The sequence below is a fragment of the Canis aureus genome, chromosome 36 (genome assembly GCF_053574225.1).
Source record: "Canis aureus isolate CA01 chromosome 36, VMU_Caureus_v.1.0, whole genome shotgun sequence".
Taxonomy (NCBI): domain Eukaryota; kingdom Metazoa; phylum Chordata; class Mammalia; order Carnivora; family Canidae; genus Canis; species Canis aureus.
The window spans coordinates 19,388,632-19,630,427 of NC_135646.1; the positions used below are offsets into that span (position 1 = coordinate 19,388,632).

Here is a 241,796-nt window from a genome sequence, read left to right on the forward strand (position 1 = left end):
GAATGATGGAATATTCATAATTTTAAAGCTGGGTGATACGTATAAAGTTGTTCATTATTCTTTTGTTTGCTTTGTATCTATTTCAAAGTGTCCATAATAAAATCTTTCAAAAATTGCTTCACAAAAATAGACAACTGTTCACATCCTTTGCTATAAAATTCAGACAATACTGGAAATTTACAAAGCTCTAAATTTAAAAATTTGCAAAACTCTACCTATGCCACCTGACATGTTATCCATTTAGTTGTATTGCACATAAAAATGTACATCAGGGGGCACCTCGCTGTCTCAGTCAGTAGAGCATGTGATTCTTGATCTCAGGGTATGAGTTCAAAATCCACATTGGATATAGAGTTTACTTAAAAAAAAAAAAAAAGAATGTTCATCAGGCAGGTGAACTTTGCTGTGTATTTAATTGTGCTCAGCACTTTTGCTGTGGTTGTAGTCACCTGTAGATTTTTCTAGAAGTAGAAATATGCACTGTGGATTTTGAAAAGATCAATGTAAAGCTACAACCTTTCTATGTAATGACATGTTCACAACAAATTCAAATATGTGCTTTAAAATGACAGGAAAAATTTATGTCTGACAAAAAAAATAGTTTACCTGACATTAACAAGGGGTGGTCTCTTGGGGCACCTATGTGGCTCAGTGAGTTAAGCATCCAGTTGTTTGTTTGTTTTTTTTTTTAATTTAAATTCAATTTGCCAACACATAGTATAATACCAGTGCTCATCCCATCAAGTGCCCTCCTTAGTGCCAATCACCCAGTTAGTTACCCCATCCCCCCCCACCAGCCTTCCCTTCCACAACTCTTTGTTTCTTTCCCAGAGTTAGGAGTCACTCATGGTTTGTCTTCCTCTCTAATTTTTCCCCACTCAGTTTCCTTCCTAGCATCTGACTCTTCATTTTAACTCAGGTCATGATCTCAGGGTCCTGGGACCAAGCCCCAAGTTGGGCTTATGATACTCAGTGGGGAGTCTGCTTGTTTCTTTCTCTTGCCAGCTCACATGCACATACTATCTCTCTCTCTCCCTCCCTCTCTAAAAGAAAATAATAAATAAATATTTAAGAAAAAAAAAAAACAAGTGGTGATCTCAATATATTAAAATGTTTTATATTAAATTAATTAATTTTGTTACAGATGTTTTAATATTTAAAATATGTTTTGAAAATGAAATTCAGATCAAATATTTATTCTACCCCTGAAGCACAGGGCAGTTTAAAAATATTTCACTAGATTGTGATAAAGTTGAAGGCAGAAAATATATTTTATTCATCTGTCTTTCCAATACCAAACACAATAGTTTGATGAATGAATATTGTTAACTGAAAGTATAGAAAAATTGATTTCTAAGTACCAAAGTAATCTTGTTAAAAATTAATCTATGTTGATTTTTCTGAGTACACAAAGCCTATCCTCATTAAAACAATTCAATACAAAAAAAATTACTTAGAAACTAAAAATCCACAGTTCTCCAATCTTTGATTTTCTGCATATAAGGTAATATATACTTAAAGAATTTTTGTATTTTAAAAAATAGGATCACATTATGGATACAAGTTTTGAAACCTGTTTTTTCCCCCTTAAACATATACCTAAGACTTGGTATACATCTAGATTCTCTCTCCTTTTCTTAAAAAAAAAAAAAATTTATTTTAGAGAGAGGAAGAGAGAGAATATGCAAGCAGAGTTGGAAGGGGGGCAAAGGGAGAGAAAGAATCTCAAGCCGACTCTGAGCTGAGCTGGGAGCTGGACGTGTGATTCAGTCTCACAACGCCAAGATCACAACCCGAGCCGAAACCAAGAGTTGGACACTCAACCCACTGCGCCACCCAGGTGCCCCTCTCCTTTTTAAAGGATACATAGTATTCTATCATTTGGCAATACCGTAATTCAATCATTCTCCTGCTGATGGACATTTAGGTTATTTTCAACTTTGTGATATAACATACAGTAATATCTTTGCACTTATGCTTTACATTCTTGTGAGAGTATTTTAAAGTTAATGTTGTATCAAAGCAATATGTATACACAAATTAAGAAATCAAATAGCTGTAGAAGGCTGATTTTCTTAAGCAGTCATTTGCTTCATTTTCATTGCCCTTCCCAAACCCTCCAAAGAATTGTTAAACCTCTCTGAAAATGATTAGTGATTTCTTTTTTCCCTAAAAACATCTTAATGGAGGCTTCTTTTCACCTGCTCTGTTTAAACTAGATATGTTCTAGGATTTCTGCACAGCTGTCAGCCCAGGATTTACCTTCACTTCTTGGCTATGCATATATCACGTTCCCTCAACCCAGAGTCTTCTATTTTTGTTTGTTTGTTTATTCCTTTGTTTTGTAATAGCTTCCTAAGGATATGTGTAGAGAAGGTAAATTTTTTGAGACATTGCATGTTTGCAAATGTCTTTTTTCCACCCTTGCACTTGATTGATGGTTTAGCTTGGAAAGGATGTTTCCTCAGAAATATGAAGACATTACTCCATTATCATATAGCATTCAATGTTGCTGTTCATTTATCCAATGCTATTGTGATTTCTGATCCTTTATATATGATCTGTTTTTTCCTCTCTGGAAGCTTTTAGGATCTTGTCTTTGTTAATGGTGTTCTGAAATTTCACTGTGCTGTGCCTTATGTAGGGCGTTTTTTTGGTTTGCTCTGTTTTTTAATTTCCCTGGGATGAACACCAGATGTTTTTCAGATGGGAAAATGTTGTTGTATAATTCTTTGATAATTTATTTCTCTTCGCTTATTAGCCCTGCCCTGCCCTGAGAGAATGATTCCTGTGGACTTAATTGTATCAGCTGATTTCTGATTAGGTTTGTCCAATGTGAGATTAGATCACAGGAAGAGAGAGAAGTCAGAGTATTTCTTCTCTGCTGTATCCTTTATGTACAACCACATGTCTCAGGCAGTAGCTGTATTTCCCACTGGGAGGCCCTTCCTCCTGGGCTCAAGTTGTCACTGTCTTCCATTTACAGTACTCCTCCAACATAACCCCTCTGCCCTGGGACTGTAAGTTTCTCACTGTGGCTAGTCTCCAGACATCATACCACCCTTGTGTTTCCCTAATCCTTTCTGTTCACATTTCTTTAAGTAGCCACTTGGTAAAATTCTCTTTATTGCACCATATGGGGTGAAGTGGGTTTGTTATTGGGACTCTGATATAGTTTGTTCTCTTTCTCTGTACTCTGTCTCTCTATATTCCAAGAAATATTGAACTTCCTGGACTAACCTTGTAACTTTTCTATTTTCCATTTCTATGTCATCTCTTGGATCTACCTTCTGGGAAATTCCTTATATTCATGAATTTCTTATTTCAGCAATCATATTTTTCATTTCAAAGAGCTCCTTGTATCTCTGATCATTCCTTTTTAATATAGCATTCCATTGTTTACTCATGTTTCACGGATATAATTTATTTATTTTCCTGCATTGTCTCTGCTTTCCAAAATTCCTTTGACAAAGACATTACTCAAATGTCAAGTGACTTTCACATACTAGGGATTGTTAGATCTGGGTACTCAAATGAGGTTTGTCCCTGGTGGGCTTTACTTTGAAGTTATCAAGCAGGAATCCATCTGCTTTATTGTAGAACTTCCAAAAATCATTTCTTTTGTGCTGTTAAATTTTTTCAGAAGAGAATCTGCCAATCTCTTGTCTACCATTCTTGGAGCCAAGGGCAGAAATTAGGATGAGTGGCTTCCAGTTCAGAATGGACTTTCATTCAATGGAAATATTTTTCTGGAGGAAATTCCTTGAAGTGAAATTGTGGTATCCAAGGATATGTATTTTAAAATTTGATAGATTCCAATGCAATTTTGGAAACATCCAAAGAAAAAAGTTCATTGTGGTTTAAAGAACCAAGCAATGCATTATATAAGCTTTACATGCCAGCAGAATTTAATCAAGTGTTTTCCTTATGGAATTAATGTTCCAAGTGGTAAAGTAGACTGAAATAAATTTTTCTTTTCCATGGGCTTTACTTTGCTTCAGAATTAGTATTAACATAGGCTGTTTGAAAAAGTAAATTCTTCATCTTTCTAGAAAACAAATTTAGATTCTCAAAAAAAAACCCATTTAATTGGTAAAACTGTAGAGACAAAAATGGAAACCTATCAAGAGGTGCTTGGTCTAATTTATCTAAGGATGTAGCAGGTTAAAAAAAACTGCTTAAACCAGATGATCTTTGGTAACTGATACTGAGTTTATGACTTGAATGTTTACAGGAGATCTAATCTCAAGGTGGTGATTGCTCTGTACGTTATGAGAATAATTAGGTCAAGAAACTATTCAACTACACTCTAGAAAAACTCAGGCCATAGAACATGAAAATAAGTTACTTCTAGAGTATCCAAATTACATCCAGGTCATAACTGACCTGTAGGACCTAGCTCTATGCTAATCACTTTTCCTTACAAGGTTGTTCCATATTTTGTGCTGAATTCCTCACTATAAAGTAGATAATAAACTCTTCATAAACTCTACTTTAGAGAATCCATATCTCAGCCAGAAATAGGTATTTCCCTTCCAAAATGATTGTAAGGAAGTCTTTAAGTTTTCTGTCTCTTTGGTGATAGCTTGTTGGAGATAGTTGAGAAGTAGTACAGGGAATATGCCTTGCCTTTTCAAATTCTACAACAACCACTCAACATGAGTTCACAGACACTAATCACTGCTGCGTAATCACACTTTACCATGGCTGGACTGGAGCTGGGATTTCTTCACAGAAGAAACAAAAGTGAGAAAACACATCTAATCTACATTGTACCTCATCTTTCTTACCTGTAGATATAGTTGAATTTTGCTTACAGAAATGCAAGGGATTTAAGGGATGCCTGACTGGCTCAGTTGATACAGCATGCAACTCTTGATCTCAGAGTTATGATTTTGAGCCTGAGATTACTTGAAAATAAAATCTTAAAAAAAAAAAAAGAAATGCAGTTAAAAGCTGTATATTGGCCAATGTGCAGTCCAAGCATTGGCTCATAGTCAACAATATATAATCTTCTACTATGTATTAGATATTGTATTCTATATAGATGCTCATCATTGTCAATAAATATTTGCAAATTAATGATTTTGAGAGCACTAATGTCACCAGTGATTACTCTGTCTTTTCTCAATATCACTTAGCCATGCTCACTTAGCCATGCCAGAATACAGAATGAATTCAAAGGGTGGAGTGTCAACTCACTACTTCCTGTTACATTCAGTGGGAAGTAGCTTAGCACCACCCCCCCCCCCACCCCATTTATGCTGTCTCTGGTCAGTTGAGAGAATTAACCGAGCCATGGTACCCTGTGAGGTGACTTAGGCAACTAACATGTGAATAAGCTTAACCACGTACCCCACCCATGTAGTGAAAACACAGGCCTGCCCAGACTTGGTATTTAGAAAACTAAAATAAGACTCCTTGTTTGACTCAGCTCCTAAGTAGTCATTATGTGTGGGCACAAAGATTTCTTGGAGATCTCTCTAGGAGGAAAGAGACTTTAGAAGGCCAGCAGCACTAAGATCTATGAACAATGACAGTCACGTATCATGTTACTCCTTTTTGTATTTTTCTTTAAACATGTCCTTTAAAATCTTCCCTACTAACTACATCTTAAGTACATACAGTTCTGAGGAGGAGTTGCAGCATATATTACTTCTCAATATATGCATAGTTTATTAATAGTGAGGATGAAAAAGAGGAAACCAAAAGGGAAGTTAAATTCATGCTCATCTAGAAGTTAATAAAATGGCAATCCCATTCCTCCCTGCCTACAACCTAAGAGGCTCTACAATAATCAAAGTCTTAGCCTCCTTCCCTTTCCCTCACTCCTAGCATGATTTTTCTTCAATGATCTGTAAGACTGGCATTTTCTTCTCTTAGGAATATCACTGCATTTCTCATCACTTCCCTCAGTGTGATTCTACTGATCCCTGAGTCTATAACTCAAGAGCAAAGGATTTGTGAGAGGAAAAAAATCTTAAGCCAAATTTCCCCTTTTTCTTATTTGGGCAATTACAGCACTATTTTGCCAGGACTCAAGACATAGGATGATAACAACAATTTTATTGGTAGTTAACATTTATTGAACACTTTCTATGTGTCAGGTATTAGGATGAGTGAGTACATACTACAACACATTTATACTTTACAAGAGTATACACAGGCACTATTTATCCTCATTTTATAGATAAGGAAAAGGAGGGGTAGAATTTTCAGTGGACTATCCAGGAGTGGACAGCTAGTAAGTGTCATAGACAGGATGAAATCCCAAGGAGTCTGAATCTGAAGGGCAAACTCTCAACCACTGCAGCAGGGTAATTTTCTCCTTTATTGTTTGACTTCAGAGTAGTTAAGTTGCTTTAGAGCCAGAATACCTCAGTTAAAATTCTAGTTCCTCACTCATAGTTGCATGGTCTGGAACAAGTTATTTAATTTCTTCTCATATAGTGCTAAGTCATGTGACAAGCCCTCAGCCCTGAGACCAGGACATAGAAAGCAACCAATGAGCATTGGCTATTATTGTCCAAACCTAAGTCAAGCCCTGCCAATTTGTTCCATCTCATCCCACCAGTTTATCTTCACTTGATTTCCACAACTAAGGCCCTGTCCTGGGTTCTGCCACTAACTTTTTTTTTTTTTTTTTTTTTTTAAATATTTTATTTATTTCTGATAGTCACAGAGAGAGAGAGAGAGAGAGAGAGAGATAGAGGCAGAGACACAGGCAGAGGGAGAAGCAGGCTCCATGCACCAGGAGCCCGACGTGGGATTCGATCCCGGGTCTCCAGGATCGCGACCTGGGTCAAAGGCAGGCGCTAAACTGCTGCGCCACCCAGGGATCCCTGCCACTAACTTTTCTATATTAGTTTATGTATAGCAGGAAGATTAATCTTCCTTAGATGATTTCATAGGCCATCTCCATTTTCAAGAACCTCCGGTGACTTCCTGTTGCACATTTGATCAGATCCAATTCCTCAGCCTAGCATAGATTTCTACAAATTACTTGTTTAGCTTCCTCATTCACTCTACTCAATTCTTTCTCACATATTTCCCATGTGATTTTTTTCATTCGCATCTTTTATATTTTTTGGAATATGACTTGATGGGGTTTTCTGAAATCATTCAAATCCTTTGTAAAATTGTCCCTGAGTTCTCTAGGTAAGTATGTTAATATATTCAATTAAATTTGTAGTGCCTGTTCTTGTGAGAAACTAGAAGTCTTCTCTGATTAACTGCACCCAAGCTTGATTATGCCAGTTAACTCCTAAACATGTCTGGAAATACTCTCCATTATGTTCATCTATACTTGTTTATGAAGTACTTACTGTTTTTATGCATTCTCAAGTCTTCTCTCAGCAATTTTTTAGTCCTCAAGGCCAGAGGTCATGGTTTCTCTTCCTTCTCAACCTTCCTTCATGCTTAAGGCAAGAGCTTCATAATTGCTGTTGAGTGATTGACAGTGTGAAACAGTTGATGCAAAAGAGAAAGATCTGTTAGAGACAAACAAAGTAATGCAACACTGGGCCTTATGTTCCTTTAAGTGCAGGTAACAAACAGCTATGCATTCTGCAGCTTTGCACATCAGGGTAATTTTCAGGTAAGTCAGGCCACTTGCCTCTGACAAACAGGGCATCCTTTCAACTGCATCCAGAAAAGCTGATCTCTTGATTCTCCATTCCAGGGCGTGGAGGCATTTAAGCAGAAGAAGGCAAAGGATAGGCTGCCATGACATGTCTAGGGGACTTTGCCGAGACAACACAAAGCCAGTAACCCCACAGTGGGGAGAGGAGTCAGGTTGCAACTAACTCCTTGTCACCTGCTACAGCAGAGTCAGTAACCTGGCAGCTTTCCCTTCCTCTACTTAATGTTCCCTCTTCTGGACACCTCCTGGGATTCCTGATCCTGAGGAGAAACTATGCCCTCTCTCCCAATTCCACAAGAAGCAAAAGAAGACAGGATGCATAGAGACCATGTAACTCTAGACAAGTGATAGCTAGAGGAGGCTTAAAGATTTTCAAAGTAACACTTGAAAAAAAAAAACTCAAAGGAATTGAGTCATAGATCAACTTTAACTATTGTGCCAATTACTTCTTTGGTAGAATGACAAGTGGAAGATAGTAATTGAACCCATTGAAATTTTAAAAATTAAATCATTCCAGTTATACCAAAGAGAGCAGAGAAGACCTATCCACATTTATGGGAAAATGTAAGGGTGACCAAATTCCATGGGGCTTAGGTGTGGCGTTTACTCTAAAGGTAGAAAAAAAAAGTTTAATGTTTATAAATCAGAAGCAGAAACAGGTAGAATCATATGATTTTAGAGCTTATCTGCTCCAGGTTATATATTTTATAAATGAAGAACTGAGGCCCAGAGAGGAAAATTAAGTTTCCCAAGGCCACAGGAGTGATAACAGAGGCAAGATGAGAGATCAGTCTCCTGACATTCCAGTGCAAGGTACATCCACTGTGCAGTAAAGATATCTGCACTTGGGCAAAGCTCTCACATTCAACCACTACCCAGAGAACATGAGTAAATATAATACCTTTCCAGAAAGATAAAGTTCCACTTCCACCATCCTGGGCCACAACGCAATATAGCCCAGTTTTTCTAAAAACTTCCAAGTTCTCCGATTTGCATGATCTTATGTCCAAGTGTGAGGGGTGGGGGGGGTGGGGAACATGTGAAGAGAGGTAGGAAAAAAGGAAAGAAAAAAAAAACAGTACAACTTAAAGCATAATCAGTCTTCTCAGTGGCTTAGGAGTATTTAGTAGCAAATAAGGAGCCAGAAGGACCTGGATTCTCCTGGCTTTATCTCTGTCACTAACCAGCTTTGAAAAGTCAAATAACCTCTCTGGACTTCATTTTCTCATGTAAAATGAAGTAAAATGAAGGCATTCTGTAGTAATTATCTCTAAGGTCTCTTGCATCTCTAATGTTTTTATTTAAGAGAGAGAGAGAGAAAGAGAGCAAGCAAGCAAGCAAGCACACACAGAACACAAGTCAGCGGGAGAGGCAAAAGGAGAAGCAGACTCCCTGCCGAGCAGTGAGTCCAACTCAGGGTGATCCCAGGACTGGGATCATGACCTGAGCAGAAGGTAGACAATTGACCAAGCCACCCAGGCACCCCTCTAATTTTTCTAAAAAATATTTATTTGAGGCACCTGGCTAGCTCAGTTGGTAGAGCATATGACTCTTGTTCTTAAGAGTTGTGAGTTCAAGCCTCATGTAGGGCATAGAATCTAATTTTTTAAAAATTATGTGTTTATTTTTTTAACTGAAGTATAGTTGACACACAATAGTGCATTAGTTTCAGGTGTGAGTTGGTCCGAGGGTTGTGGGTTATTGTTAAGCAGTTTCAGGTGTGTCATTCATCTCTGAAATTTCAAGTAATAATAGAAAAATATTCAAGCCTTTAGAATTTTATATCACAGGTTAATTACAGAAAAAATATATAGAATGAGAGTGATAAGGAAGTAGGTGGTTGATTTTGAATTAAATTGAACATAATACATATGGCTGTTCTATGCCAGGCCTAGAACTCTCAAGACAAAAAAGACGTGGCCCATGCTCTTGAGGAGCTGTCAGCCTAGAGGAAACACCTCTAAGACTCTATATTCACAGATAATCTCTTATCTAAGTACTATCCAGGTCTGACCAAAGATTAAACAACTGTTCAGGAGAGTTCTGCCAGAGACACCTTGGTAGGCAACCTCTTGGCTTCTTTTCCTTCTTTATGTTTATCAATTTCAAAGTATTGTAAGGTAGTAAGGGCTGACTGGTCACCACAAGAACCAACCTGAAGAGAATTCCTAATTCACACTTACTGGCCAGGAGATGGAGGTTAGACACTGTAATCAAAGCTGCTCACTGAGAGTAGTATAAATAATAGATGTAAATATTTAATCAGATTTTATTCTGGATCAAAGCAAAATGCTAGGAACGTGGAGTGCATGATCATTACTCTGTTGTAAAAATGGACAAATGAGCACAAGCAGCTCTATTTGTTTGATAAGTTGAGGGCAAGAAGTGGTCTATGAAATACATGCCTCTTAGGAGGATTCTTAATTTTAGAGGTATTGTTAAGACTTGCCAGCAGTGTAAACAAGGTGCTCAATACAAGATACCCTCTTTATTATAAGACTAAATTTTCAAGTTCTGTTCTTGTTGTATACTACCTACTGATGCAGGTGTAGTGATGCTAAATCCATCACCACTCCATATAACACCCCGGGGAGTGGCTACAGTTCAGTTCACCAAAAGTTTCGATGGCCATGAAGGTATATAATGCAAAGTGAAAGCTTTACATGTGGAATCCTGTTTTCAGGTAACCTCAGATTATTTCATTATGTCTTAACTTGGGTGTTTTCTTTTTATTCAGACATTACTTGTTTTGTGCATAAATTATCCAAGCTACAGAAGTGGGGCGGGGGTGGGGGGGTGAGGAGCAGGACTGGAAAACAGTGATTGGAGTGGTAGGTTCAGCCTCTGAAGAAATAACAGACTTTAGAAGAAAAATGACTACAGTTTACTTTCCCATGAATGAGGTGTGAACAGACACTCTGCCTCCTAAATTAGAAATCACAGAATCAGGACGCCAAACATATTCACCTTCCTCTCTTTTTGGAAACCCACTCTATTTTTAAAAACTTTCTCTATAAATTTGAAAATAGAGTTCAGAGCCTATCTGATCATAAGCCCTAAACCACGATGAATCATTTTGTCATAATGTCACTGGCTTCAGCGATGCCTTATGATTAAGTAAAAATCTTTCCAAATAATCTCCAAAAAAGAATAAAGTACACTGAGCACTTCACTGCACATTAAATGAGCAGGCTATTACTATATAGGGGCAAATAGAAACAGTGAGCTTTATATCTCACCAAAACTCAGTTTAGGGGAAGGAAAGCAGAAACAGTTAAAGGAAAACAACATGGTGGAGAATTGTTATAAAAAAATACTTAGGGTATACTTAGGGTAGGGTAGATTTCCCCCTCTTTTTTTTAGGGGGGTGTTTGTATCATGAGGGGTTTCTTTTAAAATAGTGCACAAACTTATTGTGGGAAAAAAAAGTGTAAATGCACAGTTAAGCAACAAATAAGTAAACAAAAATAAAACAAATTAAAATCATACATATCATCCCCTGAATATAATTGCTATTAAACCCTTTCAGCTATTTTTCTGTGCATTTGTGTATTTATTTCACACACAGAAAGAACAACAATCAGGGGCACTAGGGTGACTCAGTTGGTTGAGACTCAATCTCTGCTCAGGTCATAATCTCAGGGTTGTGAGTTCAAGCCGTTCATTAGGCTCCATGCTGAGTGTGGAGAAAGAAAGAAGAAAGAAAGAAAGAAAGAAAGAAAGAAAGAAAGAAAGAAAGAAAGAAAGAAAGAAAGAAAGAAAGAAAGAAAGAAAGAAAGAAAGAAAGAAAGAAAGAAAGAAAAGAAAGAAAGAAAGAAAGAAAGAAAGAGAAGAAAGAAAGAGAAGAAAGAAAGAAAGAAAGAAAGAAAGAAAGAAGAAAGAAAAGAAAGAAAGAAAGAAAGAAAGAAAGAAAGAAAGAAAGAAAAGAAGGAAGGAAAGAAAAGAAAAGAAAGAAATGAAAGAAAAGAAAGAAAGAAAGAAAGAAAGAAAAGAAAGAAGAAAGAAAAGAAAGAGAACTACCCATATTATTTTATAGCCCATTCTTTTCACTGAGCAACATATATCATGAAATGCTTTTTGTGCCACATAAATTTCTAGAGCTATTTTTAGTGGTAGTATTAAAAATTCACACATGAACTAAAATGTATGAATGTACCATTGTGTGACTACTTCATAACTAATTCACAATTATTGGGTTAGGTTGTGTTATGGAATGAATCATGTTCCCCTAAAATTTATATGTTGAAGTCCTAACCCCCAGTATATCAAAATGTGATTTTATTTAGAGATTAGATTTTAATGAGATAATTAAGTTAAAATGAGGTCATTAGGGTGGGCCCTAATCCACTAGGACTGGTCCCCATACAAAAGGAAGACTATATGAAGACACAGAAGATGGCCATCTAGAAGCCAAAGAGAGAAGCCTCAGAGATAACCAATCTTGCTGCTACACTGCTTTTGGATTCTAGTCTCCAGAATCATGAGAAATAAATTTCTGTTCTTTAAGCCATCCAGTCTGTGGTGCTTTGTTATGGCCACCCTAACAAACTAATATAGGTTGTTAGAAACATCCTTGTATTTAACTCTCTGGGCACACATCCAGCTATTTTCTTGGAATACATTTCTAAATAAGGATTGTTGGGTCAAAGGGTGGGTATCTTTTTTAGGCTTCTGACATGTATTGTCAAATTGCCCAGGCCAAGGGTGTGGTTTCCAGATACTCCCAAGGCCACTAGTCTTCTTGGTGCCAGAATTTTTCACAGGTTTTTCCTCTCTTTCCTAATTATGTGTTTTTCAAATTTTCCATTAGGAATATGTATTACTTTTGTAATAATAAAATATATTCATTTTGGGGGCACCTGGGCAGATCAGTCTGTTGAGCATCTGCCTTCAGCTCAGGTCATGATCTTGGGGATAGAGTCCTGTGTTGGATTCCCCACTCAGCAAGGAGTCTGCTTCTCCCTCTCCCTCTGCCCCTCCTGACCACCCTCACTTGTGCTGCCTCTCTCTCTCTAATAAATAAAAAATCTTAAATATATATTCATTTTTAAAAAAAGAAAAAGTTTTATACAATATATAATATTTCCACATTTGATTGAATTAAAATGAAACATGAAGCAGTGGTTTGGAGAGATAAAACTGAAAACTAACTGAGACCATGAGAAGACAAGCCACAGACTGGGAAGAAATATTTGGACAGAAGACATATCTGCTAAAGAACTGTTACCCAAGGGACATCCGGGGGAGATAGTAGAGTAGGAAGACACTACGGTCACCTCCCGCTACAGATACAACTAGATAACACCCACATCTGTATAAATAACCCAGAAAATGACCAGAAGACTGGCAGAACTGACTCCCCAGGGCTAAATGGAGAGAAGAGGCCACATAGAAGAGCATAGTGAGGGTGGAGACCCAGTCAGGAGCCAAAATGATCCACTGGTCTGTTCACAGGAGGGAGGGACATGACAGGCATGGGGTGGGGAGAGGAGCAGACCCCACACCAGGCACCCCAAGCATGGGGAACTTGCACTGGGGAGACAAATCCTTATAACATTTAGCTTTGAAAAGCAGAGGGACCTAACCTTGTGAGTTCTTATAATCACTGGGGCTTAACAACTGAGAGACACAGAGGGCAATAGGAAACTGAGTCCCTGCCCTTAAGGACAGCACAACAAACAGCTTACTGAGATACAGCATAGACACAGCAGTTTGAAAAATGCCTGGGGTATATGGGAATATTTATTTACTAATCTCAGAGCTGGAGGGGCAGGGATCATTGGGAAACTTCTCCAAGAGCAAAAGAGCTGGCAAGTGCCATTTTCCTGCCCTGCCCCCCAGCCTAGATATACAGATACCTGCTGGAACCAGCATGGCAGTGCACTTTCCACCTACTTGCTAACAGCACTCACTGCCCCACCCTTCTGCAGATCTCCCCCCTCCAACCTGGCTGCTCTTGGCAGGAGCTTTCCCAAGTGGCTGCAGATCCTTCCACTGGAGGGGATCAGCATGGACTTCTCTGGCACCTTACACCCTACCCCCACAAAACCACTCCAAAGTGACTCCTGTCCTGGGGAGAAAGGAAGATAACCACACACACCAGTCCAACTGTGACCCCAGCAGTGGGCTGGGGACATTTACTGGGTATGACTGCAGGCTCCACTCACCAATGAAAGCTTCTCAGGGGAAGATATAGGACAGCACCCAAGTGCTATTACATCCTTGGAAAATATCTGGTCTGACTGAACTCAAGCCAAAGGCAGCCCCCAAATGGCTCACTAACAACAAAGGGATCAAACCCTGCCCACAACAGGCAAAGAGATCCATTGGAGATGACTGGACTGAAAGCAAATGCAGCTCATCCACAATAGTAGGGTACATGCAACACACATAGCAGATACCCCTAAAGACACCCCCGTTCAACATGCAATATTGCACTGCAGGGCACTAGAGAACTTCAGAAGGCCATACTTTCAATAGCAGGAGATATGGCTGATTTTCTTAACACATAGAAACAGATACAGAGAGCTATACAAAATAAGGAGACAGAGGAATATGTCCCAAATGTAAGAAAAGGACAAAATCACAGCAAGAGAGCTAAACAAAACAGAGATAAATAATATACCTCATAGAGAATTTAAAGTAATGATTGTAAAGATACTCACTGGACTTGGGGAAAGAGTGGGGCATTTTAGTGAGATCTTCAACAAAGAGATAGGAAACATAAGAAAAGAACCAATCAGAGATGAAGAACTCAATAACTGAAATTAAATATATACTAGGCAGAGTATGTAGTAGAGTGAGAGTCATGTGGACCACAACATTGGGCTCCAAGGGTATGTTTTGCTTGGGTTGTGGTTGATATTTTTGACTCTGCTCACTTGTACAGCCATCTACAGTGGATGAAATGACTAGAAGGAAGAATCCACCACAAAAAAAAGAACCAGAAGTAATACTCTCTGCCACAGATCTAATGGATATAAATTTAAGTGAGGTTGGAGTTAGAATTCAGGATTACAATTGTAAAATTACTGGTGGCTTTGAAAAAAGTACAAAAGACTATAGAGAATATCTTTTTTTTTAAAATTTATTTATTCATAGAGACACACATACACACACACACACAGAGAGAGAGAGAGAGAGGCAGAGGGAGAAGCAGGCTCCATGCAGGGAGCCCGATGTGGGACTCGATCCCAGGTCTCCAGGATCACGCCCTGGGCTGCAGGTGGTGCTAAACCGCTGCGCCACGGGGGCTGCCCTCTAGAGAATCTCTTACTGTAGTAATTAGATCTAATCAGGCTGAAGTTTAAAATATTCTGAGATGCAGTCTAAACTGGGTACTCTAACTGCTAGGGTAATGAGACAGGAGAGTGAGTGACATAGACGGCAAGTTGATGGAAAGGAAGGAAGCTGAGGAAAAGAGATAGACAACTAAGAGTCTGCAAGGAGAGACTCCAAGAATTAAGTGATAGTTTGAGAAAGAATAACATCCATCTTATTGGGATTCCAGAGGATGTGGAGAGAGAGATCTGACCAGAAAGTGTGTGTGTGTGTGTGTGTGTGTGTGTGTGTGTGTGTGTGTGTTTTAAGATTTTATTTATTTATTCATGAGAGACACAGAGAGAGGCAGAGACACATGTAGAGGGAAGAGAAGTAGATTCCATGCAGGAGCCCAATGCGGGACTCGATCCCAGAACTCCAGGATCACATCCTGAGCTGAAGGCAGACGCTCAACCAGGGATCCTTAGAAAGTGTGTTTGAAACACATCATAGCTGAGAACTTCCCTAATCTGAGGAGGGAAAAACACATTCATATCCAAGAGATAGAGAGGACCCCCCCAAAAAAAATCAACAAAAACCAATCAACATCCCAACATATAATAGTGAAGCTTGCAAATTTCAGAGGTAAAGAGAAAATCCTAAAAGCAGCTTGAGACAAGAGATTTCTAGTATATGGAGATAATACCAGATTAACAGCAGACACATGGATAATAATACATTACTAGTAGGAGACTTCAACACTCCACTCTCAGCCAAGGACAGATTTTCTCCTCCTCCTCCTCCTCCTCCTCCTCCTCCTCCTCCTCCTCCTCCTCCTCCTCCTCCTCCTCCTCTTTTAAAAAATTTATTGGGGATCCCTGGGTGGCTCAGCAGTTTAGCTCCTGCCTTTGGCCCAGGGCACGATCCTGCAGTCCTGGGATCGAGTCCCACATCGGGCTCCTGGCATGGAGCCTGTTTCTCCCTCCTCCTGTGTCTCTGCCTCTCTCTCTATGTCTATCATAAATAAATAAATCTTTAAAAAAATTTAAAAAATAAAAACTTTATTTATTTATTCATGAGAGACAAAGAAAGAGAGAGGCAGAGACATAAGCAGAGGGAGAAGCAAGCTCCATGCAGGGAGCCCAATGTGGGACTATCCAAGGACTCCAGGATCATGCCCCAAGCCAAAGGCAGACGCGCTTAACCACTGAGCCACCCAGGCGTCCCCCAGGGACTCATTCTTTGAAAGAATTAATAAGATAGATAAACTCCTAGCCAGACTTATTAAAAAGAAAAAAAACCCTCAAATTAATAAAATCATGAATGAAAGAAGAGGGATCACAATCAATACCAAGGAAATACAAATGATTTTAAAAATGTGTTATGAGCAACTATATGCCAATGAATTAGGCAATCTGGAAAAAGTGGATGCATCCCTGGAAACCTACAAATTACCAAAACTGAAACAGGAAGAAATAGTAAAAGTGAACAGATCAATAACCAGCAAGGAAATTGAAGCATTCATCAAAAATCTCCCTAGAAGCAAAAATCCAGGGCCAGATGGCTTCCCAGGGGAGTTCTACCTTTAAAGAAGAAATAATATCTATTCTACTAAAGCTGTTTCAAAGGATAGAAATGGGGCAGCCCCGGTGGCCCAGCGGTTTAGTGCCACCTTCAGCCCAGGGCGTGATCCTGGAGACCTGGGATTGAGTCCCACGTCAGGCTCCCATCATGGAGCCTGCTTCTCCCTCTGGCTGTGTCTCTGCCTCTCTCTCTCTCTCTCTCTCTCTCTCTCTCTCTGTGTCTCATGAATAAATAAATTAAAAATCTTAAAAGGATAGAAATGGAAAGAATACTTCCAAACTCTATGAAGCCAGCATTACTTTGATCCCCAAACCAGACAAAGACCCCACAAAGAAGAATAACAGACCAATATCCCTGATGAACATGGATGCAAAATTCTCATTCTTGACACTAGTCAATAGGCTCCAACAGTAATTAAGAAGATTATTCACCACGACCAAGTGGCATTTATCCCTGGGATGCAAGGGTGGTTCAACATTCATAAAACAATCAGCACAATAGATCGCATTAATAAAAGAAAAGACAAGAACCATATGAGCCTCTCAATAGATACAGAGAAAGCATTTGACAAAACATAGCATCCATTCCTGATTAAACTCTTCAAAGTGTGGGGATAAAGGGAACATACCTCAATATCAGAAAAGCCATCTATGGGGGTAGCTGGGTGGCTCAGTGGTTGGGCATCTGTCTTTGGCTCAGGTCATGATCCCAGGGTCCTAGGATCAAGTCCTGCAACAGGCTCCCCACAGAGAGCCCGCTTCTCCCTCTGCCTATGTCTCTGTCTCTCTGTGTCTCTCATGAATAAATAAATAAAATATTTTTAAAAATTAAAAAGTAAAAATGGACACATGTAACAAGGAGGGAAATGTTTTCACATTAATTTTTTTTGAGATTTTATTTATTTATTCACAAGAGATACAGAGAGAGAGAGAGAGAGAGAGAAAAGCAGAGACACAGGCAGAGGGAGAAGCAGGCCCCATGCAGGGAGCCCGATGTGGAACTCAGTCCTGGGACTCCAGGATCACACCCTGGGCCGAAGGCAGGTGCTAAACTGCTGAGCCACCCAGAGATCCCCTGTTTTCACACCTAAAAAATACAGCAGTCATATTCTTTAAAAAAGGCCTAAAAACACCTCCAAGAACCCAGTTTAAGTATACATATAAAAATCAGTCAAGGGATTCACAAAAGGATGTAAAGTAGGACACCATATAACTAAATCATGGGAGAAGAGTAAAGAATGAGTTCAAGTTTAAGCAATCATCAACTTGATATAGACTGCATATGTATAAAATATTATAAATAAACCTAATGGTGACCACAAGTCAAAAACTAGTAATAGGCAAAAAATAAACAGAAAGAAATTGAAGTATATCACTAAAGAAAGCCAGCAAATTGTGAGAGAGCAAGAGAAGAAAGGAACAACTTATAACAAATATAAAAAGAAGTAATCAATAGTAATACGATAATTCTAGGGGATGTTAACACTCCACTTACATCGATGGATAGCACATCTAAACAGAAAATCAACAAGGAAACAGTGACTTTGAATAACACACTGGACTAGATGGGTCTAATAGATTCTCTATTCAGAATATTCCACTCTAAAACAGCAGAGGGATGCCTGGGTGGCTCAGTGGTTGAGCGTCCGCCTTTGTCTCAGCCATGATCCTGGGGGCAGGGGATTGAGTCCCACATTGGGCTCCCCGCAGGGAGCCTGCTTTTCCCTCTGCCTCTGCCCCCATTTGTGCTCTCCGTTACTATCTCTCTCTCTCTCTCTCTGTCTCAAATAAATAAATAAAATTCTTAAAAAAAAAAGCTTTAAAAAATAAAAGACACAAAAGTGTTCCAGGATGGCTTAATCCCCAGGTCCTGAGATGGAACGAGCCTCCCCCATCGGGCTCCATGCTCAGCAGGAAATCTGCTTCTCCCTCTCCCTCTGCCCCTTTCACCCCTGCTTGTGCTCTCTCTCTCTCTCAAATAAATAAAATCTTTTAAAAATTATTTATTTATTTATTTATTTATTTATTTATTTATTTATTTGACACAGAGAGAGAGAGAGAGAGAGCAGGCAACAGAGAAAATATCAGCAGGAAGAAGGGGCAGAGAGAGAAGGAGAAACAGGCTCTCTGCTGAGTAAGGAGCTCAACATAGGACTTCTTCCATCCCAGGAAGTGGGAATCATGACCTGATGTTTAACTGACTGAGCTACCTAGGCACCTCTCAAATAAATAAATAAAATCTTTTAAAAATAAAATGAAATAAAATATGCAAAGAACACTTAAACCTCAACAATAAGGGAATGTCTAGGTGGCTCAGTCAGTTGATCGTTGGTCTCTTAGGTTTCAGCTCAGGTCATAATCTGAGGGTCATGGGATTGAGCCCCACATTAGGCTCCTCCCTCAGCAAGGAGTCTTCTTGAGATTCTCTCCCTCTCCCTCTACACCTACTCCCTCTAAAATGAATAAATAAATCTTTTAGAAAACAAACAAAATAAACCTCAACAATAAGAAAATGAACAACTTAAATTAAAAATGGGCAGGGGGGATCCCTGGGTGGCTCAGCAGTTTAGCGCTGCCTTTGGCCCAGGGCATGATCCTGGAGTCCCGGGATTGAGTCCCATGTCAGGCTCCCTGCATGGGACCTGCTTCTCCCTCTGCCTGTGTCTCTGCTTCTCTCTCCCTCTCTGTATCTCTCATGAATAAATAAATATTTTTTAAAAATGGGCAGAAAAGGGGTGCCTAGGTGGCTCAGTTGGCAAGGCATCTACCTTCAATTCAGGTCATGCTCTCAGGATGGTAGGATCAGGCCTCATGGCTGGCTCTTTGCTCAGTTCTGCTTCCTCTCTCCTTCTACCTCTTCCTCCCACTTGTGCTCTCTCTCAAATAAATTAATAAAAATATATTTTAAAAATAAGCAAAAGGCCTGAACAGATACCTCACCAAAGAAGAGATACAGATGGCAAATAAGCATATGAAAAGATTCTCAATATATATGTCATTAGGGAAATGCAAATTAAAGCAACAATGAGATACCAGTAGACACCTAATAGAATGGTGAAAATCCAAAACATTGACAACATGAAATGCTAGCAAGGATGTAGAGCAACATTCATTGCTGATGGGAATTCAAAATGTTATAGCCACTTTGGAAGACTGTTTGGCAGTTTCATACAAACTAAACATACTCTTACCATATGATCCAGCAACTGTGCTCCTTGGTGTTTACCCAAATGAATTGAAAACTTGTGTTTACCCAAAAATCTGCACCTGATGTTACAGCTTTGTTCAGAATTGCCAGGGCTTAGAAGCAACCAAGAAGTCAACCAAGAATAAATAAACTATGATACGTCCATGCAATGGAATATTATTCCATGTTAAAAAGAGATGATGGATGGGCAGCCCCGATGGCCCAGCGGTTTGGCGCCACCTTCAGCCCTGGGGTGTGATCCTGGAGACCCGGGATTGAGTCCCACATTGGGCTCCCTGCATGGAGCTTGCTTCTCCCTCTGCCTGTGTCTCTGCCTCTCTCTCTCTCTCTCTCTCTGTCTCTCATGAATAAATAAATAAAATCTTTAAAAAAGAAAAAAAGAGATGAGCTAGTAAGCCATGAAAAGACATAGAAAATATTTAAATGCATATTACTAAGTAAAGAAATCAATTTGAAAAGCCTGAATACTGAATAATTCTCATGATATGACATTCTGGAAAAAGCAAAACTATGGAGACAGTAAAATCAGTGGTTACTGGAAGGGGGTTAGGAAGAAGGAGAGATAAATAAGCAGAACCCAGAGGGTTTTTAGGGTAGTGAAACTATTCTGTTTGATACTGTAATGGTGGATACATGTTATTCTACATTATTCAAAATTCATAGAATGTACAAGAAGAGTGAACCTTAATGAAAAGTATTAATTTGGGGCGATAATGATGAGTGAATGCAGATTAATTGATTTTAACAAATGTACCAGACCAATGTGAGATGATGACAGTGGGAGAGGGTGGGGTTGGGGAGGCAGGGAGGAGAGGCAGGAAATATAAGGGAATTCTCTGTATTTCCTACTTAATTTTTCTGTGAACCTAAAATCTCTGTAAAAATAAGGTCTATTAAAAACAAAACAACTAAAAGTTCACAGAGAGATGCATGTTGGATCAAGTTATCATTAGGAAACCTGTCCTCTCTCAAACTTCTCATTTAAGTAAAAATCAGCATTCTCTTATTTACACAAGCCAAAAACCGGGGCATCATTCTTGACAACTTCCCTTACCTCACTCCCCACTTTCATTCATTCCTACTGAAAACATGTTACTATATTTTCCATCACTGTTGCCATCTCTTGAGGCCAAGCCATGAGTATCTTTCTCCAGGGCTAGAAACAGTGTAGTAGGTGTTCAAGAATCTATTCTTACCATATTTCAATCCCTTCTCTGCATGGTAGCCAGAATCATCTTTTGGAAACATAAGTTTATGTCATTCCACTGCTTAAAACTTGGATTTTTTTTTTTTTTGTGCACTTTGAATACAAGCCTAATTCTTCAAAGCTGGTCAGGTGTCTGCCTATCTGCCAACTTCAATTCACACCCCTCTCCCTTGCTCATCAAGCTCCAAGAACGTGAGCCTTCTTTCACCACTTTGTCCCATAGATTTCTTTTAATTCTCTGTCTCTGGTTCTGATTAATTTCCTTCATAGCCCTTTGAATTTTATAAATTCTTATTTGTTTACTTAGTCTCCGTTGATCTCTCATGAGCTTGGAAGCACCATAAAAACAGGAGGTCATTTGTCCTTGTCCAACATGGTGTGCCAACACTTGACAGCATGCCTGGCTCAAAGTAGGCAGCCGAGTAACAAGGGCAAAGCAATAGGGATAGTACTTTCCTGGTTCAGGCAATAAGGGCACACATTTAAAAACAATAATAAAAACAAACTAGGAGCTAGTTTGCTTTTTATTATCACCATTAGTCTTTAATTTAATAATGTCGGTGATAGAATACTCCCTTGTAAATTCTTTTTTTTAGTATAAATTCTCTACCGGTTGTTGCTATTACTGAGTTTCACTAATGAAAGTTTCAAACTAGCACATTTGTATTACTTATGCTTCAATAAACATTTTATTTTACATAAAAGTTAATTCAGAGAATTCTCAGCTATACAGCAGTGTCTCAAGACATGCAGATTAAACTTAACAGAAGCATTTTTAGAGTAAATTCAGAATAGTTTAGAGTTGTAGCTTATTTTGGGGCCAGTCTACATCTCAGGCTCCTGTAGTATGACTTATTCTCGAATTTAAACAGTAGACTCAAAAGAAATGATACCATGTGGTTGTAGAGATTAAGATACACAATGATTTTTATTCTCTTATTGTATATACTCATTGAAAGTTTCATTTATGTTTAAAGCTTAAAATCATGAACCTAGTGCACACTGCAAGATGTAACATTTGCATCTGGTTAGTACATATTTTAGTTCATACATGAACTATTTTACTAAATTTGAATAGTATCTTTTAAATTAAAATTTGTTCTTTTAAAATTATTATTCTTGGGATCCCTGGGTGGCGCAGCAGTTTAGCGCCTGCCTTTGGCCCAGGGCGCGATCCTGAAGACCCGGGATCAAATCCCACGTCGGGCTCCCTGCATGGAGCCTGCTTCTCCCTCTGCCTGTGTCTCTGCCTCTCTCTCTGTGTCTCTCATAAATAAATAAAATCTTAAAAAAAAAACAAACCGTACTTACAGAAGATGTAAGACTAGACAAAAAAAATTTTAAGTGGCAAAACATACCCATCCAGAATATGACAATGATGTCAAGGTTTCACCTAGAGCATAGTCAGAAAGAAGTAATTTTAAAATGACCCACACAGAGGATCCCTGGGTGGCTCAGTGGTTTAGCACCTGCCTTTGGCCCAGAGTGTGATCCTGGAGTCCTGGGATCAAGTCCACATTGGGCTCCCTGAACCGAGCCTGCTTCTCCCTCTGCCTGTGTCTCTACCTCTCTCTGTGTGTGTCTTTCATGAATAAACAAATAAGATCTTTAAAAAAATAAAATAAAATGACCCACCACATTCTGTGAAGTAAGCCACTCACTTTGGAAATGTAGACTCCTGAGTTTATCAGACAAAGGTGTAAAATTGGTGAGTATAAAAGGAACCACTGAATTTCCTGTAGTTAGTTCCCTGGAAAAAGGTGGGCAAAAAAATTTTTTTTATTTTTTTTATATTATTTTCAAAAAATAATGGGCACCCTACTCAAACCACTTACTTCCTTTGCTAGTGTGGCATGCTATATTTCTAAGACAATAAGTTCCCTATGTTTTGCCACTTCTAACTTCTGGGTAACAATGTAAGTGAAATGGATTTTCCACTGCTTTAGGGATCAAGAGGGTTTTGAGCTTTGAGTTTTAGGAATTCCAGTTTTCTCAGTTTTAATTTGTTGTCTATCTCTGACTCTGTTTCTCTCTCTCTCTCTCATACACACACCCACACTCACATCCACACACGCGGAAATATTGTTCCCTAATCCCAGGTGCAAAGGGAATTTAGGTGTTGGTTTATACCTTTGAGATGTCATTGCTGCCAAGGGTGGAGCTTATCTGAAAAATTCAAGGAACTGTTTGAATTATAAGGGAAGTTCTTGTTTTGTCTGTTTCAGTTAAAATGTAATCTTACAGAATAAAGAGTCAGAGTCCAAATCAACTTAATTATTTTGAAGCTTAAAAAGGAAGAGAGATTACATATGTTTGCTTTTACTTTTCTTAAATTGAGGAGTTAATTTCATTTCTATTTACTCTATGGGAAGGGGTTTAATTACTTAGGCTGGAGGATAGTAGTAGAAATGAAGCCCTTTAAATTTTGTCTTTGGTTGGAGATTTCCTAAGAAAGGTGCAGGAAAGAGCAGTGTAGGATAACATGACACAAAGACGTAGTGTTACTTTCTATAAAATTGGCGGCTTTTATATTGCTTCAATTTGTAAATACTTTTCTTCTTACTCTCCAAATTATGCAAGCACATGTTAATTTGCATGATAGATGTGTTTCTGAAAAGACTGTATTAGAGGAGAGCTTATTTTTAAGAATTGGCAGAGGGAATAGTAAATCCTTCTAATTGAAGAATCACTTTTATAGTCTCTAAAGCCAGGTTTGTTTGTTTTTTTGTAAGATTTTATTTATTTATTCATGAGAGACAGAGAGAGACAGGCAGACACAGACATAGGCAGAGGGAGAAGCAGGCTCCATGCAGGGAGCCTGACGTGGGACTCGATCCCGGGACTCCAGGGTCACGCCCTGGGACAAAAGCAGGTACAAACCGCTAAGCCACCCAGGGATCCCCAAGCCAGGTTTTCAGGTAGCAGATTTGCTTAGAGAGGTACATCTGTATGCTGTGAACTAAAATCTACACCTTTTGAATCTAGCTCAAGTTTTGGTCTAGAAAGGCCAGTTTAACAGGAATAGTAGCATCAGTAACCTTCCCCAAAATGAAATCATTATTCATTATATACTAATATGACGGTACTAAAGGTCTGATTGGGGCCCCCATAATTTGGGTGAAAACAAAACAGAGAAAGGTTACCAATAAATGAGGAGAGTTGGGGCACCTGGGTGGCTCAAGAGGTTAAGTGTCTGCCTTCAGCTCAGGTCATGATCCCAGGGTCCTGGCCTGCATCAGGCTCCCCGGCTCAATGGGGAATCTGCTTCTCCCTCTGCCCTTCCCCCCACTCATGTTCTCTCTCTAGCTCACTTTCTCTCAAATAAATAAACGAAATCTTTAAAAAACAACAAAAAAACAAAACAAAACAAAACAAAAAAATCCAGTGAGAGCATTTCAAAATAAGACATGAGAAAGAGGCTAACAGGAAAGTGAAGGAGACTCTGTAGTATAGAAAAGAAAAATTATAGGGGAGAGTTTATGTTAGCTTTGAAACTTATCTATTTAAAAGCATATCACCAAGTGCTTCTTTTGACATGAGCAACTAAAAGAATAAATACTCCAGAGTTACAACCACAAAAATTGTAGGTGAGGGGTGCCTTGGTGGAACAGTCAGTTAAGTGTCCGACTCTTGGCTTCAGCTCCCGCCATGATCTCAGGGTCATGAGATCAAGCCCTGGGTAGAGCTACATGCTTCGTGCAGAGTCTTCTTGAGATTCTCTCTCCCTTTCTTTCTGCCCCTCCCACTCATGCTCTCTCTCTCTCTCTCTCAAATAAATAAACAAATAAACAAACACATATATAAACCTTAAAAGAAAAATTTCAGGGATCCCTGGGTGGCACAGCGGTTTAGCGCCTGCCTTCAGCCCAGGGCGCAATCCTGGAGACCCAGGATCGAATCCCACGTCAGGCTCCCGGGGCATGGAGCCTGCTTCTCCCTCTGCCTGTGTCTCTGCCTCTCTCTCTCTCTCTCTCTGTGACTATCATAAATAAATAAATAAATAAATAAATAAATAAATAAATAAATAAATAAATAAATTTTAAAAAAAAGAAAAAAAAATTTCAGGTGAGAAACAGTACAAATAAATTTTGATTGTGAAGGGAAAGGACACTGAGGTGGATTTCTGAGAAGGCCAGTAGCACACAGCTCCACACATCTTTGGTTCAGTTTGCAAGCAAGGGGCTTGACCTAGAGCAAATAATTTTTCGAATGCCTCTTCTCTCTGGTCCTACCATACTAAAAGGTGCGATTGAAATTCTGTCTCCTTTTCCTTTCTCAAGGTGGCCTTCTTTTTCTATTTTTGCTGATCATCTCTCCTACTAAGTTAAAAAAGAAAGCATTAATTAAAAAAAAAACCCTCTTGGGGCGCCTGGATGGCTCAGTCAGTTAGGTGTCTGACTTGATTTTGGCTCAGGTCTTGGTCTCAAGGGTTGTAAAATCAGGCTCCACATCAGATCCATGCTCAGTGGGGAGTCTGCTTGAGGATTCTCTCTTCCTCTCCCTCTCCCTCTGCCTCTATCCCTTCTCTCTCTCTCAAATAAATAAATAAATCTGAAAGAGAAAGAGAGAAATAAAGAGAAAAAGGGAAGCCTTCCCCCCTCAAAAAAGAGAAGCCTCCATAAAAACAACCAACCAGGATTCAATGTGGAATGATTGATGATTATTCCATTTTGCATTATGATGTTTGTATAATGAAATTTGCTTTTGGTTTACAGAAAGCCATATTGGGACAGAATAACACAGCTTAAAAAAATTTTTTTTTTTTTTTTTAGGGATGCCTGGGTGGTTCAGTGGTTGAGCCTCTGCCTTGGGCTCAGGGCATGATCCTAGAGTCCCTGGATCAAGTCCCACATCGGGCTCCCAGCATGGAGCTTGCTTCTCCTTCCTCTATCTTTGTCTCTGCCTCTCTCTGTGTCTCTTGTGAATAAACACGATGTATTTATTTATTTAGAGAGAGCACTAGTAGGGGGAGGGGCAAAGGGAGAGGGAGAGAAAGAATCCTAAATAGCTTCACACCCAGTGTGGAGCCTGACACGTGGCTTGATCTCACCACCCTGAGATCATCATAACGAGCTGAAATCAAGTCAGACACCTAACTGACTGAGCCACCCAGATGTTTTGTTTTAAAAAAACAACATTAAAAAAGAAAGAAAGAAAAAAAAGAAATGGCTCAGTCAGGTAAGTGTCTGTCTTCTGCCTGGGTCTTGATCCTGGGGTCCTGAGCTGGAGCCTTGTGGGGAACTCTGCTCAGCGGGGAGCCTGCTTCTCCCTCTCCCTCTGCCTGCCACTCCCTCTGCCTGTGCTCTTGCTCTCTCTCTCTGTCAAATAAATGGGTAAAAGCTTAAAAAAATGAAGTAGTCATTTATCCCATGAGTATTCATGTGCAGGTTTCAAAAGGAGACAGAGGAATAATGAAGAAATAATAGTTGACTCCTTATGGAAGAAGAAAAGTTCTCACCAGTGGAGAAAGCAAAACAATCTGCCTTCGTTCAGTTTGAGCCATGGCTGCCTCTCCTCTTGAATTATGTCAATATGCCAAGTGTTTCCCCCAGGCTCTTATATGCAGGTAATGCCTGCGATGGAAATTCCTGGAACAGGGAGCACAAACCAAAAGTCTACAAAGGTTAGAAAGGTAATGTAAATTAGTAAGACTTGATGGGTAGAAGACAATTAGGAATTGCTGGGTTTTAGAAGAGTCCAGGTCCCACCAAAAAGGCATTCAAATAAAATCAAAATTTAAATATTATACAGGCCAAACAAAACACAGCTGACTTGGCTGAGTTCAGGTATAGGCTCATCATGATTTTACACCTTTCCTGGAGAATAGGTATTAAAGTATCCTCCTCTTATATGTTAGGTATGTAAATGACATGGAAGAAGATTGAAATAGTAAATGATTAAGAAGAAGATCTAAATAGAACATAATTTGCTAAGATCCTACCTACCTTAAGACAGGTTATTTCCAGAACTTCGGACAATCTATGAATTAAAGGAATCCTAATTCAGATTTTTAATTTTGTCTTCAAATCAGCTTTGGGGTGGAGAATATAAAATATTTTTGTGTGAATTTCTTTGAAAGGATGTAGCTTTTTTGCTCATAGGTCAAAAGTCATGGGGTGCGTGGGTGGCTCAGTAAGTTAAGCATCTGACTCTTGATTTCAGCTCAGGTCATGATCTCAGGGTTGTAAGATGGAACCCTGCATTGGGCTCTGCTCCAGACATGGAACCTGCTTGGGATTCTCTTTCCCTCTCCTTCAGCCCCACCTCCCCTCTATAAACAACAACAAGTCAATTATTGTTTTTTCTGGTTTTTGCCTATAAAGCCTGTGTGAGGATATCATTATTCATGATGCTAAGAATTTTCAAGTTGAAAGAGTTCCTGTTTGAAACATATGGAAGACTTGAATTGTGTTATGGTAGAAACAGCCTTCAGTTCCAAAAGGATCATGTTTGGAAGACAGGGGTAAAATAATTTCTCCTTTGAGAACATGAAAAAATAGTGGCTGAGATTTAGGTAATAAAGTAATATTAAAAATTATCCAACATTCCTGAAATAGGCAACCTGAAATCGTATTCAAGTCAAATATGATCTATGATAGCTCAACATTCCCCTCATCATTTGGGATATTTTGGTTTATTAGAATAGATGTAATGACATCTTTCTTTTCTCACTATTATACTTTTGCCTTTAGTAACGGAGTTATCAGTAGCTGCATTTACTACCTAAAATTCCAAATAAGATCTTATAATTGGGGAACTTCCTGTCAGTTTATAGATCTGAAGTCTTCTTCTTTTTTTTTTAATGTAAGCTCTATGTCCAGCATGGGGCTTGAGCACATGATCCCAAAGTCAAGAGTCACATATTCAAAGAACTGAGCCAGCCAGGCACCCCTATACATCTGAAGACTTCTTAATGGAAACCTAAAAACACAAAAACTTTATAGCAATTAATCCTTTTTTTGTTCTTATGATAATATACAGAGTTATCCTGGAGGCTGTCCAACAGTCTCAAATATTGTTAAAATGCAATTTTAAGATAGAAAATAATCAGAGGAGAGAAAATAGGGGGGAGGAAATAATGAGAATTTTTTTTTCAAAAAATTGATTATCAAGAAACCCAGTCAATAATGGTTTTAGAAAACCCTAAAACCTAGGGATGCCTGGATGGCTCAGCGGTTGAGCATCTGCCTTCAGCTTGGATCCTGATCCCAGGATCAAGTTCTGCATCAGGTTCTTTGTGCAGATCCTGCTTCTCCCTCTGCCTGTGTCTCTGCCTTTCTCTCTCTCTCTCTCTCTGTTTCTCATGAATAAAGAAATAAAATCTTTAAAAAATAAACAAATAAAATTAAAAACTCTAAAACCTAACTTTGCTTAATAAAATGCTTTCCAGATAACTCTGCTAAACTTTGATAGAATCTGGCAAATGCTAGTGTCACGTGAAAATGTTCAAACAACTCTGGGTTAGATGCCTCTGCCAGTGTTTCAGGAATTGTAAATTATGTTTCATTGCAGGACTAAAGTGAAGTCCTAACAAGGTCTTGTTTGTTAAGTCCCGGCTTTGGTATTTGTGAAAAGGGGTAACCTGTGGACTTTCTGCCTAGTAGCGCCAATCTTCTCCACTAATGCAAAGCACTGGACTCTTCTAATGGAAATAGTGTTCAAGGAGCCTGTTCTGATCGTTATTCAAATTCAATAAGAAAACAGTGTGAACCAAATTTAACAAGACACATCTAGACATTGAGAATGGAGTGATCTCCAGTTCTTAGAACATGAAATAAGGGAGCCGCCTGGTGGTCAAAGTGGTATAGTATACACCGTCTTGTTGCTGGATACCTGAAGAAAAGTGATTTTACTGTTTTATTAACATGACTGAAAAAGTAAAAACACTAGTAAAAAACAAGAAAGATAAAAGCATTTAACTAATGGATCTTTTTCTAAACTCACTTATTCTCACTTTTTTCTTTTTTAAAAGATTTTATTTATTTATTCATGATAGACTGAGAGAGAGAGAGAGAGAGAGAGAGAGAGTGAGAGAGGCAGGCTCCATGCAGGGAGCCTGATGTGGGACTCAATCCTGGGACCCCGGGGTCACACCCTGGGCTGCAGGCAGGCGCTTAAACCGCTGAGCCCCCCAGGCTGCCCTCACTTTTTTCTAAAACCACACCTGCTGAGAGTGGTTTATGGATAAAATCAGTACTCGTTTATTTAAAATTCTCACTCTCTTTTGCACATCTACACATTTTCACAGTGCTTATCATTTTGGTCAGTTTTAAGCCTAAAGAGATGCCACAAGTCCCACAGAATAACTTCACTGAATGACTTATAGTTAAAAAACTTTCAGGGGGAAGCCCAGGTGGCTCAGCGGTTTAGCGCCACCTTCGGCCCAGGGTGTGATCCTGGGGTCCCAGGTTCAAATCCCATGTCGGGCTCCCTGCATGGGGCCTGCTTCTCCCTCTGCCTATGTCTCTGCCTCTCTCTGTGTGTGTCTCTCATGAATAAATAAACAAAATCTTAAAAAAAAACAAACAAACCCACAAAACTTTCAGACAGAGAACTCAGATTAAGAAGCCTGATTAACAGAAGTTAAATGAAAATCTACTTAAAATTTTAAAAACACTTCCTATTTTGGTATCAGCATATCAATCAATTAAAATCAGTACTTCAGGAACAGAAAAAAAGGATAAGACTCCCTCCATGATGCAAAAGGCTGACGATCTAGTAAGGAGCTAAAGTAAACGAGTAACTAGAAACTATTTAGAAAGAGCGGTGGAAGATAAGGCTCGAAAAGTAAATTGCTACAACTTGGAATTTCAGGTTGAGATTGAACCATTGGTAACTTGATAAGAGTATTGACAATATGACTGGCAACAGAGTATAAAATTGCTTGCAGTAGGAAGAAACAAAACAAAAACCCCAAAGACTAAATGCCCATTGCAACAGCTTACAGTGGGATTTTGAAACTCAGTTAAAAGGGGCAGTGGGAGACAAGGAGAGACATCTGTTTTTCTTTGAACTATTACTGAAAATATCTACTTTTCTACATGTGAGAATATGTGATTCTTAGAGGGCATCACCAGTGCCAGGATAAACAAGTTTAATAAACTTATTTACTTTACAAACTAAATAAAATTTTTACTTTATTTATTTATGATAGTCACACAGAGGGAGAGAGAGAGGCAGAGACACAGGCAGAGGGAGAAGCAGGCTCCATGCACCGGGAGCCCGATGTGGGATTCGATCCCAGGTCTCCAGGATCGCGCCCTGGGCCAAAGGCAGGCGCCAAACCGCTGCACCACCCAGGGATCCCAAATTTTTACTTTAAAAGACCCAAGTAGGGGCACCTGGGTATCTCAGTTAGTTAAGTGTCTGCTTTTGGCTTAGGCCATGATCCTGGGGTCCTGGGATGGAACAAGCCCCATGTCAGGCTCCCTTCTCCCTCTGCCTCCACACCCCCCTCCCCAGTCATGCTCTCTCTCTCTCTCCAATAAATAAACAAAATGTTCAAACAAAAGACCAAAGTAGTTCTATATGACAGCTAAAGAGAATAATTTGTTTTCTTGAAGAAAATTTCCTTAGGAATTTACACATATCTTCCATGATATCTTACATAAATTATTGATTGGTTCGATCTATGGAAAGTTGTTAAGCAAAAGAAAACTTCCTCTTTTTTCTGTTTAATTTATACAATTAAAAACAAACCAAACACACATTTTGGATACTTGTTTCACTGAATAGGAAATAGTTTTGGGGTTTTTCTACCTTCCTTTTTAATTGTGTAGAGGGGGAAGGAAGAGCTCCAGGGTTGAGAAGTTAAGCAGGTTGAGGACTTGATGGGAGAAAGGAGCACTGTGCAAGAGGACAACTCTTCTTGGAAGATCCCACATCTACTACTGACACAACTTCCTCATTATCTTTCCACCATCTGCCATCTTAGGCTATCTTTTTGTTGCTATTGCTTCTTTTAAGGCTGCTTTTGATACTCATTTTTTTTGGATACTCATTTTTATAGCGAAGGCCACTCCCGATGCCCTAGTATAATACTATACACAACAAGTTGGTCTAGTAAGGCATTCACTCAAAAAGATAAAAGTGAACCTCTGTTTGATTTACCTAGGGAAGGCTCTGTTCTCAAAGCATTTCTACAGGTAATGGGTGAAAGGTGTCTGCATATATTTTTGGAACCAAAAATTTGAACACATGATGTTAAGATTGTTCTATTTGAAAAAACTCTAAAGGCAGTTAGCTGCATATTGTGAGATTTTTAAATTTCTCTCATTCCTTTGCCATATTAGAGCCTTGAAGTTACAATATTCACTTCTATAATGCTCATTTTAGTGATTCACTGGGTCCCCCTGGTTCTCTTTGATCCCAACCCAATCTGCTGCTTCTTCCTCATCGCTGACTCAACCTTGATTCAGGCTCTCATTATCTCTTGCCAGTGTCACACTAGCTGCTATGTTTCTATATTCAATGTCCTCCGTCTCAGTTGATTCTTTATATTAACAGCCGAGTTTCCAAATTTGAAACTCCTCTGTTTAAATTATTCCATTGACTTACAGGATAAGTCCAAACTCTCAGCATAGTGTGCTAGCCCTTCTGCGATACAGTCCCAGTTGGGTCATCTGGGTTCTTTTAGGCCATTTCTTGTAATACTTTCACTTAGTATCCCAAACTCTACTACAATCTAATATCCTCCCACCATCTTGAAAAAGCTCCACCCTCTCAGGCCTCTCTAAGGTTTCATGGGTGCTATAACTTCTCTTTGAGGGCCACTGCTCATCTCTTAACTAATTCCTACTCATATTTTGAGAATGAGGAAAGTTCTTTCAAAAGGAGAAATTGCCTCTGACTCAGTAAGAGTGGATTAGGTAACTTTGCTGTGCATTTCCATAATATACTGGACTTTCACTCTGTCATAATACTTATAACCTCTACTAAAATTTTCTCCAAATCAACTATGAACAACTTGAGGGTGGGACTGTGACTTCTATCTCCTATTATGGTACTTGTTACACATTAGATGTTCAAAAATTTTTTTGATGCTCCTCTGAAAAAAGAACTTACTGGTCACAATGAAAACTACATTTTTTTTGCAGTTTCTCTTATGCCCTCAATCCAATCACTATCCTTTCTAATCTATCCTGCCTGTCAGTCCAAACTTCTTTAAATTACTGTGTCAAGGTTCTTCCTTGCCAAGAAGATTTGGTCTCCTCATTGTGTATGACAGCAAGTCTAGATACCTGGGGGTTGGCTTTCAAAAGATATTTGGATCTACTTCTGCTTTATTTCCAATCCCTATTCTGTTTTATCTCTGGCTACTTCAAATCTTCTGCTTTCACTTTTCCTATTGAAATCTCACCTGTCCTTTCAACCCTGTTTAATAATAATTTCTTCACTAAAATCTTTGACTCTTCAAACACATATTGAACACACAGTTTACCACTAATTTGGGCACTTACATGTCATCTTGTTTGTAGATAACTATTTCTTGTGTAGGCCTTTTCTCCTCCACAAGATGGTTTAAGTTCCTGGGGGGACAGGAATAATATCATACTTTCTCGCTCTCTCAGTACGGTAATAGTGATTCAACTTCGAAAAAGTGAATAATACATTATAACAATAAAATGAAAGCTACCCAAATATATAATTACAAAAATATTATAGAATAAAGAGGAAAATTCATTATTAGAATTATAAAGGTTAATCACTAGCTTAGTCACCTGCAGAGGATGTAAACTAGAAAGATGGATCACGTGTAGGGGTAAATGAAAATAATTTTACTTGTGGTGAGTTTTTATGAAAAGATTCAGTAGGTCATTATTATAGATGTTTTCCAGGCTGCCATATTTTTTCAAATGATATTTAGTTATCATCCTGAATATTACATAGTAAGTTCTGTAGAGAATTGCAGCAGTAGCACATAGCATTTTATTTAAGTTTGGGGATGCAAATCAAAAAGGAAAAGGTACTCCAAATTTATTATCCCTTAAATATTATTTAAGGTGACAACAGAGCCTACAAGAGTAGGCCACGCTTCTACTAAAGCAAAAATTCCCTTGCACCTACTTAAGGCAGGTCTAATATTCTATTTTCTGTAATATAAAAAATGTTTTTTAAGTCAACTCTACACAGGGCTCGAATTCACCACCTCAAGACCAAGGGTCACAGTACTACCAACAGAGCCAGTCAGGTGTGCCAGTCTAGCACTCTTTTAAAACATGGATGTCCTGTGGATTTATACAGGATTCTGTTCCGGGACACTTACCTAATACATTGAATTCATCTAGAGTCAAAAATAATATGTTGCCTTCACAAACTCATATTGCATTTTAACAAGGATTTCTAAAAATAAAAGATCTAACTTAGAAGATTATTTGAAGATGTTTAGTACAAACACAATGTTGGGTCAATAGAGATAGGTGTTTTGGTACCTGTCAGCTTTTTAGTAAATGCAAATTTTTTTCATGTATGTTCCTGGCTATTCTTTTTACCAATGGGCCAATTTTGCTTTTATTTTTGAATTCTCTTGCCATAACCAGAGATTTAAAACTATACTTTAGGGACCCCTAGATGGCTCAGTTGAACGTCTACCTTTGGCTCAGGGCGTGATTCTGAGGTCTGGGGATTGAGTCCCACATCGGGCTCCCCATGGGGAACTCGCTTCTACCTCTGCCTATGTCTCTCTCTCTCAGTGTCTCTCATGAATAAATAAAATCTTTTTTTAAAAAAACTGTGGTTCAAAGCAAAATGGAAAATACACTAGAATCTCATTTTTGCCAGTTCTGTGGCTTTGGACAAGATATTTAACTTCCCTGTGCCACAGTTTCTTAATTTTTAAAATGAGGACAATATGTATTTTATAGGATTGCTATGAGAGCTATCAACATATGTTGAATAACTATCACAGTGCCTGGTATACAGAAAGTGTGCAACTATTATTCTAATGTTAGTTGTTTTTTTTTAATGTATTATACTGAGTAGTGAATATATTAGAATATTTACTATTCTGGTGCAAAATACCTAAAATATCACACTAACAGTCATAATTTCTGGTGACCTAATAAAATCAAAAGATACAATTACTGTTGTCATTAATATGATCTTTAATAAATGGAATAATGCACCATTTTACAGCAAGCCTTTTTTTAAACCTAAAGAACTGTCTTAAAATCTCCTTCTCCAATGTCTCTGTAGCAATACAATCTTTTTATTTAGGTTTATATATATCAAAGCATTTACTTACAATTATTCATAAAAAACTCTTTAGTGGCTTAATGTCAGCTTTCATAGTGGCATCCATAGATAATACAAAAGAAAAGTGATTTGCTTTATTTCATACTCACACTGATCCATCAAACACAACTTATACAGCATAGCAAGGTCTCAGACAGCTTTTACAAAAGCAAAATAACTGAAAGTAATTATTCATAAATTCATATGATATTCTATCTGTAATGTAGAGCAAAACACACCAACAAAAGATACCCGTTAACAAGAAAGAGGGTTCTGAGGAATTGCCAATATTTTTCAGCCTTTCTTATTCCAGAAAAGCATCCTCAGAAATGAATACTCTGTAGCTTATGTTTCTCCTGTCCATTCAGAAAAAGCATGGCAGCTACACATCTCCATGTTTCAGCTACTACAACACCCTAAGAGTTAGTGTACTTTACAATTATCCACTTATCTTCATTTGAAAAATTATCAACAGAAAATTAAGGATGATTCCAGCTTATACAAACACTTACACAATATAATTTCCATGGAAACATGACAATAAGGCATACAAAAACTTTCAATAAATAAATGTGACAAGAAAAAGAAAAGCCACAGAAGCCAAGCAATTCAACTTTAACCAGAACCTATCTTTGAATTGCATCTTTTAGTAATTTAGTTTTCTTACTATTAAGCTTCTTTAGAAGTGTTTCCCTATCATATGTAAGAGGGTTGGTAATATGGTGGAGAGCCTGAGACAAGAGACTGGTTACAAATAACTTCACTGCTAGGATTTTAAGTATATAGCATATCAGTTTGGAGCTTGGACTTGTCTGATTGAAGGAAAAATTCTATTTGGATCTGACAAGGTGATAAATAGCTTACCATAGGTTACCTTTTCAAAACCATCCAAACTAGAACTAAAGCTATAAGCTCATTAATTCACTTTTAGAAGAGAGTTTTATAATGTTAAATTACTTCATGAAAATTTTATCTCAGGGGAACAGCTTAACTAAGTTCTCCCATTAAAAAACAAAGCAAAATGAAATGATTTGTCCCATCGTGTATAACCATTTACCCAATGAGAAATGGTTGTAAGATGGTGCTTCAACTCTAAAGGCCTAAATAGGCTGCAACACGTAGCCAATTAGTTGAGTCATTTCCCTCTATTCAGTAATTATGGAACTGGGCAAGTTTTTATGATTAATGAAATATGATATTATGTCTATGCAAATTAAGTCAAATCATAAGATGAAACATTAAGTGAACTGTATGTGCAACAAACACTTTAAATATTCAACTGGACTAATTGCTTGTTTGCTATCAATTAAAGTTTCTCATGTGCAAAGGGATGAAAAGGGCCCTGAGTTTTTAAGTAATATTATGTCTATAGAGTGAGTCTAAAACATGAAGATGTTTCTGAAATCTAGAAGTACAAATAAAATGCAAAAATCCTACATGCTGCCTTTTGAAACATTTTTTAAAAGTTGTAGTTTAAAATACAGTAATTTGTTTAAAAATTCAATCATAAACTGGATGCCCTAGTGATGTGATTTATTTCTAAAGATTTCTTCTCTCTTACCCAAATTTTAGAATCTGGGTTGAAAATTAAGTTTAAAAAAAAGAATGTCACCACAATTGATAGTAACACTATGAACATCACAGTAATAACGGAATTGGAATTTTTAAGATATGATAGATTTATTTGGGTCTAATTTTAATACACAGCATTAAATCCTCTGAATTATTTACTTTCAAATGCATTAGCCATGAGATAAAATCCTATATTTTTCTTTATATGCACAAACACTCAACTTTAACCAGCCACTTAAAATTTAAATGAAAGTTGTTACAGTCCAGTCTATGTTGCAAAATAATAAGCATTTCAAAAGTGGTCTGCAAAAATGTTCACAGATAATACCTGATTATTGTATGGTTTGTTTTGAAACCATATTTGTTTGTTTAATATTTGTTTAATATTTGATACAAAGAAATATGTAAAATGTTGTGCCTTGATCATAATGCTAAGCTTGCTGCAATATAGGTCAAAAAATTGTAATGGCAAAATTATATACAATTCTGTATGCATGGCTTTTTAGTTATGACTAATGAGAATATAAAAATCATAAAACTCAACAATTTAATAGAAAATGTTAGATAATACAAAACTTAAATTAAGTGCTGATTTTCTGACAATCTGATGGTTGGATCCATCATCAAATGGTAACATCTGAATTCTCAATTCTAGCCTACAGAACTATTATTACTTAATTGCAGTAATGAATTTGAATATAACATAAAATATAATTTTAGGTGTTCTTAAGTATAAATAGTTATTAAAATAGGGCTGAGAAAGAAATGTTAAGGGAACCAAAGCAATTTTGTCTGAAGAACTGAGACTTAGATGTTAATTGAGAAGCCTGAAGCATAATGAAAAATAACAATACTGGCCAAGAAGATGGCCAACTGCTCTCTTTTTTTTACTGCTGGAGGAGACAAATACACATAAAATGAAATAGGAGGGAAACAGAATAGACATGAAGAAACTCTTCCTGACACGGAAGATTGCAAGTCAGATAACCGAGGGATAGAGTGAGTCAGACACAAACTAAAAGGTGATTGAAGGCAAGTAATGTGTAGGTGCACCAGAGCACCCTGAGATTTCCTCTTTTCTTCTATGTTAGTTTAATCTGAGAAGCTATAGAAAAGCCTTCTTTTGATAATAACATTTGTGTAACTAGCTCAAACAATGTTTTGCCAGATTTACTAGATCAAGGAGTATATTTAAGAGTGGATCATGTAAGGTAGTTTTGGCTGACATTTGCATAGTTCAGAACCTAGAAGTTAAGATGCAATCTTATCTGCTGAAGAGCAAACTGACAGTAAAAAGTATATTTAGAAACAACTCAATCTGAAAAAAAAAACAAACAAACTCCTGGGGTGTATGTGGGAGTGTTACACAATTTCTGGAATAACAGGTCTAGAAAATCAACTAACGTGTGTACCAATTCTAATAAGTTAGCTTGGAAGATAAAGTAATATATAAAGCGATCTGTGAATAGTTATGCAATAACCTGCACATAACTGGTAGCAAGTTCAACATAAATTTATAAAGGATTGTATAGGAATACAATGTAATCTCAAGGTCAATGAATATTTCCAATGAAATATTCATTTCCATAAATATTTAAAAAAGAAACAAAAAGTTTATTGAAATATTTTTCCATTGTAAATGACTTTGAGAATGGAAAGTTCAGTAAATAACTATAATCTACCAGGTATTCTACTTGGCTTTAGACGCCAAACTTGAAAATATTTTATTTAGTTTTTTAAAAAATATTTTAAATAAAAATACTTCCCAAATTTTGTGACAATTCCCACTGAAACACAGTTACTTGAGTGTTCCCACCTCTCTTTAATTATTTTTATATTCAGAACCAACGTATATTTTCTGGAATAAGTGGGTCCATGCAAGGAAGCTATTGAGACTGCTTTATAAAAAAAGATCTTATCCTTGTATCTTTCCTATGTCCTCTTCAATTATTAGTTTTCTGGATTACTAAAATTTTCTGCATCACTACAAGCAGAAATTTTCAAGATGCAGTCAAAGGATTGATGAGACTTAAAATCCATGTTAAATTAATTCCTCCAAATCAAGTATGGAATCAATTTAGTGGAAAGTCTTTGTTCCCACAAGCCACCTTCACTTCCCCTTAAAGTTTACTTTATCTTTTAGTTCTACAATGTAAGAATATTAGGAGTGAAGAGAACTGAAATAATTTTAGGATTCATGATAGCAAATGTGGGATTGAATTTTATCTGAATTATTAATTATTTCTCAAGCAACACTCAGCATAGACATGTCTACATGTCTCTTGTTCGCCTGACTTCTAAAGTCATTAAGATATCTGGTTTGGCTTGTATACAAGCCACAATTGTGCTGGAGTGTAATGACTGAATTTCTTACAAAATGTCATATATTACATATCCTGTCATACATTGTGTAGGCAGTGTGGTGTAGATGAGAGAGATGTGGAGAGGCACACCCAGGTTAAAATCCAGCTTTCTCTATTACTAGGATGTGGAACTTGGGCAAATGACTTAGCTTTCTTAGCTTCAATTTCCTCAATCTGTAAAGTGGGAATATTAACTAAAATCCTTAAATGGTTGCTATGAGGATTAAAAGAGATTGTGTATATAGATACCAGCATTCAGTATATAACAAGTCATCAATTAGTATTATTTAATTCCTGTGCCTTTTCATAACATTTTACACTGATATTGGTCTTCCCCCCAAATTATGATTTTATGAAGGGAGGATATTGTTAGTAATTATAATTAAATAAATTTTGTCTAAATCCAATTCAGATCAAATTCTTTCAATGATTTAGTTCTGACATACAATTAAGATGGTTCAGGGAATTAATATTAGTATTTGATTACCTATTATGATGCTTTTAAGGTTGTTAAACTAGCAAAATGAGTTTTAATATCTTTTTCATTAAATGGCCTTTATTCAAAGGATCCAAATGCTTTTCTACATGCAAAATATTGTGCTAGCAGTTAAATATTAGCTTTAAGAAACATTAGATGAATGAAATTACCAAGTATTTTAAGTAATTTTGCTTGCTTATATATTACAGATTCTAAATCAGTCTGATGTACAATTTAATTTAAAATTTATTAAAGTGATCTACACTTTTGGCTTTTCCTATTTTTAAAGAATCTACTAAAAAACTAGGAAAAAATTATTTGTTTTAAATATGCTTGCATGAAATGGAGAACTTATAAGGATTCCTTTAATTTGGTATGTTAATTCTTGAAAGCATTTTATTATTAAACATCAAGAAAAAAAAAGATGCTGGAAAAATTACAACCAACTAGCCTAAACACAAAGTAAAGTAGAACATAAGGTAACTCTTCTGTCAGGAAAAGATCAGTTAGACCTCAAATGGTCATTTATCCTCAATGCTTTCAACTGGAGAAGGAATATAATTTACTTTAATTCAAAGATATCCTACAAATGTTTGAAAAAAATGAAATGCAGTTCAAAAACATTTAAAGGCAAGGGAACTAAGTGCAAGTTTGGTGGGGAAGATATAAATAATTTGTTACATAGACAGAAGAATTATGCCATAAGGACCTGAATCAAGAGAAGGGCCAATAAAACAAAACAAGTGGAAGTCCTGGGCACTAGAAAGATAATCTTAATTCTAAAAATTCAAAACTGTGTTCAGCCATCCATCAGAATAAATGTTAAGTGTTGTAATATCTAACTCATAGGATCATAGTAGATGGCAAAAAACAGAAGGCTTATATAGTAAGTTACAAATATTTTGGACAGCAAATTGGGAAATTAATGTTATCTTTAGTTAAATGATGAAGACAGAGGAATATGAGTGAGAAAATATTGTTCAAGAGATAATAACCTAAAAGCAAGAATATGGGGGTTTGTGTTTTCTCTTAGCTTTCTATCTTCCAGAGAAATCTTAGAACTTAGTTAAATAACATCTATTAAGTACTCTGAGAATCTGGAAAAATTAAGTGAGATCATCACTGTTTGCAAATTGATAGAAAATAATTTGTGCTTATAAAAAAAGTCCCTTATTTGACATAAAGTGCTTTATTTAAAAAAAAAAAACATGCTGAGGTTGTTGTTTAGAAATAATTATCAGTAACGAAAGAAGCAAAGGAAGCTGTTTTAAAAAAACAATATGACTTGAAGGATACATAACATGTTATCACTAAAAAGTATACTGTAATATAATGTAAATAATAAATGCTGCTCACATATTAAAGATCATATGAAAAGCTGGCCAAAAGACAAATTATGAAGATATGATTAGTGGAGAAACAGTTTTGAAAAAAGAGAGGTAAGCCTCAGTCTGCTCAAAAATGATAGGTTTGGCAGCAATCCTTCCTTCCACAGGGATTTGGCATGCCAGATGAATGATTTTTCCACACAGTGTTTTAGGTCATGGGAAGAAGACTCATTTTCAGGTAAGTCACCAGGCTTTGTTTGGGAAGAGAATAAAAAGATATTACTGGTTCAAAACTATGAATTACTTTTGAAGTTATTTTAAATAGGAAATGTAATTTTGAATCAAAGATGGCCTATTCAGATAATGAAGGCTATAACACTATATAGTCTTAACCATCTACCTACTTAAAAATTCCATATAAGTATAGCTCTATAAGTTTTCTGATAAAAATGTGCTTTTTAAATAAATGAATATGGAACATGAACATACATATAAAAATAAAATAAAATGAAGAAAGTTAATATTTGACTTGTCTACTTTGTTCTATGCTCTCTTATGAACTTCCAAAAACCAGAACCAAATATGTTTATTAAAATGCCTGGAAAGAAACATTTAGGACTTGGAAGGTTAAAAGAAATGGCATTTCAAATTAGGTTTTGGTAGTTCTTTCTTTAGAGCCCTTTGAGACAACGTTTCTGCATTCTCCATAAGGAGAGAGAAAGCAAGAAATCAGGTAGCTGCTTTCTCTTGTGCAAAAATCACTGCCATAGAACTGACCTGTATGGGGGGGAGGGACAGAAAAATGTACTTATTATGGAAGAATGTGTGCTCTGTTAGGAAGAGAGCTTACAAGAAAGTTTATTTGTGGACTATAGACTATTGCACATTCAAACAAAACACAAGAGAAAAGAATGTCCAACAGATAATATGTTCAGGAACAGTTCAACATATAAACTAGCTTGTGCCCAGAAATAAAACATGGATATCAGACACCACTGCAGTCAAACCTGTCTTAATTTGCTTCTGTTTTAATGACCTTTAGAAACTGGTCCAAACTGATTATCAGCAATACACTGTTTTTGCTTTTTTTCTTAAAAAAATATTTTGAGACCACTTTTGATACACACACATATAATTCTGTGGTCATAACAGACAAATATAACTTTAATGAGACTAAACAAAAGTGCAAAACTTAAAAAAACGAAATTAAAAAATATGGAAGCATAAGCTAAATTTTTCTGCATAGCTGAAATCTATTTAAAGCAAGTCCTGTTGCAGGGGTGAGAGGGGATACTGACAGGAAGATAAAGCAGTTTCTTTTAAATGTCTTCTGCACATTTAAATGATGCAAAAAATAATTTCACTCCAAAGGCTTGAAAATATTTCACAGACAGTTCATTCCTATATCTTTAGACACCATAGTTGTGGCAGTGCCTCCTTCTGCAAGGTAAACTGCGGTGCTGGATTTGGAATGAACTGCTCTGTCACTGCCATTGTTGTTGACCTCACAGTCCAGTGGTTCAGTGGAAATGACCCAGGTGGAGGGGCGCCACCGCTTAAGAGAATAGGGAGTTTTCACACGTTTCTTGATCTTTTCACCAGATCCCGATTTTCCATCTTGTGTTGACTCACCTACTGGAAATAAAAGGATAGAAAAATAAACTATATATAAAGAAACTTAATTGGTAAAAAAAATTAGGGTTGTAACTCAAAAACGGATTAAGCTAATATCTGCAGGAGGTATTTATTAGTAGACACTACTTGAAATTCATGATGCCAGGCAATTATTTTCTAGGCAAAACTTAACCAATTTATTTTGAGACTCTTTAAGCCCAACTGTTTTCATAACTGGTTGGATTATTCTATTAGGCAAGCAAAAACAGAAGAGAAAATGAAAGGTTCTCAGATGTATTCTCAAATCCTTTAGTTGTTGTAGTGGTCCTAACTTGGCAAAATACATTTAATCATTCTACTTAATGTTCAAAGCAGATCAAATTTTAAAGGTATCTGGCATATAATATTTTCAGAAGAATGACATAAATACTACAGTATAAATTTTCTAGTAATTTCTCTTTCCCATACTTGACAAGACATTTTATTGCTATGGAGCCCTGCTATAGGGTATGTCAATCAATTTATAATTAAAGCCACTCAAGCAAGGGGTTAGATTCTACTGATTTTTTTTTTTTTTTAAATCAGCTCTAGGCCCAACATGGAGCTTGAACTCACCACCCCAAGGTCAAATTGCATGCTCCACTGACTGAGCCAGCCAAGTGCCCTTCTACTGATTAATTTTGAGAGCTGAATCCTTTCAGGCCATTTTATAGTTCTTGACAACTATAAAATATGACTTTTTTTCTAAAAGTGCTATCAGTCAATCTAAAAGAGAAATTATTCTGTATAATGATGACTGTTAAAGATTTTGGTGAGCTCTCCTATCTTGTGTTACAATCCCTTTAGAGCCAGAAACCAAGTATCAAGTTATCTGTTTAGATTTCTAGGGGAACCATGGAACAGTGCTATAGGCATATAAAAGGCTCAAAACATAACTCTCGAAAAAGAAATCTCACAGAGGAAGACATACACATGGCCAACATAAATGCTCCGCATCACTTGCCATCAGGGAAATACAAATCAAAACCACAATGAGATACTACCTCACACCAGTGAGAATGGGGAAAATTAACAAGGCAGGAAACCACAAATGTTGGAGAGGATGCGGAGAAAGGGGAACCCTCTTGCACTGTTGGTGGGAATGTGAACTGGCGCAGCCACTCTGGAAAACTGTGTGGAGGTTCCTCAAAGAATTAAAAATAGATCTGCCCTATGACCCAGCAATTGCACTGCTGGGGATTTATTTACCCCAAAGATACAGATGCAATGAAACGCCGGGACACCTGCACCCCGATGTTTATAGCAGCAACGTCCATAATAGCCAAACTGTGGAAGGAGCCTTGGTGTCCATCAAAAGATGAATGGATAAAAAAGATGTGGTTTATGTATACAATGGAATATTACTCAGCCATTAGAAACGACAAATACCCACCATTTGCTTCGACGTGGATGGAACTAGAGGGTATTATGCTGAGTGAAGTAAGTCAATCGGAAAAGGACAAACATTATATGGTCTCATTCATTTGGGGAATATAAAAAATAGTGAAAGGGAATAAAGGGGAAAGGAGAAAAAATAAGTGGGAAATATCAGAAAGGGAGACAGAACATGAAAGACTCCTAACTCTGGGAAACGAACTAGGGGTGGTGGAAGGGGAGGTGGGTGGGGGGTGGGGATGACTGGGTGGCGGGCACTGGATGGGATGAGCACTGGGTGTTATTCTGTATGTTGACAAATTGAACACCAATAAAAAATAAATTTATTTAAAAAAAAAAAAAAAGGAAAAAGATGACACTAAAAAAACCCCAAGAACAACTTTAGTTTTTTTATAATGACTTTTTCTGCATTTTTTCTGGACTTTTAAGGTTAAGGTTAGTGTGATAAAACCTAAATATGTATATAATAAATATCAATATATTTAACAACTGTTTCAAAAATTCTGACCTCATTTTACCTGGAGCTTTTAAACTGGTATTTACTTATTCTCAACCATTCACAGCAAGTTCATGAACTGCATTATGAATCAGCAGCTGCATAAGGCATGCATTAAGTTGGTAATTATTCTATTGTGACATTGACTAATTATCAACAACACGTTCTTTTTCTTTACAATAGTCTGATTACTTTTGAGGTCCAACTAAGTGGCTTATTTTATTTCCAAAAGTGGTAAAAATGAGTAATTAAATAGTCCCAAAAGACAGGAAGGAGAGATTAAATGATTCTTTCACTTACACTGCAAACCACTGCCATCAAGGACATTTGTGGCTGAAAGATCCAGAGAATTGGGCCTCTGTGCTTTCCTGGGCTTTGATGGTCCAGGATCTGCTACTGTGCTTGGAACACCCTGTGTAAGAACATCTTGCTCTGAACATGGATTACTGTTGTTGTTATTGGAATTAGTTCGGCCACCTTCCAGTGGCCGTTCCCTCCTGTCCACAAGACGATCCAGAACACCTTCATCATGGCCAGCCTGCTGCTCTCGTCTCAGCAAAGGTTCATGTTCATCAGGACTGGAATTAATATTCAGTCGGGTATCCTCACCAACGAATTGATTCTGCAGCATTTCTTGGCCCCTATGTACCACTGTGTTAGCTGCCTGGCCAGATGGTACTGCCCCGTTAACATACTGGGTAGTGGCAGCATGGGAGTTAACACTGTGGTTTCTACCTGCTACACCATTCATGGTGACTGTCACCACATGAGGTTCTGCAGCATTGATTGTATTCATCTTGGCAACTCCAGTTTCTACTTGTTTCAAGTTTGATTTGTGCTTGCTGCCAAATTTCAGCCGGGGCTCCTTTGTTGAATTTTTGGTGTTTAAAGGCAAACTAGTAGGTCTCTTAGGAAGGTTTTGCTGCTTGGGGAGAGGATAGATCTGAGCGGGTGGAACATCAGGAATTAAACATGCTTGGCCATTTGCAGCTTGTGTGAAGTCCTGCTGTCCAGTCACCTCTACTGCAAGTTTTATAAGTGGGTAAAGCAAGCTAGAACTGGTACTGCTCAGTGGGTCTGGTCCACTGAACTGTTTAAGAGAATGCTCCATGAGATTCTCATCAGAACTTTCCTTGAGGTTCTTATCAACTTCTTTTGGGTCCAGCTTATTGGTCTCCAAGTCTTCTTCTGTAAGTTGTAAGCAGACAGGGGTTGGCCCAATTGGCTGTGAAACATTTGTGGCATGCAGATTGGTTTCATCTGAATATGGCATCTCAGATATAGTGGTCATGCCAGTGCTTGGAGTGAGGCCAGTGGTGTTTGTGGTTGTTGTGTTAGTGGACAGGCTGGTGACACTTGTTTCAGGGCTAGGGATTCGAGCTTGTGCTTGCTGCCGTTCATAGTTAATTGAGTTCCGGTTCTTTTCCCCTATAGTCAAAGGTGTGCTAGACATCGAATGCTCGGAGGAAATATTCTTCACAATGCTGTCAGTATGATGGATGGAGTCTTCAATGTATGAGGAAGAAGAATAATCTGGATAAGGGCCAATCTTTGGCACACGCCTATTGTGTGACAGGTTGCTTAAAGAAAGAAAAAAGTGCCACATTGAGAATGTACATTTATGACAAACTGACTCTCCAAGTTTAATATCTCTGATTTTAAAATAAGAACTGCTTTTTATTTTATTCTTAACCACATACTAGAGGTTATTTAAAAACTGTGATCACATAATCAAGTGTCAATTAATAACTTGCTAAATGCTAGGTTTTAAAAAATATAAATTTATTTATATGACAGAGAGAGAGTGCAAGAGAGAGAGCAGGAGCTGGGGGGGGGGGGAGGGCAAAGGGAGAGAGAGAAACAGACTCCTCCTTGAGTTCAGAGTGCAGGGGAGTGAGGGATGGGGGTGGTGGTGGAGGGTGGGCTTGATCCTAAACCCTGAGATCATTACCTGAGTCAAAGGCAGACACTTAACCACTGAACCACCCAGGCGCCCCTAAATGCTAGTTTTATTTTTAATTCTTTTAATAATTTTTTAAAGATTTTATTTATTCATGAGAGACACACACACACACACAGAGAGAGGCAGAGACACAGGCAGAGGGAGAAGCAGGCTCCATGCAGGGAGTCTGATGTGGGACTCAATCCTGGGTCTCCAGGATCAGGCCCTGGGCTGAAGGTGGCGCTAAACTGCTGAGCCACCTGCACTGCCCTAAATGCTAGTTTTATATGAATTAAGACTACTAAAAAAAGACTACTGAAAAACTTAGGTGGATCTAGATAGGATTTTCATAAATGTCCATTATTTTCATTTAGAAGAGTTAATTAAAAAATCTCCTCTATAGTTTTTTTTTTAAGATTTTATTTATTTATTCATGATAGACATAGAGAGAGAGAAAGAGGCAGAGACACATGCAGAGGGAGAAGCAGGCTCCATGCCAGGAGCCTGACGCGGGACTTGATCCCGGGACTCCAGGATCGCGCCCTGGGTCAAAGGCAGGTGCTAAACCGCTGAGCCACCCAGGGATCCCTTCTCTATAGTTTTATAACATTACCAAATATATCTTTATGAACTGTATACCTGCACAACCAGACATAAAGGTTCACAAGTGGGTATATGTTTCTTTTGTACTCCTATAATCCTAGATACATAGTGGCCTCAGCAAATACTTTACCAGTTAAGTTCCAATAGCCAAATGGTAAAAAGAGTGTAAGCTTTTAGGCTGTTCCAAAGCTTTTCCATGCTTCAATTAAGAGACTGTCTAGCAATGGAATGTACCTTTCTGGGGGTAAACTGAGCCATTCAATGAAAGTTCTACAGCCTGAGAGTATAAGGCAGAGTGTGATATTCAGATAAAGGAATAATAATTCAGAAATACTCTCCAGTTTATCAAGAGTTTTTCACAGCCATCATCACACCTTGAAAGAGATGGTTCTTGAGTATCATAGTGTTACGTATTTAGGTTATTTAAAATAAAAGCCAGGGGTAGCTTTAACTAAACAATGGGAACATTAATAGATACAAGTATTACAAGAGGAAAGTAGCAGCTAAAGTAGAATGGCAGGAGGGTGAAGAATAAAAAAGTAGTTGTACAGCACATGGAAAAGAGGTCTGGGGGATAAGATTCAATACAATGAAACTTAGAGTGGAATGACTATGGGATGAACCATGACTTAGGGGAAACTTTAGAAGTGACTAGACATGAGAAACATGTAAAACATAGAACTGAATGACTTAGGGAGCAAAAAATGGTCAACACAAGGGAGGGTTGCATCAAGGATTTCTTCTTACCATTCAGGAAAAGTTTAAAAGTACTTAAAGTACTGACTCTTGAGAGAGGTACAAATAACATGCTTGAGCACACAGAAAATACAGAGACCAGGGAAGGTAGAAGCAGAAGGCTATCCTCAAGTATGTGTAAAGTAAGAAAATCTATATTTAGAATTGCTAGTCTTTACCTTCCTTGCTTGTTGACATATAAGGAATAAGACTTCACATGCTGAAGCTAGTTCAATCCAAACACAAGCAGTGTAAACCCAATTTTGGGTCTATAGTTCATAACACAAATTGCTCTTAGCGATTAGAATAATAGAAAATAGCAAAAAAATTATTCAATAACCAAGTATATTTTCTCTGGTAAATCTTTCCTAGGTACTTTTCTGAAAATTTTTAACATGAATTAAATAAAATGACATATTTTGGGGAAAACTTTCCCCTAAACATGGGACAAAGAAACACAGATGACAGCCTGAAAGTTTCAATTTTTTAAAGGAATTTTTTAAAAAGCACTTTTATTTAGGATGAAAAATCATAGCTTTTTTTTTTTCCGATTTTATTTATTTATTCATGAGAGACACACACACAGAGAGAGAGGCAGAGACACAGGCAGAGGAAGAAGCAGGCTCCATGCAGGGAGCCCGACGTGGGACTCGATCCCAGGTCTCCAGGATCACACCCCAGGCTGCAGGCAGCACTAAACCACTGCACCACCAGGGCTGCCCCATAGCTTTTTTTTTTTTTTTTTAAGATTTTATTTATTCATTTGACAGAGAGAAAGAGAGAGAAAGAGAAAGAGAAAGAGAAAGAGAAAGAGAAAGAGAAAGAGAAAGAGAAAGAGAGAGAGAGAGAGAGAAAGGGAGCACACAAGCAAGGGGAGCAGCAGAGGAAGAGAGAGAAGCAGACTCCCGGTGGAGCAGAAAGCCTGATGTGGGACTTTGTCCCAGGACCCTGGACCGAAGGCAGACGCTTAACTGACTGAGCTACCCTGGCATCCCCCAAAAATCATAGTTTAACAAAGAAATGTCTCATAAAGTAATATTCATGATGGGAGGGAAAGACCTAATTAATTTATTTCATGTTAAAGTAGTATATTACAATAGGGCATTGGATAGGAAGCCTGAAATCTTAGTCTCTAGTGAAACAGTGGTTAGATACATAGGCAAGTTCATAGTTTTATTCTAAAAAAATCAAAAAAACAAAAGCAAGAGAAAGAGAAATAATAACAACAAATGATAGATGAGGCAGTATGTGTAGAAGTGTTTATAAACTTTTGGAAATATGAAAATGTTTTGCCTTTATTATTTTAGGGAATAAGATGCATTAATAAAGACTAACCTCTTTTATTATATCTTGAGATATAAAAAAAAAACCCCACCGATTCCATCTTGCATTTATACCAAACAAAAATCTTCACTAAAAAAATGGATACATTGAAAGAAAAGTTAGAATGTTAGATTATAGGAATTTATCATTGCTCTATTAGATTAGTTTAATAGTCTTTTTTCTATTCTGTTTAGTTTCAATTTTCAATACTGACTGATGATGAATGCCAAACCCCTCCAGGTCTTACCGCTCATTCTGCATAGCAGTAGACATGGGATTGACTGTGGGGCTCACAGATTTGTTTCTTTCCCATATCATCATAAGTTCAGCCATCCTCTCCTCAGCACATTGTGCAGTAAGCCGAGCCTCTGCATCCTGGTCCCAACAGTCTTCGATTGTCTCCTTGAGTGACCTCACTGCCTATAATAAAGTACATGTCAAACAGTATATCTTTACAAAAAAAAAAAGGCATTGAGATTTTTAGTGACATGAGGTGAAAGAAAAATCAATTTTCTTTAACCAACATTTTACACAGCTATAATAAAATATTTTGGACTTCAGAGATTTGTAAAGGGTCATATTTTCCAAAAGATGAGGAACAAGTAAGCAAAGCAAGGTTTACCTTAACTTCTAAAGAATTAGCCAAAAATGTGAGCAGTTGTAAAAAGTTACATGGTTCATCAAGGTCACAGGTTTATGCCATTGTTCACTGTTATTTCAATCAACAGCTACTAATTCTACTTCAAAAATGAGTTTTGAGTTTGATGGAATTTTGGTAACAGGCTATCTTCAATCTCTAGGTGAGCTTTTTTACTCCTAGTAAAGAGTACTTCATTTCTAACTGTGAAGTTTAAAGGCTTGACATTTTGAATTTCAGTGATAGTATCAAAAGCAGTCTTGTTCTGTAGTACTCATCTATATCAGCAATGAACAATAGTCTCCCTTTTGGGTAAAGTTGGTTGAACTCTCTTTTTAAAAACACCTCGTAAACTGTCATCCAGGTTCCTTTCAGACTTGTTTTTTGGATTTGTTTTTATTAAGCTTCAAAGCTTTTTACCTGCTGATATTCACAGTTCTTGCACCTTTAAAACACTTTCAAAAAAATTAAGGTGAGGGTTGCCAGATCAAACAAATAAAAGTGTAGAATAGCACTTAATTTTAATGTTTCAGATAACTGACAAATCATTTTTGGTATGTATACCATGAAATGCTTAATCTGAGCATTTTATCTCACAAGCCTATTTTAAGCTAAAATCCTTGTTAGCTGCTATCTTGGCAACATTTTTAGCGTTTTCCTAATGAGTTGTGTTCTCTAACAAACAAATCTTAACCTGCAGGAAAGTTGATAGTGTTTGTTCTGGGCATATGCTAAATGAATACCTGTACCATGGCTCACCCTTGACACCATCTTCCCTGATCCCTTCACTCTTCTAAGCTGCCTGCCTCAGCGCAGCATTGCTGGTTCCCCAATTCTGACCACAGCACAAATCCAAAGCCTGTATTTTTTAAGGCTAAACTTTACATCGATTTTTAAAAATATTTATTTATTTATTTGAGGGGGGAGGGGCAGAGTGGAAAAAAAGAGTCTAAAGCAGACTTCACACTGAGGGCAGAGCTCATGATGGGGTTCAATTTCATGATCCTGAGATCATGACCTGAGCCAAAACCAAGAGATAGATGCTTAATTGACTGTGTCACTAAGGCACCCTTACATGGAGCTTTGAAATCTATCTTATTATATGTTCTAGGCTCTGACTATTGAGTAAAAATTAAAATTTAAGCAATAGATATAGATATCAATGGACAATCCTCTCATTAAATAATAATCTACGTATTTCTCAAATTTGGAAGAACCTGAAGAATAGATACTGATCATATGGAGTTTGAGGGCAACTGTAACCTCCCTGAGGTAGAAGTTTGGTGTTTATGTTAGAAGTACAGTTGAATCTGTTATTATTTTTTTAAGATTTTATTTATTCATGAGAGACACACAGAGAGGCAGAGACACAGGTAGATGGAGAAGCAGGCTCCATGCAGGAAGCCCGATGTGGGATTCAATCCTGGAACCCCGGAATTATGCCTTGAGCCAAAGGCAGACACTCAACTACTGAGCAACCCAGGCATCCCTCAATCTGTTATCTATGATAGTCATGTTCTACAAAGTTGCTGTAAATGCTGAATTAGGGAACACTGAACCATTGTTCCTAGGGAAAATACAGATGAGCCTCTGGCCACAACATTTTCATCAACTCATCAATACATAATCTTGTTTTATTTGTGTTTCTGTTTAAAGGTAACTTTAAAAATAGATATTCATTTTATTAACTGTGCTCACGCCAACAGTACTCTCTCTACATCATCCCCTAGCAAAGTAAGTGTAGCACATATTTTTCTTCTTCAAAAGCACATCACAGCCTTCTAGTGCTTATGAACACTACTCAGCAATGTTAGCACTATACACAGGGGCTATTTTAAACCAGAAATCACTAACAAAATGGCCTAAAATGTGAAAAATACACTAAATAGCAAAAAGGATACCAGTTTATAGCGTAAGAGATGAAACAAAAAGGCAGAGCACTTTGTTGCCCTTAGTTGGGAACATGTACATCTGGTAACTAAAGCTTTTTGCTGCTCTGTGTATACCTATGAATAACCATAAAAGCATTCAGAGTACTGGCTTTGGGATTATAAATCAATTTTAGCAAGTAGTTGAATTCCAAATATAAAATATGTAAATTTGAGAAAAAACTATATATAACGGATTTAAAACTAACTTGGATTTGAAAATAACAGAGGAAGTTCAGAAATCAATTAAATTTTTATTTTTATTTATTTTAAAAAATATTTATTTATTTATTTATGATAGTCACACAGAAAGAGAGAGAGAGAGGCAGAGACATAGGCAGAGAGAGAAGCAGGCTCCATGCACCGGGAGCCCGATGTGGGATTCGATCCCGGGTCTCCAGGATCGTGCCCTGGGCCAAAGGCAGGCGCTAAACCGCTGTGCAACCCAGGGATCCCGCAATTAAATTTTTAAATAAATATACCTCTGAACTAGTTATACATTTACCTTAGTGGATTTTGATATTGGTTTGATAAAATGAACTAGTCTTTTTGTATTTTGAAATAATTTCAAACTTACTTTTCTTGTCTTTCATGGACTTGACATTTTGGAAAATTATAGGCCAGGTTTTTTTTTAAAAAAAGATTTATTTATTATTTGGGAGAGAGACAGCAAAAGAGTAGGGGGTGGGGTAAAGGGAGAGGGAAGGAGAGAATCTCCAGCAAACTCCTGCTGAACACAGAATCTCCATGTGGGGCTCCATCCCACAACCCTGAGATCATGACCTGAGCTGAAATCAAGAGTCAGATGCTTAACCAACTGAGCCACCTAGGGGACACAGTCAATTACTTTTTAGAATCTCAATTTAACTGATATTTTCTCATGGTGAGATTCAAAGTTTGAAACTTTGTCAAAAATATCACAGAAGATATGCTGTGCTCTTTCTGTGGTCCACCATTTTGATTTGTCTCATTACTAGTGAAGCTAACCTTGATCACATACCTGAGTCAGTGTCTACTGTGAAGTTCCATTTTTCCCTTTTATATTCAATCAGTGGGTTTTTTTTTTTAAGGCTTTAATCAGTATTTTTGGGATGGAGGGAATACTTCAAGACTCTATAAATATATAATCCTCTATTCACCTGTTCACCCACTAGTTTTAACATCTCTTAATATTTCTTGGTCGAATTTCTGTGATGCTTGCTAGTAGTAACAAGACATTTAAAAAATTATAGTAAATGCATAATAGAAATATGGACAAAGGGGACATAAACAAGAAGTGCAAATTCCTGATAAAATATGCAAAGATATTTAATCTTACTATGTTGAGGCAGTACAGTATAGTAGTTAAGAATATTTCAGTTTTGTAGCAAGAGTGACAGCTCGTTTAAGAACCTCACTTCAAATCTTGGCTCTACTAGTTACTAGTCACAAATTAAAACAAGATCAATTTTTGCCTATCACATTAAGAAAGATAAAAATATTTTTATAACACAGTGTTGGTGATGAGAAAGCAGGCACTTATATACTATTGTTGGGCGTGTCCTCAATTTGGAAGGTAATATATCAGTAACAAATTTTAAATGTATTAATCCTCTGATTCACTAATACTACTTCCAGGAATTTATTCCTCAAACACAGCTATACATTTGTAGAAAAATGCATGTATAAGATGTCCACTGCAGTATCATTTATAACAGCAAAAGCTGGAAACCACTCACATGTCCTCTAATAGGGATCTGGCTAAAAACTTACAGTATAATGGGTACTATGCAGAATGAAAAGAATTAGGAAGATGTATATGTTCCCAATTGCTAAGTAAAAATAGTAAGGTAAGTGGATGAAGTAATTCCCATCTATATATTAGAAAAGGATATAAAAACATAGAATCATGTAATCCATAGAAATTTCTGAAGTCTACAAAAGGAATGTAACAATGGTTGTTTCTTTGAAGGGCCTTTTAGATGGCTAGGGTGAGTGGATGTTTTCAGGGCATATTTTTTGTATTGCTAAAAATAATTTTTTATTGTTTGAATTCTTTGAATTTTGACTACATGCATTTAATTAATTTTTTGAATAGGTAATATATGGATATGCCAATAAATTCAAAAGGTCAGAAAGAGAATATAATCTCCCTTCCATTCCTATCCACCAATCACCCATTTTCCCTGTCTATAGGCAACAAATGTGACCAATTTCTTGGGTATTCTTTCAGAGAAACTTTATTACTTTTTAATTCAAGCACATACCTACCATATACCACACAAATTTACAGTTTCATTCTTGCTCTTAATTACTAAACATGAAGTGTAATACAATGAAGTATACACACAAATCTTTCTAAAGCAAAGATGTGGATGACTTTCCACACAAAACTGAAAGAGACCCTTTTCTTTACAAAACAGAGCACTACCTATTGCACAGAGTCCCATTCACCAACTGCCCAGAAGAGCTCAGAAACATCAAAATCCAAGCAGCTAAAAATTGTATATTGGCTGTTTTCTGTATCTGGAGGAAAGACAGACACTGAATGAGGCTGTATTTGTTACTTTTCATTATATAGTTGGGACTAATTTGTAAAAACACTTTTTCAAAAAAGACCCCAGGGCAGCCCTGGTGGCTCAGCGGTTTAGCACCGCTTTGGGCCTGGGGTGTGATCCTGGAGTCCCAGGATCGAGTCCCACGTCGGACTCCCTGCATGGAGCCTGATTCTCCCTCTGCCTGTGTCTCTGCCTTTCTCTCTGTCATGAATAAATAAAATCTTAAAAAAAAAAAAAAAGACCCCACCTCCATTCTACTCACACCCCTGCCAAAATAAGACATTCACCAAGGCGCTGTCCTAGATGATGAATAAAATTTGGTAAACAGAAACCCTAGTCCCTACCTGTAAGAAGTTTCCATTTTGAAGACAGAGTCATTATTGATGCATAATAACAGTTAACAAATGTTGAGTTCTTAGTATATACTAGACTGTGTTCTAACTCACTTAATTCTTATTTGAAATATTATTATCACACCCACTTTTCATATGCAGGAAAGAGGTCCAAAGGAGAAATTAGGGCACACAGCTAATAAGTGGCAAAGCTAAGACCAAAGCCCAGGCAGCATAGCTCCAAAGTTTATATATTATCCTATGATGATTGCCTCTAAACTATGCTGATATAACACAGCCAGTTATTAGTGGATGAATGGGTTCTATTATAAAAGTTGTAATTTGATTTTTTTCTTAGAAAAATTTATTAGAAGTTCCAAACAAAGTTGAATAATGGTTACTAAATCATTTACACAAGTAAAGATTTAGAAGTAAATTAGTATGAAATAGGGAAAAGGAAAAATTAGAAAAATCTGAGAATATAAAGGGGTTGATTAATTATGGGATTCTGAGGGTCCTAAAAATAATGATTTGGTTGTACAAAATTGATCTAGAAGTAAAGTAATGTTGAATATCCCAGAATAAGTAAAAGAGTAGATAAGAGAAGATTAAGGAAATAAACTGTTTAGAAACAGGAAGATTAAGTCACCAATGGGGAGTTAGTTTAAGGTTTTTAAACAAATATTAAGAAAGGATTTGACAATTTTGATGAAATGGACAAATTCCTTCAAAGGCACAAACTGTCAAAGCTCACTTAAGAAAATATAGATGACTTGAAAAGTTTCTGTATCTATAAATTTATAGTTTAAAACTTCCCCACAAAAAAAAATCCAGGCCTAGATGGCTTCACTAATTCTATCAAACATTCAAGGAGATAATGCCAATTCTCCCCAGAAAATCAAAGAGAGAAGAATATTTCCCACCTCACTGTATGAGGACATTAGTGAAGATGGCAGAGAGAGGAGACCAGTGGACATTCTTTCACAGAAGTACCAAAAATCCTGGTAAAAACTGTCAAAATCAACCTTACTGAAGCTCTAGAAGTTAGTTAAATGTTTGGAGCAACTGAATAAAATATGAAGATGGCAGCCTGTCTTCTCCATGTGGGTACCTAGTCCCAGAGGGAAGAAAGTCATATTGTTCCCAAGGAATTACATTGTCTGTTTTGACATGTCTATGAATTCCCTGAAGAACCAAAGAAAGAGGCCTGTCTTTATTCTGCCTAACTTAGAACTCTCTCAGAAGAGAGAAGTAGATATGACCAAGTGAAAACATTCCTTGAGATCACTGAAAGCCAAACAAACAAGTGTTACAGCCTGGGGTAACATGCAACAACTGAACCACACAACAGAAATGCTGAAAGTGAGGGAGGAAAGGCTGGGATGTGATACACTTTGGGGAATGAAAGTTTTGAAAAACTGCATGCATGAGGAAACTTCCACGCACACATCCAGGGAGGGATGCATGCTCAGAGAGGACCATAAGTTTTCCTAACAGGCTGGTCTTTAAACTCAGTGCTAGCTGAAAGTAAAGGCTACAGCAGAATTGTAAGGGGTCTGGATAAATGTTCAAGGAGGGCCCCAACACAAAGCCAATCTGCAAAGACCTGGAGAGTATTTTCTTATCTTTTCTTTTTTTTCTTTTGTTTTCTTTTTGCTCATCAGGATATTTAAAATGTCCAGACTTTACAAAATTACAAAGCATACAAAATACCCAAGAATGTATACCCCATTCACAGAAAAAAGATATTAAAGGAATTGTCCCTGAGGCAATACAGATGATGATACAGTTACTAGAAAAAAGAGTTGAGATATGCTCAAAAGAAGAAGGAAACAATGGACAAAAGAATAGGAAAGCAACTTCTCATCAATTGGAGAATAGCAATAAAGATAAAAACTATAAAAAAGAGCCAGAAAAAAAGAAAAAGAGCCAGAAAGACACTTTGGAGCTTAAAAGTACAAAAACTAAAATGAAAAATTCACTAGTGATTCAAACAGCAGATATGAATAGAGAGAAGAATTACTGAACTTGGAGATTGAAAAAATTATGCAGTCTGAGGAACAGAAACAAAAAAAAATGAAGAAAAATAAGCAGAGCCTAAAAGACATGGAAGGCACCATCAATCATACCAAAATATACAGAATGGAAGTCCCAGAAGAAAATGAAAGAAAAATGGGCAGAAAGAATATTTGAAGAAATAATGGTCCAAAACTTTATAACTTTAATAGTAGAAAAATCTACACATCCAATAAACCCTAAATTCTAAGTAGGATATACTCAAAAAGAACTATCCTAAGATATACTGTAATCAAACTATAAAAAAATAAAAGATGAAAAGAGAATTAAAAAAAAGGGGGGGGAATCTTGAAGCAGCAAGAGAGAGGTGACTTGAAATGTCCAAGGGATCATGAATAAAAGTTGATAGCCATCAGAAACCATGGAAGCTAGAGGCAGGGGAATGATATATTTAAAGTGCTGAAAGAAAAAAAATTAAAAAAAATAAATAAATAAAGTGCTGAAAGAAAACAACTGTTAACCAAGAATTCTATATCAAACAAAATCATCCTTCAATAATGAAGGAGAAATTAAGACATTCTTAGATTAAACAACAGCTGAGGTGGGTTGTTGCTAGCAGATCTTCCCTATGAGAAATGCCAAAGGGGATCATTCAGACTCAAGTGAAAGGGTGCTAGACAATAACTTGAAGCCATATGAAGAAATGAAGAACACCAGTAAAAGAAAAAATAAAAAGTATTAGTGTATTTTTGGTTAGTGACTTTTTTTAAAAATACAATTTAAGAGACAAATGCATAAAACAATAATAAATCTTTATTAATATAACTCAATATTACTAAGACGTCAATTCTTCTCAAACTGATTTATAGATTTAATTCAATTCTAATAAAAATCCCAATAGGCTCAATGTTGAAACTGAAAAGCTGATTATAAATTTCATGTAGAAATATAAACAACCTAGAACAGCCAAAACACTGTGAAAAGAACAAAGGTGGAGGACTAATGTTACATGATTTTAAGACATAGTATGATGCTAAAGTAATCAAGATTGTGGTATTGGCATTGAGATAGACATATAGGTCAATGAAACAGAATAAAGATATAGACTCACATACAAACGGACGAATTTTTGACCAAGATAAAAAAGTGATTAATTAAATGGGAAAAAAGTAGTTTCTGAAAATAAATGATGCTTGAACAATTAGGTATCTATACGCAGAAAAATGAATATTGATCCATACTTCACACATATGCAAAAACTCCACAAAACAAGATACTCAACAACCTCAAAACTGATCATAGACCTATACAAATTCTAGAAGAAAACACAGAAGAAAATTTTTGTTACCTTGAGTTACACAAGTATTTCTTGTGAAATATGAATATTAAATATGAACATGAAATATGAAACAAAAATATATCCATGAAAGAAAAAGTTGATAAATTGGATGTCAGCATAATTAAAACTCTTTGCTCTTATAAACACACTTTTAAAAGAGTGACACAAGACACAGTCTGGGAAGAGATATTTTCAAATCATGTATCTGATAAGGGACTTATATTCAGAATATATAAAGAATTTCAAAACTTAATAGTAAGAAAACAATTCAACTTAACATAGGCAAAAGACTTGAATAGACATGTCATCAAAGAACAAGGATGCAAATAAGCAAATGAAAAGATGCTAAATATAATTAGCCATCAGAGAAATGTAAATTAAAACCATAATGAGATACTACTGTACACCTATTAGAATATCTAAAATTAAGAAGAATGGCCATACTGAGTGTGGGCAAGGATGTAGAGAAACTGGAACTCTCATGTACTGCTGGTAGGAATGTAAAATGGTACAGCCATTTTGGAAAACTGGCACTTTCTCAAAAAATTATGCAGACATGTACTACTTACTACTATATGATTCACTCATTCTACTCTTATGTATTTACTCAAGAGAATGAAAGCATATGTCTGTACAAAGACGTGTACATGAATGTTCATAAGAGCTTTATTTCTGGTGGCCAAAAACTGGAAACAATCCAAATATCTTTCACTAAGTGAATGGGTAAACAAATCGTAGCATATCCGTTCAAAGGAATGATACTCAGCAATAAAAAGGAATAAATTATTGACATACATATCAACATGGATGAATCTGAAAACAAGCTATGTAAAGGCAGATAAAAATAGTATACACTGGGACACCTGGGTGGCTCAGCGGTTGAGCGTCTGTCTGCCTTTGGCTCAGGGTGTGGTCCTGGCATCTTGGGATGGAGTCCCACATCGCATTCCCTGCATGGAGCCTGTTTCTCCCTCTGCCTATGTCAATGCCCCTCTCTCTCTGTGTCTCTCATGAATAAATAAATAAAATCTTTAAAAAAAATAGTATACACTGTATGATTCCATTTATAAAAAAATTCTAGAAAATGTATACAAAATCACTAGTGATAGCAGATCAGTAGTTGCCTGGAGATTTATAGAGAATAGAGAGAAACAGGAAAAAGAAACTACAAAAGGCACAAGAGAAATTTGGGGGGTAACTGACAGGTTCATATTTACGATTGTGGTGATGGTTTTATGGGTCTATTATACATTTATCAAAACTTAACAAATTGTATATCTTAATATATGCAGTTTAATCCATATCAATTATATCTCTTTAAATGTTAAATTTTTTTTGAGAGAAAATAAGATTAGAGAAAAATATTCAGGCAAAATCAGAGGAGTGCTTCAGAAAAGGACTCTAATGCAAATATATAAGTAATGATAGCCAACATTTGGGTAAATGAGATAAAGGGGATATCATTATTAACACTGATAAGAAACACAAGCAGAAAAAATAGGGAAAAAACCCCATAGAAACTTAAAAAATCCTTCCTCTGTAATGACAGGAAAATAGAAGTGGGGGCACATGGATGGATCATGAAATCTGCTTAGTGGGTTGGGAACCAACATTTAAAACAAACAGCTTACAGCACGAGTCTCCCCAAACTGAAATACTCTAGATTAGAGAATAACACAGAGTACATAGTAAATTAAATATTGTCCTAAAGACACTGTATCACGGTGTGTACCTGCATTTCCTAATGTATATTGTATGGGGGGGAAACGTATGGAAAATGCTGAATTTTAGATCATGGCAAGCTCGCTGATTTGTCAAGAAGAGAAATGTAAAAACTGAAATAAATGTGAAAAGAACGGAGAGCCTCTGGAATACACACACACACACACAAACACTATATTTTAGAAGACTGCATTTAATGGGTGGAGAAAGAAGAGACTAGAGGGGGAAAAAACTAAGAAAGTTTCAAACTTTTACATGACAATAAATTAAAACTGTTGAGCAAAAGAGGTTATGCAGAGCTAAGACTAAGGAATAAAGAAACCAGACAAATGATTTCAAGAGGGGAAAGAACTAGCTAGTAGTCAAGACAGATTAAGAAATGGAGGATAAGAATTTGGAAAAGAATGAAAAATATGAAGAATGGTGGTAAAGTTGAACAAATTATATCCAAACATTTTACATGTGAGGGAAAAAAGCTATTTTGTTACTTTAAGGTTTATTTATTTGAAAGTAAGAGAGATAGAGAAGGTGCAGGGGTGGGGTTGGGCAGAGGGATAGGGAGAGAGAAACTCTAAGCAGACTCTGTGCTGAGCATGAAGCCCAATGCTCGGCTTGATCTCATCATCCTAGATCACGATCTGAGCCAAAACCAAGAGGTGGAGGCTTAACCAACTGCACCACTCAGGCGCCCTGGAAAAAAACTATTTTAAAAATAAACTTTATATTTTTTGCTATTCCAATTTAAACTGTGTTTATGTATATGTAATTATTACAACAGTTCATTTTCATTATAAATTTTGAAAGTACAGGTGGGAAAAAAAAAGTTATTCATGAATCCAATATTCAGAGGTAACTATGGTTAACATTTTCATGTAACTCCCTCAGACTGTTCTTTAATTCTTATTAGGAAACTATTCTTCCCCCTTTTATTGACTGATCTATGTTTTGAATCCCTGGCAGGTTATTATTGCTTTTTTAAAGATTTTATTTATTTGAGAGAGAGAGAGAGAGAGAAAACCAGTGGAGGGGGAGGGGCAGAGGGAGAAGACTTCTTGCTGAACAGGGAATTTGATGTGGGTTCAATCCTAGGACCCTGGGACCATGACCTGAGCTGAAGACGTTTAGCTGACTGAGCCACCCAGGCACTCTCCCTGGAAGTTTTTAAAAACTAGTTTTTACACTCATTTATATTTGGAAGATTTTTGAGTTTTGTTACAAAAATGTTTTTTTAATTTCAATGCAATTATGAAGCAAAAATGTTTTCTTTTAGACATAGGTATATTTCTCTCTCTTTATAAACTATGCATTTGCTATGTACCTCTCTAGTATTGGGTTGTCTTTACAGAGAAGTAGTTCTATTGACTGTAGCACATTAGATTTAAATGGATTCACTGGAAGTAAATCAAGTATCATTTATCCCTTACTTAGCAACCTGCTCTAAATTGGAAGCAAAAAGTTTTCAGGTAAACATGCACACAATGTGTATCTTGTAATGGTAGGGTTGCCAAGAGATATTTCAAAATGAGGAAAATTTCCCTGGTGAAATTAAATAATTTAAGGAGGGTAAGTATATTACTAGATAAAATTTCATAAAGGGATTTTTCTTTGAGGGATGCTCTCTGTGAGGCTAGCATATCTAATGAATCCTGGCACAGGATTCAGCCTCTTACCTTCTGCCAAGGACCTCTTAAAGATCTGTCCCAGTTCCCATAGCAGGGACTGAGGTTTGGAGGCAATCTTGGTATATGTTTTTGGCAATAGGTCTTTGATTGCCTTGAAGATTATTTCAATTTCATTTGAAGCAGAAGCTTTCCTTGACCAATGAACAAGATGACAAAGATGACCAATGGAGATAATATTCAGTCTAAATCCATAAGGAAACACATAACATCTCTCTAGCCTTTCTCTGACATGCCACCACTCCACACCCCATATAATTCAGGATCAAGAATGAAAATATTCTATTCCTATGAAGACAACCTAAAAGTAAAATGTAAAAAAAGTAATAAGGCAATTTAAATTGCTCAATAAGTTTTTTCATTTTTGTTTTCTAGCTATAATCAAGAAAGTTATTTGTATAAGTGCCAAAAATTCTGATTTGCACCTTTAGAAATAACTGAATTCCTATCACATTCTTTTTTTTTTCTTTAAGATTTTATTTATTTATTCATGAGAGACACAGAGAGAGAGACAGAGACACAGGCAGAGGAAGAAGCAGGCTCCATGCAGGGAGCCCGATGTGGGACCCGATCCCGGGTCTCCAGGATCATGCCCTGGGCCAAAGGAGGCGCTAAACCGCTGAGCCACCAGAGCTGCCCCCTATCACATTCTTAAAACAAAAACAAACTGCTATGGAACAAACAAAGAATTTCTAGAAATTATAAATATGACTGTGGAAAGTAAGATTTTAATGAACAGACAACTAACAGAGTGGTAAAGGTGAAAAATGGATGAGTGATTCGAAAGCTAAAGTGGAATAAATATTGAACAATGTACAACAAAAAATGGAAAATACAAGAAAAAAATTGATACCTGGAATGTCAGGTGGACCAATATTTGTCTAATGGGAATTCTAGAAGAAAGATATGGAAGTGAAGAAATACTCTTTTAAATAATATAAGAAAACTCCTCTGAATAAATCTCTGAGTTTTTTTTCTTTTTCTTTTTCTTTTTTTTTAAGATTTATTTACTTATTCATGAGAGACACAGAGAGAGAGAGGCAGAGACCTAAGTAGAGGGAGCAGAAGCAGGCTCCATGTAGGAAGCCCGATGACAGACTTGATCCCGGATCCTGGGATCATGCCCTGAGCCAAAGGCAGACGCTCAACCACTGAGCCACCCAGACATCCCAACCTCTGAGTTTTCAAACTGAAAACCCGTCTAGTGCAAAGCAAAATGTGTGAAAAGCATACACAAAGATAAACTCAAAATGGATGAAAGACCTAAATGTGAGACAAGAATCCATCAAAATCCTAGAGGAGAACACAGGCAACACCCTTTTTGAACTTGGCCACAGCAACTTCTTGCAAGATACATCTATGAAGGCAAGGGAAACAAAAGCAAAAATGAATTATTGGGACTTCATCAAGATAAAAAGCTTCTGCACAGCAAAAGATACAGTCAACAAAACTAAAAGACAACCTACAGAATGGGAGAAGATATTTGCAAATGACATATCAGATAAAGGACTAGTATCCAAGATCTATAAAGAACTTATTAAATTCAACAGCAAAGAAACAAACAATCCAATCATAAAATGGGCAAAAGACATGAACAGAAATTTCACCAAGGAAGATATAGACATGGCCAACAAGCACATGAGAAAATGCTCTGCATCACCTGCCATCAGGGAAATACAAATCAAAACCACAATAAAAAAAAAAAAAAAACACAGTAAGATACCACCTCACACCAGTGAGAATGGTGAAAATTAACAAGACAGGAAACAACAAATGTTGGAGAAAATGTGGAGAAAGGGGAATCCTCTTGCACTGTTGGTGGGAATGTGAACTGGCACAGCCACTCTGGAAAACTGTGTGGAGGTTCCTCAAAGAGTCAAAATGTGTGAAAAGATCCATGCCTCCACACAGCCAGGTAAAATATAATTCCAATAAAGTAAAAGGTTTAAAAGCTTAGAGAGACAAGAAAACAATGGGGGTAAAACAAAAAGACAAAAAGTAGTGGAATGAGACTTGTTGGCTCTGGAATTCTTAACATGTCTAAATGCTTGAGGACAATGGAGTAGTGATTTCAAAGGAAACACTATGAGAAAATGTGATTTTGATCCTGAAACCACTACGTGGTCAAATTATTACTCAAATGTGAGGGCAGGATAGAAGCATTTTTGAAGGTGCAAGGATTCATAATACTCATGCACATGCTAACAGACATCACTTAAAGAGGAACTTCATCAAAGAAAATGATTGAGAAGAAAAAGAATGAGATTTAAAAAAATATTGCTTCTTAATATAATCTATAAAGAAGAAAGAACAAAGAGACAAAAAAAATTAGAGAATTCAGTGGATGGTGAGTGACTTTTGAAACATTCTTCCTCAAGCAGCAGAGGCTTATAGTAACTAATATAGGTGTTTACTTCCTTCTTTACGAGTCTAAGCACAATATTATACTGTGCAGATGTTTACACTTATAATTCTACAATTTCTAAAGTTTTTATTTTAAATGTTAATCTGTGGACAAAACATAAATTATTTAATAATAGCTACAATGTTACAAACCTAGGAGAGAGTAAATGAGAGATAACAAGAAATAAGGATGCAGTATTTACAGTTCTAATTGGAACCTCCAGAAGAAAAAATTACAAACAAAAGCAAAAATTTCAGAACACAGTTAGTAGGAGTTTCTTTTGAAGAGTGATGTAGGGGTATGTCATTTTTTCCTTTCCTTTTTTTATGCCCTTCTATTTAATTTGATTTGATTTACCATGTATGGGTCTTTATAATTATTTGAAAAATGTTCAAAATAAGAAACAGAGGGATCAGTAAGGGATAATTCAGTAATTATTTATATTATATAATGGAATACTGACCAAATGGAGAAAGAGATAAATCTATAGGTATTGACATGAAAAACTGTCCATAAGAAAAAAAATAAGCCTCAGAAATGACAGTGGATAACGAAGTGATCCTACTTACGTTAAAAAAAAATTATACGACAGAAAGAGAAAGACAGTGTGTGTGTGTGCGTGTGTGTAAATGTTTGTAAGATGTTTACAGTGCTGTAGCAGCAATTTACCAAAATGGCAGGAGCCTTTCAAGATATTTTAGTGTTCTAGACTGCATTTGGTTTTTTTTTAAGATTTTAGTTTTAAGAAATCTCTACATGCCGTGCAAGACTTAGGCTCAAAACCCCAAATTCAAGAGTCACATGATCCACAAACTGAGCCAGCCAGGTACCTCTAGACTGTATTTTTAATAAGCAGAACATAAGCATACCGTGGTTTCTTTTTGAGGTAAATTTCTATTAGCCACTGAATATGTACATCTGCACTAATTAACATGTTAATTATTCCAGCTGTTACTCAATCTGGCAACCTTCAGACATAAGTTAGTCTTTGGATTTTATATTGGGGAAAAAAACTGAAAAAAAGAGGGCTTTTTTATATTGAAAAATCTGAAAGTGTATAACATCATAAAAGTCAAGTAAGTTAGATTTCTGGCATTAGACAACCCTAAAAAATATTAACATTAACAGTTTATTTTTGCTTCAAACAACATTAGAATATGTTCAGTCATAAGTTCTCTTTTTAATAATTTAGTTTTTTCTTACCAGGCTATTTTCTTTCCAAGCTTCTGGGAACTTGGGTCTCTGTTTTTCCCTAGATACCAGAACCTGCATATCTTCAAAAGTGGGATGGTTTCCAACTTCTGTCTGAAAAGCCATCTGGTATTCTGGTACAGATTCACCTGAGTATTTTTTTTTTAAAAGAAGGATAGAGTAAGCAAAGAAGTTACGTCACAATCTTTTTTTTTGTTAACTATTTAGGGCATATTTGGAAATCCAAAAGAGATCCTGTTGGGGGTTTAACACATTATTAATAAATGTTTTACTTAGAATAGTCTTAGAAAAATCAAATGTCTGTTGATAAATCAAGTGGTAGTTTCAAAGTGGACACAACTATTTTTAAATGGATTCTAGTATTACTAAATTGGGGGGATTATTATATACATAAGGTGTACTTAATACTTGAAAATACCTGAATTCTTATCCCATACAGGGAATGAGGGTGGTGAATATGAGGACAAAGTACAGGATCTAGTAAAATACATGTCTGGAGGGCCAAATAAAAGCACGTAGGATGTAAGGTCATCCTGTCTTAATATGTCACTGGCTCTATTATAGTCCAGATTGTATCAAATGTCACAGAAATTTTTATGATAATGGCCATGGCAGAAAAATCAATATACTGATTAAAAAACAGAACACCTTTTAAGAAACAGTATCTATATCATGGATTTTTAAGTATCATTAACAATTCTACCACTTGTAACCAATAAGCTGCTTGTGATGAGAAGCTCACGAGTTTTACAAAATGTGATCAAATTAAACTTAATAAAACATATTGAGCCATAGAGAAGATCTCTGGGGCTCAGAAGTCAGAAAACCAATGGACTAGTCAAAATCTTGACAAAGAATACAGGAGAGAGACTCTTCCTGTCTCCTGGTACCACTCTCCACTCATTAAAATGACAGAATAAATTAGAAGGAAGAACACCAGAACGTAGGATAAGACACTTACATTCTAATATTGGCTTCAACCTTACACTGGAAAAGTCATTTGATTAATTAACCAATTAATAATTAATTAATTTTTTGAGAGAGAGACAGGCAATCTCAAGCAAGCTCAGCATGGAGACCAAAATGACTCGATCTCACAACCCTGAAATCATAACCTGAGCTGAAACAAGAGGTGGACGCTTAACTGACTGAGCCACCCAGGCATCTAACTAATCTGTGGTTTAGTTTTCCCATCAGCAAAATGGCAATGTCTGTCTTCCTTATCTCATTCACATGGAGATAATACAAAAGTTATAATGACGCAGATAGAAAGTACTTTTTATAAAACATATATTTAAGTTTTGTGCTACAATTTGGATATTCAAAACAACCTATAAATAATTGCTCTCCACCAATATTAAAAACAAATTACAAAGATTAATTCTATAATTTATGCAGCATAACCTCAAATTTTTAGACTACTGCACTATCTATATATGTGATATTTTCATATACTCTAAACATTTAAGCAGATTCTTATCATTGACAATCACTATCAATATTGAACTTGAAAGACAAAACAGAAAGATTTAATTCTGCTAGTTAGTATATCACTGTTCAAGAAACCTCATTTGATAAAACCTCAACCCATAGTATCTGTGAACTGTAAGGTATTTACTAGCATATCTTATCTATCTCTCTGAGACATATACATAATACATATAGATATCTTCCAAGTGCTATTTATTAGTTATTTTTTTCAAATGCTGGTTCAGGAGAATAATTAAAAATTCACAATTTTACTTATTTGTTTTAAACAGTCTAAATATAATTAGAAAACCTGATAAATAAAATTGATGCACAATCTTATTTTGTGAATGAAATGACATTAAGAACTGTCAATTTTCTGGGCAGCCCCGGTGGCTTAGTGGCTTAGCGCCGCCTTTGGCCCAGGGTGTGATCCTGGAGACCCAGGATCGAGTCCCACATTGGGCTCCCGGTGCATGGAGCCTGCTTCTCCCTCTGCCTGTGTCTCTGCCTTTCTCTCTCTCTCTCTCTGTGTCTCTCATGAATAAATAAAATCTTTTTTTTTTTTTTATGATAGTCACACAGAGAGAGAGAGAGAGAGAGGGGCAGAGACACAGGCAGAGGGAGAAGCAGGCTCCATGCACCGGGAGCCCGACATGGGATTCGATCCTGGGTCTCCAGGATCGCGCCCTGGGCCAAAGGCAGGCACCAAACCACTGCGCCACCCAGGGATCCCCTAAATAAAATCTTTAAAAATAAAATAAATTAGTTAAAATGATCAATTAAAAAAAAAAGAACTGTCAATTTTCTAATAAATCTTCCCAGTTCAAATCTAATTGTTCAATAGATACTTGTTTAGAGCTTAGTATTAGGCACTAGGGATACAATGACTAATATTAACAATATCATCATCATTAATTATATTAGTCTTACTGGATTTCCTTAAAACTGTATAATTCTTGGGTTGCTCAAGGGAAATTTTATAATCTAATTTTCTTTCAAAATAACCAAAATAGATTAAATATATAAGAATATCAGATATCATTCCCTGCTTCTCACCTCATTTGCTATTTGTTACTAATGCCTCTAAGCAGTTAGGAACTTTCTAGTTGTCTTCTTAAATTACGCTTGTTCTTGTTTTTTCTTTTTCTTTCTCTTGCTTTCCTTGTTTCTTTCCTCCTTTCATATTCCTCTTTTATACAAATATTGCTGCATTTCATTCTTTTTTGGTAATACAGACAACTAATTCATTTATTCCACAAATATTTTACAGAGAGTCAGTCACATAACACAATGTCTACATTTAATAATAAACATGTACTGCATTTGGAGGTATATCATAGAAGTCTGAAAAAATGTTTTCCAAGAATTGTATCATTATACTATGCTATTCTCTATGGTTATTAATATGTTTATGGGATCCTTTTTATTTTTTTATTTTTTGGGGGGGATCCTTTTTATTCCTTTTATTCCTCCCCCCTATTTCATTGTTAAAATTTTTAAGAATATCCTAAATCCTCCTCCTTTGCTTTCTTAATACTTCTCCTTTCCATACTCTGTAATATTTCTGTCTTCTCTATTTCACAGAATCTCCTCTAAGTATACTAAAGACCTCCTCTGATTTAAATTCAAAGATCATTCCTCAGTTCTATTTCCTTTTGACCTCATATTACATCTATTGCTATCAGTCTGGGTTCTTAACATTTTCTAAAATTGACTTCCAAGACACTATGATTTCTTAGTTTTCTCACGATTTTTCTGATCAATGGTCTTTGTAACTAACCTACTGGTACAGGGTGGTCCCCCAATAAACAGTCTTTATTCATTAATTTTTTTGCACTCTTCATTTGTTCTCTTAGGGGAGAGCATTCATTCACAAGTTCCCATTTACCATCTTTATATAGATGATTTCCAAATCACTTTCATTTTAGGTCTCTCAAATCCTTTTTGTTTAAAAAAAACTCTTAAAAAAATTTCTTTAGCTGTCCATCAATACCTCATCCAAAAGTCTCCATAGTTAACTCACCTTTCCAATGTAAACCAATATTTTTTCCTACATTCCTGGCTGCCACCCTCACTATTTCTTTGATCTCTGTATAATCAATTCCTTGGATTTTCTTCTAATAACTAAGCAGAACCACAGATCTCTCCTCTACATTTTCTCACATGTGCCTCCTTGTGTCCATTTCCATATCCAAGATTATGGGGTCTCTTATTGCAACTTTTGTTTTTCTCGTTTATTTTTACTTTCATTGTGGTTAAATATACATAAAAGTTACCATTTTAACAATTTTTAAGCATATAGTCAGTCCTATGGCAACAAGTACATTAACAAAGTTGTGCAACCACTGCTACTATCCATCTCTAGAACTTTTTCCATCTTCCTAAACTGAAACTATGTATCCATTAAATAGTAATACCTTGAGGCACCTGGGTGGCTCAATGGTTAAGCGGCTACCTGGCTCAGGTCGTGATCCTGGGGTCCTGGAATCAAGCCCTGCACTGGGCTTCTGCTCAGCAGGGAGTCTGCTTCTCTCTCTCTCTCTCTCTCTCTCTCTCCCTCTACCCCTTCCCACTGCTTGTTCTCTCTCTCTCAAATAAATAAAATCATTTAATATATATATATAAACAATAATATATATAATATATAATATTATTATTATATATATTATATATAATAAATAGTAACACCTTATTTCTTTTTGGTTTTTTTTTTAATTACTACTTTTTTTCCTAAGTAATATTCCCTCCCCCACAATATGGGGCTCAAACTCATGACCCTGTCCCAGAACTCAAGAGTCAAATGTTCTACTGACTAAGTCAGCCAGGTGCCCATCTTTTTCCTTTTTATTTTTTTTTATTTTTATTATTTTTTTCTTTTTCCTTTTTAAACTGCCTCTAATTCTTTCTATTTCAGGTCATCCTACATATCTGCTAAAATAATCTGCAAATAAGACTGAATTTCCTTTCCCTTTTTTTCTTTAAGATTTATTTGTTTATTTAAGAGAGAGAGAATATGGGAGAGGGGCAGAGGGAGAGAATATTCAAGTAGACTCCACACTGAGTGCAGAGCCCCATGTGGGACTTGATTTCAGGACCCTGTGAACATGACCCTGAGATCATGACCTGAGCCAAAACCAAATATTGGACATTAACCAACTGTGCCATTCATGAGTAAATAAAATCTCTTAAAAAAAAAAATCAGGGCAGCCCCGGTGGCGCAGCCGTTTAGCGCTGCCTGCAGCCCGGGGTGTGATCCTGGAGACCTGGGATGGAGTCCCACATCAGGCTCCTTGCATGGAGCCTGCTTCTCCTTCTGCCTTTGTCTCTGCCCCTCTCTCTCTCTCTCTCTCTCTCTCTCTCTTTTTTTTAAAGATTTATTTATTTATTCATTCAGAGAGAGCGAGAGAGAGGCAGAGACACAGGCAGAGGGAGAAGCAGGCTCCATGCAGGAAGCCCGATGTGGGACTCGATCCCGGGTCTCCAGGATCACACCCCGGGCTGCAGGCAGCGCTAAACTGCTGCGCCACCGGGGCTGCCCGCCCCCCTGTGTTTCTCATGAATAAATAAATAAATAAATAATTCTTTAAAAAAAAAAAATCAACCCTAACACTAAGCTTTGTTTTTATTTAATAGTTCCATTTCATAATTTGTCAAAAGCTGATTCAAATAACTGCTTTCCTTTTTCTATGCTTTTAATGGTGTTATTCCTATAAGATAGAAGTCATTATTTTAAATCATTTTGTACATCATCTGGAAGAATGCAATGCACATTTTTAAAAAAGATTTTATTGAGAGAGAGCATGAACAGGGGAAGAGGCAGAGGGAGCTGACTCTCCACTGAACAGGGAGCCCAGTGATGCCAGGCTCGATCCTGGGGTCATGACCTGAGCGGAAGGCAGATGACTAACTGACTGAGCCACCCAGGTAGCCCTGCAATGCACATATTGTAAAGTATTTATATGACAGTAATGACAGTAATGTAATCCTAACAAAAACAGAAAAACTATAAACTTGTTTGGCTAATTGAAGTAAGCCTCAAACAAGCATTCATATTATATGAGTGTTCTTTCACTGAAAGGAAGGAAGGAAAGCAGGAAGTCAAGAATGGAGAATGAAAAAGATAAAGGAAAACGAAAGAAAACAGTGTTCCATTGGTTAATTCATTGTTTCTAATTTCTTACTTGGGTCAATTGAGGAAATATTTTAAGTGTAGCTTATCAAATGCTCAGACAGTGCATAAGGACAACAATGACCACTAAAGCAATCAGAGACCAAACTAAACACAGTTAGATAAGCTATTATGAGCAATTAATTAAACTGCATTCAGATGCAAACTTGGAGTCCTTTTATAAAGTTTTTCTTGATTGACATCCTTCTGCTAATAATGTTTCTGAACACTAGATGGCAATGAACTAAAGGTTTAAATGAATGTAAAAAAAAACCCTCAAAGTGGACTTATTTAATATAGATAGAAAAAAAGATATAACTGCTTCACTTAAAAACATATAACAATTTTTGATAGCAAATCTCTTACCTGGGAAGAGGTCTGTACATCTCATAAATATCTCCCAATAAATGAGTCCAAGTGCATACATGTCTACTTGTTTCAAAGCTGATTCACAGTCCCTCAGGTTCACAGCTCCTTCTAGAACTTCTGGTGCCATATATCTGATTGTGCCAACCTGATAAATTAGAGTGATATTTTTCAGAAACAGAATATAGCATATTCTGAAAGGCATATATTAGGCCAGAAGTTACCCATAAATTTCATGTCAATGATATGTTATTTGCCCCTATGCATGTCACGGAGCCTTTCTATACCAAATTTTTTTATCTATAAAATGCCCTCTTGAATAATTAAACTGGTAAATTCAGCCTATTGAATATTATTCATCAATCAAAAAGAATGAACTAGACCATATGTATGTCAATGCAGAAACATTTATAAGACAAAATGAGAAAATTATACAATATGTACACAATTTAATATATTTAAATTTTTTTTAATTAAAGATTTTATTTATTCTAAGAGAGAGTACGCAAGCAGAGCCAGAGGGGCAGAGGGAGAGGAAGAGAATCTCAAGTAGCCTCCACGCTGACCATAGAGCCCAAGGTAGAGATCAATCTCACAACCTTGAGATCATGACCTGAGCCAAAATCAAGAGTTGGACCTTCAACTAACTGAGACACCCAGATGCCTCTAAAAAATTAAAAATTTTTTAAGTTAAAAAAAAAAAAATACACACATAGATGTGTATGTGAATGGAGAGAAAAAGGTTAGGAAGGATGTGTTGCACATTTAATAGTGATTATCAAAAGGTGACTGTCCTATCTCAACTTGGCAATATTACTCTTACTTCAAAAATTAGTTCCTACGTACTGCCTCCCAATGCTTGTCAAAATAATTAGTTGGAACGGCAATGATTTCCACAAACAACTGATAAACTTCATATAATTTCTTTTATATTTAATTTTGTAATTCTTAATATGTTATAATTGGTAGCATACAAGGATAACTGTCCTGGGTTTAATTTTTTAATGCAATTCATTATGTTCTCAAGGTATGTCAGAGTGATACTTTTTGTACCTACTCACCTCACTTATGGCTGCATTATCTTCTTCCCCTGGGCGTACCAGTCTATTTCCAGTCAGCCTCATAGACAATCCAAAGTCACTAATAACACAAGTTCCATCATTTTTCACCAGGACATTTCTGCTGTTTAAATCTCGATGGGAAATTGCAGGTTTATAATGATCTGTTTAGATAATTTCAAATATTTATTAATGCTTAAATACGACTATCGGACATAAAGTAAGCATACAGGTAATAAGGATTACACAAATACAGTTAACTATTGTTTTCTGCTCATTAATTTTCTAATAAGAAAAAACGACACAAGAACAAAGTTTCAACTCACAATCATTACTATTTTCACTATATTTTCCAACATGACTACTGTTGCATGTATAATTAATTAAGCTTTAAATATTTAGCTGCAACTAATAGCCAACATGCTATTGCTTCTAATTTTAACACACACATAGTTTTTTTCCTTCATTCCTAGGGTAGCAAAAGGAGGCAATAGAGAAAAAAATATTATAAAAATAAAAAATGTCAACTTGTCTAAAATAAGTATCAATAAAAAACTGAGATGGCTCCAAAATCTGTATACGTATATTATACTATTCCCCTATGGCATAACAGATCAAACTTATAATAGAATATCCCAGTTCTGCTCTCAGGTTTAGCCCCATCTCAATTCTTCAATTTCAACTAGGAATAGTTTTACAATGGACCCGGAGCTGCTATCTTTCAGCAAGATATGAAAACCTATTTTCTGATTTTACAGAAGTAAAGCACTAGTATACTCATTCTATTATCACTAGACTATCTGTTCATGAAGGCAGAAAGAGAACATGTTTACCTGAACTCAAAAGAATTAGCTTGCTGACCGAAAGAATATATCTAACCTAAGCTGCATCACCAGAAACATATTTTTTCCTCTCTATAAGGACATTTTTAAAATAAAGATTTAAAAAAAAATAAAGATTTTATTTATTTATTCATGAGAGAAACTAAGAGAGAGAGGGGCAGAGACACAGGCAGATGGAGAAGCAGGCTCCATGCCAGGAGCCCGACATGGGACTCAATCCCGGGTCTCCAAGATCATGCCCTGGGCTGAAGGCAGCACTAAACTGCTGAGCCACCCGGGCTGCCCAGGAAATTTTTTATATAAGTATTATTAAGCAAGGCTATAGCTCTATAAAGCTATAGAATCGAAAAAAAATCTATACTACAATTTCTGAAATTTAAAATAACTCTCTAGGCATACCAAGAACCAGAGCAATCAGAACAAAGTTAACAGTAAGTTTGAGTATTTATATTTAGGTACAAATAGGCTCAGCATTTAGTCATTACTCTCATTAATGAATATTAGGCTGCAATTTCATCAACAGTGGTAACGATTTCTTTGATACACAAAAAAACAAAACAAAACAAAACAAAAAACAACCACACAGCAACAGCACGATTGGAGAAAAAAAGAGTAGTCAGCATTTATCTAAGTGCTGATTTCTTGCTCATTCTCTCCCCTTTCAGTTCATGGTCCAGTCTTCTAAAGCTTGTACTAACATGGCTTACTTAACCCCTAAAAAGAGCTGCATTTCTTATTCTGCATAAAGCCATATATAATATTAGTATATACAGTATAATCTTGAGGTGATATTTATATAAGAAATTTATAGAGATATAAAAATGTTTCTTTATTTGGAAAATGTTTGTATATTAATGCCAAATCAATACTTAAACTAAAAGATCTCACATTTAGGAAAACCAGGCAAACCCAGGGGGAAATGGGCAATGAGCGAGTCAGTGAGACAACCAGAGAGGAAAATATGGTAGTACTTTCTGCTATTATATAATGGGGCGGGGGGGGGGAGAAATGGAGTGGGGGAGCAAAAGATGTAAGAGAGGAAACAAGGGAAAAGGAGAGAAGAGAGGAAACAAGATTAGGATTTATCACCAATGCAAAGGGGAGAACTACATACTGTCCATTGAGAGACTTTTCCCAATAAAGTTCCCCTGGGTAGGGCAGCCCGGATGGCTCAGTGGTTTAGCGCCGCCTTCAGCCCAGGGTGTGATCCTGGAGACCCAGGATGGAGTCCCACGTCGGGCTCCCTGAATGGAGCCTGTTTCTCCCTCTGTGTCTCTGCCTCTCTCTGTGTCTCTCATGAATAAATGAATGAAATCTTTAAAAAAAAAAAAAAAGTTCCCCTGGGTATTCCTTTTAATCCTTTTTTAAAAGGTTTTATTTATTTATTCATAGGCAGAGGGAGAAGCAAGCTCCCTGCGAGGAGCCCAATGTGGGACTCCATCCCAGTACCCCAGGATCACAACCTTAGACAAAGGCAGACACTCAACCACTGAGCCATCTAGGCTTCACTCCTTTTAATTCTTTTTATTTGGGGGGCAGGGGATGCAGAGAAAGGAGCAAAATATACTGTGATTTTGCCCTGGGCAGTAGCACTGTACTAGGTAAATAATCTCAAAGAACAGCAGGACACAATATTTTTTTAATTGTGTTAAAAAATAAAACCTGAACAAAAAATGGTCTCTCTGTGGATATTTACACACACACAGAGAGAGAGAGAGAGAGAGAGAGAGAGAGAGAGAGAAAGGACCTGGAAGGATATACATAGTTAATATAGCTAATAGTAATTTTCTGGTTATATCTGAGTATCTATGTTCTTTCTTAGACTTTTTTCTTTTGGAGTATGGTAACAAGTTTCATTGACATTATCAGGAAAAAAAAAACTCATAAGGAAGACAAATACAAATAAATAAATAGGTTTAACTCTTTATTCTGAAGCAAAAAAACAGCTGAATAAATAATAATAGTATTATTCCATACTACAAAATTTCTATGCCAAACAGCAAAGTTATATCTGAAGATACTGGGGAAAAAATAGCATTCTCTGAAAAAAAGTTAAATAACATTTTATATATTTTGAAATAATACAGTATATTTCCAATGTTTTAAAAATTAAATAGCTACTATACTTAATTTTTTTGCAATAGCATATATACATATACCTGTTTGTTTGTTTTTTAAAGATTTTATTTATTTATTCATGAGAGACACAGAGAAGGGGGGGGAGAGAGAGAGAGAGAGAGAGAGGCAGAGACACAGGCAGAGGGAGAAGCAGGCTCCATGCAGGGAGCCTGACATGGGACTCGATCCCAGGTCTCCAGGATCACGCCCTGGGATGAAGATGGCGCTAAACCGCTGAGCCACCTGGGCTGCCCATATACCTGGTTTTTAAAAATAGTTGACTAGTTTTTAATATTAGGTAATATTTGAGAATAACTTCTACATGAAATAAATCTCTTATTTGATGGTAATCATTCTTTTCAGCCAATGTTTGACTTGAAATGTTGCTAAATCAGGGGATCCCTGGGTGGCGCAGCGGTTTGGCGCCTGCCTTTGGCCCAGGGCGCGGTCCTGGAGACCCGGGATCGAATCCCACGTCGGGCTCCCGGTGCATGGAGCCTGCTTCTCCCTCTGCCTATGTCTCTGCCTCTCTCTCTCTCTCTGTGTGACTATCATAAATAAATAAATTTAAAAAAAAAAAAAAGAAAAGAAATGTTGCTAAATCATGCAAGTCTTAAAAAAGGGGATTAGGATGGTATTTTAAATTCTGTGCTAAGTCAGCTCTTTAAATGAATTACAATAATATTTAAGAGTAAGGAAACACAGTCCAAATGGTTAATGTGCTAAAGCAGTAGAATAAGTGCATCAAATTGCTGACACAGGCAATAACATTGGTCAATTCTGTATTCAGGAAAAGCAAGATGTCAAGATAAATGAAGTGATAAATTATTCAGGAGAAATTATTTATATATGAAGCAGCAGCTAGAAGAGATGATCCATGCTATTACACAGTGGAACAAAGATCTAAGAAATTGATATATTAATGATTCTCTTATCTACAGAGGTCAGAAACTGGAAAAACAATATTCTGGGCTATTGTATGACAAGAAAATCCCATATGGGATGAAAGCTTGAGGAAGCAAAAGACTGATTTTCGAGGCAAAGCTCATTTAGACCAGCCTGTGATGTAAGGAGCACTTTGAAACAAAGTTAAAGTAAATGTATTAAACCGATGCTCTGAACAACTAGCAAAAATGTACATCGATGCTGAAGAAAACTGTAGTTATGGCAAAAAACACAACCACACAGTTCTGAAACATTGGCAAAGAGTGACTCCACCATGCATTATCTTCTTTCTACTGGTAAAGGAATCCAGTATTATTTGAGACAGCAACACATCCAGGTTAAAATAACAACAACAACTACTACTACTACTACTACTACTACTACATTTTCAGCATCTCTTGCAGCTAAGTATGGTAGTTGAGCATGAACTAAGTTCTAGAAAATAAAACATAAGAATAGGACTTCTGGAGGCACCTTCTGCCCTCCCTCTCTTTTCCCAATAATACCACAGTGCTACCAAACCAATCTTAGATTGTTTCTCTCTAAATTCTTACAGGAGAAAAAAAATTTTCATTCTTATTGAAACCTATTATTTTTTCCCCCTGACCAATTTGAACAAACCTAATTCTAACTAAGAGAAACGCTGAATTATAGAAAGATACACATAGGATTTATACTCAAGATCAATCAACCACAGAATAAAGATCCATATGATATTAAAAGTAAAGAATTGGTAATGCACTGTATTTAAATAAGCAAATAAATGCAAGAAAATACAGTATAGCCTTGCTAAGAGGTTTTTAACCTAAGTCTATAATGGACTTTAATGGGTCTGTGAACCACTAGAACCAAAAGAACATTCATTTTCTTTCTTTCTTTCTTTTTTTTTTTTTTAAGATTTATTTACTTGAGAGAGAGAGAGAGAGCACAGAAGGGAGAGGGAGAAGCAGACTCCCAGCTGAGCAGGGAGCCCAGTGAGGGGCTGGATCCCAGGACCCTGGATCATGATCTGAGCCAAAGGCAGATGCCTATCCGTCTGAATCACTGAAAAGAACATTCTTAAAAGCATGCCATACATGTATCTTTACAGAGGAGTTAGTGAGGGCTTTACTAAACATCTCAGGGTGCCTGGGTGGCTCAGTGGTTGAGCATCTGCCTTTGTCTCAGGTCATGATCCCAGGGTCCTGGGATGGAGTCCAACATCAGGCTTCCAATGGGGAGTCTGCTTCTCTCTCTGCCTATATCTCTGCCTCTCTCTCAGTGTCTCTCATGAATAAATAAAAATAAAATCTTTAAAAAAAATCTCAGTGAGATCCATGACCTCTCCAAAGTCTTTAAGTTCTTTTTCATATTCTTCCTATTATATCTCAAATCCATTTCCTCATGCCAGATCTTTTAAACAACTGGCTATTAATAAATCTGCTATTATATAAAATATACTCTTAGTTTGAAGGTATGAATAAAATTTCCCTTTGTGAATTTTAAACCCCATCTGAGTGTTATTCTCTTCTATCCATTGTCTTACCTCCTCGTGGCAATTCTGTATGGAGATAAGCCAATCCTCTAGTCACAGAATGAGCCAGACGGCAAGAGCTGACCCAATCACTTGTATGGAGACTCAAATACTTGCATAGAGATCCCTATATAATGGAGAAAAATACACCCATACAAAAAAATGGAATTAATTTACTTGTACATGAGGAGATAAATTAGCAGCAACCTTATAAAATACTTAAGCAGGTTAAGATTCCATGAATATCTAATGAACTATGACATTTCGAGATCTCAAAGGAGTTAATAAGACATTTCTGCAAGAGGAGAGGAGAGGATGAAAAGGGAAACTTAACATTATTAATTTTCATTCTCCAATATTAAAAAGTGTAAATGATTATTTCATATTAAATGCTTTGATTTATCAAATTAAGATTAAAAAATAGTTTTTTAGATTATTTATAGTGTATCTCTTACTAGTATGAATACAAAGTGCATTTTTTTTTGTTTTACAAGTACAAAACAGAAAGCTGTAAATATGTGTCAGTGTCCTTCAAAGTGCTCATCCACAAACTATTTATAACCAGACAGGGATAAGGAGCTTGCACCAGAATTAATGTCAATCAAAACACTATTTCCTTCATTAAGAAAGTCTTGCTGAGAGGGAGGAAGAGACAGTGCCAAATGAACTAAACAGTTTACTAGTGACTGAGTGGATTCATTCTGATATGAGATCCTTATCTCACTGCAGACCAGTAATTACCAGTTGCTAACTACCAATGTTTTATAGAACAGTAGTCCTCCTGAAAATCTGATTGACAGCACATATAAATGTCAGTTTAATTTTTATAAAGAACTTACATTGGGATAATACTCCATCACAAGCAAATACTCCATGCGTCCATCTGCAGTAACTCTCTCATCTCCAACTATAAAGCGAGCAATGTTGTCATGTTCCATCAAAGGCACTCTGTAAATATTCTTCTCATTGATAAAATTCTGACGGTTTGCAAAGGAAAACACTTTCACAGCAACTGGACGCTCATCTAAGGAACCTTTATATACTGCTCCATATCGACCCCGGCCAATCAGCTGTAAATTTGTTTTGAAGAAAGCAAGGTATTAATTCATATCACGACTGAAAATCAAATTTTCCAAAAAAGTACAATCCCAATTAAAGACCTTAGCTCTCTATTGCTTATAGTTTAAATTACTCCATTGTCAAAAAACTAATAAATTGCACATCTCAAATGGCTCAGGAAGCTCCTACCAGACCCAGTCTTCTGACAGATAACAACTCTAAACAACATTTTATTTTATTTTATTTTTACTTACTTGAGAAATAGAGAGCATGAGTGGGGGGAAGGGCTGAGGGAGAGGGACAAGCTGACTCCATGCGGCAGGGAGCCTGATGTGAGGCTCAATCCCAGGACCCTAGGATCATGACCTGAGTTGAAGGCAGACACTTAACTGACTGGGCGACACAGGCACTCTGAACAAAATTTTAAAAAGAAATCTAAAAGTGTTAAAGAATGAATGAAAGGAAGTAGATTCACTCTGGGAATCAACCTTTAGAAAGGAATGCCATAGGGTGAACTACCCATTTTATAGCTTTTAGCCTGAGTGCAGGTTGAAATGAACACTCTACAGTGGAGGTAGAACTGTGATAGTAAATCCATAATCTTTCTGGCCCTAAGAACCAGAGGACAGAATTAAGTGCAACCACAGATGCTGGAAAGTGAGGGGAGAATCCCACAAAAGAGTGAGAGAGTGGGAAACCCATGAATACATGAGACCAATTCCAGCTAAAGATAAAATAATTGCACTGAGATTTGAGCTTCTGCGTAAGAAAGGAGTTTGCAGCATGTCCAACCAAGTTAACTGCCTATTAAACAATAGAAAAACCTAACATAACATAGGGGTATCCACAATGTAACATTCTTAATAACATAGGGGTATCCACAATATAACATTCTTAACCTAACACAACATAGGGGTATCCACAATATAATATTCTTAATATCTAGGACACAATAAAAAATAAATAAAATCAGCAAAATGCAACCCATTTTCTTCATTTTTGGCTTCTGGAGATTTCTTTCATTTATTTAAGGATTTTTGTTATATTTCACTCGCTATTTCTAGGTTAAAATTTAACAAACAGATAGAATGCCCTTTAGAAAGGTTGTATCAATATACTGTTAAACCAGCAATGTTTAGGAATGTTTTACTCAGTTCAGGATAAAATTCTATGCTTTTAATTAGTACTTTTTTCAATTTAGCAAACTGGACTTATTATACATTTAAAAGCTACATTTAATTCTTTTGTGAATTGGCACTTCATCTTTTTTGTCCATTTTTTTATGGATTATTTCTTCTATTTGACTTACACCAGTTCTTGAACAATTCTTTTTCATGTGTCAAAATGCTTTTTTTGAATCTTTTAACTTTGTTTATTGTCTTTTTCTCCCAAACAGAAGGTCCCTAAAATGTTTTATATAACCAAAACTACCATACGTATTATTTAACAGACTCTAATTTGGGAATCATAGTTCATTTATTCTAGTAAAAATCATAAAAACATTCATCATGATGAGACTTTAACATAGGTTCTGAGATATTACCAAATGAAATTTAAATGAAATTTAAATTCAACATAATATATAATACTTGTATGTACCTATAAAAATATATAATATATGTACAGACAAGGGATATTTATTGGGCATATACTATGGATTGCTTGAATGGCACAGTGTCCTCAGAATTTCGCATCTTTATTCCTATATTGTTGCAGTCTGTACTCAAAGATCATCTCTTTTCTATATTCTTCTTTTTAAATATACTCTCTTTACTAACTCCCTTTCTACATTTTTCTTATCTTCTTAATTTTTCTCCAAAGCGCTTACTACTACTAGAAATAATATGGTTAAACAAATATGCATTTATTTGTTTAACCTGTTTGTAGACTCTCTTCCCACTAGAAGATAAACCACAATGGGAGCCTGGGTGGTTCAGGTGGTTAAAGCAGCCAACTCTTGATTTCAGCTCACGTCATGATCTCAGGGTCCTGGAATGGAGCCCCAGGGCACATCAGGCCCCACGCTCAGTGGGAATCTGCTGGAGATTCTTCCCCTCCTCTCCCGCTGCCCCACCCCTCACTCTAGTGCTCTCTCTCTCTCTCAAATAATTAAAAAAAAAAAAAAAAAAAAAAGAATATAAGCCTCAAGGGGGCTATCTGTACTGTTCATCTATATTCTCAGTGCTTAGAATAGGCCTTGCACCAAAATGATAGTTAATAAATGGTTCATGAAATAAATGGATAAGTGGTGTAGTGAGTTAATGAAGTTACTGTCCCAGATATACTATGACGAAAGAAAGAACAGTCCATAATATCTAAACAATCTTACCTCCAACAGTTTCAGGTTATCTAGGTCAAGAGAGGGCTCTGATGCTGCTGCCTCCATCATGTTCATACTGTGAAGACCTTGTTTACGGTCTCCTGAAAGACCAGGAAAAAGAAGTTACTATTTTGTATGGTTCTCTTAAAATGAGTATCTTTACTATACTTTTTATTATATTTTAGTTATAAAAAAGAGCTACAGAAGAGTAGGCAGCAAAATTTATGTCCAATGTCATCAAGAGTAAAACTAAAACTATTTACTAAGAATCATCTATAAATGAAGATGAATGAATAATAATAATAATATTAAAGTTGAATTTTGGGAGATAGTTCCAACAAAAGACCTAGTTCAAAATATTGCAGAAATAATGGTTTCATTAAAGTTATTCAAATTAATGAATGGGCATTGATTTCCTAAAAAGCTCATGAAACCTAAAAGTTCAGTAGAACTGACTAGACAGTTGATGATCCCAAAGTATTATTTACTTCTTTTTTTAAATATGAAAATGGTATAGTGGTTATATATTTTTTAAGTCCTTATATTTCAGAGATAATGCTAAAAGTTTTTACAGGTAGATGATATATGTGATTTACTTCAAAATAACCCACTGTCATAGAAGGATGTGGTGAGCAGAGCTATGGATGATATAGAGATGTGATAATCATTGAAGCTAGGTGGGAGGTTATTTTGGAGATTTCTGAAACTTTTCATAAAAACTAGGAAAAAAGTTTGTCAAGCGAGAAGGACAAGAGCTACTAAAACACAGAGATTTTTTAAAAAGGAGCAAATTGATTCTGATTAAATGGTATATTTAATAAACAACAGAATAAAAGGTGTTATTTTTACCTGTCAGCATCCTGTATCCAAAGCATAAGGCAACTATCAAAACAGCTAATACAGAGACTGATGCCAAAGCAATGATTATTGTCTCATCTCGGTTAAATGAATGAGGTGGACCTAAAAGAAAACAAATTGAAAAACAGAGACACCTTTTTTTCAGTATTTTGTTAAATATTGACAGAAAGGCTATATCATTATATACTCAAATCATCAATGTTTTTGTATCAAAGGAAATAAAAAAATTAATAATAAATTTTTGATAATTAAAAAGTATATATTTCTCATCATACAAATGATTTTTTTCATACAAATGATTTTATATAGATTTTCAACACTGAAACATGTGTTGGTTGTGCTAATTATTGAAATATCAACTATATCATGGAATAGCATAGGCAGAATAATAGAATATTTAAGAAAAGTCTTTAGAATCACATTTCGTTTTAAGTCTTGACTCTACACCACTCTCATTGGTACTTAGCAAATTATTTTACTTTTCTGATCTTTAGTTTTCTCATTTTTATATTTCTTAGCACTCAGCAACACATGTAATAATCTTTTAATCTGCAGTACATTTATTGGATTTTAATAGACTTCAACATAATGACAATTGTACCTACTTCTTTTTTTTTTAAAGATTTATTGATTGATTGATTCATGAGAGACACACAGAAAGAGAGAGAGGCAGAGACACAGGCAGAGGGAGAAGCAGGCTCCATGTAGGGAGGCTGACATGGGACTCGATCCCAGGTCTCCAGGATCATACCCCCCCGGGCTGAAGGCGGCGCTACACCGCTGAGCCACCAGGGCTGCCCAATTGTACCTACTTCTAACATACAAAATAGGTTACAGGAAGAAAGCTACATATAAAAACTCATTTTATCATGAGATATCATGTCATATACACGAGGATGGCTATAATTTAAAACGAAAACAAACTAAAAGTGTTGGCAAGAATATAGAGAAATTAGAACTCTTTTACATAGCTGATAGGAATGTAAATGGTACATCTGCTTTAGAAAATATTCTGGAAATTCCTCAAAAAGTTAAATATAGAATTATCATAATACCTAGTAATTCCATTCCTAGGCATATACCCCAAAGAATTGAAAACAAGTGCTCAAACAAACACTTCTATGGGAATTTTCATGGCACCACTAATTAAAATAGCCAAAATGGAAGCAACACGAATGTTCATAAACTGATGAATGAATAAACAAAATCTACTATGGACTGAACTGTGACGGCCCTTTGGGATGAAGTTTAGATTAAGTTTAGATTAGGCCATGGGTGTGGGGCCTTTATGATAGGACTGATGCCCTTAGAAGAAAAACTGTCAGAGGGCTTGCTTGCTTTCTGTCTCTACTCTGTGGGGAAACAGTGAGAAGGCAACCATCTGCAAGCCAGGAGGAAAGTTCTCAACACAACCCAACCATGCTGCCACATAATCTTGGACTCCTAGCCTCTAGGACTGTGAGAAAATAAATTTCTGTTGTTTAAGCCACACCGTCCATTCAATTTTGTGTCAAATTTTGTGTCTCATCAAATAAGGTGATGTTTAATCCTTAGAAACCTCTTTCCTGCCCTGATTGGGGCTCTTCATGTTTCCCTTTCTCTCGCTGCTTCTCCCTTTTGTCAGCTCTGAGCTTCGCCCAGCCCTTTTCTATATTTCTTTCCCTCCAGTTCCTACTGGTTTTGTGTTTTTTAATCTAATAAAAGAGAAAGATCTCCTTTGGTGAAAAAAAAAAAAAAGGGAGGGGGTAGCAGAATACAATACCCCAAAATATACCTCTTTGGCATAAGGACTATCATGAGCTGGTTCTTTTTAAGAAACACGAGACAAAGAAGCTCTGAAAACCAAGTAGAAGTTACCCTTTTGTAACACACAATTTATAAGGAAGATTTCCATTTGTTACAAGGTGTCTCCTCTGTACTAGGAAGAAGAATATGACTAAAACTCTAGAAACTGTAATCAATAGAGAAGACATTGATTTAAATCTGCTCAGCAACCATACATTTGTTTACTGTGCTTTTCCTAGTAAACTCCCTCTCCACTCCCCTTCTGTTGGCTTAGCTGGAGATAGTATTTAGGGTGGTGACTTAGGCCATTTCAAAGATTTACCCAGTTTTCCTGGGTATCTCATGTATGCAGGAAGAATATATATATGTTATTAAATCTGTTTTTATCCTGTTACACTGTCTTTTTATTATGGGAGTACAGGGGATGTGACACTCTCAGCCAAGAACCTAGAAGGGTAGGAGAAAAAATATTTTCCTCTCCCATAGCTGCTGGAACAGATTGATACAGAGTGGCGTATTTGTTACAATTGATGAACCATTATCAATATATTAACTGAAGCCCATAGTTTACATTATGTTTCACTCTTTGTGTTGTACAGTTCTATGGGTTTTAATAGAGGTATTCACAGTTACAGTATCATACAAAATAATTTTGCTAACCTAAAGTGTCCTGTGCTCCACCGATTCATTCCCCACTCCACCTCCCACCTGTCTGGCAACTGATATTTGTACTGTGCCTATAGTTTTGCCTTTTCCAGAATGTCATATAGTTGAAATAATACACTATGTAGACTTTTCAGACTAGTTTCTTTCACTAAACAATATGCATATAAGATTACTCCATGTCTTTTTGTGGCTGAATAGTTCACTGTCATCAGTGAATGACATTTCATGGCATGGATGTACCAGTGTTTATCCACTCACCTATGGAAAGACACCTTGGTTTCTTCCAATTTCGGCAACTATGAATAAAGTTGCTATAAACATTTTTATACAGATTTTTGTATAGACATGTTTTCAACTTATTTGGGTAAATAGCGAGGAGCAGGACTGCTGAGTTGTATGGTAAGCCTATGCTCAGCTCTAAAAAAAACTGTCAAACTATCTTCCAAATTGGCCATACTGTTTTGATTCCTACTAGCAATGAATGAAAGCACCTGTTGTTCTATTTTTCTTGTTAACAGATAGTGATTTTAGCATTACCAAAACTTCTAGAAAAAAGGTTAAAATTATGTGATAATAAATATAAATAGTAAAGTTTCCAGAAATGTTCCTATTTTAAAAAGTTTGATTTAAGAAAGGCACTGATTTAAGCAACAGATGCTTTTTATAGTCTATGAAGAAGAGTAGTATCTTAAACACACTACAAATATTAACTATATGGTACTTATATTTTTTATTCAGAAAAAAGAAATACTGTATTAAAAATTATACTGCTTACACTATATCTCAAACTATACTTACTGAAACAACTCCTTTAGATTACCTAGTCATAGCTTTTTCAAAATAGGTTTATGTGAACTTTAAAAAGAGAATAAAAATAAATTGGCCTAGGTATCCCTAAAACTTTCTGATTTTTCTGAATCTCTTTTTGAAGCTAACATCTATGTTCTGTTTTCCATACATTTCTTTTTTTTTAATTTAGATATAAATGACATATATTAGTTTCAAGTGGGCAATACAATGACTCTACACACATTCTTTCTTTTGTGCCATTAAAAACATAATTGAGAAGAAGAATACAGCATTTCTTAGAAGAGTGCTTTCCACTATCATCTTTGGAATTTTCTTCCCTGGGACTGACACCCATTCTGAAAATTTTAATGTACGCACACTCTTCTCTTTTCTTTTTTAAAAGATTTTATTTATTTATTCAGGAGAGACACAGAGAGAGAGGAAGAGACATAGGCAGAGGGAGAAGTAGGCTCCATGTAGGGAGCCTGATGTGGGACTTGATCCCAGGACTCCAGGATCACACTCTGAGCCAAAGGCAGATGCTGAACTGCTGAGCCACCCAGGCGTCCCTTTTTTCTTTTTTCTCTTTTCTCTTTTCCTTCCTTCCTTCCTTCCTTCCTTCCTTCCTTCCTTCCTTCCTTCCTTCTCCCCTCCCTCCCTCCCCCCCTCCCCCCACTCTCTCTTTCTTTCTTTTGTGTGTGTGTAAGCTCTACACCCTACATGAGGTTTGAATCTTAAAGATCAAAAGTCCCTCCCCCCCCGAAAAAGAATCCCATGATCTACAGACTAAGCCTGCCAATGCATAAGCTTTTTTGATCATACCAAAAAGTGCCAATGGGAGATTGTTTTATTTTTAATCTTTTTATTATAAAAACTTCCTACTAAAAAGTAGAAAGTACATAATCTTCAAATATCTAATACTATATCTTAGCAACATCAATATTTTGCCATCCAATATAGTTTTCAAATGACAGAACTATAATTTTCTCAAATGGTCTGTTGACAGAAACATTGAGGGACTGTTTGTTCAGTAGATAGTCTATCAGTCTAACAATCAAGTTCATGTGTGTGCAGATGACAAGCATCATATTTAATCAATTTTAATATGCACACTGCCGTCATCTAAAAATCTCTTAAGTTGGGATGCTTCACACATTGATATCATTTTATAATTATTTGAGATAATGTTTTTCTTAGTGGTAGGAAAGCAATAGTAAGTCTTTTGATTGATGGCTGTTTAAATAAGATGAAATAAATGATGCATCACATTAGATATGTTAAAATGTGAAAAAAGGTAGGGGTGCCTGGGTGCCTCAGTCAATTAAGTGTCAACCTTTGGCTCAGGTCATGATCCCAGGGCTCTGGGATCAGGCCCCATGTTGGGCTCCCAGTTCAGCAGGGAGCCTGCTTCTCCCTCTCCCTCTGTCCCTCTCCCCAGCTTGTGATCTCTCTTGCTATCTCTCTCTCTCTCTCAAATAAACACATAAAATATTTTTTAAAAAATGTGAAAAAAGTTACTTCCATTTCAGTTAGGATATAAAAAGATGCAAGCAAATTTTACTGCCACCCTAATAATAACCCAAGACACCTAGGAAACCCACAAAATCACAGCCTTTTCTTTAAAGTTCATTAAGAGCAAAGGACACAAAGAAACCAATCTATTAAAAACTAGTATGTAACAATCCCTTTCTAAGAGAGAAGAGACCTAAAAGTGCCTTTATCCTTGGTGACGTAGTAAGTAGAAGACACCATCCATAGAGGTGAGTAGGAAGAAACAGCCAAACATTTAACAAATTCTTAAAGCATAAGAGTACTGGATAGCATGACAGCTAAGAATATCTAGGGGCTGTGCATACAAAAAGAGCTTGCAGTCACCTACCAACTCTTTTCTACAGGCCTTTCTTTACCAAGTACTCACAAGTATGAATAGAGGCAGGACATGAGAACTGATAGAACCCTCTAAAGTGTAGGTACAAAAGGCGTGCTAAAGTCTGAGAATAGGGGAAGAGAGCTGAAGCAAATTTTCTGGGGAGGCTTTCACTGATTACAAGACAGTGTCCACCTGCAACTGGGCAAGGATTAGTAAAGTTGAGAGAGCTCTTTCTAGAAGTGCTCTTTCTAGAAGTGCCAGCAAAGGCTGAAGGCAAAGAAGGAGAACTAAGAGAAATCCTATAAGCACTGATATCTCAAACCATACTGAGGTGAAGGTTCATCTTGCCCTCAAATCATTTGAAACCTATTAAAAAATGCATCAAACTGAAGCAAAAACAAAGCCCAAATATACAGCTCAGTTAACAGACTACGTTCATTTAACCCTACCTGGTAATAGCTTGAAAAAATAGGATGTATCCTTTTATCCTTTTCTGGACATAAATAATACTTTTTTTGGGGGGGGGGTACAGTATACTTTATTGATGGTACATGACAAGGTAGGGCTCCCCAAGCCCCTCCCCTTCCTCGGGGTCTAGGATGTAAATTGGAGGTCAGGAGATTCTCAGTGTGTTGGAGGATTAAGTTGGGGCAGGGACTCCCCAACAGCTGAGGGCCTGCTCTCTTCCTCTTGTTCTTGCTGGGGGACATAAATAATACTTATTTTAGACTCTACTTTTCTTTTATCTGCAATGTTCATTATTCAACCAAAAGTCAAAAGATGTAAAAGAGAAAATATAGTTCAATGCCAAAAAGGAGTCACCAACAGAAACAATCACTGGGATGAAAATATCAGAGACTTAAATAACTATGATAAATGTGTTAAAAATATAGTGGAGGGGACTTGGGTGGCTCAGTTGGTCAAGTGTCTGCCTTCGGCTCAGGTTATATAATCTCACACTTCTGGGATCTGTATTTAAGAATTCACTGCTAAATCCTAGGCTATGAAGATATATCCCATGTTTTCTTCTAAAAGCTCTACGGTTTTAACTTTTATATTTAGGTTACTGATCCATTTTTTTTTTTTTTAACACTCACGATGTTGACATTGATAGTTTTTTTTTTTAGATTTTATTTATTTATTCATAGAGACACACTCACACAGAGAGAGGCAGAGACACAGGGAGAGGGAAAAGCAGGCTCCATGCAGGGAGCCTGACGTGGAACTCGATCCCGGGTCTCCAGAATCACACCCTGGGCTGCAGGTGGTGCTAAACCACTGCGCCACTGGGGCTGCCCCTGATCCATTTTTAGTTAATTTTTGTATATGGTGTGAGGTACGGGATCAACTCCATTATTTTGCATGTACATGCTTGTGTTTTAAAATTAATCCAAATATCTTTGTTTTTTAACTGCAGTGCTTAATCCATTTATATTTAAGATAATTAGTGATATCTTTGTGTTTATTTTTATGATCTTATTTTAGACAATTTGCCCTTGCCTATTGTTTTCTGGGCAACAGAAAGGCATCAGAATATTTTTCCTACCTTCTTGATTATTTGGTAGTGATGTCTTATATTTTTAATCCCTTTTTTAAACTCCATGAAAAATTATTATGAACAAAAGTGTTGGCAAAGAGAACTTTCATATACTTTTGCTTGTAGTCCAAATTGGTACAACTTCTTTGGAAATAGTTTAGCTTTATTTATTATAGTTGAAGATACATATACACAATGATCAAGAAAATCTACTCCTAGTTATATACTTTGGAGAATTTCACACACACGTGAACCAGGACATATGTTCAAGAATGTTCATAACGGAATCAGTCATAGTATACAAAAATTAGAAGCAACCCAAATATTTATCAACAGGAGAATGTTAAAGTAAACTGTGGTATAGCCATACAACAGAATACTACACAGCGATGGAAGTGACTTGCATTCACTACACTTTTAAAAAGACAAACAAACAAACAAATGAATGCCAGAAGAACTACAGCTTCACTCAATAGCACAAATTTTTAAAACATCACATTGTGTGAAGGAAGCAAGATACCAAAGAACATGCTCTGATTTAATTGATATATGAAGTTCAAAAACTGGAACAATTAAATACTACATTAAACTTGGGTATATATTAGAAAATAGAAAAGCTATAAAGAAAAATGAGGAAATGGTTATCTTAAGAGTCAGAATTATAGCTCTCCCTAGGAAGGAAATCGAGTTGTGTTTAGAAAAGATACAACACAGGTGTCATCTAGAATGTTTTCTTTTTTGATATGGGTTCAATGATATTTTATGGTAAGTTATGTTTTATATGATGTCTTACAATAAAATACTTATGCACAGAAAAAGACTAAAAGGAAATGCACTAAAATATTAACAAAGATTTTGAGCAATTTTTATAAATTTTCTAAATTTTCTACAATTAATATGTACTATTTTTATTCTAGGCAGAAAAAACCCAATAACTATCATTTTAAAAGAGCTTACCTTTTGCTCTCTAAGGATTCACAGTGTAGTACCAGTTTTTGTGCATATGTTGTCCTTTTTATTAGTGGGATACAGATGTGCCTGTTTTGCTATCAAAGAAGAGTTATCTAAATCACTATGTTGAACACCTGAAACTAATATAACATTGTGTGTGAATTATACTCAAATAAAAAAATTAAAATTAAAAAAACAAAGAATTATCCTCTAACATTGTACTTTTGGTGTCTCAGCTTCCCTTAAAGTCTGAGTTTAGAAATTCTAGTATCTGATAACATAAGATTTACTAAAGAAACAAAAATCCTTCTTCAACTCTATGCCAACAAACTGCATAACAAAATGATAGTTTCAACCTATTTTCCTTTGTCTACAAAATATAAACATGCCACAGGCATCTCATCAACTTCACAGCAATTTAACATTGTCACCTTTGAGTCCTATTTTGTATTAAATGGCCAGGAGGTTTACCCAAAATGTAAACTATTATACTCTGCTACATCCTTATTCCAAAATACAATATTCCAAAATATAATAAATCAAATGCAGTAGGCTATCTAAACTTAAAAGAATCATCAACATAGGTATGCCTGGGTGGCTCAGCAGTTTAGCGTCTGCCTTTGGCCCAAGGCATGATCCTGGAGTCCCTGGATCGAGTGAGTCCCACATCAGGCTCCCTGCATGGAGCCAGTTTCTCCCTCTGCCTGTGTGTCTGCCTCTGTCTCTCATGAATAGATAAATAAAATCTTAAAAAATAATAATAATAATCAACATAAGATAAATGTTTTCTTTAGAATGAACTACAGAAGTAAATAAGGGGAGGGAGAGAAAACCACTTAAAAGATGCTCTTAATTACACTTAAAGTGTAATTGTGAGCTGTTGAAAAACCATGAGGCAGATAGATCAGTCTGATATGAAATCAAAAGCAGAAGCTTGGGGCTGATCATGAAGCCAAAAAGAATACTGCAACAGATTCTAAATGGAATAAATGCTTTTGTAAAATCAAGGAATGTTCCTCATTATGTGTCTGTGTATTCAGATAGCACCCTGTTTGGCATTATCTACATGTCAATAGCTTTGTTAATGACATCTCCAGATTACAAAGCAATGACTGACATTTAAAATATACAATTAGGTCTCTTTTCCTCTGCAAAAGATCTATATTTTATTCAGTAAAATTAATGAGTACTGTACTATCTTTAAAATAAATAACAAGCCCAAACTCTTTATGGATACCACCCATAAAAACAGAGTCCAGCAATCTAAATTAAAAAGCCATCTTATTCTACAGTGGAATTCAATATATTTTGCAGTTACTATATGCTCTTCTACTATCAAAAGGAGACTAAATTGCTAAAAAGATGAGAAAAGCTATACTCAGTCTTAAAAATGATAGTTGAACAATAAACAAAAGTTGCAGAGGGTGTGATTTAAACATGGTTAATAAGAAGAACATATGTAGATGGCTTCCCAGGGGAATTCTACTAAACATTTAAAGAAGAGTTGACACTTATTCTTCTCAAATTGTTCCAAAAGATAAAAATGGAAGGAAAACTTCCAAACTCATTCTACCAGGTCAACATTACCTTGTTTCCAAAACCCAACAAAGACTAAACTAAAAAGAGAATTACAGATCAATATCCCTGATGAATGTGCATGCAAAAATTCTCAACAAAATACTAGTAAATCAAATTCAACAGTACATTAAAAGAATTATTCACCACAATCAACTGGGATATATTCCTGGAATGCATATGTGGTTCAATATTCGAAAATCAATAAATGTGATATACCACATTAACAGAAAGGATAAGAACCATACAATAAAAAAAAAAAAAAAGAAAGTAAAGAACCATATGATCCTCTCAATAGATGCAGAAAAAGCATTTGACAAAGTACAGCATCCATTTTTTAAAAGATTTATTTATTTATTTGAGAGAGAGAAGGAGAAGAGAACAGGTGGAGAGGCAGAGCAAGATGGAGAGAAGCAGACTCTGTGCTGAGTGCTGAGCCACCAGGCAGCCCCAGCATTCATTCTTGATAAAAATCTCAACAAGGGGCACCTGGCTGGCTCAGTCAAACATTCAACTCTTGATTTCAGCTCAGATCATGTTCTGATTTCAGCTCAGATCATGATCTCAGGGTCGTGGTATCAAGCCCTATATGGTGTTCTGCACTCAGCTGGGCATCTGCTTGAGATTCTCTCCCTCTTCCTCTCTCCTTCCACCCCTGCTCACACACTCTCTAAAATTGTAAGTCTAAAAACAACAACAGAGCAGCCCCGGTGGCGCAGTGGTTTAGCGCCACCTGCAGCCCAGGGCGTGATCCTGGAGACCCTGGATCGAGTCCCATGTCAGGCTCTCTGCATGGAGCCTGCTTCTCCCTCTGCCTGTGTCTCTGCCTCTCCTTTCTCTCTCTGTGTGTCTCTATGAATAAATAAAAATCTTAAAAAATAAAATAATAAATAAAAACAACAACAAAAACCAACCTTCAACAAAGTAGGAATAGAGGGAACATATTTCAACATAAAAAAGGCCATATATGAAAGACCTACAACTTAAATATAATCCTCAATGGGGGAAAATGGAGCTTTTCCTTTACTGTTGGGAACAAGACAGGGATGTCCACTCTCACCCTACTACTTTTTTTTTTAAGATTTTGTTTATTTTTTCATGACAGAGAGAGAGAGAGGCAGAGACACAAGCAGGCTCCATGCAGGGAGCCCGACGTGGGACTCGATCCTGGGTCTCCAGGATCACGCCCTGGGCTGAAGGCAGGCGCCAAACCGCTGAGCCACCGGGGCTGCCCTCACCCTACTACTTAATATACTACTGGAAGTTCTAGCCTCAGCAATCAGATAATAAAAAGAAATGAAAGGTATCCAAACTGGCAAGTGAATAAGTCAAACTTTCACTACTTGAAGATAACATGGTTCTCCATGTAGAAAATCCAAAAGACTACACCAAAAAATTGCTAGAACTAATACATGAATTCAGTAAAGTCACAGGATACAAAATCAATGTACAGAAATCTGTAGCATTTCTATACACCAATAATGAAGAAACAGAGAAATCAAGGAATCGATCCATTTACAACTGCACCAAAGACTGTAAGATACCTAGAATAAGCCTAACCAAAGAGGTAAAAGAGCTATACTATAAAAAGTAGAACACTAATGAATTGAAGATGACACAAAGAAATGGAAAAAGAGCCTATGCTCATGGGTTGGAAGAACAAATATTATTAAAATGTCTATACTGGGGCAGCTCAGGTGGCTCAGTGGTTTAGCCCAGGGCTTGATCCTGGCGACCCGGGAACGAGTCCCACATCGGGCTCTGTCATGGGGCCTGCTTCTCCCTCTGCCTGTGTCTCTGCCTCTCTCTCTGTCTGCCTCTCATGAATAAATAAATAAAAATCTTTTAAAAAAATGCCTATACTACCCAAAGTAATCTACACATTTAATGCAATCCCTATCAAAATATCACAAGCATTTTCAATGGAGCTAGAATAAACAATCCTAAAATTTTATAGACCACAAAAGACCTCGAATAGCCAAAGCAATCTTGAAAAAGAAAAGCAAAGCTGGAGGAATCACAATTCCGGACTTCAAGTTATATTACAAAGCTGTAGTGATCAAGATAGTATGGTACTGGCACAAAAACAGACACATAGATCAATGAAACAATAGAAAACCCAAAAACAGAACCACAACTCTATGGTGAACTAATCTTTAACATAGCAGGAAAGAATATCCAATGGAAAAAAATAGTCTCTTCAACAAATGGTGTTGGAAACTGGACAGCGACAAGCAAGTGAATGAAACTGGACCACTTTCTTATACCATAAACAAAAATAAATTCAAATGGATTAATTTATTAATATGTGGATTAAATAATGCATTAATTTATGTACATATACAGGTTCTTTGACAAATATACTTTTCTTCCTATTATTTTAGAGATATATAAACACATACTCAAAACTAAGCTCATTATCTCCACCCAACCCCCAAAAGGGACAATTTCCCCTGCAGGCGTCACTGAAAAATGATTAGTAAAGACGCAAAATTGCTGGAAAAGAGGCCAATGAGTATTTGTAATTAAGTACATTTTAAAACTTGAAACATTCTATGTAAAATGCTCTGAAAAAGACAATGTACATTTTTCCTGCCTTCTTAAAGTAGATATATCAACCAAATTTCTTTTTACATGACTAGGTATAATTTTGAATATGATTAGTCTATAGTGATAACCCTCAGAACCTATTAGGGATTCTCAGACCACTGAGGTTTTCTAAAGAATTGCATCTTATTTCTAATTTTTCCATCTCATCCTTTGTCTGCTCTTTTTTCATGTTGTCCATGTACTTGACTTGATGTGTTTTATAATCTGGACTAACTTGTTATAAAGGAATGTAAAGTGTAAGAAAACAGTCTTAAAAAACTAAGATTTTTTTCTAAAAAATTATATGAGTTTTTTTTTTTATATGAGTTTTAATTCAAAAATTCTGGAGCATCTACCTGGGCTGCTTATTACTGAAGAAATCTCATTGTTACAGCCCTAGTATTATAATAGTTCATGAAATTAGATGTTATCAGAATTCCATTGAAATTCTGATTCCTAATCCTCCTTTCCAGCATTTAGTGTGGGAAATTGTGCAGGATATCAAAAGAGATCTGCACTTCCAGAGTGCAGTTACTGGTGCTTTGCAGTATCTGGAGGGTCTTTTCTGAAGACCCCAACCTGTGTGCTATACATGCCAAATGTGTAACAATTGTGCCCAAGTATCATGCCACATGTGTGGAGAATCCACTGTGACAGGAAACATTTTATCTTCACAAACAACAAAAATCCACTTTCCCCCCCCTTTCTTCCTGTTATTGGTAGTTCTGTTAGACACTTTCCCCCCACAGGGTCAAAAGGTACCCACCTAAGTATGTAATTCAGAGTCAAAAAGTAAGGAACAGAAATCAGATACTGTGGTTTTTCCATTTTCATTTATATGTAAATTTTTAATATAAGTGAGGGGACAGAAGGCATTAACACGTAAGTCAAAATGTTTTAGTGAACACGTTTCAGCAGTTTAACTTTATAACAATTATAAATAAACCTGCAAATGTTTCTAGATGGTGCCAGCATTTGGATTTTTAAAGAACAAGTAAATTTCTTATTGACAGCAACTAAGTGGTGTTTATAGCATTTTTATCATACAGTAGATTCCATCCATTCACTATACTTTTATGAGTTGTCCTACATACAAGTAAGTGCATATTTTTAATGTTTGTCTTCTGTGCTCTTCCTGTGAGTTTGTTATTAAAATGAATTAAACTAGTTTTTAAAAAGTGATTAAAAAATAAAAATAAATAAAAATAAAAAGTGATTATACTAGGTAAACTTTAAGGTCTTTCTCATCCTAAAATTCTGTATGAGTCTTTTAATTTTTTTTAATGCTCAACATCTCTTTGCTTTTATTCTTAAATTTACAAAAGAAAATACAACATAGCTTTCACATAAAAATATTCATTAATTCAAAATCTGAAATAGAAATTAATTTACATAATAGTGATGATTTAAAAAGTGTTAAAATAGATTTTTAAACATGTTAAAAATCATGTTAATGGTCAACTATTTCAAATAAAAAGGTTTCCAGGATGTTATATGGTCTAAAAATATGAGATCCCTGGAAAACTGCCAGGAAAAATATTCCAATGTGTATTCACATATGTGTGCAATAAAAGAAGTCTTTGACCAGAAAACTCCTCTAACTTTTGTTTTTTGTTTCTTTAAAATTTTTTTCTCTTAAATATATATGCTACAGTTTATGCTATACCTGAAATTGTCTTATTCCCCTAGCTCTAATAAACCCTCTTCCTCCTATTAGCTTTCTCAATTAAATACTCAGCCAAATGTAAACACTGCTATGTATGTCTGTGTGCAATGGCTGAGTTTATGCAAGCAAGTGCTTCCTGAATGCAAAACAGACAGGGAGCCGCTGTCTGCCTCATTGGAGCCTGGGATGTTTCTGTTTACAAATCCTGGAGCCAGGCAGGGGCCACTACTGGAGGCGTGCTGTCTGCTTCCTTGCTACATTCAGCCTTTGTCTGGGTCTGTGTCAAAGAAAGAACAACATTGTTGCATGTGCAGCAGCAACAAAGGAAATCTTAAATATAACACACTGGTGGTTTTGTTGGCTCCTTAATCTTTTACAACTGTGTGGAAAGGCAAATTAGGGATTAGGTTTAAAAACATTTTTTTTAAAGAGCAATGTACTTATTCATAAAAGCAAAGAAAAACATTTAAAATCAAAATAATTGATGTGATCAGAGTTAAATGAATTCCTTAGCAAAATAATTCAGATTCCTAAATATCATTTCTGTAATGATGATATACTGTGCAGATCAATGTTTTGAACAAATATTTTTACAAAGTATAAACACTGTTGACTTACTTTAATTAATATGTTTAGAATTGCAACTATACAGTAATCATAATCAGATTAATGTTTATGTTGAATGTCTAAAAAAACAAATTGAGAGGAGGCAGATTTCTATTTTTTTTTTTTTCCAAATTGGTAAGGAATACTGAATATTTAGGACTGCTTTAAATTTAACTTGCCTTGTTAATCACTTGAGTAAACCTTGTTTGTAAGAAACACAATAAATAACAACAATAAACAAAAGAGTTCGTGCTCTGCTGAGTTCAGGAATTTTATGGCTGAATTATAAAAGGAATAGTGGAAAACTAAAGGAAAGAAAGACAAACAATTTGAGTTAAACCAAAAAAAGGTTGGGGGAGGGGACTGACAAGAAAACAGAGGAAAGACTTTCAATGCCTATCCTTCTTAACTTTTAGCTTTGTATTTATAATTCTAATTTCTTTAAGAGAGCTGTTTTGTGGTTAGAAGACACTGAATGTTAGCATTTATTTCTTTCATTAAAGAATGAACTAAAACTAACAAAATTAATTATATTTCACTAGAATAAAGCCACTAAATAATAGAAGGAAAAAAACATTTAGGTAAATACATTTTAATAATTTTTAGTAAATACAAGAAAATACAGATTATATCAGATTATAAAGAAAATACCATTAAATATGCTCTCAAAATATCCTTATATAATTCTACCAGACCTAATCGTCTATATTCTGTCAAGATTTTATTTTTTAGCTTTATACAGAGATATGATAAAACAAAAAGGTGGTTATTCCATGCAACAGCTTTGGAAAATAATTATTTAATACTTCTCACAGAAAGCACGGATAACATAATTGAGTTAGAAGTGTTAATTTGAGCCTAAAATGACACAAGAAAAATGGAAATCTAACTACTGCAATATTCCTCATATAAAATAAAACAAATATTAAAATCTCACAATACAGGGGTGCCTGGGTGGCTCAGTTGGTTAAAATCCCACAATACAGAATCAAACCAGAGATGAATCACTCAGAGATCCCTACTCAATTTTCTCATCTATTATTTATAGACAGATCTTCTAAATCCAGAATTCATACCAAAGACCCTTGTTCTCAGAAAAAAACATGAAATAATGTGAGTTTAAAGTGGAAATTATATCTTCCAGTCATTTGCTTATTACTAGAAAACAAAATATGAGTTACATTGTACAGACAACTCCCTCCGTTTAATGTTCTTTCAATTATGATAGTAAGGTGCTCAAACTTACAAGGAAAGCAATATAGATGTGTAGAGAAAACTAGCTATTAAATTCCTATTTTCTAGTTTTTCTCATAATTGTTTTCCTATCTTTTAGACCATTCTTAATATAAAATAAATGCACAATAGTGTTTATAATGCAAACATACAGTTTAGTGAATTATTAGGAAGTAAACACTCATGTAGCTACACCAAGAAACAGACTATTCAGATCCTAAAAATCGCCTACCGGCTCCGCCTTGATCAGTAACAGCCTTTTTCCTCCCCAGTAGTAGGCACTATCCTGACTTTTGTGGTGATCATTTCCTTGCCCCACTTTATAGTATTATATTCTCTGTATGTTTAGGTTTGGGGTTTTTTAATGCCTATTTTTGAATTTTTATGCCTTGCTTCTTGTTCTCAACAATATATTTTGAAGATTTAACCATGCTGTTGTGTGCACATGAAATTAATTTAGAGTTGCTTTTCTATACAACAAATGCAGTTATTTTTCCTTGCAATGAGTCTGGGACTTATGATAATTAAAAGATCAATGTAGGTAATTCCTACTAAGCTCATAGAAACTCCACAAATGTAAACATTTGGTTTTTCAGTTATATTTAGTACTTTAAAATATCCAATTTTGTTGGCAAGAGAAAAATATTAAGTAGACAAATGAAAAACTGCATATTCTTTTGCTATTCCTAATGTTTTGGCAGCAGAGGCAATAGCTAGCAGCCAAGAAGGCCAGAGTTAGTAAAAGATGCACTCGGGTAGGAACAGAGCAGAAAGAAAAGCTTTGAGATTGAGAGATAGGATGGAGGAAAATATGCTTTATTGGGCAAGGCTTTATGAAATTAGCACTGTTTACAAGACCATTCTTTTTTTTTTTTTTAATTTTTATTTATGATAGTCACAGAGAGAGAGAGAGAGAGAGGCAGAGACATAGGCAGAGGGAGAAGCAGGCTCCATACACCGGAAGCCCGATGTGGGATTCGATCCCGGGTCTCCAGGATCACGCCCTGGGCCAAAGGCAGGCGCTAAACTGCTGCGCCACCCAGGGATCCCTACAAGACCATTCTTAATACATATCTAAAACCAGTGAAATCCTTAATTCATTTCCATTGTTCTCAGATTTCCCTTATCCCCTACCTTCAAAGCATTTACGGTAGCTTATTTGACAATTCTTTAAAAGGGACCTTCTAAACATGCACATCTGGTCTTCCATGAAAGGACAGTAAAAGGAATAGGGTGTCCATCAGAACATTATTGATATTCTCACTCAAACTGTCCCTAAATATTTGTTCAATTCCTATTAAACCCCACTTCTTAGATAGTGAGAATAAGGAAGTAAAGTGACAAAATATTGAGGGCACTGGTAAGGCCAAGGGGAGTTAGAGTAATTCTTACTGGTACTGTTATCTTTCTCCAACACAGGCGCTTCTTTTTCCAATCCCTCTTTTTACCTTTCTTTATCTTTTATGTTCCTTTGTCCATTTATATATTCTTGTCAGCAAACCTATCTGTCTTAAAGGCACCCATATGTCCTGCTAAGAAGCACTGGTGACATTCTGAACAATGCAGGAAGTTCTATTTTTAGTCCAATGCTATCTTGCTTTTCAAACAAAAACAGATAAAAAAGCCTTAGTTGTCTTATGATCTCTATGTGATAAAGGTAAGATAAAAGCAATTTAGTTTTAAAAAAAAATCTCTTAAGGGGTGGGTGGATGGGTCAGGTCATGATCCCAGGGTCCTGGCATCAAGCCCTGTGTCTGGTTCTCTGTTCAGTGGGGAGCATGCTTCTCCCTCTCCCTCTGCCTGTCACTACTCCTGCTTGTGCTCTCTCTTTCAAATGAATAAATAAAATCTTTTTAAAAAATCATCTCCTAGTTTATTTATTTATTTATTTTTTAACATTTTTATTTATTTATGATAGTCACAGAGAGAGAGAGAGGCAGAGACATAGGCAGAGGGAGAAGCAGGCTCCATGCACCGTGAGCCCGACGTGGGATTCGATCCCGGGTCTCCAGGATCGCGCCCTGGGCCAAAGGCAGGCGCCAAACCGCTGCGCCACCCGGGGATCCCCATCTCCTAGTTTATATCAAATTGCAAAACAAACCACAGTAAGCTTTATAAAGGAATGACTCTTTGGTAGCTCTAATCCTTTGGATAGATACAACACTTTGAACATTATCAACTAAAATCACTGACTTAACAAAAAATAAAAGTTATTGATCTTTACAATAACAGATTATATTAAACAAGGTTAAAAATTACATAACTAAAACATTTGTATTAAAAGCTAGCAGAGGGGCGCCTGGGTGGCTCAATGGCTGAGTGTCTGTCTGCCTTTGGCTGGGGACATGATCCTGGGATCCAGGGATCAGGTCCTGTATTGGGCTCCCTGCAGGGAGCCTCCTTCTCCCTCTGCCTATGTCTCTGCCTCTCTGTGTGTGTCTCTCATGAATAAATAAAATCTTAATAATAATAATAATAATAATAAATATTAGCCAAATGAGAAATAATTTTGATTTATAGCATTTGTGGTACATTTTGGATATCCATTGTAATATACAACTATTTTTAAAGAACTGAGCACTGGGACGCCTGGGTGGCTCAGCGGTTGAGTGTCTGCCTTTGGCTCAGGACATGGTCCTAGGGTCCCATGATCGAGTCCCACATCGGGCTTCCTCCATGGAGTCTGCTTCTCTCTCTGCCTCTCTCTTTCTCTCTCTGCCTCTCATGAATAAGTAAATAAAATCTTAAAAAAAAAAAGTGAGCGCTTTTTAACATACAAATATGTTGGTTGGTACTAAATATGTAGATGCTAAAAGAAACTGCCTTTTAAATTTTGAAAGTAACTCTTTTTTACTGGTGTTTGTATTTCCTGTGATCAAATAATCCAGTATAAGAACTTATTCTGAGTAGATGCTACTATTGATCCTGAGCCCCAGATAGAGAAGACCTGAGCTGACTCTGCAGCCTGGAGTGGAGTAGCCTGTATCAGGCAAATTCCAGCTGATCTACAGGCCTATGATCATGAGAATAAATGCTTACTCTTAAAGTCACTGAGCTTAAAGGTAGCTTATTGATGAAATATTATTGCCAATAGCTGATAGATACGAATATAGCTAGTACTGGTCATGTAACATTTTCCAGAGATGTCCATAAATATATACAACTTTTAATCTAAACCTAGACCTTTAGGGACACCTGGTTGGCTCAGCAATTGAGTGTTTGCCTTCGGCTCAGGCCATGATCCCGCGGACTGGGATCAAGTTCCACATCAGTTTCCTTGCAAAGAGCCTGATTCTCCCTTTGCTTATGTCTCTGACTCTCTCTCTCTCTGTATTTCTCATGAATAAATAAATAAATAAAATATTTAAACATAAATAAAACTAGACCTTTGGAATGGTTTAGGATAAATTTTTTTCTGGTTCTGCCCATGTTGTCCTTACAACTATAGCCATATTAACATCCCAACAAGAGTCTATAAGTAATGCCTATAATTGCACTATTAGCTACAGAATGAATTTTTAACATTGGAAAAACTAAATATATTTGTTTATTCAAAACATAGCACTTCAGTTGCTTTGTGGGGTTAAGATACGTAATACTCCCCAAAGAGTAACATTTTATTTACCTTTTGTGAGCCTCAGTTTTACAGGATGAAAAGAGTTCTCGATATTGGTTGCACAACAATATGAATATACTGAGTATTACTGAACTGTACACTTAAAAATGGTTAAGAAGATCAATTTTATGTTATGTGTATTTTACCATCATTTTAAAAAAGCAGTCGAAGAGAATGGTTCTCAACTTCTAATAAGATGACTTTTTATTATTAAAATATCAAGGATATATATATATCATAAAGACCAGAACTCAGTAACACAATTTCCAGAATTTATAATATGCCTTATAGATACTTTTAGCACTTTTTTCAGTGTATTTTAATCTATATAAAGAAAACAAAAATGTCAATTTCCTTTTCCTTCACTTAAAACTAACCTCTCATCAATAGCTTTGGCTGTTGGAAATAAATGACTGGCTCGGTGGTGTGGCATTGAGATGTTTTGATTAATATTTTTAAAGGGAAAAGTGACCATTTACTAAATCAAATACCAGGTGGTAGACAGAATCTTCCAAGACATGGAATGAAGGATTCAAGACAAATACAAAAAAGAAGTCCTTGGTAGTGAAATAACTGCAAACAACTGTTTCAAACATATGTATAAATTTCTACTGAAAAAAAAATCTGTAAAAACCTCTTTAAAATCTCACATAAAAATGAGTAGGGAAAGTTCTATTTCGTGATAGCAATAAAACCACAGGCAGAAAAAAAATACTCTATAAACTCTAAAACAGAAAGGCTGAATTCTGAATTAAACATCTGACTTTTAACTCCTTGCCAATAGTAATAGAAAATAAAATTAAAGAATGCCATTTCTTTTCTCCATTTAAACATACCTCAAAATAAGTCAACATGAGTTTCTCATCTCATCCATTCAAATGTTGCTTTTTTCTTAACACTAAACCAATAGATCTTGTTGGAGAAGCTACTTTCACCAAGCCTAGTCTAGCTATGTCAGTCTTCTTATCAATCAATCCATCAATTCCTTAATTACTTTATCGAGCATATCTTGGAAATACAGAGGAATGAGTGGAAAATATAGGAATATAATGTAATAACCTGAGGATTTGTGGCTGTACTAGGATTGAAAGATAATTAATTGGCAAGAGTATGAGAAAATTTAAATAATTTTTTAAATTAGTTCACTCTATACTACTTAGTAAATGATTGAGGAAATAAATGGAAAGTGAAGTTGACAATCCAATTGGTCCAATGATATACAAACTAGGGTGACTGCATTCCTGAAATGCAACTTCTCCTTACTACCTTAATAAATGCCATAGTAAACTTGAGGATATAGATGAAATTGGGAGTAAAACTGTAAAGCTGGCAAAGAAAATCTGGAAAATACTTCTTTCCTCCTCTTGCCTCCACTTCTTATATTCATACATTAATTCCAAAGCCTCGAGTTTTTTCCTCTTACCAATATTCCTCCTACCAACACTAACCAATTTGCAAACAAACCATTGAACAAAAATTAAAAAGAAAAGAAAAATAAACTAACTTGTACTCTTGTACACCATTTTGAATTTTGAGAAAATGCTGGGTATCAGGTAATAAACAAAGATGATGAACTTAATTAAGGGATCACAAGAGCTAAAAGAAATACAGGATCACACTTTTTTTTCAAGCACAAGAAAATAGTATTTCAAACCCTTAGCTTTACTATGTGTAACTGAATCTTTCTAGTATAAATGCCACTCTCTGGTACAGGACAGCATTTATCCAGAAAGTTGGGTCTTGACCTGTTCTGCATTTGTGCTATTTCTGTTTTTAAATCTTACCCCTTGTAGTCTTCCTCCCCAAAGCGATAACCTCTGTCTAATCATAAGAAAAACATCAGACAAATCCAGTTGAGAGATATCCTACAAAATACCTTACCAATTTTCCGGGAAACTATTAAGGTCACCACACACAAGAGGTCTGGAACACAGACGTGGCCAAGAGAGCCAGCCTCAGACATGCCAACAATGATCATACCCTGGTGTGGGTAGCACATTCTAAGATGAAAGGAATCTGGGTCCCAGGATAAACTAGTGGAGCAGAGCTACCTCATCTCAGCCATCCTCCTTACTGGACTGTTATGTGAGAGAAAAATATATTTCTTGTTGAGCCATTGAGGGAGGGAAGGAGGGAGGGAGGGAGGGAGGGAGGGAGGGAGGGAGGGAAGGAAGGAAGGAAGGAAGGAAGGAAGGAAGGAAGGAAGGAAGGAAGGAAGGAAAGAGGGAGGGAGGGAGGGAGGGTGGGTAGGAGGGCATATCTTCTGTGGCTTATCATTTCACAGTGTGCCAGTTACATTTGGAGTATTTTTAGAATACAATGAAATGAAATTTAATGTTTTATTCAATCAGCTATACCTATTTCCTCTTCAAACAAGACATAATTAGGGAATTAGAAAACCTATTTGAAGGTACTTAATCACCTAAGATATTAATTGTTTAAACAAATCAAACAGGGGATCCCTGGGTGGCGCAGCGGTTTAGCGCCTGCCTTTGGCCCAGGGCGCGATCCTGGAGACCCGGGATCGAATCCCACGTCAGGCTCCCGGTGCGTGGAGCCTGCTTCTCCCTCTGCCTGTGTCTCTGCCTCTCTCCTCTCTCTCTCTGTGTGCCTATCATAAATAAATAAAAATTAAAAAAAAAAAAAACAAATCAAACAACTAACTAAAATACAAAAAGCCTACCTGGATTTTAAATAACGGGTGTTTTTTTCTTATAAACAAAGGAAACCGAGTACCTGGGTAGTTCAGTTGGTTAGGTGTCCCAGGGTCCGGGATCAAATCCTGCACGGGCTCCCTGCTCTGTCTCTTTTTCCCTCTGCCCCACCCCCTCTCTGCTCATGCTATCTCTCTCTCTCTCTGCTCTCTCAAATTTAAAAAAACAAAACAAAACAAAACAAAGAAAACCTATTCATTTTCCCTGATTATATGCATTTTTATGCTCTTCTATGACAAAACAATGTTTTAAGGAAGAAAACAATGTTTTACACATAGTAGGAGAGGATTAATAATTACTAACTTGAACTGAATAATATTTATTGAATGTAATTATATAAACTACCTAACACTGATAGAAAAAAACATGGTCATGCAAAGAACAATGTTTTCTATGTCTGCCTACTATAGTGATTAGATATAGATGTGAAAAATGGCAGTGATGAGGAATAATACAGAATAGCAAAACTGGACATTTACTGGATGCTGAGCTGCCCAAATCTAAGTTACAGATTTATATATAAGTATAATGGAAGTATAAGAAACAGAATCCTAGAATTTTGCACTAGAACTTATTATCTATGGGACACCTGGGTGGCTCAGTTGGTTGAGCATCTGCCTTCAGTTCAGGACATGATCTGAGAATCCTGGGATCAAGTCCCACATTGGGCTCTCCACTCAGCAAGGAGTCTACTCCTTCCTCTACACTTCACCCTACTTGTGCTCGCTCGCTCTCTCTCTCAAATAAAGTCTTTGTAAGTAAGAAAGTTAAGTAAGTAAATAAATAAATAAATAAAATTTCAAAGAACTTAGGCAGAGGGAAATTTGAGACAGAGGTAAAGGCAATATGAGGACAGAGGCAAAGATCAGAATACACAAACTATAAGCCAAGGATCACCCAATCACTGGCAGCTACCAGAAGCTAGAAGAATAGGACAGAATCTTCCTTATAGCTTACAGAAAGAACCCACTTCACCAACATGTTGGCTCCAAACCTGTGGCTTCCATAAGTGTGACAGAATAAATTTCCATTGTTTTAAGCTACCTGGTTTGTGGTAATTTGTTATAGCAGCTCTATGAAATTAATAGTCTTCCATAGAATATTCCCATAGAGAAAAGTTTCAGATGAAAACCAGTCATACTTAGGTTCATGAATATATCATGGAGCCATATAATTAAAAAACAGGCATTTCATTCGAGGAATACAAAGATGGTTCAAGATCCCTTTGTCATCAATGTGATACACCATATGAACAAAACAAAGGATAAAACTCATATGATCATCTCAATAGATGCAGAAAAAGCATTTGACAAAATTCAACATCCATTTATGATAAAAGTTCTCAACAAAGTGGGGATAGAAGGAATGTACATCTCAACATAATAAAGGTCATATCTGATGAGCCCACAGCCAACATCCTACCCAATGGTGAAAAGCTGAAAGCTTTTCTTCTAATATTGGGAAGAAGACAAAGATGCCCACTCTTGCTACTTTTATTCAACATAATATTGGAAGTCCCAGACATGGCAATTAGGCAGGAAAAAGAAATAAAAGGTATCCAAATTAGAAAGGAAGAAATAAAACTTTCTCTATTTTGAGATAGCATATTGAATACAGAAAACCCTAAAACCTCCATAAAAAAACTGTAGAATAAATGAGTTCAGTAAAGTTGCAGTTTATAAACTCAATATACAAATATTAGAAAAAAAATATACAAATATTAGTGTTTCAGTTTTGCAAGATGAAAAGAGTTCTGGAATTTGGTCATGCAATAATATGAATGTACTTTATACTACTGAACTATACACTTAAAAATGGTAAAGATGGTAAAATTTATGATTATGTGTATTTTTTTCAGAACCAAACATTTTTTTAAAAACCTTATATCTTGTGGTGCCTGGGTGGCTCAGTCAGTTAAGTGTCTACCTTCAGCTAAAGTCATGATCAAGCGCTGCATCAGGCTCGAGCCTGCTTCTCCTTCTCTCTGCCTGCCATTCTGCATGCTTGTGTGCACGCTCTCTCTCTCTGTCAAATAAATAAATAACCTTAAAAAAAAAACAACTTGTATCTTATAAATGGTATATACATAATGTGTACCTATCTTAGCAAGAGACAGTTAACTACAGTAAAGACAGAAATAATTAGGAATAAATTTACCAAAAGAAGTGTACACTTGTACACTAAAACTATAAAACATCATTGAAATAAATTTTAAAAGGCCAAAATAATAGGGATGACAACTCATATTCATAGATTAGAAAACTTAACATTATCAAGACAGTAAAATTCCCCAAACTGATCTACAGATTCACTACAGTGCCTAACAAAACTCCAGCTGCCATTTTTGTACATATGGACAACATTATTAGCAGGAATGTAAAATGTTTCAGTCACTTTGGACAACAGTTCGACAGTTCATAAAAGTTAAACAGAGAGTCATAAGAGTCAACTATTCTACTCCTAGGTACTTGCCCAAGAGAACTGAAAATATATGTCCCCATAAAAACATATACATCATTGTTCACACCATTACTTATAATAGCCAACACTGGAAATAACCCAACTATCCATCAACTAAAGAATGAATAAACAAAAAGTGGTATATCCATATAAGAGAATATTATTTATCCATAAAAAGAAATGAAGTACTGATATATGCTACAATACAAATGAACTTTGAAAATATTATGCTAAGTGAAAAAAGTCAGACACAAAAGACCATATATTCTATGATCCTGTTTATGTGCATGTCCAAAATAGGTAAATCCATACAGACAGTAAGTACGTTAGTAGTTGCCAAGGCCTAGGGTGGGGAGTGAAGGATAATGGAGTATGACTGCTAATGACTTGAGGGTTTCTCTTTTGGGATAATGAAAATGCTTGCAAGTTAAATAGTGGTGATGCCTGAACAATATTGTTTATACACTAAAAGAAACACTGAAATTTACGCATTATATATAGATATTAAAATGGTGAACATGATATGTGAACTCTATGTCAATAAAGTTGTTATTTTAAAAAAAAAGACAAGGGGGATCCCTGGGTGGCGCAGCGGTTTGGCGCCTGCCTTTGGCCCAGGGCGCGATCCTGGAGACCCGGGATCGAATCCCACGTCGGGCTCCCGGTGCATGGAGCCTGCTTCTCCCTCTGCCTGTGTCTCTGCCTCTCTCTCTCTCTGTAACTATCATAAATAAATAAAAATTAAAAAAAAAAAGACAAGGAACTAGCTTAAGAGTACTATTCTAGCCAAATTCAATATTATTTCAGCATTAAAATATAAATCCACAAGTCCATGGATGGGGTGCCTGGGTGGCTCAGTTGGTTAAGCACCCAATTCTTGATTTGGGCTCAGGTCATGATCTTGGGGCCATAGACTCTGTGCTCAGCAGGGTGTATGCTTGAGAGTCTTCTCCCTCTCCCTCAGCCCCTCCTCTTGTTCTCACTATCTCTCACTCTCTCTCCTTTTCTCATTCTAAAATAATTAAATAAATCTTTTATTAAAGAAAATCCACAAGTCCATAGTAACACTCAAAAAAACTCTTTTAACATAAGAATGCCAGCTATTAAAGTAGAATGATAGAACTAGAAAATCACCGTTTTATAACCTGTAATATAATAATAGGTTTGAGGAAGAATAATGCATGCTAAAGCCATTAGGTGAAAAGGTTGTTAAATAACAAAATTATTGGTAGGGTGACAAAGTATCTACCCACAGATTACTTACTAAATGCAAAGGGAAAAATGTACGTTTTCAACAAAATGTTGCCATCTGAACTGATACTGAGCCTCTTGATATGATACAATATGAAGTTTGCAGTATCATCCATGAGGTATTCTTACCAAAAATGTTTAACCCAAATGAAATCAACCTTCTAAACTTAACTTCCAATTTAGAAATTTCAAGGAATTAAAACTACAATAAAACAATCTGGTAAACCCAGAATGTAAGGACAACTGTTTTACGTTCTCTAGAAGTCAATTTCATGGAATACTAAAAATGGTAGGGGAGGAGGAGACTATGTTAAATTAATAGACATTAAACAGACAAAAGAGTCAAATGCAAGGAACACCTGGGTAGTGGTTGAGCATCTGCCTTTGGCTCAGGGAGTGATCCCGGGATATGGGATCTAGTCCCACATCGGGCTCCCTGCATGGAGCCTGCTTCTCCCTCTGCCTGTGTCTCTGCCTCTCTCTGTGTGTCTCTCATGAATAAAGAAATAAAATCTTAAAAAAAAAAAAAAAAAGAGTCAAATGCCATGTATCAACCTTGACTGAATTCTGTTTTGGAAAAAAGTGTTAAGAGTCATTATGGGAAAGGCTCGGCTTGGACTGGATTATTGGCTAATATCATGAATTATTATTAACTTTCTTGGATTTGATATTTTGTTATTTGTCTTCTATTTCTAAGAGATGCATGTGATATTTGTAGTTTACTTTCAAATGGTTCGACAATAGCAACAATAAAAATAGGTATCGATCCATTCATCTAACCATCCAGAAAGGAAAACATAAGGGAGAATGCAAAATTGAAAAATGTTAATAATTATTGAATCTACATGGAAATATGAGATTAATTCTGTCTTAGATTTTTTTCTCTGCACACAGAAATTTTTTTTTTCATATGAAAAAACAGGAACTTAAAAAAAAAGAATTGTGGTCACTATTGTCAAAAATTTGGAAGTGAAAAGAAAATAAAAACTGAACACTGAGGGGAAAGAATAAAAACTGTCAAAAGTCTAAACACACTATTACTTATTATTGGATGCTCCTCAATATTGTATTCAGAGGTTTTAATATGTAATTATAAATATTTAACCATGTGCATATTCATTATCTATTGTTACATAACCAACTACCTAAAACTTATTGACTTAATACAGACTTATTATCTCAGTTTCTGGGTATCTCAGGAATCCAGTCCCTGCTTAACTGTGTGCTCTGCTTCAGGATTTTTCACAAGGCTGCAGTCAAGGTTTAGGTCAATGCCAAGGTTATTTCAACATTTAAATGGGGAAGTATCTAAGCTCACTCAGTGGGTGTTAGTAGGATTCAGTTCCTTACGGGTTGTTGGGCTTTAGTTCCTTTTTGGCTGTTGGCAGAAAGCAGACCTTAATTCATTGACAAGCAGCCCTCTTCATCAGAGCAAGTACACAAGAAGAGCCAGAGAGAGTATACTAGTAAGATATAAGTTACAGTCTTTTAAAACCTAATTACAAAAGTGATATTCTATCACCTTTACCATATTCTTTGAGAATCAAATCACTAAATCTTGCCTATATTCAGGGAGACAGGATTATATAGAAGTGGGAATACCAGGAGGCAGGGATCACTGGGAGCCAGTCAGAAGCTGCCTACCACAATATATAGGTATCTTCCACTTTTTGAAAGTTTGAATTATACCATTTTGCTTTTATGAAAGACATTAGTACCTGTTTTCACTAGTTAAATTAAATCTGAAGAGGATTTTTGTTTTGTAAAAAGATGACAAAAAGTGAAAATATAATTCAGCATTTTCCATTAGAGAGACAGCATTCAATCTGAGCAGCAAAAGTGGTACCACCAAAAGTTCCTTCTTCAGGAAATACACTCAGTGTCTTAACATCAAGCTGCCATAGCTCTGAACTGTGTTTGTGAGCATCTGTTCTTTATCTCAATTTATTCTGCGCATCCATTATCAAGATGTACCCTAAAATACTAGAAAAGCCTAGGAGATGTTATTTTTAGGGTCTTAGAATGTTCAAAAATTTTTCCATATAAATTAATGGTTCTTTGCTTTACACCATTTCAGATTACAAAAGTTTCATAAGAATGCTCTACTTTCAGAAAGTGTGAAAACCTATAAATACATTTGATTCTCACTATGGTAGTTATGTTATATAAAGTCATTGCAAACACTGAACCAATGCTCCTATGGGAAATAAAGGGTTAGGTTCCTGTCAGTCTCTAGTCAAATCATATTCACCAATCTCATCAATAATAATCTTCTCTTACATGTGTTTCTGTTTAAAGACGTTTTATTTAAGGGCACCTGGGTGACTCAGAAGTTCAATGTGTCTGCCTTTGGTTGAGGGTATGATCCCGGGGTTCTGGGATCAAGTCCCACATCAGGCTCCTCACAAAAAGCCTGGTACTTCCTCTGCTTCTCTCTCGCTCTCTGTGTCTCTCATTAAATAAATAAATAAATAAATAAATAAATAAATAAATAAATAAATAAATAAAATCTTTAAAAAAATAAAGATGTTTTATTTAATATACTGTATATTGCTGATTCATTAACATTGAACTCGCAGCTGATAAAACTATAACTCAGGCCTGAAAGAAGCTTCCTAACACATGTATTTTTTCTGCAAGTTCATCACAGCCTTCATTGAAGACTGACTATATTTTATTCATTGCTAAAAACCTTGAAAAGTGTACACTTGGGAAAAATAAAACAGAATCATTCACTGTTTCAGTAATAACTTATTATAACTTTTTTTTTTAGTGGGGGATGGAGTTAATGAAAGATGTAGAAAAGATTATCTTTGTTCTATTTCTCAACTGGAAGGACAAAAAACAAAAAACAAAAAACAAAAAACCTGAATCCACTTCATGAGAAACTCAATAACAATCCTTTCTTCAAATAAAAAAAAAAAAAAATCACAGAATATAGGCTCTCATATAGTAAATAAAAATGAAGGGAAAAATGTCCTTAATAGTAAAAAGAAAATTAAATGAGGGATGATATTTCTAACAGTTGGTTTTTAAAAAGTTCTCTCCTAATAATATTTATTAAATGTTTTGTATATGCTAGTCACTTTACATGCACTGTTTTGTTTAATCTATATAACAATCATATAAAATAGATAGTATTACTTTGTATATGAGACACTTAATATATAAAGAGGCTAACTAACCTGTTCAATGATATGTTTAGCAAGTAGAACAGCAAATTTCTAACTCAAGCACCAAGACTGAGGGCTGACACTTTTTTTTTTTTTTTTTAAGATTTTATTTTATTTATTCATGAGAGACACAGAGCAAGAGAGAGAGGCAGAGACACAGGCAGAGGGAGGAGCAGGCTCCATGCAGGGAGCCCGACGTGGGACTCAATCACAGGTCTCCAAGATCACAACCCGGGCCGAAGGCAGTGCCAAACGCTGAGCCACCTGGGCTGCCCCCTTTTTTGTTTTTTAAGATTTTATTTATTTATTAGAGAGAGAAAGAAAGAGAGCACAAGTGGAGGGAAGGGGCAGACAGAGAAACAGACTCCCCAATGAGCAGGAAGCCCAGTGACAGGGGGCTTGATCCCTGGACCCTGGGATCGTGACCTGAGCTGAAGGCAGACCCAGGCGCCCCTGAGAGACAACACACCTTTTTTTTCAAGTTTGTTTGAGAAAGACAGTAAGCAACCATAGAGAGAGAGGGAGAAGCAGGCTCCTTGCTGAGCAGGAAGTCCGACATAGGGCTCAATCCCAGAGATCGTGACCTAAACTGAAGGCAGACACTTAACCAACTGAGCCACACAGGTACCCTGAGAGCCAGTGCTTCTAATCATTATACTATATACCTCCCAAAGAATCAAGTGAATATTTTTGAAACATTACACTTCCCTCCCTTAGATGATTCTATTTTTTTAAGCAGCTGATTAGGTTAATTTTTTTTTTTATTTTTTATTTTTTTTTTTATTTTATTTTTTTTTTATTTATTTATGACAGGCACACAGTGAGAGAGAGAGAGGCAGAGACACAGGCAGAGGGAGAAGCAGGCTCCATGCACCGGGAGCCCGATGTGGGATTTGATCCCGGGTCTCCAGGATCGCGCCCTGGGCCAAAGGCAGGCGCCAAACCTCTGCGCCACCCAGGGATCCCTGATTAGGTTAATTTCATACTATGGCTAGACTATAAAGTGCTTAAAATTATTTTTAATTTTTCATTGCAATTTTATTTATTTTTTAAATTTTATTTAAATCTAATTAATTAGGGGCACCTGGGTGGCTGAGTGGTTGAGTGCCGGCCTTTGGCTCAGGTCATGATCCCAGGATCCTGGGATCGAGTTCCACATCGGGCTCCCCAGAGGGCGCCTGCTTCTCCCTCAGCCTGTCTCTGCCTCTCGCTCTGTGTCTCTCATGAATAAATACATAAAATCTTTTAAAAAATACAAATAAATCTAATTAACATATAATGTATTGTCTGTTTCAGAGGTAGAAGTCAGTGATTCATCAGTCTTATAATACTATAATGTACTTCTTAAAAAAGAGAATCTGAAAAGAGCTTATAACAGTATTTAAGTTGTCAGTGCATTTCCAACCAAAGCTGTATCTGTTCAATTATTATTAAACATTATTTATCAAAAAGAAAAGAAATAACAAGTTTTGGCAAGGATGTGGAAAATGGGAACCCTTGTGCAGTGTTGGTAAGAATGTAAATTGGAAACTATGGAAAACAGTATGAAGGTACCTTAAAAAATTAAAAATAGAACTACTATATAATCCAGCAATTCCACTTTGGATATTTATCTAAAAACATAAACACTAATTCAAAAAGATATATGCATCCCATGTTCATTGCAGCATTATTTAAATAGCCAAGATTTGGAAACAATCTAAGTGTCTATCAGTGAATGAATATGTGTATGTATGTGTATATAGCAATATTATTCAGCCATTAAAAAAAGGAGGAAATCTTGCCATTTACAACAACATAGATGGATCCAAGGGCATTAAGCTAAGTGAAATAAGTCAGACAGAGAGAGTCAAGTACCATATAATTTCACTTACATGCAGAATATAAAAAAATAAAATAAAAAAACAAAAAACACCCAAGCTCATAGATAACAAAGAATAGATTGCTGGTAGCCAGAGGAGAGGTTTGGGTCAAAGTGGTAAAGGGGGTCAAAAGGTACAAACTTCCAGTTATAAAAATAAACAAGTCATAGGGATAAAATGTACAGCATGGTGACTATAGTTAATAATACTATATTGCATATTCGAAAGTTGGTAAGAGTAAAATCTTAAAAGTTCTCACCACAAGAACAAAAAATTGTGTAACTATGCACAATCATAGATTAACTAGACTTACTATGGTGATCATTTTGCAATACATACAAATAGCAACTCGTTATACTGAACACCTGAAACCAATATAATGTTACATGTCAATTACACCTCAATTAAAAAAACCCAACATACTGTTATGAAGACAGTTGCTATTCAAATCACTAGTTTCATCTTTTTTTTTTTAATAAATGGAATTTTCTTTTTTCTTTTTTTATTTATTCATGAGAAACAGAGAGAGAGAGGGGCGGTGGGGAGGGAGAGAAAGAGGCAGAGACATAGGCAAAGGGAGAAGCAGGCTCCATGCAGGGAGCCTGACATAGGGACTCGATCCCGGGACTCCAGGATCATGCCCTGGGCCAAAGGCAGGCGCCAAACCGCTGACCCAACCAGGGATTCCTCATCTTAGTTTTGAACATACTTGAAGTGTCTTCATGTATTTGTGACTCTACATTTTATGGTACGTTGGCATATGAAACCACTAAATATATATTAGATGGATAATCAGCTTTGCTTTAAGAACAAACATATGCAGAAAATTCCCAGTAAACAGAGAGATACTACAGAAAATGAGAAAGTTAAGGCAGGTACAGAGGAACATACATGGAACTGGAAATAAAAGATAAGAAGAATTATAGATGTTAAAATAAAGACATGAAAATTATTTCTTACTTCTAGATTCAAAATTGTCTAGTATTTCAGAAGACATTTATTTTTAAATACCAGTCAATTCTACTATTAATGCTTGGGTCTTACATTTTATAGACAAAAAGCTTCCATTGAGTTTGTCAGGAAAGTCAGGTTAGTAAACAGGTCTTGCTTGTTCATCAGGACAATCAAGTAATATAAATTTTTAAAACACCAACATAGGGAAGCCTGGGTGGCTCAGCAGTTAAGTGCCTGCCTTTGGCCCGGGGCGTGATCCCATGGTCCCAGGATCAAGTCCCATATTGGGCTCCCTGCATGGACCCCTGCTTCTCTCATTACCTGTGTCTCTGCCTCTCTCTCTCTCTCTCTCTCTTTCTCTCTCTGTCTTTCATGAATAAATAAATAAAATCTTTAAAAACAAAAAAACCCACCAACATGAAGAGGGATTATTTTTTATGAGAGAATAAGGACAAAATATGTAGGTATGGATTTGGATTGATATTCAATAGGAGCAGAGCTAGCAAAATTTTAGAATGAAAACTGTGATCAACACAATAGAACGTGTAAATAAAATCTTGTTACTATTGCATTAAAGAATTTATATTTTCTAAAGGATACATGCTTCTCTTGCACCATCTCTTCTCCACTAATATTTTTAATAAGATCAAATATACTTTGTTTCTTGCTAATATGCTTCATGAAGTACTAAGCAAAACTTCCAGCCATCCTTATTTCCCCTTTTGTGTCTATTCAATCACTTTAATGCTGTCATTGAAGCAATAAAAACTGAAAAATCATTATAAATTTACAACAGCTAAAAACCTATCTGTGGCCCTATGCCATATGTCAGTTTCTTTGAATGTAGGCTTTCTTTTCTATTTTCTAGCTTGATGTGAGATAAAGACATTTACTGCCAGACACTGAAGTTAGAATTTCTAATCTTAACAGCACAGCATAAATTAGAATGTGATTTCTTATTTTTTAGAATGTGATTTCTTAAACTTAGCTTTATTCAATCTTTGTTTCTCAACAATTTGATCCAACAATCAAAGTAATGAATGATGTAAATTGAAGAAAATAAAAAGCATTCTACATTTTTATACTGACTTTCACCTAGGAACCTCCAACACCAAATACAATGACTTAAGTCTATTTAATTTCTTATTAAATGACAAATTTTTGTCTGCTTTTCTACTAACCTAATTACTTTGTTTACTTTATAGTTAGGGAAGTTAATTATATTAATTCCAGAAACCTTAACAAGAAACTGTTCTAAAATAAGTATTCAAACCTTGCAATAATTATACTCTTCTTTTAAGCTCTGGGAATTTATAAACACATAAGCATGAAATAAAGGCATAAGAAAGTAAAATACTATAAATATAAATTCATTTAAAGACTGATTTTCTTTTTTTTTTTTTTTTTTAAGATTTTACTTATTTATTCATGATAGTCACACACAGAGAGAGAGAGAGAGAGAGAGAGAGAGAGAGAGAGAGGCAGAGACATAGGCAGAGGGAGAAGCAGGCTCCATGCAGGGAGCCCGACATGGGATTTGATCCCGGGTCTCCAGGATCGTGCCCTGGGCCAAAGGCAGGTGCTAAACCGCTGTGCCACCCAGGGATCCCAAGACTGATTTTCTTTTTAAACAGAACTGCAAATTCTCTTATGGTTCGAAGGGACTCAGAATAATATAGTTCACTTTTCTAAAGTGTCAGACTTCTGGTTTTAGGTTGTAGATGGACATGTGTTAGTGAGTTAGTTTTCCTTCTTTTGTCTAATTACAAAAGAAAAAAAAACCTCAACCTCAACTTGGTGACAGTGTATCTCTACTATCTTTCAGAGAAAGTATGCTTCAAGTTTCAGACAATTTGGCAAGCCACAATATCTAATTAGCTAATATGCATATATTGAAATATATATGAAATATATATATATATATATGTATATGTATGTATGTATGGCTTAGTTTTCATTTTATTTACTTTTAAATAAAGAATTTTGGGGCAGCCCGGGTGGCTCAGCAGTTTAGTGCCACCCTCAGCCCAGGGCATGATCCTGGAGATCCAGGATCAAATCCCATATCAGGCTTCCTGCATGGAGCCTGCTTCTCCCTCTTCCTGTGTCTCTCCCTCCCTCTCTCTCTCTCTCTCTCTCTCTCTTTTTCTCTCATGAATAAATAAAATCTTAAACAAAAAAAGAATTTTTAAAGTTACCTCTACTTATTTTTTTTAAAGATTTTATTATTTATTCATGAGAATACACAGAGAGAAGACAGAGAGAGAGGCAGAGGCACAGGCAGAGGGAGAAGCAGGATCCATGCAGGGAGCCCGACATGGGACTCGATCCGGGGTCTCCAGGGTCACGCCCTGGGATGAAGGCAGACACTAAACCGCTGAGCCACCCGGGCTGCCCAAGTTACTTCTACTTATGACATTGGCTTTCCATTTACAGTAGTGATAGAAAGTTTCTCTTTAAAGCATGTATAATTTTAATGAGATAACTTGAAGAAAATATTAAGTAATATGTCATATGAATATAGAAAACATAATATTCAGTGGTACACAGATATGGTGAAAGAATCATAAAGAGTTCTTCACTTTTAGAAAATGCAATCAATTATTTTCAAAATAATCTTTTCTCTCCTCCTTCCAAATGAATGAGCAAACATATATAAACTGGCCCCCTGTTTGAGTATAAGAGTAATGATTAATAACAACTGATTATAAAGAGTAATGGTTAAAACCAACAGAAAGTAATGGTTAACAACACATACTCTGGAGTCAAAACACCTACATTTGAATCTTGGCTCTAACTCTCATTAGCTGTGTGACGTGGTAAGTTATGTATCTGCGCCTCAGTGTTCTCATGTAAAATAAAAATATAACAGTAATCATTTCATACATTTCTGTAAGGGGTAACTGTAAAGGTTTAATGCATAGACAGCACTTAGAACAACGTCTAATACATAGGGAATATTTTAAAATGTTTAGCTAGTTTTGGTTAATGTTAAATTATGTTATGTTAAATGTTAAATGTTAAATGCCCAAATTCCCTTTATATTTTTATTGTAAAGAGACTGCTCAGTCTAATAAGTCCATAATCTGATAAAATGAATTAAAATTTCACTAGTATTAAATTCACTAGTATTACATTTGTCTTATCTGGAATAATATTCTCTAAGAATCTTAAATTTACTGCAAGTATTTTATGAGGCAAAACTCATTAAATAAATATCTCACACTAGTATCTGAAGGGAAATAGAACTAAGAATACCATATATTGATGAGGGTAGAAAGGACAGTGCCTATAAAAGCTAACATATATACTACATACAACAGAAGGAGGGTTTCCTAAGCAAAAAATTCAGGGCTTCAGAAAATAAGATATCAAGGGAAGAAAAGTACCTAATCTTCCTTAATTCCTAATTGTGTCTAGTTTTACTTATAATCAAGTACTGAACAGGAATATTACCTTTGGCTTGTATTTTTTAAGGTTCCCATACAATGAAAATAGTTAAATATGGAACCTATCCCCTTGAAAAAAAGGACAAACAACTGAAACACAGACTCACCACTAGAAGAAAAAAATCTTTGAAAAAATAATTCAGGCACAAAGACCTAGAATAGGAGTTATCAACCCCATACCCCATAATCTGATCTCTAGCCAATTTTTTCCTTAGAGAATTCTCTCACAATGAGTTTCTGGTTGAACACACACTCTGGGCCTCCAATGCCAAACTCAGATCTGAACCTCAGATTATGGATTATGGCAAAATAATTGGCATAGATTTCTAAATATCAAAAGTTCTTTTTCCTTTCCTTCAAAAAATGGTAATAATGCTTCCTAATGGAGGAACATGCACAACATTTAAACCATACCTCTGATGCTGGGATTGGAGGAAATTTTTTTTGTTTTTGTTTTTTGAGAATAGAGAGCTGGTGTCCTCACTGACCAGAAATCACTGGTGATCTATTGGAACAGAACTTTAATATGTAACTGCTGATATTTAATTATTTTAAAACAGACATTTCAAAAAAAATAAAACAGACATTTAATTTATGTCTCAACAAAAGCATCAGCGGACTTCTCATCCTACTAAATTTTTTAGCAAAACAGCCAGAAGTCGACCGAGATCTCATTAATTTGGACCATATCTCATTGCCTCAAAAACCAGGCAGTTTTATAGATTACACAAAATTTGCAATATGTAAGAAAAATTTTAAGAACTAGAGGTAAGTGGAATAACCTTTCTCCACTCCCCTAACTCCACATCAAAATAATCTTTAAATGATTATAATGTAAGACTCTGTGGCTCAGCAAAATTAAAGATATTCACTTATGATCATAGATTGGTCATATTTTCTCTGACAACTCCTCCCATTTTATTCTTAAAGATCCACTGTCATATGCTTTAGTTTCTATCACTAACTACCTGATGGCCTTCAGCCTCAACTGAGGTTGATTAAAAAAACAACGCAGCTTTTTCTCAGGGAAGAGCTATATTTTGTTATTCTCAGTCATCCATATATTCCTTCATTGCCACGGAGTCTAACCCTACTCAATGTATGGGGTATAGCTGTAAGAACTCAAGAAAAAGTGGTTCTGGGTGTTGTGTAAACACATACTTAATAAGATATAATTCCAGTAACAGTAATGAATAGTTTGAGGTCAGGAAGTAAACTGTTCAGCTGAAAACAATTGAGAGAGAAATGACTAGGCTAAAGAGAACATAAAGTACCTTCTGCTGTTTCCCTAGAATATAACCTTTAAAAAAGCCATAACCTACTTGTGCATCATTTTCTTTACCAGTATTAATATATGCTACAATTGTACTTTTTGAGTAAAGTATCTCTGAAAATGAGATATGTAACAGCATCTACATAGGGAAAAATTTTCTAAATTCCTGCATTATTTTGAAAATTCAAATTTGATGCTTCTTTTTTGGGAAGGAAAAGAGAATAGGAACAATTATGGCTTTTTTTGTATTTCACCATAATGAAATCTAAAATAAGGGAGTTAATAATTGTTCTGCATTTGTCTGCACTTGCTATCCCATGAACTATTTGTCCTTTTAATTGAAAGTAGCAACCAACTTTCAATAAATACTGTCCATTAGTGAGTGAATCCACGGATTTCAACTTTTGCCAGATTACAAATGACAATAAATCCTATTCCTTTCAAGCATTTGAAAACATTTCAGAATTTATATATTACCATATATCTATTCATTAAATTATTCATTTAACAAACATTTATTGCACTCCTACCACTACATACCTGACACGGTATTAGACATTGTTGAGACAAAAGAGCATTTAAAAAAGTCCCTATCAAAAAAAATAAAAAATAAAAAATAAAAATAAAAATAAAAATAAAAATAAAAAAGTCCCTATCACCAAAGACTTTAGAATCTTGTATAAGAGTGTTGTATGAAAGGAGAGATTAGCACTACCCTTACAAGGATGTAAGAGGCCCTCAGGCCTGACAACGCACACATGGTTAAGGCATTACCACCTACTTCAGGCATCTATCATTTTTGATTTCACTTACATGTGGAAAATAAAAAACAAAACAAATGAATAAACACACAAAAAAATAATCAGACCTACAAATACAGAGAACGAACTGATGGTTGCAAGAGGAAAGGGTAGGGAGATGGGCAAAAATGGGTTAAGGAGAGTGAGAGGTACAGGCTTCTAATTATGGAATGATAAAGTCATGGGAATAAAAGGTGCAGCATAAGGAATATAGTTAATGACACTGTAATAATGTTGTATGGTGACAGATGGTAGCTACACTTGTGGTGAACATACCATAAAATAAAGAGATATTGAATCACTTTATCATGCACCTAAAACATAACATTGTGTGTCAACTATACTCTCATAAAAAAGTTTTTTAGGGACACCTGGGTGGCTCAGCAGTTTAGAGTCTGCCTTCGCCCAGGGCGTGATTCTGGAGTCCCGGGCTGGGGTCCCGTGTCAGGTTCCCTGCATGGACGCTGCTGCTCCCTCAACCTGCCTCTCTCTCTCTGTCTCATGAATAAATAAATAAAGTCTTTAAAAAAAAAATTTTTTTTTAAGAATCTAGTAGGGGGTACCTGGGTGGCTCAATCAGTTAAAGTCTCTGCCTTCAGCTCAGGTCATGATCTCAGGTCCAGGCATAGAGCCCCACATCAGGCACGTTGCTCAACAGGGAGTCTGCTTATCCTTCTGCCCCTCCCCACCTCATGCTCTCTTGCATGCTAGCTCTCTCTGAAAAAATGAAAAATAATTTTTTAAAATAATTTAATAGAAAAGACAAAGACAACTGAAAAATATGTGAAAATTTAGGTATGATGCCTGCAACTTAATTGCAAAAGGTTCAGAAAAAATTAGTGATCAGCATATATATATATAGAGAGAGAGATTAATAAGGCAAATACAGCAAAATGTTAAGAACTGGTAAATCTGTGGATAAAAGGTATATGGAAGCTTTTTTTTATGTTTGAAATAATTTAAAACATTTTTTTGTTGGGGGCCCAAAATATTAACACCTGACATTGATTGTCAATACAATAATAGGCAAAAAGTTTTATTTTTTTTTTAAAGATTTTATTTATTTATTCATGAGCAACACAGCAGAGAGGAGAGACAGAAAGAGGCAGAGACACAGGCAGAGGGAGAAGCAGGCTCCATGCAGGGAGCCCGACGTGGGACTCGATCCCAGGTCTCCAGGATCAGGCCCTGGGCTGAAGGCGGCGCTAAACCCCTGAGCCACCCGGGCTGCCCGGCAAAAAGTTTTAAAAAAGATAAGCTGCAAGTTGAATCTCCTAAAGACAACCACTTTAATGACCATTCAACCTGAGTAGCATAGTTACTCAATAGGACAAAAGGGTTTGTTTTTTACTAAACTACCCAAATACTAAGGACACATCTTCAAAGAGTTTATACATGTGACAGCACTTTGAAGTTATAAAACAATATGTAAATGCAAAGCTTTATTTATTTTTATTTTTTTATTTTTATTTTTATTTTTTTTATTAAAGATTTTATTTATTTATTCATGAGAGACACAGAGAGAATGAGAGACAGACACAGGCAGAGGGAGAAGCAAGCTCCATGCAGGGAGCCCGACATGGGACTCGATCCTAGGTCTCCAGGATCACACCCTGGCCCAAAGGCGGCGCTAAACCACTGAGCCACCCGGGCTGCCCTGCAAAGCTTTAATAGCCATCTTTAAGAGATGTAGAGATACTGTTTCAGTGAACACTGTTCTCAGAAAAATAAATAATGAACATTTTAACACCTTGATTAAGGTATAATTTAGCAGTATAAATGAGCATTGAACTTTTAATGAATGAGATATTAAGGGTCTTTCCTTAGGAAGAGTCAAGGTTCAAAGATTTTTTTTAAACATGCATTTGCATGTTAAATCAGTACTTAAAATATAGCTCCCGTCATCCCTATTGTATCAAGACAAACTGACAAGGGATGAAATGACTAGATTTCAGACTATTATAAATCATTTTTTTCAAAGCTAATTAGCTTCATTATTTAAAAAAAGAGTATTACAAATAGACAATGAACATAAGGAGATTCAAAACAGAGAAGAAACAAAAATTATGTGAACCTCACTAATAAAAACAATCCAGTGGGTGCTGGGTGGCTCAGTCAGTTAAGTGTCCGACTCTTGACTGAGGTTCAGGTCATGATCTCACGGTTGTGAGATCAAGCCCTATGTTGTGCTCCATGCTGAGCATGGAGCCTGCCAGACTCTCCCTCTCCCTCTCCCTGTTCATATGCATGTTCTCTCTCTCTCAAAAAATCCCCCAAAACAAAAAACAAAAAAAATCCCAATCCAAATCATTTTTTAAAATGGTCTCAGCAAAGCTTTATTTTAATAATCCAGTGCTTATAAAGACATGATGGAATATGCACTCCAGCATAGCATTCTCTCATAGGAGAATGTGAACTGTTTCCACCAATAGAAAAGCAATTTGACAATATATGAAGAATTTTAATACTGCTACTTATTGGATATAGAAATTAAAATTCTGGGAATTACAATTTAATATAATGCTACATATACAAAGATGTTCATTGTAATAAAAAACTAGTAACAGTGTAAATGTCCAAAACTGAGGGAATGGATAAGGAAAATATCTATTTGATGAAATAATATACAACCATTAAAACTGATGACTATGAAACATATACAATAATCTGGAAAATACTTATTCTGCTCAATGAAAAAGTAGGATCTAAAATGCATTTTTTCCTTTTTTTTGTTTTTTAAAGTAAACTCTACCCCCAAGATGGGGCTCTAACTCAGGACCCCTAAGATCAAAAGTCACATGTTCTACCAACTGAGCCAGCCAGGTGCTCCCTAAAATGCATTTTTATCACTAGTACAACTATACAAAAATTAAAGAGAAAAACTAGAAAAAATTCAAAATATTAATAATGGTTGTATTTGGATATAGAAAATTATTAAAGATTATTTCCTCTCCTTTCCACTTATCTCATTTTTCCATTTTTCTAATTTAACAAGCAGGTATTTCTTTAATATATTCTAATATACATAATACACAAATATATTCTCAGGTTAAAGATTCAAATAGAATATTAGAATATATGTAACTTTCCCCCACAATGGTCACCCCATACCATCCTACTTCTCCATCTCTGTAAGTGCGCACCATGTTTCTATTCTGTCTTAATTATGTGTGTGTATACACACACACACATTCTTTTAAAGATTTATTTATTTATTTTAGAGAGAGATGGAGAGTGAGAGCAGGGGGAAGGGCAGAGGGAGAGGGAGAATTCTCAAGGAGGTTCCACACTGAGTGTGGAGCCCAACATAAGATTGATCTCATGACTGAGATTATGATCTAAGCCAAAATCAGGAGCTGGACACTTAATCAACTGAGCCACCCAGATGCCCCCTTAACGTTATATTTTAATTAATTTCTTTAAACTTCAACACTTAAAACTATTTTTATTTTGATCAAGCACCTATCATTTATAGACTAAATGTCTGACATTCAATATAATAATTATTTTTCTTGAGATTAATGCAAAAACCAATATTCATCTTATTTGCTAATTTCAAATTTACCACTCTGTTTAGAACAAAATCTATAAATTGGGCCAATGCTCCCAAATTAGAGCACTTTACTTAAAACATTTTCCCTTTTTATTGGGCTAACATTTCTGATTCCTAGTTGACAATATTTCTGCTTTTGGTTCAAAAGATTATAGCAAACAAAAATCTAGGTAACACTCTGAATTGTAACTATAAAAATACTGAGGAGAACTTATGCACAAATTCACTCCTCTTTCATCTAGCTAGATGTACAAGTGAAAAATGAGAGACCTTCTTTTGCTTGTTTGCTTCTTTGTAGAAAATAAATGTGGCCAATTCAGTGTAATTTCTTAATAAAAGTTAATGGCCTGAAGTAGATATGAAAAAACTTCCTATTGCTTTCAGTTTAGTGTTTCATCAACAAATCAAATAATCCCAAACTGAACATCTCAGATATGGATTGATAAAAGCTGTTGACAGAATATTCTTGAAATGTACTATATTTCAAAACAATATATTTTTAAATTTACTTTTTAAAAAGTTCAAATAAACTTTTTATTTGGAAATAAATTTAAAACTTCCAGAACATTTATAAGAATAAGAATAGCACAAAGATACCCATACACCTTTACCCAGATTCACTTATTACTATTTTACCCTATTTGCTTGATTTATTATTTTCTCTTTCTGCGCAAGCAGATATGTTCACACACACACACATGCACACACATACTTTTTTGAACCATTTCAGGGAAGTTATATATATATATATATATATATATATATATATATATTTGTGCTCCTTATTTCTAAAATTTCTCAGAGTATTTCCAAAGATATAGATAATCTGTTATATAACCACAGTACTGCTACCAGCTTCAGTATATTTAATATTGAAATAATTTTTTAATAATCTCTTTTGTCAATTGATATAATGTCCTTTATCATATTTTTTTGCATCCAGCACAGGAAACTTAGGTATGGCTTAGCTGTCAAGTTTCTTTAGCCTCCTTTATCTAGATCCTTCCCACAGTCTCTTTGCCTTATAGGTCTTAGACATTTTTGACAAATCCCCTTCTTGTAATAGAGCATTTCTAGTTCATAGTTTGTGTGATGTTCCCTTCTGATTAGATTCTGGTTATGAATTCTTGGCTAAAATATGGTACTCTATTAGTGATACTCTCCTACTCAGAGTATCATCAATGTCCATCTGCCCTTCATTAATGATGTTAATTTTAATCACTTGGTCAAAATGTTATCCAATTTCCTCAACTTATAATTACTAAATTTTTCCTTGAAATACATGGCAGATGCTTTAAAACAACAAAAATATCCTGGCTCCATATTGAAAATGTCCTTAGATTTAGGATGTTCTGATTATTCTCACCTGATCCAATTCTTACCATGATGGTTACAAAAGGGTAATTTTCCAATTCCAGCACTCCTACATTCACTAGTTGGCACCTGGCATTTACCATAAGCAAGTGCCCTTTCTTCTCCCCTCTCTGCTATCAGCATTGACTCATGAATTCATTTTCACTGCAATGGATTACAATTTGTTACTGTGCTTTTTTTAGCACTCCAATTGTCTCAAATTTAGACAGTCGGAGTTCCTTCATGCTGGCTCCTATGCCTTTGTGAAGTCTCCACCCTGTTTGGGTACTTCTTTTCCTTACTTTCTAGCGTTACAAGATATTTTGGGCTTATCTTGCACCTATCCTGCTCCAGTCTTAGGATAAGTCATTTTTCCAAGAAGCCCAAATTCCTTTCAGAGGGGACTGGTCTTAGAGTCGAAATCTGAGTATTACATTTGTTCACTGCTACTGGGGTGCCATTTATTGCTTCTTATCAACAAATAGAGCTAAGAAATATATATAGGTGTGTGTGTGTACACTACACACATAAATATAAATATATATACATACAAGTATGTACACGTGCATACACATATGTACATGGCCACATATCCTTGCATGTAACACATATATATGTCTTTAAAGTCATAAATCAGTACTCATACCTTGAGTTATAATTTATTCACATAGGATTCTTTTGTCTTCCCCCATCTATAATTGCAAGTGTCTATTTCCTCAGTAAGAGCTCTGGCTCCCAAGTGCATCAACACCATTTACAACACCATTTACTTCTTTCTTTTTCTTTCTTTTTCTTTCTTTTCTTTTCTTTTCTTTTCTTTTCTTTTCTTTTCTTTTCTTTTCTTTTCTTTTTTAAAGATTTTATTTATTTATTCGAGACACAGAGAGAGAGAGGCAGAGACACAGGCAGAGGGAGAAGCAGGCTCCATGCAGGGAGCCCGACGTGGGACTCGATCCCGGGTCTCCAGGATCAGGCCCTGGGCTAAAGGCAGCGCTAAACCGCTGAGCCCCCCCCCCGGGGCTGCCCTACTTATTTCTTAATTCTATTACAATTGTTTCATAATTGCTTTGTCCAGGCTTCTAAAAAACAAACCTAAATGAGTTTAGTATTTGTTTGCAATTCTCCCACCTTGCCCAAAAGAGTATATATAGCAAAACTCTGTTTGTAAAATCCTTAATTAGTTCTTTCATTCCTTTTTTTTTTTTTAAGATTTTATTTATTCATGAGAGACACAGAGAGAGGTGGAGACATAGCAGAGGGAGAAGCAGGCTCCCTGTGAGGAGCCTGATATGGGAATCAATCCCAGGACCCCAGGATCATGCCCTGAGCCAACAGCAGATCCTCAACTGCTGAGCCACGCAGACGTCCCAGTTCTTTCACTCCTTTATGTATACTTTCCACTCCATTCTCCCTATCCCTTGTAAATAACCAACTTCATTATTTTCTGGTTTATCCTTTGTTTCTTTTTGTAAAGATAAGCTTTCTGTCTTACATAAAAGATGGCACAATATATATGCTTTTTATTCACCTAATATTATCTCTAGAAATTACTACATACCAATTCATTGAGATCTTACTCATTTTTTCTTATATAGTCAGTACTCCATTACATGTATATACCATAGTATATTTTAACTAATCTATTCCTGAATACTTAAGAGAGTATCCAATATTTTGCAGTTACAAATTATACTGCAATGGATAACCCTCTGCATATGTGGGGTTTTTTTAGATTTAGCTCTATGTTCAATGTGGGGCTTGAACTCATGACCCTGTGATCAAGAGTTGCATGCTCTATCAACGAACCAGCCAGGCACCACTATGCATACATATTTTTGTACTGTTGGAAGTATAGCTTCAGAGGGATTAGAAAGTATCATCAAACTTATTTGGTACTCAAGTGATATCTTGGAAATCCTTGTGTACCTCATTTGGATTTTAGGTGTTAGCTAGATATAGTCTGATGATGTTTGAATTCTGCCTTTTGTTCTGCCAAACCTAATGTTTTTATATATTTTTAAAATTTGCACATCTTTAGAGAAAAGAATGAACAAGGAAAAGTAAGTTATTTAAACTACTTACTGAGTGGAGTTGTGTCTGGAGGTGGAAAATTCTCAGTAAAGTTGACATTACACAAGTCTGTGCTACAGCAGCAGAAACGGTATGTTCCATTCTGAATTGAGGGAGGAGTAGTAGTCACTACACATTCTTCATAGTGACACTCCTGAGGATCTCCAATGTGAGACCAACATCCTATAAATTGATATTAATGTAAACAAGTTAGGGGTTAATAAGCAAAATTAAAACAGGCTAAGAAATAACTGCAATCAATGTGACAAAGTCCATAATACACATAAGTTATAAACTACTCCTGCAAAAGAATAGGAAACACACATCTTTTAAATAACAAAAAAATGACAGTACTAACAAGCATTTCATGGGGAGAAAAGCCACCAATAAATGCTTAACCTCATCATTAATCTAAGAGTTATTATTAAAGCAATAGTACGATTTCCTTTTTGTCTGTATCTATTAAGTTGTTCTAGGCTTAATAAAATAATATACAATCATAATAAGATTTTGGTAACACTTCCATAGAGAGAATGTAAATGTATAGTATTTCTAGAAATACTTTCTAATTTCATAAAGATTTCATAAAGAACCTTTAAAATATTCATGCTTTATAATCTAATAATTCTACCTTGAGCAATCTATTCCAAGGAAATAATCAGATACAATCAAAGATCTATGTTCAAAATGTCACTGAAGCATTTTGCTTTTTAGTAAACCAGAACATAATATAATGTTCAACAAAAGAGTAATGTGTACGTAAATTGCATGTATACGTGTATATAATGAAATATTGTACAGAGGTGAAAAATGTTTTCAAAGTATATTTAAAGACATAGGAAAATATTCACAATATAAGATAAGAAAAATTGGGTATGAAATTGTTTATACATACAGAATCATCCTAAATTTTGAAAAATAAGTACACATACATATAAAAATAGAGATCCATTAAAAATATACTTGCAGGGAATAAATTAATATGTAAGAGTTTTTAAGAGTATAAAATTCTTACAATTCTCTAGTTTCTAAACTTTGAATAATGAGGACATATTATTAACAATGTAATAAGAAAAATGTTATTAAAATAAGCTAAAAACCTATTACCCTTTACAAATTTGGGCCTAATATGAGTATATACATGGATATATATTTTAAAACCTATTGTTTTCCTGGAAAAGGTTTTAATCTACATCCAGGCCCTTTTTAGATAAACTTCAAGTATATGAAACACCAAGTTATTTCAGGTAAGAAAAGTGTTACTTGCCTTGCTTTACGAGATTTATATCCCCTTTTGATTTCTCCCAAAGGCCATAGCAAGTGCTACCTTTTGAGCATAATATCGTTCCATTTTCATGAGAGATTCGACTCTCACCTATCCCAAGGTCTTGTTGATATGGATCTTTAAATGCACATAGACGTTCTTGGTTCTGAGAAGCTAAAATAAATAAAAGAATGACAAATTTAATTTTATGATAATGTTATTAGCAAAACATTATTAAATAAAATCTTAGTCTTTTTGAAAGGCACTGTAAATTTTCCTACTAAATCTCTAACAAGGCTTGAATACATGTGTAATTTTATATTTATTCAATAATTTCTTTCTGCTCATTAATTAATTTGTCACCTCCAAACAAGAAACAAACTTGAAAACTGATTTCCCAAAAGCAATCCCTCCTTACACAAATTATTCTCACTACTCTCCTATTAAATAATTTAGGCATCTGAATAAAGAAACATAATTTTAAAATTCTATGCTCTAAATTATCAAAACTTCAAACAAATTAACAATCCTAGAGGGCTAAATAATTTTAGAAAATTTCCAGTATTAATTTTTATCATATTTTATAGCCAGGTGCAGAAAGATAAACATACATCATTGGGCATAGTAAACTAAAGAAGATGAGAGTAACTACCAGTGGGTACATGGTTTCTTTTTGGGCAGATGGAAACGTTCTAAAATTAGATTGTGGTAATGGCTGCACAACTCTGTACATTTATAAAAAAAAAATAATTGGTCACCTAAAATGAGTGAATTTCATGGTATATAAAGTATACCTTAGTAAATTTATTTTAAAAACTAAGAACATTGGAACCCCTGGGTGGCTCAATGGTTAAGCATCTGCCTTCAGCTCAGGGCGAGATCTTGGAGTCCTGGGATCAAGTCCCACATCGGACTCCCTGCATGGAGCCTGCTTCTCCCTCTGCCTATGTCTCTGCCTCTCTATCTCTCTGTGTCTCTCATGAATAAATACATAAAATATTTTTAAAAAACTAAGAATATTAGTGGGCAAAAAGAAAATTACTTTCTATTATTAAAAATATCAATATAAAAACCAGAAACAGAAATGCTCAATCACACTTTATGCTGAAGGGACAACCAATGTACTTTCAATGCTCTTTTTCCATATACATAACCTGATTTACCTAATTTCTTTTTTTTTTTTATTTACCTAATTTCAATAGAATATTTGCCACATATTTATCAGCTAACAAATATTTATCAACACTGCTGAGAATACTAAAGAAATTTTATTTGTTGTTATCAAAAGCAACAACTGATCTTTATTTGGTTTCTTGAAGTTGACTTTACTAATGTTTGACTAGCTAGAATAACAGTCTAATACAGGTGGCCAATAGATATATTCCTCATGGGCTTCTGATTTATTTCTTCATTTTGGATATGTATCTTATCTTTAGCACTGGAGATGATGTATGAAAATAATGTTTCTGAACCTAAAAAATTAAGGACCAAACCCTGGAGAAGAAATGCAAGAGCCAAGAACTATATGCCCAAATCCATTTAGACACATACACCTGTCATATTTATTACAAGAGAAAGCACCTTCAATGTTTTGGGCTAGGCAAATAGGACATTCACAAGTAGATAATATAGAGTTCCACCCTTCACGCATCTTACATGGTCTGCTTGGAGATGGACAGTAATTACTGAATTCAGTAATCACAGAGAGTAATTCTAAAAAAATAAATGCAACTTGATTTCCACATTTAAAACCATTTCAGGCAGTTTTGTACTTATATCAACTAAATAGCCAAAAAATATAGTACAGCCTATTTATAAAACTAATTCTAGGATATCACCTAATTACGATTCAACCATTTTTCTGCAATATGTAGCCACATATTCAAATTCATTTAATGACAAGTTTAATTATATTTATTTATCTTATACATTTAATATTGTGTACACAGTATTTCCTTAGATTATCCTAACTGCAAACTTTACCAAATGAATATAAAGATTAAAACCAAATATATTTCTACATATAAAGCAGATACAACACCAAGATTCATACTTAACTGATTCAAACTACAACCAAAAACTCTGTAATACAGATATAAAATGCATATCATTAAGGCATAATTCCTTTTTCCGGTCCCATCCCATTTCAAAATTTTTTTTAATTTTTTTTTTTTTTTAGTAATCTCAACACCCAATATGGGGCTCAAACTCATAACCCTGAGGATCAAAAGTTGCATGTTCTTCTAAACGAGCCAATTAGGTGGGACCCCTCCCCCCTATCTTTTTTGATTCAGGTTAAGTGCTCCTTACCTACTACCACACACTGAAGTTACACAATTCAATCTATTTCCATTTTTGTCTTGATTGTCACAAAGGTCAGAATTTATGAACTCAATAACTCTAGTTTTCCATAACCAAGATATCCTATTTTTTCCTCTCCTCTCCCTCTATTATCAAATATTTTTACTAGAATTTTGTATTGAATATTGAGTTCATTAACAGATTTAACTGTACCTGGAAGTAGAGAAATCACAAATAAAATTGCCTATTTACTTTAAAAATAAAAAGAAAAGATATACCTTCGTAAAAAAAAAAAAAGATGTTAAAAGAAAATTTTTTGCTCTTCTTAGATTTCCTTTACAATTACAAAGGCCTAATATGGCTAAAGGCCTGAATATGTGTAAATTTTTTAGTGCCATTATTAAATAATTTGATGATTGAAACCTAAAATTCTCCTTATAGAAAGACAAAAAACAAATCCAACTCTCGTAGTCTCTCTTCATGCCCCACCCCTACCAACTAAGCTGAATCGAATGTCAAAACAATAAAGTTATAAATTAGAGGGAAGTTAATCATATCTTTAATATCTCTGAGTTTTTACTAAATAATTTATTTCATCAGTCTACTTTTAAGGAATTATTTCATGACGATGGCATTAGTATAGACCAATTATAATTTGCTATTTTAAGAGTAACTCTTTTATATTATGATTTAGGAATTTTTATAAAATATAAAGGTATACTAGCAAGAATTCTAACTAAACTACCCTGGTCAACATGAAGAAAAATCCATTTTATAAAACAGTATTTGTAGCTTTTAAAACGCTATTTGTTGAAACTGAGGGTTGCTGGACGGGAGAGGGGTAGGGGGGATGAAATATCTGGGTGATGGACATTAAGGAGGACATATGATGTAAGCACTGAGTATTATATAAGACTGATGTATCACTGACCTCTACCCCTGAAACTAATAATACATTATATGTTAATTAATTGAATTTAAATTTAAAAAATAAAAAGATGTATAAATAAATCTTTTTTAAAATGCTATTTGTTGAGATCAGTATCAACAATATTTCTGTATAAAGCTAGGAATTCTTCATAAATAATATAGAAAAATAGGGATGAAGTAAAGATTTCAAAGAGAAATAGTACATCCTAGTATTATATTGTCACAGATCACATATATAGACTTGATCATTTATGTGTAGATGTTCTAAATTTGTCAACAGCTAGACAAATTTTGATCAGTCAAGTATGGTCATTATAGTCAATGTCTTTTTTTTTCTTTTTAAAGATTTTATTTATTTATTCATGATAGACAGGGGAAGGGGAGGCAGAGACAGAGGCAGAGGGAAAAGGAGGCTCCATGCAGGAAGCCCGATGCAGGACTCGATCCCAGGACTCCAGGATCAAGCCCTGGGCCAAAGGCAGGCGCTAAACCGCTGAGCCACCCAGGGATCCCCAGGTCAATGTTTTTTAAGGGACATCCTTCACCAGTACAGTAATTAGACATGGGTCTTCAAAAAAATTGTTCTCCTTGGGGCAGCCTGGGTGGCTCAGCAGTTTAGTGCCACCTTCAGCCCAAGGTGGATCCTGGAGACCTGGGATTGCGTTCCACGTTGCGCTCCCTGCATGGAGCCTGCTTCTCCCTCTGCCTGTGTCTCTGCCTCTGTCTTTGTCTCTCATGAATGGATAAATAAAATCTTTAAAAAAAAATTGTTCTCTTTGGGGCACCTGGGTCGCTCAGTTGGTTAAGCATCTGACTCTTGATTTTGGCTAAGGTCATGATCTCAGGGTTGTGAGATTAAGCCCTGACAGGCTCCTCACTCAGTGGAAGGTCGACTTCTCTCCCTCTGCCTCTCCTTGTCCTCAGCTCATGCATTCTCCCTCTGTCTCAAATAAATAAAGTATTTTTTTAAATGGCTCTCCTCATTTTAAACAGGTGATATTTGGTTATAATAAGCACTACAACAATTTTGATTTAATGTAACTACATTAAACTGTAAATAGTCTCATACAAACTGCTGACAGAAGTATCTTCATAAAAGATAGAACTTATCTTTATGCTTAAAATCTGTCTCTAATGTTCTAGAATTAAATCCAGAAAGACCTAAATGTGAGACAGGAATCCATCAAAATCATAGAGGAGAACACAGGCAGCAACCTCTGTGACCTCGGCTGCAGCAACTTCTTACTAGACATGTCTCCAAAGGCAAGGAAAACAAAAGCAAAAATGAACTACTTCATCAAGATAAAAAGCTTTTGCACAGCAGAGGAAACAGCTGATAAAACCAAAAGACAACCGACAGAATGGGAGAAGATATTTGCAAGTGACACGCCAGATAAAGGGTTACTGTCCAAAATCTATAAAGAACTTCTCAAACTCAACACCCAAAGAACAAATAATCCAATCTGGAAATGTGCAGAAGATATGACAGACATTTCTCCAAAGAAGACATAGAAATGGCCAACAGACACATGAAAAAATGTTCAATATCACTGAGCATCAGGGAAATACACATCAAAACCACAATGAGATACCACCTCAAACCAGTCAGAATGGCTAAAACTAACAAGTCAGGAAATGACAGATGTTGGTGAGGATGCGGAGGAACCCTTGTACACTGTTGGTGGGAATGCAGGCTGGTACAGCCACTCTGGAAAACAGTATGGAGGTTCCTCAAAAAGTTGAAGATAGAGCTACACTACGACCCAGCAATTGCACTACTGGGTATTTACCCCAAAGATACAAACATAGTGATCCGAAGGGGCACCTGCACCCCTTATTTATAGCAGCAATATCCACAAAAGCCAGAGTATGGAAAGAGTCCAGATGTCCATTGACAGATGAATGGATAAAGAAGATGCGGAATGGAATACTACTCAGCTTTCAAAAACAGAAAAGAAATCTTGCCATTTGCAACGATGTGGATGGAAGTAGAAGGTATTATACTCCATGAAATAAGTTAATCAGAGAAAAACAATTCTCATATGATCTCACTTATATGTGAAAAATTAAGAAACAAAAACAGAGATCATAGGGAAAGAGAGGAAAAAATAAGATGAAATCAAAGAGGGAGATACATCATAAGAGACTCTTAATCATAGGGAAAAAACTGAGGGTCACTGGAGGGGGTTGTGGGGGTATAGGGTAACTGGGTGATGGACATTAGGGAGGGTACATGATGTAACGAGCACTGGTGAATCACTGACCTCTACCTCTGAAACCAATAATACATTGTATGTTAATTAATTGGATTTAAATAAAGTTAAAAAAAATAGAATTAAATCCAAACTCTTCAGTTAATATGTGAGATCTTTAATAATCAAGAACCAACAGAGCTGCATGATCACTTTTGTAGGCACTAGGAACTATTTTTTTTCATGGGCCTCTTCCTCTATTAATAAAATATTTAAAATTATATTTTGTAACTGCATTGTATAAAGAAAATATATTAATATTAGATGTTAAGACATTTTCTTCAATCTAAAAGTTTATTTTTTCCTTTTGATTTTGAAAGAAATTATCAACGGCCTCCAGAAATACTGTGGGCCCTATACCCTACCCTATGCTTCATGAGTAAGTCAGCCCTGGGATCCACTCAACCTCTTGCCATTGATCCCACTCCTCCATTCTTGGTTCCCACTAACATGGTAAGGCCTTTTTTGACCTTAATACATAAGTTTCCAATATGTGTAAAGTCTCAATGTCATTTTTCCTACTCTTTAGTGAACTCTGCAAACTTACTACCAAAGCTCTTTATTCTTATCTACTTTAGAATTATATTTTATCTGTTAACATACATATCTCTCACACCAAGCTGGAGGCTAAGTTAATGTGTTCCTGTAACAAGATCAGGTTTACTTAACTCATTCTGTATGGCACAAACCCCCTGTAGTATTAAGGACAGTTTTCATATCAATGTATCTTGTACTCAGTATCATATTCTCATTCAAAGGTTACAAAATCTAGGCAATACTCATCTAGTTCTTCTACCATTCTATAATAAATGAAGCTGTAAAAATACTATGAATGTAAAAGCAATATTGTTATTTTCCCCCACATATACATCCAAATTACTGAGAATAATGTCATCATTTTCTGTTTACATATGGTTCCTGCATCAGCATTTGCTAATCCAATGCAGCATTTAATTTCCAGGAACAGATATAGTATGTCTGAAATACTCAGCTCTCTTGAATTTGCCACTCTATGATACAACACTACTAAGAAAGTAGGGGTTAAAGATATGGCATAGTTTTATCATGTCTGCATCAGTTAATTATCATTACAGATATAAATCAGCAACATCATTATACTTATTTATGTTTATGAGGGGAAAAGAGAAAGAAAAAAACTGCTACTCTGAAAATATTAACTATTTGCCCTTTTCCTTTTTACTAAATAGTCTTACATTATTTGAATTTTCATGAAAACTTATCCTTGTATTACTTACACATTTCAAAAACAAGAATATTTGCATTTATTAATTATTTTTAGGTTGAAAAATTTTTATTTTGAAATCATTATAGATTCATAGATAGTTGGAAAGAAATGTAGGGTGAAGTCTAATGCCTCTCTCAATGTTTGCAGTGCAAACATTCCATACAATCACCTCACAATACAAAAGTCAAGATACTGACATTAGGACAATTCATAGAGCTTATTCAGATCTGATCGGTTATACATGTAATAATCTGTGTATGTGACTGCAAATCTATGCAATTCTGTTACATTCTATCAAAATTAAAATATTAAAAAAAAAAAAACAAAATTAAAATATTCAACTGTACTATCACAAGACTCCCTCATGTTAACCATTTATAATTACCATCCGTTTGTCTCCCTTCCTAAAATATAGTAATCACTAATCTGTTCTCCAGTTTGGTAATTATGCTAATTCTCAACTGTTATATAAATAGAATAATGCTATACATATCCTTTTGAGGCTGGCTTTTTTAACTGAGCAATTTGTCCTTGAAGTTCATCCTAGTTGTTGCATGTATCAACAGTTCATTACTTTTTATAGAATATTATTCCATGGATGGTATGGATGTACCACTATCTAACTTTCCACCCTTTAGAAAGGTCATTTGAGTAGTTTTCAGTTTTTGGCTATCAGAAATAAAACTGCTATACACATTTGTGTAAAGGTTTTAATAGGAGTCTTGTTTATTAAAAGTAAAACAAGAGGGCAGCCCGGGGTGGCTCAGCAGTTTGGCGCCACCTTTGGTCCGGGTTGTGATCCTGGAGACCTGTGATTGAGTCCCACGTCCGGCTCCCTGCATGGAGCCTGCTTCTCCCTCTGCCTGTGTCTCTGCCTCTGTGTGTGTGTGTGTGTCTCTCTCATGAATAAATAAATAAAAATCTTTTTTAAAAAAGTAGAACAAAAATAATATTCTAGAAAGATAAAGTATGGTGTCTACAAAAAGGAACTTGACATTAAGACAGAACACATACATTATGCCCCATCATATACATTTGTTCATTAAAAGCTTACAAAACATTCAAGTACTTCTAGTATTGGCAGAAACTGACTTGTACTATAAAATCTTGGTTTATTTTATTTTTTTAAATCTTGGTTTAAAGAGCCATCAAGCAGTATTCCTTACTATAAACAAAGTAAAATGTGGCAAAATAAATACCAGCTAATTATGGCATTAAATATCTGAAATGAGAGACTCCAGTTGTGGGGTGGTTTTGTTGTTGTTTAAACAAAGCCTAGTCCTTTGTAATAAGGTCAAATAGGCAAAGTATGCCCTCTTTCCCTGGACACCCAGGGCCCTTTAATGTAGAAACTTCTGCTGGCCAGGTTTTCCTAGAAGCTTGCCAAGGACAAGACTGATCCATCCATCTTTATCTCTATTTGCTTTCCTCTGCATTAAAAATAAACACACATTTGACAAATAGGTTTTCACATGAAAAATGTGAATTCAATTTAAATTTGCAAATTAAAACTACATAAAATAGTACTGCACATCTATTAAAATAACTAAAAGTTAAAAATAAACAGTAAACTCTTGACAATACCAAGTACTGCCAAGGATGCTGACACAGGTGGCCAAGGATGCTGACACAGGTGGAAAAACAATTCTGATGAAAATGCAAAATGGTATAGCCACTGTGGAAAACTTATGTCTGTTTAACTTAACATTTTACTCAGTAACCCCACTCCTAGGTATTGACCTAAATGTAATAAAAATTTATGTTGACACAAAACCTTTTATCTAAATCCTTATGGTGACTTTACTTGTAGTCACCCAAAACTATGTATAACCCAAATGCCTCTCACCTGAAGAATGGATAAACGACATGGGGAAAGCCTGAAAGTGAAAGAAGCCAATCTGAAAAGGCTACAAACTATATGATTCCAACTTACATGACATTTTGGAAAAGGCAAAACTAGGGGGATCCCTGGATGGCTCAGCGGTTAAGCATCTGACTTTGGCCCAGGGCATGGTCCTGGTATCCCAGGATCGAGTCCCACATCAGGCTCCCTGCATGCAGCCTGCTTCTCTCTCTGCCTATGTCTCTGCCTCTCTCTCATTCTCTCTCTCTGTGTCTCTCATGAAGAAGTAAAATCTTTAAAAAAAAAAAAAAAAAAAAAGGAAAAGGCAAAACTATGGAGACAGTAAAAAGTGAATTTTGCTGTGATTGCTAGGAGTTGGGGGGAAGGGAGGGATGAATGAGCAGAGCAGAGGACTTTTAGGGCAATACAATTCTTCTATATGATACCATGATGGTGGATAATGTCATTATATATTTGTCCATAGAATATACAATACCAAAAATGAACCTATGAGGAAACTGTGGACTCCAAATGATGATGGTTATCTGTAGGTTCATCAGTTTTAACAAATGTTATCACACAGGTGCAAATATCAATGGGGGGGCAGCTCTGCTTGTGTAGGGATGGGGATATATGGGAACTCTATTTGCTACTTCATTTTGTTGTGTACTTAAGACTGCTCTCAAAAATAAAGTTTATTAATTTTTTTACAGGTGGACTTCTGAAAAATACAATGCTTTGTCTCAAAAAGAAATTTCTGCTGAAGACAATTCAGGAACAAAGTAAATGAATATGGATGATTTTTAAGGATGTGAGAGAAGGGTGAGTGAGGATTTTTGTGGCCAGCCACAGAAGAATATGAGAGAAGGGTGACAGTTCTTGTGGCCACACCTATCAAATCATATCCAAAAGGTGACTGAATGGTCTAATCTTTTGATGGTAGAATATTTATTAATTTATAGCATGTCAAAGAATTAACTATAAATAGTTCATATGAGAAAATTCGATTTTATACTTGGGATAATTTTTATTAGTTTACCCATAATTTATGGGAGAAAAAAATCAAATGCAATCAATACTAAGTGCTTGTTCCATTCACTTACTGCAGAATTACATGCATCTTAAAACATCTTTAATTTTGTAATATTCAGTGATACTTACAGACCAAAACATCAACCCATATACGTTATCCTTCTCACACTCCATTTGTCTTTTTTTTTTTTTTTTTTAATTTATGATAGTCACAGAGAGAGAGAGAGGCAGAGACACGGGCAGAGGGAGAAGCAGGCTCCATGCACCAGGAGCCCGACATGGGATTCGATCCCGGGTCTCCAGGATCGCGCCCTGGGACAAAGGCAGGCTCCAAACCGCTGCGCCACCCAGGGATCCCCTCCATTCGTCTCTTTAATCTCCTCCACGCATTAATCTTTTTCTTGTAACCACAAATATTCGGTACACCAATTTCCTCAGAGAGATGCAATCTTACAAATACTCAATTCCATTATACAAGCCCTAAGTATCACAAAAATAAAACCTGGAGCACAGAAAAATCTACTATAAAACATTCTTAACATAAACCAGGTTCACTCTTCAAAGTCATGTCTACAAAGTAAATCTAATGAATGGAACACCTGATCCTGCATTGTGTTTATATCTATCCATTCATTTCTTTTATGTCAAAAAAAGGTTTTTCATGTGTTCCCTTCAACTCAAATGAAATTTAGTTCTAAAAATTAGCTGGCTCATATTTAATGCTTCTTAGATAGTGATACTGAGTTATTTCTAAGACAGTGGCCATAAAGGAAGTCAATGTCATGAAGCATTTATCCCAAACTTAAAAACTTCTATGGCTATATCAGAAGTTGGTAAGAATACCACAATAAATGCCAGTCTCTAGCTTATGTTCAACCAATTCTGCCCTCATTAGCTATTAAAATGTACAAGTGCTTTATTTCCAATGGAAGAAGAACTGCCATTTTTATTCATCTGCCTCTCTAGCCAGGATTAATAGGAACAGTTATAATGAAACAATGAAAATCTGTCTACCACTTTCTCTTTTTTAAAAAGATTTTATTGGGATCCCTGGGTGGTGCAGTGGTTTAGCGCCTGCCTTTGGCCCAGGGCGTGATCCTGGAGACCCAGGATCGAATCCCACGTCGGGCTCCCTGCATGAGGCCTGCCTCTCCCTCTGCCTGTGTCTCTGCCTCTCTCTCTCTCTCTCTGTGACTATCATGAATAAATAAATAAAATCTTTAAAAAAATAAAAATAAAAATAAAAAAATAAAAAATAAAAAATAAAAAGATTTTATTTATTTCAGAGAGAAAACACAAGTGGGGGGGGGGCAGGCAGAAGGAAAGGGAGAAGTAAGCTTCCCCCTGAGCAGGGAGCCCTACCTGGGGCTCAATCCCATGACCCTAGGATCATGACCTGAGGCGAAGGCAGGTGCTTAACCAACTGAGCCACCCAGGTGCCCCATCAACCATTTTCAATCAATTCCTGCCTCAATATTGGCAAGGCAAGGTAAAACATAATAATAAAATAAAATAAAATAATAAAATAAAATAAAATCTAGCCAATGATAAATCTAGAATGTCAAAATCAATTCTAACTTGATAGTACTTCCACATTGCATTTCAAAATATAAAGCTAGCTAAGCAGAATTCTTCTTGCAGCATTACCAAAAATTTCATCCTAAAAAACAAACTAACCTCCTTAAATTATAATATACATCCATTATCTTGAGAGAAAAAAACATACATTTAACTGTTAAATCGAAATTATAGTTGAGATCTTGGTAATCCTCCCAATAATCTTGATAGATGGGCATTATCATTTCAATTCTACAAAGAAGGATACTAAGGATAAGGAAGTTATCCCAAATCACCCAGCTGATATGTATCAGGGTAAAGATTCAAATCAGGGCACCTAGGTGGCTCAGTGGTTGAGGGTCTGCCTTCGGCTCAGGTTGTGATCCCAAGGTCCTGAGATTGAGTCCTGCATCGGGCTCCCCGCAGGAAGTCTGTTTTTGCTTCGGCCTATGTCTCCGTTTCTCTGTGTCTCTCATGAATAAATAAAATCTTAAAAAAAAAAAAAGATTCAAACCAATGTTTCTCTGATTCTAGAATGTCTTCTAAACAGCTATTTGGCTAACTTACTAGAAAAAATTAGATTTCTTTTTATTATTTCATAATTTTACTTAATTTTTTTGTAGTTTCAAGTTTTTATTTAAACTCCAGTTAGTTGGGATGCCTGGGTGGCTCAGCGGTTGAACATCTGCCTTTGGCTCAGGGCGTGATCCTGGAGTCCTGGGATCAAGTCCTACATCAGGCTCCCCTCATGGAGTCTGCTTCTCCCTCTGCCTGTGTCTCTGTCTCTGTCTCTCTCTGTCTCTCTCTCTCTCTCTCCCCCTCTCTTTCTGCCTCTCATGAATAAATAAATAAAATCTTTTATAAATTAATTAATTCCAGTTAGTTAACATATAGTGTATTATTAGTTTCAGGTGAATTTAGATTTTTATTTTTTTTTAAGATTTTTTGTTTATTTATTCATGAGAGACACAGAGAGAGAGAGAGAGAGAGAGAATGAGGCCGAGATACAGGTAGAGGGAGAAACAGGTTCCATGTAGGGAGCCCAATTCAGGACTCAATCTCAGATCCCCAGGAACCAGCCCAGGGCCGAAGGCAGCGCTAAACCACTGAGCCACTGGGGCTGCCCTAGATTTTTATTTTTATTTTTTTAATTTTATTATTTATTCATGAGAATACACAGAGAGGAGACAGAGAGAGAAGCAGAGGCACAGGTGGAAGGAGAAGCAGGCTCCATGGCAGGGAGCCCGATGTGGGACTCGATCCTGGGACTCCGGGATCATGCCCTGAGCCAAAGACAGACACTCAACTGCTGAGCCACCCAGGCATCCCAAAAGGGCTTTTTCTTCTTACATTTTAATGATAATACTCTACCTACAGCAATGTTTTGAAGGATATTTGGTTAAAAAGTATTTTCAAGGATCAATTTACATACCTAACAAAGCATTTAAGTATAAAAAAGGTAAAATGCCCAAAGAAATACATGTTTTCAAAACAGCCTTGCTGTTGCACCATAAAATACTAACTGGAAAAATTACCCTTCAATTATTTTTATTTTGATAAAATTATGGTCACAATTCATTTCTCAGTAAACTGCTTTTCATCATATCATGTAAGGTCAAATTTAGTAAATGTTAAGAATCATTAAGTAAGTTTGGCTCTAGATGGGCCCAGAAACACAGTTACTAAACCACTAGATTTCAACCAGTGGGTACTCCAGAATTGTTCCATGGGGTCTGCAGCAGGTACACTTGTTTATCAAGCATCATCTGTGAACTGAATGAATGTGTTGTCCACAGATATAGGCATTACTGATTTGCAAATATACTAGGAGCCATTATGAGTAATAAATCCCATTTTAAAGTATGCGTAAATTCTGTGATTACATATCTTTTTTCTCTCTAAAGCCTTTTTTGAGCAGGCAATGCTTTACACATGGTTTAAAATATAGAAATATAAAGATATACAGTGAAAAGCTTCACTCATGCCTTTGTTTCCATTTGCCTATTTTACTGTTACCTTCTTCCTACCTCAGGAAACCACTATTCTTAACTAAATTATTTAGGTATCCTTCCAAAGTTTATCATTACATATTTTCTAAATCTAAAGATTCTGAAAAGTGGATGTTACAAAATTTTTTGATGTTGAAAAAGAGACCACTATTCTTTATTGTTTTGAACAATACCCAAAATTAAGCCAAATACCTAAGTGAGAAGTTGCAGTAGTCATTCAATCCTGGCATCATCAAGAAAGGAATGTAAGCAGCCTAGTATGTAATGAGACATGGGGGGTTCAGAGTTGGGTGAACCAGAATTCATATCCCAATTTCCCTACTTGCTTCAGTGTCTTAATCTGTACCCCCCAAAAATTTAATATCCTAATTTGACAATAGAAGGATATTTGTGTAATTCAATTAGTTCCCAAATATGGGAATATTAATCTTACCCTCCATGTAATTTTCTTAAAGATTTATTTAATTGTTTTAGAGAGAGAGTGTATAGTGAGTATGAGCAGGGCAGGGGTACAGGAAGAGGGAGAGAATCCTCAAGCAAATTCGTCTCTGAGCACGGAGCCTGATTCAAGGCTCGATCTCAGGACCCTAAGATCATGACCTGAGCTGAAACCAAGAGTCAGACGTTTAACCAACTGAGCTACTCAAGCACTCCATCTCCATGTAACTTTTCAAAAAAATGTTTTTGAAAACATTATGCAGTATGATATCATTTAGATGAAGTAAAATAACCCAAAATAATGTAGGTTGTTTATGGATGCATACGTTATGTACTAAAACTGTAGGTATAATTTTTAAAAAATGATTCATACCAACTTCAGGACAGTGATCAGTTTTGGAAAGGATGAAAAGAAATATAATTACAGAATGAAGCTTTAACTAACCTAATACATGCACACATACATTTTTAAAGCAAATCAAGTGCAAATATGACAAGATGTACTACTTGCTAAATCTTGGTCTTCAATATCTGTCTCTGAATGTATGTTTGAAATATTTCACAATAAAAATTTTTAATGGTGGGCTTTTTGGTAATAATAGCTTAAATATTCTAGTCATGAGTCATAGAAATAAACAAGAAGAAGTTTAGTTTTAATAGTTCAATCTCTTCATTTTATATGTGAAGAAATTTAAGTTAAAACACGTTTGGGTCAAAACAAACAAAAAAACATGTTTAGGGTCACGTGGGTGGCTTAAACATCTGCCTTCAACTCAGCTCATGATCCCAGGATCCTAGGATCCAGCCCAAAGTCAGATTCCCTATTCAACAGGGAGACCTCTGCCCCCCCGCCCCCCCCCCGCTCATGTTCACTGTGCTCTCTCCCTCTCTCTCAAATGAATGAATGAATGAATGAATCTTTTAAAAAACCTAATGCATACAAATAGAATCCTTTAAAGGAGCTTTGAACATAGAATTGTAAAGACAAAAAAAAAAAAATCACAAGGCCTACCTATAGTTGAGCATTTGGGTAAAAAAATGGTACAGGATGATGTATTCCAAGTGGGCCAGGCTGGGTCAATATCTGAAAATCTATTTATCTATCACATTAACAGGCTAAGAAGAAAAATCACATGATCAAATCAATAGATGCAGGAAAAGCACTTGAAAAAATCCAATACTCATTCATGATGAAAACTCTCAGCCAACTAGGAATAGAGGGAAATGTCCTCAACTTGATTTTGATAGTGGAGGCAGCACATCTGGACAGGGGCTATATGAGAACTCTCTGTACTTTCCACTCAATTTTGTAGTGAACCTAAAAAACTACTCTATTAAATAAAGTCTCTTTTTCAAAAAAAATATATAGGGAGTAATGAAGAGGCATGATGAAAAATTAGGTGAAAGATGGAATTACTGTAATAATTTACATTATTAAAAAGATTTAGACATTTTGCATTTTGATTGGTACATGTTGGTTAATATCGTGAGTACAAATCAGTAAACTGCGAAACAGCAGTTCCTAATTTAGGCAGGACCACTTGTCCAGAAGAGTCCGTTGAAAATGTGTGGAAGTAATACAGACATACCTTGTTTCACTGTTCTTCCCAGATACTGGGTTTTTGACCAATTGAAGGTTTGTAGCAACCCTGTGTCAAGCAAATCTATCAGCACCATTCTGCCAACTGCATTTGTTCATTTTATGTCTGTGTATCACATTTTGGTAATTCTTGCAGTATTTCAAACTTTTTTATTATTGTTATGATCATTATGGTAAACTTTGAACAGTGATCCTTGCTTTTACTATTTATAATTGTTTTGAGTTGCCGCAAACTGCAACCATATAAGACAGAAGTTTGAATTTAATTGACAAATGTTGTGTGTGTTCTGATTGCTCCAACGACCAGCAGTTCCACCATCTCTCTCCCTCTCCTTGGGCCTCCCTATTCTCTGTAACACAACAATGTTAAAATTAGGCCAATTAATAACCCTACAATGGTCTCTATGTGATCAAGTGAAAAGAAGAATCACATACTTCTCTTTCACTCAAAAGCTAGAAATGGTTAAGCTTAATAAGGAAAGTGTGCTCAGAGCCTAGATACCTATGCCTCTTCTGCCAGTTAGCCAAGTTGTGAATGTAAAGGAAAAGTTCTTGAAGGAAATTAAAAGTACTACTCCAGTGAACACATGAATGATAAGAAAGTCAAGCACCCTTACTGTTAATATGGAGAAAGTTCCAGTCACAGCTTACCCTTAAGTCAAAGCTTAATGCAGAGCAGGGACCTAACTCTTTTCTGTTCCATGAAGAGTGAGAGAGGTGAGGACAATACAAAAGAAAAGCAGGAAACTAGCAGAGGTTGGCTCATGACGTTTAAGAAACCATCTCTATAACATAAAAGTGTAAGATGAAGCAGCAAGTACTGATGTAGAAGCTGCATCAAGTTATCCAGAAGATCTAGTCAAAATAATTAATGAAAGTGGTTATACCAAACAACGGGTTTTCAATTTTCAAAACAGCCTTATATAGGAAAAAGATGCCATCTAGGACTCTCATAGCTAGAGAGAAGTCAATGCCTGGCTTCAAAGCTTCAAAGCTTCAAAGCACAGATTGACTCTCTTGTTAGAAACTAATGCAGCTGGTAACAAAGGTTAGGCCAATACTCATTGACCAAACCAAAAATCCTATAGCCCCTAAGAATTATGCTAAATCTATTCTGCTTTAACTCTATAAAAGGAATAACAAATCTGTATGACAGCGCATTTGTTTACAACATGGTTTACCGAATATATTAAGCCCACTGTTGAGACCTACTGCTCAGAAAAAAATCCATCCCAAATATTACTGCTCATTGACAATAAACCTGGTCACCCAAGACTTCTGATGGAAATGAACAGAGATTGATGTTGCCGCCTAAGGCATAATCCATTCTGTAGCCCATGAATCTAGGAGTCATTTTGACTTTCAAGTCTTATTATTTAAGAAATACATTTTGTATGGCTATAGCCACCATAAACAGTGATTCCTTTCATAGATCTGGGCAAAGTTCTGGAAAGTATTCACCATTCTAGATGCTATTAAGAACATTCATGATTCATAGAAGAGGTCAAAATATCAAAATGAACAAGGGTTTGGAAGATGTTGATTCCAACTCTCATGGACAACTTTGAGTACTTCAAGTCATCAATGGAGTACATAACTGCAAATGTGTTGAAAAATGCAAAAGAACTAGAAATAGAAATAGAGTCTGAAGACATGATTAAACAGCTGCATTCACATGATAAAACTTGCCCAGATGAGGAGTTGCTTCTTACAGATGAAAAAAGAAAGTGGTTTCTTAAGATAGATCTGCTCCTGATGAAGACACTCGTGTAGAGTATTGAAATGACAACAAAAGATTTAGAACACTATATAAACTTAGCTGATAAAGGTGGGGCAGGGTTTGAGATGGCAGATTCCATTTTTTAAAGAGTTCTCATGTGGATTAAAATGCTATCAAACAGTACATGTGTTAAATGGAAACTGTCCTTGAAAGGAAGTCAACTGATGAGGCAAACTTCATTGTTGTCTTATTTTAAGAAATTGCGATAGTCATTCCAACCTTCAGCAACTACCACCCTGATCCAGCAGCCATCAACACCAAGGCAAGACCCTCCATCAAAAAGATAATGATTTGAGACGCCTGGGTGGCGCTCAGCAGTTGAGCATCTGCCTTTGGCTCAGGTCGTGATCCTACAGTCCCAGAATCGAGTCCTATGTCGGGCTCCCTGCACGGAGCCTGCTTCTCCCTCTGCCTGTGTCTCTGCCTCTCTCTCTCTCTCTCTCTCTCTCTCTAGGTCTATCATAAATAAATAAATCTTTAAAATAATAAAATAATAAAATAAAATGCCACCTATCCCCACAGTAGGGAGGTACTAAGGTAAATTTATTATATGATTCCTTACCTTTAAGGAAATAGGGAAAAAATAATATGCATAATTTATTCAATTATGTATATATGGTTGTCAAATAACTAACAGTGTAAAAAACATGTGATTTAAAATTTTCTTTACCATTAGGCAGTCAACTGAATCAAATCAATTCTTATTTTGTCAAATGAACTACTGCTTCTGGTTTAAAATTCACATATTCTTGCCTCCCCTTTATCCTAGAATCATCATTTTTGTGTCAAAACTGTTAGCACAACTCATAATAAGCATCAGCTTTCCAGAGGTGAAGCTTGATTTTAGTTCCTTTTCACCAGCCTGGGAATGGTGGACTAATTATAAATGCTTATTATAGGTTTGTTTTTCTTCTTTTTTCTTTTTAATCTAACCAATTCATTAACATGTATCTAAGTACTGTTCTCTTTTTATTACATATTTATTAATACTCAGTGAATCCTTTCAATGTAAAAAGTATGGTCTTCTTTCAGAATAGGAAATTCTGTATTTGGCATTATTTAAAAGGGTTTTCATGAATTTTATTTTATTAAAGATTTTATTTTTATATCTCTACACACAAAGTGGGACTCGAACTTGAATTTACAACCCCAAGATCAAGAGTCTCATACTCTACAAACTGAGCCAGCCAAGTGCCCCTTGAGGGTGTTCTTAAAATCTATATGAGGGGTACCTGAATGGCTCAGTCAGTTGAGCGTCGGACTCTTGGTTTCAGCTTAGAGCAGAGTCCACTTGTCCCTCTCCCTCTACCTCTGATCTTCCCCCTGCTAACGTGTGTGTGTGTGTGTAGTATTTTCTCTCTCTCTCTCTCTCTTAAATAAATAAATAAATAAATAAATAAATAAATAAATAAATAAATAAATCTATCTTTAAAATCTGCATGAAATTGGGGCACCTGGCTGGCTTAGTCAGTAAGGTATAGTACAAAGAATCCTGAAACTTTTTTTTTAATTAAACATTATTGCTTATGAGATTCATCAAAGTTTACTGAATTTTTAATTACATCTGTCAAGATATAAGTACAAGGATGTTCTTCCTCCCTGTTTAAAAATACTCTTGGGGCCCTGCCTGGCTCGGTCAGTAGAGTATGTGACTCTTGACCTCAGGGTTGTAAATTCAAGCCCCATTTTGGGCACGGAGCCTACTTTAAAAAAAGAGAGAAAAAGAGAACGGAAGGAAGGAAAGGAAGGCAGGCAGGAGAAAGTAAAAGTACTCTTGTGGTTTTCCTTTTCTTAATAGCATGGGTATCTAATACCAAACAATTTAAACACTGTGGCATTGTTTAATTTCATATAATTTTCAAATGCAGAATCAACCTCTTAAGAATCCTAAATATTGTTTCATTTCTCATAAGAAGCTTTCATTATTTTTATTTAACAGAACTAAGTAAAATTCTATTGAATAAATAATGTTTGCCAAATAACTAAAGGTGGCTAAAAGGACTGTGAACATTCTGGATGTGAATAGCCAGGTGGTAGCTGACAAAAAGTTTGATAAACAAGTACCAAAAAAACTAGAACTTTACAAAGCAAAGGAAGAGAGTTCACTTAAAGGGAAATGTTTAAAGAAAAAAAAAAAAGCAAGGATTCTAACAGAGACAGTATGAAAATAACCTTATTTTTGGCAAAGGACATCTTACTTTCTCAGTTTAACATTTTGAAAACAGCCTACACTTTTTCCATCTTTGAGATATAGCACACAAGCTAGGCCAATTAATGTAAAACTCCAGAAATTGTACACAATTATAGAAAACAGCTTTTTCAAACTAACTCTATAAAAGCTTTTTAGAACTTAGTGATAACCAATTTATACACTGGAGAGATTTGGCAGACATGAAAGTTGTAGTTATAAATAACAGTTTACTTACAGGCAGATACAAACTGAATAACAAAATAAATAAGAAAACTGGTTTAAAGAATATAAAAAATACACATCAAGTAAAACAAAGGCAACTTTTTAAAATAAATATAAAAGTGAAGATGAAAGAAATGATTATGTCTTGACTGGCATCTATTTTGAATATCTGTTAAACTTAGAGATATAGAAAGAGTAATAGGAGAGTTTGAAACAAGAGGGCAGAGCCAAATTCTAACACAGGGCACTGACAAAGAAAACAAGAAAATGAAGCATTCAAATTTTTAAAAAATCAATTTTATACATGTGCTAAATGAATGCTTTCAGCAAAAAAGTATCATCTGGGCAGCCCGGGTGGCTCGGTGGTTTAGTGCCGCCTTCAGCCCAGGGGCATGATCCTGGAGACCCAGGATCAAGTCCCACGTTGGGCTACCTGCATGGAGCCTGCTTCTCCCTCTGCCTGTGTCTGTGCCCCTCTCTCTCTCTCTCTCTCTCTCTCTCTCTGTGTGTGTCTCTCATGAATAAAAAAAATAAAATATTTTTTTTAAAAAGTATCATTATACAGAACTGGCCATGTGTTATCACGTCATTTCAACTGAAGATGTCCAATCACTTACTTTAAAAAATGAAACTTTGTAACCTACTTTTTTTTTAAGTAGACTCCATGCCCAATGTAGGGCTTGAACTCACAACCCTGAGACTTAGATTTTCATGCTTTACTGACTGAGCCAGTCAGGCACCCCTTTGTTACTATGTTTTTTTGTTGTTCTTCTTTGAGTAAAAGTGTCTCATTCTATTGTTTGCTACTGAGGGGAAAATGAAAGTTGTACAGAGGCAAATTAGCAAAGATCTCAATGACTTATCTGTAGTGATTTTTTAAAAATATGAAACCATGGGGCACCTGGGTATTTCAGTCAGTTAAATGTTTGACTCTTGGTTTTGGCTCAGGTGGTGACCTCATGGATCTTCAGAGTTGGGCTCCAAGCTCGGCAGGGAGTCTTGAGATTCTCTTCCTCTGCCCCTCCCTCCATTCTTTCTCTCTTAAATAAATATATCTTTTTAAAAATGAAGCCATAGCTTTCTAAAAAATAAACTGATATGTTATTTTATTATTTTTCTTTCCTTTTTATTCTAAAAAATAATTATAAATATTGCTGAAGAAATCACCAGAAACATGATTATCTTGAGAAATTGTTAACTCATATCTATGTAAATGAGTTATACTAATACAGCTTCCTAGAACAGAGCCAACATCAAGATCTATTACATGAGACCTTATTAAAGAATTTTATTATTTGATGATTTATAAGAATGGCTAATTTTTTCAAATATTCTCTGCTATTCTAAAATCAGATCTCTATTTTTTTTTCAGATCTCTATTTATAAAAAATCTTGAAATAGATGTATTAGTACAATACATATAGGGAGCATACATTAATAAACAAGAACGACTCAGAGGCCAATACATACACAGTACTATGCTAGATGCTGTATGAGATTGTAAAGTATTTATGAGACAATTATCGTTGGTTCAAAATTTGTTCAATGAATAATTACAGAGCACCTTCACAGTGACAAAAATTGTGTCAGATACTGGGAATGTAGCAATGAACAAAAACCCCTTCATTATCTGAAGCAATATAGCTGAACTGGATGGGACTACCACAGTATACAAAACCCAAACACACATAAACTATTGTTCTAGCTCAAAATCTTACAACATAAAGTTTAATCTCATTCATTATTTTTGGGGCACCTGACTGGCTTGGTTGGAAGAGCATGCAACTCTTGATCTCAGGGTCATGAGTTTGAGTCCCATGCTGTTACTTAAATAAATGAATAAATAAAAACTTTAAAATGTCATTCATTATTTTGGATCAGGTGCTAATAATACTATTGTAGACAAATAGACAAATGATAAATCTATTTTGAAAACAGGGGCAATTTGGCAGACACTGGCATAAGATTACTAGAAAGGTATATCCCCTCTAAAATTAACAAATTGGTATGTATGGCACTTAAAAAAATAAAGACAGAAAGGAAGGAAGGAAGGGAGGGGAAGAAGAAAGGAAGAATGCAAATCAACTCATACATTTATTTTTATTAGAAAGAAGAGTTCATGCTACTCTGCACCTTCTAGGAGACAGCGCCATATAAAGTTACCTGCACTATATGCCATCTCCAAATTCAGGTTCACCATGACATGCAGAGACAAGTGAAAGAGCTTTGAAAGTGCCATATACATATAGAAATAATCTTTCTGATAAGATCTGAAACAATTTGCAAAACTAAAGTAAAAATTACACAAAAGCATACAGTATGATGATAACACAGCAACCAGTAGGGTGTTTTAAAAAAAAAAAAACTTTAAAATGAAACCAATCATTGCACACAAATGAAAAACTCTTTTTTTTTTTTTAAGATTTTATTTATTTATTCATGAGAGACATACAGAGAGAGGCAGAGACATAGGCAGAAGGAGAAGCAGGCTCCCTGATGGAAGTCTGATACGGGATTCGATCCCAGGACCCTTAGGATCACAATCTGAGCCAAAGGCAGATGCTCAACCAGTGAACCACTCAGGTGCCCCGAAAAAACTCTACTTTTTAAAAGAGTTCATTATATAGGTGTTCACTGAGAATAGCAGACTCCAAGTTAGAAGCAATCAGAGTTTTGCCTCTTACCCAAAACAGGACTAACGTGTTTCTTATGCTCCATAACCATCTTGAAAGGCTTCTAAACACTCCCTATCCAATATAATTTTCTGCAATGACAGAAATATTCTATAATCTGTATTGTCCAGTAAAGTCGCCACTGGCTATATATGGCTATTAAGCACTTGAAATACGGCTAATGCAACTAGGAACTGAATTTTTTTATTGTTTAACCTCAATTAATTTTTTCCAAAGATTTTATTCATTTATTTATCTGAGAGAGAGAGAGAGAAAGTGAGCAAGGGGGAAGAGCAGAGGGAGAGGGACAAGCAGAATCTGCACTGAGCAGGGAGCTTGACACGGGGCTTGATCTCACCACTCTGAGATCATGACCTGAGTCAAAATCAAGAAACGGATGCTTACCTGACTAAGCCAACCAGGTGCCCATTAACTTCAATTAATTTAAATACAAACTTAAACAGACACTGCTATGGACTATGTCTCCTCAAAATTCATGTTGAAGCCTTAACCTCCAATGTGATTGTATTCAGAGATGGAGCCTGTGGGAGGCAATTAGGTGTAGTTGAAACCATGGGGGTAAGACCTTCATGATGGGATTTGTGCCTTTATAGGAGAAACCAGACAGCTTGCTTCCTGTCTCTCCCCCATCCCTCTCCACCATGTGAGAACATAGCCAGAAGGTAGCCATCTGCAAAGCAGGAAGAAAGTGCTTACTTGGGAACTGAAAGAGCCAGCACCTTGGACTTCCCAGCCTCCAGAACTGTGAGAAATAAATTCCTGTTGTTTAAGCCATTCAATCTAGGGTATTTTGTTATGACAGCTCAAGTTGACTAATATAGCTTAGTAGCTATATTAGATAGCACATATTAGATAGTGCAGCTCTAGTAGTTTATATAAATATACCAGGCACTACATATAAACAAAAATAGCTTGAGATTAAACTCACTTTTTTCTTTTAAAATACAATTATAAACTGTTATGAAAACCCTGCTCCTCCAAAAAGATTTCATTTTCCTAGCATCAGAGAAAGTACTATAAGAGTTCTTAGTGTCTTAACATGTTACAAGATTACAAAAGGTTATCAGACTGTAACTAAGCATTATATATCAAGTCTCTTGCCAAATTTATTTCCTGCAAATAGCATTTTCTTAGATAAATGGAAGTTTAAAACATTAGTATTCCACTAGTATCTTGGTATTTAGATTTTACTTTATCAGAAATAAATAAGAAAATAAGGAGTGATCTCAGTCTTATTCCAATGTTCTGCTCATCTTCCTGATAGTATTCTTTACCAAAAGTTAGAATAACATTCCTTATTAAAATTTATGATTAAAAGTAATCAATAGAATTAAAGATGAAAGCTAGAATTTTGGAAATGAAGAAACTATGAAGTACTTACTCAAAAAATATGACCACAGTATAAACTGAGCTGAGATCCACCACTGGACCATGTTATTTCTTTCTTTGATTTTCATTTCCAGAATCCTTAAGATGGTGATAAGGACCTGCATGAACTAGCAACTGCAAATCCTTCAACCTTCATCCCAACAGAAGCTACAGAGTACTACCATTCTTTCTTACCAGAGAGTCTTCATGAATTCTATTCCCTCTACCCAGAATGTGTCATTTACTTAACTCCTATTCATCTTAACTTTTCTTCTTCAAAGAAATCTTTCCCTAATCACCCCAGACCAGTGATAGGGGAATCCATATTATATGCTCTATAGTATTCCATTCTCCATAAAATCTTCACACTTACTAGTAATGTGCCTGGCTTAATTCACCAAATTATAAACTTTGTGACAGCAAGATCTGAATTCTTATACGCCACTGTGTCTTTAGCACATGGCATTATGCCTAGCATTCAATATATGTTTACTGAATAAGTAAATGATTGATGGGTTTCCTTCCCCTATTTTTTGCCAAGGACAAGAAGTATTACTAGAATCATTTTTTCAAATGAACAAAAGGTAGGGCATTCCAGGAAAGTGAAAACGTATGTCAATGCAAAAACTATTACAATAGTAGCTTTATTTATAATAGTCCCCAAAATGGAAGCAATCCAAGTCCAAAAATTGATGAATGGACCAACAAAATGTAATAGATCCACACAATATTACTGAGTAAAAGGAATAAACTACTGATACTGGTATCAATACAGATGAATCTTAATATCAAGGTGAAAATGGTATCACTGTGGAAAAACACTACACATGACAACAATATGAAAATTCCATTTAGGGACATCTTGGTGGCTTTAGTGGTTGAGCGTCTGCCTTTTGCTCAGGATGTGACCCCGGAGTTCTGGGATCGAGTCCCACATCGGGCTCACTGCGGGGAGCCTGCTTCTCCCTCCGCCTATGTTTCTCCCTCTCTGTGTCTCTCATGAATAAATAAATAAAATCTTTAAAAAAAAAAAAAAGAAAATTCCATTTATATGAAATCCTAGAACATACAGAGTAATCTAGAGCAGTTCAGGGACTGCCTTGAGCTAGGGGCAGAGAGAAAAACAGACTACAGGGGCACACAGAATCTTTGGGGAGATGATAAAAGTGTTCTCTATGTTGATTGTGGAGGGGGATTTTCAGGAGTATATACAATTACAAAAATTCATTAAATTGTACGGTTTAAACATATGTAGTTTATACCTCAACTAAGTCCATTTTTGAAAAGCAGAAACACAGTATAAAGCTCAACAAAACAGGACAGACAACACAGCTCAGAGAAATATTTTTGCATGTTGGAACAACTGATATATAGAGATGTTTTATTGAGTCAAATCTACAACCCTTTTAAAAGCAGGTTCTGTGGATGAATATAAATTTTTCCTTTAGGTTTGCTGGCAGGGTTTTTTTTAAGACCTTCACTGTCCATTTAAACAATCCAAGAGTCACATAACACCCATTTTTCAGTAGCTGTAACATTATTTATCTGTACTGGAGAAGTCTAAATGCCTTATCTTTACCCTGGAACAAAGTTCAGGGACTAATTCTGGGTATGTTTGTGTGTTTGGCTTCTGTTTATCTAAGTGTCAAAATGAACTATCTAAAATAAACAACACAAGAACCTTGCAGTAACAGAAGCAAGTAACAGAATAGCAGAAGCAACAATATCCCTTTCCTAGAACACAAATTTCTCAGGACAAACACAATTAGTATTTCAGAGTATCACTACAATTCTATTAAGAAATATACAAGGAAAAGAGTGTCTTAACCTCACAAAAATATCCCTGTAAAACCTGATATAAACTTAAATTTCTAAAATTGGATTATAATAAATCAAGTATAATTAATAAATCCTTTATTAATCTAATATTAATTAAAGTAAGGTATAATTATTTAATTATTTAATTTATGTATTTCTTAATTTATGTATTTCTGTATCCAGATTACAAGAGATTAAACTGTCAATCTGCTGAACATTCCCATGTCAAAGAGAGAGCAGAGTGGGAAGAAGATTACTATCTCCATAAGATACATCTTTAAGATGGTTCAGTGATTCACTGGGAGGACCCACAGGACTCCTACTCACAGCTATAATTTATTACAGCAAAATAATACAAACCAAAATCAGCAAAGGAAAAAGATCTCACAGATGAGATGAGATTTAAAGAAAGCCACATACAAGCTTCCAAGAGTCTTTTCCCCCATGGAGTTATACATGAGGCACTTAATTCCTCCAACAGTGAGTTATGTGTGAAATGCTATGTAACTAAGGAAGCTTATTAGAGATTCAATGTCCAAAGTTTTCATGGGGGAGGCTTGTCATGTGCGCACCCTTGACCTAGCACAAATTTATCAGAGCACAAACCAAAATGCCAAACTCCCAGAAGAAAAGGAGGTGCTCAACACAAACCATATTATTTGTACAGTTTAGGTATAATAAATCACTCTTATCGGTTATGAAAGGGTAGGAACACTCCCAAAATCCAATTTCTCATATGCCAGCCAAGGGCCAACCTATAAGCAAACCCTTCTAAAAACAGCAAGCCTAGGGATCCCTGGGTGGCGCAGCGGTTTGGTGCCTGCCTTTGGCCCAGGGCGCGATCCTGGAGACCCGGGATCGAATCCCACATCGGGCTCCCGGTGCATGGAGCCTGCTTCTCCCTCTGCCTATGTCTCTGCCTCTCTCTCTCTCTCTCTGTGACTATCATAAAAAAAATAAAAAATAAAAAAAAAAACAGCAAGCCTACTACGTTAACTCCTTTTCTGCACAGATGCCTAAAGAGAAAGGAAAATCAAAGCTGATTAGGGGGCACCTGGATGACTGAGTGTCAGACTCTTGATTTCAGTTCAGGTCAGGATCTCAGGGTTGTGAGCCCCACACAAGGCTCTGCACTCAGTAAGGAGTCGGCATGAGACTCTCTGCCCTATCCCTTCCTTCTAAAATAAATACATTTTTTAAAAAGGCTAATTAAAACACACACAAGTGGGGGTGCCTGGGTGGCTCAGTCAGTTAAGCATCGGCTGTCTGCTTAGGTCTTGATCTCACGGTCCTGAAATCGAGCGCACATCAGGCTCCCTGCTCAGCAGGGAATCTGTTTCTCCCTCCTCCCAGTGCATGCACTCACTCATTCTCTTCCTCTCTCTCTCTTAAATAAATAAATAAAATCTTTTAAGAAAAAGCAAAAAACATACACAAATATACTCACCAACTCTAAAATGACAAAATCTGTTCGGTAATCCAAGCACCCTTAAACAGCAATGAGATACACATTGTTGTCCCCTAATTCACAGTAACAGCAAGCCATAAAAAAAAAACAGATAAGTCAAGGCCAAACCTCAAAGAGGTTTATATATCCTGGAGCCCACAAAAAAATCACTTGTTAATGATTTAGTCAAATACTTATCAAGTGCCTGTTCTATGCCAGGCATTATTCTAAATCTGGAGATATGAAGATATGATGAGAATAAGATATAGTATAAATACATAACACAACAAACAGTGCCCCGACCCTCAAGGTACTTATATCCTAGTAATAAAAATAAACAAGTCATAAAACTGTAAATACATTAAGAATTTCATAAAAAATCACTTTGGGTGAGTTTTTCTTCCCATGTTGCAATCAGTGGTCACTCTCAGTAGTTATTCTTACAAGAAGAGTAAATTTTAGAACATCCTAAAAATATTCTTTATCCACATAATTTGCCACAGCTTTCCGGGAGAGGAACTTGGTGTTTTACATAAAATTTTTTTTTAAGATTTTATTTTTAAATAATCTTCACACCCAGTGTGGGACTCAAATTTGCAACCCCAAGATCAAGAGTCACATGCTTCACAGTCACCCCATCGCAGAAAAATTTTAAATGTACATGCCCTTAGGCCCCCAAATTCTCTTTCAAACTTTTATACTAAAGAAAAAAAAGAATAGATATGTAAATATATATGTGTTTTTATTGGGACATCATTTATATCATATGTAAATATATATAAGTGCACTTATTGGAAATAATCAGTTCTCTTTGATAACTATTTAGGCTATCAAAATCATAGTGTATGTAAAATAAAATATTATGCAGCCATAAAAAGTTGTTTAGATTTGATTTGTTGATATAAAGAAAAAATAACCACAAACTATTTTTAAATGGAAAAGACCGTATTAAAAGCTGGCACAACATAATTTCATTTTTGTTCATTTATGTATGAGAGAGTGCATGTGTATGTGTGTAAAAAAGGTCTAGAAGGATATATTCTAAAATGTGGTGAGATTATGAGTTGATATTGTTAGTATACTTTTTATTATATGCAACTAATATGATATCAAAACTGAAGACCTAATAGATCCATCACTATGGTTTACAGACAGATCATCAACTGGTAAAACAGAGGTAAATGTAAAATTCTAGAAATTAGGGGATCCCTGGGTGGCTCAGCGGTTTAGCGCCTGCCTTTGGCCCAGGGCACGATCCTGGAGTCCCGGGATCGAGTCCCGCGTCGGGCTCCCAGCATGGAGCCTGCTTCTCCCTCCTCCTGTGTCTCTGCCCCTCTCTCTCTCTCTCTCTCTCTTCTCTCTATGTCTATCATAAATAAATAAATAAACCTTTAAAAAAATTCTAGAAATTAAAAGTTATTGTGCATATTTATATAGAATTCTCACTAGTATATTAATTTTCAAATTTTAAGGTGTTTATATTAAATTATGTTTGTATATCTTGAAGGATATCTATAATAAAAGGACCAAGGCAGGCGCCACCTGGGTGGCTCAGTTGGTTAAGTATCCAACCAGTGATTTTGGTTCAGGGCATGATCTCATGGGTCGTGGGATCTGGCCCCATGTTGGGCTCTGCACTTAGCACAGAGTCTGCTTAGGATTCTCTGCCTCTAGCTCTGCTCTTCCCCTCGCTCATAGTGCACACATGCCCTCTCTGTCTCTCTCCAAAATAAATAAATGACTGACTGACTGAATGAATGAATGAATGAATGAACGAATGAAATCTTTTTTGGGAGGGTGGAGGATGGAGGGGCACCTGACTGCCTCACTGGAAAGAGTGTGTGACTCTTGATCTCAGAGTTACGAGTTCCAGTCCCATACAGATTATGAAAAATAAATTAATGAAAACTTTAAAAATAAATAAATAAATAATACAAGGACTGAGGCACTATCCTGAAGTATATGTTGATAGAATGTAGCAAGATGTCATATATTTAATATCTTTAAACAAAAGTCTAATTCATTAATAAAGTTATTTGGTTCAGTGTTTTAGAAACTAAGAAGCTTAAGATATACTTCTAAATGGAGAGTTAATTCTAGAAGTAAAAAAAGAATAAATAAAAGAGTGGAGTGTTTGATCCAAAGTTGATCACATGTCTAATGCTCTAAAAAAACAAACAAACAAAAAAACACACACCTTGGCAACCTTCATAAAAATATTTCTACCCAAAAGAGTCACACACACTTATTAAAGTCTTTAAAAACCATGATATAACTATATATATAAACAAACAAAAAAAGCAACCCAGGCAAGTATGTGAAGCAATCAGAACTCTCATACATTGCTGTTGAAAATGCTAAAAAGTATAGCCACTATGGAAAGTTGGATACTTTCTTACAAAAGTAAACATATACTTACCATGCTACTCAGCAATTTCCCTTCTAAGTACTCCATGAAATGAAACATATGTTCACAGAAAGACTAGTATGCAAGATATTCATTCATAATAGTATTATTCACAATAGCCTAAAGAATAATACTCAGCAATAGAAAGGAATGAACTCCAGATACATGAAGCAAAACTGGTGAATCTAAAAATCATATGCTAATGAAATAAGTCAGACACAAAAGACTATATACTATATAACCCCACATATATATACACAAATACAAAAACACAAATATATAAACAGAAAGACAAAAATGTCTAATTTACTATATACATGCATACAGGCAAATACAAAATACAAATATACATACACAAACACAAAAATACCTAATTTATCATGAAATTTAAAGTCATTTATCTTTTTATTTTTATTTATTAATTTATTTTAAATTTAGAGAGAGAGAAGAGGAGGAGCAGAGAGAGAGGGAGAAAGAATCCCAAGCAGGCTCCACACCCAGTACAGAACCAGACACAGGGCTCAATCTCACACACCTTGGTGTCATGACCTTAGTCAAAATCAAGAGTTGGATATTTAATCAACTGAGGCAGTCAGCTACCTCTATTTTTTGTATTTAAAGATGAAAAAGCATAAGACATACTTCTAAGTAAACAGTTCTATGTTAATTTATTACACTAATTAATAAATTAATTAATTTCACATATATGAAATACTAAAGAGAAAATTATAGAGACAGAAAATTACAGAGACAGACACTGATGGCAGTCTGGAGCAAGAGGTGAAAGCAGGAAGCAATGGTAAACAGACAAGAGGAAAAATTCTGAAGATGAAAATGTTCTTAATGATTATGGTAGGGGTTATATAACCACATTTATTTATTTATTTATTTATTTATTTATTTATTTATTTATTTATTTATTTAAGATTTTATTTATTTACTCATGGGAGAAACAGAGAGAGAGAGGCAGAGACAGGCAGAGGGAGAAGCAGGCTCCACGCAGGGAGCCTGACGTCGGACTCGATCCTGGGACTCCAGGATCAGGCCCTGGGCTGAAGGCGGCGCTAAACCGCTGAGCCACCCGGGTTGCCCACAACCACGTTTATTTGCCAAAACTTAACAGGCTGAGGGATGCTTGGTTGGCTGAGATAGTTAAGCATTTGCCTTTGGCTCAGATCATGATCCTGGGGTCCTAGGATCCAACCCTACAGCAGGCTTCTTGTTCAGCAGGGAGTCTGCTTCTCCCTCTCTCTCAGCCCCTTCCCCCACCTCCCCTGTTCATGCTTGCTCATACTCTCTCTCTGAAATAAATAAATAAAATAGTCTTTAAAAACCAAAAAAACCTTCACAAGTTGACTATTTAAAAGGGCAAATGCTATTTTATGTAAGTTAAACTTCAACAACACTGTACAGATAAAACAAAAATAAAACACCAAGTAGACAACCTAATTAAAACCCACTATCCACTACCCATCAAAACAAACTAAAAACATCTCTCCAAAGTCCTAGGAAAAATATATGTACTACCTGGTTAAATGTCATTACAATAATATGTATTTGCACATGGACATAAAAGTGTATGTACCTGTTCCTAAATATCTAAGAATATAAATTTTTAAAAGAAAGTGCTAGGCTTTCACTTTACCCAGTTGTTCATTCATATGTAAATTCATACCAAACTACTTATTTATATAGACAACCATGTCTTTTGTAATATAATTGATTCCAGAAAGAATTGAGTAAATTAAATTGAGTGGGGAGAATTTATTACTTCAGTAAAATGCAGTACATTGGAGAAAGCACTGACCTGGAAATCAAAAGAACAGGTCTTTCTAAGCATATAATGGAACACAGTTTTGTTTTGAAAAAATACTATCAATCTACCACAATCTTCTTCTAGTTTATTTCCCATCACACTAAATAGAGATTCGGTAAGTGTTCACTTCTTTTTTTTTTTTTTTAATTTGATTAGTTCAGGGACCCTGGGTGACTCAGCGGTTTAGAGCCTGCCCAGGGCGTGATCCTGGAGTCCAGGGATCAAATCCCACATCAGAGTCCCTGCATGGAGACTGCTCCTCCCTCTGCCTGTGTCTCTGCCTCTTACTCCCTCTCTCTCTGTGTTTCTCATGAATAAATAAAATCTTAAAAAAATAAAAATAAATTTGATTAGTTCTTCCTTTTTTTGTAAGACTATTTGTTTTTTATTTAAGACTATTTGTTTTTTTAGAGCAGTTTTAAGCTGATAGCAAAGTTGAGAAGGTACAGATATTTCCTGTATACAGCAGCCCTCACACATGCATAGCTTCCTTCATTATCAATATCCTCCAGTAGAGAGGTATATCTATTTGTTTACTTAGAGTGCAAGTGGCAGAAGGGGCAGAAGGAGAGAGAGAATCTTAAGTAGGCTCCATGGTGGTCAGATCTCACAGAGCTCAATCACACGACCCTGAGATCATGATAGAGTCAAAATCAAGAATTAGACACTTGGGGATCCCTGGGTGGCTCAGCAGTTTAGCGCCTGCCTTTGGCCCAGGGCCCAATCCTGGAGTCCCGGGATTGAGTCCCACATCGGACTCCTGGCATGGAGCCTGCTTCTCTCTCCTCCTGTGTCTCTGCCTCTCTCTCTCTATGTTTATCATAAATTAATTAATTAATTAATTAATTTAAAAAAAAGAATTAGACACTTAACCAACTAAACCACCCCAGCGCCCCAAGAGTACATTTGTTACAAATGAACCTTCATTGACCCATCATAATTATTCAAAGTCTACAGTTCATTCTTGGTGTTGTATATTCTATGGGTTTGGACAGATAATATAATGAAAGGTCTCTGTCATTTCAGTATTATACAGAATATTTTCACTCACCTAAAATGTTGACTTCTATTTTACTCTATTTTCTCATTGCCTGTTTTCATAACTATTTTTTTACCATTTATCACTATAATCCATCACTTATTTGTATGTGTGATACAAAATGAGACTATAAGTTAACTTTTACCCAAAAGCAAACTAATCTTTCCATCCCCATGTATTAAGTAAACCTATCTTCATCACTTATAAAACAAAAACCAAAACCAAGCAAGCCTCTCCCTCCCAATCAAAAAACACCGTAGGTCATTTTAAGTTTTTATTTAAATTCATTAGTTAAAAATAAATAAATAAATAAATAAATAAATAAATAAATAAATAAATAAATAAATAAATTCATTAGTTAATGGGACGCCTGGGTGGCTCGGCGGTTGAATGTCTATCTTTGGCTTGGGACGTGATTCCGTAGTTCTGGGATCAAGTCCCACATCAAGCACCTTCATGGAGGCTGCTTCTCCTCCCTCTGCCTGTGTTTCTGCCTCTCTTTGTGTTTCTCATGAATAAATCAATAAAATCTCTTTTAAAAAATTCATTGGTTAACACACAGTGTAATATTAGTTTCAGGTGTACAATATAGTGACACAACACTTCCATACAACACTTGGTGCTCATGAGAAGTGCACTCCTTAACCTCCATCACCTATTTAACCCACTCCCCCACCAACCTCCCCTTTGTGTTTTGGTCCTATTTCTGTTACCAGTCAGATTACTTGAAACAAATTACATAATTTTTCTAGGTTTCAATCTAAAAATCAAAAAAATATGTTGAACTTTCTTTAAGGTCCCATCTAACTCAAGATCTCAGAGGGTTATATAATTCTAAAAATTTCTTCAAAACCATATGCACTCAAAACATTTTATTTTAAAAGTAAACTTTCTATGAAAATAAAAATAAGACAAAAAAACCTTTATTCTATGAATCTAAGTTCAAGCTCAGTGAGGAAAAACTCCCCTGGGAATTATTTAGCAAGATTTTTAAAGCAATAACTCAGTTTTTCTACTTGAAAGATTAAAATTTTATAAAATTTTGCTGAGCAAAGTTAAATATTCCTGTGAATGACAAATATAGCAAAATCTAGACTGACAAAAAAGGATATGACTGTATTTCTTTCTCAAAGACAGTAAAGTCCTCAACCAGGGGAAATTTTACCCCCCAGAGGACATTTGGCAATGTTTGGAGACAATTTTAGTTGTCACAACTGCAGGTGGTGGTAATACTGGCATCTGTGGGTAGAGGCCACGAATGCTGCTAAAAATTTTACAATGCACATATGCTTCCCCCACACACATACAGAATTATCCAGCACAAGATATCAGCAGAGCCAAGGTAGAAAATCCCTGCTCTAGGAGTATTAACAATGCAATTTATCTTCTCGGATAGTGAGCAGAGATGTATCAATAGAAATATCCTATTCAGAAATACAAGTAAACAGAAATGCATGTTTTTTATTGTATCAATCCTGAAAAACCTTTCTATGTGATATATCCAGGAAATTACAATACCACCCATTAGGATTGCTATAAGCAAAAAAAGTGGTGGCTACAGAAACTGGAACCCTCATATACTGCTGGTGGGAATATAAAATGGTACAACCACTTTGAGAAACAGTCTGGCAGATCCTCAAAAGATTAAACATAGAATTACCACATGACCCAGTAATTACTCTCCTAGATATGTACCCAAGAAAACTGAAAACATATATCCACATAAAAACTTGTACACAGGGCAGCCCCAGTGGCTCAGCGGTTTAGTGCTACCTTCAGTCCAGGGCATGATCCTGGGGACCCGGGATCAAGTCCCATGTCGGGCTCCCTGCATGGAGCCTGCTTCTCTCTCTGCCTGTGTCTCTGCCGCACCCCCTCCCCCGTGTCTCTCATGAATAAATAAAATCTTTAAAAAAAATTGTACACAAATGTTCATAGCAGCATTAGTCATAGGAGGGGAAAAAGAACCTTGGAAATATTCAAATTTTTATCAACTAATGAATGCATTAATAAAATGTGATATGGCTATGCAATTAATTTTTTGATTAAAAAAAAGTACTCATGTGGAATCTCAAAGATCCCTCAAGAACCAAAACAATCCTGAGAAAGAAGAACAAAGCTGGAAGCCTCAAACTTCCTGGCTTCAAAACATCACAAAGCTACAGGAGCACCTAAGTGGCTCAGTCAGTTAAGCAGCTGACACTTGATTTGGCTTAGATCATGATCTCAGGGGCATTGAGATCGAGTCCCACATCAAGCTCTGTGCTCAGGATGAAGCCTGCTTAAGATTCTCTCTCTCAGGGTGCCTGGGTGGCTCAGTCAGTTAAGTGCCTGCCTTGGGCTCAGGTCATGATCCCGGGGTCCTGGAATTAAGCCCCACGTTGGGCTCCCTGTCCTCTGCTCCTCCCTCTCCATTTTTCATACTCTCTCAAATAATTTTAAAAACTTAAAAATTTTTAAAAATGCGTAATAAATGGTGCTAGGAAAATTAGATACTCAAATGCACAGAAAAAAGTTGGACCCTTCCTTACCTTACACTATATACAAAAACTAATAAGTAAAATCTTAAAAAAAAAACTAACTCAAAATGTAAAAAAGACCTACATGAAAGTCCTCAAACTATAAAGATCCTAGAATCAAATATAGGGAGAAAACTTCTTGACATTTGATTGTCAGTGATCTCATGGGTATGACACAAAAAAGAATAGGCAACAAAACCAAATACAGACAAATGGAGCTATGTCAAACTTCAAACTTCTGCCCAGCAAAAGAAACTATCAAAAGTAAAAAGGCAACCTACCTACAGAATGGGAAAAATATTTGCAAATCATATATCTGATAAGGGATCAATATCCATAATATGTAAAGAACTCCTACAACTCAAGCCTAGACATATATACCCACGCACAAAGCCCAAAAAGTTTTAATGGGAAATGGATTCAAATAGACATTCCTCAAAAGAAGATATATGAATGGCCAATGAGCACATGAAAAGATGCCCAATATCACTAATCATGAAGGAACTGGAAACCAAAACTATAACATATCACCTCACACCCATTAAAATGGCCACCATAAAAAAAAAAAAAAAGAAAAGAGATTAACAACTGTTACTAAGGATTTGGAAAAATTTGAACACTTGAGCATTGTTAGTAGGAATGTAAAATGTAAGATGCTATGGAAAACAATATAAGGTTCCTCAAACATTTTAAAATTGAACTCCCATATGATCCACCAGTCTCACTTCTGAATATACATCTAAAGGAACTGAAAATAGAATCTCAAAGAGGTATTTGTACATCTGCTATATTAGTTAGTTAAGGCTGCTATAACAAAATACCAAAGACTGAGTGATTTAACAAAAACTTTGGGGTGCCTGGGTGGTTCAGTCACTTGGTTTGAGCTCTTGATTTTAGCTTAAGGTCATGATCTCAGGATCCTGGGATCAACTCTTGGTTTCAGCTCAGGTCATGATCTCAGGGTCCTGGGATCAAGCCCCAACATCAAGTCCCATGTTAAGGACTCCACACTCAGTGGGGAGTCTACTTAAGGATTCTTCTCCCTCTCCCTCGCCCCTCCCCTCACTTGTCCTCTCTCACTTTCTCTCTAAAATAAATGAATAAATAATTTTTTTTGTATTCCTTAAAGAATAGAAACTTTTTTTTTCACAGCTCTGGATGCTGGAAGTCTAAATTCAAGGTGCCAACCAATTCAGTTCTCCAGGGAGAACTCTTTTCTTTACTTGAGACGGTCATCTTCTCATCACATCATATATGGCAGAGAGAGAGTGCTTATATATATCAAGCCCATTATATGTATATCATCATATATGGAGAGAGAGCGAGTGCTTCCAGTACCTCTTCCTCTTCTTATAAGAGGACACCAATACACTGGATTAGGACCTCACTCTAACCATTACCAAATCCTTACCAGTCGTATCTTCAAATATGGTCATTTTGGAGCATAAGATGTCAACACATGAATTCAGTCCATACCACCTATATTCATTGTAGCATTATACTTAGCTACCAAGAGGTAGAAGCCACCAAAACATTCATCAATACATGAATGGATAAAGAAAATGTGGGGACGCCTGGGTGGCTCAACAGTTGAGCATCTGCCTTTGGCTCAGGGCTTCATCTCGGGGTCTGGGATTGAGTCCCATATCAGGTTCTTTGCGGGCAGACTGCTTCTCCGTCTGCTTATGTCTCTGCCTCTCTCTGTGTGTCTCTCAGGAATAAATAAATAAAATCTTAAAAAAAAAGAAAAGAAAAGAAAACGTGGTATGTAGTACATACAATGAAATATTATTCAGTCTTTATAAAAGAAGGAAATACTATCATATACTATCACATTGATGAGCCTTGAGGACATCATGTTAAGAGAAATAAAAGTCACAAAAAGACTATTAGGGTGGGGCTGTTGTAACAGGCTGCTGTAAGTATACAACAAATCCCCAGACCTTTCTATCCTTCATGACTGAAACCCAAAACTCAGAAACAACCTCTGCACCCTCTACCTAGCCCCTTGGCAATCACCACTCCACTTATATGAGGTATCTAAAGCCGTCAAACTCAAAGAAATGGAAAGTAGAAAGGTGCACAACAATTTGCATCTTTCTTGCACACCTGCAAAGTCTTGGGATGATGAATTTTATGTTTTATGTTTTTGCCAAGAAAAAAAAGAAAGAGGGAGGGAGAGAGGAAGGAAGGAGGGAGGGAGGAGGGAGTGAGGGAGGAAGGGAAGAGAAGGAATGGAAAGAAGCTCTTGATACATACTATAACATGGATGAACAATTACAGCTAATTAATGAGTTCAGCAAGGTTGCAGAATACAAGATTAATATACAAAAATCAATTGTATTTGTATACACTAGCAACAAACACTCCAAAAGTACAATTAAGAAAATATCATACCAAAAAGAAAAGAAAGAAAGAAAGAAAGAAAGAAAGAAAGAAAGAAAGAAAGAAAGAAATTAAATTAAATTAAATTAAATTAAATTAAATTAAATTAAATTAAATTAAATTAAATTCCAGGGGCACCTGGGTGGCTCAGTCAGTTGAACATCCGACTCTTGGTCTCAGCTCAAGTTATGATCTCATGGGTCTTGGGATTCAAACCTCATGTCAGGCTTCATGTTCATTGGGGAATCTACTTGAAGATTCTCTTCCTCTGCTTCTCCCCCCCCCCATGTTCTCTCTTAGATAAATAAAATGTTTTTAAAAACTCCATTTACAATAGAATCAAAAAGAATAAAATTATTAGGAATAAACAACAAAAAAAATGCATGATTTGCACACGGAAAACTGTAACGTATCACTGAAAGACACTGAAGAAGAATGAAATAGAAAGGGATTCCAGGGTGCCTGGGTGGTTCAGTTGGTTAAGTGTATAGCTCTTGATTTCAGCTCAAGTCATGATCTCAGGGTCATAAGATCAAGCCCTGTGTGAGGCTCCCTGCTGAGTGCAGAGTCTGCTTGAGTTTCTCTCCCTCTTCCTTTGCCTCTGCCCTTTCCCCACTGTGCTCTCTCTCTAAAATAAAATTTAAAAAGTATTTTTAAAAAAAAACATATTTTTTTTTAAAAAGAAAAACATGCCATGCTCATGGATTGGAGGGCTTAATATTAGTAAAATGGCAAACTCCCCAAATTTATTTACATATTCAATGCAATCCTTATCCAATACCAGCTACCTTTCTTGTAGAATTGACAAGCAGCTTCTGAAATACATATTGAAATAAAAAGAACTCAGAATAGGCAAAACAATCTTGAAAAAGGAAAAAAAGTTAGAGGACTTGCATTTCCTGATTTCAAAATTTATTATGAAGCAAAAGAATCAGGGCAGTGTGCTAGTGACATACAGACAGACATATATAGCAATGAATTAGAATTGAGAGTTCAATTGAGAGCCACTGGGTGGCTCAGTGGTTGAGCATCTGCCTTTGGCTCAAGGCATGATCCCAGGGTCCTAGGATCAAGTTCCACTTTGGGCTCCCTGTAGGGAGCCTGCTTCTCCCTCTACCTATGTCTCTGCCTCTCGTTCAGTGTCTCTCATAAATAAATAAAATCTTTATTTAAAAAAAAACCTGAGAGTTCAGAAATAAATCTTCATATGAATAACCAAATGATTTTTGACAAGAGAGTCAACAACTCAACAAAGTAAACAGCCTTTTCAGTGATGGTTGGATTGGATATCTATGCAACTGGACATCCACATTGAAAAAACTCAAGTTTATGGGATGAGTACTGGGTGTCATACTACACATTGGCAAATTGAATTTAAATAAAAAAATTTTAGGGCAGCTCGGGTAGCTCATCGGTTTAGCACTGCCTTCAGCCCAGGGCGTAATCCTAGAGACCCAGGATCGAGTCCCACGTTGGGCTCCCTGCATGGAGCCTGCTTCTCCCTCCGCCCGTGCCCCCCCCATGAATAAATAAATAAAAATTTAAATATAAATAAATAAATAATTTTTAAAAAGAAAAAAATAAAGTTGGATCTCCTACCTCACAACATATACAAAAATTAACTCAAATCATAGACTTTAGGGCACCAGGGTGGTTCACTCAGTCCATTAAGTATCCAAATCTTGATTTCTACTCAGGCCATGATCTCAGGGTTGTGAGATTTGAACCCCATGTCAGGCTCCACACAGGACATGGAGCCTGCTTAAGATTCTCTCTTTGTCTTTCTCTCCTCTCTTTAAAAAAAAAAAAAAAAATCATAGACCTCAAATGTAAGAACTCAAGCTATAAAATTCTGAAAAAGGAAAAAAATAAGCAAACATCTTTGTAACTTTGGATTAGACAAAAGGTTCTTAACTATAACATCAAAAAATTACAATAAAAGGAAAAATAGATAATTTGGACTTCATTAAAATTAAAAACTTTCATGCTTCAAAGTACACTATTCCAAAGAAGGAAAAATAAAATAAGATAAACAGAGAGGGAGGCAAACCATAAGAGACTCCTAACTATAGTGAACAAACTGAGGGTTGCTGGAGGTGTGAGGTCAGGGGATGGGCTAAATGAGTGATCGCATTAAGGAGGGCACTTGTTTGATTGGTTGGTTTCGTTTTTTAAAGATGTCATTTATTTATTCAGGCTCCCTGAGGGGAACCTAACTCAGGAGTCAATTCCAGGACACTGGGATCACAACCTGAGCCAAAGGTAGATGTTCAACCATTGAGGCCCCAGGTGCCCCTAAGAGGGCACTTGTAATGAGTACTAGGTGTTATACACAAGTAATGAATCATTAAATTCTATCCCTGAAACTATAACTACACTATATGTTAACTAACTTGAATTTAAATAAAATCTTGAGGGCAGCCAGGGTGACTCAGCGTTTTAGTGGCGCCTTCTGCCCAGGGCATGATCCTGGAGTCCTGGGATTGATTCCCATGTCAGGCTCCCCCCACAGAGCCTGCTTCTCCCTCTGCCTGTGTCTCTGCCTCTCTCTATCTCTATCTCTCTGTGTCTCTCATGAATAAATAAATAATCTTATAAATAAATAAATAAATAAATAAATAAATAAATAAATAAATAAATAAAATCTTGAAAAAATACATTTAAATAAATTTTAAGAAAACAAAAAAACAAAGTATACCATTCAGAAAATGAAAAAATTCAGAGAATGAAAAAATTATAAATTATATATCTCATCAAGGACTAATACCTAGAATTTAAAAAAGAACACTTACAACTCAATCAATATGACCCAGTAATTCTACTCCCAAGTATACAAAAGATAAAAAACATACATTCACACAAAAACCTGTACCTATATATTTATGACACATTATTCATAATAGTCAAAAAACTATAAATGACCTAAATATCCATCAATTAATGAATGATTTAAAATATGGTATATCCATAACAGCATGCTAGGCAATAAAAACAAATGAATCAGGCAGGCCCGGTGTCTCAGCAGTTTAGCGCCACCTTCAGTCCAGGGCGTGATCCTGGAGACCCGGGATCAAGTCCCACATCAGACTCCCTGCATGGAGCCTGCTCCTCCCTCTGGCTGCATCTCTGCCTCTCTCTCTCTCTCTCTCTCTCTGTGTCTCTCATGAAAAAATAAATAAAATCTTTAAAAACAAACAAACAAATGAATCAATGATGCTTACTTCACATGAATGAACCTTGAAATCATTATGCTAACTGAAAGAAGCCGGACAAAAAAGGTCACATACTCTATGATTCCATTTATATGAAATATCCAGAGTAGGCAAATTCTTTTTTTTTTTTAAGATTTATTTATTTATTTATTCATGATAGACATAGAGAGAGAGAGAGAGAGAGAGAGAGAGAGAGAGAGAGGTAGAGACACAGGCAGAGGGAGAAGCAGGCTCCATGCCAGGAGCTCGATGTAGGACTCGATCCTGGGACTTCAGGATCGCACCCTGGGCCAAAGGCAGGCGCTAAACCACTGAGCCACCCAGGGATCCCCAGAGTAGGCAAATTCTTAAAGATAGGAAGTAGATTATTGATTGCCAGGGGCTGAAGGAAGGAATGAATGAAGAATTCCTGCTAATGGGTACAGGGCTTCTTTTGAGGATGATAAAAACACTCTAAAATTGTGGTACAAACAACCCTAATATTCTAAAAACCACTCAATTATCCAACTTAAGTGGGTGAGTTATATGGCAGGTAAATTATTTCTTATAAAGCTGTTAAAGAAAATAATACTATACACAAATAATTAAACTTTTAATAAGCAATACATCACATGTTAAAATTTATTTGCAACTGAAAATAGATGAGGAAAAGGTATAAAAAAAACATTTAAAAAAAAACATTTAAAATTCCTAAAGGTGGTAAATTTAGAGGCTTTTGAGGGAAGCCCCAAAAGAGATTTTCATTTACTACAAAGAAGAATTTTCCATTTGGATAACAAGGGAAAGCATGGAAATAAGAAAAAGCAACCTCTGACGCACAATTCCTACTGCAAAACAAAGTATTTTGCAAAACCTCAGTAAAGAATTATATAGTCCTATATCTTGCAAAACTGCCAAGTCTGACAAAGCCAATTCGGGCTGAGGTTATTTTCTGTACAGCTGGAGAAACTTTGGAGCAGGGGGTTTGGGGGGAGCAAAGGTGAGACAAATCTTTTATTGTTGCTTGGCCAGAGTCAAATTTTCTTAAACTCTAATTCATGCTTAAAGTCCAAAGAGTTTTGTTTCACATTTTCCCTTGCTTTTTTCCCCCACACTGAACTTAGAAAAACTGCAAACACAGAAAACTATAAAAAGTAAAACATACTCACAGATCAAGGCTGTACAAAAAGAATACATTTTCTAGGAATGGGACCATAAATAAGTTAGAAATACAAAATATTACTGGAAAGAACCAGGAAAGTCAACATTTCCATTAAAAGGCAAGAATTCATCCTACACTTAACATCTCTGATAGATGATCTACTTAAATATTTTCAGGAGCTTACTACAGTTGACGCTTCAACAAGATGGGGGTTAAGAGTGCAGTCAAAATTCCACATATAACTTTTGACTCCCCCAAACTTAAGCAGCAGCTTCCTGTTGACCAGATGCCTTACTAACAACATAAACAATTAACACAGATTTTGTATGTTATACGTATTATATATTGTATTTTTATAATAAAGTAAGCTAGACATAGGGAATCATAAAAAGGAAGAGAAAGTATACTTACAGTAGTACTATACTGTATTTATCCCAAAAAAATCTGCATATAAGTGGACCCACACGGTTCAAAACCATATTGTACAAGGGTAAACTATAATTCAAAAGATAGGCCATGTACTGTTGCAAATCACAAGGTCAAAAAGCAAATGAGATCTCTTTATCAAAATAAAATATTTTTTTCATGAAAATGGTCAATTTATTATCACTATTACAATAATGTGCCATTATATAGTTAACTTACAATAGCATTAGAAATGCTTGAGTCATCACCTAGTACACACCTACACATATATGTGAAACAAAAATTTCATGATACAATTCTTTTTCTTACTATGCTCTATTCTTTTCTTTTATTTTTTAATACTAGTCACAGCCCCAAGATCAACTCAGAAGCTTTGAAGACAAAACTCTCCTGAAACACAATGGAGGTATAGCTTAGTATAAATCAACTTTCTGAATAAAAACACAGTAGTAGGGGATCCCTGGGTGGCGCAGCAGTTTGGCGCCTGCCTTTGGCCCAGGGCGCGATCCTGGAGATCCGGGATCGAATCCCACGTCGGGTTCCGGTGCATGGAGCCTGCTTCTCCCTCTGCCTGTGTCTCTGCCTCTCTCTCTCTCTCTCTCTCTCTCTGTGACTATCATAAATAAATTTAAAAAAAATTAAAAAAAAAAAAAAAGAATGAACCAAAAAAAAAAACACAGTAGTAAACATGGATTCTTATTGCTCCCAAAACACTGGCTAAGTTAACTGCAACTGATCCTGCACTTCCCCTCTTTTGCCTCTTTTATTTTTTATCAAATTAAAGTTAACTCCCATCCCTGTATTCATTTTTATATTAAAGTACTTGTTGTGGCAGGTGACAGTGTGGACAGTGATCCTCCATTCTCTACACACATACAATATTGGCACATATGTCCATACATAGAGGATAAATGGGTGGATATTTATTTCCTAGAATTGATACTTCATTCAATTAATTTATATATATCTGCTGTCTATGATCATAGCTATAAACTGTGTAATGACTTCTGACGATGTTCCTGAGAATAAATACAACCAGTTTGCAGTATGGGAAATACAAGATCACTTTAAATAATTTCCCTTAAAGTTATACTCTTTCTCCTTATTTGCAACTTATCTCTATCACTATATTATTTTTCTTCAGAAAATAACTTAAACCTTTGCTAAAAATTCAGTACCTATCCTAACCAGAAAAAAATACTAAATAACATCGATAACTGAAAATGCCAAGACCTTAATCCAGCCTGGGCTCTAACATAAAAACTCTTAGGATCTAGGCCATGGTTCCTATAAGAAGAATGTTACCCAAAAGTACATCTTTGCTTCCTTCCACAAGTTGCTTACTCTCCTCTGCTCTACCACAATCACTATGATTAGACACTGCCTCTAATGAACTGAGTTTTAGTCTTAATCTGTTCTAGGGGTTCTAAATCTAGAGGCTTTGAAATTTTGTACAGGTATTTTTATGAAATATGCATTTTTATGAAATATGCTCATAGGTTTAATCTTAAAGCAGTAAATCTGGAGGCATGGAAGACACTGTAAACAAAGAAACTTACTGAATATTTTTTCATCGTCTAGCAAATCTGTCTGCTGTCCAGCAACTACATAATTTCTTCAAAGAAAAAAACTATGGCTTAGTTAAAAGCACTGCGACTTCCCCAAAGAACATTAATGAGGTATAGCACATAATATCAACAAATTTCACTATGAAACGAAGAAAAAAGAAGTATCAGGCTACAGAGAGTTAATCTAAAATACAAAAATACTGTTCATGACCCAGACCACTACTGGATACAGCAGCTGATAGGAGATATATCTGACTTATAAGGCCACAATAACTGAAATGGCCAGCCTCTCCTTTGTCAGGAAATCAGGTGAGCCCAGAAACATCATTGGATTTCAGTAAGACCTTCAGACAATTTTGTTCAAAAGACTAGATTTCTTAATAATTCAGAGTTACCTTCAATCCTACAGACTCTCTTCATCATCATTAAAGATAAGGATGTAGATGACTGTACTAGTTTTCTAGGACTAGCATAACAAACTACCACAAACTGAGTGACTTAAAACAATGGAAATTTATTGTGTCACAGTTCTGGAGACTATAAGTCCAAAATCAAGGTGTTGGCAGCCATGCTCCCGCTGAAATCTACAGAAGAGAATCCTGCCTTGGCTCTTCTAACTTCTAGCTAACAATTGTTAAGTGTTGCTTTGCTTATAGATGGAATCACTCAAATCCTGCTTCCATCATCATATTACCACAGTCCCCCTATATGTCTCTGTCTTCACCTCGTATAAGGACACCCTAATTAAAAAAAAAGGACACCTAATTCAGTATGACCTCAACTTGACTACATCAGCAAAGGCCATATTTCTAAGGAATGTCACATTCACATGCTCTGGGGGTTAGGACTTCAACATATCCTTTTGGGGGACACAATTCAACCCATAACAATAACTATTTATCTAAAATGGTCATCCATGGGGTGCCTAGGTGGCTCACTCAGTTAAGTAGCAACCTTTGGCTGAGATCACATCCTGTGATCTGGGTGTTGAGCCTGTTTCTCCCTCTCCCTCTGCCCGTCCCCACTGCTCATGCTCTCTCTCTCCCCCAAATAAATAAATAAATAAAACCTTTAAAATGGTCATCAATAAGTTTATGTTTATATGTAGTAGATTTATACGCCCATTTTCCTACAAGGATTACCACATAAGATTGTATACTGTATGCACTGACCAATATTCCTAACCCTAAATATTAATGCCCTTTATAAGACAGTAATCAGAATGATAAAGAAAAGATCATTGTCGGACCCAAGGAATTTAACAAAAATCCCCTACCTCTGGACAAGCAGAACAGGACTAACTCCATTTTGTGCTACACCTGCCATCTCATGTATAACCCCCACATGACCTGCTTATTGCTTAAGGCACTCCCCCACCCTAGTCAAGCTGCTGAGCACACCCTTACTGGAAACCGGCTCATATAGGAATGTGGAACCCCTAACCGCCAAAGAATGTAAACCCCGCCTTTTGTCCGCCAAACCTGCGTGCCAATTCTGACCAGAGTGATAGGCTAGTTCAAATGGTCACTATAGGGTAAATTGTAATTCAATTGGCCACCTGCGTATGGACCGACATGACTATGCAACTTTCTGTGTGTGTGTTACAATCTCATTGGCCACTGGCCCCTATAAAACTGCTATGCCTCTTAACCTCGGGGTTCAAGTCCCTGCTCTGCTGTGTCAGGTATACTTGGATCCAAGCTCGAGCTTGCAAATAAACCCTCGTGCGCTTGCATCGGTGTCAGCTCCTTGGTGGTTTCTCGGATATGCAATCTTGGGCACAACAATCATTCTATTTTCTGTTTTTTTAAAGATTTTATTTATTTATTCAGAGAGAAGGAGAGACATAGGTAGGGGGAGGGAGGAAGGCTCCCCTGTGGGGAGCCTGATGGGGCACTCAATCCCAGGACCCTGGGATCACGCCCTGAGCTGAAGGCAGACATTTCAACCACTGAGCCACCCAGGTGCCTCATCCCTCTTTGCTTTTTAACCCTGATTTTTAATGATTTTCTTATCCTTATAGTCAGTTCTTAAGTCTATTTTGTAAGCCTCTTGACCTCTTTACCATTCCTAAATAATGGTAACCTCCAGGGTTCTATTCTGAACTGTTTTCTATTTACTCTACACTCTATCCTGTGAACAACTCATTAGCTTCAAATATCAGCTGTTCACTAATGACTTACAAATCTCAAACTGAAACCTTTTTCTTTAGCTCCCAATTAATATATATCAAATGACCTTCCATACATTTTAACTTGGTAATTCACAACCATCTCACACTCAGAATTTCCCAAGGTGAATTAATCATTTTCCCTCTCTCTCTATTTTCTAACCTGTTCCTCCTCTTGTATACAAAGAGTAAGGAAGGTTGTGGGAGGCAGAAAAGGAAATGGTAACTATGAAGCAGTACAATGTGAAAGTTACACATGACTTAAAACATTATCTTCCCTCTGAAACTCACATCTTGAAATTATCACTCAGTCCAGAGATATTCATGTCACCTACTCCTCATGACTTCACTTCCATCAGGAACCACCTTTACCAGCTAATTGCTAATACCCAAAGAAAAATTACATTACTAATACCCCTATGGACCCTTGATGTCCAGTAAAGGTGAGGTTCAGACATAGACCTTGCTGGCTTCTCATCTGGCAAACAACACTCTTGAACATCCTAGGCAGTGGCTTGCTACTTTATCAGATGGCAGACAGCTTTATAATTTCAGCCTCAGTGGACTATGGAATGGGGTCAGGTCAAACTTCAAAGTGGCAACATACAATGAACAGTTAGGAATCATTTTTTCATTTTAATTTAAGAAAAATATACCTTCCACTGCCTTTGGCATGTTTTTAACTAAGGTGAAAACTTGCAAAGAAAATGCCAACACTAAAAAAAAAAAAAAAATGCCAACACTATATGATAAAATTAAATATTTTAAGATTACAATCTGAGAAAGAACAGATGTATACATCTGTTGCACATTAGACAACATCTAATCAAGGATCACTTTAGATTTAAAATTAGAAAATCATAAAGTGAAGAGTGAACATAGACTATAATTACAGAAAGAATGAAAGAGGCCATGACTTATACTCAATTCATTATTATTTATGCTAATTACTATTTTCCAATCTCAGCTCTACTGGCATTTGGGGCCAGATAATCGTGGGGGTTGTCCTGTGCATTGTAGGATGTTTGGCAGCATCCCTGGCTTCTATCAAGTAAACCCTAGTAACATCCCCTTGTTGTTAACAACTAAAAATGTCTCCAGACATTGCCAAATGTCCTGGGTGAAAAAAAAAAAAAAGAAAAAAACACACCCCTGTTAAATACCACTGTGCTAATGGAATGAAACACGATGAAAAAAAAAAAAGAAAAAGAAAAAAAGAAAAAAAAAAGAAACACGATGATACGGACTAATCTCAAATAACTGGTAAGAAATAATTCATTACCTGGTGTTAGATATTACTTTTCTACTTATATGTGCATATGGGTAAGTCTTTGTGGTCTGAAAATTAAAAGTATTTTAAACTATAACATGACAGAAAATCCTAAAGAAATTTTCTGACTATAGGAGATCTTAAGAAGCCATCTCTTTCTGAAAGGAAGAGAAAGGAAACTAAGATTTGTGACTTAAAATCTATTTTGTATCACATTGTGCTAGTTATTTTATATAATTTATTATCTTTAATGACAAAAACTCTATAGTTATAAATATATATAATACTTATATATAAATAGAATATATAAGAAAAAATATATAGAAACTGGTAATAATGGTTGCCTTGAAATATGAAGACAAAGAATATGAGATCTGCAGTAGACAAAAAGTCAGTCACAATTAATAGGTCAGAAGCCCTGCTTAGGCATTTATCTGACTTAAATAGTATATCATCAAACTCATTCTATAATGCAATTACCTTAACTCATTTAACAACTCTTAAAAGTCCGTATATTCAAAGTCTGAGAAAAAGAAAAATAGGAAACAGTCCCTACTCTCAAGAAATGTATAATCTCAGGGCACTTGGTCGACTCAGTTAGTAGAGCATATGATTCTTGATCTCAGGATTGTAAGTTAAAACCCCACATTGTGTATGGAACCTACTTTTTTAAAAAAGTATAATTTAGTGGCAAAGATGATCATATAAATAATGAATCATAAAAAGAATTTAACAATTCTTTCAACAAATACTGAATACTGCTATGGACTGAAGTGTATCCCCCTCAAATTCACTATATCCCCCAAAATTAAGTATAATTCCCCCCAATGTGACTGTATTTGGAGATATGACTTTTTTTTAAGACTTTATTTAATTAGGGATTCCTGGGTGGCTCAGCGGCTTAGCGCCTGCCTTCGGCCCAAGGTGTGATCCTGGAGTCCCGGGATCGAGTCCTGCATCGGGCTCCCTGTATGGAGCCTGCTTCTGCCTGTGTGTGTGTGTGTGTGTGTGTGTGTGTGTGTGTGTGTGTCTTTCATGGATAAATAAATAAAATCTTAAAAAAAAAAGACTTTATTTATTTATTCATGAGAGACACAGAGAGAGAGAGGGGCAGAGACATAGAGGGAGAAGCAGAGTCCTCGCAGGGAGTCTGATGGAGGACTCGATCCCCAGACTGGAATCATGCCCTGAGCCAAAGGCAGATACTCAACCACTGAGCCACCCAGACATCCCACAGACATGGCTTTTTAAGGAAGCAATTAATTTTTCTTAAGATTTTATTTATTTATTCATAAGAGACACACAGAGAGGCAGAGATACAGGCAGAGGGAGAAGCAGGCTCCATGCAGGGAGCCCAATGTGGGACTCGATCTCGGGACACTGAGATCATACCCTAAGCCAAACACAGACGCTCAACTGCTGAGCCACCTAGGCATCCCAAGAGGTAATTAATTTAAATGAAATCATAGAAAAAAAATAATAAATGAGGTCATAGAGTCCTAATCCAATAGCACTGGTGGCCTTATAAGAGGAAGAGAGAGTTCTCTCTCCACATGCACATACCAAGAAAAACCCATGGAGGCACAAAAAAAGAAGGAAGATGCAAATCAGGAAGAGAGCCCTTACCAGAACTCAATCATCCTGGTATACTATCTTGGACTTCTATTCTCCAGAACCAAGGGAAAATAGATTTCTGTTAAACACCAGGTCCATGGTACTTTGATATGGTATCCTATACAGATTAACACAAATACCTACTAAGCCAGACACTATACTAGAGACTAGAGTTAAAAAGATACTCTTCCTAAATTCAAGAAAAAAAGTCTAACCATGGGGCACCTGGCTAGCTCAGTCAATAGAACATACAATTCTTGAGCTTGGGGTCATGAGTTTGAGCCCCATGTTGAGGGTGGAGTTTATCCCCTCCCCACAAAAATAGAGAATACAACTGTACCCTCAAGGATCCCACTGTTTAATAGGTGAGAAAAACAAAGTACAATGTGGTAAATGCTCTACCAAAAGTAAAATAAAAGGACTTAGATAAGCCTAACACTGCTTCATCCCTCTAGAGAATACCAAGGAATATTTTTAAATGTCCACATCACAGAAATGTAGCTTGAGCTGCATTGTGATAGATAAGTAAGGATTTACAAGGCAGGCCAGGAGAGAAGGAAATTCCAAGCAAGGGGAAAATTCCAAAAGCAAAAAGCTTAGAGAGAACATGTTAAGTTCCAGTAACCATAAACAGTTCTGTGTTGCTGGAATGCAGAGTGGGAAAGGGAGAGTAGTTGGAAATGATGCTGAAAATATAAGCAGGAACCAGATAATGGATGTGCGATGATAAGGAGTTTGAACCTCATCTTGTGAACCACAGAGAATCACTGAAGAATTTTAAGCAGGAGAATAAAATGAAGATTTGTATTTTAGAAAAGTACTCTGGCAGAGTATGAAAAAGAGATTGGAGGGAGGAGAGAAGAGAAGCATTGTACCAGTTAGAAAGCTAATGCAATAAACCAGATAGAAAAATTGTAAAGGCAGGAACAGAGAGAAATAAGAAAAAGGGAAAAATATTTGTGGAGCCAAATGAAACTAGCACAGGTCTTGAAGTCACACAAAAACATTTAACATTTAACCTTGTACAAGCTACTTAGCCTTTTGAACTTTAGTTCCCTCACCTATATAATGGGAATAAGAAAAATCATTCAAGGCTTATTGTAAGAGTTAAAAAGTTAAGAAAATATTTCAGTATGCTACATATGCTATAGTTGTTTCTGGATAATGTTAATTTCCTTAGAAATGATAGAATTACCTTGGTGTCTAGTTGGATGTTCTAGTGGAAACAACCATGAAGTTAAAAGAATAATCAAGAACCAAAGATCACCCTGTATTTGTGGCCTAGGCAATAAGGTAAAAATACTGATATCAGTAACTTAGCCGGGAAAATCAAGGAAGAAACATTTTGGAAAGAAAGTGTCAGCACAGAAGTAAATAAGATGCTATAGGCACGTGCAAAAACTTCTAGCTAGAGGTGAGGAAAGATGGAGGATCTTTTTTTGTATCCAAAAAAGCCAGGTAAGATGTTGAGAGTTATTATGACATTCAAGAACAATATGAACAGAGCCACAGAAATAGGAACTATGAATCATTAAGTTCTGATGAACTACAGAGAGTAAATGAATGCGTCTGTGTCTGTGTGTGAGATAAAGTGTGTGTGCGTGCACGAATGTGCACGCATGTTAGGGAAGGAGTAACAGGTAAAGGTAAAGTTAATAAAGTAGAATGTTATACACTGTCCTACAAACTCTGGTCTGTAGATATGAGGCTGCTACAGTTCTCAGAGCATGTAAAAAAGAACACTGCAATAGCACCTACGGAAAATCAGATTGCTCAAAATGTAGAGGAACTATAGGATGAATAGACAGGAGGTGGACACAATAAAAGCTGTTCTCATAATAATGCAATGGAGGCATAATAAAATTCTTATTTACAGAAGTACTATGAAAATGGAAATAAAGATGCAAGTGAAGTGAAGAAATCAAACTACCTCAGAGAAATGATAATATAGGAATGAAAAAGTTTTAAAGTTCAGAGGACAATGAAACCTTGTTATAGGCGTCTTTATCTTTTACTTAATAACTTTATTTTGGCCTACAAAAGTTATTGCATGCTCACCATAAAAATTCTATTGCAGAAATAATAAAATCTAATTAATTACCATATGAATTTTACCTACAAAGTTTATCTCTAGACTTCATTTATAAAACTTATTAATCTCAGGACTCCTGGATGGCTCAGTGGTTGAGCGTCTGCCTTCAACTCAGGTCTTGATCCTGGAGTTCTGGGTTGGAGTCCAGCATCAGACTCCCCACAGGGAGCCTGCTTCTCCCTCTGCCTGTGTCTCTGCCACTCTCTCTCTATGTCTCTCATGAATAAATAAATAAAATCTTTAAAAAAAAAAAAAACCTGTATTAATCTTTAACCAATGCACCAATCCTAATTCTGGCTGTCATCATCTCTTGCCTGAACAACACTGATAGCCTCTTTACTGTTTTCTCTACATGCTTTCATAATCTGGTCTGTATGCAGTAACCAGAATAATTTTACTTTTTAAAGTAATACATAAACATAGTAATATAAAAGTACACAAGGATATGTATTTAAAAGAATCCCCTTTGGGCATCTGGGTACCTCAGTCCGTTGGGCATCTGGCTCAGGTCATGATCCTGGGGTCCTGGGATCAGGCCCCAAGTCGGGCTCCCTCCTGAGCAGGGAGCCTGGTTCTCCCTCTCCCTCTGCTCCTCACCCCTGCTTGTGCAGGCTCTCTATCTCTCTCTCAAATAAATAAAATATTTTTTAAAAAAAATAAAAGATTCCTCTTCATCTTAGTCCCAAAACCATTTACTTCCTCTCTGTTATCAGTCAAAATAAACTACATTATGTGCACTAATAATCCCAAAATCTCAGCGGCTTTAACAACAAAAGTTGAAAAAAACAAAAAACAAAAAAACAAAGGTTTATTTCTTATCTTGCTCCCTGTCCTACAGGTCAGCAGGCAAGCTCTGCTCATCCTGATAATTCAGAACCTAAGTGATGTGTTAATTCCAACCACAGCATTTAATTGCTAATGTCAGACGCTCCAGAATTTTTAAATCTTCTTTCTGGCATTTCCTTGATTAATGATGCATCTGTTCAGATGTTTATTAACCATCCAGGTTGCCTATTTTGTGAACTGCCTATTCAAATAATTTCCCACTTTCCCTTTAACTTGTTAGGTTTTTTTTAAAGGTGTTTTTCATATTTTAGATAATAATCCTTAACATTATATATTACAAATATCTTTCTCAATCTGTAACTCCTTTTTTTCACCTTACAGTATCTCCTGTTGCACAGAATTTTAAACTTTAATATAATAAAATTTCCCTTTATTCTTTAATTTTTTGTAACTTTTAAAAGAAATCCTCTCCTAAACCAAGGTTATAAATTTATATTTTAAGTTTTACACATACAGATTTTTTCCCCACATAGAAGTATAGGTGTAACTTTTGTATCTTTTTTTTTTTTTAACTTCTGGTTCATTGCTAATGACCATTGAAATTTAAGTTTGCAAATTCAGAGTTTTTGTTTGCTCTCTTCCCCAATTCCCCAATCACCACCTCCTCTCTAGCATATTGTCAAGTGTTTCCCTTAGTACAGAACTAGTTCCTGTAATATGGCATTTTGCAACTTCAATCCTACAAACATTTGGGGGATGCTGCAGATCCTGTCACAGATCCAGTGACTCTAAGTTCCTGGTCATAAGAATTAGTGTCTTCATTCTCATATTCCTTTGGCCCACAATTTATGAAACAAAATCTAGGCCCAAGAAGAAAAAAGGTGGGTGTTTGGGGGTTTTGTTTGTTTTTCCTTCCCTTCAAGAAGAAAGAACCCCTGGCTTCAAGCTGGGACCCTGGTTCTGATCTTCTCACATGGTCATTTTTGTACTGGTTAACCTTACAAGAACCTAGTTTGTGTTCATGATTGCCAACTTCTGGTCCTATGATTTGGTTATGCACAATACTTTGCATTTCTATTCCAAAAGATGTTAAACTTGTTTTTCAGCTTAAGCATGTTATCTCTTAATATTACATCTGTTAATGCTGTTTTTGGAATAGAGATCACATATCAAATCATAAAGTTAGAAACACGTTTATTAACAGTCCCTGAGTCATCATCTTCTCCTCTTATCTTTGTTGCTACTTTCTTGCTAATATCTACCTCCTTATCTTTATGATTATAATCATCTTAACTATAACAATTGTTAAAAAGGGAGAGACAGGGGCACCTTTGGGTGGCTCAGTCAGATAAGCGTCTGACGCTTGATCTCAGCTCAGATCTTAATCTCAGGGTCATGAGTTTGAGCCACACATTGGGTGTAAAGATTCCTAAAAAATAAATAAACTTAAAAAAAGAGAGAAACACATATGCGCATGCATATATAATATATAACCTAACTACAGTTTCAACTTCTCCCAGGAATGTAATGTTAAACCAGTAAATCTGGAATTTCCTGATCAACAGTAGTGAGGTAATCTCCCTGACAGACTCCTCTATCCCTTAAAGAAACATGAGGTGATCTGCTCTTTGTCTCTGCCCCCTTCTGCCTATTTTGTTCAGTTCATCAGAGCTCTTTCCTGTTGGCTAGATGGGCTGCCCCCGATTAATAAATCACTGAATGAAGCCAATCAAATCTTCAAATTCCCTTAGCTAAATTTTGTTTTTTATTTTTTTTAAAGATTTTATTTATTTGTTCATGATAGACATAGAGAGAGAGAGAAGCAGAGACAGAGGCAGAGGGAGAAGCAGGCTCCATGCCTGGAGCCCGATACGGAACTTGATCTTGGGACTCCAGGATCACGCCCCGGGCTAAAAATTTTTTTAACACTATACAAAACTCATTGAGAATCAGATGCTGGAAATGGCAATCTGAAGAACTCTGTAATGAGGACTTCAAATTAGCTATAAATAGCAGCTGTCATTCATAAGTTTCTTTTGAAATTATTTTCTGCTTTTTGAAGTGAATTTAAGAAAAACATTTAATGAGGCGCTGGGAGGCTCAGTTGGTTAAGCATCTGCCTTCAGTTCAGGTCATGATCCCAGTGTCCTGGGATGGAGCCCCACATTGGGGGTCCCAACTCACTCAGCGGGGAGCCTGCTTCTCCCTCTCCCTCTACCTGCCACTCCCGCTGCTTCTGCTGTCAAATAAATATATATATATATAGAGAGAGAAACAGCTTTGCTACTACATACTATAGAAAATGGTTAAGAGTACTAGTTAAAGGGCAGCCTGGGTAGCTCGGCGGTTTAGCATTGCTTTCAGCCCAGGGTGTGGTCCTGGAGACTCGGGATTGAGTCCCACATCAGGCTCTCTGCATGGAATGGAGCCTGCTTCTCCCTCTGCCTGTGTCTCTGCCTCTCTCTCCCTCTCATGAAAAAATAAATAAAATCTTTAAAAGGGGGCGGGGATCCCTGGATGGCTCAGCGGTTTAGTGCCTGCCTTTGGCCCAGGGCGTGGTCATGGAGTCTCAGGATCCCCACATGGGGCTCCCTGCATGGAGCCTGCTTCTCCCTCTGCCTGTGTCTCTGCTTCTCTCTCTTTCTCTCTCTCTCTCTCTATCATGAATAAATAAATAAAATATTAAATAAAATATTAAAAAAAAGAGTACTAGTTATACAAAATTAAGATCTGAGTGGGGGGCCTTCAATGATAAATAACTATAGGTCTGCAAATATATTATTGCCTGGTTTTAAATATTTTATTTATTTATGCATGAGAGGTAGAGAGAGAGAGAGAGAGAGAGAGAGAGAGAGACAGACACCGGCAGAGGGAGAAGCAGACTCCCCATGGGGAGCCTGATACAGAACTTGATCCCAGACCCTGAGGCAGATGCTCAACCACTCAGCCGCACAGGTGCCCCCATTGCCTGGTTTTAAAAGAAAAATGCAACTTCTCTTATTTTTTTTAATGAAGCTTGGTAATTTTTTCTCTCTTAAATTGGACTTTGTATATAAAACACGATTACTAAACATTGCCTTAAAAACTTCTCACTCTGGGGCACCTGGATGTCTCAGTTATTAAGCGTCTGCCTTCAGCTCAGGTCAAGATCACAGGGTTCTTGAATTGAGCCCTGGGTTGGGGTTCCTGCTCAGAGAGGAATCTGCTCCTCCCTCTGCTTCTGCCTCTGCCTCTCCCCCTAGCTCATGCTTTCTCTTTCTGTAAAACAAACAAACAAACAAACAAACCCTCTTCACCCTTCTACACATGCTTTCATACACCAGGCAGGATGTGTAAGGTGACAAATGTATATTCAGGAATGTCAGCAGGTTTCATCCTCCAATTAACTGAGAGGCCTTAATTGGAAGCAATATTTGAAAGGAGTTTAGATGTGTAAGGCAAAGCAACAAAATTCACTGAGTTTCTGTGTATAAATTAATTTCATTAATGGTACTATTCCATTTAATAAATATATTCCCTTCAAACTTAATTTTGTAATTTGCTCAATATTTCTTTGGATATATGTATTTTTTTAAGATTTTATTTTTAAGGGGGATCCCTAGGTGGCTGAGCGGTTTAGCGCCTGCCTTTGGACCAGGGCCTGATCCTGGAGACCCGGGATCGAGTCCCGCGTTGGGCTCCCTGCCTGTGTCTCTGCCTCTTTCTCTCTCTGTGTCTCTCATGAATAAATAAATAAAATCTTTAAAAAACAATTAAAAAGAAAAATTTTTTTAAGTAATCTGTACCCCATACGTAAGGCTCAAACTCACCACCAAATGACCAAGAGTCATAAGCTCTACCAACTCAGCCAGTCAGGTGCCTCTGTACCTTTATTTTTCAAGTGAAGTTTTTTCTAATTTTTATCATGCTTTTTGGGGGAGAAAAAAGTAGTGAAAAGCTTAATAATCAAAAGGATACTGTTTTCTTCTAGACACATTAGATACTCTAAACATATAAGATCTTACTCAAGGAAACTAAAACTCTGCTATTCCATATTTTCCACTTGACTGTACTTAAACATAAATCCAATGAACCAACAAAACTACAAAAAGTTATCTTTAAATCAATCACTACAGAAAAGAAATATTTTTAAGGATTTTATTTATCTGACGGAGACAGAGAGAGAGCACAAGCTAGGGGAGCAGCAGAGGGAGTGGGAGAAACAGACTCCTTGCTGAGCTGGGAGCCTGATGCGGGGATCCATCTCAGGACCCTGAGATTTTGACCTAAGCCTAAAACAGATGTGTGGTTTTTTTTTTTAAAGATTTTATTTATTTATTCATGAGAGACAAAGAGAGAGAGAGGCACAGACACAGGCAGAGGGAGAAGCAGGCTCCGTGGAGGTAGCCTGACATGGGACTCGAACCTGGGTCTCCAGGATCACACCCCAGGCTGAAGGAAGCGCTAAACCGCTGAGCCACCAGGGCTGCCCCTAAAACAGATGTTTAACTGACTGAGCCACCCAGGCACCCCAAGAAATTTAATTGTTAAAAAAGCACATGTTCAATTTTATAATAAAGCAACTTAATTTTCAAACAGATGTGAAGGGGAAACTTACTCTTCATGTAATCTAAGTGAATGCCACAATATGTTTACATGTGCTTTTATATTTTCTAGGCAAAACAGACATTATACTCTAAAAGGGTACAGATTCTGGAACCATACCATAAATTTTGGTTATATACTGGACAAATCACTCAAATGTTTCTGCCTTCCTTTTTGTCATCTATAAGAGTATGAATGTTTTTGTAGTGTTAGATAAGGGAAGTATATAACGCATACATAATCTATGTATCATTAATAATATGTTTAATATACAATATGTAAATAGATATAATACACAGTTGGGTGTTTCTTTTTTCCAGCTGATTCTTATGTTTTCTATAAAGTCATACAAACAATGAATTAGGGACACCTGGGTGGCTCAGCAGTTTAGCGCCTGCCTTCGGCATGATCCTAGAGTCCTGGGATCGAGTCCCACATCAGGCTCCCTGTATTGAGCCTGCTTCTCCCTCTGCCTAAGTCTCTGCCCCTCTCTTTCTCTCTCTCTCTCTGTGTCTCTCATGAATAAATAAATAATATCTTTTTTAAAAGAAAGAATTAGCCAATACTGAACATCTAGGAGAAACACAGTTCCTATTTTCCTTGGTCATCTTTTCATCAACCAATCAATACACAACATTGTTTTATGTGTTTCTCTGTTTAAAAATACCTTATTTAATATATATTGTTGGCTTATTAACATTTAACTCATAACCAACAGCATCATAACTCAGGCCTCAATGAAACGTATCTAACATAGGTATTTTCTCCATAAGGAGAAAAGCTTTCTTACATTTAGAAATTTCAGTACTACATCTATGGACCATTTTAAACAGTGGGGAAATCACCAAAAAAAGCACAAAAGTGAGAAAAATGTGGCACTAAGCCGACCATGAAAAGGACACTTGTTCATAGTATGAGCACTGAAACATGAAAGCAGAGTATCACCTTGTTCAACCTCAACTGGGAACATGGGTATCAGACGACTCAAATTCCTCGCAGCTCTGCATATGTCCACAAATGACCACAAAAGTGCCATGAGTATCAATTTTGGGGTTATAAGCAAATTTTAGTGAGTAGGTAAATTTGCAAATATGGAATCTTTTGAATAATGATGATCAACTGTGTGTATATACATACACACACATGAGCAAACACAGCATATAGTATACATGCAAAAATTTTTCCTCTTCCTGCTTCAATTACGTAACTTCAGAACTACCAATTAAATAGTAATTACTGAAGACATTGAATCCACCATAAGAAATAAATATAGGAAAATAAGTCTGCCCCCAAAAAATTTGAATAGTATGGTTAATGATTATATAAGCTCTAGTTTTCCTTCAAAATTAATTATCACCAGATTACAAAACTATTAATTTTTGCCTATATTTTTATTGAGAATTATAGGTACCAAATATAAATTCTATCTTAAAAGTATAACAGAGCATAACTTAAAAGTGATGACAGATTGGGCTACTATTCCCAACATAGGAAAAATATTGATATAACCTCTAGCAAATGAGAAAATACATGTGAAAACAGTCTGAATACTATAAAATATTACTAAAATTCAAAGTGATTGGGCAGCCCTGGTGGCGCAGCGGTTTAGCGCCGCCTGCAGCTCGGGGCGTGATCCTGGAGACCCGGGATCGAATCCCACATCAGGCTCCCTGCATGGAGCCTGCTCCTCCCTCTGCCTGTGTCTCTGCCTCTCTCTCTCTAGCTGTGTCTCTATGAATAAATAAATAAAATCTTAAAATAAAATAAAATAAAATAAAAGTCAGAGTGATAATCTTTGATCTTGGCAAAGGTCTTCAGGATATAATACATATTTTCTTTATATGACTTCAAATAAAATAGTAAAAACTCCAGACACATTCTGGGCTCAAGGAAAGAAAACTCATTCCATTTGGCACAAAGCTGTAGGACAACACCACTGTTACAAATTAGCCATTTCAAAATGAGGTTAGTAGGTAACAGAGGAGCCTGAAATATGCTCTAGTCCATTTCCACATATATTTAAATAACATTTTAACAAACAGAATATGTTGGCCCCCTATGGGGACTATTCAGAAACTATCATTTGCATACCTAGGTAAGTTCAAACAAAATTCAACTCTTTAAAGCTGGAGCCAAAGGTATTAGAAAGATAGGTGCCAACAGAGGGCAATTTTAGTACATATAATACTATATTAGTAATATATAAATTATGGAATATAGCTGTACTCTAATGACCTATCTTTGGACCCTTATTCCAAGGTGAAGAGTGGTTCTAAGTTACTGACCATAAACATGATCCAAACAAACAGTCCTTATTTCTCCCAATTTATTATTACCTTAGCTCACATAATTTTATCACATTTTCCATAACTTTCCACTCTTTAACAAACCTAGTATAAAAATGCTCAGGCTTGGAGAGCCTAGGTAGCTCATGATCCCAGGGCTATGGGATCGAGCCCCATGTCGGGCTCCCTAATAGCAGGGAATCTGTTTCTCCTTCTGCCCCCCAGTCCTGCTTGCTTGCTTGCTCACTCCCTCTCTCTCTCTCTCTTTCTCTAATAAATAAAATCTGTTTTTAAAAATGCTCAGGCTCATCTACTTCTCTGGGTCTTCATTTCCTTATGTAGGCTCCTGTGTCATGTAAAACTTACATTAAATAAATTTGTATGCTTTTCTCTTATTAATCTATCTTTTGTCAGAGAGCCTCAGCCAAGAACCTCAAAGGGTAGAAGGAAAAGATTTTTTTCTTCCCTACAAGATCATTCTATGTTTGGGGCACCTGGGGGGCTCAGTGGTTGAATGGCTCTCTTTGGCTCATGTCCTGATGCCTGGGAGCCTGCTTCTCCCTCTGCCTATGTCTCTGCCTCTCTCTGTGTGTCTCTCATGAATAAATAAAATCTTTAGGAAAAAAAAGATTATTCTATGTTTATGACAGTCTGAACCTCCATCTAAGTAAGATTTCAAGTGGAACTAAAAATAAACCTATGTAAAAAAAATAAATAAAACCAGAAAATGAAGTTAATTAAGAATTCAGTATTTATAATGATGCCTGCACCAAATAGTTTTAGTAACTATTATTAACCAATAACATTTGGGACACCAAGATTTATGAGACTTAACACCAAAAAAGAATCTTTTAAAATCTTAACTGTATTGGGAAACATACTCTCCTATGCAGAGATACCATACCAAAGCACATTTTTAAGAAGCTTTTATTTTAGCCATCTTAAAATGACACAGGGACAGCACACAAACACCTGTCTTCAAGTACAAGAGAAGCCATGTAAGAAGTATGACATGTTCACCCAGGTAGAGTTTTATTATACTATTTTCCTGATTTAATTGTTTATGGTTTCAGACTAAACTTGAGAGATGAAAAAGGATTTGAGGATTCACATAGAACCAAGTCTGTTCAAGTTCAAAAGTCAAAACTTCCATTTCAAAAATTTCTGACACAGACAAATCCCCTAGAAATTTGACTAGCTTCTATTATATTCAGAGAATACAAAAACGTATATTCAGCTTCTCTAAGCTGACCCTTTCCATGTTGATCAACACAGCACACAGAAGTTCCATACAGCTTGCTCTCTCCTCTATCTTATATTAAAACTCTCCCAGAAAAAAACCTCCAACAGTTTAACTGACTCCATTTAATCATCCTGTAATCTTTACAAGTTAAAGGCTCTCACTTTTCCCCCACAATTCTGAAACCAGGCTACCCAGATCCTAGTCACTAATCTCTTTCATGTATGGGATTCAAGCAGTCAAGACATTTCCCTTCTCAATCATTTGCTTACCCTACTCAAACACAGTGCCCCTTCTCTCTAGGTTAAAAATACCCTTGGATTCACAATGATTTGGGACAAAGCATTTTTAGTTTTGACTCAAATGTAAAGAGTCAATCCAAAACTGGAATTATCTTTCTTTTTAAAAAAATCATTTTTAAGTAATCTCTACAGCCAGTGTGAGGCTCAAATCCACAACCCCAAGATTAAGAGTCACATGTTCCACTGACTGACCCACCCAAGAACCCCTTAAGTCTAAGATTTTTCTCAAGTCTCCTTGTGCTTTTGTGTATGTTTTTTTAAATGTATTTGTTTTTGTGTTTGTTTTCAAATTTTATTTTTAAGTAATCTCTATACCCAACAGGGGCTTGAACCTATGACCCTGAGATCAAGAGTCCTATGCTCTACCAACACAGCCAGCCAAGCACTTGGGGAGTTCCTTGCTTTATTTCAATATTTTTAATTCCTAATTCTTTTTTTTTCAGATTTTACTTATTTATTTGAAATTGTGAGATAGAGCATGAGCACGTGGGGGTGAGGGCAGAGAGAGGAAGAAGCAAACTCAGCAGGGAGCCTGATGTGGATCTTTATTTTTTTTAAAGATTTTATTTATTTATTCATGAGAGAGAGAGAGAGAGAGAGAGAGAGAGAGAGGCAGAGACACAGGCAGAGGGAGAAGCAGGCTCCATGCAGGGAGCCCGATGTGGGACTCGATCCTGGGTCTCCAGGATCACACCTTGGGCTGAAGGTGGCGCTAAGCCGCTGAGCCACCTGGACTGCCCCTGATGTGGATCTTGATCCCAGGATCCCAAAATCATGACCTGAACTGAAGGCAAATGCCTGACTGAGCCACCCAAGCACCTCTAATTCCTATTCTTATGGTGCAAAAAAAATAAAGATAATGATTACATGGACAAAATATTTAGGCAAAGGAAGAATACCTTTCATAGCAATTTTAAAGTAAAATTTATCAATTTACAAAAATAAAGTAAAATTTGTGAATGAAGCTGGCTAAAGAATTAACTGAAATTTAGTCTTAAGTTTTGGTGATTTCATTGTTTTATTACCTCAAGAACTCCTACCACCTTGAATATTTTTAGAATTATAAGGGACACATACCTGTCTTTCCAACATTGTTTTTTTTTTAATATTTTAAACCTACAGAAAATTTGCCAAAGTAGTACAGATTTTGTTGTGACCTTAACCCAGTTTTCCCTGATATTAACATCTTTTTTTTTTTTTAATTTTTATTTATTTATGATAGCCACAGAGAGAGAGAGAGAGAGAGGCAGAGACATAGGCAGAGAGAGAAGCAGGCTCCATGCACCGAGAGCCTGATGTGGGATTCGATCCCGGGTCTCCAGGATCGCGCCCTGGGCCAAAGGCAGGCGCCAAACCGCTGCGCCACCCAGGGATCCCTGATATTAACATCTTATACAACCAGAATACAATTATGCAAACCAGAAAATTGGGCAGCCCTGGTGGCGCAGCGGTTTGGCGCCGCCTGCAGCCTGGGGTGTGATCCTGGAGACCTGAGATCAAGTTCCACATCGAGCTCCCTGCATGGAGCCTGCTTCTCCCTCTCCCTGTGTCTCTGCCTCTCTCTCTCTCTGTGTCTATGAATAAATAAATAAATAAAAATCTTAAAAAAAAAAAAAAAAGGAAACCAGAAAATTAACACTGATACAATACAATTTACTAATCTACAGATCTTATTCAATCAAACTTCATTAATTTTCCCACCAACGTCCTTTTTCTGGTCCTAGATTCAATTCAAATCCCACAGACTGTCATGTTTCCTTAGTCTCTCCCAATAAATGATTTTTTTCCATGACCTTGAGGCTTTTTAAAAGAAATAATAAGTTATTTTATAGAATGTTCCTCAATATGAGTTTGTCACTGTTTTCTCATGATTAACTGAGATTAGGCTTTTCTGGCAAGGATACCAAAGAGGTGATGCTGTGTCCTCAGTATACTTACCAGGAAGAATATGAGACATCTGTGAGGGCGGGGTCTCTAGATTTTGCCACTGTAATTGAGGTTTCACTTTGTAATTAAAAAGTATCTTACGGAGAAGATACTTTGAGGCTATGCAAATATCCTGTTTCTCACCATACTCTCACCCATTAATTTTATTTTATTTTTTTTTTCACCCATTAATTTTAACATCCAATGATTGATTCTTGCCTGCAACAAGAACCAGTGTGGTATTTGACTAATGATGATTTTTTACTTCCTCATTCATTCTCCATTTATTTTGGAGAATGGATTATTATGGAATTCAACTGTAAAAATGAGCTATCCCTGAATGTTGCTGTAAAACAAACTGCTCTAAAATATAAGGTTTATTAATTGAAAAAAATAAATTTAAAGCTGTCCTTTCTCCCTTGTATGTTAGTGTGGACTCATAGATATTTACTTTATTCTATGGATTCTGATTTGATACTCTTATTATTTATTTTCCTCCAGCTTTGGACAGTGGAAATGGCTTCAAGCAGGCTGTATCTTTCCAACATACCTGTCATCTTTTTGAGCACTTCTTAGTACCATTAAATCAAGGTTTTGATTTCCCTGTTCCAGCCCCAGAATCAATCATTTCAGAGCTCCTTTTATTAGATAGTGTTATTTAGAAACTAAAATTGGGGCAATAAATTGCTACTGTAGCAATCCTGGGTCCTGGGTTCCTTCCCGGACCTCTCTGTGGAGAGTTAAGAGCCTACCTTCCTTACCTACAATTATTTTTACTTATTTGGTCAATACAAATATACATTTAAAATAGAATTATTAGGGATCCCTGGGTGGCGCAGAGGAGTAGCGCCTGCCTTTGGCCCAGGGCGCGATCCTGGAGACCCGGGATCGAATCCCAGATCGGGCTCTCGGTGCATGGAGCCTGCTTCTCCCTCTGCCTGTGTCTCTGCCTCTCTCTCTCTCTCTCTCTCTCTCTCTCTCTGTGACTATCATAAATAAATAAAAATTTAAAAAAATAGAATTATTAGGAGCAATTCAGAAATACTAATCCATGCCATGCCTCTATGAGAAAGAAATGTACTAATTAGAGTACAATATTGTATATTTTTATCTTTTATGGTTTTTCAAAACCATAACTTAGGCTAATTCTTTTCTTCTCTACCCCTTCAGTACATTATTCATTTATAATAATATTAGGTTCATTTGTTATTATTTATATACCTTATTGAGTTCTTTCCACATTCTGTTTGATCTGAATGATTTATTTTTGGAATCATATACCTGTTTTAATGAACACTTTAAAACAGTATTTTATTTAGTTTCTTTGACCTATGTATGGGAATGGGAAGAAAATTCATTATCTCCTTAACAAAGAAACATTCACAATGTTCCATATTAATGAATCCATTCAAGGCATCCCAGACATGTCCGGACATATGACACTCCAGCCCCAGTATACTAAAATGAAAATATAATACAAAGTAGATAAAGAGACAGATAAAAAGGGAAAAAACTTACACAACCATTGTTTGATGCTTTACCCTGTGTTTCTAAGATAGTTCAAGTGGAATGTGAAATAAAAATATGGGTAGACTTCCTGTTTCCTTGTAGGCCCTACGCCCTATTTCCTGCTTCTTTCAAATCTCAAAGATAGAAGACTGATTAGTGACTGAAAATCCTTACTATAATTAATACTAATGCTTACAAGAATCTAAATTTATATTTATTTTAAAAATACTTGTTGGAAGCATCCTCTGTGCTGGGCACAGTGCTAAGTGCTTTATATACATTAATCTGTAAATGAGAGCTTTGAGGAAGACTCATTAACTCTGCTATGGTTCACATTCATTTGTTTCCTCCCTAGATTTTATATACTATTGTGCCAGTACAATAAACATCTGATGAGAATGAAAAGCTTACAGCAAAAATTTGTTAAGACCAATTTTTCACAAGAACCAATTTAACCTAATTTTGGGTTTCATGGGTGGATATTTGATCATTAGAACTAAGTAGCAACCACAGATATAGGTTTCTATGAGGAAATGAGCATATGAAATTATTCTGCCAGTAAAACTTCAAAGGTGGCTCAGTCAGTTAAACATCTAACTCTTGGTTTTGGCTCAAGTGACCATCTCCGGGTTGTGGAGTAGAGCCCTGTGCTGAGCTCCATGCTTAGCTCAGAGAGTCACTTGGCAATCTTTCCCCCCTCCCTCTCTCTTTCTGCCTCTGCTACTCCCCTTGCTCACTTTTACTCTCTCTTTCTCTCAAATAAACAAAACAAAAACAAAAACAAAAACAAAACCCTGCAGGGTTTTTTAAAGATTTTGTTTATTTGAAAGCACGAGTGTGCTCACACTCCGGATGCACACAAGCAGGGGGAGGGAGAGGGGGAAGGGCCAAGGGAGAAGAAGACTCCCCACTGGGCAAGGAGCTGGACAGGGTATCCCAGAACACCATATCATGAACTGAGCCAAGGCAGATGCTTAACTGACTGAGACACCCAAGTGCCCCCAAACTGCAAAGTTTTTAAAAAGCACTTCTAGAAGATGTTTTATATAAAATAATCCATAAACTTTTGGACATCAAGCCCAACTCATTGAATCTTAGTATTTAACTCATCATCCCATATATAATTATATTCAAGAGTTGTACATTATTTTTATACAATAAGTAGATTTAATTTTTCTCATTAACCTTCTGTTTTCTTTATTAAATTCCAAGTTAAAAGAACCTCTTTAAAAAAATAAATAAATAAACACCACTATGGGCGCCCGGCTGGCTCAGTTAGTAGAGCATGCAACTCAATCTTGGCGTTGTGAGTTCGAGCCCCACATTGGGCATACAGCCTACTTTAAAAAAAAAAAAAAAAAACTAGTTGTACAATTCTAGGGCATATTTATGTAGAATACAATATGCGTACATTATTAAGGAGAAGTACTTGAACTAGATTACACATTTATAATAATCAACAAGGTACCGCAAGTGGACAGAACACATAGAAGCATGGAGAATGGTGCCTACTCAGGTATTCTAACCCAGACCTCAGCCACTATTAATATTGATTACAGAATCACCACAGCTTCAAGTTTATTAGACTATTCTTGCCATCTTTTCATAGTAGCCAGAGCACAGTAGTGATAGAGTGAAACAGGTAAATTAACCAAGTCACAACTTCTCAGATGTGCCTAACTCCAAGTTGGAATGATACCACCACCCAAAAATTTTGCCAATCTCTGGCACAAAGTTTATTTATTCACTGATATTCAACTTAGTATGGTTTCCCCTTAAAACCAGGTCTAACCATAATGGAAGATTTAGGTATAGCCAGAAAACAATTTGTTAATTTGCTAAAAGTATTCCACACTCATGAAATAACTGTCATGTCCCAGAAAACAGAACAGTTAGACTCCTGTTCTGGCCTGGTTCTTAAATTCCTATTAAATAACTTAATTCTGCACAAATGGTTAATAGCATACAATCAATTTCCTTGTCATTGGTTACAAACTGAGATCCTTCCAACAATGATCTACAAAAGGACTATCAAGGATCCTCAGAAAAACTATAGTCTCTTCCCCAACCACAAAGTACAAAAAAATTATGTTAATTCTCATCTGGGGAGAAGGGTGCTTATAGCCCCAAAAGGTCACAATTTACTTGGAATCCAAAAGGCAATATGAAACATGAACAACCAAAAAAACCCTATCATATCCTTTCTTACTCTTACTACTTGCCCATCTTAGACAACCACTTATACTGAATTTGATGACACAAAAGGAAAGGTAAAGATAGGGCAACCCAGAATTCCTTTTCCTCTCAGTCCTTCCTCTTTCATCAGTAAGCCAAAGGTAGAACGTTGGAAGAATATGCATGTATCAAGAAGTAAAATAAGGGGATCCCTGGGTGGCACAGTGGTTTGGCACCTGCCTTTGGCCCAGGGAGCAATCCTGGAGACCCGGGATCGAATCCCACGTCGGGCTCCCGGTGCATGGAGCCTGCTTCTCCCTCTGCCTCTGTCTCTGCCTCTCTCTCTCTCTGTGTGACTATCATAAATAAATAAAAATTTAAAAATTAAAAAAAAAAAAAGAAAGGGAAAAGCTGTATATTTTAACATGTTTTTTTTTTTCTTTTGGTGCAAAAAGGCTGTTGTATTAACATGCATGGGGACAGGAGCTGTAAGCAGGAATAGTTGCCTATATTCTAGTATATTTAACAGCACAGTACTTTTTTCCTGCTTTTTGAACAAAAGGGCCCACATTTTCATTATGCCCTAGGACCCACAATTATGTAGTACCCTGCCAACACTCAACCTTTCCATGTCTGGACTTCTAATGAATGAATAAAAACATGATAGCAGAGGAAATGACAGAATAGCTAAACAGTACTAACTATTGTATCTGGTTTTCTCTTCAGGCTTCAGGAAAACAAAACTTCATTAGTGTCCAATTTATGGCATAATAAGAAAAATCTGGGAATTAATGCTCTAAATGGAGTTCAGTAATACGCATAGTCTGACATGATAAAAGATAGGCAGGGAAGGTGACAGCCTTTGACAAAGCTCGAATCATAACAGCCATTTTCTACTTAATTAGTACTATTACAGTAAAAATTTTGACCAAAAGTCAAGTTCTATGAAACATATTCCCATAAGCAGTTCTATGAAATATTTGCCTACCCATGTAAAAACAGAAACATTAAAGCCTACCAGGTCAATTCCCAAGTTAAAATACTATTCAAATAATTTATCAAAAAAATAATAATTTATCAAGTCAGATAGGAGTCAGTATCTTTTAGAGTTAGAAAGGACCGTCAAGTTCAACTACTTATTTTATTTAATTTTCCACAGAGTGAAGTTTATTCCCAACAAAGTTCCCCTCCCCACCACAAATCCAGCATACGGACAGACTACCTCGGGCGAAGATGGGGAGCCTCTGAGAAACATGTTGCCTGACACAGAAAAGTAAGCTAAACAAATTTTGGTTCTAAGATTTTATTATTTACCAGGAGCAAGGAAAAACTGGAGATCCAAGGTACCAGGTAGTATCAAAATATTAAGAGGTGGAAACTCAGGGTGCTTGCCATTTTATAGGGGAAATCTTGGTGAATTTTGAGCTCAAGTACAGATTAGAGGGTAAAAAAAATAAATGCCACATTACAACAGAGAAGGTCCCTGGCCTCAACTACTTATTTTAAAGAATAAAATTGAGTCTAGAAAACTTACATGACTTACCAAGTTCACATGGTAAGAATGCAAATCCAGACCTTTTGTTTTGTTCATAGATTTTATTTATTTATTCACGAGAGACAGAGAGAAAGAGAGGCAGAGACATAGGAAGAGGGAGGAGCAGGCTCTCTGCAGGAGCCCAATGGGGGCCTTGATCCTGGACCCTGGGATCATGCCCTGAAGCAAAGGCAGATGCTCAACTGCTGTGCCACTCAGGCTCTCAAATCCAGACCTTTTGGATCCAATGTTCTTACTTGCTCAATACATGACAGTGAATTAACAGGTTTGTTAAGTTAAATCACTATTTTAATATTCCACTTTGAATTTTTCATAGGCAAAGTGTTCTGAATTTTCTGTTCAAAAATTTTCTGATATATTGTAAGGAAATACAATATAAGATACCATGTGAAAACTACCCGAGGCCAGTGTTCAAAAGGCAGGGTGAAAACTACAACACAGGCCAGGAGGTCTGCATTAGTTTGCTAGGAATGTTGAAACAAAAGTCTCATGAACTGGGTGACTTGAGCAACAGAAATTTATTGTCGCTCAGTTCTGGAGGCTAAAAATCTGAGATCAAGGTATCAGAGGGTTGGTTCCTTCCAAAGACTATGAAGTGGAAAATCTTAGCTTCTGATGATTTCCTGGCAATCTTTAGCATTCCTTTTCTTATAGATAGATCTCCACCTTCACATGGTGCTCTCCCTGTGTGCATATCTATGTTCAAATTTCCACCCCCATTTTTTAAGATTTTATTTATTTATTCATGAGAGGCAGAGAGAGAGAGAGGCAGAGACACAGGCAGAGGGAGAAGCAGGCTCCATGCAGGGTGCCCAATGTGGGACTCAATCCCAGAACTCCAGGATCACACCCTGAGCTGAAGTCAGATGCTTAACTGCTGAGCCACCCAGGCGTCCCGCAAATTTCCCCTTTTTATAAGGACACCAGTCCTCCTGGATTAGGGGCTCACCTTACTCTAGTATGATTTCATCTTACTATTCACTCTTGTATGACCCTATTTCCAAATAAGGTCACATTATGAGGTAAAAGAGTTAGGACTTCAACACATAAATCTGTGGGTGTCAGAATTTAACCCATAACAGAGGTTTTGTTTCTTGTTTTATTTATTTTTTTAATATTTTATTTATTCATTCATGAGAGATGCAGAGAGAGAGAGGCAGAGACACAAGCAGAGGGAGAAGCAGGCTCCATGCAGGGAACCCAACGTGGGACTCAATCTGGAGCCTCCAGGATCACACCCTGGGCTGAAGGCGGCGCTAAACCACTGAGCCACCAGGGCTGCCCTGTTTTTTGTTTTAAAGATTTTATTTATTTATTTATTCATGAGAGACACAGAGAGGCAGAGACATAGGCAGAGAGAGAGAAGCAGGCTCCATTCAGGGAGCGTGATGTGGGACTTGATCCTAGAACTCCAGGATCACAACCTGAGCCAAAGGCAGACTCAACTGCTGAGCCACCTAGGTGTTCCCATAACAGAGTTTTAAACAAAAATCTGTGAAATGGGGCACCTGGGTAGCTCAGTTGGTTAAATGTCCGCCTTCAGCTCAGGCTATAATCTCAGGATCCTGGGATCAAATCTCACATTGGGCTTTCTGCTCAGTGGGGAGTCTGCTTTTCCCTCTGCCCTTCCCCCTGCTTGTGCTCTCACCCTCTCTCTCAAATATACTCCAAAAGACCAATTATAACCTCTTACATTGTTTACCACTATGAGTAAATGTCTACTTATATGACTGTGTATGTGAGTACAAATGACTCATGTTGAGAGAGGTTATGTAGATTTTATCAGATTTTTACAGGAATACATGACTTTTAATAAAAAGTAAGCACCACTGGCATAAGCAAAAGATCATTGGATTAAGGGCTTATAAAGTTCTAGGTCTACTATCTTTAACTGGTAAGATCATTATCTTCAAGAAGACCTATATCCCAGTTCTCATCATTCATCCATCGACATTATAATTGGTTACATGTCAGGCTTTCCTGCAAAACTGTAAACTTCCTGAGAGCAAAGGCAGTTTTGTTCATTTCCATAATCAAGGACTTTATCTATGCAACTTGGCAAACTATAAAAAAATAGAACTCCCCACCCAGTCTAGGCATAAAATTAATATTATGAATTTTTAAGAGTTTTCAGACATTCTGGAGCTGTTTTATTTTAAGCTGCGTATGCCAAAAGAAGATGGAAACCAACCAAGACTGAGTAAAATACTCTCCTGAGCCATTCAGTCTCATGTCAAATTATAATCACTTGGGCACTAGAACAATCCATAACTATTCAAAGTTCTTTTCAAGCTGTTAGTCTCAATGCAGAATTTTACATTTAAGTAGTTCAAAACCTTTCATAAGGCAATCTGCTTTATCCAACCTCAGCACAAAAAGCTTTAGTTTGATTCTCAAACTTGGGTCTCTGCCTCTCTCTCTGTCTCTCATGAACAAATAAATCTTTTTTTTAAAAAAGGCAATTAAAATTCTTAGGGTGCCTGGATGGGTCAGTGGGTTGGGTATCTGCCTTTAGCTCAGGTCACGATCCCCAAGTCCTGGGATCAAGTCACGCATTAGGCACTCTGCTCAGCAAGGAGTCTGATTATCTCTCTCCTTCTGCCCCTCTCCCCACCTCATGCTCTCTCTCACTTGCTCTTAAATAAATAAATAAATTAATTAATTAATTAATAAAATCTTTAAGAAAAAAAGAAAATTAAAATTCTTGATCCTTTGATATGAAAAAGAATGTATTTATCCAGTTTGCCACTGTATCACCAATATCTGGTGTTTATTAATTATTCACCTGTTAAATAAAGATCACCTCTGGGGGATCCCTGGAATGGCTCAGTGGTTTAGTGCCTGCCTTCGGCCCAGGGCATGGTCCTGGAGACCTGGGGTCAAGTCCCATGTTGGGCTCCCTGCATGGAGCCTGCTTCTCCCTCTGCCCCCTATCTCTCTGTCTCTCTCTCTCTCTCTTTCTCATGAATAAATAAAATCTTTATTAAAAAAAAATCACCTCTACTGGATAGTCACTTATAAATCCACGTATCTAATGAAAGACAAAATTCTAGCTCCAAACTGGTTTTAAATAAGTCATTTTATTAAGTTTTAAACTGTATTTCTAATCACAATAATTTTAAGACATATAAAGTTGGCATAATAAAACTCAAGTACTACAGAAATGTAAAAAACACAAAGTAAAGGCCCTTACTATCTCACTCTTAAGCGAGTGTATGTCCACCTATATATAGAATAAGTGAAATAAACAGCAGACTCAAAAGTATTTTTAAGGACGCTTGGCTGGCTCAATTGTTGAAGCATGTGATGCTAGACCTCAAGGTTGTGAGTTTAAGCCCCACACTGGAGATTACTTAAAATCATAAAATCTTAGAAAATACTCTTTAAAAACAAAACAATAAAATCTAAAGAATCAGTGGGAACTTAGGTGGCTCAGTCAGTTAAGTGTCTGACTTCACCTCAGGTCACAATCTCAGAGTCCTAGGATCAAGCCCCATGACCGGGCTATGCACTCAGCGGGGAGTCTGCTTCTCCCTCTCCCTCTGCCCCTTCGCCCGCTCATTTACTCTCTCTCTTTCAAATAAATAAATAAAATCTTTAAATAAATAAATAAATAAAATCTAAAGAATCTTAACAAATAAGATGATATATATAATACATATAATCTTGCTTTCTTAAAATGAGTTGAACATTAACTTTATGGAGATGTCATTCTAATGACATTTCTAATTTAAATTTTAAAAATAAGTATTGCTTTGTTCAAAGCTATACAAGAAAAATTTCAAGTCTTGTTATCAGTATTGTTTCTGGTTAATTGAAAAAATGGAAGGAAGGGCCAGTACTGGAATGCTACTGTAGAAAAAGGTTTAGAAGGCTTAAAGGCAAATTAATTCCAAAAGTCTGCTAAACCCTTCTGACACAATAAATACATAGATTACTATGTAAAAAAGTCTATTCCACCTCTCACTCTGACCTTACTCCTTTTCCTGCACCTCTCGGGTCTCAGAAAAGGCTAGGGTCTTGACCAACTGAATGTCTGGCTATGATCCAACATTAGCTTAATGAAGTCCTGGCAACTTTTAGGCATTACAGCTTCCCCTAAAAGACAGGAACCACAGGCAAAATTGTGCTAACAACAGAGCTCTTTACAAAAGCACTCTTCAATCCTTTTTGCTGCATGTTCATTTTAAGCAACCATTGTGATTTCAACATTTTACTGCATCATAATTATAGAACAATCCTAAAAGAAAAATTCAGATAGTCCTAAAATCACTCAGAAACAAAAATTAAATTACGTGTTAAGAAACTGGATTAATTCACATGTTGAGACTCCATGGTTGCTGCTACATCCCTTCATCTGGCACTCCAACAAATTTTTATACACTACATGTGTTAAAGACTAACATTTTGGTTTACCTTTTTGCTTTAAAAATAAGACTAAAAATACTGATCATTTATATCAACTTAAAATATTCCATAGGAAAGTTTTATCATCTGATTTACACCAAAGAAAACACTATGCATATATATACATATATAATATATATAAGGAAAACAAAGTCATTTTAGTTGGCATGCAAAACTTGAAGTAATTGTGGCCTTACTAAAAGGTAGCTCCAAAACACATTAACAAAAACAAAATCATTTTTATCCATTCTCATTTCAAAATACCTTTCCCCTGGAATGCTTCAGCAAAGTTCTTAATACACTATAATTGATTCCATCAGCTACCAGAAAAACTTGTACCCACTACAGTAAAAAAAAAAAAAAAACCTACAACTGATAAAAACAAAACAAAACTTTAATTCACTTTTAGAACCATGTTCTTTTCAGGTATTGCCATCATATGTCATCTAACTTTATGATTACATAAAGGGTGACGTGAGATGTGAGGTATTGTTGGCAATCATCACCAGTTACCCCCCCCCACTACTGCTGAGTTGGGTGGCAAGCAAACAAAAGACATTTTGTATACTCAGTAGGCTGAGTGACATCTAAGTAAAAGAAAGCTGCCAACCTCTGCCTGGCTTAGATAATAAGAATGTTATAAATATTCGTTTCATTGTATACCCTTACATACAATTGAATTGTTTTGGTTATGAATGTGTATTATTTTAAACGAGTTTTATTTTTTTAGGTTATTAGTTTAAAACTATTTTATCTAAATCAAGCATAATTTAGGAGAGTTCAAAATTCAGTATTAGAACTAGATAGTAGAAGTAGAATTGAATAAGAAAAAATTTTAATTGATTTACATGACTAAAAGAACACAAAAAACTAATCCAAAAGAAGTTTCAAGGGCACCTGGGTGGCTCAGTCAATTGAGTGTCTACCTTCAGCTCAGGTTAAGATCCTGAGATCCTGGGATCAGCCTTGCATTCAGCACCCTTGCTCAGTGGGAAGTCTCCTTCTCTGTCTGCCCCACCCCCTACTTGTGTACAGGTGCTCTCTTCTCCCTCAAATAAATAAAATATTTTTTAAAAAAGTAAGTTTCACCCAATTTGTATGTCAACTATACTTAGTAATAAATATGTGAAGTATCAAAAAGTTTTCTCAATTAGTAGCTAAAGGAAAAAGGAAGAGAATCTCTAGTGATAAAGTTAAAAATCTTTTCAAATATAAAGGTAAAATAAGCACCATTTAGCTAATTTTTTACCTGAGCATAAGTATCATTTGTTATAAAAATCACCATGTAGGAATAAAAACATAAATTAGATACAGTATAACCATAATGCTCATTAAACATGAAACGACAGCAGTTAAGTGCTATTATTATAATATTCTACTAAAATGTTAAGACCACTTTGTTGTACTCTAGAAAGAACTTACTTTTTAGCCAAGGCACAGTTAAAATCTGTCTTTGCATCATTCAAAATACTGCCAACAATATCACTAATAGCTAGCCCTAGAAAAGTAGTCTCCTCCACCAGTACAGTGAGGCTCATTAATCCAGAAAGCTCCATGTTAGCAGGGTATCCAACGAACTAGTTCATGGTAGGATAAAGAAGAGTAAGAGCATATGGGAGAGTATGACTACTGAGGGTACAGGATATCCATGGATACTTTCAGCAACATTTCAAACTCTGCAGTAGTTACTTATTATGGGAATTATGAGCAAAATTAAAAACTAAAAATGCAATAGCTTTTACTGAACAGATAAGTTTAGTTGCACAAATAGCAAGCTGCAAAAGAGAGTTAAAAATACCAAGGACAGGGCAGCCCTGGTGGCTCAGTGGTTTAGTGCCGCCTTCAGTCCAGGGCCTGATCCTGGAGACCTGGGATTGAGTCCCACGTCAGGCTCCCTGCATGGAGCCTGCTTCTCCCTCTGCCTGCCTCTCTCTCTCTCTCTCTCTCTCTCTCTGTGTGTCTCTCATGAATAAATACATAAAATCTTAAAAAAAAAAAAATACCAAGGATATAGCAAATGATTATAAATGAAAACCTTTTTGTTTAGAATTTGGAAAGAGCCTACATCTTGTACTGTACTCTGCAGATCTCCCTATATAGGTACTGAGCGTACAGTAAGAGCATGGTATATGATACATTTTCAAACTTGAAATCAAGTCAAAATTCAAACTTATTAAATTGTCTGGGAGCATCTCACCACAAATAGTTACTGAATCAAATGGATAAGCATTTAATGTCATCAGACCAAAAATTCCTAAACGGAGCTTCTACAATCTCATGAAGAAAAACACAAACTACTACTTTTTTGGAATATGTGAAGGGTATATAGAAGACTAAGAACTTTGTTTTCTGTATTATTTTCAGGATCAAAAAACTGCTGAACACCTATAAAAGGAAAAAAAATTGTGGTACGTGGGTGGCTCAGTTGGTTTAGCATCCAACTCTTGATTTGGCTCAGATCATGATCTCAAAGTCCTGAGACTGAACCCCACGTTGGGCTCTGAGCTCAGCAGGGAGTCTGCTTGAGATTCTCCCTCTCCTCCTCCTGCCCACCCACATATGCTTACTCACGCCTGTGCTCTCTATAAATCAATCAGTCTTTTAAAAATATTTTAAAGGAAGGAAATTCTGACATGCTCAGAATCAGAAGATTCAGATGAATCTTGAGAACATTATACTAAGTGAAATAAGGCAGGAAAAGACAAATACTGTATAATTCCACTTAAATGAGGTACTTGTTTAACAAGCATAGAAGTGCAATTTCAGTTGGCTTCAGATTAACACAATGAAGTTATGAAGTATATCTTCCATTCTTTGAAAAAAAGGAGCATAAACTGTTATTTTTCTTTCTATTTATATATTATATCCAGAACTGCTAAGTCCTACACAAGATTCACTTTGCAGCAAATAAGTAAATATTACTTGAATTAAAACACTAAGTTTCAGACTCACTATAACAGAAATAAATGAATCTGATACACATATTATCTGATATTCCAAAGAAACTCAAGAAATCCCCAAATTTTAGTATTTTTTGTATGACAACTATGAGATTTTCTTTCAATATAAACATTTCCTTGTGATATTTAATATCAACTAATTCGAAAATAAGTATATCAAATCTAGTAATGAGGTTTTATTTCTGTTATTATGGATGCCAATAATTAAGACAAAATCCCCAAATATGAGTCTTATTACTTACTCAGCAGCTAAAATATTCTGGATTAACAAATCTAAAAATTTTATAAGCTGAAATAACTGTTATTTTATTCAATTATTCTACTTTTTCTAAGATTAGCAATATCATTATAGACCTTCAAAGATATTGTGGAAAACCTAGCATTCTAAATCATTCATTTCTTTTTTAACCAAAGGACAAATAGGAAACTCTATCAACAGAGAAAAAAACATTATGAGAAAAAATAATGTAAATTAAACATTTCCTACAAATCATCCTTATTTTTAAATGCTGAAATTGACTATATGATTTTGCAAATATAAAGTAGAATCACTTTAGAGAAAGCATCTTTAAATGTTTCTTATAAATCCACATTTAAGCAATTTTAATACCTGAAAATGAAATACAATCTTTACTCTCTTTTTTTAAAAACAACCAAAAAAGAAACTTAATGGGGCATCTGGCTGGCTTAGTCAGTAGAACACATGACTCTTATTTCAGGATTTTGAGTGCAAGACCCATATTGTGTGTAGAGCTTATTTTAAAAATAATTCATTACGGGGCACCTGGGCGGTTCAGTCAGTTGGACATCTACTCTTGGTTTTGGCTCAAGTCATGATCTCAGCGTTGTGGGATTGAGCCCGTGTTGGGCTCCAAGCTCAGCAAGGAGTCTGCTAAAGTTTCTCTCTCCCTCTCCATCTCCCTCTACCTCTCTCCCTGCTTGCTTTCATGTGCTTTCTCTCTTTCTGGAATAAATCTTTTAAAAAATCATTTTTAATAAAAATAAATTAAAACAACTATAATCCAATTCAGAATCTCATTTTTGAAACAAATTTTTCATTAAAAAATTTGATTATATCCTTTCATGAAAATTACAGCAGGGAAGCCCCGGTGGTGCAGTGGTTTAGCACTGCTTTCAGCCCAGGGCCTGATCCTGGAGACCTGGGATTGAGTCCCACATCAGGCTCCCTGCATGGAGCCTGCTTCTCCCTCTGCCTGTGTCTCTGCCTCTCTCTCTGTGTCTTCCATGAATAAATAAATAAAATCTTTTTTTTTAAAGAAGGCAGAGGAAGAAGCAGGCTCTATGCAGGGAGCCCGACATGGGACTTGATCCTGGGACTCCAGGATCCCACCCCAGGCCGAAGGCGGCACTAAACCACTGAGCCACCGGGGCTGCCCAATAAATAAAATCTTTTAAAAAAACAAAAATAAAAATAAAAATAAAAAATAAATAAAAAATCTACACCTACTACAAAAAAAAAAACTTGAAATTCAAACACACATAGACTTATTTTAAGCATGATATATTCATCAAAAATCTTTTTTTAAGTATTTGTTTTAAGTGATGGTTATTTTCTCTAATACTACCTTGGTAAAAATAAATTTAAAATATAAAGATTAACCCTGATAAAGATAGACTTTTTATCACTTTAACGTCCTTCCATCTTAGTTATAAATATTATATATCAAGGTTATGTATTACATACTTTAGTGGAGGATTTAAATTAAATCCACTTTTCAACACAAATACTATTATTGTAACATGACTGGGTTCAAAAAGAGAAAGTTTCAAATAAGGCTGGGCAAAGGCTATTAAATTTGTAACTTCAAAAAAATGCCATCTTAATAAAATTATAGGAGTAACTGCAAAGGATTAAGAAATCTAGCAGTGAAAATGATGATAAAACAAGAAACAATAAAAAAATAAAAAAAAATAAAAAAATAAAAAAATAAAAAAAAAAACAAGAAACAATAAGTCAATAAATGTATGTGTCTAGTGTTTGTCTCTTTTGTTTCCTTGCTTTTGTGTTTTTAAGGATGGGGAGACCTGGTTATGATTCTGTTGGTAAGATAACAGGGGGAAGGGAATAGAAAAATACATTGATTCAAGATGACCAACAGAAGAATATATACCATAATGAAAATGTTTATGAAAAAATGAGTTTGATGCTCCAATTACTCTTCCAAACCTTTATGCATATTATGCAGATGTCTTAATCTGATACAGGTATAGCAATAATTCAACATTTCTGGCTGACAGTTAAAAATAGTAATTTATAGGAAATCTCAACTTGACAAGCATTTCAGTTCTTTATCAAATATTTCAAGCTCTTTACAGTGTAATAATTGAGAAATCACTGAAGGTAGTGGTAGGCTGGGCTGATCATGGGCATCACCTCAAGAGATTCCCTACTTTAAAAAATCACAGGTGTCTTCCAGTGCCTATAAACTGTTGCCTCATATAGTTTACCCCAGTTTTATGGCTGTTTACAGTTAGGGAGACAGTCTGGTACCAGTTAATATTGGTCTCTGTCTCTGTCAAAACCTCAATAAAGTTTTATTCTATGGATTTCAAAAAATGTATTTCAAGCTTTTGATAACTTATTATAAATCAACTTGCATATAAAATATACTAAATATGGGGGCACCTGGCTGGTTCAATCAATAGAGCATGTGGTTCTTGATCAGGGTTGTGAGTTCAAGGCTACGTTGGGTGTAGTGATTGCTTAAACAAATAAACTTTAAAAATTATATAAACCAAATATGTTTCTCCAGAGAACTATCAATAATATTTTATGGCTTTTTCAGCAATTATACTTCAGTGAACCTGCTTGACTGAAATCCAAAAGTTGTTTAGTGAGCACTATAGGTATGGAGTGAATTAATGAGGAAATATCATTTTGAGACTAGAAATAATTATTGCACCTGGAGTCTGAGGTCTTTTTAAAACAGAATTAAGAAAAAGTCATCTGACTAAAGTAAAAACAATTTAACAGAAAATATAAGCTAAAGGAAAATATAAGCTTAATTCACTTGCAAAAATGACCAATTTTATACCTGATGGAAAAATGTGAAAGTGCAGCCATTGTTAAAGTAATAAATGCCTACTTGTGTCTTTCTTATTCTTACTCCTTCATTTGCCTCTAAGGTCTCCCTAACATGGATCTCTAGGAACACTGAAGATATGGGAAATTTAAGAAATATGCTTTTTCCCTTCTATCTGATTTGGTTTGGTTGGTTTGGTTCTGATATTGGTTCTGATATTACTTACTAACTAACCTTCATGCTTTATTTCATACCTTCAAAAACATCAAAGAGTTCATTCTGCCCATTTAGTTTTCTTTTGATAAAACTTTTGCACAATCATGGGCATCTGTGTGGCTCGGTCAGTTGAATGTCTGCTTCAGGTCAGGACATGATCCAGGCTCCCTGCTCAGTAGGGAGTCTGCTTCTCCCCTTGCCCCTCACCCTGCTCACGATCACTCTCACTCTCTCAAATAAATACACATTTTAAAAATTATTATCTTAAAATTAAGGGGAAAGGGTAAGTGCTTTTCCCTATTAAGACAAATTCACAGGGCACCTGGTTGGCTCAGTTGGAAGAGTATGTGACTTTTGATCTCAGGGTCACAAGTTCAATCCCCATTTTGGGTGTAGATATTACTTAAATAAACTCTTTAAAAAAAAGAAAGAGAGAAAATTTTTGGCAAATTGAATTTAAATATTTTTTAAAAGGACAAATCCACATAGAATTTTCATTATTAGACTAAATTAACAGAAAAGTTACACAGTAATACCACAGTAAGTACAATCCAGCATGATGAATATCAAACTTAAGAATGAACATTCAGGGGCACCTGGCTGGCTCAGTCAATAGAGCATGTAACTCTTCATCTCAGGGTCATGAGTTTGAGCCCCATGTTGGGGGTATAGATTACTAAAACCAAAAAAAAAAAAAAAAGGAATTAACATTCAGCCTACATTCAATATTAAGTTTACAGTATTATAAGTCAAGATGGTGACACAAAAAAGGGTGCAACAGGGTTCTCAAAGTTAATGTATGGGGTACTGGTTATATGCACATTTTTATAATGTGAAAATTACTCTGAAAATTCATCATGCTATGTACTTATGGTTTGTGCAATTAAGGCAAATATGGATAAATATGGTTCTTAATAGCTAATCTCCAATTTATCGGGACTTGTTTTTTTTATGAGTCTATAACCTTTAATATGTAAATAACCCTTATTTTTCAAAATTAAAAGTCTGAGAAATGAATAATGCTGTTGCTCCCCCCAAAAAAGTACTAATTTATAAATAATTCACTAATTCCAGATAATTTATATTAGAGCTCGAACCACAACCTTGAGATCAAGAGTCACATACTCTACTGATTGAGCCAGGCAAGCACCCCCATTCAAGATAATGCTTTATTTTTTTTTAAGATTTTATTTATTTATTCATGAGAGACACGGGGGGGGGGGGGGGCGCAGAGACACAGTCAGAGGGAGAAGCAGGCTCCATGCAGGGAGCCCACTGCAGGACTCTATCCCGGGACCCCAAGATCACGCCCAGGGCCAAAGGCAGGCACTAAACTGCTGAGCCACCCAGGGACCCCCAGGATAATGTTTTAGAGGATAGGAAAACTTCCCATGGAGAAAACAATTAAGAAATTTTAATATATTGGGAAATTGCAGAGTAAAAAAGCTAATTCTGAGAGACTAAAAAGAAAAACTGATGGAAAATGTTTCTTTAAATGTATACTCTGGGATCCCTGGGTGGCGCAGCGGTTTGGCGCCTGCCTTTGGCCTAGGGCGCGATCCTGGAGACCCGGGATCGATTCCCACGTCGGGCTCCCGGTGCATGGAGCCTGCTTCTCTCTGCCTGTGTCTCTGCCTCTCTTTCTCTCTCTGTGACTATCATAAATAAATAAAAATTTTAAAAAAATAAATAAATAAATAAATAAATGTATACTCTGTATATCTGCTAGTTTTTAAATAATAGAAGAAAACAAAGCCACTAATACTACACAGCTTGGGAATGTTTAAGTATCTACAAATTAAAGTAGTAAACTGAAACTTCTGCTGTTAAGGTATCAGATTAGGAAAATAGACTTTGCTAGCTATGTTGGATCTTCTGGCAGTTAGCCATAAAACATAAAATCTCTTTTCTTTTCTTTCTTTCTTTCTTTCTTTTTTAGTATTTATTAAATGTAATTTATTTGCATGGAATAGTAACTGCCTGCTTTTGATCTTACTGACCATTGAGTGCTGGTCGTTAAGCGTCTGCCTTGGGCTCAGGTCATGATCCCAGGGTCCTGGGATCAAGCCCTGCTTTGGGCTTTCTGCTCATCAGGAAGTCTGCTTCTCCTTCTCCCTCTGTCCCTGCTCCTGCTGGGTCTCTCTCAAATAAATAAAATCTTCTTTAAAAAATAAGAAACAAAGTACTTTTTAAAACAGAAATGACAATATTCCATCTACTCATGGACATAAAATCTTTATTTCATTTAAGTTTCACCCTAATCCTACCCCCAATTATTCCATTTCTTTATGGCCCTATCACTCTACTATAAGACACCTTCACTGGTGAAACTGTTATTGCTCATAATATGAGGTCTAATTAGATCTTTGGGGTGGGGGTGCACCGGCTAGCTCAGTCAGTAGAGCAGGCAACTCTTAATCTTAGGGTCATAAATCTTAATCTTAGCGTCACCCACATTGGCTGCAGAGCTTACATTAAAGACTGGTCATGCCAACTTTATTCTAGAACATCACATTGGCTGTAGAGCTTACATTAGAGACTGCAGTCATGCCAACTTTATTCGGAGTCAAGTATGCAAACTAGCAGCCTCCAATATTATTTGAAAGTAACTTAGGATGAGAAAAAGTCTCATAGGCAAAAAACTATTCGGGAATATATGAATGAGGACGTCCTTGTGATATGGAGGGAGAAAAAGACTATCAACAAAAAAACAACAAAAATAAAAAAAAAAAATCTCAAAGTGATACACTGAACATTGCTTACATGAGAAAAAAGATCACCTGTACTTTAAATAAGAATACAAATGAGACATGACCCAAGTCTTCAAGCACTGCAATAATAAGCCTTTTAAAAACAGGACAAACAGGAAAGTCCTCATCTACAAAGGGCCATATGACTAGGAATCATTCTTGTAGTCTGTATTCTCTGTATCATAAAGGGAATCTGGGGGATGGACTCTACTCTTATCCTTTGAATTATTAGTTGAGGCAAAATACTTTCCATGTTTACATTCTTCCAATAAATAAATAAGTACAGATAATACTAATATATTTGTAGACTACTTACCAAAAACTTTATATAATGTAGATCTCTAAAATAAATATTTGAGGGAAACAGTTTTTAAAACTAACTCAGGGATGCCTGGGTGGCTCAATGGTTGAGTGTCTGCCTTTAGCCCAGGGCATGATCCTGGAGACCTGGGGTTGAGTCCCACATTGGGCTCCCTGCATGGAGCCTGCTTCTCCCTCTGCCTGTGTCTCTGCTTCTCTCTCTCTGTGTCTGTCATGAATAAATAAATTAAATATTTTTAAAATAAATAAATAAATAAAACTAACTCAACTATACATTCTATATCCAAGAAATAATCCTTGATATTTAAAAAACAATATATCAAAAAAATTTTTTAATAAAAATAAAAAACAATATATCACAGAAGTAGGTGTGTAATGATACCACCATGTTACTTGATAGTACTAGAGGGCAAAATCCAACCTGCCATCACCCTTGTCCTTGACTACAACTGCCTAACCAGATTTCTTATTTCTCCTATAGCTCTTCTCTTATCCTTTACCATCTACAAGCAAAAGTGATCTTTGAAAAATGAAAATTAGATAATTAAATTAGCCTGCTTAAAGTCTTTCAACAGCATTTTCCATTATCTCAGAATAAAATTGAAAATCTTCGTCTTGCTACCATGGCCAAAAAGGCCTCATATGATTTAGCTCCTGCCCACCTATCTAAACTTTAGTCATGTATCTCTCTCCCTAGCTCACTACACTTCAGCCACAGCAGTCTCCTTTCTAATCCTATAAAATACCAACCTTTTTCCCAACTCCTAGCCTGTTACTTTCTGCTTCTCTACCTGGAATGCTCTTCCTGCAATTATTCACATATCAAAGCTCATTTTAATTCTTCAAACGTCACTGTGTAAGGAAGCGTTCACTGACCACCTTAATTAAAGTGGCCTTCCCAATTCACCCTCTAATATAGCTCTGTGCCATATATCATAATCTCTAATTATCTTGTGCATTTATGTATTTACTACTTACTTATGATCTGTCTTCTCAACAAGTAGGTAAGTGCCATTTAAGACAGGGATCCAGACACCTTGTTCATAGCTATAAGACACTATGACATTCTTTTAACCTAACCTAATCTTCATAAATACAACATGTAAAAGCTAGATTACAGAATTAAGTGTTCCTACTATTGTGCTCAGTATCTCCTTGAAACATTAAACAGTGTTCAAATATTAGAAGACACAGAAAAGAATATTTAGAAAATCAGCAGGTGAGTGTTTTATCTCAATTCATTTAATGGGTATTATAAACTTGCCTTCTTGTCTTTAAACTTATGTCTTCACACTTACTTTAACTACTTTCTTATAGAAAAGCACTAGAGTGAGTTGCCTGCCTGGGATGGCTAAATGGCCTCCTTGCCTCCTTCATTAAGGGTACTTGGCAACATTAGGTACATTACAGCAGCACCTTTTCTCTTTTCTAATAGCCAGATTTTTTATATGTAATTAGAAAAGAGCTGAATGAGAAAATTCCCCAAAAACATTAAAAAAGAAAATCTCTAAAGATAACAATATGAAGAGGCATTTTTAACTTAAATTATATACTTTTCCCCATAGAAATGTAGTCATAAAACACTGAAACCAGAGACTCATTTTCTCTTACTACTGTGATCTGCTTAAATGAGATGATAGATTTAAGATACTTAGGTTTAGTGAAATATGGTGTTTGTTTAGGGGATAAGTTACTTAGTGATCTAGCTCTCAAACTCAGTATACTAAAGATATGATATCATTAAAAAGTTTCTTGCTAAAGAAAACTATAAGGCACTCACATCAAGGAAATATATTGTTGCAGCATCTGTAAAACCCCCCAAATTCAAGCAGACTATCTATGATGAACTATTCAATATGTGTATTACCCAGTAATTATTTTTTATTACCCAATAATTAAAATAGGAAAAGAAATTTCCTATTTTAATTATTGGGTAATACACATATTATTATTTTTTAAAAGATTTTATTTATTCATTCATAAGGGACACAGAGAGAGAGAGGCAGAGACACAGGCAGAGGGAGAAGCAGGCTCCATGCAGGGAGCCTGACGTAGGACTTGATCCCGGGTCTCCAGAATCACGCCCTGGGCTGAAGGCAGCACTAAATCGCTGAGCCATCAGAGCCATCCAGGCTGCCGGTAATACACATATTAAATGGTATCTCTTTTTGACATCTTCCGCCTTCTTTTATTATTTGCTTTTCAGTTCAAGTGTTTCCTCTTACCTGATTTAAAGTTTGTTGTAATAAAATAAAATGACTAGATATCCCCAAAACTCCCAATTGTCAAAAATAAATGTAGTGGTGGGGTGCCTGGGTCACTCAGTCAGTTAAGCATCTGCCCTCAGCTCAGGTCATGACTTGGGATCAAGCCCTTAATTGGGCTCCCTGATCAGCAGGGAGTCTGCTTCCCTCCCCCCTGCTCATCTTCTCTCTTTCTCTGTCAAATAAATAAAATAAAATTTTACAAAGGAATAAATGTAATGGGACAAATGTAACTGTAAATGCAATCTTAAATAGTATGAGTGAGCTCTTACGTGCATCCCTGTATTCTGGACTGCTACTTTTACTGCTACCTCTTTAGCCAACTATTACTCCCCTTGCAACCCTTTCCCCACAAAGGATGATGCCATTAGCCAGATCTCTCAAGTCTTCAGATCTGAGTACAGCAGCTGAGCCAATCTTAAATAAAGCAGAAAAAATACACACCAAATAACTTCAGCCTCCATCACCACCCAGCTCATCCAGGGACTGATTAGGATAATTGTCAATTAGATCTAAAACTCAGGGGCCATAGGAATGACAAAGGATTGTTCACGTTGCTGAATTTTCCCCTCCTCTTTTTTTGTACAAAGTAGCCCATTTGTTTTGTTTTGTTTTGTTTTTAAAGATTTATTCATGAGACACAGAGAGAGAGAGAGAGAGAGAGGCAGAGACACAGGCAGAGGGAGAAACAGGCTCCATACAGGGAGACCAATGTGGGAGTCGATCCCAGGACCCCAGGATTACGCCCCAGGCTGAAGGCAGGCACCAAACCACTGAGCCACCCAGGGATCCCAGAGTAGCCCATTTGACTAGGCCTCTCAGCCTCTGTCCCTGCTCATTAGGGTTGGCTCACACCTATGCTTACCACACATTTGGTCACTATGACTTGGCCCCCTGGCTTCTCTTCTAGGGAATAGTCCATAATCAGGACAACTCCTTAGCCCAACCTCAAGGGAATTATGAACTCTATTCCTGTCCAGTCACAATGACTTATCCATTGCCCAAATTATTAGCATCTTTTTAAAAATCACTGCCTGTATGCATTCTGTATATCTTATTTCATTTTTTTAAGATTTCTTTTATTCATGAGAGACACAGAGAGAGAGAGAGTGAGAGAGACATAGGCAGAGGGAGAAGCAGGCTCCTCGCAGGGAGCCCAAGGCAGGACTCGATCTCAGATCCCAGGATCACGACCTGAGCTGAATGAAGGCAGGCGCCAACCACTAGCCACCCAGTCATCCCTGTATATCTTATTCCAGATTTAGAATTTTTAATCCAATCAGTAATTGAGCATATACCATTGTATTTTATGTTCCCGTTCTAATAGAATAAGTGTGCCAAACACTGGACCATAATTCACATTAATCTAGACCCTAAAACAGTTAAGATATATGTATTCAATGAATACATGCTAACTTAGAATTAACCAAGCAGTAATAGTCTCTGCTAATGAATCACATATTATTATGCAACTAGTGGGAAGATGTTGGTTTTTCCTAACTTTATTACTTTATGGGGAACAATTCATAGAATTTCAAAGTTGAAAGGCATCTCAATATGACTGATTCTCTTTTACAGCATAAAAACATCTTGAAAGGAAATATGGTTAAAAGTAAAGACTTTCTGGGACACCTGAGCAGCTCAACAGTTGAGCATCTGCCTTCCGCTCAGGGCGTGATCCTGGAGTCCTGGGATCAAGTCTCACATCGGGGTCCCCTGCAGGGAGCCTGCTTCTCCCTCTGTCTATGTCTTTGCCTGTCTCTGTGGGTCTCTTGTGAATAAATAAATAAAATATTTTTTTTTTAAAAAGTAGAGACTTTCAGAAACCAAGTCCTTGGCCTGAATTCCAGTTTTGTCACTTTCTATCTGTATGATTTTAGGTGATTTATTTAACTTTATTTTCCTTATCTATAGGAAAATACCTAAAACACAAAGCTGATATCAGAATCATATGAAATTAAGTAAAAAACTTAGCAAAATGCCTGTCAAAAAGAAGCACTCAATAAATAATTTAATAAGTAGTCTTTAAGTATTAGACGTATATATTATATGCTATATATAACTACTTAATCTATTAGTCTGTCTCCCTAATTCTAAAATAGAAAAAATACCTACCTTTCAGCTAGTTTGATTAGAGAAAAATAGATGTAAAAACACTGCACTGGACACATAAAAGACATTCATAAAGAGGGATGTTAGTTATTAAAGAAAAACAGCTATTTCTCTTTATGTTACTCTGAGTAGCATCCAATACAGTTCTCTGCACTTAAGTTACTTTATTAATGTAATATATTTTTTGGAAAATCCTTTATACAACAGGTTCTTTTTTTTAAGATTTTATTTATTTATTCATGAAAGACATAGAGAGAGAGGCACAGACACAGGCAGAGAGAGAGAGAGAAGCAGGCTCCATGCAGGGAACCTGACGTGGGACTCGATCCCTAGTCTCCAGGATCACACCCTGGACTGAAGGTGGCGCTAAACCACTGAGCCACCTGGGCTGCCCAACAGGTTCCTTTATTTTTTTTAAGATTTATTTATTTATTTATTTATGATAGACAGAGAGAGAGAGAGAGAGAGAGAGAGAGAGGCAGAAACACAGGCAGAGGGAGAAGCAGGCTCCATGCCGGGAGCCCGACATGGGACTCGATCCCCAGCCTCCAGGATCAGGCCCTGGGCTGAAGGAGGCGTTAAAGCGCTGAGCCACCGGGGTGCCCCCACAATTCTTTCCTATCTCTGTACACATCCTGTGAAATATGTATGACCACTAGAATGTACAACCAGGAAGACAAAAGCATTCCAGTTAATACTATGTATTTCCATATACCAACTGCAAAAGAATAGGTTCTAACTCAAAGTTGTTCTACATACATTAAATAAATATACATGCTCAAGCATTTTAAGCCATTCATATTAGTCATCTATTTATTTATTTGAAACTGCCTCCATTTTTATAAGCTAAAAACCAAAAAAAAACCAAGGTTCTTAGAATTTTTTTTTTAAGATTTTATTCATTCATTCATGAGACACAAAGAGAGAGAAAGAGAGGCAGAGACATAGGCAGAAGGAGAAGCAGGCTCCCTGCAGGGAGCCGGATATGGGATGTGATCTCAGAACCCCAGGATCACAACCTAAGCCAAAGGCAGATGCTCAATGACTGAGCCACCCAAGTGCCCCCTTAGAAATTTTTAAATTAAAATAACAGGTAAGGCTCCAATTGAAAGCTAAAAATGTCTGGGTTTCCATACTCAAGCATTTTATACAATTGATATTAGTCACCTATTTACCATGACAAGCAAAATAATCTATTATGACATGTTAGCAGAAGTATATTTTATGTATTTCAAGTTAACAGTCCCAAATGATGCTTTTCAGGGAAATTCAGTGATTAAAAGACAATCTGGTTATTAGAAGACCATTCAGTGAGGGGCACCCAGATGGCTCAGTCAGTTAAGCACTCAATTCTTGGTTTCAGCTCAGGTCAGGATCTCCTAAATGGGGAGATCAAGCGTGACCTGTAGCTCCATGCTCAGCAGGGAGTCTGATTTAAGATTCTCTCCCTCTGCCCCTCCCCCCACTCACTTGGATAGGCTGTTATTTTAAAACATAGTGGTTATTTCTTGCTCATACTATATGTCCATTCAAGACTGGCAGAGATATTCTCATCATTTAGGAATCTGGGTTAATGGATTGCCACCATCTTGAAAGTTGATGTTTGCAGTGCCAGAGGTAAAAGAAAGTATAAGATCTTTCGTGGCAGTTACTCACACACGCATTCACGAACAAGCACTCTCTTGCTCTCTAAAATATATAAATAAATCTTAAAAAAAAAAAAAAGGACAATTCAGTGAACTCAGATGGAATTCAGTGATTAAAAGATTAAAAGACAACTTGGCTATATACTAAGTAGTAGAGCACAGCCATTAAGAGTAATTAGCTATGTTGCCGTGAGCAAGTTTCTTAGTTTCTGTGTCTAAAAGTCTTCATTTGTGAATGAAGATAATAATAGTATCTATCTCATATCATTATTATGAGTTGATATATATACAACACCAAGAATAGTTCCAGGTGGATTAAATTCTCTAAACACAAAAAAAACAACAACCCACATAACTACCTACTATAGACATACCTACTATAAGAATTATTGGTGATTGTGGGTATAGTAAAAGCTTTTCTTTTTTTTTAAGATTTTATTTATTTATTTGACAGAGAGAGAGTAGAAGCAGAAGGAGTGGCAGAGGGAGAGGCAGAGGTAGACTCCTGGCTGAGCAGGGAGCCCGATGTGGAGCTCAATCCCAGGATGCTGGGATCAAGACCTAAACCCAAGGCAGACACTTAACGGACTGAGCCAGGCACCCCAAAGCTTTTCAAAGATAACGCAAAATCCTGATATCATAAAGGAAAAAATAAACAATTCTAATCATATAAAATCATATATATAAATATCATCTTCAAATCATGAAAACAAATCCCTAGAAAAATTAAACTGATAAACAGGTAATTCAGAAAAATATAACTGGCCAATAACCATATGAAAAGAAGCTCAGCTTCATTAACAATTAAAGCACTGCAAACTGAAACAAAATACAATGCTTTTGCTTCAGCAAAAACTGAAAAGATTATACAGCATTTGGAAAAGGTGTAAGAAAATGAAAATTTTGGAGGCACCTGGCTGGTTCAGTTGGTGGGGCATGTGACTCTTGTTCTCAGGGTTGTGTTCAAGCCCTACACTGGGTGTAAGGATTACTTAAAAATCTTTTAAAAAGAAAATAAGGCAGCCCCGGTGGCTCAGTGGTTTAGCGCCGCCTTCGGTCCAGGGTGTGATCCTGGAGACCCAGGATCGAGTCCCATGTCACGCTCCCTGCATGGAGCCTGCTCCTCCTCTCTGCCTGTGTCTCTGCCTCTCTCTCTCTGTGTCTCTCATGAATAAATAAATAAAATATTTAAAAATAAATAAAGAAAAAAGAAAATACAGGAAGCCTAGGTGGCTCAGAGGTTAAGTGCGCCTGCCTTTAGCTCAGGGCATGATCCTGGAGTACTGGGATTGAGTCCTACATCAGACTGCCTGCATGGGGCCTGCTTCTCCCTCTGCCTATATCTCTGCCTCTCTCTTTCTGTGTTTCTCATGAATAAATAAATACAATCTTTAAAAAAAAAAAAAAAAAGAAAAAGAAAATACCATTAAAAAAAAAAGGCATCATGATCCTGGAGTCCTGGGATTGAGCCCTACATCAGGCTCCTCACTCAACAGGGAGTCTGCTTCTCCCTCTGCCCCTCACCTCGCTCATGCGTGCGTTTTCTCTCTCTCTGGCTCTCAAATATTTTTTTAAATTAAGGAACAAAGAAAATGAGAATTCTGATATACTAGTGGTGGAAATGTAAAGTGTAAAGTGGCACACAGTCTTTCAGGGGAAAATCTGGAAGCTCATACCAAAAGTTTAATGTGGAAACTTTGACCAAATGATCTTACTTCTAGAACTATCCTGCATGATTAATAACAAAAATTGTGCATGATAAATATGATTCTAACTTTACTTAAAAAACAAATTCTAAATTATACAGATGTTTATTTACAGTGCATACAAAAAAGTATGAAAAATAATCCAAACTATTAACATTGGTTATATCTACAGAACAGAATTAGAGAAAAAGTAAAGCGGGAATTGACTTATTTTCTATACTTCATTATCATATAAAATCAATTTTAAAATGATCTATTACAACTTAAAGATTCTAAAAAACAAAGATTTTTTTAAGATTTACTTATTTATTCATGAAAGACACAGAGAGAAAGACAGAGACACAGGCAGAGGGAGGAGAAGCAGGCTTCATGCAGGGAGCCTGATGGGGGACTCAATCCCAGGATCCGGGATCACAACCTGAGCCAAAGGCAGATCCCCAACCACTGAGCCACCCAGGCATCCCACAGAAAGATTTTTTTAAATAAAGTCAAAATCTGAAAGCTAAAAAAAGTCTAAAAACATAAAGCAAAGCCAACAAAAGCCTATCTTTGTCTTCATTGGTCCTGTTTCCCAAGTTCCTTTTCTATATACTTGAAAAGATCACAGTTCCTAGAAGTTAAGGGAGACTAAATGGTGGGTTTTAAGAAGTCATGTGACTGTCTTCTAGGCAGAGTATTTAACTGCCACGAAAGATCTTATACTTTCTTTTACCTCTGGCACTGCAAACATCAACTTTCAAGATGGTGGCAATCCATTAACCCAGATTCCTAAATGATGAGAATATCTCTGCCAGTCTTGAATGGACATATAGTATGAGCAAGAAATAACCACTATGTTTTAAAATAACCCAGCCTAAAAAAATAATAATAAAAATAAAATAAAATAAAATAACCTAGCCTATCCAAGTGGTATGTTTCCAAATGCCATGCCTCAACACACTGCCTTTTAATTACAAATAACTAGAATTTAATCTATTTTCAGATAATGAATTTAATTTCCTATTTCCTAATTCCATTAATCTATATCACTTCATTAATATAAAGCCTATTAACTGCTTAGCGTACAAATCTGAGCTTAGTATAAATCTAAGATTAAGATTACTGTCTTGCTCTCAGAAGAGAGACTTACTTAGTCGGGGCACCTGAGTGCCTCAGTGGTTGAGCATCTGGTTGTGATCCCAGGGTCTTGGGATCAAGTCCTGCATCAGGCTCCCTGCAGGCAGCCGGCTTCTCCCTCTGCCTAGGATCTCTGTCTCTCTCTGTGTGTCTCTCATGAATAAATAAATAAAATCTTTAAAAAAGAAGACTTAGCAGCAAGAATCAGTAAAACAGAATTTTGCATAAACCTAAATAAAGGGACAAAAACAATGATTCCTACAGAAGAGGTGGATAATAGTTGGTGCTAAAAATTAAATTTAGGGCAGCCCCGGTGGCTTAGCGGTTTAGCGCCACCTTCAGCCCGGGGCGTGATCCTGGAGACCAGGATCGAGTCCCATGCCAGGCTCCCTGCATGGAGCCTGCTTTTCCATCTGCCTGTGTCTCTGCGCCTCTCTCTCTGTGTGTCTCTCATGAATGAATAAATAAAATCTTTTTAAATAAATAAATAAACAATTAAATTTCTAGATTAACATTTTTTAAAGATTTTATTTATTTATTCATGAGAGACACAGAGAGAGAGAAAGGCAGATAGGCAGAGGGAGAAGCAGACTCCATGCGGGGAGCCTGATAGGATACTCAATCTCGGGACTCCAGGATTACGCCCTGAGCCGAAGGCAGACACTTTAACGGCTGAGCCAGCCAGGCGTCCCTAGATTAACATTCTTAACAACAGTTCATCAAGCTAACACATTGGTTTAGCCAAAGGAAAAATAAATATACCAGAAAAGTTATCTCTCACAAAAAAACACTTTGTTTCAATAAGTAACATGAATAAAATTCATCTCGTTATCATTTGACTGTTTTTAATCTTGTCCTTCATGTCACCACAATGTGGTCCTTTGAGTAATAACTAAATTTAAAAGTTACTCTTCACACTAGACTGGCCCCTAGGGGTTCTAATCACTAATAACAGATGGAAACTTTAAAAACTTATCCTCAACTAAATATGTCATCATTCTTCTGATTTAACTGGTGCTCCTTTCCAAAACTGAAGCTTTGAATCTTTAATAAAAATGTTTGGGATCCCTGGGTGGCGCAGCGGTTTGGCGCCTGCCTTTGGCCCAGGGCGCGATCCTGGAGACCCGGGATCGAATCCCACGTCGGGCTCCCGGCGCATGGAGCCTGCTTCTCCCTCTGCCTGTGTCTCTGCCTCTCTCTCTCTGTGACTATCATAAATAAATAAAAATTAAAAAAAATATTAAAAAAAATAAAAATAAAAATAAAAATGTTTATTATCCACCAACATTTGAATGCTACACACAAAACCAAAACCTAAAACATCTATTGTCATTTACTGCAATATAAGAGAACATAAGCAAGACATAGTTCAGTCTGGAAAATTATTCCTGAATGATTAAAATGCCAATAATTTTTTCAGATGCCTAAACTACTGTTCCAAGTATTTTATACCTTCAGGCTAACACTATATATATTACATGAATGCTCTGCTTTGGAGTTACAGAGGCCTGAGCTTGAATCCCAGGTCTCCCACTTACTCAGTTTACTATCTGTAAACAAGGAAAAATAATAGTACTGAGTAATCTGTTTAAAGGATAATGAGATCATATGGTAAATATGTAAGGCACTTAGTAGATATGTTAGAGGCTCAGATATGTTCATTTGTCTCCTCTTTTATTCCCCCAATATTTGGATTTACTCACTATTCGTAGCCACTGTCAAATTATACAGAATAAAGTATCTCAAATGTAACTAATCTCTTCTAAAACATTTGATTTCTAAATGTTTACTTCTGTGTAAAGTTGAAAGCAGAATAAAAGTTGAGCATGACAAAGATCAGCAAATATAGTCATAAGAAGTAGGGGCCAGAATATAGGATATTTCAAACTGTGACTTTTATTCTGAATGAGATGCAGAGGCTTTAAACAAAGAAATGTCATGATTTGACTTATGCTTAAAAAGGTGACACTGGATACTTTATTGAAAAGTGACTAAGGGGGGATCCCTGGGTGGCGCAGCGGTTTGGCGCCTGCCTTTGACCCAGGGCGTGATCCTGGAGACCCGGGATCGAATCCCACGTCGGGTTCCCGGTGCATGGAGCCTGCTTCTCCCTCTGCCTATGTCTCTGCCTCTCGCTCTCTCTCTCTCTCTCTGTGACTATCATAAATAAATAAAAATTAAAAAAAAAAAAAAAGAAAAGTGACTAAGGTAAAAGTGATTGTGTTAGAGAAAAGAGAGGCTATACTGGCAAAATTCTATACAAGAAAAAAATGGTGGCTTTAAAATTAACATGGTAACAACAGAGGTGGTAAGAAGTAGTCAGACTCTAGATATATTTTGAAGGTAGGGCCAAGAGTTTTTGCTATCAGAGTGGATGTGAGTGCAAAAAGAGACAAGGATATCTTAGATATCTTCAATTTTTGGCTGAACAGCTTGAATGACAACTACTATTTGCTGAGTTGGATTAAGGCTATGGGAGGAACAGACCTATAGAAGCAGCTCAGGGACACATTAAGTATTAGATAACTATCAAACATCTAAGTGGAGATGCTGAAAACACAGCTACACACGACAGGATTCCAAGAAAAGAGGTTTGGGATGGAAATAAATTTGAAACTTGTTAACCTCTATGTGCTACTCTTAAAGCCACGAGAATGGAGATGCCTGGGTGGCTCAGTTGTTGAGTGACGGTCTTGGGCTCAGGGAGTGATCCTGGAGTCCCAGGATCAAGTCCTGCAACGGGCTCCTTGTGGGGAGACTGCTTCTCTCTCTATGTCTCTGCCTCTCTCTGTGTGTCTCTCTTGAATAAATAAAATCTTTTAAAAAATTTAAATTTAATTTAAAAATTAAATAAATTAAAAATATATAAATAAATAAATAAATAAATAAATAAATAAATAAAGCCATGAGAACAGATGAGATCATCAGAGGAGTAAGTATATACAGAGAAAAGTAAAGGTCCAAGGACTCACTGATGGAACCGAACTGGAAGTATAGAAATAAATCTGTGGCCATTTTATTTTTTTAAAAAGAGTAACAATTACATTCACTGGGGAAAAAAATAGTCTCTTCAACAAATGGTACTGGCACAAACTGGATTTCCACATGCAAAAGAATGAAGTTGGATCTCTATCTCATACCATACATAAAAATTAACTCAAAATAAATCAATGATAGGGGTGCCTGGGTGGCTCAGTCGGTTAAGCTTTTGCCTTGGCTCAGGTCATGATTGTGGAGTCCCAGGATTGAGCCCTGCATCAGGCTTCCTGCTGGGTGGTGAGTCTGCTTCTCCTCCTCCCTCTGCTCTTCCCCATCCTTGTTCTCTCTCTCTAATAAATTTTTTTTAAACCTTTTTTAAATGGATCAATGACATTAACAGTTAAAACCATAGAGCTCTTAGAAGAAAAATAGAAGTAAATCTTCATAGCCTTGGATTTGGCAATGGATTCTTAGATTCCAAGAGGATGCATAACAACAAAATAAATGGGACTTCATCAAAATTAAAACTTATATATCAGAGATGATTAAGTCAGTTAAAAAAAAAAAAAAGAAAGAAACCTAGAGAATAGGAGAAAACAAAGGTGCCCTCATCTATTTGGGCTACTATAACAATGCATCAGAGACTAGGTAGTCTTATAAATAACATTTCTTTAAAATAAATAAATAAATAAATAAATAAATAAATAAATAAAATTTCTTTCTCACAGCTCTGGAGTCAGGGAAGTTTAATAAGATCATGGTGCCAACAGATTCAGTAACTGGTGAGAATCCATTTCCTAGATGGCCATCTTTTTGTTGTAACCTCACAAAGTGGTAAGAGGAAGGGATCTTTCTGTGGTCTCTTTCATAAGATCACTAATCCCATTAATAAGGGCTCCACCTTCATGACCTAATCAACTCCCAAAGGCCTCACCTTCTAATATAACCTAGAGGGTTATGATTTCAACATGAAATTTGAGGGGACATATTCAGTCCATAACATTTGGAAATCATCTATATGATAGAGAGTTAATATTCATAATATATAAAGAACTCCTATCATTCAACAACAAAAAGACAAATAATCCAATTAAAAAAATAAATATTGTTTAAGGGTACAAACTTGCAACCAGTAGATGAATAAATCCTGTATATAATACACAACAACTATATACAGCAATACTGTATTATAAATTTCAAAACTGCTAAGAGACTAGATGTTAATTGTTCCCACCACACACACACACAATAATGATAAATTACATGATATAATAGAGGTGTTAGCTAACATGGTGGTAATCATATTGCAATATAGAAATGTATCAAGTCAATATGCTGTACCTTAAACTTATAGAACATTATATATCAATAATAGCTCTATAAAAGCAAATTCAAAAGAAGAGAAAAATGGACAAAGGACTTGAATAGACATTTCTTCAAAGAAGATCTACAAATGGTCAATAAGCACCTGAAAAGATGTTCATCATTTATCACAAGGAAAATCAAATAAGCAAATCAAAACCATAATGAGATACCACTTCACACTCATTATGATGGCTATGACAAATAATTTTTTACAAAAACAGAACAGAAAGCAATGAGTGTTGGCAAAGATGTGGAAAAATTGGACACTTGGACATAACTGTTGGGATGTGAAATGGTACAGCCACTGTAGAAAACTGTATAGTGGTTCCTCAAAGAAAATAAACATAGAATTACCATATGATTCAACAACTGCACTCCCAGGTATACACCCATAGGAATTTAAAGGACTGGAACAGATACTGTACACCAATGTTCACTGCAGCCAAAAGATGAAAACTCAAGTGTCCATCAACAGATGAATGAATAAACAAAATGTAGCACATACATATACAATGGAATATTATTCAGCCCTAAAAAGCAAGGAAATTCTGACACATGCTACAATATGGATAAACTCTAAAACATAATGAGCTGGTAACAAAAGGACAAATATCATATGATTCCACTTACATGAAATACCTAGAGTAGGCAAATTCATAGAGACAGAAAGTAGGTTACAGGTTACTAGGGGCTAGGAGTAAGGGAGAAATGAGGGTTATTATAGCCATATTCCTTATGGCTAAAGTTTCTGTTTGGGGTGATGAGAATATTTTGATGACACTCATCAATGTGTGTTGCACCACACTGTGAATATTATTAATGCCACTGAATCATATACTTGAAAGTGATTAAAATGGCAAATTTTTTGATCTGATATACCATAATTTTTTAAGTTAATAATATAATATACCAAAACAATGAACTGTACACTTCAATTAAGAGGTCTGGTTCTTTTATTATATCAATAGTATTGGAAAGGATAGGGTGTAAGAAAAAGTTTAACTGGATATAGTTAAAGATATAATTAACTATTAACTCAAATAGTGAAGGTATTAAACAAACTTCCAGGAAAAAATTAATTTATCTAATAAATAGTTACAAGCAATATTTTTAAAGCAGAACAATAATTATTAGAAATTTAGACAAAATTATTCATTTTTCTCTTCCCAAACATTTATCTGTTATCTTGCATTCACATCTTCCTATCATCATTTGAATTGTACACTTTGGGCAGCCCGGGTGGCTCAGTGGTTTAACACTGCCATCAGCCCAGGATGTGATCCTGCAGTCCTAGGATCGAGTCCCACGTCAGGCTCCCTGCATGGAGCCTGCTTCTCCCTCTGCCTATGTCTCTGCCTCTGTTTCTCTCATGAATAAATAAATAAAATAAAATAAAAAGAATCTACAGTTTAAATGGGTAAATTGTATGAAATGGAAATTATATCTCAGTAAAGCTGTTTTACAAAATTTACTAACCAGAAATTAGGATAGCATTAATCAGATCTCACTGATTTAGAATGTACTGGGTCAAAGGCTATGCTGAAACTGACCATGGCATTATTTATTTTAATATTAAAACATTTTTTACATCATTCACAAACATAAACTCAAAATGGATTAAGACATGAGACCTGAAACCATAAAAATCCTTGAAGAGAACACAGGTAGTAACTTCTTTGACATCAGCCATTGAAACATTTTTCTAGGTTTATCTCCTGAGACAAGGAAAACAAAAGCAAAGAGTATCTACTGGGACTTCATCAAAATAAAAAACTTCTGAACAGCAAAGCAAACCATCAACAAAACTAAAGGACAGCCTACTGAATGGGAGAAGATACTTATAAATGACATATCCAATAAAGAGTTAGTATCCAAAATATATAAAGAACTTATACAACTCAATGCCAAAAATCCCCCAAATAATCCAAATAAAAATGAGCAGAAGACATGAGCAAACATTTCTTCAAAGGAGATTACACAGATGGCCAACAGACATGAAAAGATGCTCAACATCATTCACCACCAGGAAAATGCAAATCAAAACCTTAATGAGCTATCAACTCACACTTGTCAGAATGGCTAAACTCAAAAACACAAGAAACCAGTGTTCCCAAGGATGTGGAGAAAAAGGAACCCCCTTGACTGCTGGTGAATGAAAACTGGTACAGCCATTGTGGAAAATAGTACGGAGATTCCTCAAAAAATTAAAAATAGGGACACCTGGATGGCGCAGTCAGCAAGCCAGGTGAGCCCTAGACTCTTGGTTTCGGCTCAGAATGTGATCTCAAGATCATGAGATGGAGCATGCCGCGGACTCCATATCCAGTGCAGAATCTGCTAAAGTTTCTCTTTCTTTCCCTGTCACTTCCCCCACGCCACATGCCCTCTCTAAAACAAACAAATAAATCTTTTTTAAAAATTAAAAATAGAATTACCATGTGATCCAATAACCCCACTACTGAGTATTTACCCAAAGAATATGAAAACACTAATTCAAAAAGATATATGCATCCCTATGTTTACTGCAGCATTATTTACAATAGCCAAGTTATAGAAACAGCCCAGTGTTCAATCCATAGATGAATGGATAAAGAAGATGCAATATGGGGATCCCTGGGTGGCGCAGCGGTTTGGCGCCTGCCTTTGGCCCAGGGCGCGATCCTGGAGACCCGGGATCGAATCCCACATCGGGCTCTCGGTGCATGGAGCCTGCTTCTCCCTCTGCCTGTGTCTCTGCCTCTCTCTCTCTCTCTCTCTCTGTGACTATCATAAATAAATAAAAATTAAAATAAAAAAGAAGATGCAATGTGTGTGTGTGTATATATATATACACACACACACACATATATACACACACACACACACACATATATGTATGTACGTGTGTGTATATATGTGAATGGAATCTTGCCATTTGCAATAACAGGGATGGATCTAGAGAGTATAATGATAAATGAAGTAAGTCAGAGAAAGACAAATACCATATGATTTCACTCATATGTAGAATTTAAGAAACAAAAAAAAAAGAAGAGAGGGATCCCTGGGTGGTGCAGCGGTTTGGCGTCTGCCTTTGGCCCAGGGCGTGATGCTGGAGACCCAGGATCAAGTCCCACATCGGGCTCCCGGTGCATGGAGCCTGCTTCTCCCTCTGCCTATGTCTCTGCCTCTCTCTCTCTCTCTCTCTCTCTGTGACTATCATAAATAAATAAAAATTTTAAAAAAAGAAGAAGAGATAAACCAAAAAAACAGACTCTAACTATAAAGAACAAACATGATTACCAGAGGGGAGGTGGATGGGGGGGTGGGTGAAACAGGTTAAGGGGACTAAGAGCACACTTATTATAATGAACAGAGTAATGTATAGAATTGTCAAATCACTACATTGTATACCTGAAACTAATATAATATTGTATGTTAACTATACTAGAATTAAAATAAAAAATTAAATTAAAACAAAGACAAATAAATAAATAAAAGATTTTTTAAAAAAAGAAAAAAAAGGGACGCCTGGGTGGCGGCTCAGCAGTTGAGCATCTGCCTTTGGGTCAGAGGGAGATCCTGGAGTTCCAGGATCAAGTCCCACATTAGGCTTCCTACATGGAGCCTGCTTCTCCCTCTGCCTATGTCTCTGCCTCTCCCTGTGTCTCTCTCTCTCTCTCTCTCATGAATAAATATATAAAACCTTTAAAAAAAATAAAATAAAGATGAGATTGTCTTTTATCTTCCTAACTAAAAAGTATTTAAAGTCTACTCTAAGGTCCTTTCCAACTCTAAAATTTTTGGATTCCAACTTTTTAAAAGCACTCTTTATATTTAGTTAGATTATTCTTATATTTTCATTTGAGAATATCCCTATAGTGCCTTTCTTTATAACACTTTTGTGGTCCTAACTCAACATAATCAACATACAAAATATATTTGCAAAAACTTACATTTCTTTCAAAGTAGTGATTTTACCATTTCAGAATACCCCACAGTTTTCCCCAATCTAAGCTAAATTCAGAATACTATATATACGCACTCAATAATAACCAAATATATCATTCAAAGTGTTATACACTTAGTAGTAACTAAGAATATCACTGGCTTCTCTCATACCATAAGCAAAAGTGCTATAAATGCTGAAAGTATCATGCAGGCCAAACTCGTCACTTTACAATGAGGATATTGAGACCAAAATTAGTGATAATCCCAAAGTGAAGTAAACAGCTGATGGTACCACTAGGAAGAACTCAGATCTTTCTCGCTTCACCTGTTTGACTTAGAAATCATCTACTTAAAACAAAACAGAACAAAACAAAAATAAAAACAAAACAAAAAAAGAAATCATCTACTTTCCAGAATAATTCAAGCCTGAAAGAGGAGTAACAATAAAAGAAAATCAACAAGGGAGAGGAGTAGCAATAAAAAGTATGTATACTCAAGACAATCTAAGGGAGAGATTTAAAAAGAAGAAAACAGAACATTTATGGAGATGAGAGGATGGAGAAGATATATAGCCAGAGAAATGCAAATTAATTAAAGTCAGACAAGGAGAGTTTCAAGGAAGGGGTGATTGAAATTGTCAAATTAAATAGAAAAGAAAAAAAAAAAAACCACCAAGATTGAGGGACACCTCGGTGGCTCAACAGTTTAGCATCTACCTTCAACTCAGGGCGTATGATCCCGGGGTCTGGGATGGAGTCCCACACTGGGCTCCCCGCAGGGACCCTGCTTCTCCCTCTGTCTATGTCCCTGCCCCTCTCTCTCTCTCTGTGTCTCTCATGAATAAATAAAATCTTTAAAAAAAAAAAAAAAAAAGAACAAGATTGAAAAATCACCGAAGGGGCATTTGGGGCCTTTGGCTCAGGTCTACTCAGGTCATGATCTCAGTGTCCTGGGATGGAGCCCTACGTCAGGCTCCCTCTCCCTTCTTTGTCCCTCCCCGCTGCTCATGCACATTCTCTCTCTCTCAAATAAATAAAATCTTAAAAAAAAAAAAGTCACTGGATAAGGCAAGTAGGAAGTCATTGGTGAAATAATATACATCATGGGACCAAGTAAGGAGTTGAAGATACAGAAATCCAGAAGTGTTCACTGCTCTTTCAAGAAGGCTGTCAGAGAAGACAGGAAAAAAAAAAAAAAGAAGAAGCTGGAAATCAGCTAGAAGACACACAGGAACCATTTCTTTTCCTGTGCTGCAGAATACCTTCAGGAATTTCTCATCCTGAAAGAGAAGCAGAAAAGAAATAATACAGTGCTAATAAGACCTGCAAAATAACTACCCTGCTTCAAATAGAATGAAATCTAATTCCCTTCCAGAATGTAATATAGGCAATGGCAGGAGATGTTTGGAGGAGAAGAGGAAGCCCTTGTTTTTCTTTGTATCCACCAACATTTTAAAAAGAACCTTGCACAAAGGAAGCACTAATAAAGTTTGTTGACTGGACATTTTAATTCTCCTTCCATATGTTATCTATCCTATTAATGCCCCCCTACCCTTGTCACTGCTCCCATGAGTACATATTGGAATATTAACTGGGTCTGGTCAAACACTTACTGTATTAAGTTCAATTAACAGTAAGAAAGAGATGTGTGTTCTAACAATTCTGATAAAGCAATATATTCTAAAATGTTCACGTCAGGGGCACCTGGCTGGCTCACTTTGTCGAGTATGGGAATATTGATCTCCAGGTTGTGAGTCTGAGCCCTACACTGGGTATAGAGATTACTGAAAAATAAAATCTTTAAAAAAAATGTTTTAAAAAAATGTTTAAATAAAATGTTCATGTCATTTACCCACAGGTTTATTTCTAACCTCATACAGACTATACATAAATTATATATGTATTCTTGTAATCCAGCAGTCTTAGCTGTCGTACCCATCTCACAGATTTTTAAAAAATTAAAAACAGGGATCCCTGGGTGGCGCAGTGGTTTAGCGCCTGCCTTTGGCCCAGGGCGCGATCCTGGAGATCCGGGATCAAATCCCACGTCAGGCTCCCGGTGCATGGAGCCTGCTTCTCACTCTGCCTGTGTCTCTGCCTCTCTCTCTCTCACTGTGTGCCTATCATAAAAAAAAAAAAAAAAATTAAAAACAAAAACAAAATCAAGTCTATTGTACTCAAAATTCTACCAAAGTCATCTTCATTGCTTATAAAATAATTCTGGACTAGACCATTTAACCACAAGGGGAAAATAGTTTGGTAATATGGGAGTCTTTGCAACACGTGTAAAAACTATGCAAAATGGTCAAAATTTATGAATTCCTAGATATCACAGGATTCATATTTAATTTTTTTCTATCAGATATCAATCAAGGGCAGCCCAGGTAGCTCAGTGGTTTAGTGTCACCTTCAGCCCAGGGCATGATCCTGGAGACCTGGGATTGAGTCCCACGTTGGGCTTCCTACATAGAGCCTGCCTCTCTCACTCTCTCTCATAAGTTAAATAAATAAATAAATCTTTAAAAAAAAAAACAAGAGATCAATCAAATCAGAATATAATTCTTCTTGGGTAGACAGAAATTTAAGGGATCCCTGGGTGGCGCAGCGGTTTGGCGCCTGCCTTTGGCCCAGGGCGTGATCCTGGAGACCCGGGATTGAATCCCATATCAGGCTCCCGATGCATGGAGCCTGCTTCTCCCTCTGCCTGTGTCTCTGCCTCTCTCTCTCTCTCTCTCTGTGACTATCATAAGTAAATAAATAAAAATTAAAAAAAAAAAAAAAGACAGAAATTTAATATATGCAATTTATCCACCTGGAATGTTCTATGGGATATTCATTTGTAACTAAAACCAAATCAGTGTTACCTGGTCTAATTTAGTTTTGCACTATTTCTTTTAGAAATATTTCAACAATTCTCCCAGTGCCTGGGTGACTCAGTCAATTAAGCATCTGCCTTCAGCTCAGGTCATGATCCCAGGGTCGGATGAAGTCCAGCATAAAGCTCCCTGTTCAGTGCAGAATTTGCTTGAGATTCTCCCCTTCCCCCTCTGCCCCTCCACCCTCCTGCTCATATACTTGCTTTAATAAAAATAAACTTTAAAAAAATAAAATAAAATGCAGATTCCCAAACTCACTGTCCAGATATTAAGTAGGTCTGGGGTGGTTCCCATGAATCTGTATTTCAAACATAATCTAGTCCAATCCCATAATATTATACCTGAGAAGACTATGTTGAGTAATCGGTTTACCCAGAATCACACAGAGCTCAGGTCTCATTAACTCAAGACAGGAGTCTCCTTACTTAATACACCATTTAAACTACTTTATAGTTAAAGGAATGGGACCAAAGAAAGAATAAATTACTAAATAGATCACTGAGTAAGGGACCAATCTTAGAATACTTCCTGGCTCCCATTCTTTTTTTATTATTCATTCATTTAGTATTTCTTAAACATCTTCTATTCTGCATGCAATATGGTAGATTACAAAGCAGTTTAAAATATGAACCCTGTCCTCAAGAAGCACTTATCAGTTAGGAGGACAAAGCAAATACATAAAACTGATACTCAAAAGCAAGGCAATATATGAGTAAGCGCCAGATTAAGTGGTACGGCCATTTATAAAATTAACTGATTTACACTGACTTCATTCTATACCTTTTATAGTTAGAACTTACTCATCAGGGCAGCCCAGGTAGCTCAGCGGTTTATCACTGCCTTCAGCCCAGAACGTGATCCTAGAGACCCAAGATCAAGTCCCATGTCAGGCTCCCTGCATGAAGCCTGCTTCTCCCTCTGCCTGTGTCTCTGCCTCTCTCTGTGTCTCTCATGAATAAATAAATCTTAAAATAAAAAAAAGAAAGAATTTACTCATCAGCAATCAATATTCAATTTCTTCTCTTTCTATGTTAAGAAAAATGGTCTTTAATGAAGGAAAGCTGTTGTCCTTAAGTGAAATCTCTCTGTCCCCACATTTCATATACACCAACACCACTACCACACATCATCCCACATGCCATAGGCTTTTGTAGAGATCAAAATTGGTATCATTTTTACGCAAAAGCCTAATGAAGAGTCTGGCTATGTTCAAATGGTAAGAGAAGCTCCTCTCCTGGACCATGTTCCTGATCACATGTGGCAGACTGAAGATCTGAATTCTTCATTTCCAAGCAATAGTATCACATGTCCATATATCACCATGGCCTCATTATAGCCAAAGTATACTTCACTACCCCTTGTCTTTGGTCTTGGCCAAACGAGATGTCAGAGGAACAAGAATCTGAAAATGACTGGTGGGATTGGGTTTGTCCTCTTGTACTTCTGCTACGGCTGTGAGACAAGCTCCCCCCAGAGAGATGTTACCCTTCCCTCCAGCCTGGGCCCAAGAATGAGACAAATGGAGCAGAATAAATGCTTATTGTTATATGTCACTATGATTTTGTGGTTACCAGTTATTACCAGTTATTACCAGTTGAAGCAAAAGCTGACTGAATCACAATATTTTAAAATTCCAAACAATCAAAACTTATTATATAAAGCAGTGGTCCAGTGGGAGTGGGGGGAAGCCTAGGTGGCTCAGCGGTTAAGTGTCTGCCTTCAGCCCAGGGTGTGATCCTAGGGTCCGGGATCGAGTCCCATATCAGGCTCCCTGCATGGAGCCTGCTTCTCTCTCTGCCTCTCTCTGTGTGTCTCTCATGAATGAATGAATGAATGAGTGAATGAATGAATGAATAAATAAATAAATAAATAAATAAATAAATAGATCAACTAAAAAAAACTTACCTAAGGGAGAATCACGTTTAAAAAAAAAAGGTCCCAGAGAGATTCATTCAGTACATCTAGACAATAGTGACAAAAATAAGCATTTTATCAAAAACCACAGGAGATAGAGTGCCTGGGTGGCACAGCTAGCTGAGTGCCCAATTCTGCTCAGATCATGATTTCATGTTTGTGAGATTGAGCCCTGTATCTGGCTCTGTGCTCAGTGCAGTCTGTTAAAGATTCTCTCTCCCTCTGTCCCTCCCACTTGTGCTCTCTCAAATAAATATTTTAAAAAACAAAAAACACAGGTGACCCTATTGCAGTGCCCACATTAAGAAACACAAAAATAAAGATTACTAAATTTCCAGTTTCAACAATATTTATTAATTTCAGTGCTCAAGAATCCTAACTAAATAAGCGAATCTTCCTTTAGACAATGTGTGTGTTCCTCAAGAGAGTGTAAAACTGAAATCTAATCAAGTGAGGTGCACCTGGCTGGCTCAGTCAGTAGAGCATGCAACTCTTGACCTCAAGGTCGTGGGTTCAAGCCCTGGAGTCTACTTAGAAAAAAGAAAAGAAATCTGATCAAGTGAATTATTTCAAATGCAGGATGATTTAGCTGACACTGATGTCAGTCGAGCCATTAAACACATCTTAGCCAGCCCAGGAGGAAAAGGATTATGATGCAGAATCCCAAGTTCCTTCAGATGTTCTGGAGAACCTTCCAGGAATGAATCCCAACAAAAAGGCTGTTTGAAATGTCATGGGATCCCTGGCCGTCCAGGCCACCAAGGATGGGAAGAAGGACAAGAAGGAGGAGGACAAGAAGACTGGAGGAAAGGGTAGCTGAGCCTGCTCAAGGGTCTGAAAAGAGTAGGGTGGGATATGTTACATATGTTATCTGTAACCATTACAACCTAAATAAAGCATGACTTTTTTCCCAAAAAAAAAAAATTTTAACAGAAGCTATTTCTGCAATAAGTACTGCATTGCATTGTATTATTTTATTAAAGTTTATAAACCAAACAAGCACATTACATTTTTTGTAAATTCCAAATTTTTGCATATAAAATGTTCCTAGAATTAAGGAATCTATGGGACACCTGGATGGTTCAGTGGTTGAGTGTCTGCTTTCCACTCAGGTCGTGATCCCAACGTCCTGGGATCGAGCCCCACATCGGGTTCCCTGCAGGGAGCCTGCTTCTGCCTCTGCCTATGTCTCTACCTCTCTCTGAGTCTCTCATGAATAAATAAATAAAATCTTAAAAAAAAAAAAAAAAGAATTAAGGAATCCATGAACTATATGCTGTAAGTGGGAAAGAGGAATTCAAAAGAAATAAAAGGATTTATCCACGGCCCCAAAAGAGGGATGTGATATCAGTCAGTCTTTCAGCATTTTTTTCCCATTCAGCAGCACTACTTGCACCTGTCTGGTTACATCACTACATCTATGTATCCCAAGTTCTCCCAGGCCCTCTCTAATCACCTTGCACCTAATGAAATTGTACTAGCCACTCCAATATTAGGCAAAGTTTTACACATTTAGAACCATGACTTCTGCGTAGCCAGTGCTGAATGAAGATCCTATCAAGTGTCCCTACTTCTTTTCAAGGCTGACCTAGTGAAGGCACTACTCTATCTTATGTTCTCAATTAGAATGAGCTATTATCATTAACATGATAAGTAAGGGTACAGGCCATAATCTTGGCTCCACAATTTACTCTGTAGTGAGTTATTTAAATTCTTTGGGCTTCACTTGCCCTCTCTGTAAAAGGAGCATAATTAAACCTGGAGCATAGAATTGTCATGAAAATCAAATGAGAAAATATATGTAAAGCTACTAGAATAGTCGCTGGCACAGAGCAAGCACTCAGTAAACACTAGCTATTATTATTATTGTTATGATTCTGAAATCCAGCTTCACAAATTTTGACATCTGGTACTATGCAATACTAAAGAAAAAAAAAAGGATACTAAAACCAGTTCAGTGATTCTTTCTATCTCTCACTTTTAATCAGTGATTCTTTCGATCCCTCCCTTTAGAGGGACATTATTCTATTTACCAAATACAAATTAAATGTATTTTTAAATCAATGGTCTTTCCCTTACTGTTACCAGTTCTGAGCACAAAATAAGCCTGTCAATTGTAAATAAGAATCTACATTCTTAAAAGGTTAAGGATAACAAAGAACATGCAAAGTCTGTATGTTCTGAGATTTCTCATAGGACGACTGCTTAAGCCTAAAGCCTTTTACTCTCTATATTTTACAGGAATCACAAGCCTTACTGCTAGAGAATTTAAACAGCTAACATAATAAAAACAAAATCTAGAAAAAATTGTTCATTTTTATCCCAAAAGGAACTGTGATGATTAAGAATATTAAAATGCCAGTTTCAAAATGTTCATTACTTTGAATTCTTTTAACACAACTACATAGATTTATCATAAACATAATAGACATTAATCAACCAAAATCAGAGGCACTAAAGGAAACTTCAAGTTTCTTTTAGAATTTTCCCAATGCAGACTTTTAAAGTGGAAATAAGCAAGCAATTTCTGTATTTAGCATAGCAATGAGAAATTTACTGAATGTGAAAAGTACACACATATAAAAAAAAAAGCAATTGGAAAGCAGTTATATTGTCCTTTACTCAATTTTAAATGCACAATCTATTTGGCCATCCTACACCAAACTTAAGAATTATATGTACAGTTCCCTTCCAAAAATTTCTAAAAACATGTCACTAAAAACTGCTTCAAATATCATTGTAAATGGAAATGAAGCCTTCTCTAAGGTGTTTGGGAACTAAAAAGAAAATATCCTAAGGAAAGGATGACTACCATTTCCCTTGAAGCTTAGTAAAATGTCAAAGAACTTTCAGGACTCAAATATGCTAGACGTCTGGTATGAGGTCAAAGTTGCCTCAATGACAGGAAAGCCAACAGATGCCAGATGACTAAAACATAAAGTTATCAAAAATACTTTTAAGCCCAACAGTTATTCCAAAAGTATATACAAATGCGAGTGTATCTAGGTTGAAAAGATGGAAATATCATTACCAAAATACTTTGGAAGAAAAAAATACTACTAAAACAATAATTCGCAGTATTATACGATGTATTAAGAATCTCAAATTTCTGGCTTTCTCAACATGTATTCAATTCATTCCGTAACATTTCGAAATCACGAAAGTAACATGGATTCCCGAAGAATGATCGAAATCTAAAAATAACGCTAAAGTGTGCGTGCTATAGTTGTTCTTTTTACTGTAAGCTAAATTTGCTTTATATATTAAAAAAAAAACCTATAGCTCTGTTTCCAAAGATCTCATAATAGATACGGTTCATTGGCGATTAAAATATTATTTTTAATCCTTGCATTACCTCACAGCTAAAAATGTCAAGATACCACACCCAATATGTCTTTTCCCCCCTCCCCCGTGGGGGATGGGGAGGCGTGGGGGGGGGGGGATACGGGAGTAGGGATTGTTAACTACACAAAAACATGCAAGGTTATTTCCCCAGCAGGGACGGGGGAGGCGCGCAGGTACCGGCGCCGAAGCCTCCACCGCGAGCGCAGGCCTCGGCCTCTGCGGGCTCCCCTCGCCCGCCTCCCGCGGAGGCAGCGGCCCGACGCGCCGCCCCGGGGCTACTCACCGGCCGCAGTGCTGACCAGCAGGACGGTCCACAGGAGCGACGGCACCCACCGGGGCCGCTGCAGCGAAGGAGGCATCCCTGGGCCAGCCGAGTAGCAGGAGAGCAGAGAAAAGAAATATGGAAAGTAAACACGGGCGGAGATACGGCCGGTGGGGGTGGGGGGCTGGATGGGGGGGGCTGGTCCCCGCTCTCGTCGACTTGTCCGGCCCGTGGGTATTACAACGCAGTTTGAAAGGACAAATGGCAGATGCGAGGACCTAGCTGCAGAGCTTTCATTCCGCTGCAGAAACTCCCTTCATTTCTGTCCCTCGCGTCTGGGGAGGTCCACTCGCCTAGGACGGGGTGCCTCGGCCCCCCAGACTGAAGGCATGTCCGGGTGCAGCGGGCAGACAGGAGAAAGCCCCGCAGTTATTTCCCTCGTAGTTTCACGATGTCAAAAAAATATCCAGGTCTGGGAGAAAACATATCCAGGGCGCAGGGGGGAGGGGGCGGGGGGATTCGATGGCGGGGCCGAGGATCAGGACGAGTTCCCGACCGCCGCGGAGGGCGAAGCCGGGCGGGCGGCGGCGGCGGCGGCGGCGGCCGGCGGCCCGAGTCGCATCGCCCGCGGCTCCCGGAGCGCAGGATTCCTTTTTAAGTTTCGCTTCGGTGCTTCCTTCACTCGGAGCTGGAGAACAACAAGCCCTGTTCCTCGACCGGATGGTCAGAGGTGCCGGCCTCCATGGACCGACCCACAGCCCTCAAGCCCTCGGCGAACAGTCCCGCGAGGCCGTGCCCGGGCCCGGCCGGAGGGCGGCGGGCGGCGGGGGAGGGGAGGGGAGGGGAGGGGAGGGGAGGGGCAGCAGGCCGGGCGCCGAGCTCCCGAGGTGCGGGAGCTGCCCTCTCCACCCTCCCGGGTTCGCTCCTCTCTCTCTCTTTATTGCAGCCGCTCGGTCTTGCCTGAGGTAAATCCCACGAAGAAAAGCCTCGTCTCCTCCCGTCAATGGCTCCCGTGAGCGAATCGCAACCCCTTCCCTGAGGAAGCCGCTGCTGCCGCCGCCGCCGCCGCCGCCTCGTTCTCCCGCAGCTCTGGGCTCCGGGCGGAGCTCGGGCGTCGCGGGCCGAGGGCGGGGGGGCGGCCGGCTGGGGAGGTGGGGGGTGGGCGACGAGGCGGCGAGACACCCCGCACCCTCCGGGCAGCACTTCTAGTGGCTCCGAGCAGACCAGACACAAAGGGGGGAGTCGCCGCAGCTGCCAGTCTGCGGCGCTCCCGGTCACCGGAGTCGCCCCGCCTCCGCCGCCGCCTCCGCCTCCGCCTCCTCCTCCTCAGTCTCCGGCTCTTCCCGGCCCTGTCTGTCTCGGGGCCTGTGGTGCAGCGCGGGCGGCGGCGGCGGCGGCGGCGGCAGCGGCGGCAGTGGCGGCGGCGGCGCGAGGAAGCCCGCACTGCGCCTGCGCGCTCGCGGCCCCGCCCGGCCCCGCCCCTCGCCGGCGGCGAGCTGACACGGACTCCGCGGCCCTCGCGTGGCGCGTCTCTGCCGGGCCGCGGAGGGCAGGGCGGGGCCCGCAGCGCGCCGTGGGCAGCGACGGCCTTTCTCCCGCACGCGCGCAGGCCTTCCTCACGGGCACGCTCGGGATCTGGGGGTGCGTTGAGGAGAGAGCGGCCACATCTTTTGTCCAGCCTCGGCCAACTCCCGAGAGCTGGGTGATTGAGCCTCGGACTGAGGTGTCGCCGTGTCCCCCGGGACTCCTGGAGTAGAGGCGCGACGGGCGGAACTGCCCCGTCGTTTCTGGCGGTGGGAGCCTCGGTCTCCGTATCCCAGAGAACCCCGAAGAACCCTCCCTTCCCAGACCCGTAGACCTCGGCCTCCCCCTCCGGCTCCCCTCACCACTGACTCAAACAAAAGCCGGAACGGGAAAGCCCACCCGGAATTGGTATCTGCTCTTCTCGGCGTCCCGCTCTTCTCGAGCGCCCTTCTTGGCTGACAGAAATATCGGACCTTTCGAAAGGATGCGAAGTCAGAAAGAAAACTCTCTCCTTTGGCTCCTGTACATTGTCCCGCTCTACATGCGTTATCTGTCGTGGCCGCGCGGCTTCCACTTCCAGGGTGGGCCTTTATTCACAAAGGCTGTGGGCCTTAGGTTTTCTTGTGGGTTTTTTTTGCTTTTGTTTTTGTTTTCTTAGGACATGTGAAAGGAAAATTATGGGGAGGCGTTGCTGCCCCTGAGTGAAGAATGACTTCGCACCCAAGGAAACGAAAAAGGTCCCGCTGGTAGCGAGGCTTCCTGGAAAGGATCTGTTTAGTCGGGTCTTTTGAATTGCAAAAACCCAAGGGACCGGGATAAGAGCAGGAATTCCACCACCCCCCACCCCCGCCCTGCAGCCTTTGCACACCTCCTGCGAGGGCTGGTCGACTTGGGTGGGATTTTGCTGGGGGGGGGGGGGGGAGGGAGAAAGTGACGTGCGTGGCGCCATGATCGGAAGTCTGTGTTTAATTCTTAGCTGCGAGGTGGAAAATTTGCGTGGGAGGGCGATCTTAGAGGTGAAGTCTAGCCTGCCTTCTACTAAGCAGAAGGGTTATTCTGAAGGCTGGTTTGGCTGGTCTTTCATTGTGGATAAGGGCAGCTCCAAACACACATTCACAGACACTCCTTAAGTCATACCCTTTATTTGTGTATTCAAGTCCCCTTTTATCTCTCTATCTGAACTTGATGTGAATAAACCTCCACATTCCTTAAACTGGTTGCTGTTATCATCCTAAGTATCCAGTATAATTACGGGTTTTGATAATACCAACCCAGGATTCTCAGACTTTTAGTGGAAAACATTTCCATACTGTTTACCCGTCCGGCAGAAAGAGATGTTTCTATATAGTAAAATCTCTTAAAAAGAAAAAGAAAATAAAAAAAAAAAAAAAGAAAAAAGAAAAAGAAAATAAATAAATAAATAAATACATAAATACATAAATACATAAATACATAAATAAGAAAGAAAAAGAATTAGAAGGAGCTTTGATTCATTAGTTTTATCACTATATTTTGTTTTGCCCAAAAGGCCTAAAATTAAGAAACTGGTATTGTTTTGACATTTGACTTTTAAGAAATAAGATCTAGCATTTGGAGAAACGGGATTTTAGTAAGTTAGAGGTATAGAAAGTTTATTAAAATTAGTAGAATACTGTTCTTTCTCAAATTGGGATTAACTTGGTTATTCTATTTTTATTTCCATAAAAAATTTCCAAAGAAACATTAAGTACCCTTATACCTATTATAAATGTATGGTAAATTATATAAAAAAGGAGAGAGGGTCCTAGGAAATTCACATGAAATAAATATATGCAACTGACTTGGTAGGAATAATTAATAGACAACTAGATAGGCAACCCTCTTCTCCTTTCTTTGGCTCCTTGTAATATCTCGGTTGGGACATGGCTGTTGACTCACTATGAGAAGGACCATCAGAGAAGAACTAAAACTGGGCCATCAATATGTCCCCGAATAGCAGAGAAACAATACCAGTCAAGCTCAAGTGAAAACAAAGTATTGGCCGGGCAGGCAAGGTTTGGTATCTGCTCTAGTCAGCATAGGCTAGATTGTAACAAACATCTCAGCAGCCTATGGCAACAAAAGTTTATTTCCCACACATGTTACATGTTTGATACAAGTCATCAGGAAGCCTATTACAAGTAAGACCCTGAAACAGATTTGCATGAATGAGGTTATTGGGTAGTAATCTCCAGAACAACCTCTGGAGACTGAGGGTCACAAAATTACTAGAAAGGGAGAACTTGAACTGTAACAGTTGCACCTGAGGCTTCAGCCAGTTCTGCAGGGAGCTCTGGAGCTGGGATAGCCCTTCAGCATTGTACTAAATTGGAACAGGAGGCCAGGTCATTATACCCTGCCACCAACCTGTCATTGGATATGAGCTGCACCCAGGCAAGGGAGTTGACCCTTGGATGAGAGGACTCTCTGGCCAAGAGCCACCAGGTGTCAGCCACCAGCATTTCCAGCAAGTGGGAGAGGTTGTGCTTTAGTCCTAAAGGGTGGATCTGTAGAGCTCAGTACAATATCCAATACATGGATTTTGCTCATTTTAGTCATTGAGGTCAACAAACTATTTGGAGGCTTCACTGAGATACATGCTTTCAAGATCCCTACAGTTAGGAGAGCACCAGACTGGTTCAGTCAGTATAACATGTGACTCTCAATCTTGGGGTCTTGAGTTCAAGCTCCATGTTAGGTGTAAAGCCTCTTTAAAAAAAAAAAAAAAAAAATAGATTGTGACAGTAAGGATCATAAAATTTAATTGCTAGTACTGCAGTGTTCTTGTTCTAACTATTAAAATGCTTCCACTCAGAAGCAATACACCTCACTACCACGCCCATTTTATTGGCCAAAGAAGTCACATGGCCAAACCTAACTTCAGGGAAAGGGAAATGTAACACTATACTATACTATGTTACTGGAAGAATATACTATGTTACTAGAGAAAGAACATAAAATTTGATAACCTTTTTTTAAAAAGATTTTTTACTTATTCACTCATGAGAGACACAGAGAGAGGCAGAGAGACACAGGCAGAGGGAGAAGCAGGCTCCTCACAGGAAGCCTGATGTGGGACTCAATCCCTGGACCCCAGGATCACGTCCTGAGCCAAAGGCAGATGCTCAACCACTGAGCCACCCAGACGTCCTGAAATTTGATAACAACCTTAATGCCACCATCATGTGTAAGGGAGAAATAATCACCACACTCTCTAATCCCCAAAAGCCCAACTAGGATAGGAGAGTCTTCTAAAATAAGGGAGAATGAAAGAAGCAACACAGAAATCCAAGGGAACCAACAGTGTCTATAAGACTGATGGATCTTCACTCTGTATTATGGGCCCTCGTGGATTATAGCTCTCCTCTGAGGCAGAAGACTTGTAGAAGGAAAGCCCTGGGGTTAGGAGAGGTCTGTGAAACTAAGCAGGTAATTAGAACAAGCGTTGGAACAAGGACCAAGGCCAAATCTGTGTTATACGAATAAGGACAAATAGGAGTGACCAGAGCTCATCTGAAAAACTGAATACTTCAAAGAACAAACTTTATCATTAAAAAGGGATATTGTCAAAGAAAAATAGAAGAAAAACTCAGGGTGCCTGGGTGGCTCAGTACATTAAGCATATGCCTTTGGCTCAGGTCATGATCCCAGAGTAACGGGATCAAGCCCTGCATCAAGCTCCCTCCTCAACGGGGAGTCTGCTTCTCCCTCTGCTCCACCTGCTTGTGTTCTCTCTCTCTCTCATTCTCTCTCTCTCACTAACTCTCAAATATATAAATAAAATCTTTTTTAAACAATGGAAGAAAAAGTCTTAATTCTAGAGGAAAAATAATACAGATGCCCAGAAGTTAGCTCGGACTTACTTCAGGGTCAAAATAAGGAAAGGCAACTTAAAACTGCTTAAAAACTTCAGAACTTGGGCAGCCCAGGTGGTGCAGTGGTTTAGCGCCGCCTGCAGCCCAGGGTGTAATCCTGGAGACCTGGGATCGAGTCCCATGTCAGGCTCCCTGAATGGAGCCTGCTTCTCCCTCTGCCTGTGTCTCTGCCTCTCTCTCTCTCTCTCATAAATAAATAAATAAATAAATAAAATCTTTAAAAAAAAAAAACGTCAGAACTTAATCTTTAGGGCTAAATTGAGGAATGGGACATGGCATAGTCTTTTGGAAGATTAAGGTGGAGTTGTGGGGAGAGGGGAAAACCCAGTTGTGTAGTACAAGGAAAGTGAGATTGGAGATTGACAAACACCCCCCCTCCCCCCGATATCCTCTGGACCTAAAAGCAACCTTAAATTTTTCTTTTTCTAAAATAGGAAAAACTTAGGGGCACCTGGGTGGCCCAGTGGTTTGGGCATTCCATGTGGGTCATGATCTCAAAGTCATGAGATTGAGCCCTGTGTCAGGCTCCACACTCAGTGCAGAGTCTCCTTGAGATTCTCTCTCCCTCTGCACCCTGTCCCCGTAAAATAAATACATAAATCTTTTAAAAAGGAAAAAATAAAATAAGAAAAGTTTAATAATAATAATAATAAAGCTTCGCTTTTGGAACCTAGATCTATTGTCCCATTTCTTCTCCTTTTTTCTAACTTTTGAAATTTTAGTTAGCCTAGCATCTGGAGTCACCCTTCCCTTTTCGTCCATTTAGAACAAAATAAAATCATCGGAGCTTTTCATCCTGAGTGACTGAAATCAAGAGAACCCAGCTTTTTCTCCAAGCATTGAAAGATTCCAAAGGAAGACATATTTGCCACAAGTTTACCTAATTTGCTCTGGACTTCTCTACTGATAATTTATAAGCTTTTCCTTGCTCATAGCCTGACATTGAGCTCTGCTTTCCTCCAAACAGTAGGACCCTTTATTTATTCTCCAAGCTAGCCCCAAAATGTAAAATTTTTACCAAGTCCTAGACTTTGGAAGAAGAAGGAGGAGAAGGAGGAAGAGGAAAAGTATAGTTGACACTTGAACAATACAGAAGTTAGGGGTGCCAACCTCCATGCAGTTGAAAATTCACATATAACTTTTTTTCATATAGCTTTTGACTCCTTCAGAACTTAATCACTAATAGTCTGCTATTTGACTGGAAGCCTTATTCATACCATAAACAGTCAACTAACACATATTTTGTATAATATATGTATTATATACTTATTCTCACAGTAAAGTAAGCCTGAGAAAAGAAAATGTTATTTAAAAAATCATAAGGGGATCCCTGGGTGGCGCAGCTGTTTGGCGCCTGCCTTTGGCCCAGGGCGCGATCCTGGAGACCCGGGATCGAATCCCACATCGGGCTCCTGGTGCATGGAGCCTGCTTCTCCCTCTGCCTGTGTCTCCTCCTCTCTCTCTCTCTGTGACTATCATAAATAAATAAAAAATTAAAAATAAAAAAAATAAAAATAAATAAAAAATCATAAGGAAGATGGGGTGCCTGGCTGCTCATTTGGTAGAGCCTGTGATTCTTAATCTCCAGATCGTGAATTTGAGCCCCACATTGGACATAGAACTTATTTTAAAAAGGAAAATAAATAAATAAACAGACCTTAGGTGTGCTACCTTAGGTGACTCAATCTCTGGATTGTGAGTTCAAGCCCCAAGATTACTTAAAAAATAAAATCTTTTAAAAATTATAAGGAAAATACACTTATAGTACTATACTGTAGTTATACAAATTTTTGAAAATAAATTAAAATAAATAAAAATAAAAATAATTTGTGTTTAAGTGGACTCACATAGTTCAAACCCATATTGTTGGGCAGACTGGGTGGCTCAGCGGTTTAGCACCTGCCTTTAGTCCAGGGCGTGAACCTGGAGACCCGGGATCGAGTTCCGCGTCGGGCTCCCTGCATGGAGCCTGCTTCTCCCTCTGCCTGTGTCTTTGCCTCTCTCTCTCTGTCTCTCATGAATGAATAAATAAAATCTTAAAAAAAAAAAAACACACATATTGTTCAAGGGCCAACTGTATAACATAATAAAGGAAATCTGAAAACAAGATTATCAGATATCACTGCTCCCAGAAGTCTTTGAACCACATTTATACCTGCTCGATAGATTTCCTGCCCCCTGTCCAACTCTGAAAGCTGTATTCCTTACGTTATAGTGACTGGCATATATAGTGTTCCTAGAATCCAGTCCTGTCCTCTTCCCCTGTCCAGCTGAAATTCATCCTTTCATCCAGCTATCTTTTTATTCATTTATATAACCAACAAATGTTTGTGAATTATGTCCTAGTCACTATTTTGGGTATAATGATACAGCAAAGAATAAGGAAGCCCAGTTACTTTCTCTCATCCTCTTGTGGTATTTACTTATATTCATTTTCTTTCTTTCTTTCTTTCTTTCTTTTTTTTTTTTTTATTTGTGATAGTCACACAGAGAGAGAGAGAGAGAGAGAGACAGGCAGAGACACAGGCAGAGGGAGAAGCAGGCTCCATGCACCGGGAGCCCGACGTGGGATTCGATCCCGGGTCTCCAGGATCGCGCCCTGGGCCAAAGGCAGGAGCCAAACCGCTGCGCCACCCAGGGATCCCTACTTATATTCATTTTCTATTACTGCTTAACAAATTACCACAAATTTAGCAGCTTAAAAATCACACAGTTCATTATCTCATAGTTTCCATGTATCAGGGGTCTATGCATGATTTAACAGGGTCTTCTGCTCAGTTTCTTACAAGTTTGCAATCAAGGTGTCACCCTTGAGGCTATATTCTCAAGGCGTATTCTAATCTAGAGGGTCAATCTTTTTCCACTTGAAATGAGGAAGAAAAGAAGAAAAAGAGGCCAGTTTATTGGACCATGGGAGATGAAGTTAGAGACGTAGGCATGTGCCACATCATACAAAGCTAGTAATAACGGTGTGGATCATTCGCCTATTTGCTCAGGCCCATTACCTTCCCTTTTCTTCTTGTTCAGGGACTGACTCCTACAAACCTAATTTCCAAGACTCCCTAGTCCACTGGCTTCTCGTTAGCTTCAGTCTGTGGGAAGTACAAGATTAAGCTAAAACTCCTGGGACACCTGGGTGGCTCAGTGGTTGAGCATCTGCCTTTGGCTCGAGGCGTGGTCCCAGAGTCCCAGGATTGAGTACCACATGGGGCTCCCTGCATGGAGCCTGCTTCTCCCTCTGCCTGTGTCTCTGCCTTTCTCTCTCTGTGTCTCTCATGAATAAATAAATAAAATCTTAAAAAAAAAAACTCCTTAGAATGACACAAGGCTTCCTCTCATTCATTCTTCTGTTCCGCAAGTAATTATTTTCCATGGTGCTTCAGGCTCTGTACTAGACTACTGTGAATGCAATAAGCATGGTGACTGGGTGACGGGCACTGAGGGGGGCACTTGATGGGATGAGCACTGGGTGTTATTCTATATGTTGGCAAATTGAACACCAATAAAAAATAAATTCAAAAAGAAACCAAAAAAATACAATAAAATAAACCAGTCTGTCCCTGCTCTTGCAGAGCTGTGATACCAAAGAATTTACACGTCCTCAAATACATATGCCTTTGCACTTGCTGTTTTAGTTGCCATGAAAGTACTTTCCCCTTCTGATTGTCTCTTTAATTTTTGTTCACCATACAATACTCAGCTCAAACAGTATTACTTCTAAGATGCCCCTGATCCCACAGACAGAATTAATTTTATCCCCTCTTTGTATTACTTTTTTTTTTTTTTTTTTTTTTTAAGTAAGCTCTAGGCTCAACGTGGGACTTGACCTCACAACCCTGAAGATCAAGAGACACAGGCTCTATGGTCTGAGTCAGCCAGGCACCCACACTTAGCACTACTTCTGTACCTTTTTTTTTTTTTTTAATTTTTATTTATTTATGATAGTCACACAGAGAGAGAGGGAGGCAGAGACACAGGCAGAGGGAGAAGCAGGCTCCATGCACCGGGAGCCTGATGTGGGACTTGATCCCGGGTCTCCAGGATCGCACCCTGGGCCAAAGGCAGGCGCCAAACCGCTGCGCCACCCAGGGATCCCTACTTCTGTACCTTTTATAAGCTTCTAGTACTCTGCTTGCTTGTCAGGCTGCATTTTGATTACTTGCTTTTTTTTCTCCCCTACTAGATTAAAAAGGAAGGATGATCTCTTATCACTCTATCCCCAGCAATAAGCACAATAACTGCATATAACAGGTTCGCAATAAAGATTGTTGAAATGAACTGAATTGGAATTATTTAGTACTGCCCTTATGTCAGGGTGAATATGGATTGTGCTGAGATCTCAGAATTCCTAAAATCTGTGAATCTTCCATTTGACCTAGGAATAGGGCAGGTAGGATAAAAACTGATCTTGAACACAGTCATTTTGCCTCTGGCTATACATTTTAAGGACACTTTCCTGTTTCATTCTACACTAAAATAGACTTTTTCAAGTTAGAATCACTATTTATTTAAGATGTGTTATTACATAGACAGTATTAGTTCTTCAGACCTAAGTTTAAGAAAGCAGGAAGTGACATGGCAAATATTCACTAATTTAGATAAAGTCAAGAGAAAGGGCACCTGATTCAATGAAGTCTGACCCATGGGATATATAAATATTTATTTAAAGAAACACAGTGCATCAAAGTAGTAATGAGGGGCAGCCCTGGTGGCGCAGTGGTTTAGCACTGCCTGCAGCCCAGGGCGTGATCCTGGAGACCGGGATCGGATCCCATGTCTGGCTCCCTGCATGGAGCCTGCTTCTCCCTTTGCCTGTGTC

At 36.7% G+C, this 241,796-nt stretch overlaps 1 protein-coding gene and 1 non-coding gene across 3 annotated transcripts; one reads left to right on the top strand and one right to left on the bottom strand.

Annotated features, from left to right (window-relative positions):
• Nucleotides 1–33,983: 33,983 nt before the first annotated feature.
• Nucleotides 33,984–232,079, bottom strand: BMPR2 (bone morphogenetic protein receptor type 2). Of its 2 annotated transcripts, none has more exons than XM_077884721.1 (13): nucleotides 231,582–232,079; nucleotides 125,607–125,777; nucleotides 124,352–124,522; nucleotides 80,536–80,646; nucleotides 79,696–79,787; nucleotides 77,147–77,377; nucleotides 76,320–76,434; nucleotides 70,893–71,053; nucleotides 69,832–69,979; nucleotides 63,819–63,955; nucleotides 48,269–48,441; nucleotides 43,719–44,998; nucleotides 33,984–41,506 (listed from the first exon to the last, which is right to left on the bottom strand). In XM_077884721.1, the coding sequence occupies exons 1-13, from the start codon at nucleotides 231,655–231,657 to the stop codon at nucleotides 41,259–41,261; spliced, it is 3,114 nt and encodes a 1,037-aa protein (XP_077740847.1). In that variant the 5' UTR covers nucleotides 231,658–232,079; the 3' UTR covers nucleotides 33,984–41,258. The 2 variants fall into 2 exon arrangements, with proteins under 2 accessions (XP_077740847.1, XP_077740846.1); XM_077884720.1 differs by having other exon boundaries at nucleotides 33,984–41,509; nucleotides 231,582–232,073.
• LOC144306312 (U6atac minor spliceosomal RNA) lies at nucleotides 117,249–117,369 on the top strand. The gene has a single exon (XR_013373381.1). It is a non-coding gene; the product is annotated as a U6atac minor spliceosomal RNA (small nuclear RNA).
• Nucleotides 232,080–241,796: the final 9,717 nt, after the last annotated feature.

Bases quoted from the DNA above. Each gene is read 5' to 3' on its own strand.
- BMPR2 (XM_077884720.1), bottom strand. From the start codon at position 231,657: ATGCCTCCTTCGCTGCAGCGGCCCCGGTGGGTGCCGTCGCTCCTGTGG. The intron at 125,778-231,581 runs GTGAGTAGCCCC...TATTTATTTTAG, and splicing joins GCTGGTCAGCACTGCGGCCG to CTTCTCAGAACCAAGAACGT. The intron at 48,442-63,818 runs GTAAGAAAAAAC...ACTTTATTATAG, and splicing joins CTTGGAAAGAAAATAGCCTG to GCAGTGAGGTCACTCAAGGA.